This window comes from Mesoplodon densirostris, chromosome 2 (assembly GCF_025265405.1).
Source record: "Mesoplodon densirostris isolate mMesDen1 chromosome 2, mMesDen1 primary haplotype, whole genome shotgun sequence".
Lineage (NCBI taxonomy): Eukaryota > Metazoa > Chordata > Mammalia > Artiodactyla > Ziphiidae > Mesoplodon > Mesoplodon densirostris.
In genome coordinates this window covers 644,612-863,213 of record NC_082662.1, presented here as the reverse complement: position 1 = coordinate 863,213, position 218,602 = coordinate 644,612, and the positions used below count along the sequence as shown (strand labels likewise).

Here is a 218,602-nt window from a genome sequence, read left to right as displayed (position 1 = left end):
GTGATGGTGAGAAAAGACTTTCCCACCCCTTCCCTCAAAAATCCCCAGACCGGGGCTTCCCTGGTGGCTCAGTCGAGAGTCCGCCTGCCGATGAAGGGGACACGGGTTCGTGTCCCGGTCCAGGAGGATCCCACATGCCGCGGAGCGGCTGGGCCTGTGAGCCATGGCCGCTGAGCCTGTGCGTCCGGAGCCTGTGCTCCACAACGGGAGAGGCCACAACAGTGAGAAGCCCGCGTACAGAAAAAAAAAAAAAAAAAGAAACCCAGACCATTTCAAGGAAACGTTGCATGTATACACCTGGACCACAGCTGGAGAAGAAGAAGGCTGGTGGGGGCTGCCGCACGACGGCAGTGGGGCAGTGTGTGTGGGGAGGGCAAGGGCCTGTGGAGAAGGAGGGCGTGAGGGTCAGTTTTGCATCCCGTTGGCCAGGCTACAAGCCCAGGTGTTTGCCCAAACACTAGGCTAGGTGTTGCTGTGAAGGTATGTTTTTTCATATATGTATTGATTACAGTGGTGAAATTAGCATAAAATATTACTCAGAAAAGGGAACTAACATACTGAACATCTGTTATGAACCACAGTCTTTTTGTTTGGTCTTTTTTGTATTGTTTATGGTTCAAAGCACAAAACATAAAATTAACCATCTTAACCATTTTTAAGTGTGCAGTTCAGTAGCGTAAACTATACGGGCCTTGTTAAGCAGTAGATCTCCAGAACTTTCCGTCTTCCCAAACCGAAACTCTGTCCCCACTAAACACTCACTCCCCAGCCTCCTGCTTTTCTGTCTACAGATCTGACTCCCCTATGGACCTCGTATGAGTGGCATCAGACGGTATTTGTCCTTTCGTGTGTGGCTTATTTCACTCAGCATCATGTCCTCTAGGTGCATCCATGTTTTAGCAGGTGTCAGAATTTCTTTCTTAAGGATGAATACTATTTCATTGGATGAATAGACCACGTTTTGTTTATCCGTCAATCTATGGACATTTCGGTTGCTTCCACCCCTTGGCTACTGTGAATAATGCTGCAGTGAACGTGGGGGTCATGAAGGGTTTTGTCCATGTGATTAACATGGAAATCTGTACATTTGAGTAAAGCAGATGACCCTGATGATGTGGGTGGGTCTCATCCGAAGAGTGGAAGGCCTTACGAGAAAAGCCTGAGGTCGCCAGGAAGACGGAGTCCTGCCGTACACCACCTCTGGCCCTGGGCCGCAGCCTCAGCTCCTCCCTGGGTCTCTAGCTGCTGGACACGCCACAACCATATGAGCCAGTGCCTTAAAATAAGTCGGTCTCCCTCCCTCCCGCTCTCTCCCATTGGTCTGTTTCTCTGCAGAGCCCTAATCAGGTCAGAGGGTGACCGAGGGCGGGGACCCAGGAAGGCCAGAGCAGTGTGCTCCCAGCACCTGGGCATCTGTGCACAGGCCCCCAGGGCCGCCCTACCCCACGGCAGGGCACTCGGTGTGTTCTCCAGGCGGATCTGGACGGAACCATGGGCTCCCCTAAGAGAACGGCTGAAACTTGCAGACTGAAACCCCAAGCCAGGGGGAGGGGAATGTCCGTGTGCGCAGCAGGGAGGCCCGAGCCCCTCCCTCAGCGCCCCCTCCCCTCGCACAGCGCAGACCAGTCATCCCCTCCCGGAGAAGAGAAGAGACCCACAGACACTGCCACTGGGGGTCCCCAGTAAGAAGACATTGCAAGCCCCACACCTCTTGGGGGGCCTCAGGTGCAGACCTAGCTCACTGACCACTGTGGCCCCATGTGGGACACTCGGAAGGGTGCTCATTCCAGAGCCTGTTGGCTGGCCCGAGGCTTCCTGCAGGACAGCTGGACTTTACCCCTAGCCCATGGCCTGTACCCCACACCCCACCTCGGGGGCTGCTTCCAGACAACCCAGGGTGCAACCAGGTGGGCTTTGGAGATGGGTCCCTCGCTGCCCAGATGCCACAAGGAGCCAGGCATGGGGATTGTCCCTGCGGTGGGTCACACTGGCAGGGGATGAGAGGCCCAGTGGCCGCTTCCCACACATGTGCTCCACACAAAGTCACCAAGGTGGAGGGTGGGTCAGGAGTGGGGACTTGAAAGCTGGGGTGAGCGTGAGTGTGGGTGTGGGCGTGGGCGTGGGTGTGGGTGTGACTGTGGATGTGGGTGTGAGAGTGGGTGTGAGTGTGGGTGTGGGCCTGATCGTGGGTGTGGGTGTGAATGCGGGTGTGAATGTGAGTGTAGGTGTGGGTGTCAGCATGGGTGTGGGTGTGGACATTGGTGTGAGTGTGAACATGGGTGTGAGCGTGAACTTGGGTGAGCATGGGTGTGAGCTTGCATGTGGGTGTGAACATGGGTGTGACCGTGGGAGTGTGTGTGAGTGTGAGTGTGAACGCCAGGTGTTATTGTGCTGAGCGCTGGGTCTCTGGTTGCCTACAGGTCTCTGCTCCCCCAGGCAGTGGAGGGCAGAGAACCGCAGTCCCAAGCCCAGGACTTGAGTGTCAGAGTGGCTGACCTTCAGTGACACCTGTTGCCCATCAAAGTCGAGCCCTGGTGGGACAGCAGGGGCCTTGACATGTGCGCGGGATATCCGGGTGGGTGACACCACCTCCTCTGGAATTCTGGCCTTCAGGTCCTGCTCGGCTCTCTCTGTGAAGGGCTGGGCCCAGAACTGCCATCCTAGGGGAGCACAGTGCACAGGCCACACCCCACCTGGAGTCCACATTTGTCCCCCTCAGGGCCCCCTCCCGCCATGGCCACTAGGCTGACAACACAGGTAAGCTGCAGCTGACCCAGCTGAGGATAAGCTGGGCCTGACATGGGTGGACAGAAGCACCTGCTGGCAGTGCTGGCGGGAATCAGGCGAGCACAGCCGGGCCGGGCGCTCCCTCGAGGGGTTGGAGCATAGCGGGGCGGGCGGGGGGTGGGTAGGCACGGAGCTTCTCAGACGCCTCCCTTCTTTCCGCAGCCTCTGCCTGAGGTCCACTCGGCCAGCTGGGGCAGCCACGTGGGGGCTGGCACCTGGGCTCTGCCGCAGCCCACCAGCCTCCTCGCTTGCGGGTGACAGCGCTGCACCGTGACAGTCTTCCCAGGTCCCGGTGGAGTGAGCCGCCTGCCCAAAGGCCCCTGCCCGGCTCTGGGACTGCCCCCTTCTGTCCCACCTTACTTCCTGTGCCCACGGAAAGGCCGTGTGCCCCCATCTTGAGCCGTTGTCACAGGGCCTGCTTGGGGGCAGCTCAGCCTGGACAAGGGGTGTCAAAGAAACCCAAATCCTGGACCACCAACCGTGGAAGAGGGGAGGGATGCAAGTGGAAGATCTGGTAGTGTTCAGGAAATGGCCAGGGCTAGTGACTGAGATTAAAATGTAATGTGGGGACTTCCCTGGTGGCGCAGTATTTAAGAGTCCACCTGCCAATGCAGGGGACACGGGTTCGAGCCCTGGTCTGGGGAAGATCCCACATGCCGCGGAGCAACTAAGCCCATGTGCCACAACTACTGAGCCCGCGTGCTGCAACTACTGAAGCCTGAGTGCCTAGAGCCCGAGCTCCTCAACAAGAGAAGCCACCGCAATGAGAAGCCTGCGCACCACAAGGAAGAGTCGCCCCCGCTCGCCGCACCTAGAGAAAGCCCATGCGCAGCAACGAAGACCAAACACAGCCACAAATAAATAACTAAATAAATTTATTTTTTTTAAAAACTAATGTGAAACTGTTAAGATAACCACTAAAAGACTAGAAATAGGTTGTATAACTTCCACATCAATGGAAGGAAAAAAGACTAAAGAAAACGTAATGAACATAATAGAATATAGGAAGGGAGAAGGAAGCATAAGAAAGGCAGCATAGAGGGGCATTCCCTGGAGGTCCAGTGGTTAAGACTCTGTGCTCTCACTGCCAAGGGCATGGGTTCAATCCCTGGTCAGGGAACTAAGGTCCAGCAAGCTGCACGGTGCAGCCAAAAATTAAAAATAAAAAATAAAATAAAGTCAGCATAACTAGGAAGCAGAAAGTAACATAATAAAGGTAAACCGGGACTTCCCTGGTGGTGCAGTGACTAAGACTCCACGCTCCCAATGCAGGGGGCCCTGGTTGGATCCCTGGTCAGGGAACTAGATCCCACATGCATGCTGCAACTAAGGAGCCCACATGCCGCCACTAAGGAGCAGGCGAGCTGCAACTAAGGAGCTGAGATCCAGTGCAACCAAATAAATAAGTAAATTTTTTGTTAACTAAAAAAAAAAATAAAGGTAAACCCAGGTAAGGGGAGGAGGAATTGGAGGAAGGCAGTCAAAGGGTAGAAACTTCCAGTTATAAGAAAAATAAGTACTATGGATGTAATGCACAACATGATAAATGTAATTAACACTGTATGTTACATATGAAAGTCGTTAAAGAGGGTCAATCCTGAGTTCCCATCACAAGGAAAAAAATTTTTTCTATTTCTTTAATTTTGTACCTATATGAGATGATGGATGTTCACCAAACTTATTGTGGTTCATGTTCATGATGTATGTACGTCAAGTCATTATACTGTACACCTTAAGCTTATACAGTGCTGTATGTGAGTTATACCTCAATAAAATTAGAAGAATAAAGAAGGTAAACACAGCCACCTGACAGAGTTTCCAGGGGCCAAAGCTGGAACAGTGTGAGAAAGAAAATAAATCAAGTCGTATTGGTTCATAACCAAAATATAAGGTAAATATCATTGTGCATTAAAGCACACCATCAACAGAGAGAAAAGGCATCCCACAGGATGGGAGAAGATATTTGCAAATCTTATATCTGATAAGGGATTAATACCCAGAAAATGTAAAGAACTCCTACAAATCAACACCAAAAATAAACAACCTAGGCCTTCCCTGGTGGCGCAGTGGTTGAGAATCTGCCTACCAATGCAGGGGACACGGGTGGAGCCCTGGTCTGGGAAGATCCCACATGCCGCAGAGCAACTAGGCCCGTGAGCCACAACTACTGAGGCCGCGCGTCTGGAGCCTGTGCTCCGCAACAAGAGAAGCCGCTATAGTGAGAGGCCCGCTCACTGCGATGAAGAGTGGCCCCCGTTTGCCCCAACTAGAGAAAGCCCTCGCACAGAAATGCAGACCCAACACAGCCAAAAATTAATTAATTAATTAATTAATTTAAAAAATAAATAAATAAACAACCTAATTCAAAAACTAGGCAAAGAACTTGATAGACCTTTCTCCAAAGAAGACACACACATGGCCAACAAGCACGTGACAAGATGCTCAGCATCACTGATCATGGAATGCAAATCAACAGCACAGCGAGACACCACCTCACACCCATCAGGACGGCCACCATCAAAAAACAGAAAACAGGAAGTGCTGGCGAGTGCTCACTTCGGCAGCACAGATACTAAAATTGGAACAATACAGAGAAAACTAACATGGCCCCTGCGCAAGGATGACACACAAATTTGTGAAGCATTCCATATTTTAAAAAATGAAGTGTTGGTGAGGATGTGGAGAAATTGGAACCCTTGTGCACTGTTGGTGGGAATGTAGACGGGTGGAAGACAATACAGCGGTTCCTAGAAAAAGTAGGCATAGAGTTACCATGGGGCCCAGCAATTGCAGTTCTGGGCCTATTCCCCAAAGAATCGAAAACAGGTCCTCAAACACGTATTCGCATACCCGTGTTCATAGCAGTGTTATTCACAGGAGTTAAAAAGTAGAAAACAACCCCAAATGTCGGTCAATGGATAGTTGGATAAACAAAACGTGGTGTATGTGTGTGTGTGTGTGTGTGTGTGTCTGTGTGCGTGTATATATATATATATATATATATGTCATATATATATGTCATCATATACATATATATGATGGTTAATATATGTGTCCACTTGGCTAGGCTAAGGGCACCCAGATAGCTGGGTGTGACTGGGATAGTATGTCTGGAGGAGACTGGTGTTGAATCTGAACACAAGTAACAAAGATTGACCTCCCCAATGCAGGTGGGCATCATCCAATCTGTTGAGGGCCCAGGTAGGACAAAAAGGCAGAGGACAAGCTAATTGTCTCTTTGCCTGATCTGGGACACTCATCCTTTCCTACCCTCGGACATCAGCGCTCCTGGTTCTCGGCCTTCAGCCTCAGGCTGAATTACAGTCCTGGCTTTTTGGGCCTGCAGCTTGCAGATGGCAGACCTTCGCCTCCTTCAGAATCACATGTCAATTTCTATAATAAACATCCCCATCTTGGGCTTCCCTGGTGGCACAGTGGTTGAGAGTCCGCCTGCCGATGCAGGGGACATGGGTTCGTGCCCCGGTCCAGGAAGATCCCACATGCCGCGGAGCGGCTGGGCCCATGAGCCATGGCCGCTGAGCCTGCGCGTCCGGAGCCTGTGCTCCGCAACGGGAGAGGCCACAGCAGTGAGAGGCCTGCGTACCGCAAAAAAAAAAAAAAACTCCCCATCTTATACCTCAATTAATAAATAAATAAATAATTAAAATCTCATCTCTGTATATTTTACATATATATTTTTTTAATTTATTTATTTTTGGGTCTTCGTTGCTGTGCGTGGGCTTTCTCTAGTTGCAGCGAGCAGGGGCTACTCTTCATTGCTGTGTGCAGGCTTCTCATTGCGGTGGCTTCTCTTGTTGCAGAGCACAGGCTCTAGGCGTGTGGGCTTCAGTAGTTGTGGCTTCCAGGCTCTAGAGCGCAGGCTCAGTAGTTGTGGCTCACGGGTTCTAGAGCGCAGGCTCAGTAGTTGTGGCGCACGGGCTTAGTTGCTCTGTGGTACGTGGGACCTTCCTGGACCAGGGATTGAACCCATGTCCCCTGCATTGGCAGGCGGATTCTTAACCACTGTGCCACCAGGGAAGCCCTACATATATTTTTTATATTATATATATAATTGATTTCTCTGGAGAACCCTAATACAATATACAATAGAATTATTATTATTCAGCCTTAAAAAGGAAGGAAATTCTAACACCTAATACAACATGGATGAGCCTTGAGGACATCGTGCTCAGTGAAATAAGCCAGTTATAAAAAGACAAATACTGGGCCTCCCTGGTGGCGCAAGTGGTTGAGAGTCCGCCTGCCGATGCAGGGGATACGGGTTCGTGCCCCGGTCTGGGAGGATCCCATGTGCCGCGGAGCGGCTGGGCCCGTGAGCCATGGCCGCTGAGCCTGCGCGTCCGGAGCCTGTGCTCCGCAACGGGGGAGGCCACAACAGTGAGAGGCCCGCATACCGCAAAAAAAAAAAAAGACAAATACTGAATGATTCCATTTATATACCATCCCTAAAGTAGTCAAATTAATAGAGACAGAAAGTAGAATGGCTGTTGCCAGGGGCTGGGGTAGGGGGTGGGGAGTTAGTGTTTCATGGGGACAGAGTTTCAGTTTTACAAGGTGAGAAAGTTCTGGAGGCAGATAGTAGTGATGGTTGCACAACGATGTAAATGTGCTTAATGTCACTGAGCTGTGCACTTAAAACAATTAAAATGGTAAATTTTATGTTATGTGTATAACCACAATAAAAATAAATATGTATCCATGAGTCCATACTGATACAAGTGACAGAATAAATAAATAAATGGAAGAGTCAAATATTCCATACAGAAGAATTCCAAATAATTTATGTAGATGTTCTACCCTCAAGGAAGGGAGCACAACCCCCCACTTCTTAATCGTGGTTGGCCAATACTGACTTCCTTCCAATGAGCAGAGAATGGAAAGGCTCACCGCCCAGTGATCAGGGCCAGGGCCACAGTGGTGAGCCATGTTGAGGGCATTCACCCTTGACACTTGCAACGAGAAGGGCACTGCACCCCTCTGAAACCCACAACCCCACCAGACAAATCCCAACAGAGGAACAGGCTACAGGATGTCCTGACCAGCACTCAAAACCATCAAGGTTACCGAAGACAAGGAAAGTCTGAGAAACTGCCACAGCCAGGAGGCGCCCAGGAAGAACAACTAAATTTACTGTGGGATCCTGGAACAGAAAGAGGATGTTAGGTAAAAACTAAGTAGATCTGAATAGAGTGTGGACTGTAGTTAATAATGTGTCAATATTGGGTTATTAATTGTAGCAAGTGTACTGTACTAATGTAGTTCCTCATAATAGAGGAAATCGACCGTGAAGTGAAGTGCATGGAAACTCTCCGGAAGTCTCAGCAATTTCTCTGAAAATCTACAGCGATTCTAAAAATAAAGTTTATTTTAAAAATGGTGGCGCAGTGGTTGAGAGTCCGCCTGCTGATGCAGTGGACACGGGTTCGTACCCCGGTCCGGGAAGATGCCACATGCCGCGGAGCGGCTAAGCCCGTGAGCCATGGCCGCTGAGCCTGCGTGTCCGGAGCCTGTGCTCTGCAACGGGAGGGGTCAAAAAAAAAAAAAAAAAAAGAAATCCAGGGACTTCCCTGGCGGTCCATTGGTTAACACTCTGCGCCTCCAATGCAGGGGGGCTGGGTTCCCTGGTCAGGGAACTGGATCCCACATGCTGCAACTAAGACCCAGTGCAGCCTAAATAAATAAATAAATAAATAAATATTTTTTTAAAAAGAAGAAGAAATCCAAATACCAGTAATCGAAATAATGCCATTTAAAACAATCGCCACTTTAAAAGCGATTGAATTGCCTAAATGGATAAAAACAAAGTCCAGATGCTCCCTGTCCACAGACACAGCCTACAGAAAGGCTGGCCCTCCCGGCCCCCAGAGCCCCTCCGCCGGGCGCGTCCCGGGAGCCCCGCCCCACTGCGCCCAGCGCCCCACGCGCGCTCTGGGTCTGGGGTAGCAGCCTCAGAACATCCTTTTCTAGCAACCCTGCATTGCTCTAAAAATAGATCATTTATTGATCCACAAAGAAATCTCAACACTAAAGATCAGCCTCAAACTGACCACCTTCTCCAACTACCGAGATTTCGATTAATTTCGAAATCAAGAGCAGAGGAAACAACTAAGAGCTGAAAAGGGTTGTTTCCGCGAAGAGCGGGCGGGGTGTACTGCGAGTTACCAGCCCTGAAAACTATGGACTGTTTTAGCAAAATCACAAGCCTGTCTGGGAACAGGTCGCCGTGGCCCTCCGGGGTGTTCGTGGGGAGTGCCAGCCCGCCAGCCCACCCGGGTGGGCGGAGTCCGGAGCTGAGCCTCTCAAGCCCCGGCCCAGTTCCCGACGCTCGGCCCCGCCCCTGGCCAGCCACTAGGCCCCGCCCCTGCCTTTCTCCAGGCCCCGCCCCCTACAATTGCCACCGCCCCTTTACCGTCACCCAGCTCTGCCCTCGGCCCCGCCCCATCCCCGGCCCGGAAGCACCGCTTCGGGCGGCCACTCCGCGCGTGTGCACCAGGCGGCGCTCGCGGGCCGCGCGGAGCTCAGACGGGGATCGCTGCTGGGCGGGCACCAGCGTTTGAGGGCGGCCCTCCTGGGCTTGGAGCTGGGCTTGGAGCTGGGCAGGGTCGTCTTCCCAAGCCTCCTGCCCGGCCACTCTCCATCCCTCCTTTCAAAACCCTGCCCTTGAAGCCTCACTCTTGGGTTCCCTCAATTGTTAGCACAAAAATAGGCATAAGTATTCATTTCATTCACCTGTAAGGCGGCGAAGGGCCAGCTTGCCGCGGGGGAGGGGGGGAGGGGAGCGGGCGGGAGGGTGCCGACTGGGAAAAGTGGAGCCACCGCTCGCCTTGGGCCGCCGACCCCTGACCGAGGGTTCAGACCCCCGGAGAAGCACCCCCGTCCCCAGGCAGCCTTTTGCACCAGGCAGACCCCCACCCCGCCTTTACACAAGGGCAGGTGTGGGCCCTGAACCTCGTCGTCCTGAGACCCTGGCCAGCCGTGCTCAGGAGCTCGGGCCCACTGCTCTGCTGCCGTGTGATCCAGCGTGAGCCCTGCTCTGCCAGGCCCCAGGCTGACCCTGGCATCCCTGAACCCCCTGCTCCCTTGCAGGGCTCAGGGGCTCCTCCTTCCTTGTCCTCTTCAGTCTTGTTTGAATGTGACACCAGCAAGGTCATTTTGTCCAAAAGCTAAAAGAAGTTTTGAAAATGAAGCAAGAGCCTCAGGCCTCTCTGGTTCCAGTGGGCCCAGCGGCCAGAGGGCGGCAGGAGCCTGGAGGTCTGTCCTGCACCAAGGAGACAGACTGGAGAAGGTGAGCCCGCCCCTGGCTGGCCTCTCCGCAGAGCCTGGCCTTGGGGGCAGCACCCATGGGCCTCGCACAGGGCCGTTTGGGGGTGGGGCAGGGGCAGGGCACGTATGGTCCTGGCCTCAGCAGTGCCCACAGTGGTGCCCAGTGAGGTTGACCCACGGCACCTCATACTCGCAGACTCTGTGGGGGCTTCCTTCCCATGATCTGTCTCAAAGGTCTGGACACCTCAGTGCCCAGGGGCTGCTGGAGCGATAATAGGACAGGACAGACAGGCCCTTAGAAGTCTGATTCTCAGGCTGAGCCACTCCCCAGGAACCCCAGAGCAGGTCTGGGCATGAGCACGGGGCATCTGCCCAGGGGAATGTATCGGGGCCCAGCGGGACCTAGATGGACGTCACAGAGAGAGCTCCAGGGCCCCAGCTCCAGGCAGCACCCCTCCACGTGCCCAGCCAGGCCTGCTGGTTTCCAAAACACCCAGCGCCTGCCGGCCTGGCCGCCCCAGGAGGGACAGCTGGGGGCCAACATATGCTCCGTGCTTGGCCTGCACCCCTGCTGCCTGGGGTCCCAGCGCACCACTTCCTCTTCCCCCTCCTTGAGCCCCCAGCCTGCGGGCCTCCAAGACCACCCCCTGGGACTCCACTGGCTCCAGGCCCGCTGGCCTCATACCTGCCTCTCATCGCCCCTTCCAGGCACCACTTGCATCACCTCCCAGGTGGCTGGTGGGCTGGGCCTCAGGGACAGGATTCTTCACAAACAGCCCTCAGGCAGGGCCCCTCCCCAGGGGAGGAGAGCTGCATCCTCAGGATCCAGGTCCCATGGCTGAGGACTGCAGGACTGAGACGCTGGGGGCCTGGAGGTGAGGTGCTGCAGGGGCCGTGGGGGCCTGGGTGGCCCTGCAGAGGGTGCATGCCATCCCCCCACCCTGTGCCTGCCCCTGGGCACGGGCAGTGGTGCCCAGCCTGAGTGTAAGCACAGGACCCAGTGACCCCCCCCTTGCCGTCCCTGCTGGCCCAGCCCACACCCAGTTGCCCCCACAGACACCCGGGGGCCCACCACCACTTCAGAAGTCAGCCTGGGGGCTCTGGGTGCTGGGGATGCCCCTGGGTCTTAGCAAGCTGTTCCCTGGCAGTTCCGTCGGCCTGACAGGCTGGACTCATGCCTGGGGCAAGGGGCAGCTGGCCCGGGCGAAGCCAGACTCTGTGGGAAGTAGGATGGGAGAGGGAGGAAGGGGAGACCGGGTGAGGGGTGGGCCCCCCTCCAGGCTCAACAGTGTCCCCAGGTGCCCAGTGGGAGTAAGGGGGCCTCCAGGGAACCAGAGCCCTGCCCGTTCTCCTGACTGCTGGCTGTGCTGCCTTTCCTCCCGCCAGCTCCAGGATCTGCCCTGGCTGAGGAGGGCTCTCTGCTGCCCCGGCAAAACCAGTAAATAAGAACGTGCTGTCAAGAAGTGGAAGAGAGGGCGGGGGTGGGGGGCAGCGCCAGGAAGGGCCCCCATCCTTCTGAGGCGCCCCCAGGCCCAGCAGTCGAGGCCTCCCCCTTCACTGTAGCCCTCTCCTGCCTCCTGGCTGTGTTCACATGTACCATCCCCCAGGCCACCTCTGGGACCCTGTAGGTGCCTGGGTCCCCGCCTGGGACCCCACCCCATGCTGGTCCCTGCCACCCTGGCCACACAAACCTGTTGTCTGCAAAGTTCCCGCCTCTATCTGGGGTTCTCCTGCCGCTCTCTCTTCACCCCCTTCCCCAGTGGGGGGACATTGGCAGCCCTGGACATCCTCAGCTACCCCTGCTCCCCCATAGCCCCTCACTGGCCCATGGCTCTCCACGCCCATTGCAGGCCTGCTTCTCAGCCAACATCTACAAGCATCTTGGGTTAGAAAGGTCCAGGACACAGCACATTCTCCCCCTACCCCACCGGAACTGCCCTCCCCAGCTGCTCCTCCCGCCCTCCCAGCTTGCTCACAGTTCAGCTGTGTGGACAGACACCCTGATGTCACCCTTGACTCCTCTGTGCCTTCTGCCCTGAACCACCACAAGCCCCATCACTCCAGATACCTGGCCCTGTCCAGCCTACCAGCACTGCACTGCCCTCCACAGGCTCACCCGCCCTCAGGCAACCAGAGGGGGTCTCACCCCTGCTCAGACCCCCCAGTGGTCCCCATCACCTCCCAACAGGACCTGCCCTCCTCACTGCCACAGGACCTAAGCAGGCTGACCACTGCCCAGGGCAGGACTGAGCCACCACCATGGTCTCCTCTCAGAACTTACATTTTTAAGAAGTAGCTGATAAATGCCAATGGCCATTTTTTTTTTTGCCATTGAGGAAAATTCATTCCTCAAATTCATATGGAATTGCAAATGACTCTGAATAGCCAAAACGATCTTAAAAAATAAGACCAGAGTCAGAGGACTCAAACTTCCCAATTTAAAACTTATTACAAAGTTACAGTTATCAAAACAGTGTGGTACTGGTCTAAAAACAGACATGCACCAATGGAATAGAATAGAGAGCTCAGAAATAAACCCTCACACTTATGGTCAGATGATTTTCAACAAGGGTGTCAAGACCATTCGGTGGGGAAAGGACAGCTTTTCAACAAGTGGTGCTGGGAAAACTGGATATTCACATGAAAAAGAATGAATTTGAACCCCCTACCTCACACCATATACAAATATCAACTCAAAATGGATAAGACCTAAATTTAAAGGTTAAACCTATAAAACTCTTAGAAGAAATCATAGGAGTAAATCTTCAATAACTTAGATTTGGCAATAGCTTTTTATTTTTTATTTTTTGTTTTGGTTTTTGGTTTTGGGGGGTGGGTTTTTTTTTGCATTAAAAAAATGTATTTATTTATTTTTGGCTGTACTGGGTCCTCACCACTGCGCATGGGCCCTCTCCAGCCCCGTTGAGCGGGAACCACTCCTTGCAGCGGCGCACAGGCTTCTCAGGGCAGTGGCCACTCCTGCCATGGAGCACAGGCTCCAGGTGCATGGGCTCAGCAGCCGTGGCACGCGGGCTCCAGAACGCAGGCCCAGCAGCCGTGGCGCACAGGTCCAGCTGCTCCGCAGCATGTGGGATCCTCCCGGACCAGGGCCCAAACCCACATCCCTGCACCAGCAGGCGGACTCCCAACCACTGCACCACCAGGGAAACCCTAGCTTTTTAGATATAATGTCAAAAACACAAGCAACAAAGAAGCAAAAAAGGAAAAAGAAATAAATTGGACTTCACCAAAATTAAAAACTTCTGTGCATCAAAGGACACTAACAGCAGAGTGAAAAAACACCTGACAGAATGGGAGAAAATATTTGCAAAATTACATATCTGATAAGTGTCTCATGTCCAGATTATATAGAGAACTCTTACAACCCAAAAACCACCACCACAACAACAAAAAACAAGTTCAAAAAAGGGCAAAGGACTTAAATAGACATTTCTCCAAAGAAGACATACACACGGCCAGTTAGCACAAGAAGAGATGCTAGGGAGAGGATATGGGGATATATATATACGTATAGCTGATTCACTTTGTTATACAGCAGCAACTAACACAACAGTGTAAAGCAATTATACTCCAATAAAGATGGTAAAAATAATAATAATAAAAGTTAAAAAAAGAGATGCTCAATATCCCTAGTCACCAGGGAAATGCAAATCAAACCACAATGAGATACCACTTCACACCCACTAGAATGGCTAGAATCAAAAAGGCAGATAGTAATAAGTCTTGGTGTGGGTATGGAGCTATTGGAGCCCTTGAGCACTGCCGGTGGGAATGTAAAATAGCTCAGCTGCTGTGGAAAGCAGTTTGGTGGTTCTTCAGGTTAAATACAGAGTTACTGTATGACCCTGCAATCCCACTCCCAGGTAAATACCCAGAAGAATTGAAAACAGGTGTTCAAACAAAAACGTGTACATGAATGTTCACAGCAGCACTATTCACAATAGCCAAAAGGAGAAACAGCCCGAATGTCCATCAGTGGATGAGTGGATAAACAAAGGGTGGTGTATACACACAATGGACTATTCCGCCATAAAAAGGAACGAAGCGCTGACACCTGCTACAACATGGATGAGCCTTGAGAACGCGATGCTCAGTGAGAGAAACCGGACACAGAAGGACACGTGCTGTATGATTCTGCTTGGACGAAGTACATACAACAGGTAAATCCATGGAGATAAAAAGCAGATTCGTGGTTGCCGGGGGCTGAGGGGAGGGAATGGGGAGTGACTGCTTAATGGGGGTGGGGTTTCCTTTTGAGGTGAGGAAAATGCTCTGGAGCTGGATGCGGGTGGCGGCTGCACAGTGAGGTGAGCGTACTAAATGCCACTGAACTGTGGACTTCAAAAGGGTTTAGTGGTAAACTTCACATTAGGTGTGTTCTACCAAGATTCAAAACCAAAAGTAGTTCATGAGGCAGAACCCTATCTGGGGGGACCTTTGAGTCCTTGGGAGTTCTTGAGGCATCTCCCTTCTGACAGGGGAATGTGGGCTGCCCTGCGCAGAAGGACTTCCTGGTGGAGGCCCCACGGGCCAAGCTGAGCGGGGGCCCGGGTGGGAACCCTGGCCCTCTGGTCGTGGGACTGAGTCCCTGCCCCCTCGCAGGGAGGGGCAGCATGGTGGGGTCTTTTTTTGGAAAGGACAGTCCTCCAGGGCGGGACTTGAGAAGAGACCACAGAGCAGTCGGGACAGGGCGCAGGCCCAGAGGAAAAGGCCCTTCCTGGCAGGCACCCGGGACAAGGCTCTGTCACCGTGTCAACCCCTGGGCCGCCTGCCTGGCAGATGTGATGTGGCACTTTGCGACATGATATGGCAGGTAACGTGGCATGGCAGATGTGTGGCATGATGTGGCATGGTACCCAGTCCGTGGTCACAGGGTGACCGCCCAGGGTGGCTCTGGGACCCTGTGGCCTTGAGGATGTGCATCCCTTCCCCTCTGCTCAGTGGCTGCCCGCCTGCTGGAAGTGGCCCTGCATAGCATCTTCGTACAACATGACCTCAGGCCAGCGTCCTGGGGTGAGAGGGCTGTGCCCAAGCACGGGGCCCAGGCTCTGGGGCCGTCTCTGGGCTGCCCCTCACGTGGCTGGACAGGGCGGTGAGCTCAGGAAGGCTTCGAGGGCGGCAGGCACCCCCGGGGCTGGACCGGCCACCCTCCTGCCTGCTGGGAACACAGGTGCAGCTGGTTACCTGGCAGGTGCTGGTGGGGCTGGGTCCCAGGGTACCTTCTGTGGGGAGAGTAATCCCCAGAACAGCTGGGCGCTCTCCCCAGGCAGGGCGCAGGCAGAGGCGAGGGGACCTGGAGACCAGGGCGGCCCTGGCAGCAGCCCCCCTCCTCCCCCGGAAAGGCCCCTCTGGCCACCACCCCATCAGCCCCTGCTCCTGTCTGCGGCGAGAACTAGGGGCCGGGCAGTGTGCAGGCTGCCCCCGCTCTGGGGACCATCAAGGTTGGGCTCCGGCCAGGATGGGGGCAGAAGCCTCGGTCACCCTGCATGGGCCTGCGGCCACCAAGCCGGTGTGCCACCCGGGTGTGCTGCTAAGCAGCTAGGAGCTTGTCCCATCTTCCGGGCCCCAGAGATGCTTCCCTGAGCCCGCCCAGGCCTCTAGATGGTACCTGAGGACAGGAGGCTTGGCCAGGCTGGGGAGGAGGAGGGGGGGCCCCAGAAGGGGTCTGGGGGCTCAGAGCCCCTAGGCCTCTCTGGGGCAGTGGCTACCTCTGGACCGGGCCTCCTCACCACCCCTAGGTCCCTCGTCATGCAGCGGGCTCCCAGTTGCAGACCCCTCCCACTCTGGGCACTGAGGCCTCCCTGGCCCCTCATCTCTCTGGTGCCTGCCTGAGCTGCCCTCTCCTCTGTGTGCGGGTGTCAGGGCCCGGGTGTGCCCCGCTCCGACCCTCGGGCTCTCCCGGGGTTTTGGCGTCTCTGCATCACGCCCCCTCTCCTTCGGGTCTCAGCACTCCCAGCCCCAGCCCAGGATGCGCCTAGGGCGTTTCTGGCAGCTGAGCTCCAGGGCTGGGCTGGTGACTGCCCGGCCTTCTGCAGGCTGCTGGGGGAAGCGCCAGCATAGAACAATCGCAGCGTCTCTGCCAAGGGCGCCGCCCAGGCCCGGAGAGGAAATGGGGCTGGGGGCTGGGCCAGGCGGGAGCGCTGGCCGCCCCGTGGGGCACCCTCCACGCCTGCCTGGGAGTCCCTGGAGGCTGCAGTGGGGGCGGGGGCGGGGTGGAGCGGGGAGGCAAGGGTTGCCCAGCCTCATCCCTCCAGGCCCTGCCCCAGCATCCGGTTTCAGGATGGAGCAGGCCAGAGGCTGGGGCTGCCTGGCCTCAGCCGGGAGGAGCCGGAACCTGGGCCTTGTGGGCCTTGAACCCGACAGCCAGCAGTGGCTCGGTGTATGAGTGTCTCAGTTGTTGCCCCAATCCTGCTGCTTTTCCTCTCTGTTTTCCCCCTGCCCAGCAGCCCTCCTCCTCCTGGTGACAGCTTCACCTTTGCTCCCGGCGCACTGTGTGTTGTCCCAACAGAGCCAGTGGTCCTTCCATCCCTTGCCTCCAGGGCCACGTGAAATCTGAGTGAGGCCTTCCAGAGCCTTACTTGGGTCCACACACTGCATCCCAGAGTATCTGGAGTGCTGTAGCTGCTTAGCTGGGGTGGTGGGAAGGCAGCCCCAGCAGGCACTTCCCCACCAGGCAGGAGGCACCACTGGGGAGCCAGAGCCCACTGGGAGCCTCGCTGGATCCAGCTGAGCCTGAAGCCCAGTGTCTGAGCCAGTCAAGTGCCTCTTTTCAGATAAGCTATTTAAGCTTCTGCCTCTTGCTACCCTGAGGCCGGTGATCCAACCCGGGAGTGTCTGTTACATGTTGTGTGTACATCTGTGGTGCACGCGTTTCTGGGGGGATGTGTGGGGATTACCCCTCCTCACTCATGGTTGCTTCCTTAGAGAGGTCTGTGTTTTCAACCAAAGATGTCTCACTCCACGAATGACACTGAAAAACCCCTCGTTAGGTTTGCTGTGGCCCCAGAGCCATCCATGGAGCCAGGCTTTCCTGCCCCAGGTTCTGCAGCGAGACCGACCTGATGCAGCTGCCCTGAGGAACGTCCCCCAGGAAGGCAGCGAGGGCGTTTGCTGGAGCTGATGCTCTGAGCTGCCATCAGCCCCCCAGGACAGCCCCCTCTGGGAGTGGCAAGGGGGCCACCTGGATCTTCCCGCCGGTGTCGGCCCCTGAGGTGTGTCTGCCCCTGAGGGGCAGCTGCTCAGCCGAGAGAGCAGACCTCCCACCCCCGTGCGGGCACCCTCCTCCACCCCAGGTGGCACTTCCTGATTCCCCACTGACCCCCACGTTTTGGTGCCCCTCACGAGGGATATCTGGTTTACGAGCAAAGGTGGGTGACAAGGAGGGTCACAGGCTTGGAGGTCAGGTCTCGAGAGGCATGGTGGGGACTCGAGGCCAAGGGACGAGTCATGGGAGAGGGAGAGGGAGGGGCTGCTTCCACTGCCCAGGAGAAGGGGCCCAGAGGTCCCTCAAGGGCTGCTGGCGGTGAGGGGCCAACAGCCAGCACCTCCCCAGGGCCGGGGAGGTGCACTCTGCCCGCCATACCAGCTTCCTGGGCTGCGATGCCCGCAACCTGGTCGGCCACTCCCACCTTGGGCCTGGACCCTCCCCTAGGCCCTCTGGCACCCACGCCGCAGCTCACTCCCTCTCTGCCTGCCATGGGGGGGTCTGCTTGACTGTCCCCTTCACACTGCCCACCCTGCTCTCCCCACGCCCCCCAGCAGACCTGCCCCCCGTCAGGGCGGAGGCGGGCTCAGGGACCTGGGCCACCCTGGCACCCAGTGGGCGCACCCCTCAGTAAGTTCAGCGGAGAGAAGCAGGAGCCGCCTCCCGGTCTGACCCCATTCGGTCAGCAGCCCCGTCTCTGCCCGCCGGCCCGCAGGAACTAATCAGGCCTCTTCTGGATTACCTACATTCCGCCCCTCCCCCTCGTCCTCTGTCCTCTGGGGCGCGGAGGCGGGTCAGGCCCGCAGCTCACTTATGCGAGGAGAAGCAGAAAGCGCTCTGCGGGCCAAGGCAGACCCCGCGGGAGCCGCCCCCTGCAGCCCTGGACCCTCAAAGCCAGGCTCGGAGCGGGGTCCCCAGGAGCGGCCCGGTCTCATGCGCGGATTGTTTGAATAATTGAGATTTTAAAAGACCTACTTTCCTGTCAGACCGTTTCCTGCTAGAGAGCAGATGGGGCCGGGGCATCTGAATTATGCATTCGTGCTCCCCAGGTTTTTAGCGAAACTGGGCTCTGAGCCAGGCACTGGGGCCCAGCTGGCCTGGCCCTCGCCGGATGCACTGAATGGGTGTGGCCGCGGACTCAGGACCACAGGCTGGTCTCTAAGCCACTTACCCAGAGAGGGAGGGAGTGTTGCTGGGAAGTCAGGGGAAGCCTGGGTTCCTGGCCAGGCATGAGCTGTCCATGAAGGGGCCCTGGTTTAAGCCCCACCGAGGAGGGCCTGAGTGGTGGGCAGGTGGGGGCCAAAAACCGCAGGAGGCCTGGGCAGAAGGGATGGAGGATGGGACAGGGAGGGCAGGGTCCCTGGAGCGTCCTTCAGACCCCTAAGGTCTCAAAGGCCCTGGCTAGAAGCTAGAAGCTCCTGTAGGCTCCTGAGAGCTGACCAAGGCCCAGGGTATGTGTGTTCAAGGCCGAAGGGCCATGCTGCCTGGGGACCCTGAGGCCTCTGTGCATCAGATAGGGACGATGGGGATGAGGCCCTAGGCCGTGCAGGGAATCTGGGAATGAGGGCCCAGCGTCCACTGTTCCCTCCCCCCTGCCTTCCCCTCAACTTTGCCCCTCACACCCTGTCCATGAACACATAAACAGTATTCAGACCCTAGCCACAGGGCAAGTTCCAGGGAAGGACCTGCCGTACCCTGCAGACCTACAGATTAGGCAGGGGCAACAGGGCTGCACCCCAAAACCTCAGACAGCTAGGGCAGGCGCTGGCTTGGTGTCCTCATGTGTGGCCTTGCCCTGTGGCCCTGATGTAATGGAGGATGGGCCCAACCAGGCCGATGGTGGCCTGTGGTACAGGGAAGCCCTGGGCCAGGCCTGCCAGCCCTCCTGCTGCTCTTAGGTGGGCATGCAGGGACCCAGGATGACAGGATGGGGGTTCTGAGGGTCCCCCAGTTCTCCTGCCATCCGCACAGCAGCACAGAGTGGGCTGCATAGAGACCACTCACCCCACTGTTTGCTTCCTTCACCTTTCCTGCTTCCCCCCACCCCCGTCCCCCCACCCCTTTCTCCTCCCCCTTTTCCTTTCCTCCTTTTCCTCCTCCCCCTCCTCATCTCTACTTTTCCAAGTCCTGGACTTAGGTGGGCATAGAGTTAGGATGGCATCAGACCTACTGGATTCTGAGGGATGCCTCTCTCTGACCCTAAGTCTGGGGCCTTGGGACCCACCTGCCAAGGCTGTGCCATGGCTTGCGGGATCTCAGTTCCCGGACCAGGGATCGAACCTGGGCCCTTGGCAGTGAAGGCGCCCAGTCCCAACCACTGGACCACCAGGGAATTTTTTTTCCCACCTCCTCTTGAGCACTGGGCAGTGCTGCTGTCTTGTCCCCCCGCCCTTGTCCTGGACACAGTGACCACTGTGCTCTGACTCTCCCCGCTCCCCCGCCCTGCAACCCCCCCCCACTCTGAGTTGTGTCCCCCTCACTTGGAACACAGAGCGTTGCCTTCTCATAAACATTCCTCGAGGACCCACTGTGCACCTCACGCCCTTGTTGGCGGGTGGAGCAGTGGGCAAGGGCGTCCAGTCCGGCCTTCAGCAGCAGGGCAGAGCAAGGGGCGAGCAGCCTGGTGTGAACCACGTAAGGCCACAGGAGCCAGAGCAGCACTGGGGGGCCAAGGCGGGCTGGGGGAGACCCTCCCGGGCAGACGGAGCCACAAGGGACAAAGGCCAGAGGGTGGGACGCAGTGACTGAGCGTTTAAGGAGCACAGAGGAGCCAGGTGCCGGGCAGTGAGGAGGACAGGCCAGAGGGACCAGGCGGTGGACGCTCCCGATGCTTTTAAGCAGAGGAGATACAGCTGGCACTCTGTCCCCACTCGGCTGAACAGGGTGGACGTCTCTGCTGCGGTCAGCGCCCAGGCGAGGTGGTGGTGAGCATGGGAGATTGGTTACAGACGGGGTGGTGGTGGTGGTGTGTATACACAAACACGTATGCTTGTACTGTATATGTTCCTTAGCTCTGTCCACTGACCGGGACTAGAAGCAATGACACTCCAGTAGCAGCAAGCACAGCTTGAGCCTGGATCCTGTCTTCTAAATACCATGCCCCACCGAAAGGAAACAGGGCTCCTTGGAGAAATGGTTGAGTTCAGGGCGGGGCAGGGATTTCTTGTGCCAGGGATTGAGGAAGGGCACAAGAAATGGTGGGGACATGTTTGTGCAGGAAGGACCCGCGGGAGGGGGAGGGACCGGGAGCACAGCCCTAGCGTGGGTGGGAAGGCATGGGCTCCATGACCACCCTAGACAGACAGCACACAGGCATACAGACAAATTGGCTGCAGCTGCGAATCAGGCTGGGGGGGTGACAGGGCCCCTTGAGGTTTAAGGGGACAGCTGCATTGCTGGGTGTGTCCTCCTGCTTCCTTCAGCCAAGCTGTACAGGCCTGGAGGAGGGGTCCTGGATTTGGTCTGGAAAGGGCAGCATAGGGAGGGCTGGGGGCAGGAGGCTGAGCTGGCTGGAAAGGGGTGATGAGGGTTGGAGACCGCAGGCTCTTGCAGTGAAGAAGTCCACGGGGTGGGGAGTCATCGGAACTGGGGAAGCACAAGTCAGATGGAGAGGTGGGAGTTGGTGGGCCTAGGGCTCCATCCATGGACATCCAGGAGGTTTCTGAGGACACTGGAAGCTACAGGCTGCTCACAGCTGACCCATCTCTCCACCTCCTTCCCCTCCCCCACTAGGGGGTCTTCTATTCTCCGCTGCTCGGCTGACTCAGCTGCATTTGCAAGGGTGGTCCATCTGTCCCTCCTGACACTCTTTCCCGTGGTCACACCTCCCTGCTCAGGTGACCATTCCTGACTGGAGGGCCTTGACCATCGAGGCCACACTGCCCATACCTGCCTAGCTCACACGAGCCCCACGGGTACCTCCGAGGACGGGCCCTGACCCCGGACTGCAGGGCGTCTGTTCCGCGGGCAGGCGGAAGCCGTGAGTCCCTGAGGCCGACCTGGTCCACCGTGGATGTGGATCAGCCTGCGCTGGCATATGCATATGTGTGTGCGGGGTGCAGAATGCAGATGTGGGGCGCAGAGTGCGTTACGGGGCGCGTGTGCTGGGCGCACGTTTGGGGTGCAGAGAGCCTTTGCCGGGCACCGGGTCCGGTGGCAGGCTCCCACCCTGCGGCCTCTACCCACGTCCACCTGGCTGGGAACCAAGCGGGTCGGCAGCAGGCAGACCCACGCCAGCGCAGGGCCCCGCGGGCCAGCCCCTGAGGCGCGGAGCCCGGCGCGGACGAGATGCAGGGAAGCCTTGTAGGCTCCCGGAGCGGGTCCCCGAGGGCGCGGTGCTGCCCCTTTAAGCGGCTCGCGTACGCGCGCGGGGCTGGCGCAGGGCCGAAGCGCGCGCGCGCGCTCCGGGGACTCGGTTGAGCGGTGCGTGCGCGCGCGGCGTGCGCGGTGACGCGACCGTGGGGTTTCCCGAGGCTGCGGGCAGGGGCCGCCGCGCCCATCCCGATGGCTGGAGGCGTCTGAGGGGCGGACGGAGGCGGCGGCGGCGGCGGCGGGAGCGGGCGCGGGCGCGGGAGTGGAGCAGCCGCCGCGGGACCGACAGACCGAGCCTCGCCGGCGCACCTGCCCGCAGCGCCCGCGGAGCGGCCCGAGCGCGACCATCTCCCGGAGCGGCGGCCGAGGCGGCTGAGGCGGCGGGGAGCGGGCGCGGCAGGCGGGACGCGGTGTCGAGGTGAGCGCGGCGGCCGCGGTGCCGGCCGCAGCCCAGACCCCCAGCCCCGACCCTCACCCCCGCCCCTCCCCCGCCCCCCCCTCCCCATCGCCCCCCAGTCGCCCGCCCGCCCCGCCCCCACCCTCCCCGCCCCCACCCGGCCTCCGGGTCGCGTCTTCCTGCCCCGCCCGGGTGGGGTCCGCGGGGCGGGGGCGGCGGGGACCCCGCGGCCTTCGGCCGGGACCGATACCGAAGTCCCGGGCTCGGGCCTGGATTGGGTCTCCGGGGTCTGGAGTCCAGGTCCGGGGCTCTGGTCTGGGGTACCGGGTGCAGGCCTGCGGTCCGGGTCCTGGGGTCTGTGGTGGGGGCGGGGCCGGAGGCTCCGGGGTTTGGGGTCCGGGTCCGGCGCCCCGCGTCTGGGAGGTGGCCCGGAGGAGGGGCGCCGGGCGGGCCAGGGAACAAAGGCGGCCGCGGCCCTGCCCCGCGGCGGGCGGTGGGCGCCGTCCTTGGCCGCGGGAGGACGAGCTGCGGGAAAAGCGGCCTTTCGGCTGCTCGCGGGGAGGCTGGCGTCGCCGCGGCGGAGAAATGAGGAAGCGGCGCCGAGGGCGCGCGGGGCGGACAAAGCGCCCGGCGAGCGCGAGCCCCGGCCCCGCGGTCGCCGCCGGGCCCGAGCGGGGCCGTCCGAAGCCTCGGTGCGGGTGCGCAGCCTGCAGGCGGTGGCCGGGCTCCCGCGCCCCGTGCCGAATGAATGGCCCCCGGCGGGCCCGGCAAGATGGCGCGTCCGCCGCGCGGCCTTTGTCAGCCGCCGCCCGCGCCGCGGGGCTCCGGGGGCGCCGCCCGGGGGCGGGGGCGCGGCAGGGGGCGGCGGGCGAGGGTCGGTGTCGCCCTCGGCCCCGGCCGGGTGGAGGGTGCTGGAAATTTCACCCAGGGATCGCTGAGCCATCGGACTTTGGAAAATCCTCCTGTATTTTTCCTTGCGAGTTGATGCTTGACTCAAGTGGTGTTTAAACATCTCTGAAGTCCTTTAAATTACCTCGTTGGCATACCCAAGTAGGTTTACCTACTTAATTCCTCTTTATGGAACCTTTTTAGTTAGGATTGTGAGTCTCACTGACTGAAGGAGAACAGCGATGTAGGGGTGTTTATTTTGGGAAAGGAAGTTGGTGGACATTTACAGTTAAAGAGTACGTTACTGAGTTTGTGCATAAATGATGTAAAAGTCGTAATCTGTAGTTCTGGTTTGGGGAGTATTAGAGCCCTTTTTTTTTAATATTTTCATTTTGTTACCTGTTTGGTAACACAGTGATCTCCAATAACGTTTAATGATTAAGCAGTTGCTTATGAAATTATTAAGAAAATATTTAGATATTTTTCATAGTTAGCAAATAAGTGGAAGTATTAGCTTTGTGAGAAGTTCCCTTCCCTTCAGCCCCAGATACTGGATAAGGTCTAAAATCCATTGTTATCGATAAGATTTCTACCTGAGTTCTTTGTTTTCTAATTTGAAGCTCTAGTCTTTTTGGGGTGGAGGGGGTTCGTATTTCAAAGAAAGATTTCAGTTTGCGTTCTATTAAGATAGATAGGGCCTGTTCTGGATTCTTCCGGAAGGTATATATTGCAAAAAGAAAACGAACAGGCAGTTCCTTTTTTGCTTCCTTACTAATATGGGTGTGTGGCTGGGGATAGGGCTGGTGCCACCAACATCTTAGAACCTCCAGACGGCAGAACTGGGTGGTAGCTTTTGGCTCGATTTAACTTTCTGACAGTTAGAGCTGTCAGAAATGGAGTGCAACTGGAAGGGTCAGAGGCCGACCTGGCAGGATCCCGTCGGGGAAGATTTCCGGCTGCTGTAAGGCTGGACTGCAGGGCCTCTCTCCTCCCGAGACTCCCTCTGTTATACGCCTCTGATTTCACAGGCATTGTAAGTGCTGCAGTGTTGTGTTTTCTTAGAAGGTGAGAGTTGAGGAAAGCGAAGTTAAGTTTTTTTATTGTACCTGCGGCTCGCTCCCAATTCTCCCTGCTTGGGCAGCTGGGAGAAATGGTCTCATCTTCTGTGGAAATGGTCAAGAGTGTGCTTATAGAGAATATTGTTCAACTATGCAGTTTTGATTCAGAGTTGACACTTTCTTAAATGAACATGCCCATCAGACAAGAATATTCATTTAGTATGATATCTGAGTTTACGACAGCTGTATTTATGTCATCAGGCATGTACTAAGCAGAATGTTCTTTAATGATACCTTAATAAAGATTTCTCTTTGTTTGATGTCTTGAGTTCCTTCTGTTTCAGGGGGAGTTGAAGTAAATTTCCTCAGATTTCATTTTAATCTCAGAAGAGATTTGAAAGGCTGCCAAAAGGCTGTCAAATCTTTTCCATGCTTAGTGGCTTTGATTTCAGAGCTTGGAACACCTAGGTCTTATATTGACCACATGAGAAGTGCACAGATTTTATGAGGAGTTAATTTATTTCTCAAAGTTTTGTTTCTGTTAACCTTTTATTTTGCTAAAATTTTCTGTGTCTGTTATCCTTTAGTTTGGTTGGAAAAGTTGTATTTCTACAATTAGCTTTGAGAAGGGTCTTCAGGACAGCTGTAGACTTACCTACCATCAGTTGCCTTTTTAGCCAGTACTTTAATAAATAACATTTTATTGCAGACTTGCAGTACTGGCATCAATTATAGTTTCTTCATTGGATTGCTGTTTTCTCTACCCAAAAGGTTTGGCTCATGTTGGCTTCTAAATGGGATTAAGTTCTTACTGTCTAGAGACTTTGGCTTTGGCATTAGTGGATTGGTAATAGATATTCTCAATTTTGTTATCTGGGCTTGACCATATGGCGTGCCATATTATTTTAAAACCCTTATTTAGGATGAGTCTAATAAGGCATTGAGCAAAAAGTTTTAGGATTTTTTTAACCCTGGTATAAATTCTGATCTCTCAGGTTTGCATTTCTAGATAAGAGTGGTTGGAGAATTTATGAAGCAGGTAGTTCAGTTGAGTGTTTGGTTTAGTGAACATAGAATGAGGGGATAAAAACAAATTTAAACTGAGATCAGAGAAATAATTTATAAAACTGAATGTGTAACATTACTGGAAGGAAGAAACAGTCCAAATTTTTATGGAGAGTGTGGCTGTGTATTGAGTAATGCAACATTACACTGACTCTTCTGGAAAATGAAGAGTCCCATTTCTTTTTAGAGCTGTGAGTTTTGTTCCACAACTCTCATTTAAGAAAAACAGGTGATCTGTAGACACTTGATTTGATCCGTGGATTAGAGGAATGCTAAAAGCTTTTGAAACCTTTTAGCCCTCTTGTTCTTGTTGCAGTGCCTACCATTAGGTGCCACAGTAATTGATGGAAATTCCTACTGACTTCCAATGATAGAAAAGCTTCCCATTTTATAGTACAGTATTGCTTTCTTTGAGAAACTTGAGTATTCCCTTATTTGACTTACTAAGTTAAAATTCTGGGGAAAAAGCCATTTTTAAAAAGTTAATGATTAAAAGACCAAGTCAAGACTATCAAAAGTAATAATTCTGAAGAGATTATTCAGTTGCATCCATGTTGCCATTGATAAAAGGTTATGATTGAATAATTAGTTGCCCCAGGCGCTTTTTTTTGGTGGTGGTGGTGGGGGGGCTTGCGGGATCTTAGTTCCCTGATCAGGGACTGAATTTGGGCCCACGGCAGTGAAAGCAGAGTCCTAACCACTGGACTGCCAGGGCATTCCTGGTCCAGGCTTAATTACTTTATCAAGGAGGGAAAGGCTATTTACTCTTTAACCTGTCAGGACTAGAATACTAAGGGGATTGAATATATTCTTGTTTACTTGTGGGTAATTGTGTGTTTATACGTGTCTGCGTGTCTTCTGACTCAGTACTGTGGCAATTGTAAAATACATTCCCCACGCGGATTACAAGTTCTCTTGACTACCTTCAAGTGTTGTAGTTGGTAAAGCTTTAAAAAATTAGGGACACTTTCTAATTAGACAAGAGAGTGTTAAAGCTTCTACAACAGGTTTCCAAAAAAAAAAAAATTGTCCTAGGAACTTTAAGATAATTCCTGAACTGCTGGGAGGGAAAGAAATTCACTCTTTTCTTAAAGGACTGAGACTGCCTGAGTTAGAACCCAGTTGTGTAACTGAACTTGCTGGTGTGGATGTGGGTTTGACTTCTCTGTGTCTGTTTCCGCATGTGTAAAACAGGCACACTAGAACCTCCTTCCTAGGGTGGTTGTGAGAATTGAGTGAGTTAGCATACGTGTGAAGCACTTGGAACAGTTCCTGGCCGCAGTGCTCTGTTAGAGGATCACCGTTTCTATTGCTTATGGCCTTGCTTTGTAACAGTTTTCTTTTTTTTTTTTTTTTGGCACACGCGGCATGAAGGATCTTAGTTCCCTGATCAGGGATTGAAAACGCTCTCCGAGGCGTCTTAACCACTGGACCGCCAGGGAAGTCCCTGTGACAGTCTTTTAAACTATGATAATGGTAGATTATAGAGAATTTAGGAAGATTCTTAACCACTGTGCACCACCAGGGAAGCCCCCATCACTTTAATTTACTACCTTACTTTCTCCCAAGTCATCTCTGACATTCTTTCTTTTCTCAAAAAGCCTTTTTTTTTTTCTTAAATAAAATATAGTTGAGGGCTTCCCTGGTGCACAGTGGTAAGAATCTTCCTGCTAATGCAGGGAACATGGGTTTGAGCCCTGGTCTGGGAAGATCCCACATGCTGCGGAGCAACTAAACCCGTGTGCCACAACTACTGAGCCTGCGCTCTAGAGCCCGCGAGCCACAACTGTTGAGCCCATGAGCCACAACTACTGAAGCCCGTGCGCCTAGAGCCTATGCTCTGCAACAAGAGAAGCCACCCCAATGAAAAGCCTGCGCACTGCAACGAAGAGTAGCCCCCGCTCGCCCCAACTAGAGAAAGCCCACATGCAGCAATGAAGACCCAACGCAGCTAAAAACAAATAAAAAAAATAAAATAAATTTACAAAAAAATATAGTTGATGTACAGTATTATGTTAGTCTCAGGTGTACTACGTAGGGCTTTGACATTTGCATACATTATGAAATGATCACCATGATAAGTCTAGTAATTCTCTGTCCCCATTCAAAGTTATTATAATATTATTGACCGTATTTCTTTCTTTCTTTTTTTTTTTTTTTCTCCTGACCTCGCCACGAGGCTTGCGGGATCTTAGTTCCCTGACCACGGATCGAAACTGGTCCCCCTGCAGTGGAAGCATGGAGTCTTAACCGCTGGACTGTCAGGGAATTCCCCCTATTGACCATATTTCTTATGCTGTGTGTTATATCTCTGCGACTTATTTATTTATTTATCTTATTTTTAAAATAAATTTATTTTATTTATTTATTTTTGGCTAGGTGGGGTCTTTGCTGTGCGGGCTTTCTCTCTAGTTGCGGCGAGCAGGGGCTGCTCTTCGTTGCGGTGCGCGGGCTTCTCATTGCGGTGGCTTCTCTTGTGACGGAGCACGGGCTCTAGGCGCGCAGGCCTCAGTAGTTGTGGCATGCGGCTTCAGTAGTTGTGGCGCACGGGTTTAGTTGCTCTAGGGCATGTGGGATCTTCCCGGACCAGGGATCAAACAGGCGACCCCTGCATTGGCAGGCGGATTCTTAACCACTGCGCCACCAGGGAAGTCCCCCTTATTTATTATATAACGAGGTTTGTACCTCTTAATTCCCTTCACCTGTTATGTCCTCCTGCCCCTTTCTGGCTACCACCAGTTCTCTGAGTCTCATGAATAGCTATGAGTCTGTTTTCATTTTGTTCAAAAGGCTTTACCTTTATAGGACAGTTTTGATCCTATAATTCATTTTGAAACTGGTGAAATGATTGTTTATTTTTTAAAGCTCTCACTCCCACCTCCCTTTATGATGCTGAATTATTTTGGATTTCACAAAACATTCTTTGGCATCCCTTAATTTGCCAGCTAGTGACAATGAAATATTTTTCATACATTCTCAAAAGTATTATAACCGGAAATTTGTTTAACAAATGCTCATTCAGCATCTTCTCTGCTAGGTGCTGAGTCTATAAATTATAGAATGGGTGTGGCCCAGGACCTTATGTTATAGTTTAACAGGGAGGCTGACAAGCAGTTTATGTACAAAGGTGAAAAACAAGGGTGGTGGATCATAGGGGCAGCTAACCTAGAGTTTAGTGATGGCTTCCTAGGGAAAATGGTTTTTTTTTTGGGGGGGGGTGTCTTACATTCCTTTATTATATATATGCAGGTCTGTTTTATGTACAATACTTGGTTCTGTCAAGTAATCTTACCAATGTATTCTACTGGTAATCTTCCCCAAAATGGATTCAGGAAAATTAGATAATTGTGCACTTCATTACTACCCAAACGAGGGACTTCATTATTGCTTTTAGTTTTGGGGCCACACGAAGAGTTCGAAATAGACTTGGACTGGGTTAAGGCAATAAACGTGAGCTGAAAGAAAACACAGGGTTCAGAACAATTAATTAGACTGTGTATTTTGCTTGCATTAGAGTCACAATGTGAATAGCACACGTTATGCACATCTCATAGCTCTTTTGTTTCAGTGCAAGGGCTTCTGAACACCTCCGTGTGCGTGACTGCTGGTGGCGGGGGAGGGAGGGAAGCAGCCTGTATGACCTGGGAGACTTCCCCGAGGGCTCATTTCTTCTCAGCCTCTCCTTTCTTGGGTTCTTGTTTCAGTTTGTAATCAGCCAGGGTGACCTTGATGGCATCTTTGGCTATCATGGAGCAGTAGTTTAACAGGGGGAAGGCAGAGCTCCTTGGTGATATCAGTGTTTTTTGTTTGTTTAAATGATTTAAAAATTTTTTAAATATTATTTACTTATTTGGCTGCGCTTGGTCTTAGTTGCGGCATGCGGGATCTAGTTCCCTGACCAGGGATCAGACCCAGGCTCCCTGCACTGGGAGTGTGGACCCCTAGCTGCTGGACCCCCAGGGAAGCCCCCGTGTTTTTCCTTTTTTAATATAAATTTACTTATTTTTAATTTATTTAATTTTGGCTGTGTTGGTTCTTCATTGCTGCACGTGGGCTTTCTCTAGTTGCGGTGAGCGGGGGCTATTCTTTGTTGCGGTGCGCGGGCTTCTCGTTGGCGGTGGCTTCTCTCGTTGTGGAGCATGGGCTCTAGGCGCATGAGCTTCAGTAGTTGTGGCACGCGGGCTCAGTAGTTGTGGCTCACGGGCTCTAGAGCGCAGGCTCAGTAGTTGCAGTGTACGGGGTTAGTTGCTCCGTGGCATGTGGGATCTTCCTGGAAAAGGGCTCGAACCTGTGTCCACTGCATTGGCAGGCAGATTGTCAAACCGCTGCACCACCAGGGAAGCCCCGCCCCCTGTGTTTTTGATGGTCGTGGCTTCCTCCACTGTCTTCCCCTTTACCCACTTGCTGGCTGACGAGCTCGAGGCAATGGCAGAACCACAGCCAAGTGTTTTAAACCTGCCGTTGACCATCTTCCTCTTTTCATCCACTTGGATCTGTAATTTCATTACATCGCTGCACGCTGGAGCCCCACCAGTCTGGTTCCAACATTTTTAGGTGTTTTGTCAAGGAACCCCACTTTTTGGGGGTTTTCATAATGATCAACAACCTTCTTGTGGTGGAGCCGAGCCAGAGCTGGCAGGCGGGTGGCAGGCGCGGGGCTGGAGCAGCAGGGCTGCCTCTGTCTTGCAGGCTTGCTGGAAAATGTTTAAGTTGAGACCTAAAGGGTTCTCCAGTTGGAGGCTGCCTGGCTTGTGGAGGGGAAGGAAAGAGTGTTCCAGGCTGAGGAGATGGTTGTGTGTGTTTTTCATGCAACCAGTTGGCTTCCTTCACCGTCTCCAGCACGTATAGCAGTGTAGTGCAAGATAGGTGCTCAGTAATTACTTATCGAATGAAAGAGAGCATGGGTTGTCTAGGGACAGAAGTTCCAAAGGGCTGGAGAGTGGTGAGAAATGGACACTGAGAGGTCAGAGCCTTGGTAAAGAATTTGCACTTTTACGTCGAGGGCTCTAGGAAGCCCTCAAAGGGTAAGGAGATGTACCTGATCAGGAACATCACTTGGTCTTGAACTTGGAGCGTGCTCAGAGGAAGGAGGAAGACGGGTCAGATTCCAGATGGGATGCTGTAGAGAGGAAGGGGGTCTGGGCCAGGGTAGAAAAGCTGGTAACTGGTGACTGAGATGCTTAGGTGACTGCGTGGAAGGTCAGAAGGGAGTGAGCAAGTACAGGTTTCTCTCCTGGAAGTCCGGGTGGCTGTTTTGCATTTACTGAAATGAGCAGTGGTTTGATGGGAAGACAGTGAGTGAGTCTCTGCACCTTGGGTTTGGGGACCCCAGGAGGCGTTCCCACATTCTGCACTGGAGCACACCAGCCTTTACACTTTCTACTCCTTGCAGAGCTCTTCTCCTGGAGGTCTGTTTGGACCGTCCGCTCCTTGCATTCAGATCTTTGTTCTGATGTCCCCTTCTTAGAGGGTGGTCTCCGCTCTCATGAATCTCTGTCTCCCTAGCCTCTATGTTGATCTGCCCACTAGTTGTAAGCTCCATGAAGACAAGCACTTTGCTTCACTACCGTATTACCAGTCTCTGAAACACTCTGAGGTGTTTGTCCAATTGTAGACTTTTGTACACGAGAATGTGGAGCTCTGGAGGAGTGGTCTGGATGAGTTATTAGTATTTAGATGGTGGTTGAAGTCTTGGGTTTCACCATCACTTAGAGCGAGGGGTCTCGAGTACAGTCTGTAGACTCGGGCTCATTAGGTCCAGGCTGCTGTCATGATCATATTAAGATGTCATTTGACTTTCACTGTGTTGACATTCCCACTGATGGTACGAAGCAGTGCCGGGTGACACTGCTGGTTCTGTAGCAGAAATCCAAGCCGTGGTACCAAGCCAGTTAGAGCGGTGATTGTAGTCATAGTATTCTTCGCTGCTATGAATTTGTGGTTTAAAAAAGAAAAATCCAGTTTAGTCTAATGCCCTTGATGAAGCCATCAAAATTAATTTTGTTAAACTTCAACCTGAGTATCCATCTTTTTACTGGCCTATGTGACAAAATGGGAAGTTGGCATAAAGCACTGACGCACCTTAGCAGGTGAGAGCGGTCTTCTGGACAAGCAACCCTGCGATCGCTTGAGTTGAAAGAACAGCTGACAAAAAATGATGGCTGTTTAGACAGGGGAATTTGGCAGATATTTTCATAAAAACGAACGAAGTGAACCAGATACTTCAAGGAAAATAACTGACAGTATTGTTGGCAGTGATAAAATTTGAGCTTTCAAATGGAAATTTGAATTTTGGAAAACTTGATTCTGCTACCATGAGCTTGACAGCTTCCCAGTACTTAAAGACTTTTTTTTTTTTGCAAGATAGGAGGTGATGCTAACGAAATGTTTCTTTTTTTACTGTTCTATAATAAAACGTGTCAACATTTGGAAGATCTGCTTAACTCAGTGAGCTGATATTGTCCAAATGGCCTGTGCTTGAGGCTACTAACTCACAGATGGGTAAACGATCCCTTCAAAGCACAAGAATGGAGTGAAGCCCCTGGTGCTTGATGTAACAGTATGAAAAGTTAATTGACATAGTTTCAGATTCCACATCAGAACTACCCTTTTTTTATATATAAATTTATTTATTTTTGGCTGCATTGGGTCGTCTTTGCTGTGCACGGGCTTTTCTCTAGTTGCGGCGAGCGGGGGCTGCTCGTTGCAGTGCGCAGGCTTCTCATTGAGGTGGCTTCTCTTGCTGCGGAGCATGGGCTCTAGGCATGCAGGTTTCAGTAGTTGTGGCTCACGGGCTTAGTGGCTCTGTGGCATGTGGGATCTTCCTGGACCAGGGCCTGAACCCGTATCCCCTGCATTGGCAGGCAGATAACCTCTGCGCCACCAGGGAAGCCCAGAACTACCCTTTAAGAAACGTACCACTTGTCAAGTTTTGATGTAGTATCAAAAAAGACTGTCTATATTTATTTGAAAAGGCTGTTACAGTACTCCTCTCTTTTCTTTTTTATAAATTTATTTATTTTTTTTGCTGCGTTGTGTCTTCGTTTCTGCGCACGGACTTTCTCTAGTTGCTGAGCGGGGGCTACGCTTCGTTGTGGTGCGCGGGCTTCTCATTGCAGTGGCTTCTCTTTGTTTCGGAGCACGGGCTGTAGGTACCCGGGCTCAGTAGTTGTGGCTCATGGGCTTAATTTCTCTGCGGCATGTCGGATCTTCCCGAACCAGGGCTTGAACCCGTGTCCCCTGCGCTGGTAGGTGGATTCTTAACCACTGTGCCACCAGGGAAGCCCTACTCCTCCCTTTTCCAACTACATATCTGTGAGGCTGAATTTTCCTCATCTCCTTCAACCAAAACAAGATATTGTACCAGATTGAGTGCAGAAGCAGATGTGAGAATCTAGCTCTCTCTACTTGAGGTAGGCATTAAAGAGGTGTGCTAAAATGTATAATATTGCTGCTCTTCTCACTAAGTTATTTTTCTAGTTATTTCCTTTTTTTAAATTAAAAAAATTTATTTATTTATTTATTTATTTATTTGGCTGTGCTGGGTTTTAGTTGTGGTACGCGGGATCTTTGTTGCGGCATGCAGGCTCTTAGTTGTGGCGCTCTTAGTTGTGGAATGCGGGATCTAGTTCTCTGACCAGGGATCGAACCCAGGCCCCCTGCATTGGGAGCGCAGAGTCTTAGGCACTGGACCACCAGGGAAGTCCCTCTAGTTATTTTTTGTAAAAATATTATTTATGGTAATATGTAATAGGCTTATTAAACATTTTTTTAAAGTCTCTGCTTTAGTTGCTAGTGTAGTAAATATCCATTGATATAACCCACATAAACAAAAGCCCCTGGGATCCTCAGTAATTAAGAGTGTAAGGGAAGCCTGAGACCAAGCCTCTGAGCAGCACTGATTTGGAGAGCAGTGCGGTGGTTAAACTGGCCGGGGCACGTCAAGGGCCTTAGCCCCAGGTGCCTTCAGGGACCAGAGAGGTCCTCCGCTGGAGACAGGTAACCTGTCCTGATGTGTCGTTACAGGTGTAGAACTGTGCCTTTTCCTGGGGAGAACCACCACCCAGAGATTCTCTAAAGGTTGAAGACCCTTTGGTGTAGCTTGGGTGTTGAGGGATGGCAGAGGAAAAGCAGCTTGTAGGAGTGGTCAGAAGTTGGAAGAACATCAGAGCAGAGTCAGTGCTTAAGAGAGTCTCTGAGAGGGAAGGGAATGGTCAAAGGCAGATTTGGTTGGGATTCAGTGGTCAGGACTCCCCAGGGCCGATGAGTGGCAGTGGGTTGTGGGGAGGCTCTGAAGGAAAAGAGTGGAGAGGCGTGTGGGATTGAGGGAGGGCTCTGTTCCCGCCTTCTTTGTTTTTTTCTTTTTTGTGGCCGTCCTGCATGGCATGTGGTTTCTTAGTTCCCCCAACCAGGTTCGAACCTGTGCCCCCTGCAGTGGAAGCGCAGAATCTTAACCGCTGGACCTCTAGGGAAGTCCCTGTTCTGCCTATCTATCTATCTATCTATCTATCTATCTATCTATCTATCTATCTATCTATCTATCTATTCATTCATTCATTCATTCATTTATTCATTCATTTATTTATTTATTTTCCTTTTTGCGGTATGCGGGCCTCTCACTGTTGTGGCCTCTCCCGTTGCGGAGCACAGGCTCCGGACGCGCAGGCCCAGCGGCCATGGCTCACGGGCCCAGCCGCTCCGCGGCACATGGGATCCTCCCAGATCGGGGCACGAACCCGTATCCCCTGCATCGGCAGGCGGACTCTCAACCACTGCACCACCAGGGAGGCCCTATTTATTTATTTTTAAAATAAAATTTATTTATTTATTTTTGGCTGCGTTGGGTCTTCGTTGGTGCGCGCAGGCTTTTCTCTAGTTGCGGCGAGCGTGAGCTGCTCTTCGTTACAGTGCTGTGGGCTTCTCATTGCGATGGCTTCTCTTGTTGCGGAGCACGGGCTCTAGGTGCGTGGGCTTCAGTAGTTGTGGCACATAGGCTCAGTAGTTGTGGTTCACGGGCTCTAGAGCGCAGGCTCAGTAGTTGTGGCGCACGCGCTTAGTTGCTCCGCGGCATATGGGATCTTCCTGGACCAGGGCTCGAACCCACGTCCCCTGTATTGGCAGGCGGATTCTTAACTACTGCGTCACCAGGGAAGTCCCCTGCCTTGATTTTAGTTGGAGTAGCTTGAGCATTGTCAGGTGCTGAGAGGAAGGAGCACCTGTAAACAAGGGGAGGGAGAGTGCCAGTGAAATGCACATTCAAGGCTGAGCAGTACCAGCCGGCAGCTGGTGATGGGACAGTGATGAGAGACGCCCACCCCCCTCTGGTGAGAGGAACGTCATCTGTCCGATGGCGGGTGGAAAAGGTTGTGCTGAAAGAGAAATCAGGACAGGGCCATAGAGATGGCTGATTTCATTTTAAAAGGGCGGTGGAAACACCTGAACTCGAGAGCAAGGGGAGGTGAGGGGATGAGGCCGGCAGATACCTGGGCAGAGGGAGAAGCCCCGAGACAGGACCGGGCGAGGAACTGAAATAAGAGGGCTTGGGAATTGGAGGACGGCACAGAAGGACCGTGGCCCTTCCGTCTTCCACCTGCAGCTCTCTTGGCAGTAGATGAACTTGCATTTTGCAGATGACCCCAGTGCTGCCAGCTCGGCCTTAGTAGGTGCCTCCTGTGCTAGCTAGGCACCATGCTAAGAACTTGACGGTGTTACTGTTTGATCGTCTCATCAGCTCTGAGCCAGGTCCTGTGAATAGCCCCATTTCATAGGTGGCTAAACCTATGGGGAGATTAGGTAATTGGCCAGAGTCACAGCCAGGAATCTGTGGAACCCATGTTTGAACGTCAGTGGTTTGCCTCTAGAGCCCGTGCTCTTAATTATTACCCCATGGACCATCTAGTTTGAGCTCCTCTCCCCGACTCTTTCATCTCAGAGGACTTCTGTGTCTGCATCCGCCTCCTTCATATATTATTAAAGGGAAGATTCTTCCACTTGAGAACATACTCACCAACAGTTTTATCTTTAGTTTCTTCTTCAGGGGCTCCTTCTAGTCTGTCTTCAAACGTGACTAATAAGTCTTATATAACTTAATCTCCCAGTTAATCTTGGTATCCTTTTGAGCCACTATTCTTATTTTTCTCTGTTTAAAATTAAACTCCCTGGACAGGAGATCTGTCTTCACTGCCTCAGTTCCTCCATCTGTCCTGTCCTCATTCTTTTTTTTTTTTTTTTTTTTTTAATATTTATTTATTTATTTTTGGCTGCATCAGTCTTAGTTGTGGCGTGTGGGCTCTTCGTTTTGGTGCGGGCTTAGTTGTCCCGCAGCGTGTGGGATCTCAGTTCCCCGACCAGGGTTCGAACCTGCGTCCCCTGCATTGAAAGGTGGATTCTTAACTGCTGGACCACAGGGAAGTCCCCCTGTCCTTATTCTTTGAGGGCCTTGTTCCTGTTCCTCCTAAGTTATCACTGTTACTGTTTTCATAAAGATGTCCTGAATTTCAGTAAGTCCATTTTACTGTCCCCAGTTTTTATCTTTAACTTTTGTACTTTAATAATAAAAGTGTTTAATTGTTTATTGTACAAAATTAGGATTATAAAAATGAAGGGGAGAGGACTTCTCTGGTGGTCCAGTGGTTAAGAATCCGCCTTCCAGTGCAGGGGACATGGGTTCGATCCCTGGTTGGTGAGTGAAGATCCCACATGCTGCAGGGCAGCTAAGCCTACGAGCTACAACTACTGAGCCTGCGTGCCCTAGAGCCTGCGTGCTGCAACTAACGAGCCCACGTTCTGCAACTGCTGAAGCCCATGCGCTCTAGGGCCCGCGTGCTGCAACTGCTGAGCCCGTGAGCCACACTTGCTGAGCCCGTGTGCCACAACTACTGAAGCCCGCGTGCCTAGAACCCGTGGTCCACAACAAAAGAAGCCACCACTTGCCGCAACTAGAGAAAGCCCGCGTGCAGCAACGAAGACCCAATGCAGCCAAAAAAAACAAAAACAAAAAAATAAAAATGAGGGGTAAAGTCTATAATTTACATATCTGGAAATAACCTATAATATTATGTTGTTGTATTTTCATTTAGTTTTGTTGCTCATGCACATGTATTCAGAGATTCCTCCACCCCCCCAGATTAGAGATCACACTGTATGTGTAGATTTTTAAATTCTACTTTTTCTACTTTGTTACACATTATGTTTACATCTTTGAAAACATGACCGGTAACTACATAACAGTTGATGGTGTTCCTTCCTCCATGGCTTCTCCGTGCCCATGTGCTGGACATCCTGGCTCTGCAGTCTGAGCTTTGAGGCTGTGAGCACGTTGTGTAACTCCTCTCTCAGTTTTCCCGTCTCCTGGGCTGGTGGTGAGGATGAAACGAGATGGTGCAAATGGAACACTTACCCCCGTGCTTAGCGTGGCGCAAGCAGTGACGTATTTGCTTCCGTTACCAGCTCTGCCTGTGACCTTTGCCTCCTTTGCCTTCCTCCTTTCGTCACACGCTTCCCCAAGCCGATCCCTGCTCTTCATTTCTGTCTTTGTGGTTGCTCTCTCACCTAAGGTCTTCAGCGGTTCATCTGTGTGGCTCTGACCTGTTACTCTTAGTTTCCTGGGGCTGCAGTAGCAAATGACCACAAAAGGGCGAAAGCAGCAGACTTTATTCTCTCATGATTCTGGAGGCTGGAAGTCTGAAGTCAAGGTTTGGACAGGGCAGCTCCCTCTGATGCTTCTTTCTGGCTTCGGGCAGTTGCTGGCAGTCCGGTTTCTGCCTGTTTTATGTGGCCTTCCCTCTGTGTCTGTCTCTGCTCTTATAAGAACACCAGTCATTGGATGAGGGCCTCATCCATTGTGACCTCATTTTGAGTTAAAACTAATTATACCTGCAAAGACCTTTTTTCCAAATAAAGTCACATGTACAGGTTCCAGGTGACAAGAATATTCGAGGGACACTTTTCAACCCACTACAGTTACCTAGAGCTTCCTCCTGGGCCCTGTTTTCGTTGTGTTCCTAGCTCCCTGTCTCCCATGTCCTTACCTTCTTTTCATGGCCGAGCTTGTAAAAAGAAGTCTCAGTTGCAGGTTGAAGAAAACAATAGAGAGAACTTAGGTAGAAAAGGAAAATGTCTGATCAGGATTCTGGATATCTCACAGAACCAAAGCTCAGGAATAGAGCTGGGCTTTTTGGGTCAGCGTGGGGTCAGAGGATGGAGAAACCCTTCAGGAGTCTCTGCCCATCTCATTTCCATTCTCCTTGTCTGTAAGTGCCTCGATGTTTCTGCTTGCAAAGTAAAAAAGCTCCCTGAAATGGTCATTTTCCTCTGTTCTCATCATATTTTGCCTCTTGGCATTGAACTCACTTGACCACCACCTCTTTGAAACACACTCTTCTCTTAGTTCCTGGTTCTCCTTCTGCCGCTTTGTCCTTCTTGGTTTCCTTCCAAGGTTCCTCTTTTGCCTGCCCTGCCTGCCTTCAGTTGTCTGGTGTTTCTCCATCTTGAGTCCAGGCTTCTCTCTGTTCTTGGGCTCTCCTTAGGTGATCGTGGCTGTTCCCATCTGTTCTTGTCTGTTTTAAATGCTGTTTACTGATAGTTTTGAAGACTCTCAAATTTATATCTCTACTGCAGCCTTTCTGATCTCCAGACTCGTCTGTCTTCGTGTCCACCTGACATTTCCTTCCTTTTGCTGTTTTCACTGATGGGTCCTTGATCCTTTAGGTCTCAGCTTGAGTGTCACCTCAAAGAGGCTTTTTCTGGCCACCACTGTTGCTCTTGATCACGTTGATTGACCACAGTTACTGCTTCATGGTGTTCCCCTCAAATTGTGTTTGCAGAGTTGTGAGGCTCTGTCTCTCACTCTCCCAACTAGCACAGGCTGGAAGTAGAGGGCGTGCCAGTTGGGCTCCTCATGTGGGCAGGGTTAGTTCTTGAACCTGACTGAGTCACACCCCCTGAAAGTGTCCGTCGGTCCATCTGTAAGCCTGAGACTCAGGTGGTTTAGAGGAATGTCCCAAGCGGACGTGATGCACAGTTAGGTTTGGGGAGGTTTGGGGACAGTGGCCTGTGAAACCACTTAACGAGGGCTTAACGTCTAGGTGGTTTTCCGGAGAATGGATAGGAGGGTTATTGGAAAGGCTTGAGATTGCTTAACCACTGTTGGGGTGTGGGTTTGGGGATGGCTGCCGTAGACCCAGAGAGATGAGAAGGGAAGAGGGCAGGGAGCTTTTCCTGGGAATCGATGCCCTCAGAGCAGGGAGAATCTCAGTGCCTAACACTGATTGGCAAGGCATTTAAAATGTGCTTTTTGAATCAGTAACAGACCATCATGTCCTCTTTACATTTTCTTAAAATATGGGAACTGACCGCACACATTTCCCATAATTTAAAACTTGACATATTCAGGAAAATGCTAAGCTGCTGAGTAGTGTGCTACACTTTAGCTATGAAAGAAGAGCTTTAAAACAGCAGCTCTTCTAGTTTAAACGTTTGTTCACAGATTTAGATAATGCTAGCTTAAAAAAAGAAAACCTTCTGAAATTGTTGGGCTCTGTCTTCCTGGGTCTGTGGAGCCCACTCAGCAGCTAGGGTTTGAGTGTCTCGGGGGCCAGGACAGGCCCAGTGCTGGAAGGACCCTCTAGACAATTTTTGTTTTTTGCAGCTGTCTTTTTTCTTTTGTGGAAACAGAAGAATGACATCCTTGAGGGTAATTTTTGCAGGAATAGGTTATAATAGCAATAGAGGCTATTGCTAATGTCCATTCCACTAACTGACCTTTGGGTACCAGTGAGGAGGGAAAGGACATATGGATCAACCCAGATTAGATGTGAAGGAGGAGACAGCACGAAGAACGCCCCCCAAAGCAGTGGCTCCTTCCTTCCGTCGTGGAAGTGCCAAGCCCCTGGGAGGCGCAGGCAGCATTCTCCCCTTGCTTTTGGTCTCCATTGTTGCTTGTCTGCAGACATCTGTAGTTAGTCGTCACAATGTGTGGTGTGCTACAGGGATGCTGCTTAACAGCCAAGGGTGAGCCAGCCCAAGACATCACCGGTCCAAGGCTGAGAGCTCTGACTTAAACTAACATGCATCCTACAGTTAAACAAACGTGCGCATGGCCTTGCATCAGTTACCTGTTGGTGCATAACACACTGCCCCCCAAACGTAACGAGTTCCAGCAGTAACTGTGTGTTCACCGTTGGCAGTTGGGCTCTGTTGGGGGGGAGGCTCTGCCCACTCATGCGTCTGCAGTCCGTTGGCACTTCTGGGAAGGCCTTGCCTGCGTGGACTTCTCGCCAGGCTGCACCTCTGTTCTCCATGTGACCTCTCCAGCAGGCCAGCTCAGGCCTCTCAGGGTAGCCGAGTGGTAAGAGGGCGGGAGCAGAAGTTGCTAGGCTTCTTGAGGCCGTACATAGAAGTCACACAGTGTCACCTTTGTTACATTCTGTTGGTCAGAGCAAGTTATGAGGCCTAGTCCAGACTGGAAGTGTAGAGAAATAGTGAACCTGGTTCTTACAGGAGGAGCTGCAAAGAATCTGTGGCCATTTCTTAAATCTCTCAAGACCTCTCTGTAACATGACATTTAGAATTGCCTGCTTTAGGATGTCCAGTTAATACGAAGATTTCTGTGGGATGGATTCCAGAAGTGAACTGCTTAAAGGCATCAATTTATTTAACAGACATTTGCCATGTACTTACTTTTAGCAAGACACTGTGATTGGTGATGTGCAAGTACTGGGAAATAGCTTCTAGTCTTTTCTTCTTTTGGGGAAGACTGTGAACTAGCGAATAAGCAAGTTTCAGACCTGTGGTGAGTGCTGCAAGATCCAGAGTGGAGAGAGGGCCCTTGGCTTTAGGTTACTTGGGGAAGGCCGTTCTGAGCAGCTGGCACCTGAAGGAGGAGAAGCCAGGTAGGAGCAGAGCCTGGTCACTTCACGTGCAGAGAAGAGCAACTGCAAAGGCCCTGAGGGTGGGGAGAGGCCAGCGCGGCTGAAGCTTTGTGCCCCGGGAGCAAGGCGGTGGAAGTCAGTGTCGGAGAGGAAGCTGGCCTTGGCCTCCTGGCCCAGTTTGCCAGGACAGTGTCAGCTTCACCCGGTGAGCCGGGATTCTGTGAAGGGAGTGCCCTCTTTGACTATTAGACGTGCCCTGGTGGACAGTGCATTTTATGGTCACTCTGATGTGGAAGAAAGTTTGGGTCTTTCCCTTGGTGCCATGGACGCCACTGCACAGTTCTAAGCAGGAAGTGACCAGATGTGAATTTTAAAAGGCTCAGTTGCCGAAGGAAGAATGGATTGTTGGGGTGAAAATAGAAACAAAGATCGTTTAAAGGATACTGTTGATGAGAGACGATGTGGTTTGGCTAAGGATGGGGGCTGAGGAAATGGGAGTAAGTGGACAGACTCGTGTCTGCTCTGGAGGTCGAGCCAGCCACGGACGATTCTTTTTTTTATTTTGGCTGTGCCTGGCAGCATGTGGGCTCTTATTTCCCCGGCCAGGGATCGAACCTGTGCCCCGTGCTATGGCAGCACAGAGCCCTTAGCCACTGGACCACCAGGGCATTCCCCTAGGACAGTTCTTCGGTGGTTGCTTTGCAAACTTAGGGGCCGATGCTGGTCGGGCACTGCGATGAGGCCAGATGGGTGGCTCAGGCTTGTTGACCGTCCAGTGGGGACGAGAGGGCTGTCCTTGGAACATCTGCAGTTCAACACGGACATGGAAGGCCACGTGCGAGTGCTGGCTCGTACGCACGTTGGCCGGAGTTCAGTCTGGAAGAGTCACAGGCAAGAGTGTCAGTTCTTGGGAGTGAGGCTCTCAGCTGCGCCTGGGAGGTAGGAAGAGGAGGCAGCGGGATGCCCAGCCAGGGAAGGAAGGAGGGTGGGGATCCCCGCGTAGAGGGCTGTTGAGGGGTCAGGTGAAAGGGGTCCCTCGGATTTAGGGACGGTAGGTGCTGGGTGGTGGGCAGGGAGAGACAGATTGCGGGGAGTTAAAACATGGGAGTTGAGGAAGGGGAGACCACCTGTGTAGATGTGGCTTCAGGAAGCTTTGCTGGGGGAGGAGGGGGGCAAGGAAAGGGCTCTGTAGTGGGTGGGTGATGTGGGGAACCGTGGAGTGGTCTGTTTTTAACTAGGGGGCTCCTAAACCCGGGTGTTTATTTGGGTGCATCCAGAACTCGACTGTGTGAATGAATCCCCTGGGATCTTATTAGATGCAGATCCTGATTCAGTCTGCGGCCAAGTGAGTGAGCTTTCCTAACAAGCTCCCAGGTGCCTCTGGCCTTGCTGGTCCCTGGACCACACACGGAGAAGCAAGCACCATTGATGTTGTTAGATACTAGCTGGTAGAGGGAATTGATGCAGTAACAGAAGGCTAAACGCCTTAAGAAAAGCTGGGGGGAGGGGCGGTTCTTATCTGTCTCGTCACTGGTGCCAGCTGTTTGTATTGGCCTTTGATTTCAGCTGGTCTCATGGCTTCAAAGTTTGTCCTAATGGGTATGCTACTCCCTCCAGCCGAGCAAGTTAGCTGTGTCATGGGATGTGTGATAGACCTATTTTCATTTTAACTCTTTTTTTTTAAACATCTTTATTGGTGTATAATTGCTTTACAATCGTGTGTTAGTTTCTGCTTTATAACAAAGTGAATCAGCTATACATACACATATATCCCCATATCTCCTCCTTCTCGTTAACTCTTGTGAGGTTAAACAGCAGTTTTAATTAGCATAGAATTTAATTTGTTTTATGTCAGAAAAATGGGTTGAACTAATTAGCTTTCAGCAAACAATACCTTACTGTCATTTCAGCAACTCTCCTATACATAACAGGCTGCATAAAGTGCCTGCTAAATGTGCTCAGAATTTTAAGGTTTGGAAGAGACAAAATGAGATCAAGAAAGATGGCTTTGATTGGGAGGGGGAGGGATTAAATTTCAAACGAAACAAAAGATTGTTTTTTCATCGAAGACATGTAACGAGGGCTTCCCTGGTGGCGCAGTGGTTGAGAGTCCGCCTGCTGATGCAGGGGACACGGGTTCATGCCCCGGACAGGGAGGATCCCACATGCCGCGGAGCGGCTAGGCCCGTGAGCCATGGCCGCTGAGCCTGCGCGTCCGGAGCCTGTGCTCCGCAACGGGAGAGGCCACAACAGTGAGAGGCCTGCATACCGCAAAAAAAAAAAAAAAGACATGTAACGAAGCCGCATTACAAGTGGGTGCAGGCTAACGTAGGTGTTCCCTGATAAATGGAATATAAGTAGCTCTGAAGCTTTTTACATACTGGCCTGTTATAAACTTTGGGGTGTTCTTGGGGAGAGAGTTTGAGGGTAACTGGGTCATCTGGCAGGAGAGGCAGAGAGGAGGAGCCACGCACTTGGTGAATAATGGTGATTGGACAGGCAGGTTTCTCTCACTGCCACCCCCTTGTCTTTCCTGCGTATTATTCCTGTGACTGAGCTGGCTGAGATTCCGGGGCAAGGAAGCAGGAACCTCCGAAGGCTCCAGCTCTAGGTGCACCTGTGCTGCTGCTCCTGCCCTCCTGTGCCCTCATCCTACCTCAGAGACACCAGGGGAGAAAGACCAGGGCCACAATCCATGCCTGCAGTTAAGCTCTTTGTCCTGAATGCTTGGCTGAAATAAACTTTACGGTTGCTTTAGATTGAGAGTGTTTTTAGTGTTATTGCGGAGGTCAGTAATTTGAGCCATGCTAAGATAATGGTCAGAAAAGTCAAAGAGCAGAGGTTCATGACAAGAACCATGGGTCTTACAGAAGCTTTTTTTTGTAAATAACTTACTCCTTTATGGAAACTAACTTTAGAAATAATTTTTTTGAATTCTTAGGCAACTTGACCAAGGTCATTTTTTTTTATGATTGTTAGGCCTAAAACTCTTCTCTTTTTTTTTTTTTTTTCTTTTTGTGGTATGCGGGCCTCTTACTGTTGTGGCCTCTCCTGTTGCGGAGCACAGGCTCCGGATGCGCAGGCCCAGCGGCCATGGCTCACGGGCCCAGCCGCTCCGCGGTATATGGGATCCTCCCAGACCGGGGCACGAACCCGTATCCCCTGCATCGGCAGGCGGACTCTTAACCACTGCGCCACCAGGGAGGCCCAAACTCTTCTCTTTTTTCATAAAGAGAAAAACATGTTTAAGTCAGCTATAAGACCTAACTTAGGTGCATTATTGAAGAGACAAAAAAGAATTTGAATAGACCTGAACACAGAATTTGAATGCAGTTCTTCTGTATGCACATGCTGGGATATTTTTTAATTGTCACCTAATTTGGACAAATAAATATTTGAGAAGAGTCAGTTCTATAAAAGAAAGATGAGGGGAAAGTGTTCTATTAGATATAAACAGGAAAGTTCTATAAAGCATAGGTAGGTAGAACAAAGTAGTCTAGATGATCTATAAATTTATGGGAATTTACTTCTTGATTAGTGTAGCATTTTATTTTTTTATTATTTTTTTTAAAAATTTATTTATTTTGTTTATTTTTGGCTGTGTTGGGTCTTTGTTGGCTGTGCACAGGCTTTCTCTAGTTGCGGCGAGCAGGGGCTACTCTTTGTTGAGGTGCACGGACTTCTCATTGCGGTGGCTTCTCTTGTAGAGCACGGGCTTTAGGTGCGTGGGCTTAAGTAGTTGCAGCATGCGGGCTCAGTAGCTCTGACGCGTGGGCTTAGTTGCTCTGCGGCATGTGGGAGCTTCCCGGACCAGGGCCCGAACCTGTGTCGCCTGCATTGGTAGACGGATTCTCAACCACTGCACCACCACCAGGGAAGGCCCCTAGTGTAGCATTTTAAATCAATTGGGAATGGATGGTTTGTAATGTAACAGATGTTGGATCAACTGGCAGTCTTTTGGAAAAAATTAAGTGGACAACTCTACATTCCACAACACATAGAGATTCTGGCTGGATTAAAGACTTAAATGTAAAAATTAAAACATGGAAATATTAGAAAAATATTGTGAGAAATATTTTTTAACCTTTGAGGTGGGGTGTTTGGGGAAAGAGTTTGTTAGCATGACACTAAGGTCATAAGCCATAAAAAGATTATCTGCTTGAATACTCAGAACATACCTATAGCAAAAGATATCTGATAGAGGAATTTTGTTTTTTTGACCTCGCCAACATGGCATTTAGGATCTTAGCTCCCTGACCAGGGATCAAACCTGCACCCCCTGCAGTGGAATCAGGGCATCTTAACCCCTGGACCATCAGGGAAGTCCTGATGATAGGGAACTTTGAACTGTAGTTCAAAGACAAGCAAGTTGGAGAAAATATTAGATATGCATATATATATATGTATATATAAAAGATAAGAGGTTAATATCTTTAGTATAAAAGGACATTTCCAAACTAAATTGTTCAGCAAGTTTATTTTTAGAAATTTATTTACGGGGGAAAAAAGTAAGAGAATCCTTGTTACAACATTCGTTATAAAAACAAAATAGTAAAAACAGGGCTTCCCTGGTGGCGCAGTGGTTGAGAGTCCGCCTGCCGATGCAGGGGACGCGCGGGTTCGTGCCCCGGTCCGGGAAGATCCCACGTGCCGCAGAGCGGCTGGGCCCGTGAGCCATGGCCGCTGAGCCTGCGCGTCCGGAGCCCGTGCTCCGCAACGGGAGAGGCCACAACAGTGAGAGAGGCCCGCGTACCGCAAAAAAAAAAAAAAAAAAAAAAAAGAAACCTTCACCTAGAATTTTTGGTAAGAAAGCAAAAAATTGTCGGTAGTTACTAGAATATAAGTTCCATGAGGGCAGAGATCTTTTTTTTTAATACACGTGGGTAGTTTTTATTTAAATATAAATGGCATTATACTTTATGTACTTTTTTTTTTTTTGGCTGTACGCGGGCCTCTCACTGTTGTGGCTTCTCCCGTTGCGGAGCACGGGCTCCGGACGCGCAGGCTCAGCGGCCATGGCTCACGGGCCCAGCCGCTCCGCGGCACGTGGGATCTTCCCGGACCGGGGCACGAACCCGCGTCCCCTGCATCGGCAGGCGGACTCTCAACCACTGCGCCACCAGGGAAGCCCTACTTTATGTACTTTTATGTATCTTAACGTATTTTGAATATATTTCCAGAGGGCAAAAAGATCTTTATCTTTTTTAGTCCCTAATATCTCCTCAAACAGTGCCTGGAATGTAGTACATCTCAAAAAATATTTGTGGAATGAACCAGTGGATGAATCTAAATGCCCATCAGTGGGAATTTATTAAATTAAGGTACATGCAGAATACTGCGAAGCTGTTAAAAAAATTTAAGGTAGCCCTATTTCATTGTCCTGAGGAGATGACCACAGTGCAGCAAATAAAGTCTGGAAGAAATATACACTCCTGGGCATCCCTGTGAAACAGATGTTATTTCTTGGGGGGTAGATGGGGACAAGGAACATGCTGTACAGTAAGATAATGTTTTATCTGTATTTTTTGTGGAAAAATACCAAGATCATTATAATTAGGAAAAAGATATTTTCATTTTGGAAGAAATGTTAAAGCAAATTATTTATATTTGAAAGTTTTAGAAGCTCTCTCAAAGTTAGCATGACTGAAATGAGAATATTATAGAAATTTCATAGTTTTAGTTTGTTTGCCTTTATTTTTTTCATTGAGGTATAATTGACCAAGTTTGCCTTTGAGGTAAAAGAGGGTTATTGGTGCTGTAGTCTGCTCTTGTGTAGCTTTTTGGGGGGCGGGGTGGCACTCCGCGCAGCTTGCAGGGTCTTAGTTCCCCACCAGTGATTGAATCCCGAGCCACGGCACTGAGAGTGTGAAGTCCTAACCACTGGACCGCCAGGGAAGTCCCTCGTAGCATCTTATATTCCTGTTTTCTTCTGCATCCTTTCACTGGTTTTTGTGTAAGAATGGATGCTGTGGATCCTGTTACTATTGACATAACAACTACAGTCTACTGGTTTTTAATAACAGCACTTTTCAGTAATGTTCGATAGTCACACTCTCCAGGAAATCTGCATGGGCCACAGAGACCAAGTGAAGTGTAGTTGGTCAGGTTCCCTATAGCTGTATCGACTTTAAGTCACGTGAAAGAAGAAAGAGACACGACGGGCACCTGTAATGAGCCTCCAGGACTCAGTGGGGACTGTCAGCTGAAATGGAGCCTCCTGGCTAATAGTGTAAATTGTAAGAGGTAGAATTCTACTTTAGGTGTACATTTGTGGGGGGGAAATCTTTTGTATAATGGGTTTCTCACAGTTAATTGGCAAGATTACATAGTTTGATTTAAAGACTCAAAAGCTCATTTCCTGGAGTGCAGGAGTCCCAGGTGTCTCGGAAGTGTACGTGCACTCTTGAGACCAGCAGAAACTGCCGCAGAGCAGTTAGGAGCGTACTTGGTAGGCAGGGGAGGCCGGCTTGTAATACTATTGGGGGTCAGGTGTTGGTCTGAGACTGAGATGCACAGGCTGTTTTCCCAGATAGTAGTTGCCAGGCACCGTCCTGTGAGCCAGAGGCTGGCAAACTGTGGCCTGTTGTCTCTGTGTGTGTGTCCCACGAGCTAAGAATGGTTTTCACCTGTTTAAATGGTTGAAAAATCAAACGGAGACTGTTTGTGGCATGAAAAGGTGATACGAAATTCAAGTTGTGTCCGTAGACATTTTTATTGGAGGGCCCACGTCTGTTCTTCTGCATGTCATCTGTGGCTGATGTTGTGATGGCAGAATCCACACTGGAATCGAGAGCGTGTGCTGTCTGGGCCTCTGCAGAAAACCATTGCCACCCCTGCTCCGAGCTCTTGGCCAGCGTGGCATCCTCCGCCCCCTCACCAGCAGAGCAGCAGGCCTGAGGGTTCAGCAGTTTACCGGAGGTCACAGAGCTGGACCCAAACACACCTTTCTGATCCCAGGTCCTTTGGTTTTAACTGCTGTGCAACACGGCCTCCACAGCAAAAATGTTTTGTGTTTGGTTTCCTTTACAATTTTCTGTTGACAATGATGTGCTAACATACACTAAGCTAATGGGACATTCTATACACACGAAGAATAGATAGGTTTTCTACGTTTTTCCAAATTAAATTTCCTTTGGAATCTTCACTGTGATGCTTGAAATTTGAATGTCCATGTCCTAGAAGTACTTTGCAAGGAGAATTCCTCTGTGGAAGTTGTGCTGATGAGGGTCTAAAAATAGGTTATTTGAGGGCAAGGAGTAGGTTCTTTGGGTTTATTTTTAAATTCTCTTTTAGTTAACAGGATAGTAATGTGTGAAAGATATCGGGACTTAAGCACTATGGATCTAGTCATAAAAAAGGCATTTAGGGGCTTCCCTGGTGGCGCAGTGGTTGAGAGTCCTCCTGCTGATGCAGGGGACACGGGTTCGTGCCCCGGTCCAGGAAGATCCCACATGCCGCGGAGCGGCTAGGCCCGTGAACCATGGCCGCTGAGCCTGCGCGTCCGGAGCCCGTGCTCCGCAACGGGAGGAGCCACAACAGTGAGAGACCCGCGTACCGCCAAAAAAAAAAAAAAAAAAATGCATTTAGGTCTCATCAGTAGGCATTTCAGTAAAGATTTTAGTTAAATCTGAAAAGTGTCCATAGTGTGTTTGCTCCAGTGGCCAGCAGCCCCCCCGCCTGGAGGCCTGGCTTTGAGGGTGCTGCGGGGACGAGGGGTCCCAGCAGTCACCCGGCAGAGGACGCGCTCCTCACTGCCAGCCGGGCTGTGTGAGCACCAGGCTGCTTTCCCAGTGCACACGCTAGTGTATTGAAAAACAAATGTGACTGTCTCGTGAAGTAGAATGCAAAGTTTACATCAGTTTTCCCACATTACCACTAAATACTTCAGTGCGTGTATTTTGAGAACACAAGACATATTTTTATATAACCACAGTTCAGCTATGAAAATCAGTAAATTTAACACTGATACTGATTTATTTTCTATTCCACATTTCGTCGATTGTCCCTATACTGATTTCACAGCTGTTCCTCCCGGTCCCGATCCAGTCAGTCAGGAAACACACGTTGTGTTGTATTTAGAAGTCGTGTCTGTTCTTCTTTAAGCTGGAATAGCCTGTCTTTGTTGTTCTTGCCCTTAACATTTTAAAGAGTGCAGGCCGGTTGTCTTGGAAAATGACCCTCACTTTGGGTCTGTCTGGGCTTCCTCATGGTTAGATTCAGGTTCTTTGGGGCAGAATACCACAGAAATGTTGTGTCCTGGGCCTTCTCTGGTGAGTGTTTCCGATGCTCTCCGTGCCACTTGGAGGGTCTGCCCCAGACGCCGTCTCCTGGTCCCTCGGCTCCCGGCTTCAGCCTCCCTCTCCCCGCAGGGATGGAAGGTCTACACGAGCACCTGTTCTCAAGGCTTCATTGCACATCCTACTTGCCCTGGGAAAGTGCCTTTCAGTAATCAGTTACTGAGTTCCTCTCGGGTTTTGTTGGGGGAACACAAAGATTAGGAAGTCAGATCTTGATGAATTCCTATTCTTGATGAATTTATAGTTACTGTCCAATTTTACAGCCCGTACCTAAAGCAGGGGAGCAGAGAGGTAGGTGAGGCTCTTTGGGTGGAGGTGGTGGGTTTGTGAGGCGCCCACTCCCTGCTTCTCTGCCTCCCCCTCCACTCCCTCGGAGGCCCAGACTTGAACCTTCATGCAAAGATTCCCAAATTCATGGCACCATTAGTATCCCTAGGATTTTCACAGTGCCCCAGGCTAAAATAAATACCTAAAAGTTCCCTTTATTGAGTTTTTAGGCCCAATCAATTTAAGTATGTATGTCCTAAGAACTTAGTACCCATTTGAAAAAGTAATACCCCAAAATTGAGGGAAACTTTTATTTTAAAAAAATTAATTTTATTTATTTTTTTGGCTGCGTTGGGTCTTCGTTGCTGTGCTCAGGCTTTCTCTAGTGGTGGTGAGCCGAGCGGGGCTACTCTTCGTTGCTGTGCACAGGCTCTAGAGCGCGGCCTTCAGTAGTTGTGCACGGCCTTAGCTGCTCCACAGCATGTGGGATCTTCCGGGACCAGGGCTTGAACCCGTGTCCCCTGCAATGACAGACGGATTCTTAACCACTGCACCACCAGGCAAGTCCCTATTTTATTCTTAACTAAACCACTGTCGTTAACTAATGGGCAGTATAGCTTCTCAAACTTCGGAATCTGACTGGACACGGCTGTCTTCCTTTGATTCTTGTGCAGTGCTTCTGGCTGTTTTATCGAAGCAACCACCGAAAACCCAGCTTTGTGAGGATGTGACGTCATCGGAAAGGATGCAGCGCCATCTGCTGTTGGAACTGTGAACCGTCTGGAGCTAGCCACTTCCACGGTGTCTGTCACCTGTGAAGTTTCTCTGTGCTTGTCACAACTTAAAATTATCTTAAAACCTGGGAGTTTGCTGCATCTTTCCGCGCAGTTTTGGAGCTGGGGTTTTAATGGCTGCCTGAACTAGGCCCTGCAGCCTGGGGTTGGGGGTTTCCAGGAGAAGGGGCTTGCCCACCGGAGATACCAGAGTGAGGGCGGAAGGTGGGATCTTTCCCTATGCAGGAATCAAAGTTAAGTCACTCTGGGGCTCTCTGTCCCCAGAGGGGAAGTTGGAGGACCCACAGGAAAACCAGTGCTGTCGACTAAAGGGGCCTTGCCGGCATTGATAATGTGCCTTTTTTTGAAAAATGAAATTTATCATCATCTAAGGAACTTATAAATGGACTTTTAGAAGGTAGCCTGTAATTTTTCTTGACAGGTGTGAGAAATGAACTGAAAACATAAATGATTTATCAAAATAACAAGTGACTGTCTTTGTTAGATGTCCTCTGATTTTGGCCATAGCCCTTTCTCCTATTTTTTGACACAATAAGTTGATAAGACAGTGGGCAAAGTCATGAGTACTTATAAAAAATATTAAAGAGGTTTTGCTGATTTTTTTTTTTTTTTTTTAGGGCCACATGTCTGTTGACCGTAAGTCTTTGGGAACTGGATTATCACTTGCTCTATATATTTCGGTTCCTGTGTGATGCTTTAGGACTTCTCTTTGCCAAGTAGTTACATAGTGCCAGAGTGAAGAGATAAGTGCTTACATAACTTAAAGGGAGTTTGTTACTATATTAAAGACACCAGTCAGTTTTTGGCCTATCCGTGTTCTCTTCTAGCGACCCCATCGGTAGTCCCTGTGGCAGGGCCAGCCATCCCCTCCTGTGCCGCAGAGACACAGCTGACACTGGGCAGTGGAATTGCAGTCAGTTTTGGACCGTGCCCGAGTTAAGAGAGAGGGTGAAGGACAGAAAGTGCACCCAGCAAAACGGAAGGGTCACCAAGAGCTGGCCAGACAGGGCTCTGGTTCCTGTTTTTCCTTGCTTGTTTCCAGTCCCACACCCCCCGGAGCCTGCTGTGCTTCCTGGCCTTGGGACTTGTCAGGTCTCTCTCCAATTCCCGGTGGGAATTTTCTCTTCTTGGCAGACAGAAGAGCCTTGACGAGACCAGTTTAACTTTTTTGGGGGGGTTGAGGGTAGGGGGAGATGGAGTCGTTTAATTTTTCATATCTAGAATTAACCATTTCCCAAAAGATACAGTTCTTAATAATAAGTCAAATTTCTTTCTTCCTTTAAGGTTTTTCATTGACAAATGGGACAGGTAATTGGGCAATGTATTTATTTATCCAGTGAAAATATGTCAATGATTAAAACTCAGAATATGCTGTCCATGTAACCTGGTTTTCTTGAATGTCTTCATGGTGTCATTGTTTTCCCGGGTACTTCTCTCAGAAGGTTCAACAGTACGTGACCTTTTTCCTCTTCTTTCTGAATTAACGTTATTTTGGGCTTTAAAAGAAAAATCAACTGTTGTCAGAATTTACATTCTTTTTTTTTTTTGCGGTACGCAGGCCTCTCACTGTCGTGGCCTCACCCGTTTTGGAGTGCAGGCTCAGCGGCCGTGGCTCACGGGCCCAGCTGCTCCGTGGCATGTGGGATCTTCCCGGACCGGGGCACGAACCCGTGTCCCCTGCATCGGCAGGCAGACTCTCAACCACTGCGCCACCAGGGAAGCCCCAGAATTTACATTCTTGATCGTCCCATGCATCACCAAGTTTTTAATTACTACATTAGGTATAATTGGGAGGAGGAAATACCCTTCGTGAAAGAAAAAACTGAATAAATATTTGGAGGCCCCTTTATGCCAGACTCTAGGCACCAAGAATAGGGTGAAGAGTCTGGTGGCTGTGGCCCTGTCCCGGGCTCTGCACGTGCGGATGCTCCTCCTCTCAGGTCTCTGCGATTCCATGTCCTCACTTAACTCCCTTCGGGTCAGGAGCTCACACCGTCCAGTTCTGTGGGAAGATCTGCTACCCACTCTTCCATCACGGCCAAGGAAATGCCAGCTTTCGTTCAAGGGGTGCTTTCCTTACCCTGGACTTAAACACAGTGACCTAGTGTTTATTATTCCTACCGTGCGGTGTTATTTATGTCATTTACTTTTTAAAGAAATTATTAACTAATTAATTTTTGGCTGCGTTGGGTCTTCACTGCTGTGCACGGGCTTTCTCTAGTTGCGGCGAGTGAGGGCTACTCTTCTTTGCGGTGTGCAGGCTTCTCATTGCGGTGGCTTCTCTTGTTGTGGGGCTCGGGCTTCCGTATTTGTGGCTCGTGGGGCTCTAGAGCGCAGGCTCAGTAGTTGTGGCGCATGGGCTTAGTTGCTCCGCGGCATGTGGGATCTTCCCAGACCAGGGCTTGAACCCGTGTCCCCTGCATTGGCAGGCAGATTCTTAACCACTGCGCCACCAGGGAAGTCCTGTCATTTACTTTTTTTTTTTTAATTTTTGAATTTTATTTTATTTATTTTTTTATACAGCAGGTTCTTATTAGTCATCAATTTTATACACATCAGTGTATACATGTCAATCCCAATCACCAGCACACCACCATCCCCACCCCCGCTGCGGCTCTCCCCCCTTGGTGTCTATACGTTTGTTCTCTACATCTGTGTCTCAACTTCTGCCCTGCAAACTGGTTCATCTGTACCATTTTTCTAGGTTCCACATACATGCGTTAATATACGATATTTGTTTTTCTCTTTCTGACTTACTTCACTCTGTATGACAGTCTCTAGATCCATCCATGTCTCAAGAAATGACTCAATTTCGTTCCTTTTTATGGCTAAGTAATATTCCATTGTATATACATACCATGACTTCTTTATCCATTCGTCTGTTGATAGGAATTTAGGTTGCTTCCATGACCTGGCTATTGTAAATAGTGCTGCAGTGAACATTGCAGTGCCTGTGTCTTTTTGAATTATGGTTTTCTCTGGGTATATGCCCAGTAGTGGGATTGCTGGATCATACGGTAATTCTATTTTTAGTTTTTTAAGGAACTTCCTTACTGTTCTCCATAGTGGCTGTATCAATTTACATGCCCATCAACAGTGCAAGAGGGTTCCCTTTTCTCCACACCCTCTCCAGCATTTGTTGTTTGTAGATTTTCTGATGATGCCTATTCTAACTGGTGTGAGGTGATACCTCATTGTAGTTTTGATTTTCATTTCTCTAATAATTAGTGATGTTGAGCACCTTTTCATGTGCTTCTTGGCCATCTGTATGTCTTCTTTGGAGAAATGTCTATTTATGTATTCTGCCCATTTTTGGATTGGGTTGTTTGTTTCTTTAATATTGAGCTACATGAGCTGTTTATATATTTTGGAGATTAATCTTTTGTCCGTTGATTTGTATGCAAATATTTTCTCCCATTCTGAGGGTTGTGTTTTCATCTTGTTTATGGTTTCCTTTGCTGTGCAAAAGCTTTTAAGTCTCATTAGGTCCCATTTGTTTATTTTTGTTTTTATTCCCATTACTCTAGGAGGCGGATCAAAAAAGATCCTGCTGTGATTTATGTCAAAGAGTGTTCTTCCTATGTTTTCCTCTAAGGGTTTTATAGTGCTCAGTCTTACATTTAGGTCTCGAATCCATTTTGAGTTTATTTTTGTGTATGGTGTTAGGGAGTGTTCTAATTCCATTCTTTTACATGTAGCTGTCCAGTTTTCCCAGCACCACTTATTGAAGGGGACTGTCTTTTCTCCATTGTATATCCTTGCCTCCTTTGTCATAGATTAGTTGACCATAGGTGTGTGGGTTTATCTCTGGGCTTTCTATCTTGTTCCATTGATCTATGTTTCTGTTTTTGTGCCAGGGCTATATTGTCTTGATTACTGTAGCTTTGTAGTAAAGTCTGAAGTCAGGGAGTCTGATTCCTCCAGCTCCGTTTTTTTCCCTCAAGACTGCTTTGGCTATTCGGGGTCTTTTGTGTCTCCATACAAATTTTAAGATTATTTGTTCTAGCTCTGTAAAAAATGCCATTGGTAGTTTGATAGGGATTGCATTGAATCTGTAGATTGCTTTGGGTAGTATAGTCATTTTCACACTATTGATTCTTCCAATCCAAGAACATGGTATATCTCTCCATCTGTTGGTATCATCTTTAATTTCTTTCATCAGTGTCTTACAGTTTTCTGCATACAGGTCTCTTGTCTCCCTAGGTAGGTTTATTCCTAGGTATTTTATTCTTTTTGTTGCAGTGGTAAATGGGAGTGTTTCCTTAATTTCTCTTTCAGATTTTTCATCATTAGTGTACAGGAATGCAAGAGATTTCTATGCATTAATTTTGTATCCTGCAACTTTACCAAATTCATTGCTTAGCTCTAGTAGTTTTCTGGTGGCATTTTTAGGATTCTCTATGTATAGTATCATGTCATTTGCAAACAGTGACAGTTTTACTTCTTCTTTTCCAATTTGTATTCCTTTTACTTCTTTTTCTTCTCTGATTGCCGTGGCTAGGACTTCCTTCCAAAACTACGTTGAATAATAGTGGCGAGAGTGGACATCCTTGTCTTGTTCCTGATCTTAGAGGAAATGCTTTCAGTTTTTCACCATTGAGAATGATGTTTGCTGTGGGTTTGTCGTATATGGCCTTTATTATGTTGAGGTAGGTTCCCTCTATGCCCACTTTTTGGAGAGTTTTTATCATAAATAGGTGTTGAATTTTGTCAAAAGCTTTTTCTGCATCTATTGAGATGATCATATGGTTTTTCTTTTTCAATTTGTTAATATGCTGTATCACATTGATTGATTTGTGTATATTGAAGAATCCTTGCATCCCTGGGATAAATCCCACTTGATCATGGTGTATGATCCTTTTAATGTGTTGTTGGATTCTGTTTGCTAATATTTTGTTGAGGATTTTTGCATCTATATTCATCAGTGATATTGGTCTGTAATTTTCTTTTTTTGTAGTATCTTTGTCTGGTTTTGGTATCAAGGTGAAAGGGGCCTCATAGAATGAGTTTGGGAGTGTTCCTTCCTCTGCAATTTTTTGGAAGAGTTTGAGAAGGAGGGGTGTTAGCTCTTCTCTAAATGTTTGATAGCATTCACCTGTGAAGCCATCTGGTCCTGGACTTCTGTTTGTTGGAAGATTTTTAATCACAGTTTCAATTTCATTACTTGTGATTGGTCTGTTCATATTTTCTGTTTCTTCCTGGTTCAGTCTTGGAAGGTTATACCTTTGTAAGAATTTGTCCATTTTTTCCAGGTTGTCCATTTTATTGGCATAGAGTTGCTTGTAGTAGTCTCTTAGGATGCTTTGTATTTCTGCGGTGTCTGTTGTAACTTCTCCTTTTTCGTTTCTAATTCTATTGATTTGAGTCTTCTCCCTCTTTTTCTTGATGAGTCTGGCTAATGGTTTATCAATTTTGTTTATCTTCTCAAAGAACCAGCTTTTAGTTTTATTGATCTTTGCTATTGTTTTCTTTGTTTCTGTTTCATTTATTTCTGCTGTGATCTTTATGATTTCTTTCCTTCTGCTAACTTTGGGTTTTGTTTGTTCTTTCTCTAGTTCCTTTAGGTGTAACCTTAGATTGTTTATTTGAGTTTTTTCTTATTTCTTGAGGTAGGCTTGTATAGCTATAAACTTCCCTCTTAGAACTGCTTTTGCTGCATCCCATAGGTTTTGGGTCGTCATGTTTTCATTGTCATTTGTCTCTAGGTATTTTTTGATTTCCTCTTTGATTTCTTCAGTGATCTCTTGGTTATTTAGTAATGTATTGTTTAGCCTCCATGTGTTTGTGTTTTTTACATTTTTTTCCCTGTAATTCATTTCTAATCCCATAGCGTTGTGGTCAGAAAAGATGCTTGATATGATTTCAATTTTCTTAAATTTACTGAGACTTGATTTGTGACCCAAGATGTGATCTATCCTGCAGAAGAATGTTCCGTGCACACTTGAGAAGAACGTGTAATCTGTTTTTGGATGGAATGTCCTTTAAATATCAAATAAATTTTTCTGGTCTATTGTATCATATAAAGCTTGTGTTTCCTTATTTATTTTCTGTTTGGATGACCTGTCCATTGGTGTAAGTGAGGTGTTAAAGTCCCCCACTATTATTGTGTTACTGTTGATTTCCTATTTCATAGCTGTTAGCAGTTGCCTTATGTATTGAGGTGCTCCTATGTTGGGTGCATATATATATATATATATATATATATATATATATATATACATATATATATATATATTTTTTTTTTTGCGGTACACAGGCCTCTCCCATTGCGGAGCACAGGCTCCGGACGCGCAGGCTCAGTGGCCATTGCTCACGGGCCCAGCCGCTCCATGGCATGTGGGATCCTCCCTGACCGGGGCACGAACCCGTGTCCCCTGCATCAGCAGGCGGACTCTCAACCACTGCGCCACCAGGGAAGCCCCTGGGTGCATATATATTTATAATTGTTATATCTTCTTGGATTGATCTCTTGATCATTATGTAGTGTTCTTCCTTGTCTCTTGTAACATTCTTTATTTTGAAGTCTATTTTATCTGATATGAGTACTGCTACTCCAGCTTTCTTTTGATTTCCATTTTCATGGAATATCTTTACCATCCCCTCACTTTTCAGTCTGTATGTGTCCCTAGTTCTGACGTGGTTCTCTTTTAGACAGCATATATCTGGGTCTTGTTTTTGTATCCATTCAGCAAGCCTGTGTCTTTTGGTTGGAGCATTTAATCCATTCACATTTAAGGTAATTATCGATATGTATGTTCCTATTACCATTTTCTTCATTTTGGGGGGTTTGTTTTTGTAGGTCCTTTTCTTCTCTTGTGTTTCCCACTTAGAGAAGTTCCTTTAGCATTTGTTGTAGAGCTGGTTTGGTGGTGCTGAATTCTCTTAGCTTTTGCTTGTCTATAAAGCTTTTGATTTCTCCACGAATCTGAATGAGATCCTTGCTGGGTAGAGTAATCTTGGTTGTAGGTTCTTCCCTTTCATCACTTTAAGTATATCATGCCACTCCCTTCTGGTTTGTAGAGTTTCTGCTGAGAAATCAGCTGTTAACTTATGGGGGTTCCCTTGTATGTTATTTGTCATTTTTCCCTTGCTGCTTTCAATAATTTTTATTTGTTTTTAATTTTTGCCAATTTGATTAGTATGTGTCTTGGTGTGTTTCTCCTTGGGTTTGTCCTGTATGGGACTCTCTGTGCTTCCTGGACTTGGGTGGCTATTTCCTTTCCCATGTTGGAAGTTTTCGACTATAATCTCTTCAAATATTTTCTCTGGTCCTTTCTCTCCCTCTTCTCCTTCTGGGACCCCTATAATGCGAATGTTGTTGCATTTAATGTTGTCCCAGAGGTCTCTTAGGCTGTCTTCATTTCTTTTCATTTTTTTTTCTTTATTCTGTTCTGCAGCAGTGAATTCCACCATTCTGTCTTCCAGGTCACTTATCCGTTCTTCTGCCTCAGTTATTCTGCTATTGATTCCTCTAGTGTAGTTTTCGTTTCAGTTATTGTATTGTTCATCTCTGTTTGTTTGTTCTTTAATTCTTCTCGGTCTTTGTTAAAGATTTCTTGCATCTTCTCGACCTTTGCCTCCATTCTTTTTCCGAGGCCCTGGATCATGTTCACTCTCATTATTCTGAATTCTTTTTCTGGAAGGTTGCCTATCTCCACTTCATTTAGTTGCCTTTCTGGGGTTTTATCTTGTTCCTTCATCTGGTACATAGCCCTCTGCCTTTTTGTCTTGTCTATCTTTCTGTGAATGTGGTTTTCGTTCCACAGGCTGCAGGACTGTAGTTCTTCTTTCTGCTGTCTGCCCTCTGGTGGATGAGGCTACCTAAGAGGCTTGTGTAAGTTTCCTGATGGGAGGGACTGGTGGTGGCTAGAGCTGACTGTTGCTTTGGTGGGCAGAGCTCAGTAAAACTTTAATCCACTTGACTGTTTATGGGTGGGGCTGGTTTCCCTCCCTGTTGGTTGTTTGGCCTGAGGCGAACCAACACTGGCGCCTACCAGGCTCTTTGGTGGGGCTAATAACAGACTCTGGGAGGGCTCACGCCAAGGAGTACTTCCCAGAACTTCTGCTGCCAGTGTCCTTGTCCCCACAGTGAGCCACAGCCATCCCCCGCCTCTGCAGGAGACCCTCCAACACTAGCAGGTAGGTCTGGTTCAGTCTCCTCTGGGGTCACTGCTCCTTCCCCTGGGTCCCCATGCGCACACTACTTTGTGTGTGCCTTCCAAGAGTGGAGTCTCTGTTTCCCCCAGTCCTGTCGAAGTCCTGCAGTCAGTTCCCACTAGGCTTCAAAGTCTGATTCTCTAGGACTTCCTCCTCCTGTTGCCGGACCCCCAGGTTGGGAAGGCTGACGTGGGGCTCAGAACCTTCACTCCAGTGGGTGGACTTCTGTGGTATAAGTGTTCTTCAGTGTGTGAGTCACCCACCCAGCGGTTATGGGATTTGATTTTTACCGTGATTGTGCCCCTCCTACCGTCTCACTGTGGCTTTTCCTTTGTCTTTGGATGTGGGGTATCTTTTTTGGTGAGTTCCAGTGTCTTCCTGTCGATGACTGTCCAGCAGCTAGTGGTGATTCTGGTGTTCTCGCAAAAGGGAGTGAGAGCACGTCCTTCTGCTCTGCCATCTTGGTTCCTCTCTCCCATTTACTTTTTAATCATGGCTAATTAATGAATAACTTGGATGGAACTTTGGTTATTATAATAACCAAAGCTTGGTTATAAGCTTATAAGCTTGGTTTTCTTGTATTCAGTAAGCTTCTTGGTGAACTCCTATGACTAATGATTGTTTGATCATGGAATTTTATCTTGAGCATTCACTTGCTTAAAGCTTAACTAGGAAGGAAAGTCTGGGACCAAAATGATACATATAGATCCTCCTTCAAACAGATTTTTGTTTATTTATTTTTCTTTTTGGCTGCATTGGGTCTTCGTTGCTGCGTGTGGGCTTTTTCTAGTTGTGTTGAGTGGGGGCCATTCCTTGCTGTGGTGCGGTGGCTTCTCTTGTTGTGCAGCACGGGCTCTAGGTGCACGGGCTTCAGTAGTTGTGGCATGTGGGCTCAGTAGTTGTGGCTCACGGGCTCTAGAGCACAGGCTCAGTAGTTGTGGCGCACGGGCTTAGTTGCTTCGTGGGATCTTCCCAGACCAGGGATCGAACCCGTGTCCCCTGCATTGGCAGGTGGATTCCTAGCCACTGCACCACCAGGGAAGTCCTCCAAACAGATTTTTGATGCCCGTTTCTTTGTTGTGTTTCTGCTTCTTTACTGTGGTTCCCCTTCTCACCCCTTTTTTGATGACTGGGCTTTTTTGTACCAAAAAGGTTTCCTTTAAGAGAGGGATAGCAATTGGAGTAAAAATCCAGGAATGGAGAAAACAAAGTTAATTTGGCAACTCCTGTCACATCCAGAGAGAGATAAGACGTGGCTGCGTTTATCAGTGTTTAGTTTAAGCAGGTGAGGAACTTGAGTGGCAAGGACAAGTCAGTGTGTGGAGCCCCTGCGTCAGTGCCTGGCACAAAACAGGCATGATGGGTGCATGAGTGAAGGCTCACAGACGTGAGCCCAGGTATCAAGACCATTTATTGTTAAATGTTTTATAAACAATTTAAAACGTTCATCCTATTTTAGTGCTGTTGTATAGCATGGCTATATGTTTTCAAACTGGAAGTACTGGCATACTTGGGGATACTGCCGGTTCGGTTCTGCTACCACAGTTAAGCGAGTATTGCAATAAAACAAATCACATGACGTTTTTGGTGGTTTCCCAGTGCGTATAAAAGTTGTGTTTACGCTATATTGTAGTCTGCTAAGTGTGCAATAGCATTATGTCTAAAAAAACATACAGACCTTAAATTGAAGGTACTTTATTGCTAAAGAGTGCTAATCATTGTTGGATCCTTCAGTGAGTTATAACAGTAACATTAGGTAGTAACACCGTAACAAATATAATAATAATTAAGAAGTTTGAAATATTTCAGGAATTACCAGAATGGGACGTAGAGACACAAAGTGAGTAAATGCTGTTGGAAAAACGGCGCTGATGGACTTGCTCAACACGGGGCTGTCACAACTCTTCAGTTTGTAAAAAACGCAGTATCTCTGAAGTGCAGTAAAACAAAGTATGCCTGTAAATATTCTTGCTTGGCTTTAGTCTGGCCAAAACTGGTGTATGGCACAGGAACAGGTTCACGAAATGCTTTTCTAACAGAGACCACATAATAAACACAGACCTCAGCTGAGCTTCACAGTAAAGAGCACTGCCGGATTCCGAATGGTCTGAAGGCACAGGGTGTCTGTGGTTCTTGCTTCGTTCCCGTTCCCATCATAAATCACAGACGCTTTAGAGTATGAGTGACAGAGACACTTCAATTCAGAGTGCCTTCTGTTTTGCAGTTTTTACAGGAAATACAATGCTCATGTCTTCAGCTGGTAAGTTTTGGAAGCATGTCCTTTTTCTTGACTGGGGGGAAATATATTAACTTTTTAAAAGTTGTCTCTAACTCTTCAAGGCAAGAATACATCAATGTTTCTCGGATTTCTCTGTAAGGGACTGGTGGTCAGGATCTTGGTCCACATCGGGCGGAGAGCCCCAAGTTCACCCGCAGCATTTGTGTACGTGTATTAGGCCATCCTCAGACTCGATGAATCAGAATCCTGGGGGAGGGTGCCTGGAAGTATGCTGGGTAAGGTACAAGGGCTTTAGACTAGGCCAGGCTCAAAAAGTTGGATTTTCTTGTGTAGGAGGAGCACGTGAAGACTGGAGCCAGATGTCAAGAGCTGCCCTTCAGAAAGATAAATCGGGCAGTGAGTGGTGTATAGGGTGGCTGGAGAGGGAAAGAGGTGACTGGGGAAGCAAGTTAATAGCAGGCTAGGCAAAGGCCCGGACAGTGGGCGTGGAGTCCAGGGGGTGAGACGGGGGGATGGGTAGGATTGAGTGGCAGCTTGGGGGGAGGGGGTTTTCTGTGCCGGAGTCAGTGGGTTTGGAAAGGAAAGCCTGTTACTGTGATAGGGGATTGAGCCCTTAGAGCACTGCACTGCCAGGATTCTAGGGATCGGGCTGCAGTCAGGAAAGGGTGTAGCAAGGAGATGGGGGACAGCAAAAGAATGGTGTCCCCTCACCCGGCGTTCGAGGAGGAGGAGGTGATTGGCACGTCAGGTGTTGCTCATACAGTCAGGTAAGGGGACTAAGGGTCTGTTGCTGCCATCCCCCAGGTGGGAGGCAAAGGGTGTGTAACTGGAGGCTAAGGGTTCGGGCTTGGAAGATAAGACAGGTGGGAATTTGGGGGTCCTCTCGCAGAGACTGTTGGTGAAGCCCTATACTGAGGAGGTCACGGACTTATTTGCAAGCACTTAGGGAATGGATGCTTGGTGCTGGCATAGGTATGATATACAGGTAGCTTTAGTAGAGTTATTTGGTTGCAAGAAACCAACCAACTGAAGCTCCAGATTAAGAAAAAACAAGAAGGTGTAGAGACGTGGATGGACCTAGAGACTGTCATGCAGAGTGAAGTAAGTCCGAAAGAGAAAAACAAATACCGTATATTAACGCATATATGTGGAATCTAGAAAAATGGTGCAGACGAACCGGTTTGCACGGCAGAAATAGAGACACAGATGTAGAGAACAAACATATGGATACCGAGGGGGGAAAGCGGGGTGGTGGTGGTGGTGGGATGAATTGGGAGATTGGGATTGACATGTATACACCAATATGTATAAAATCGATAACTAATAAGAACCTGCTGTATAAAAAAATAAAATTCAAACATTAAAAAAAAAGAAAAAACAAGAATTAATGATAAGACTGGAATGCAGAGGCCCTGGGAAGGGACGGGAACAGTGGGGAGCGTGCCCCTCTTGGGCATCTGTGCTGCTCTTCTTTCTGCTGCTCCGTCTACGCTGTGGAGGGTGGCCTGCCACAGCTCTCCAGTTCATGTCCCACTTCCAGACCCAGAGAGCCCCCTGCACTCTCAGTCTCAGTTTCCACATTATTGGGGGATACAGTTTGTTTGGTCTGACTTGAACTGGGTACCTGTCCTTGGTGTGGTCAGCTCTGACTGGGGTGAGTGGGAGCCAGGGGACCATCCCAAGACCAGGGTTTGGAGGAGGACCAATGGGGGCAGCTCTTCGAAAAGGTGGTCTGTGAGGTGACAGACCCCTCCACTCCAAAGCAAAGTGTCCAAAGCAGCAATGAAGGCAAGGCACAATGCCTGCTTACAGCCTAGTAGGATGGGAACATGGCAGTGGGTCAGAGAACAGGAGGGAGGCTGGGTAGTTGGGGAGAGGGCCAGTCAGGAAGGTTTAATAAAGCTCTGTCTCTAAGGTTGAGTGCTGTTTCCTGGCAGAGGGGAAGAGAGGCCAAAGGACATTCTGAGCAAAGGGACAACTTTCGTTTCTGTATCTGATTTTCTTTCTTTTTAAACAATGTACACCGACTTATTATTTTAAAATGACAGTAAGTTTAGTGCCCACTAAGCCCCTGGGCTTGAGCCCCTTCACTGGGTGTAATGCTAACTGTGCCTCTTGCTCTTTGTTCAACTTTGAGTTAGTTACGACCTTTCTCTGCCTGAGCTATCTTTTCTGTAATTTTACAGAATTGAAATGACAAGGAATGATGATAACAGTATGTACTCGCTGGGTTATTGAGGAGTTAATCATATGATGTGTATAAAGCACTTAGCAGCATAGCATTCGGCATGTGGTGAGTACCTGATACAGCTTAGGGTTGGTTAGCAATAATTTGACCTATGTCTTTTTTCCAGCTACATGTTTAAAATCTAGTTTGGGGTCTTAGGCTCTATCAGTTTAGCTGTCCGTAACGTGGTGGGTACACTCCTCAGGCTTGCTCATTAAGTTGCTGTGGGCCTTAGAGGAGCAGCAGGCACAGTGCTCAGAGCAGCGCCTGTTAACACACGTGAGTGCCATGGGGGTCAGACCTTCTGGGATGGTCACTGTATCGGAATATCATTACTGTATCAAAGAGTGCATTAACCACCGAATCTAAGGTCCAGAAAAGAAAGAGAAGGAAATCATGTCTCCTCTGGATCTCCTGAGTTCCAGATGTGATGTCTTCCTCGTTTCTTCCCCTTTTGGGGGAAAATATCCTTTAGTAGCTTCCTAGACTTTGTATGTCTTTATTCTGACCTTAGGATTGATAATTTTGAGCATACAGTTCTTGCTTGGAATTAGTTCAGGACATTCCTCTGTTTTCTCCCAGTTTCCAGTGTTGCTGTTGGGAATTCAGAGCTGTTGATTCTTGATCCTTTGTATGCCACCCATTTTTTCCATCTGGAAGGATCTTACTTTTAAGATCCTTTTTAGGATCTTACTTTTGCTTCTGGAGTTCTGAAACATGTAGCTTGATTTTAGTGTCTCTTCAGTCATTGTGCTGGGCGCTTGGCACATCGTTTCAGTCTGGACATATAGGCAGCCCTGGGAGGAGACTGGCAGTGTCAGTGGTTGTGCCTCCTGTTTCTGTATTGGATTTACAGTGCTCTGAGCGTATTGCTGCTTCTATCCATTTTCCCATATTGATGTATCCCTGGCTGTATTTCCATACTTCTTTCCCCCAAAACATGCCGAATGTTTAGCAGTTACTACTGTGCTTGATAGTAAAGTTAGTTTTTTATTGCAAAATTTGAGCTATTCTCCTAGGCAAACCAAAGTTGGGGAAAAAGTTGGAGCTTTTTTTAAAAAATTTAATTTTATATTTTTATACAGCAGGTTCTTATTAGTTATCCATTTTATACATATTAGTGTATACATGTCAATCCCAATCTCCCAGTTCATCCCACCACCACCACCCCCGCCACTTTCCCCCGTGGTGTCCATACGTTTGTTCTCTACATCTGTGTCTCAACTTCTGCCCTGCAAACCGGTTCATCTGTACCATTTTTCTAGGTGCCACATATATGCGTTCATATACGATATTTGTTTTACTCTTTCTGACTTACTTCACTCTGTATGACAGTCTCTAGATCCATCCACGTCTCTGCAAATGACCCAATTTCGTTCCTTTTTATGTTTGAGTAATATTCCATTGTATATATGTACCATATCTTCTTTATCCATTCCTCTGTTCATGGACATTTAGGTTTCTTCCATGACCTGGCTATTGTAAATAGTGCTGCAGTGAATATTGGGGTGCATGTGTCTTTTTTTCTTTTTAATAAATTTATTTATTTTATTTATTCATTTTTGGCTGTGTTGGGTCTTTGTTGCTGCGCGCGGGCTTTCTCTAGTTGCTGCGAGCAGGGGCTTCTCTTCATTGCAGTGTGCTGGCTTCTCATCGCAGTGGCTTCTCTCGTTGTGGAGCACGAGCTCTAGGGACGTGGGCTTCAGTAGTTGTGGCGCACGGGCTTAGTTGCTCCGCGGCATCTGGGGTCTTCCTGGACCAGGGATCGAACCCGTGTCCCCTGCATTGGCAGGTGGATTCTCAACCACTGTGCCACCAGGGAAGCCCTGCATGTGTCTTTTTGAATTATGGTTTTCTCTGGGTATATGCCCAGTGTTGGGATTGCTGGGTCATGTAGTAATTTTGTCTTTACTTTTTTAAGGAACCTCCATACTGTTCTCCATAGTGGCTGTATCAATTTACATTCCCAGTTGGAACTCTTTGCAAGTCATATCGCATAGTTAACCACCCTTCTGCAAAAAACAAGTCGTTTCCCTCATAACTTTTCCCCCAAAGATTTACTGTCTCATATGGAAACCACAGTGAAGTGTGTGTTTTTTTTTAAGCTTTTAATGAACACGAGAATACAGGATAATTTAAAAAACAATTGAGGGCTTCCCTGGTGGCGCAGTGGTTGAGGGTCCACCTGCCGCTGTGGGGGACACGGGTCCATGACCCGGTCCGGGAGGATCCCACATACTGCGGAGCGGCTGGGCCCGTGAGCCATGGCCGCTGAGCCTGCGCGTCTGGAGCCTGTGCTCCGCAAAGGGAGAGGCTACAACAGTGAGAGGGCCGCGTACCGCAAAAAAAAAAAAAAAAAAGACTCCACCTGCCAATGTAGGGGACACGGGTTAGAGCCCTGGTCTGGGAAAGACCCCACATACCGCGGAGCAACTAAGCCCGTGCACCACAACTACTGAGCCTGCGCTCTAGAGCCTGCGAGGCACAGCTACTGAAGCCCATGCGCCTAGAGCCTGTGCCCCGCAACAAGAGAAGCCACTGCAATGGGAAGCCCATGCACTGCAACGAAGAGTAGCCCCTGCTCGCCGCAACTAGAGAAAGCCCACATGCAGCAATGAAGACCCAACACAGCCAAAAATAAACTAAGTAATAAAAAAAAAAAAAAAACTGAGCATGGTTAGAAACTTATTATTCAGCAGCTAGGGTTAGCCGAAAGTGCTTTAGGCAGGAACATCACAGGTGTCCCTGAGCCTCCCCTGCCCCTGGTGCACCTCCTGCAGAGCTGGTGCCCAACCTATGGTGGTGGGAACTGCAACCCCAGTGTGTTCTTTCACTTTCACAGTGCATGAGAAGGAGGTGGTGCAGACATGAGGTTCTTGATGTGTCACTGTATGAAATCACTGTGTGGTATGATGCCGGGAATGTGGCTGGCAGTGTTCTACAGGCAAGTCCAACCTGTGTACAGAACATCCAACGTAGCACCTGAAGATACTCATTTAAGGAACCTCTGGACACACGAGTGGAAGCCAGGCAGAGCCCCAGCCTGCTAGGAAATGGGGTTAATGGAGCCTTTGTGGCTGTGGGGCAAAGACTGTGTGTACCGTGTGAGGCAGAACGTTAACTTTGGGGGAGTCCTTATATATTCTATCGCAGCATGTTGGGGAGGGGTTGGGGTTTTTTTCAGTTTAGCAAACACCCACCTTTCTGCCAAAATAAAGTTGAAGGCTCATCCTCAAACTGAGGCAGCCTGCACATTTGTTTTCATCTTCATGTGAATCTGAATTTTGAGCAGAAGTTGGATGACTTGCTTTTCTCCCTCACTTCCGGCTTGCAGCGGGTTTCAGAGGGGTATATTTTTTCTTTGGCCAATAATTTTTGAGAACAGTATTCTAGTGTCGTGAAGGTGAAGGCAGTTTACTGTTGAAGAAATTTGAAGGCTGTGGCGTGCTGAGGATTACAAAACCTGTGTGCAACTCAGCTGAAGATGAGTGACTTGACTTTCCCTACTGATGGCCCCACAGAAGAAGGGGTGTCCCGTCCGTAGGCATAGATACTGCTTACTTTGGTTTCTGTTGCTTTTCTCTGGTGCACAGTGAAAAATTATATGTGTTACACAGAAAGTGATCTGTTGTTAAGAGATAAAGGAATCAATGGAAGCCAGACTTGAGGAGGACCCAGCAGTTGGAGCTGTCAGGGACTAGACAGTAGCTGTGATTGCAGTGGAGTTAGAGAACAGTAACAGAACGCTGTCTGCGAAGTCCCCAGGTAGTTGAAAATTAAAGATGACATCATAAGGGAAACCTGAAAATTTTAATTTGAATGAAAGTGAAAACAAAACATATCAACATTTGTGGGGCATAGTGAAAGCAGTGCTTATAGGGAAATCTGTAGAATTAAATGCTTACTGCAGAAAACAGAAAAGGTCTCACCAATCTAAGCTTCTACCTTAAGAAACTAAAAGAAGAGCACATTGATTTCAAAACAAGCACAAGGAAGAAAATAATGACAGTAAGAGCAGAATTTTGTGAAACTGAAAGCAGAAATACAGTAGGAGAAATCAGTGAAACTGAAAATTGGTCCTTTGGAAAAATCATTGATACACCTCTAGCCAGCCTGAGAAAAATAACACTTAAAACACTGTTAAAATGAATAAAAATTAATTAAATATGAAAAATTAAAAGTTAAATGTTAATTCATCTTTTTTTAAAAGTACACTCTTAAAAATTAAAATGCATTGATTGAGTCATTAAATCTTGAGGTTGTACCAAGTTTTCCAGCTACTAAAGCTTTTTCTTACTGTATTGGTCAGTGGAAAAGTCAAAATAATAGTTATAAAATAAGTTATTTTCTCTGACTTTATCTTCAAGTCATCCCATCTTTCATTTGATCACTGCAAGGGCATATTTTTAAATCTATATTTGCCTTTTGTTGGCCATAGTATTTCCCTTCCCCAGCTTTTAATTTTGAATAACTTTTGAAGCTACAGAAAGTTGAAAGAATAGGTCAGTGAACATTCTGTACCTTTCACCAAGTTTCGGTAATTTGTAACATTCTCTCTCTCTCTGCTTTTTTGGTGAACCATTTGATTGTTGTGTCATGATACTTTATTCTTTACAACTCCAGCCGGTCCCAAGAACAAAGATGTTCTTTTACATATCCACAGTAGTTTCGTGATACCCCAAATCTTAACATTGATTCACTAATGCGTAATCCAAGTCCACATTTAAATTTCTTCAGTTTTCTTCAGAATGTCTTCATGCCCTTTTTTCAAATTCAGGGTTTAATCAAGTTCATGAGTTGCACATTTTGTTATCTTGTCTCCTGAGGGTCACTACATCTTGAGCAGTCTTCCCACCTTTTTTTTTTTTTTTTTAAGATGTTGGGGGTAGGAGTTTATTAATTAATTTATTTATTTTTGCCGTGTTGGGTCTTTGTTTCTGTGCGAGGCCTTTCTCTAGTTGTGGCAAGTGGGGGCCACTCTTCATCGCGGTGCACGGGCCTCTCATTATCGCGGCCTCTCTTGTTGCGGAGCACAGGCTCCAGACGCGCAGGCTCAGTAGTTGCGGCTCACGGACCCAATTGCTCCGCGGCATGTGGAATCCTCCCAGACCAGGGCTCGAACCCGTGTCCCCTGCATTAGCAGGCAGATTCTCAACCACTGCGCCACCAGGGAAGCCCTCTTCCCCCCTTTTTTCTGTCGTTAACGTTGGCAGTTTTGAAGAGTTCAGGTCAATTAATTGTAATATCTCACATTGTGGATTTTTATAAATTATTTCCTCATGATTGGATACAGGCAAAATACTTTTGACAAAAATGCCCCATAGGTGACCTGTACTTCTCATTTTATCATATCATGAGATCCCTAATCTTGGTTTGTTCCATTATTGGTAATACTACATTTAATCACTTGATTAAGGTGATGACACCAGATTTCTTTTCTTTTCTTTTCTTTCTGTCTATCTATCTATCTATTTATTTATTTTTGGCTGTGTTGGGTTTTCGTTGCTGCGCGCGGGCTTTCTCTAGTTGTGGCGAGCAGGGGCTACTCTTCGTTGCGGTGCGCGGGCTTCTCATTGCAGTGGCTTCTCTTGTTGCAGAGCATGGGCTCTAGGCGGGCGGGCTTCAGTAGTTGTGGCTCGCAGGCTCAGTAGTTGTGGTGCACGGGCTTAGTTGCTCTGCGGCATGTGGGACCTTTCCCGGACCAGGGATTGAACACGTGTCCCCTGCGTTGACAGGTGGATTCTTAACTACTGCGCCACCAGGGAAGTTCCCAGATTTCTTAATTGTAATAACTTATCCTTTTTACCGTGAAGAAATAATCTGTGAGTGATAGTTTTAGTCCTTGTGACTTCCTTATAACTTCACCCACTTTCACCCACTGATTTCAGCACCCCCAGGTGGGTGGTCTTTGCCTGCATCTGCGGCTACTCCAGAGCCCTAAACCTGTCATTCCTTCTATATTTGTTTGTAGAAAAGCTTTTAAAGAAAAGCTTCACCTTTCTTGTTTCCTTCTGTTTTATTTATTATTCTAGTGTTATTGTGTACTTGTGTGTTCATTTTTTTTCAGTAATATATATTCTGTTATAATTATTCCTTTTTTTTTTTTTTTTTTCTTTTTGCGATATGCTGCCCTCTCACTGTTGTGGCCTCTCCCGTTGCGGAGCGCAGGCTCAGCGGCCATGGCTCACGGGCCCAGCCGCTCCGCGGCATGTGGGATCTTCCCGGACCGGGGCACGAACCCGTGTCCCCTGCATCGGCATGCAGACTCTCAACCACGGTGCCACCAGGGAAGCCCTAATTATTATTCCTTTTTACCCTCAGATTTATTCCTCAATTTGGCTAGGGGACCTCCTTCACATTATCATTTCATATTCTGCCTCTTCAGGACAGGTTTGTACTAGAGAATTATTCAGAACTGAGAAGTTTACTTTGTCTCTTACAAGCCCCCAGTCCTTTATGCAAAACTCTTAGGACTGGATGTGTTCTAGAATTCAGCCTTTTTCAGGGTTTAGAAAGATGAAGTTGTGTGTATATCACACATGCACAGTACCCCCAGCAAGACTTATAATCAGACACCTTAAAGCTTGTGCTAAAATGTATGACTGTTCACACTGAACAGGATAAAGGCTAATTAATGCCCTTATGTCTGTTCTGGCCGGGTTTAGGATCTCAGAATTATAAATAAGTAGCAGGGCACATGTGTGGGGTTATGTGGATATAGAAGGAATCATTCCCAACAGGTGTACCTTTGCTTGATTTGAAATTTTAATGTCCCCAGTAAAGGAATTCTCTAGGTATATCGCAAGAGGACTCAGTTTTTAGATTTTGAAAAATGTTGGAATAGCAGTGCTCATACAAATGCTAGTATTTGATACTTAAAATTTCATGATACTAGCTTACGTGTGTACAAAGAAGTTCATCACAGAGAGATTTAATGTTGTTAAGCAAGTGTACTGAATCAAAACATAGGCTCAGTTGATCTTATCAGGAGCCTTAAAGTGCCTAATCTTTGACATATAATAATTCCATCTTTTAAAATCTTCTCTAAGGATATTAGCCTAATAAAATCCTTGGGACATGGCTTCCCTGGTGGCACAGTGGTTAAGAATTCCCCTGCCAACTCAGGGGACATGTGTTCAATCCCCGGTCCAGGAAAGATCCCACATGCCGTGGAGCAACTAAGCCCGTGCACCACAACAGCAGAGCCCACGTGCCATAACTACTGAAGACCGTGCGCCTAGCCAGGGTCGGGTCAGCTGCACACCTGCTTCAGCACTCTGCTCTCTGAACCTCGGGGTCCTGGCCTGTGTGTGCATTTCCAGGACTGTGCCCGTACCACACAGTTCTGTGTGAAACTAGCCCTTTCCTTTTAACCGAAGGACGTTGGTGTACAATATTACGTTAGTTTCAGGTGCAGTACGTAGTGGTGTGACGCTTGGGTACGTTATGAGATGATCCCCACGATAAGTCTAGTAACCCTCTGTCCCCATACAAAAGCTATCACAATGTTACTGACCATATTCCTTATGCTGTACATTACATGCCATGTCTTATTTTATAACTGGACGTCTGTAGAAAGTAGCCCTTCTCGATTTGTATTAGTTTAGTTTGTATTGGTACAGTCCCTCTCTCTTTTTTTCTCTCTGTACCTCATAGGATAATTTTTCATGCTTTCTCCACTAGACTGTAAGACCCATGTAGGTGGCTCACATACCTGGTTGTTGACATGTGTTTTCAACATTAGCATACTGTCTCACATTATAGGCATGGAAATAGTTGTTGAGTGATGGATGTTCAAGGGATTTGACCCATACATCACTTAAAATTAAGCCAAGGTATTGGGTAGACTTCAAAGACTAGTGTTTGAGGTGCAGCCAGAGGCAGCCTGAAGGCAGTACTGGGCAGGGAAGGTGCGGTGTGTGGCTGTCTGGTCCCTCTGTGAGGGAGTGGTCTGGAAGCTTTGTGCTGCACGGGTTTGCATAGGCAGACCGTGTACAGAGGATAAGAGGGAGGGATGCAGGGCTCATGTCCTCCTTCCAGGAGGCTGCCCCCGGCCAAAGGAAGGTGGTCTGACAGCAGTGTCGGGGTGGGCGAGGCGTTGTTTACTTGGAGCATTAAAAGTGTGTGGTTTGCTCATGAAGATCATGATAGAGTTGTTGTTACTCTGTTAAATCTATGATTTGAATTTTATTTCACATATTTAAAATTTGACTAAAAATTGGTCTATAAACGGTTGTACCTTTTTCTTGAATTTTATGTTTGTATCTTCCTCCAACTTCTCTTTCTAACTGGGTCTCTTTCTAAGAACATTAAATAGAGAAAAATTCAGCATGTACTCATGCCACCCCTTACTTCCACTCTGTAGCAGCACGTCTCGTGGCTGGGCTTCAGAGTAACCGTGGAGCGTCCTCCCTGCCAGCCTGCTGCCTGAGAACCATCTTTTCTCCTGACTGTCTGGCCATGCGCTGCCCCCCCGCCCCACCGTGGGCCCTGGAAACCCATCAGCCAGGCTCATCAGTCTAGTGTGCTCAGCCCTTAGGGGTCTAAAGGTGGGACTCACTTGCCACTGTACCATTTGCCTTTAGTAGGTGTGGTAGCTTTGTAAAATGTAGCCTTTGGTTTTTTAAATCCCTGGTTTTCTGATTTTCTGTAAAAGTGGTACCCCTAGTTTAGGATCACATGAATGTGTGCTGCTGTCTAAGACAATGGTCTTGTTCTCTATGCTGGGCTCTGTGGGCTGGGCAGTCAGAAAAAGACCCCCACTTGGGTCTTATTTTTAGCCAGAAATGAGTCCAGGCAGCTGTCCATGTGAATCAGGGGGAGGTGGTTTGGTGGTGCTCTCAGCATCCTCTGTGAGCTGGAGGGTCAGTGCTCTCTGGGAGTTAGCTCCCTGTCTTCTCTGCCAAAGAATAGAGAGCTTGAACTTTGTTTCATGCCTTGAGCCACAAGGCAATGTAGGCCTTTGAATTAGAGCAAACGATGATACATTTTTCTGTTTTACTCTCTTCTGTCTGTCTCCTGCTGTGGAAAATACGTGAAAGGACTTACATTTGGAGATTGTGGAGGTTGTGACAGTTACCTTAAAGGAGTGGCTCTCACCTGGGACTAGTGTTGCTCTCCCCATGCGACATCTAGTGGTGTCTGGAAATTTGGGGCTGTCACAGCTGGGGAAGGGGACACTGAGGCCGGCCAGCTGCTGAATATCCTACAGAAGACAGGACGGCCCCCACCACAGAGACCAAGCCACTCTAAAATGTCAGTTGTGGGGCTTCCCTGGTGGCGCAGTGGTTAAGAATCTGCCTGCCGATGCAGGGGACACGGGTTCGAGCCCTGGTCTGGGAAGCTCCCACATGCTGCAGAGCAACTAAGCCCGTGCGCCACAACTACTGAGCCTGAGCTCTAGAGCGCGCGAGCCACAACTACTGAAGCCCGCGTGCCACAGCTACTGCAGCCCGTGCACCTAGAGCCTGTGCTCCACAACAAGAGAAGCCACCGCAGTGAGAAGCCCGCGCACCGCAACAAAGAGTAGCCCCCGCTCGCCGCAACTAGAGAAAGCCCGTGCGCAGCAACGAAGACCCAATGCAGCCGAAAATAATAAATAAGTAAAATAAATAAAATAATAAATGTAAAAAAACCCGTTAGTTGTGCCAAGGTTGAGATCCCCCAGCTTTCGCTTTGATGGCTTCATGAAGCCTTGGGTGTGCACTCCTGGGAGCTCAGCTCAGAGGGTTCATGGGGGCGAGAGCCGTAGTTTGCCCCTGTCTCCAACTTCTTCCACACCCACTGGTTTGGTTTGGTTTTTTCAAGTACCTTTAACAGCACTTATTCCTCCCCCTATCCCAAGGTAAAATTCATATAACAAAACCATTTTAAAGTGAACAATTCAGTGGCATTTTAATAATTCACGGTGTTGTGCAGCCACTACCTCTACCTAATTCCAGAACATTTTTGTCACCCCAGAAGGATCCCTGTATGCATCGAGCAGTTGTCCATTGCACACAGAGCCCCTGGCAGCTACTGCATTCTGTCTCTGTGGATTTGCGTGTTCTGGATATTTCACATAAACAGAATCATACAATATGTGACCTTCTGTGTCTGGCTTCTTCACGTAGTGTAGTGTAATGTTTTCAGGGACCATCCATGTTGTACGTGTATCAGTACTTCATTCCTTTTTATGGATGAATAAGATTCCATTGTGTGGGTGTACCACGTTTTGTTTATCCATTCATCTGTTGATGGACGTTTGGGCTGTTGCCACCTTTCGGCTGTTGTGAATAGTGCTTCTGGGAACATATGTGTACATGTATTGAATACCTGTTTTCAGTTCTTTTGGATGTATACCTACAAGTAGAATTGCTGGGTTGTATGGTGATTCTGTGTTTAACTTTTTGAGGAACCACCAAACTGTTTTCTTCCATGCCCACTTTTACTGCCAGAAAAGTACGTGCTTGCTTATAACATAAGCAGCATTCGAGCATAATTCGAAAACAAAACTATTTTGTTAGAAATAAATGCCTTAGAATTCATAGTTCAACTGGGGGACGTCAGCTTGTTGATGCCTCTCCTGTCCCCCAGGTTAGAGGCATGCACTGAGTTTGTAAACATAGTAGAGAATTGATCAATAGGCAAGAGGTAACCTGTGAAATGTCCAAAAGTGGCCTTTTCGCAGAGTATTTTGGAGAGATTACCAGAACATCTTTAAGTGTATTGAAACTTGGTTTCTGGGAAAGAACAAGCAGGTATTTCAGAAGAAATCTAGAAGTAAATATTTTTTCGCACTGCCTGCAGTGTGATGAGAGGCAAGTCCAGAGGCTTGTTGCTGTGTCTGCTGCTCTGGCCTCCTGGACACCCAGGGCCACATCTTTGGGCGGCACCGCAGCAGCTGGACTGGGCCAGAGGGATGGGCTGGAGATGTGCCCAGGTTGACTTGCCTGCACTTAGGGAACAGTCAGCCCGTGGCTTCTTTGACATTCACGTGAGATCCTCTGTGGTCCAGACGGGAAAGTCTGGGGAAGATTACTCTTAGAAGCTTCTTGAATTGCAGTGTTTTTTCTGTTGCTGTTACTATAATTGTTGTAGTAACAGGATTCTAAACACCCCTTCCCCCTGATGCTTTTCAGTTTAATTCAAGATATTTTCCCTGAGGCATTTCTAAGGATTTTTCTTTTTCTTTTTTTTTTTAAGAAATTGAGATCAGATTTCTTCTTTTCCACAATGAAAAACTTACCACTAAGTTAATGCGAAGTACTAATAAGTAAAGTGATTTGGGGGCAAGAAATGGTGATGGGGAAGGGGCGGAATTATGTGCTTCTTAAAATGTATGGAATATTGTGCCTCACAACCTGAATCAATGCAAATACAGCCTTTTCTCTGTTGCAGACAGTTTTACATGTTTTGGAGACCAGACCAGAAGCACTTCTGAATTAAGGTAACTTTGACGTAATTGATTCTTACCAGTTTTTAAAGTACAATATTTAAATTTGTTCAGGGTTTCTTTTTTTTTTTTTTAACAAGTACCCTAGGGAACAAGGAAGTTTAAGAACCATTGCTGTAAAAGACCACTTGGTACTGCAGTAGGTAAATAACTCAGTTCACCTAGATTCTGTCTTAGGACAGACCATCTGTGACAGTACTAATAAAATGAGCACGAAATTGATTTCATCATCTATATTGGAGACATAATTTGTACTGCAGGACATTTTGTATACTTTTTTTTTTTTTTTTTGCGGTATGCGGGCCTCTCACTGTTGTGGCCTCTCCCGCTGTGGAGCACAGGCTCCGGACACGCAGGCTCAGCGGCCATGACTCACGGGCCCAGCCGTTCCGTGGCACGTGGGATCCTCCCGGACCGGGGCACGAACCCATGTCCCCTGCATCGGCAGGCGGACTCTCAACCACTGCGCCACCAGGGAAGCCCCAGGGTTTCTTTTTTTTAAGAACCTGGTTTTTGTTACAGTTTTGCCCATCTCTCATTTTTAAGCCCAAAGTTGTTTTCAAACAAATTGATCCAGAGAAGGGTTTTCTCTTCAAAGTCTTCATCCAGTGTTCAGCATGAAGGGTTAAGGTCCCAGAGATGATGGTCCACATTCTGGACAAGACCAGTATTTCTCCAACTTCTTTCAGTAGAAAACAGAAGAGCCCCTTTTGCAAATCAAATCTTGGTTGGAATACCAGCAGATCATACAGATAAAGGTGAGGCCACACAATTCAGAAAAAAATTCCAATATGTTTGTATGAAATGGGGGCAATAAATGTGTCACAGTGTTGGTGGTGAATCTGGGCAAGGGTATCCAGTTCTTTGTATTATTCTTGCAACTCTTTGTAAGTTGAAATTATTTGTTTGTTTATTTTATTTTTTATATTTATTTATTTATTAAAAATTTATTTATTTTTTGGCTGCGTTGGGTCTTCGTTGCTGGGCCCGGGCTTTCTCTAGTTGCAGCGAGCAGGGACTACTCTTTGTTGCGGTGCGTGGGCTGCTTATTGCGGTGGCTTCTCTTGTTGCAGAGCACGGCCTCTAGGCACGTGGGCTCAATAGTTGTAGCTCGTGGGCTAGAGAGCACAGGCTCAGTAGTTGTAGCACATGGGCTTAGTTGCTCGTGGCATGTGGGACCTTCCCGGACCAGGGCTTGAATCCATGTCCCCTGCATTGACAGGCGGCTTCCTAACCACTGCACCACCAGGGAAGTCCCTGAAATAATTTTAAATTGAAAAACAAAACTAAAACGAGTGAATTAGGTGCTTGAACAGTTGGGTATCCATATGTAAAAGGTGAACTTGACTCCATAGACAAAAATTAACTCAAAATGAATCAGACACAACCTAACACTAGAAAACATCTAAACGAAAACAGAAAATCGTTGAGACTTTGGGTTAGGCAAGGATTTCTTGATGATATCAAAGACACAGTTCATTAAAGAGAACATTTATAAATTGGACTTCATCAAATTTAAAAATATCTCATCCTTCAAAGACACTGTTAAGAGAATGAAAAGACAAGCCACAGACTGGCAGAAAATCCTAGCAGATCACATGTCTTCTAGGTAACTTATGTCTAGAATAAGTAAAGAACTCTTAAATTCAATATTAAGAAAACAACAACCTGAAAAAAAAGCAAGTGATTTGAACAGAGACTTCACCGGAGAATATAGAGAGATGGCAGATGAGCACGTGAAGAATCATTAGCCGTCAGGGAAATGCAAATTAAAACCACAACGAGGGGACTTCCCTGGCCGTCCAGTGGTTAAGACCTCGCCTTTCAATGCAGGGAGTGTGGGTTCGATCCCTGGTTGGGGAGCTAAGATCCCACATGCCTTGTGGCCAAAAACCCAAAACAGAAGCAATATTGTAACAAAATTCAGTAACGACTTTAAAAATAGTCCATGTCAAGGGGCTTCTCTGGTGGCTCAGTGGTTGGGAGTCTGCCTGCCAGTGCAGGGGACACGGGTTTGAGCCCTGGTCCGGAGGATCCCACATGCCGCGGAGCAGCTAAGCCCGTGTGCCACAACTACTGAAGCCCGCACGCCTAGAGCCCGTGCTCCCAACGGGAGAGGCCACCACAGTGAGAAGCCTGCACACCACAGCGGAGAGTGGCCCCCGCTCGCCGCAACCAGAGAGGGGCCCGCGTGCAGCAACAAAGACCCAATGCAGCCAAAAATAAAATAAATAAATTTATTTAAAAAAACCCCACAACGAGACACCACTAACCACCTATTACAGTGGCTAAAATGGAGAAGACTGACCATACCGTGTGCTGCTGAGGGTGTGCAGGCGCTGGACTCATGCACTGGTGGTGGGCCTGAAAAATGGTGCACCTGTGTTGAAAACAGTTCAGCAGTTTCTTAATAGGTTAAACGTATGCTTGCTGGGTATGATCCAGCCTTTCCACTCCTAGGTGTTTACCCAAGAGAAACGAGGGCAGACGTCCATGTAAGGACATGCAACAGCATGGATGCATCTCAAAGTAACCATGCTGAGGGAGCAAAGCCACACCACAGAAAAGTACATACTGTATGATTCCACGTATATAAAACTCTAGAAGATGCAAACTTACGTGTAGTGACAGAAAGCAGATTCGTGATTGCCTGGGCGTCAGGGGTGGGGTTACAGAGGGACACAAGGAGACTTTTGGGGGTGTAGATGTGTCCATTACCTTAACTGAGGTGGCGGTTTCATAGGTGTATAATATGTCAGAGTGTATCAAATTGTAATTGTTTATTGTGTTATTTACCTTCAGTAAAGATATTTTTTAAGCTAAATGAGCAGTTAGCATAGGAGCAGGCCCTGCCACTACCTGCTGAACCCCTGTATCACCCTGGTGGCTGCTGCCGCCCATATTTTACGTTTGTGCAGAGGGCCTATTCCACTGACTGGGTCGGAAGAGTGACAGGTGAGGGAGAAGTTTTCTGTTACTTAAATCATTTCAAGTGGAAAACCCTATTACTGCTTTTGTAACAAGTACGATTTAGTGACCATTTGCTGTGGTTCAGTCAGGTTTTAAGGACCTTATGTGGATTCTCATTGAGTCCTCCTAGCATGTGAGGTGGGTAGTGTAACTGTTTCCACTTTCAGACCAGAATTCAGAGGCAGAGAGAGGTCATCAACTCGGTGGAGGCCACCTGGTACTGAGTGGGGTCTGGAAGTCAGAAGCGCGGCCCACAGCCAGTGCAGCCGCATTGCCTCTGCCAGCAGGAAGTGAGTGTGAAAGCAAAGATTACGTCTGCGTACTGGAGTGCAAGTGGCACGGCTGAGAGCAGAGTCGCCCCCAAACTTGAGGGTTACAGCCTCTCAGAGGTGCCTCTGTCGTGTGCAGTTGATGTCCAGTCCCTGCCACTTTTCCCAGTTAGACCTTCCTTCTAGGTGTGTGCCATTCACTTCTCGGATAGCATCCATTATGTATGAAGTTTGGCTCTGAAATCCTTCAAGGGGGACTTCCTGTGTGGCCTCAACGGGTTTGAAGGGGTACGTACTAGGCTCTTTGTTCAACCTGGGAAGCAAGGTCAGCTGTAGAGGGAGAACAGGACGGAAGAACAGATGGGTTTTTGTAGTGCATCAGACAGAAGGATTCAGGAGAAAGGGTCACTGGCCGTTTCCTGTGACTCCAGAGGGAAAGACGACCTGGGTGAGGGTAACTCACACCTGCTGTCCAGCACTGGCTCAGCCCTGTCTTCCCATCCCTCTCCCTGAGCTGCCACTTGCGAAGGACCTCACGCCTCCCACTGTGATTTCTGCTGTCACTCCTAATTGCCAGCATCCGGTAGGTGAGCGAGCTGATCTGTAAGGTGACGTAGGGGAGGTGATACTGGGGTCAGGGAAGACCACCTCATCTCGCTCAGTGTCTGAGCTGGGAAACAGGTTAGTTCTATGTGGGGAGAGCCTAGTTCCTGTTCTTTTAGGAGGATACTGAAGTGGTTCGGACAGCCTCTAGTTGGGTGCCTGCTGTGTGAGTGAAGAGATGAGAAGGGCCCAGTGCTGTGCTGGCCACTACAATAGCTGGTGGCCACTAGCCACATGTGACTGGTGAGCACTGGAAATGAGGCTCGCCCAAATTGAACTATAAATATACCCTGCACTTGAAAAATTTAGTGTGGACTTCCCTGGCGGTCCAGTGGTTAGGACTCCCAACTCAGGGAGCACAGGTTCGATCCCTGGTCAGGGAAGATTCTGCATGCCGCATGGCTCCACCAAAAAAACAAAACAAGGAAAACTTAGTGTGACAAATGAGTGCAAAATAGCCTACTTACAATTGTTCTATATCGATTACATGTTGAAATAAAGTTTTTGGTTGGATTAAATAAATATATTGTTAAAATTAATGTAACCATGTTTCTTTTTACCTTTTTAATATGGCTGATGGAAAATTAAGGATTCCACATGTGGCTCCCGTTGTACTTGTATCGGACAGCGCCTGCTTAGAGCGATGAGCTGATTGAAGGAGATGGGTAGGAGCTGAGATGAGTTAGGCACTGGGTCCTATGAGCCTGGGGCCTGGAGGTGACACCTGGCAACTCATAAACCTGAATCGTAGCTCACCTGAACTAATGGCATTCAATTTTCGAACTAATGGTCAAAGCAGTTTTAATTTTTTTTAATTGAAATACAGTTGATTTACAATGTTATGTTAGTTTCTGGTGTACAGCAAGTGATTCAGTTATATATACATATTCGTTTTCATATTCTTTTCCATTATGGTTTATTACAGAATATAGTTCCCTGTGCTATACAGTAGGTCTTTGTTGTTCACCTGTTTTATATATAGTAGTTTGCATCTGCTAATCCCAGACTCCTAATATATCCCTCCTCACCCCCTTTCCCCTTTGGTAACCATAAGTTTCTTTTCTATGTCTGTGAGCCTGTTTCTGCTTCATACATAAACTCATTCGTGTCATAGTTTAGATTCCACATATAAGTGATATCATATGATACTTGTTTTTCTCTGTCTGACTTCACTTAGTATGATAACCTCTGGGTCCATCCATGTTACTGCAAATGGCATTATTTCGTTCTTTTTCATGGCTGAGCAGTATTCCATTGTATATATGTACCACATCTTCTTTATCCATTCCTAAGTGTTCCTAAGCAACACTTAGGTTGCTTTCGTGTCTTGGCTGTTGTGAAGAGTGCTGCTGTGAACGTTGAGGTGCGTGTATCTTTTCGAATTAAGAGTTTTCTCCGGATACATGCCCAGGGGTGGGATTGCTGGATCGTACGGCAACTCTAGTTTTAGTTTTGTAAGGAACCTCCTCCATACTGTTTTCCATAGTGACTGCACCAATTTACATTTAAAAAGTTTTTTTGGTGGGGAGAGCAGTTTTAAGATGCTGCCTCTAGAAGTGGGGAACCTAAGATCTCTTGCCCCTGATGGGATACGTCCATTAGGAAGAAAGCAGTGCTCCCCCGCCGGGGGCAGAAGGCCATGGCCAGGTGTTGACGTCCATTGCGTCGTTGTCAGAGAGCTTGTCCTCCTGGAATGGCGTGTGGGAGCAGGTGATTATGGGGGTGAAATTTCTTTCTGTCGTCCCTTGACCATTTCTAGCCGGTTAGGGATTGCTTAGGGGCCCTGCATGGTTAACTCTGGAGGTGGCCTGAATCGGAACCATGGCCAGTGCCGTTTGTGACCGTGAACCTCGGGTAGGTCGTGACTCCTTTTCCTGCTGTTTACTGTGTGGACAATCGGTTGAACCTCCTCCTAGGGGGTGGTGAGGACACATGTGACATTACACGGCAAGTGGTCCTAAGTCAGCTGTGACCTCAGAGTAGATTGTGAATCACCTTTTACATGATTTTGGAGCAGTCAGGAATCCAAGTGGTGAGACCCTATAGACTTTTCTGAGCCGGCTTGTGAGGTTGGCCTTGTCTGTCGTCCGTTTAGACTCTGGTCTCGGGGGATGGAGCCACAGCGTCTTCTGTCCACAGCAGATGCTTGGTAGACAGGGGTGAGGAAGACAAATAAGGGGTTTGTAGAGCGAAACCAAGAGCACTGCTGATAAAGGGAGAATGGCCCCAGTTCCCGGACTCGGCCTGGGTGCCGCGCCTGGTCGGAACGCAGACAGGCCGCCCCGTTTCCCGCAGCAGAACCGCTCAGCAGAGATGTTGGGTGTCGAAGAATCACAGAGCTGTTTTGCAAAAGTCAAGACATATTCAGAAGAAATTAATATACTTTGATGAGTATGAGTCATGCTTTTACTTTCTGTAACTTCTGTGGGGAGATGCTAGCTGTAGGCTGTCTGAATTGACGGTTTTGAGAGGAGCAGTTTAGGGCAGCTCTGCTCACCTAGAACAAGACCTCGGCTCCCTGGGCTGTCGCTTAGGACATCTCTCCCACTGTCAGCAAGGGTGTAGTTATGCGTCCCGTCCGTAGGGGTTTCTCTCTCGTGGCCCACTTTTCACATCACGGACAAACCTTGGCTGCTGCCTTCAGGTGGGAAGACAGAATCCTACAGCCTCGAAGGAAGCAGGGGAGCCTGAGCTGCGCCTGGCTCGTGGTGGAGGAGACGCAGAGACTCGGCAGGGGCTGCGTGTTGGGGTGAGGCTGGGAGATGCTGGGAATTGGGGGGGGGGGCGAAAGCACATTCCTGCCGCCCCTAGGCAGGTGCCAGCCAGCAGAGGTGGGCCCTGGGCAGCACGCAGCTGGGCAGCAGGTGGTCTCTGCCTTCCCTGAGCCCCTGCCCGCCCCCCGCAGCACTGCCCGCTCGGGCTCCCTTGGGTCCCACTGTCCGTGCTGCCAGGGCCCCTGGGTCTTCTAGGCCTGCTCCGGTACTTTGTTAGCTAGAAATGTGAGGTGGACTGAGATTGACGTTCCCTTCTAGTTCAAGAATTTTTCTTAACAGGCACAAAATAGTATTTGTATGATAGCTTAAATAAAATAAGTCTGGGTTTTAAATTATTCAGCACAATAACAGTATGTTTGCAACTTTGCTTTCAGTAACATACTTCTTATCAGATGCTTTAATGTGTTCTGAAATGTAAATTCTTTTTTTATATATATTTATCTAATTATTATTTATTTTTGGCTGCGTTGGGGCTTTGTTGTTGCGCGCGGGCTTCCTCTAGTTGCGGCGAGCAGGGGCTACTCTTCGTTGCAGTGCATGGGCTTCTCTTGTTGCGGAGCATAAGCTCTAGGTGCGCGGGCCTCAGTAGTTGTGGCACACAGGCTCTAGAGTGCAGGCTCAGTAGTTGTGGCACACGGGCTCAGTTGCTCCGCGGCATGTGGTATCTTCCTGGACCAGGGCTTGGAACCCATGTCCTCTGCATTGGCAGTTGGATTCTTAACCACTGCACCACCAGGGAAGTCCTGAAGTGCAAATTCTTTATAGTAATTTTCAAATGTGACATTGAATAGCAACCATAAATAGTTTGCATATGATGGTAAAGCTAAGTAGTGCCTTCTGAACGATGGGTTTAGATGAACAGAAGGTGGAATTTGCGGCTATTGATATTGCTACCTGCTTGATGAGGCACATCTCTGTGGAGGGAGGATGGAGCTGGCTTACAAAAACTATGTTTTTTACTTTTTGTGCTCTCTGCAATCTGTCCATGGGGCTGGAGTACTTTCCTGTTGTTCTCAGGTACATGGTTGATTTTTTGTGTTTTTTTTGCTGTACGCGGGCCTCTCACTGTTGTGGCCTCTCCCATTGCGGAGCACAGGCTCCGGACGCACAGGCTCAGGAGCCATGGCTCACGGACCCAGCTGCTCTGCGGCATGTGGGATCCTCCCGGACCGGGGCACGAACCTGTGTCCCCTGCATCGGCAGGCGGACTCTCAACCACTGTGCCACTAGGGAAGCCCCAACATGGTTGATTTTTAAAATTTTATTTTTGGGGCTGCGCCTTGCATCTTGGAGGATTTTAGTTCCCCGACCAGGGATCATACCCGAGCCCAGCAGTGAAAGTGCCAAGTCCTAACCACTGGACCACTGGGGAAGTCCCATACATATTTGATTTTTTGTTAGGCAGTAAATCCCTTTGGATGCATTTAACCCTATTATGGCGCCACTCACTCAAGGACTGGCTTTGGGTCTTGGGAAATGAGGAAAGCATGTGCTAGAGTGGTGGTGTTGGAACCATTCACAGGGCATCAGACCAGACATCAGCATGGTACCATCTTGGGGGCTTTTCCACTGCCGTGAGGTCTGGGTTTAGCATGGATTTCCTAGGATGACACGTGGGTTCCCAGAAATTCAGTTTGCGTGTATGTGGCGTTTGACTGTCAGTGACTTTATGAAGTTATGTGTAGGTTCTGTTGTGATTTGAAAAGTACAAGAACCTTTATTTTCAAAAGGTAGTAAACGGAAGTGAGACTCTTCTTCCCTCTTATAGAACCTCAGCTGGGGCCCTCGTGGTGATCAGACCTTTGTAAGGCTAATAAGTAAATTCACTTTATGTATAGATTATATCTTGTATCTTTTTTATTTCTATTTACAGAACTAATGTACGATCGTTGTATACATTTAGTTCTGGTAAGAATGATTACATTTTCTACATTGTCCTAGTGCTTTGGGGATATGCTTCAATTGGAATTAAACAGTAATTTAGAAGAAGAGTATACTGCATTGTCCATAAATGTAAAATGTGAAAAGTAAAAGTGTCTTATGTGTGTATTATCAGTAAACACTTAACTGAGGGGCTGTGTTTTCTTTTAAAATTTGCATCAGAAAATTGAGAAACAGGAAAATCTTGTGAGGTATCTTAGATGTTGGGGACAGACTATTTAAATCATTGCATTCTAGTAAAATGTAACACACACATGTCAGTTTTAAAATAACGTGTAAAAATTTGCTGGATACTTTAATCCAGAGCCAGATGGGAATTTTGTGTGTAATTAGGTTTCCTCTCTTAGTCTCCATTACCAGCTGGTCACCCATATCAAAAACTAGTTATGGTTTACTTTGTACTGAATGTTCTGATATCTGCTACTTCTTAGAAGCTGATATAATGTTTCATCAAAACTTAATTTTTTGTCACTTGTGAGACATACCAGCCTCCATGGTCAACCATTCAGTTGTTCAGACAAATTTGAGAATTTTGGGGATTGACTCTTTCTCACAGACAGCCAGCTAACGTGGCAACGTGATCCATGTCAAAATACAACACGATCTGCTTGTGAGATCCCTGTGCTCCTATATTTTTGAAACTAAGAGATATATAACAGATTTCATACATACTTGTAATGTAGTCAAACAATACCAAGAAGTAATGACTTCTAAAAAAACTTATTAAGAGAATGTTCAAACATAGATTACAGGCAGAATATTAGGAAATCATCCAGCTGTAACAGAATTCTGCTAGTTTTGTTTAGTCCCCTTTCTTCCTGTCAGAGTGTTTTAAACGAAGTCCCCAAATCATATCATTTCACTCATAAGTAAGAAGCGTTTCTCACGGTTAAGGACTTAGGTTTCATTATGGCACCGAATGAAAGAGCAGCAGCCCCTTGTCAGCAGATACCCGGACGATATTCAGGTTTTCCTGGTGTTCTCTGTACATTTGGATTTTAAATCAAGATTCAAGGTCTCTAACATTTAAACAGAAACTATTCTAATGGAAAATTGAAATACATAATAAGTTAACCAACAGTATAAGGAACTCCATCACCAAACTAAAGCAATTACCACCTCACGACCAAACTTGTTCTTCTGTGCTCTCCCCCGTTTCCCTGCTCGGTTGCTTTACAGCAAATTTCAGACACGTCATTTTATTCTTAAATCTGTCAGGGTATAGCTTCCCACGCCAGGGAAGCCTGCGGGTGTCGTGTGGTGGAGTTGCCCCGCGCTCTGTGGGGGGCGCACTTCGTAGTCTGATCACTGATCACACAGAAGGCCTTACCGAGCCCTTCACAGTTAGTTGTCTTGTTAGTTTTCTTCTCGGCCCTGCGGTGTTGGTGCTGTCGTTCCTGTGGTGCAGTCAGCAGACCCGAGTGGAAAGTGAGCGGGTGAAAGTCACATTCCTTGTGCGTCGCAAACCAGAACCTGAAAGTATATTGTGATGCAGTCACTCCATTTTGTCCTTAATATCAGCTCGTATCATTGTTAGTGACTGGGTAATAACTGGGGCGCTGGCGGCCCTTGAGGTGTCCTTCCTGGACTTTACAGGGGTCTTGATTAGAGAGGCGTGGTGCTGCATTCACCGTGAAGTACATTATATCACAAATGTGAAATATTTAAATAAAAAATTATGTTAACACTTTAACTTACAGAGATACTGGGTATAACCTAAAGTAGGGGCAGACCACTTCACATACTTGCTTTTAAGATACTTAAATTTCTGTGGAAAGTATTTCCAAAACAAGCTCTAAATAAAAGCTGGTGGCAGATGTGGGTCATGAAGAACAGAAGTGAGACTCTCAGCAGGTCCTGTCTTAGTGGATTAGACTGGTCAGTGCGCTGAGTCAGCATGGCCAGTGCTTAGCCGTGACTTTGGCCCGGGAGGAGAGAAGGAGCCCAGGCCACGTAAACCTGATGGTGGGCTTCTCAGAGGCTCTGGGGGACTAAGGATAGTGAAGAGAACAGCAAAAGCAGTTACGTGTAAGTAAGACCTTTAAAATGTACATTCATTTCTTGTGATCAAAGAAATATAAACTGCATGTCCAGTATTTGGAAAATGAAGAGAAAAATATGACCAATAATTCTAACAAAAATGCTGTCTTATTACATGTGTTTTTAAATTAGGTATGTTTTTGGCCTTCTTAAATAGCTAAAATTATTACACACAAATTTATTTTTCATTTAGCAAATAATGAGCATTTTTCTAGGTTTTTATACTGTCTCCCTTATTGTTCCTAGTGATATGTAATAGTTCACCCAGTAAACGGTTAACATTTACTAGCTTTTTTTTTTAACTGAAAAGTATGGTGGAAGAATTGTGAATGCTTCTTGGTTCAACGGCCCAGATAACCAGTTAACTTTTTTGAAAAAAACTTTTTTTTTTTTGAAAAAAAAAATTATGAAGACATAATTTGTCTTTTTTCCTTATATATATATGATAATGTGAAAAATCAGAGCTGCCCCTATTCCTGTGTATTTCCCCCCAAAATAGCCATTAACATTTTCTTGTGTATATAGAAAAAAGATTGCTTACATTAGCATAGATGTTTATTCTTTTTATATGCACAGGAGAAATATCATCATTTATATATTTTTCTGTACCTTGTCTCTTTCATTTGCTGTTATCTTCACAGAAGAGCATTTGGGACGAACTTTTAGTTTGTGGGAATTAGGAATTTTTTGCTTCCCGTCAGTCCCGCTCTGTATCTGAGTGTTCAGGCTCCTTGCTTATCCGTGGGTTGCCGACTTCTCTTTGGGGGAGTGTTGACTGCTTGGCCTTGTGTGATGGTGGTGTTGCCCGGTCCCTTCACACTCATCCTGTGAGGCCAGTTCAGTGTCCGTTAGCTCAAGGCGCGGGAGGCTGTCCATCGTGGATGTGTGTGTGCCCCACAGAGGAGGTCCTGGACTGTGCCACGTCAGAGCGAACCCCAGTGCCCAGAGGGTGACGGGGAGAGGTGAGCGTGCTGGAGTGTCCCTCCATCGGTGAGAGGCCATCCGCAGATAACTTCTTTTCCAGATTGGATTTTTAAAAATACACCTTCAACATGTAGAATAAAGAATGTAGTTGAAAAAAATTTTTAAATGTCTACCAGCAGGTTTCTCTTTCTGACCAGACTGTAGAGATCAAAAAGGGCCTTTCAGGACACTTATTTTTATTCGTAGTAGAGATATGAATACCCTTTTCTTTAAAAATTCACGGATACGAATTTTGAGTGTCCTAATTGAGACTTGAATATGGACACTGATCGTAGAGAGAGCCGTAATCAAAAGGCAGTATTGGGCTTCCCGGGTGGCGCAGTGGTTGAGCGTCCGCCTGCCGATGCAGGGGACGCGGGTTCGTGCCCTGGTACGGGGGATCCCACATGCCACGGAGTGGCTGGGCCCGTGGGCCATGGTCTCTGGGCCTGCGCGTCCGGAGCCTGTGCTCTGCAGCGGGAGAGGCCGCAGCGGTGAGAGGCCCGCGTACCGCAAAAAAAAAAAAAAAAAAAAGGCAGTATTAATAATTCATGTTATTTAATGATGAAAGAGAAGTAGATCTGGTTTTGTTCTCTTTGCTTGTGACTAAAGATTAAAGTCAGCAAGTATTGGTATTATTGCTTCTGAAATTTTGAGAGATAACTGAATTGGAGCTTCTCATTTTAAAGATAGTTAAGTTTTCAATAAATTAATTTCTCTAATTTAAAGCAATACAGCTGGGTGATTATCATGTATTGATATATATTTTATAATATGTAAAAATAAGAGCATCTAATTAAATGAAATATTTAATTTTAATATCTCAGGAGCTATTCCATCTAATACTGGGATTTGGGTCTTTACCTAAAGACCACCTAGCATCTCTGAAAGTTCTTTCTGTTTATCTCGATCCTAGGAGTTTGTTGGTTTTGTCCGTACTTTAAAAGCTAGCTTAGCTTTTTAGTGTTTAAATTAGGATCAGAATACATGGTTTGTTGACTAAAACTAACCATTTAATTCAGTGTACCTTATGACAGCATTAGCTGTTAGTTTTCTTCACGTTGATTTTGGAAGGATTGAATGAAGTAGCTTCTCCACAGACTAAGAACAATTCTTTAACGTGGGGGTGGGGAGTGTTAACTGGGATAAAACTGCCCCCAGCTCTGCCGGATTGTCCTTATAGTATAATTTGATCACGTGTGAAATGCACGTGCGCTGCAGCAGGCCGCCAGGGTTGGCGGGGAGGATGCAGGGCCGTCCATAAGCTCAGGAAACGCGTCGGCACAGCTTTCTGTTTTAAAATTATTTCGTGTTCTCTTGGCACTGTTATTATTTCATACATTAATATTCATCAGCTGCAGTCCTCAGAGTTTGATACATGAACACGAGAGAGAGAATTGGCCCGGTTATCACATAGGGTAACTCCAGCCATGCTCCCTTTGTCCAGGGAGGCGCCGGCGAGTCTGCGTGGGCGAAGCTTGCCCGGGCTTACAACACCCACTTGAAGTAACGCCTCTAGGAACAGTGGCGGCACTGTGCTTGCCTTCCCCCACCGCTGGAGTGGCAGACCCTGCCTTTGTCCTCTGAGATGCCTCAGCTCCGCGTCATGGCCCCACCCCATTAGGCCTTTCCTGGTAGTTGTGCAGACTTTCATTTAGGGTCAGCCCAAGGGACTTGATGCCTCTAGAAGTCCAGCACTTCCCCTTCTGCTTCCTGCCCGGCCCTCCCCGGCAGCTAATGGCATTTTGTGGCTGTGAATAGTCGTGGGCTGGTGGGTGCAGGTCAGGGCAGGAGCCAGGAACTTAACACATACTTTTTAAAGATGCTTTTTATTGGGAAAGGTATTTTTGTTTTCTCAATAAGTGTTCTGTAATATAGACCATGTAACAATTATTTTGAATGCTTTTGCACAGAAAAAGAAAGTTTATCTAGACTGGGAACTAACAACTATGTTTCTTGGGTCATCCAGATTATTTCCCCCAGATGTGTTTCCATTTTAAGAAAATAAATAATTACTGTTAATTAAATATCTGGTGTACATTATAATAACCCTGTGACTTTCACACAAAATCTGTGGTGGAAGAATTCTCCCCTCTTGTGTTTGGATAGGAAATTGAGGCCCTTGCATAAGCTGTGTTTGCATGTGGGAGCTAATTGTATTCTTAAGTGATTAAAAGATGTTGGTAATTGTATCTTCAGCTTTGTGATAGGTTGGTCATAGTTAGGATTGACCTAACAGCTATGTTCTTGGTCAGAAATGCAACCCCCTAGGCCTCCCTGGTGGCGCAAGTGGTTGGGAGTCCGCCTGCCGATGCAGGGGATGCGGGTTCGTGCCCCGGTCTGGGAGGATCCCATATGCCGCGGAGCGGCTGGGCCCGTGAGCCATGGCCGCTGAGCCTGCGCGTCCGGAGCCTGTGCTCCGCGGCGGGGGAGGCCACGGTGGTGAGAGGCCCGCATACCGCAAAAAAAGAAAAAAAAAAAAAAAAAAGAAAAAGAAATGCAACCCCCAGTTACGACATTCCCTTGGGGAAATAAGTCTCTTGTGTAATAGGATAATTGTGTTTTGACCCTGATTTCAGGAATACTGCCTAATGAGCCCGGGGGTGGGGCAGGATCAAGAGAAGGCAGCAGGGCTGCTTGTACTGAGCCTACTTTGGCCTGTACCCATAAGGACTGCGGTGTTGTCTCTGAGTATCCTGGGATCCCAGAGCCCATTTTGGTGGGAGAGTAAGTTGTCCTGAATCAGAGACCTGTTGGACACCAAACTGAGTCTTTTTAGAATCGCTGTGTGGGACTTCCCTGGTGGCGCAGTGGTTAAGAATCCACCTGCCAATGCAGGGGACACGGGTTCGAGCCCTGGTCCGGGAAGATCCCACATGCTGCAGAGCACCTGCGCCCGTGCACCACAACTACTGAGCCTGCGCTCTAGAGCCCGTGTGCCGCAACTCCTGAAGCCCACGTGCCTAGAGCCCGTGCTCCGTAACAAGAGAAGCCACTGCAATGAGAAGCTCGCGCACCGCAACGAAGAGTAGCCCACGCTCGCTGCAACTAGAGAAAGCCCGCGTGTAGCAACGAAGACCCAATGCAGCCAAAAAAAAAAAAATTAGAATCACTGTGTGAACATTCTGATGTCTTCTGGGCAGTCATGGGTTCAAGATCATTGACACGGCTTTGAGGTGCTGGGTTGCCAGGTTGCCGCTGTACTCTATTTCCTGAACTAACTACCCCAGGGTTTTCATGTGAGAGCTTTTCTGAACGTCAGTCTTAGGTTCTTGAGTTTATAGTGAGACCCAAATCCTTCGTGAAACCTGCTTCTAAACAGATTTTTCTTTCTTCAGCCCACCACCACCTTTTGAATAGTCTATTAGACGTTGTCATTGAACAAAGCTTGTGTATAATAGTAATTATACTTCGTTAACACAGCCCTTGTAGGCATTTTATACCTTCTTATGAATGCTAAAGAAAGGTGCTCTGATTTGTAATGAAACCATAGCTCTCAAAATTTCAATCTCCTTCTCTCACCTGCTTCACTAAATTACTCAGTCATTGTTTATTAATTTTTTGTGCTTTTCTCTTTCAGATCTAAGATTCTTTGAGGTGGCTTTGAAGAGCACTAAGATTAGAAGATGAGTGAACTTGACCAGTTACGGCAGGAGGCCGAACAGCTTAAAAACCAGATTAGAGTACGTAGCTATGTGTGCTCAGTTTTGTTAATCATTTGGATTTCAGATGCAGAGTTACCATTTTAAGGAAAGATGGGTTACAGAATACAGACTATTCATTGTTTTGGATTGAAATTGAATCTTAAGTGGCCCAGAATGTAGAAATTACAGATCCAGGGCTTCCCTGGTGGCGCAGTGGTTGAGAGTCCACCTGCCGATGCAGGGGACATGGGTTCGTGCCCCGGTCCGGGAAGATCCCACGTGCCGCAGAGCGGCTAGGCCAGTGAGCCATGGCCACTGAGCCTGCGCATACAGAGCCTGTGCTCCACAGCGGGAGAGGCCACAACAGTGACAGGCCCGCGTACCGCAAAAAAAAAAAAAAAAAAAGAGAAGAAATTACAGATCCAGGTATTTGGCCTAGTACATTATTTTCAGGATTTTGTTTTCTTTCTCTCTTTCTTTTTTTAAACATCATTATTGGAGTATAATTGCCTTACAATGTTTTGTTAGTTTCTGCTAGGATTTTGTTTTCTAGCATATTTTCACTTCACTATACAGCAAATGTTTCCATAGAATTTATAGACATCTTTTTGTATCTTTTTTCTTGACTTTGGGAATTAGCTTTGTGACATTCTTTTGGTCACTGTATGGAGTGTGGTATTCACACCCCCCACTGTGACTGCTAAGTTGAGGGCAGGAAACTTGTTTAAAAATAAGAGTATTAACAACAATAATAAAAAGTATTTTAAGTGCGCGTGATTTGTTCTTAATTTTGAAAAAAGGTGTTTCCTAGGGATGGTTATGGCTGTTAGAGCACTAACATCTATCTTCAAATAGATGCTCTGTTCAAATAGAGCATCTCTTTGAAGATAAAAACAGCCAGGTATCATTCAGCTGTCCTGTAGAAAGTAGGATAGTTGCAGAGTTCTCAAGCCTTACCATCCAATCTGTCACTGATGTTTATAATGGTGCACTGCAGAACCCATGAACTTTTAAAAGGGGATGCATACTAGGTCCAGCTATAAGGATGGAGCCTAATTATTTCCTTTTAAAAGACCAATTATATGTTCAGAAAGCCTAGTGGTAATTGGAAAGAAAGATCAGCATCATTTTAGCCAACGTTTTCTTGAAGTTGAGAAAAGATAATGGAATTATCTGAGATCTACCATCAAAGAGGAAACAAAATATCCTTTTACTGTAAGAATTTCAAATCTTAACATTTAAGAGATACGATATAGCTCAATAAAAATAAGGAAGAGTTAATATTTTTAATGGTTTGCTCTGATCAGATTTGTTTAATACGTCCAGCCACACTCCAGAATATAGAAATCAGAATTTTGTTTTTCTAGCAACAATAAGTTGTTGTTTATAAGTTGTTCATAAATAGTGGGTTCAGATCTATTCGAAGCAAATAAGAGAGTTCATATGGCATAGGTAAAAAAAAAAAATCCAAATTTGGTGGAAAAAAAATAAAGGCTGAAAGTCAGTGTTGCATCTCTTCCTCCCATTTTTTAGACCCGTTTTCTGTAAAGCACACACAGCCCTCCTCTTAGGGGACAGAGCTGTCGTGTGAGCCACATGTGGAATTCAAAACTGTAAAAAGAAACTGGTAGAATTAATTTTTAACAACTGTATCTAAACCAATATATCTAAAAGATCACCATTTTGATATATAATTAATAAATACATTTACTTTTTACACTCTTTTTTGGTACTGAGTCTTGCCAATTCAGGGTCTCTTACATGAAATGGCCTCAGCGTGCACCCGCGGCATCTCCTGTGGTGCCTGCTCCACGCGGACCATCCCCAGGAGAGTGGACGAGCTGCACAGCCATCTCCATACCCATCTGCACAGGCTTTGCCTCTGAGGCTGTGCTGGTTTCTTTGCACAGTATAGGGTCGACAAAGCTGTTTGAGTCCATTACATCAAATGGGAACGGAGGACTTTCTTTAACAAAGGAAAAAAAACACCCTATTCCCCGATTACCCAAGGAACACATGCTTGTTAAAGAACGTAGGGCACAGGGCCTCCCTGGTGGCGCAGTGTTTGAGAGTCCGCCTGCCGATGTAGGGGACACGGGTTCGTGCCCCGGTCCGGGAGGATCCCACATGCCGCGGAGCGGCTGGGCCCGTGGGCCATGGCCGCTGAGCCTGCGCGTCCGGAGCCTGTGCTCCGCAACGGGAGCGGCCACGGCAGTGAGTGGCCCACGTACCCACTACAAAAAAGAACGTAGGGCACAGCAAATCAAACAAGAGATGGTAGATGATTCTGAGAGGGGTCTCTTGCTTTATTAGATTGGTCTTTAAGCTGAAAGACCCCAGAGAGACCGTGTCATCTTACTTTTGGTCATGTTTGTGAGGAAACACGGGCTCTCAGTGGGATGCAGATTGAAATATGGCATGTCTTAAACACATGGGCTACCAATGGATGAAGGGGAACTCCACGACATGTACAGGTGCAAATTTTTTTCAAACTGACTGTGCCGACCCTGCAAGTGAACAAGATGGGCCAAGTGACGCATACGGGCGCTTGTCTCCAGCGACAGCAGAGCCGGGGTGGTCAGTGCGACCCTAGTGGGATGGGCCTGGCCGCGTGCTGCCCTGTGCTGGACCGACATCCAGCCAGGATAAGACCTGACTGGCTGTGGGTCTGTATGTGCTCCTCTGGGTGAGGGACAGGAAGGCGACCTGCTGTCTTCAGTGACTCTTCTCAGCACAGACAGTACAGGAGCCTTGGCTAAAGAACAAGCCATTGTGAACGTATCACCAGGCCGTTAAATTGGAATTTAATCTAAAAAATGTTGACGATTTCTGTCTTTATTAAGCAGTTACAGAGATGGTTTCCATTAGAAGACTTCTTCCTGCAGGGTTGGAAGTTGAAGATTGAATTGCTCTGAGGATGCTGTACTCATTTACATTGAGCACTTGTTGGCTAAAATGAAGACTGAATTAGAGTTCCCTGTGTTTAGTGTTTAAAATGGTTTTTCTGTCTGTTCTCTGTGGTGTCACTGCAGTCTGCTCTGGACATTACGAAATCCATTTTAATCTCTGGACACTAACCAGAATGAAGCCACTTAAGTCCCATGGTTTACTTTTTCCATTAAAAAAATTCTTGTTAGGGACCTCCCTGGCAGTCCAGTGGTTAGGACTTGGGGCTTTCACTGCAGTGGCCCAGGTTCAGTCCCTGGTCGGGGAACTAAGATCCTGCAAGCCATGTGGTGCAGCCAAAAAACAAATTTAAAATTCTTGTTATTCTTTTTTAAAATTGAAAGCTGTGTATAATATCAGTAAGAATGGTACTCAGGGCTTCCCTGGTGGCACAGTGGTTAAGAATCCACCTGCCAATGCAGGGGACACAGGTTCAACCCCTGGTCTGGGAAGATGCCACACTCCGTGGAGCAACTAAGCCCATGCACTACAACTACTGAGCCCACGTGCCACAACTACTGAGCCCTGTGCCACAACTATTGAGCACATGTGCCACAACTACTGAGCCCGTGTGCCACAACTACTGAAGCCCATGCGCCTAGAGCCTGTGCTCCACAACGAGAAGCCACCGCAATGAGAAGCCCGCGCACTGCAACAGAGTAGCCCCTGCTCGCCGCAACTAGAGAAAGGCTGCGTGCAGCAACGAAGACCCAACACAGCCAATAAATAGATAAATAAATAAATAACAAATTTTTAAAATGGTACTCAGAAATAAATATTGAACTCTGTGAGTAACTGATAGAGTCCCTGATGGAAAACCTGCTGCTCTGTGTCTCCCCTCCTCTTGGTCTTGACCCCAAGTTTAGGTGCTGGCACAGAAATACCTGATTATATAATTTTTGTGTTTTAACTAAATAAGCAGATTTAACTAAGCAGAACGGCTTCTGATAGGATAATTTGAGTTGAATTTGGAATCTAGCTATTTGGTCCCTCTATAATCACCATCTCGTTGAATATACTCCCTGTGCTGGGCTGGTGAGTATTAGCACCAGCTTCATGAAGCAGAAATAATTAGCAGTGGGCTTCCCTGGTGGCGCAGTGGTTGAGAGTCCACCTGCCGATGCAGGGGAGATGGGTTCGTGCCCCGGTCTGGGAAGATCCCACATGCCGCGGAGCGGCTGGGCCCGTGAGCCATGGCCACAGGGCCTGTGCGTCCGGAGCCTGTGCTCCGCAACGGGAGAGGCCACAACAGTGAGAGGCCCACATACCGCAAAAAAAAAAAAAAAAAGAAAAAAAGAAATAATTAGCAGTGAGGCCATTTGCCCTGGAGGGGTCCCCGGGCCCTCCCACACGAGTGCTCACATGCGTGTCAGTGAGAGCAGGTGGTCAGATGACACAGTGGCAACGTTTCTCTTAGAAATTGTCATAATTTCCTTTGAAATTATTCCTACACAAAAAAAGGTTTTAGGCCCCATCCCTACGTTCAAATTTTGACCCTCTTAAAGCTGTTGTCTCATTTTCCCTCAGAATGTATGGCTTTCTGTTTGTAAAAATATATACGCTGGGGCTTCTCTGGTGGTGCAGTGGATGAGAATCTGCCTGCCAATGCAGGGGACACAGGTTCGATCCCTGGTTCTGGAAGATCCCACATGTCGCGGAGCAACTAAGCCCGTGCACCACAACTACTGAAGCCACACGCCACAACTACTGAAGCCCACGTGCCACAACTACTGAAGCCTGCATGCCTAGAGCCCACGCTCTGTGACAAGAGAAGCCACCACAGTGAGAAGAAGCCTGCGCACTGCAACGAAGAGTAGCCCGTATGCAGCCATGAAGACCCAACACAGCCAGAAAATATGTCTATATGTATATGTATATATATACACACACACGCTAATTTTGAGATTTCAAGATTTTTTTTCTAGTAACTTGGATCACTTAGGAACAATGAGAACATTTTAATCAGCTTGAGTAACATCGCTTTGTAGTTCTCATGTGCTTCACAAGGTCATTTTATAGATAAGAAAACAGGTAACGGGCTGCCAACAGCCAGAGAGTCTTAACCTGAATTTGGTTGTTTTGACCCCACATCCTTTGCTCTTTTGTGTAGAGGTTAGCTTCAGGGATTGTTTGGCTTGGAAACAAGAGTCTTAGTTAACACACTCTAGAAGAAAAGTTCTCTGGGCTGGCCAGTCAGTGCTTTTTAGACCTTGTTTCTGTGGGCCCCACGGCTCCTGGGCTGGTAGAAGGAGCGAGACGCACGTGCAGGTCTGTGGGAAGGTGCCGGAGTCTCGCAGGCAGGAGAGGAGGCTCTGGGGGCGCGGGGGCGCTGCCCATTAGACGGGGTAGTCTGCAGGCCAGGCATGCACTTGGGTGTTGCTGGTTCTCTGTTGAGTGTGCTCGGGACCGTGGGTGCGGGGCTGGGCGGGGGGCGAAGGAAGGGGTCTGAGCTCTCCCACCCTGGTGGAGGCTCTCCGGGACTGCAGTGCCAGCACCTTGGAGTGACTATCTGAAACAGCACTAACTCCCTCTTTATCATTGTCTTTCCCTAGGATGCTAGAAAAGCGTGTGCAGATGCAACTCTCTCCCAGGTAAGAGCAGTTTGTGCCGAGCCGCTGGCCTGGCCTGGAGGTTGGTGCTTGTGGCGCCTCCACTGGGGATCTCTAGAGGGAGAGCTCTGATCCTCTCCTGTGCACAGTGAGGGTGTGGGGCACTGCTCCAAGGGTTCCGCGCAGGCCCTTACCACGCTAGGCGAGGCCGTGGTGTGTCGCAGATGACAAATAATGTCTCTTGAGCCTTCTTGCGGAGGTTGGAGTGGTAAATGTTATTGCAGTCTTGATACAGCTATTTCAGAGTTCCTCTCCCTAGCAAAATCTGCCTCAGAACTTCGATTTCTAAAGTCCGGTTTGGCAGATTCTCAAAAAGTTAACACATTAGTCATGACCCAGCAGTTCCACTCCTAGATGCACGCCCAGAGGAGCTGAGAGCTGACGCTCAAACAAGCCCGTGTATGCACATGCTCACGTCGTCTCGGTTCCTAGCAGCCAGAGCAGAAAGCAGATATCCGCAGATGGAGGAGCGCAAGGACAAAGTGTGGCCTGTCCATGCGGTGGGACGTTACTCAGCCATAGAAGGGATGAATCTCGAGACATGGCGCTCAGTGAAAGAAGGTCACATGTGTGATTCCATGCATATGAAATGTGCAGACAGGTCACCCTGTAGAGACAGAAGATAGGTTCATGGTTGCCCGGGGTTGGGGAGGAGGCTGTAGTGAGCAGCCACTTAATGAATGTGGGGTTTCCTCTGGGGGCGCTGAGAGTGTCTTAGGAGGCAGCTGCGTGGCTGTGCTAGATAGGACATACTCTCAGATGGTGCATTTCACCTCACTGAAAAACAATATTTTTGTCCAAAGAATTGAACAGAAATTTGAAAGAAAAATTACATTCCTACTTCTGTTGAGTATGATTTTTTTACATCGTCTTAGCGCTTTAGGAGATGTTATTTAATTGGGGTTAAACAATAAGTTAAAGAAAAATTAGACTGCATAGAATAACCTGCATTTGAATCTCAAATGCACTTTGGACTGTACGTGTTTTTAAAACCCATTATCGTGATACACTTGTATTCCATTTGTCAACCCAGAATCATTAACGTCAGGTTTTTGTATGTTGGAGTGAACAGCAGGTTTGCATGTATAGTTTTGTGCCCTAAGCTACAGAGTACAGAGGAGATTCCATCGTTGTCGAGCTCAGCGCACAGCCTGGTCGCTGGACAGTCTGTAAGGCTGGGGCCCAGTGTTCGATTGTGATGTAGGCTGACGAGGCTGTAATTCGGAGGAAACTCGTGAGGGCCTGATGGAGGCAGGAGGCGCTGGGCCAGGTGGCCAGCTAGGGAGACAGCAGAGCCCGGGGGGGAGGAGGCTCTGGGCCAGCCCCAGGCCTGCTACGCACGGGGGGAGGGGACGGGGGTCCTGGAGAACAGGTAGAGTAGCAGACTTCCGAGAACTGGGAGAGGGAAGGTAGGTGCCCTGGGAAATGGGAGAAATCACGGAGCGAGGCCTGGCGGACTGGAAGGAGCGGGGCAGGCACAGCCGTGGCCAGGGCGCCGGGGCCAGTGAGCGGGCTGGGCGTGGGGCAGAGGAAACCTCGCGGGGAGAGCACGCGTCCTGCGATGTTAATTTGCAGTAACTTTTATTTTTAAGATCACAAACAACGTCGACCCAGTGGGAAGAATCCAGATGCGTACCAGGAGAACGCTGAGGGGGCACTTGGCCAAAATCTACGCCATGCACTGGGGCACGGATTCCAGGTGTGTGGGGCTTGGGCACACGTAGCGCTTGACACGTGCACGGAGGAGAAAATAACCTGAACTCATTGGCTGTGACTTGTAAAGAAAAAATTAGGCATTTGCGTCAGATGTGCGAGCAGCCAGGCGCCCGAGCTCCATCTGTGTCCCTGCCTGCCTCCCCGCCTGCCTTGGCCGGCCGGCCGCACCCGGTCAGCTCCTCACCGCCCTCCCGTTGCCTTTGTCCTCCCAGCTCCGCAGCTCGGCGCCCATGCCACCTTGGGGAGGTGACCTGTCCTCTGTGCCGTGGCTCCTCCTCTTTGCAGCCTGTTCCTCGTGGCCTCTCGGCCACACCCTCTCCTGGTTTCGGTGCCCCGGCTCAGGGATCAGAAGCCGCTTGCTGCGGTGTCTGTGTCCGGAGGGTTAGAACAGCGACTCATGTCCCAAGGGTCCTGCATGAGTCTGAGCTGGTCGTAGCTGCTGTCGCCGCCTCTCCCCCGCCTGTCTGCCCCACCTCCCTTTTCTCTAGCCTCTCATTCTTTCTACCTTGAATTCTGCCCCGTGTTCAGACCTCTTTCTAGGTTCTTCATCTCCATTGCCCTCCCGGTCCCTCCTACCCTTGCCCTTAACCTGCAGCAGCATTGAAATGAAATCCATTCAGCTCTTTTCTGTTCCTGTTTTTGAGGCTGCTGGGAAGTCTTTCTCCACTTTTCCACCCAAGTAATTACATAAAATGCTGTGTGACTTTGTGACTGTAACATGTTCTTTCAAATAGCTAACATGATATTTTAGATGCCTTTCTTAGAGTAGCATTTTTTCATGTTTAATTATCAGAGAAGAATTGTCTGCTTGGTGGTTTTTTTCTTTGTTCATGAAATTGCCTGCTTTAGAGTGTCAACAGCTACAGAACAAAAGAGTCTATTTTTAGTTTTTTCTGTAGACTATCCCATATAATTCCAAATGCAAATGAGAGCTAACTTAGATCATTTTAATGATGGCAGTAATCAGAAAGAATAAAAATGGAAAAAGAAAGAAAAATGCCCTTACTAGTCAATCCACCTTAGAATTTATTGTCAAAAGTAGATGGTAACCAAACAATATCTTACCTTTGGGTCTTTCCTCCCATCTGTGGGAACATCAGTGTCCTGATTAGACAGGACGTTGGATGGATAGTGATGTGTCACTTGTGCCCTGAGAGGTGACCAAGAGCTGTGTTCAAGGAACTAAGGCAGGTGTGTGGCCAGAGCTGTGGTGATGTGGAGAGGGGCTCAGGGGAGGCCGGGGGCTGGCAGCTCCAGATCTCACAGGCGTCCCGATCACCGCTGCCAGGCTTTGCATGCCCTCTGGTTCCAACACAAATTCTGCCTCAAGAGCCCTGTGGTCGAAGGAACGAATGCAAAGGCAGGAATAAGCAGCACTGCGTTCCGGGTCGTGGTCACCCCTGAGAGAAGGGTGACGTGGGAGACCCAGGAGATGCTGCTGGGTGTTGCATGGGTCTTGTTCTCTTTCTCGGACAGCGTCGTGGGTACATGGGCATTTGTTTTAAAGCTGCTCTTCAAACGACAGTTATTTTTATAATGCCCTTATATGAGAGCTGTGTTTTACAATCATAAACAAGGAAAACAAAAAATGATACCAAAGAGGACCTTTGCTATCCAGACCCCTTCAGAGACTTTTTTTTTTTTTTTTTGTACATAGCCGTGTTTTCTGGAGGTAAAATAGGTAAAATTTTGCCTCTTTAAAGTCCAAAGAAAGTTTATTTTTATTTTGGATGTACATTTTGTTTAAGGCATCTTCATAAACAAAGGTTATTGTACAACCTTTTTTCATGATTCAAGACTGTATTTTGGGAATGCCACTTATTTGATCATGTTTGTATAATTCATGGATACTCTCAAACTATTGCACTGATTAGCAGTTTTCTTTTAAAACTATAGAAGATGCCCCCAGTGAGGTTTGTGTATGTGCATGTGTCAGTACATACTATGTATGCATTTATAATATGCTTATCAACACGTTGTAATTTTTTTATACTTAAAAGTCTACTTTTTATAAAATTTGAGAGTTTCAGTCACATGAATTAATTTAATTAATTAAACTTCCCCCCCTTTTTAATTAATTAATTTATTTATTTTTGGCTGGGTTTTCGTTGCTACGCGCGGGCTTTCTCTAGTTGCAGCGAGCGGGGGCTGCTCTTCGTTGTGGTGCGCGGGCTTCTCGTTGCGTTGGCTTCTCTTGTTGCAGAGCACGGGCTCTAGAACGCAGGCTCAGTAGTTGTGGCGCACGCGCTTAGTTGCTCCACGGCATGTGGGATCTTCCTGGACCAGGGCTTGAACCTGTGTCCCCTGCATTGGCAGGTGGATTCTTAACCACTGTGCCACCAGGGAAGCCCTATCTCCCCTTTTTGAAGTCTGCTGAAGTGTTATAACTGAGAGTGAAATGCTGCTAACCCAGCGAGGCTTGAGAGTCCTCCCTCCTGAGAGTAAATGAAGGGCCTGAGGCCTTTGGATCTGGACCTCTATCTACTTAACCCCTGTTTTCAGTGTCCTGGAGCCCTGGGCATCCTCCTGGCTCTTGCCTCTGTTCTGGCTGGGTGGCATCTCGGGGGAACTGAGAGCTCTAGGAGACAGAAGGAACCAGGTCCCAAGCTGTTTGTCCTACTGGGGATTAAGAGGTGTGTCTTTTCTCACCTTCTGGAGGATCAGGGGCTGCTTAATGTCTCTCTAACCCTGGGGCACGTCAGCACATAGTAAGCTTTCCGACCAGGAGGCCTTTCTAGAGGTGACCCTCCTGGAGGACGAGAGGACGAGCTTCTTTACGTCAGCTCTGATGTTCATCCAAAGCCTGTGCTTAGAGGAGCCTGGCGGAAATCGAGCCGCAGAGCGACCCTGGTTCTGATTACACGGGGTCTTTCAAGTGCCTGATATGTTTATAACTGCCCCTCGATGCAGGGATTTACTTTAAGAAATTGCATCCAAAGAATAATAGGATTGGAGCCTGCACGTAGTTCAGTTCCGGGATAAGTTTTTCATGCAGTGCTGAACACGTATTTATTCCCTGCCAGACTCATTGCTGGCTCCCTGAGAAGGGTGTGCATCAGAGCGTAGAGTTGGATGAAAAGGACCAGTTGTCAGAGGGATTCGAGTGATTTTACCTCCAGGTTTTGACCAGTTCAGGAAGCCAAGTATATTGCAGCTGAAATGGTTGAGACCTGTGTTTTGATAAAATCTCTAAAACTGAAAATCCTTCTCCTTATTTACCATGCTGACACGTATCTCTGCATGGGATTATGGAGAGAGCCTTCTTGCCATTCCTCGAAAACAGCACAGTCTGTAGAACAGAGTTCCTTAGGATATCTTAGGAGTAGCAGTGGTTCCCTGAATTTACTCTCACTTGAAATTCCTTTGCGCATTAGTCATGTTTTCCTTTTGCAGTTTCTGTCTTCTTTCTGCAAATACAGAGAGAGCACCTTTTCAAGACACAGATCCCAAACGGCACAGTTGACCAAAGCAAAAAAATAGTTATGAAAAATATTCACGATAGTTAAGTAGTCTCTTCTGTGAGACCAGGCACAGCTGTGCTTTAGGTTTTGTCCTCTCTCTGCGAAGCAGGTGGAGCGGGAGCGCCTCCTTAACGTTTGTGAGGGCCTTGCAGTCCCATTTTGGCTCAGTCTGGGAAATTTTCATGTGGTATTTTTGGTGAGAAATGTCTCATAAATTTTGAATATCTAAAAATTTATTAGTCCTTTATATTTAGGCTTTCTACGTGTCAGAATGGAACAGAAAATTATATACTAAATATTTCCTACCACCTTTGACTCATGAAAGAAAGATATGTAGGTCTCACATCTGATTTATGGTGAACAGAAAACAAACAGAAGCAGTTCTAGGCAACCAGCTTGTCTCATCTGACCAGCCGAGGGACTGTGGCCAGGTCTTCACCTGAAGACAAGCATGATTGAACCTGAGCTGTTATTGCTGGGAATATTTTCTTTTCATGCTTTCAAAGTTGGTCTAAGAATTAGAACCTTTTTTGGGGGGGGTGCTTATAAATAAGTACACTTTGTTAGCAAATATAGTATTGAAGTGCGTTAGTCATCACTAAAGTTTAGTCTTCATTTGTTGTCTTTGGGTGACTTCCCTTGTTGGTGTGGTACTGATGGTTTGCTTTTTTCTTTTTCCTTCAGGCTTCTAGTTAGTGCCTCACAGGATGGTAAGCTTATCATCTGGGATAGCTACACCACGAACAAGGTAGGTACTGCAAACCCTTCCCTGAAAAGCAGCCCGGGAAAGGCGGGTGTTTAAACTCTGGGTTCACTTACGTAAAATGTATAACAGGAGAGGGTTGGGGAGCACAGTGAGTTCGCTTTTGTGTAAAGTCGTATGGGTCAGGTAGAAGCCCAATCACATGGCTGGCACGTGTCACTGGTGCTGCTGGGCCAGCATGGTGTTGCTGTGATGTGTCGTCTCTTTACAGAGCAGGTTGGGGGAGCCCCCTTCAAGTTTCTAGGGAACTGGAGTCCAATTTTAGCTCAGTCTGGGAAATCTCATGCTTTATTTAAAAATACAGAAATACAGCTTTCCGTTTAGTTAACTAGTTTTTACAAGAAATAATCTGAAAGAGTTTATACTATGAAGTATAAATTAAATTATTTTAAAAATTCAATCCAGGGTTGTATCATATTGAATGAAAAAAGTACTATCCTTGGTCTAAATGTGTGTAACAGACAAAATTCAGTTTTATTTTACTGAAGGATACCACATGTGTATAACAGAATCCAGTACTTATAACAAATCTATCTCAAACACAGGGAGGTGTGTGGTAGGATTAATTACAGTAATTTCTAGTTTGATTACTTCACTAAAATTGCTTTATTTTCTAAGTGAATTTTATAGCCATTTTGACAAGCCAGTGAAATGTTTTCCTTTTAATATATAATTGTGATTCAGAGGCTATGTTGCTGTTACTTAAGTGTCTACCTAACTGTAAGTTATGGCTTTATTAAAACTCTACATTTGGGAATTCCCTGGTAGTCCAGTGGTTAGGACTCTGTGTTTTCACTGCTGAGGACCTGGGTTCACTCCCTGGTTGGAAAACTAAGATCCCACAAGCTACACGGTGTGGCCTAAATAAATAAATAAAACTACATTAGATTGGTGTGAAGCACTGGATTTCTAATTAAATTATTACTTTATTTGACAGCCCACACATATAAAATATTTTCAAAATAATTTTGGCCACTGTTTTGCTGTGCAGTGAAAGTTGAAGACTAGAAGCAGGATCGTAAGTGTCAGTAGTCAATGTTTCTGACCTTGAGCGTGCTTGCATCACGTGTGTTCTGTCCTTTAGGTTCATGCCATCCCTCTGCGTTCCTCGTGGGTCATGACATGTGCATATGCCCCTTCTGGCAACTATGTGGCCTGCGGTGGCCTGGATAACATTTGCTCCATTTACAATCTGAAAACTCGTGAAGGGAATGTACGTGTGAGTCGTGAACTGGCTGGACATACAGGTACATGTTCTCATCAGTAACCTCAAAGTTTATACGCTGTGTGCCTCGCATGAGTTACATGCTATGGACACTCACCTCTTCTCAATAATTACTTAATAAGATTGGCTACAGCAATGGCCAGATATACTCTGAAAATGAAATCAAACACAGGCCTTGACATTCCTTTACCAGTAAGAAGCCTTTGGCTATAAGTCGCTGTAGTGGCCCGTTGTCAAGGATCTTGGGAACGCAGGTAGCTCCGTAGCAGAGGACGCAGTGCGAGGTGTTACTCCTTCTGAACCTCCTTCCATCCTGAGCGCCTTTCCAGAAGGGTTTCCTAATGCAGACATGCATGAGCGTGCACGTGTCTCCCTGTGCGCACACACGTACTTATCCACACACCGAGACGCCCTCACTGATCTCTTAGCGTCCTTCGTAGTGACTGCGTTCTTGGTGCACAGGAAGCGGAACAAGAGTCCTTCAGGCTGAGCGCTTTTGAACGCAGCCAGCTCGAAGCGTTGGGTGGTGTGTTATTTTGGCTTCTGTTTGCTTTGGGGTTGCTTCCTTCTTAACTTCCTATCTTCTTAAAGTAGAGACTTAGATCTTCCTACTTTTTCAAATATAAATTATCCTCTAAGCTACAAATTACCCTCTAAGCATGGCTTTAGCTGTATTATCATTCAGTGGGAAATATTTTTAATACCCTTTTGATAACTTGTTATTGGTTTCTAATCAAAAGCCATTATGTTCAGAGAAGATGTTCTGTACCAGTTCTGTTTTTCACATTTACGGAGATTTGCTTCCAGTGGAGCGGGTGGTCTGAGGATGACACGCCACACGCGCTTGGGAGTCCAGGCTGTGGGGCAGGTTCTCAGCGTGTTCATCAAAGCAGGACTTTGACACTGTTCACATATTCTCTGTCTTTAGTTTATTTCTGTCAGTTGCTGAGGCAGGGATGGATTCATGTATTTCTCCCTTCATTCTGGGAATTTTTGCTTCATGTATCTTGAGCTCTGTTAGTAGAAGGTATGTTCATGACTGTCGTATGTTCCTGAAGAAGTGACCCTCTTTCTCAGAACCTTCTTTGTTGGAAAGTCGGCTTTATCTGATGTTAACATAGCTGCTCCAGCCTTCTTAGTCCGACTGTTTGCATGGTGTATTTTTTCCCATCCACTTAACTGTATTTATAAACAGAGTCCCTTAGAGACAGCACACAGTTGGTTCTTTCTTTTTATCCACTCTAAGTGTTTCTGCCTTTCAAATAGTATGGGGTTCATTTCTGTTGCATGCAGTGTGGGTGCAGTGGGATTTGGCTCTCTCACTTTATGGTGTGCTCTCCTTTGCTGCCTTCTTTTGGGTTACTTGATTTTTTAGAGTTCTATTTTAGTTTTATCTGTTGGCTTTTCTGGTTACCTCCAAAAAAGGGTTATGTAGGGATTGCAGTGTACATTCATAATTTTTCATGGTGCACTCAGAGTTATATTGTATCCATTTATATGAAATACAAGAATCTTGTGGCCATAAATGCCCGTTTTCTGCCCTTCCTCATTCTTTATGAAGTTTTCGTAGGTGTTGCATCTCCATGTGTTATAAATTTTTTTCCTTTAAATGTTCTTAGCCACTTGAAGAAGCCACTTTGAATCGCCTTTTACATTTACTCAAACCTTCACCATCGGCAGCGCTAGTCATTCCTCCTGAAGACGTGAGGTTTTTTTCGGGTTCCCTTCGGCCTGATGAACTTGCTTTACCGTTTCTTACCGTTAGTGCAGGTCTCCTAGCAGTGAATTCTGTCTGTTTTCATTTATCTGAAAATGTCGATTATCCTTCATTCTTGAAGAAGTTTTTGCTGGATACATTTAATTCTGGGTTGGTATTATTTTCTTTTAGCACTTTAAATATTTTTCTTCGTTTTTTAACAGTTTGTGATGTGCCTTGGAGTGACTTTCTTTGTTTATCGTGCTTTAGCACCTTGAATTTGTAAAGTTTTGTCTTTCACTAGATTTGGGAAATACTAGAAATCCATTTTCTGTTCTTTGTTCTCTGTCTTTTTGTCCTCCAGTGGGTGCATGTTCACATCGTCTCTTAGGTTCCTACGGTTCTGCTCCTGTTTATTCCGTCTCCCACTTCTCCAGAGCTGTCCTCCAGTACACGTGACTTCTGTCACCTCCAGTGTGGGGTTAAGACTACCCAGCAAGCCATATGTGCCAGATGTTCTATTTTTCAGTTCTAGAATTCGTTTGCTTTTTTAAAAAAATAGTTCTTATTTTTCTGCCGACGTTTCCTTTCTATTTATTATGAGCATATTTAGGATCCTTGGGCATAGTTCCAAGAGCTGGCTTTAAAATTCTTACCTGCCAGTTCTAGCAACTAATCCCTTGAGGTTTGGTCTTGGTGGCTCTTTTCTCTTGAATATGGGTGAGATTTTCCTGCTTCTTGGTACATCTAGTGATTTTGACTTGTGTCCTGGGCTTTGTGCAGACTCTGTTCCCCTGAAGCCCTGCCATTTGGTTCCGTTGGGAGCAGCCACACAGCCGTGTGGGAGCAGCTGTCTTGCCTGTGTGGTTCAGACAGATGTTGGGGCAGTAGGCGTGTGATTTTTAGGGCCTTCTGTGGCTTTCTCCTTTCTAGGTTTCCTTCTTTCACTTTCCAGTTGTGGTTGACCAGAACCCTATTTACTGGCTGTTCAAGAAGGTTGGGCCATAGATCTGTATCTGAGGTGTGGCTGCAAAGAGGAGGCCTGCCCTCGGGCACAGGGCAGACAAGCTTGTTGAGAAACAAGCTCACCCAGTGCCTTTCTCTTCTTCCAAGTGCAGGCTCCCCTTCGGTTTGTCTGCTTCTGCTTCCAGTGCTTTCAGGTTTTTGTCTTTATATTTGTCCAGAGCTTGTGGTGGTTTCTGTGGGAAGGTTGCTCCTGGGGGTGGGAACCCCCCTTCTCGGAACCCAGCCTAAGCTGCCTGCCCCATCCTTGTAAACTGGGGGTTCTGTCCAGTGAGCACCCTTCCTAAACCACTTTGCTTATAGCGTTGATGAACTCACAGCACATTGAAAAACACATTCTTATTGTTTATCGATCCCTTATTATCAGATTCAGTGTATGGACTTCCATTTTTAATTAAATCTTTTTAATTTTTTAACACTTTATTTGCTGAAACAAAGAAACAAAACTAGTATTAGAATGTTTTAGAAATTTTGTCTCCTTCATGTATCATGAAATTATACTTCTTTGGGAGTTGAGTGGTAGGGTTTTTCTAAACGTTTGGCCTCTTAAGAGTGTTTGTGACTTTCTTCAGACATGATACATAATTCAGCTTCAAATCAATAAAGGTTAAAACTTGATAAATTCAAATAGCCTCACTTTAGTCGGGGGATAAAGGTGTGAACGGTTAGTGGGTTCAACAGATTGGAGGATGTGCGGTCTGTATCTTATCTCGGTCCTTCTAAGCCTCCATCTGATGACGTTACTGCTCATCACTCAGGCCCCTCTCTCTGGCCTGAGCCTTAAGCTGAGAGCTCTTTGTTGAGCTGTGGTTGGGACGTTTTGTTGTAGAGTCTTAGACACTCAGTTGCACGGAGAACCCATCCTGGTGCTCTTGTCAGCAGTCTCCCTGAGCCCCAGACGGTGTCTGATGGAGTGAGGGCGGGAGTCGAGCCCCTGCGCGCGGTTTCAGGAGAGAGGCTCTTGGTGGTCAGTTTTGTGTTCCTGTTGTTTCCAGAAGATACAAGGGCCCATATGGAGCAAATAGAAGCTTCCTTCTCTAGAGTTGGCCACCCAGGCTTTGGAAACGCTAGCAATACTTGAGAGAACAAACATCAGATGACGTTCTGTCTTCTGGTGTTTTGCCTTTTAAGTTTCTATCTTAAGGAGTAAAGGATGCCCTCTGGAAATGGTTAATGGAATGAATTCACAACGATTGAGACGGAACATTTATCATTGTTGCGGTTACGGTGAATATATTACGTATAGAATAAAACTTGCCGCATGCTCTCTTGGTGAAAATACTAATACAAAGGCGTTAGATTGTATATTTGAGAAATTAGTAATTCCCTAAAAGCTCATTTTCCTTTCCTAACCCTCCCATTGCAGTGCAGACACATTTACCCTTTCTGAGATCACCATGGTCAAGAATTTAGCCAGAGGTTTCCTGGGGGTGACATGACTGCCTTGTACTCTTGCCAGAGGCCCTTGCGGTGGCTAAAATTTCATTTTCCAGGGATGACTTGTCCATGCTGCCCGGGGCTTGAATGCACGTGAAAGCACAGTGGACGGGCCCCCTGACCTGTTAGTTGCTTCTTTCCTGACAGGCGCCAGCAGGCCCCGCTCTGGGAGGAAAGACGTGTCCCACAGTTCTGCTCCGGGCCACCCTGTGCTGCTCTCCAGCACCCTGTTCTGTGGCAGTTAGTTAACCTGACAGCAGTTTTGGGCTTTCTGTGGTCGCAGTCAGGGAAACTCAGGTCCCACTGCTCACTTCCTGACCTCACGGACTGCGCCGCCGGCTCGGCTACCCTCTGGGCGTCCCCCAGCCGGCTCAGCCTCCCAGCAGCAAGAGCGCCCCCTCTCCCAGGCTGGCCACGGGTCCTGGCTGTGCCTGCATTCAGCCTGAGAGGATGCGTGAACCTCCAGGTGGACGGATGCACCCGGCCTGCTGCTGGGTGCTTGTCCTTTGGCATCAGCAGTTTCTGGGTTTGTCTCTTTGGGGTGGCGTTTCCTCACTCGCAGGCCTTCTTGTTGTTACTTCGTTGTCTCTCTTTCGTCTTCACGGAGCTGCTCAGAGAACGCACCCTCTGCTCGCGGTCTCCGCTCCCCTGTGCACCTCCGAGTGGGTCGGCTTTCCCTCCCCGCCCAGCCAGCTGCCCCTGCCTCCCCCAGGTGCCGGCTGGGCTAAGATTGCCAGCGTGATTCACCGTAGAAAGTTGGGAAAGTAACATTTCTTCTTCTGTGTTTTCAACTTCTAATCCCATCCAGAACTGCAGTGTTGTCCTGCAGAGTTGGAGAGGGTTCCGTTGTAAGGTGCGCTGATCTGTCCCTGTCGTCGGTCATTGCAGCAGTTCCCAGCTTGTCACTAGTGCGCGTGTTGTGGCTGTAAATACTGTTCTTGCAGAGAAGTGACTTCTCGGGCCGTAGCCGTGTTCTTGGGGTGAGTTCCCTTGGCCGAGCTGTCTGGTCCGGGGCAGCGCTCGCAGTGGCTCACGTGTCTGTGCACGTTGGTCTTCGGTTTTGCCGTCTGGGTCAGCTACCCTCTGGATGAGGAGGCGAGCTTGCCCGCCTCTCTGGACCGGGACCGCCCCCTTCCCTCGCACGGGTCCTTGACCTGAGCGCCTGCCCTGCCGCACTGCAAGCCTCCTCCCCTCTGGGCTGCTGCCAGCTCGTCCCCGCGCCAGGCTGTCCCCGGCGCGCCTGTGTCCCACTGCCACTTGTCTCCGTGAGGCCTGGCACCTCCACACTTGGTGCCCACTTTTGTCAGGGTCTGTTCTCCCTGCCCCTCTGGAGGCCTTCGTAAGGCAGCAGCGCCACGGGGCCAGCCACCCTTCTGCTGAGGACACACACACACTCACACAGCCCCTTCAGGGAATTTGCTCGCTCTCATACAGGCAAAGACAGTAACTGCCACCGTTCACTGAGAACTTAAATGTTCAGACAGCTCTTTTCCTCCCAGTAATTCTCCGGAATGATCCCAGTTCCTCTGGGAGGCCTGGGGCTCGTGAGCCAGCTCACGGGAACATGCACTGCAGGTTAGCAGCTGCGCTGAGAATCGGGCCTACTCTGAAGCCACGGCCCGCCCCCCAGCCAGAACGGCCCCGCAGGCTTCCCCGGAGCCCGGGTGCCCCTTGATGGTCCCCGTGCACACAGGGCGTCACCGGCCTCCTGGGACGCTGGGCTTGTGGGGTCGGCTGCCGAGCCCGCCGGCTGGGCAGTCTGGTGTTCATGGTTGGTGAGTTCCCGTCTCAGGGCTGTTGAGCCTTGATGCTCAGTACTTGTTTGTTAACCTAATTTAAAAGCTGGTTCTGGGACTTCCCTGGTGGTCCAGTGGTTAAGACTCCGTGCTCCCAGTGCAGGGGGCCTGGGTTTGACCCCTGGTCAGGGAACTGGATCCTGCGTGCCGCAACTAAGACTCGGCACAGCCAAATAAATAAATGTGAAAAGAAAAGCTGGTTCCCACCTTTTCTTTCTGGGAGGAAAACAGATTTTTGTAAAAAATATAATATCCACCTGGTTCTTGTCTTTTTCCCTCGATGTACAAAGTACAGAGACCAACACGGTGAGTTAGGAGCGAGCAGCTCCGACTTTGTCGAATGAACAGTAGTATTTGGGGGGTTGGCCCTTGGACAGCACAGGTTTGAACTGCAGTGGTGCACTGACACCGGAGGCTTTTCTCCAAATACAGCACACAGGAGCCCAAGTGGGCAGCGTCCCCAAGGAGACCGAGGAACCGCTGTCAACGAGGGCCGACTCCAAGTCTCGTGCCGATGTTCAGCCTCGAGGAGGCTGGCACCTCCGGCCCCCATGTTGTCCGGGGTCAACTGTGTATATTTTGAAAGCTCAAACTACAGGAAGTTAGAAAACGAACACCAAAGCCACCCCAGTGTTCTCCACACGCAGTCTCTTAGGTCCCTGAGACGCCCTCGCCCCAGGACCAGGCGGGGCTCCGCGCGTGTGTGTGTGTGTGTGTGTGTGTGTGCGCGCGCGCGCGCGCGCCTCTCTGCGTGTGCGCGCGCTGCCCCACCCCCCTCTTCATCTGCATGTGTCTTGGAGTCTTAACAGCATTTGTGATCCCCAGGGACCGTGTGTGGTTTTGTAGATTTGGTCATTTCCCACAGCCTGCCTGGCTCCTGAGGGTCAGCCAGCTGACGTGTGCTGACCATCTGAGGCCCTGAAGAGGCCAGAGCAGGTTGCTAGTGCTCTAGAGCCGAGGCTTTAGCCGGCAGCCTCTGGTCCTTGGGGTGGGAAGCTCGTGGACTCCCTGGGGCTGGACCACCGCCTGCACGAGGTGGGACAGAGGTCATCATTGAGGTCGTGTTTCTTTGTGCTGTTGACCTAGGAGTGCCCCTGTCTGGCCCTGTGTGAGACCAGCTGGTGCTGGGGTCTCCACGACGCTCCTCCCTGTCTGCTGGGATCCCAAGTCAGACAGGCTAGTGCTGTGATGGCGGGTGTGAGGGTCCCAGGGCTGGTTCCCAGAAGGCTGGCTTGAGCGAGGGTGAGAGTGTGGCAGGAAGTAAGTGCTGTTCTCGGAGCGGAACTTGGGCTGAGACTCAGCGGGAAGAGAGCCCCTCGGGGCGGCTGAGGGCGCCCGTGTGGTCCCTGGTGTCCTGTGGATGTGACGTGGCCTCCAGGGAGCACTTGACCACAGGTTCTTGTCTAGGCACGTCGTTGCTATTTTGAAATGGTTCTCTCTCTCTGTTTTTTCTATGGGAGACAGTACAGTAATATGTTAGATAAGTGCTTTGTTTTCCCAATATCCTTATACTTTCCACATCCGCAGCCTTCAGTGGGCCCCCCTTTGTATCTCGTCTTTGATCTTACTGATTCACACAGCGTCACACGTGGCTCTGGTGTGGCCTGGGAAGACCTGGCAGGCATGCTTCTCCCTGGCAACAGCCCGGCCCGCTGGGGGCAGGGGCTGCTCTGCCACCATCCCCTGGGCCTTCCGGGGGCAGGTGTGCTTACCTTGCACGCGCAGTTCTCGGGGTCACTTACACTAGGACAAAAGCAGCGCTTGTCCCGTAGAAAACAAATCCACCCCCCACACCCATCCTCATCTCTGGCTCTGGCTGGCCCCTGCAGACCCTCCATCCCTGCTCCTCCCGACGTGTCCAAAAGGGCAGCAGGGGCGGACGGGTGCGCTTGCCTCCCGAGCCTCTCGGGGCGCCGTGCTCACTCGGAGTCCAGTCCTCTGGGCCTGGGGCTGCACCAGCCTGTCCGGGCTCTGACTCTTGCCCGGCAGTGCGTGTTGTCTGTGCTGCTTTCTTCCTCTTTGCAGCACACACGGCAGGGGCCGGGGGTGGTGGACGAGGTATTTGTCTCCCCTTGCTGTGGACCTTTCCACCATAGTTGTTCTGCCAACGTGTTTTTCCATTTATAAGATCATAGAGTCAGGGGCTCGAAGGTTGGGGCCATCATGTGTGTCTGTTTTCCAGGTTACCTGTCCTGCTGCCGTTTTCTGGACGACAATCAGATTGTTACCAGCTCTGGAGACACCACCTGGTGAGTACTTGAGCGCCAGACCTGTCTTAATGCTGCTTGCCTTGGCCCGTAGCTCAAGACGCAGGGGAGTTCTCAGGCCATTTTAACTGGAAATGGCCAGGAGGCTTCAGACACAGGTGGCATTGAGTGACGGGTGGCTTCATGGTGCTCTGTGCAGATTTTAAAGCTCAGAGTTCCGTCTTGAACAGCAAAGAACTGATTTTGAAACTACAGTTTTGCATGAAATGCCTGCTTTTCTTTTCTCCCCCTGCATATTTTACCTTTCCAGGCTACCTTTAGTAGTGCTTGGGGGAGTGGGTGTGCTTTAGCCCCTCGCTTAGGTGAGCACTGCCCATTGTGGACTCTTAAGCACAGCTTTAAAAAGTTTGTCACTTGTCACAATTTCACGTGAATTATTTCAAACGAATTAATTTTTAGAGTTTCACCTTACTTTAGGATAGACCACGTAAACCTCTTTAATGTTTTCACTCGAAGCACCAAAGCATATCCTTTTAAATCTTTAGATAGTTGAGTCATTTTAGGCTTAAACTCTCCTTGTGGGTTATTCTGGTCCTTTGAGGCATGTGGTGGTCAGGAGCCAGCGGGCCACGCAGGGGGCAAGGGGGTGCCCCGGCTGGGTCCTGTTTCATAAGGTGTCCTTTTTATGTATGTCCATAGGTTCACCAAAGATTTATAATCCATCTGGACTGTCAGTTGGGGAAGAATTTCTGTATTAGAAGATATCTGTGAAAGCTTTTTCATTCATGAGGGATGTTTTTCAGACCCTGGGAATGTCTTGCTTCCTTCTGTCATCCCTCAGGCCCTAGCAAGGGGCCCTGCACGCTTGGATTTGGGTGGTTGGGCTGAGCCAGGTTTTCTGCGAGGCTTACGGGAAATGAGCAGCTTCCGGTGGTGTTGCTTCTGTGGGTGAAGCACAGAACAGCACACGCTGTCCTCGCGGCACTGCTGTGTCTCACCTTTGACTGCCCTCCATGTAGCCACCCGAGCTGACGGCTGTGGGCCCGAGCGTAGCTCTTCCGCCGCTGAGTGAGCCCAGTTAAGGGCCGTCATCTCCTCATCCCAGCCCGTGGGGCCCTGGAGGGCATGGAGCGGGCAGCAGCAGAGAGCGCATTCTCTGTCCAGCCTGGGATGGCAGCCGGGAGCTTCCTGCTGCCCCTGAGCCCGCGCGGGGACCGCATGCATCCCTCCTTGAAAGGGACTCGGGCTCCCTCTTGGAAATCACAGTTAGCATAAAGCCCGTGGGCGTGTGCTCATCTGTATTGTGTTTGTCTATTGTGTTTACTCATTTGCTTTGTAACAAACCCTTCTAAACAAAGCCGGATTGCAGGTTTTAGATTTGTCTTAGGTGCAGACGTTGACTGCAGTCCTGGGGGGTTAGAAGGGCCGATTGTCACAGGACGGGTCTCCTGAGCAAGTGGGGTGACCGCTGTCATTGCTCTGCCCCAGTGCCCTGTGGGACATCGAGACCGGCCAGCAGACGACCACGTTCACTGGACACACCGGCGATGTCATGAGCCTTTCGCTCGCTCCGGACACCAGACTGTTTGTCTCTGGTGCTTGTGACGCTTCAGCCAAACTCTGGGACGTGCGAGAAGGGATGTGCCGGCAGACCTTCACCGGCCACGAGTCCGACATCAACGCCATCTGTGTGAGTTGGGGTCCGAGGTGCGGGTCGGGGCCCTTCGCCGGCCATTAGCAAGTGAGAGTCCTTCTCTGGAGCCACGGGCTGCATCGTCAGATTTGAAAACGTTTTCAGGATTAGATGGTCTCTCTTCTCTATGCAGATACAGTCAAATTGAAAAAAACTCCCTGTGGGAGACTCAGCTGTGACTTGAGCTGTCCTTGCTGAGGCCTGGCGTATCTCCCGGTCTGGGGGTGACCAGTGACTGTATCACACAGCTTCCCCCATCAGGGGACAGGCAGCGCTGCAGCTGAGCCCGTTGGCCCAGCTCTGCGGGGGCGCGCAGGGCGCGGCGGTTGAGGGAGCCTGCCCTTGTCCCCGGCACCCTGACGGTGGGCCCAGTCTCGCGAGGAGCCATCCTCCTCGGGTTCAGCCTGGCTGCCAGCGGCCTGCAGGGAGCCCAGCCTGTCAGTGGTGGCCATGCTGCTGCTCCCTTGGGAGGGCGAATGGGGAGGGGAAGCCAGCTCTTTGGGGAGGGCGAGCACGTCGCGCCACCCCTGTGCGGGGCCCACAGTCGCTCTGCTGTCGGGCAGTTTATGTTTGCAGTATTTCTTTCTGTGCATTTGCAAATCATCTTGGTTTGCTTTCTCTCTCCAGTTCTTTCCCAACGGCAATGCGTTTGCCACTGGCTCGGACGATGCTACCTGCAGGCTGTTCGACCTCCGTGCGGATCAGGAGCTCATGACTTATTCCCATGACAACATCATCTGTGGGATCACCTCCGTCTCCTTCTCCAAGAGCGGGCGCCTCCTCCTCGCAGGGTACGACGACTTCAACTGCAACGTCTGGGATGCCCTCAAGGCCGACAGGGCAGGTAGGCAGCTGCTGCGCCTCGCCGGCTCACCAGCACAGACGGACCGCACGCGAGCTGAGATGTGTAGGCCTGGCAGGGGGACGAGAGGCAGGCCAGTGGCGGCGGGCTATCGGCCCTGTGCGGCACGCGGTGGGCAGCAATGGGCCAGCCGTTTGGTCTTCACAGCCCCCCTCCCGTCGGGCATGTTGGAAGCACAGACTGGAGCTCACACGTGAAAGGCAGGCAAGAGCTGTGTCGTTCACAAGTGTATTAAAACGCAGGTTGTGCAAAAGATGAGAACTTGCAGTGTTGAAGACAGGGGTTCAGGCACATGAATCGATGCTCATGGAGTCTTCAGTGCCAGAGAGGGTGGGGAAGGGAGCGTGGCTCTGAGCCCGTGGCCTCCCACTCTGGGTGGATCTGCTTCCCGCTCTGCATTGAGCCCCTCTTGCCTCTCCTGCTCCACCACGTGCCCCCAGCGCCCGCGGCCTCTGCCCCGACAGTGCCTGCTGACACTCAGAGGAGTGCAGGAGGCGCGTGGGGGTGCTCTGAGATGTGGCTCAGATTCCTCTGGAAAAATGTGGAACTCTCTGGCTGATGACTGCTGAGTGTCGACAGGAGGCCCTGTCTTGGGGGGCGGGGTTCACTCTGTGATACCCCAAAGGCCCCTCCCTCAGCGTCCGTCACCAGCCTTCTGTGTTCTGTGCTCTGCACCGGGCCCCGGGCATCAGGAACAAATGAAGAGCAGCCTGCAGCCTGCACTCTTGTGCTGTATATTTGCTGTGCTTCTGTTGCTTCTTTTAAATAAATAAATAAATAAATAAATAAATTTATTTATTTATTCATTTATTTATTTATTATTTTCAGCTGCATTGGGTCTTTGTTGCTGCGCACGGGCTTTCTCTAGTTGCGGCGAGCGGGGCCTGCACTTCGTTGCAGTGCGCGGGCTTCTCACTGCGGTGGCTTCTCTTGTTGTGGAGCACGGGCTCTAGGCGCCCGGGCTTCAGTAGTTGTGGCGCATGGGCTCTAGAGTCCAGGCTCAGTAGTTGTGGCACACGGACTTAGTTGCTCCACGGCATGTGGGATCTTCTCGGACCAGGGCTCGAACCCGTGTCCCCTGCACTGGCAGGAGGATTCTTAACCACTGCGCCACCAGGGAAGTCCCCTGTTCCATTTTTTATTTAAGCTTCTTTCCGTCGGGAGCGCTCAGGAGTCGGTGCCGGAGGCCCTAGGTTGTTGAGTGTGTGTGTTAGTGCCTTTCAGTTGTGTATGTTCCTTGTTGTCCTGCTGTTACCCATGTGTCTTGATAACAGACACGTTGCCAGGTTCTCCAGTGTGTTTTCCTTCTCTGTGAATCCCTCCCGCGGCCGTGGGCACGTCCACCATGGGAGAGGAGCGTGCCGACCCTTCCTCGCCTTGGACAAGAGTGGGCGTGAGCTTCGGTTTAGTTTCCACTTGACCAGGCTTCCTCTCCTTCCTGGTGTCCTTTCCTCACCACTGAGGCCTGGCAGGGACTGAACCTTGGGGGCTTCTGGGTCTGCTTCAGGGAGTGGCTGGATCCGGGGGTGACCGTGCTGCCATCTGCTCCCAGGGGTCTTGGCCGGGCACGACAACCGCGTCAGCTGCCTGGGGGTGACTGACGACGGGATGGCCGTGGCAACAGGGTCCTGGGACAGCTTCCTCAAGATCTGGAACTAACACCAACAGGTAAGGAGCTGCCCCGTGCCCTCCCTGCTTGGAGCTCTACGCATGAAATTGTGGGTCGGGGTTTCTAAGATTAATTTGGATGTAGTTGATCTGGACTTGTGGGCAGGTGAGCATTGGTGTCAGCTTGGAGCACTTCCATCATACTGACTGTGCACCTGCACCAGGGTGTTCCGTTTCTCTTCATGTTTCTCTAAACTCTGTTTAAAGCAGCAGGTGGACGCCGCTGTGACTGGAAGACCATTCCAACCTTGGAGCGTTACAGTGATAGCATTTCCAATCCACCCCTACTAACGCGGACGCCCTGCACCCCTCAGAACTTCAAAAGGGCAAGACCTTTTCCCTTCACTTATTGCTGAAACCAAGAGCACAATTCCCATTACGAGAAGAATCTCTGTGCTGTAAACTAAAACAAATCGTGCATTCCTTCCGGGACCATTGTCTTTGTTTTTCTTTTTTTTTTTTTTTTTTTCTTTTTGTCTTGAATAAGTTTAAAAGGAAATACTATAATAAAAATGTTAACCAGAAGGTAAACTTGAGTGTAATTGTAAGACAGACACACTTTTTTACTAGTTTCTTTGAATTCTAGATCAGTGATCCTGTTTTGTGATGTTCCTGGAATACAAGTTGAGGACTTCATCTTGTAGTTGATTCTAAGTTTCAGATTGTGTTTGTCACAGGATTTTGCAGACCTTCATCTTTCCTTCTTAAACTGGATTCCTTTCTGTTCAGTAGTTAAACAGAGCAGGAGGGTCCAGTGCAGCCTGTCTGGAATTGTTAATGATGTAAATTTAGCCCCTAGTTTTTTTACTTTTCGTCTCGTGTCACATGATCGTGGTGTGCACACACGGCATAGGATGATGCTGAGAAGTCAAGGATCAGAGCGCGCGCCGTGGACGAACAGTGAACCCCAGTGAGGCACCTTTGCTCCCAACCCACCCTCTCTGCCTTCTCAGTTCAGTTTTTAATCTCACCCTGGGTCTCCTTGTGAAGTTGGAGGGAAGTTTATACGCAGCAACAGCGCGACACTACCCTGTGCCCCACCCTGATCGTCAGGAGCCTCTGTTCTCAAGCGAGGTGCCCGTCCTGTGCTTGGATAGTCAGTCAGTTATTTGTGTATGAAACAATGTACAAATCAATGTTTTGAAAATAATGATCTCAAACTTTCTAAGTTAAATTTTAAAAAATTTGATCGTTTGCCATATCGGGTGGGTTTACTCTTTTAGAATCGCATGCTGTAGAAATGCTCAAAAGTGCATATAGGACTCCGTCCTTAGATGTTCTCTTTCTTTTCAGAAATAACCTCTTTAACGCTGTAACCATTGCTCCTCTGTGCACACGCGTCGCATCGGAAGCCGCGCAGTCAGCGGCGCTACACACTCACCTAGCGGGATATTCACTGGTTTCTTTCTTCCTCTAAAAACGAGTCCTGTTCCAAACGATTGCTGTTGGCATTGGGGGGTGGGGCGGGGTGGTACAGGGAATGGAGACCCCGGCCTCCCTTTGTGGGTTCCTCACAGCCCGGCTCTCCCGTGGAACCAGCCTTTTGCACCGAGGCAGACCATTTTTCTAACACGCAGACGTCCCTGGTTTTGTGCGCGTCCGGTGCGGAGCAGTGGCGCTGGGACGGCGCAGGCCTCCCCCCCGCACCGAGCACCCCCGTAGAGGCAGCAGTGGCTTCTCCATCCTGTGTTCGCACCATCCTGTGTGCCCTGTGCCCCGTGCCCCGTGCCCTGGACCCGCAGAGAGTGGGACAGGCAGCCCCACCCCGCCCCACCCCCCTCGGCACCCCTGTAGAGCGCTCTGCACTGTCCCTCACCTTTTGTATTTAATTTTAAAGTCAGTGTACTGCAAGGAAGCTGGATGCGAGATAGACCCTGTATTCACTGCACTGTTATTTAAGCTGTAATAAAGCGGTTTGACATGAGGGATGTGGGCGTGGCTGCTCATCTGTGGGGCCGTTCCGGTGTCGGGGGGGCAGCTGCCCTCCCCTGGCTGCTCCTCCCTTCTGCTTTGTCCACGTGCTTTGTCCCCCTCACAGAGAGTCCATGAAAGGAAGGAGCGGCCGGTCCTCAGATGGGCCTGCAGAGCAGCAGCATCCCACCAGCCCTGGCCCCCCGTCACCACCCAGGCTGTGGTCCTCTCGTCCCCCGGCAGCGGGAGTCTCCCGAGTCGCTTCCTACCTTCCTCTCCTCTTCTGAGCCTCGGCCCCTACTGGTGGCCCTCCCTGAGATACTAAGGATGTTACTCCAGACACATACTTCCCTTCAGATGATAGAACAGTTTTCATCTGTGTCCGAATGAAAAGACCTGCATCTTGCAAGAAAAAAATGAGCATCTGCCCCACACCCATGAGAAGCAAACACTTCACTGCATGTCAGTGAGGAAGCCTCACTCCACCGCTTCCCTGGACCCCAGCCCTGCCTTCTGTGCCTTCGTGCTAAAGGACACAATTTTCTTTTAGTCCAAAATATTCTGTGTAAGGTTACGAAAGGTAACTTGGTAATTCCCACGGGTCAGATTCATAAGTAAGTGAAGACTGCTCTCAGTGGGAAGTATTCCCTCCTGAAGCTCCCTTTTCCAGTTGTCAGGAAGACACGGGCAGTCGGTCTTCCTGGCCTGGCCCGTGGGGAGGGGTGGGTGGGACTGGCGTGATTGCAGGGGTCTCTCCTACAAGGACCGTGGGCACGGTTTCCCGGTGGTTGACAGCCTGAACAGTGGGTTCGCCCGGTTCCAACCTCCTCCCCCGCGTCTCTCTGGAATAAATATGCTCGTTGCATGTTTTAACACTGCCAGCTGTCTCAAAATGCCAGAGAGCATCCAAGGTGCTCCCTGGGCTGGCAGCCTGAGTCCTTGGGAGGGAGGGTCTCCTGGGGTCAGGAAGCAAGCCTTTATCCTGGCACAGGGACACATCTGCTGTCGGCCACCCTCAGAGGGGCACGGGGTGGGCACAGGAGCCTCAGCAAGGGCTGGCTAGACTGGGTGCCCTCTGAGCCGGGGCCAGGGGAGCTGAGACTCAGCCCCTCTGCTGGCCTCGAGGCCGCCGTCCCACCTCAGCAAAGCGGTCACTGAAAATAGGTGTCCGGGGGCACCAAGAGGACAGCCAGGCGGTGGTGTGAAGTGAAGCGCGTTCCGCACTGCGCTGCCCGGCGTGAGCCTCGGATTTCACGCTTGAGGCCCGGGACACCTCAGCCTCCTGGGCCTGGATGCACCTGGGAAGTGATGATCTCCTTGCCCCACCCTCCTCCAGGGTGCCTGCGCCTCCACCATCCTTCCTCCGGCTTCCGCCCCTAGTGTCTGAGGTAGCAGCTGGCTCTGGTGAGCACACCTGTTGCAGGTGCGATGTCCACGCTCTGGCCAGACCCTCGGCAGCTGGACGTGAACTGGGGCCTTGCAGGGAGCTCTAGGGTTACCTGCACCCCGATGTCAGGTCTCATCGCCTCTTCCAGCACCCAGCGTTCACGTCCACTCGAGGTGTCCACCCCAGCCGGCACCAGCACCCATGATGCTGACCCTTCACGCGGAGCGCACAGCGGGGTCCTCGGCGCCCCCCTGCCCACCCCAGCGGTTCCTCTTCCTCCTGATGTGTGAGAGCAGGAAAAGGCCACCCCACCCACACCACTCCGCTTGTCTCCCCCCCCCCCACCATTCCCCACTCCTGGAGTTCGGCCAAATTCTGCCCCTTCACGTCCTCCCTGTGTGATCTGGAGCCAATTACTTGCCCTCTCTGTGCCCCTGATTCCCCGTGTGAAAACTGCAACAAGAGCACCTGCTCCTAGACACCGTGTGAGAGTTTGGCGAGTCCCACGTCTGTGAGGTGCTAGAGCAGGGAGGGGCTGCTCACGACTTCGCGCTCAGAAATCACCACCACACCCCCCCCACACGCCCAGGCTCGCGCCGCCCGCCCCGTTCCCTCGGTGCCTCCCGGCCACACCTGTCACCCAGGCCCCTGGACACTTCCTTTTTTGGGTGCTGGGAAGCCTCCCTCTACCCCGTTCCCCTCCAGCAGGCACAGCTGAGGCCTACTTCCCCAAGAGCTGGGAGCAGAGCCCCAAAGAGCAGCACCCTTTCCACACCCTGCACCCCAAATCCAAGGGCGCCCCCCTGCCTGAATGAGTCCAGCTTTGGAGAGGCAGCCCTAGCCACTGCACCCTCTATGGTCCCCCATCTTTCAACCCTCAGAAGAGTAGGAGCCCAGGTTTTGGGGGGTCTAAAGCTTAAACAGTAGGGGAGCCATGTTTAAGAAAAAGAACATACCAAAGAAAGAACATACCAAAGAAACATACCAAATTAAGAGTCCTGCACCTCTGGCCCTTCCTGAACACAGACCCTCTGAAGCACACCCGGCATCGTCTGCCCAGCCCACTGCCCACGTTGGCCTGACTGGCACCCCTCCCCCACCCCCACGCCCGCCTGCGTCCCTGCTGCTGACCCCTCCCTGTCCCCACCGCTGCCCGGCTCATTCCAGCTCAGCCTCGGCCCTCAGCCCAAGCAACATCTCTAGGAATCTTCCGGAGGCCCTAAAGTGCCCCTCCCAGCACTGGCCTTCTGGGTTGCGGGGTGTGAGTGGGAGGCTCCGGAATCCCCAGGGTGGGCCCAGGGCCTGCTGGGAGATTGCACAACAGGCTCCGATGAAGGAAGCCACAGCCCCCGTTTTCTCATTTCTGAAATGGGGAAGTGCTCCTGCCCAAGGTCTCTGCCTGAGGTCCAGAATGGACAGACTGCCATGATTACAGACACACACCTGCACAAGTTCCTTTTAGAAAGGGCACAGGAAGGGTGCCTGCTGTGTGACCTTGGCTAGTTACCAGGCCGGAGCTGCCTTCTCTGCAGACTGTCCGTGCCCTAGAAGGTTCTTGGGAGGCCTGGCCAAGCATTAGTAGTATTATGTTAATGATCATATCCAAAAACACAGCTCAAAAGGCTTTTCTCTTCTGTGGGTGTGGCTGGGGGGTCACTTTGGGGAAGCGGTTGGGTTTACAAAATAACCAGATGGGGAAGTTACGGAGCTTGAGAAATCCCCCCAAATTCCCGCCATCCTTGCCCCCCTTTCCACTCACCCTTGATAACCCCGTGGCCCAGTGGTCCCAGGACAGCAGTGACAGATGTCCTTTGCTGTGCCCAGCTGTGTTCCAGGTCTCTCAACACAGGGCAAGGAGTCCCGGCCAGAGAAGACTGTCAGCGGCAGGTATGGGGGTGGAGAAACCTAGAGACCAGGCTGCTGCAGAGGGCTCCCGTCCACACATGGCCTGAGCCAGGCGCTCTGTGTCCGGGAGGCCCTGGTGTAGAGAAGGAACAGTAGCTGGCAGCCTACAGGGCTCATCCACAGTGGCCCTGCGTCAGCTTATTCACAGACGCATCCCAGGAGCTAGGCACACCGTTGCGACACCTGACTCAATGCCGTGGTGGTGGGTAACGCGTCAATTCAGCACGCCTTGGGGGAACCCACCGTGCCTGGACATGGGGGCGCGGGGGCGCAGCTCCCCCTTGGCCCCCTTCCTCCCTCCTCTCCGGGCCCTCCAGTGAGGGGATGGGGGGAGGGAGGGAGAACAGTGTTGGCAAGTCACCCTCGAGGGGTCCCACTTGAGACGCCCGGCCCAGGGCCCCTCAGGTCCAGGTGGTGTGCAAGGACCCGCCGGGCTGCTTGGGGTGGGCGAGGCCCACGAGGGCAGGGGCCGGGCCGGGGCCGGGCCGGGGCCAGGCCGCTCCCTCCAGCTGTGCCGGCAGCCGAGGGGCGCAATTCTGTCGCAGCTGCTCACACCGAGTTTTGGTTCCGAAAACACTTTCCCTGGTAGTTACGGAGCCCGCGGCGGGCGCTGTCACCACTGGCGGAGGCCGCAGCCAGCCAACCTGACCCGCAGGGTAGAGGAGCGATGGCGGATGGGGGCGGGGCGGGGCCCGGGTCCAGCGAACGTGCTTAGAACACAGCGTGGTGAGTGGGGACCAGGGGTCCTCCTGGGGCCGGCGCTCCTCCCCCCCCGGCGGCCCCCGGCCCGGCGCCCTCCCTTGCCCCCGCGCCCCACCCCCCAGGCCTCCACTCCGCCCCCAGTCCCGCCCCTAGTCCCGGCCTGGCGTCCGTGCGGGCCGCCCCACACGCGCGGGGCGGGGCGGTGGCGGAGCGCTTGCGTAGAGCTCCGGAGGCGCATGCGTGCGGCAGGCGGGGGCGCGCGTGCGCGCTGGCGGCGTGGAGGCATTGATGCTAGGCGGGCCGGCGCCGCGGGCCGGGTGGCCGTGGGGTAGGGGGTGGCCATGGGGCAGGGGGCGGCCGCGGCGCCGGGGACCGGCTAGCGACTGCGAGCGGCGGCGGGGCGGCGGGACCCGCGTGCTCGGCCCGGCGAGCGAACGGTGAGTGCGCGGCCCCTCGGCCCGGCCCGCCGCCCGCGGTCGTGGGGTCGTGGGGTCGTGGGGGCGCGGCGGGGGTCGCGGGGACGGGGGCTGCCTTGCCTACCGCGGGGTGTGCAGCGGGGAGGCGCTGGCCGGCCGCTCCCTGCCCCGGGCGCTCGCGCAGGTGTCCGGGCGGCCGGACCTCGACCCCCGCGTCCGCGCTGTGGGGCGGCTTGGCGGGTCCGGCCCTCACGCGGAGCGGTCAGTTAGGGGTCCGCGTCGCGTTATTTATCCTCGGAAGGCGCGTTTGCGCTCCGAGCCCAGCGCCCACCCGACCACCCCGGAACCCCTGGTCACTGCCTCCCCGTCCGGCGCGCTCTGGTCCTCGTGGGAGCCGCCTCGCCACCGGGTGCCGGGCCTGAGTCGGGTGGTCCTCACTTCCAGCTGGACGACGCGCTCTGCTCCGGCCGTGACCTTTGCTCTGCCGCGGGGACCCGCGGACCCGGACAGGCAGGTGCGGTAGCGCGGACGCCGGCCTCGGGCTTCAGGTGCTCCCGGGCCTGCCGTGCAGGTGGGCGTGGGGTGGGCTCGGCGGCGGCACCCCAGGAGATCGCTGGGCGCTGGAGAGGAGGCCCCGGTAACCCGCAGGACGAAGGGGCGGGCGGTTCTTTACCGGGGGTGCTGCCCTTGTTACCAGGTTCGGCTGCTTGCCGCTCGAAAGCCGATTCTCGAGAGATAGATGTTGGTAGGTAAGGAAAGGTTGCTTTATTTCGGAGGGCAGCAAAGGGGGAGGGGGGGGCGGGGAGGGCGGATGCCTGTCCAAGGGCCTCCTCCCCGCCCAAAAAGGGGGCAAGAGCTTTTATAGACAGAGGGAGGGGGCTACATGCAGAAACAATGCAGTCAGCTCTGACGGTCCTCTTGAAGCTAGCTGGTCATCGGTGGTCTGACCAGCGTCATCTCGATGTTTTAGGTAGAGTTACTCTTCAGTTCCAGGGTCGGTTTGTTGCCATTTCCTTGAGGCCAGTGCCTGGTCCTCATGTAGTTCACTTCTTCCACCTGGTGGGGTTTCAGTGTCTACAAGACGGGTCCCAGGGGAGGGCTCCGAATATTCCCTATGGCCCTTAAGGAGGAACAGAGGTCCTTGAATTTGCCTAATGACTGCACTGTTATTATTTGGTCTCCTTGGACTGTTTTCCTCTGTTTCTGTATTTTCTCTCTTCTCTGATGAAACCTATTCTTTGGCTCAAGGTTTTCCACAGACAAAAGGCGGGCTGAGGACACGGAGGGGCGGGGCGGGGCGGGGGGTTGGGAAAGGACCATCGCGTGCTGCTCCGTTTCAGTCCCCCTTTCCTTTGGTACTCCTCAGTCCTGGGGAGGGCCGGGTACGGAACAGGAAGGGGGATAAGGTTTTGGGTAGAGAGGTTAGTTATCAACTTGGCAGGGGAGCTCGGGTTTAGTTCCATTTCTGTTTCAGTTTTCCCCAAGTATTTGAGGGAATTGGGCAATGACCTCTCAGCTACTTCTTGCTGAAGTGGGGCATAGTTCTGCCTAATTTGGGGAATGGACACAGAATTGGAAATAACTTCAAGCTCTGTGCTTACCATCAATATTTTGTATTATGAGAACATTACCTCTCTCCTTGATGACTTTGCCATAGTACCTGGACAAGCATTTGAAAATTGGTAGACATTTTACAATGAAGATAATAATCAAAATGCATCTTCGGGGCTTCCCTGGTGGCGCAGTGGTTGGGAGTCTGCCTGCCGATGCAGGGGACACGGGTTCGTGCCCCGGTCCAGGAAGATCCCACATGCTGCGGAGCGGCTGGGCCCGTGAGCCATGGCCGCTGGGCCTGCGCGTCTGGAGCCTGTGCTCCGCAACGGGAGAGGCCACAACAGTGAGAGGCCCGCGTACAGCAAAAAAAAAAAAAAAAAAAAGCATCTTCGTATTAGTCTCTGAATGTATTGTTTCTTAATGGTTAAAGCAGATGTACAGTGTATGTTTAATAGGCCATAAACAGGCTGTTTTGGTTAGCCTAAAGTTCAGATGAAATCCTGTGTAAGCCAGAATGACTTCCCCATACCTCAGTATGTGAAAATTTCCTCCATCATTTTCCCCTTTTAATTGTAACTCTTTCCATAGAAAGCATTGATAGTCAATATATTTTTCCAACGTAGCCAGAGTGGCTCAGATGCCTGCTCTGGGTCCATTCATGTCCCTCAGTGCTAGGCCTCTTTTTGTTTATATATTTGCCTAGTTGTCCACGTTGGGGGAAAACGAATCAGATATCATGAACAGGCTCAGAGGTATGTTAATCGGGAAACGCTTTATAGGCCATACATCTTATCATTTATATCCAGTTCTCACACAAACATTGTACGTGTGCTTTAAACAGTAAACTTAGAGCCAGCATACACAGCATGAGTAGTTATGCTCTGTGACAACTTCACTGGACAATTTTTTCCATCCTGAACATCGGAGTCAAAAGTATGGTTAGAAACAAAACATAGCTTTCCATCAGAATTTTTTAATTTCTTACTCAGTTCAACAGTAAGGTCTGAAAGTTATCAAATGTTTTCCATATAATTTAACATACCAAATAATCCTAATGAGTTTAGAAAAAATATTTTTCTCTTAACAGAGAGAGAAAACAAAATTTAGTCTTGTGTCAGTTTACTGTTAATAACAAAATTCATTTACTTAATTAAATTTAGTCTAATCTTAATCCTAACAACATACAAAATGCTTTTCTCAAAGTTACTTTTTTTTTTTTTTTTTCTTTTTTTGCGGTACGCGGGCCTCTCACTGTTGTGGCCTCTCCCGTTGCGGAGCACAGGCTCCGGACACGCAGGCTCAGCGGCCATGGCTCACGGGCCCAGCCGCTCCGTGGCATGTGGGATCTTCCCGGCCCGGGGCACGAACCCGTGTCCCCTGCATAGGCAGGCGGACTCTCAACCACTGCACCACCAGGGAAGCCCTCAAAGTTACTTTTTCACAAACATTTTACCACTTTTTGGATCCATACAAATTTGTCCTTTTTTTCCCATCCAACCAACTGTAAGACAAAATTATTGTCATCATTTTTCCTCAACGAAAATATCTCCGTTCTTTATACTTTTCTTCTCCGACAACACATATCCTACTTGCTTTACACACTGAAATGCTTCCCTTATCATTTTTACACATTACAATTTTTAACCCTTGAAAACCTTAACAAAACCAAGAAGCAAGTAATTGAACTATTTGTTATATCAGTATTTTCTGATGGGCAAACTTAAGAACATATTCCATAACCTCTAAAAACATACACTTTTTCATAGCACAATTTCTCTTTAATGTGTTACAAGATGTGTGTTTAAGTGGTTGAGAATCTGCCTGACAATGCAGGGGACACGGGTTCGAGTCCTGGTCTGGGAAGATCCCACATGCCGCGGAGCAACTAGGTCCGTAAGCCACAAATACTGAACCTGCGCATCTGGAGCCTGTGCTTCGCAACAAGAGAGGCCGCAACAGTGAGAGGCCCGCGCACCGCGATGAAGAGTGGCCCCCACTTGCCGCAACTAGAGAAAGCCCTCGCACAGAAACGAAGACCCAACACAGCCAAAAATAAATAAATAAATAATTTTTTTTAAAAAGAAAAGAAAAGAAACCCAGACATCTTTAGTTTTACTCTTAGTCTTGGCAAGAAGACAGGAAGTAGGTAAATTGAGATTTGTTTGATTTGTAAGTGCTTACTTTTTCTTTTTAAGCCAATTAAATAGAGCTCTTTGCAAATTAACCAAAGACAAAGACACATATTGAGACATGCATACATCCAGACAGAGATCTCAGTTGTTTCATCTTTTTACATTTCATGAATTAGGCATTGCAATTAAACTTATCAGTTTATGAATAACTGTCCGAATAGTCAAATTTACACACTCAATTTTAAAAGGCTTTTATCCCCCCTCCTTTTTGTGTCTTGAAGTTTTACTAATTAACCCAAGGCTGAAGTCTCAGGCAAAGTGGGCTGTGTTCGTATTTCAAGAACAGGATAAAAGTTAACTTCAAGTTTTTTCCTAGGCGTATTTTTGTTCTCTCAGGGTCAGAATTCTGAAAACAGTATTTTATCAAGCTAGCTTTCTCTAACTGCATATGCAAAAGAATCAGTTTGGGAATTTCAAAAGAGTTTCATCTTAACCAATTTTCTCCAGAGTCTAAAGAATACTGTTGCCATACGTTGGTTAGAAAAAAATCATCTTTCTTTTTCTTTGTCATAATTTCATAGCTAAAAAAATTGTTTTTAATGAATTGAACCTGAATTTCCCATTTGACGTAAGACATCAAAGATACCAATCACATAGATAGGATACATGCTCACATACCAAAAGACAGATCTGTCGCACATCCTCTTCAAAGGACGACCAGTATGGAATCCCAAAACAAACACTTCCCCAATACAAACGGTCCTTGACGGTAGGCAGACGTCAGAATCAATTGGCAAAATGCCCAGATAGCACTTTGTGCTCACAAACAGTTCTGAACGTCAGACACACATCAGAACCAATTGGCAAAAATGCCCAAATAGCACTTAGCGCTCACAAATGGGAAGGTTGCCTGGGTGCACACTGGTGGACTTACCCGGCCTTGGAGCTGGTCAGCTCGTCCCAAATGCACGTTTCATTTCCACCAACCAAAAGCGAAAGTTGGCAGCCAGTGCCAAGCAGGGGAGAAACAGGGAGGATTCCCGAAACAAATGGATTCAGCAGCTGCTGGGAACGTCCCCTAAAATCCCCCTCGGGGCTGGCTAGCCACAAGCAGCTGGCTGGTCGCGGCTTTTCCCGGCGTGTCTGCTGTAGCCGGTGGCTCTTCTCTGGGAGGCCCAGGGAAGCCAGACGGTACGAGAGCACAGCCCCACCGTCGGGCACCAAAACCTCTTACCGAACCCAGGTCCGGCTGCTCGCCGCTCGAAAGCCAATTTTCGAGAGACAGATGTTGGTAGAAAAGGAAAGGTTACTTTATTTTGGAGGCCGGCAACTGGGGGGGTTGGGGGGGAATGCCTGTACGAAGGCTGACCCCCCCCCCGACAGTCAGGGGGCAAGAGCTTTTATAGACAGAGGGAGGGGGCTACATGCAGAAACAATGCAGTCAGCTCTGACGGTCCTCTTGAAGCTGGTCATCGGTGGTCTGACCAGCGTCATCTCGATGTTTTAGGTAGAGTTACTCTTCAGTTCCAGGGTCGGTTTGTTGCCATTTCCTTGAGGCCAGTGCCTGGTCCTCATGTAGTTCACTTCTTCCACCTGGTGGGGTTTCAGTGTCTACAAGACGGGTCCCAGGGGAGGGCTCCGAATATTCCCTATGGCCCTTAAGGAGGAACAGAGGTCCTTGAATTTGCCTAATGACTGCACTGTTATTATTTGGTCTCCTTGGACTGTTTTCCTCTGTTTCTGTATTTTCTCTCTTCTCTGATGAAACTTGTTCTTTGGCTCAAGGTTTTCCACAGACAAAAGGCGGGCTGAGGGCACGGTGCGGGGAGGACCATAGGGCGCTGCTCCGCTTCGCCCTCAGGTCGGGCTTCCCTTCGGGCGTGGCCCCGGCACCGGGCGGTCTGGGGTTGGTGCCGCCTGCTCGCCTCCTGACCCCTGACGGCACAGCGCCGAGTTCGTTGCGTGGGAACGGGCAGATGCGTGTGCAGACAGTTGGTGAAGAGGTGCTGGGGGGCTGCGTGCAGCAGAGCCAGGTGCCCAGAGCGGCACAGGCCTGTGCTCCTCGTCGGCCCCGCGAAGGGGGCCGCCGCCCTGGGGCCCCCTCGGGTCCCTGATTCTCCTCCTCGCGCGGCCGGGCTCTGCCAGTGTGTGCGCCCAGTTCTGTCACGCCCTCGCCGGCACGGGCATCACTTACTGGCGGGAGGAGGGCAGTGTAATGTTGGTGCCTCTCCGTGGTGATAAGCGGTAAGCTTTGCTTTGTCATTACTTCAACAGGCGCGTGTTGAGGGCTCGCAGCGGACCTCATGTTATTGTGTTTATATTCGTGTGCGCGACTTTTACTGGCTGGCATCCCCACCTCTTTGGGAACTACTTTATGTCCGCATACTTCGTTGTTGTGCTCCAACACATTTTTCCTATTAAAACTTCCCAATGCAGAAGTTTTTTAAAAATTAGATTTGTGCTGTCAGGAACTTCAGTGAGCTTGGATGGAGTTAAAATTTCATCCTTTTAAAACGTTAAAATAGCAAATAAACTTGGATTAAGTGTGAGTCATGATTCGCCATTGTCACAAAATACACTGGAGATAAGTTTCAAAAGCTGGTTTTCATATTTAATATGACTACTTTATTATTTTTTTAATTTATTTTATTTTTTTTGGCTGTGTTGGGTCTTCGTTGCTGTATGCAGGCTTTCTCTAGTTGCGGCGAGTGGGGGCTATCCTTCGTTGCGGTGCACGGGCTTCTTATTTCGGTGGCTTCTCTTTTTGCGGAGCACGGGCTTCAGTAGTTGTGGCTCGTACGCTCTAGAGCGCAGGCTCAGTAGGTGTGGTGCACGGGCTTAGTTGCTCCGCAGCATGTGGGATCTTCCTGGACCAGGGCTCGAACTCGTGTCCCTGCATTGGCAGGTGGATTCTTAACCACTGCACCTCCAGGGAAGTCCCTATCCTTCCTTTTAAAACATGTCTTAGCTATTCTAGCACCTTTGCCTTTCCATATATGTTTTAGAATAAGCTTGTCCATATCTACAAAAAAAATCTTGATGAGATTTTTATAGAAATTGCATTAACCCTATAGATGAGTTTTGGGAGAACTGGCATATTTACTGTGTTGAGTCTTCTAACCCACGATCAAGGGTGTCTCTCAGTTTATTTCATGTTCTTTGGTTTCTTTCATCAGGTTTTTTAAAATATGTTCAGCATACAAATCCTCTACATGTTTTGTTAGATTGCATCTAAGTACTTTTTAGGTGACTGTGGATGATACTGTCTTTAATTTCAGTCTCCACCTTTTTTGCCTCGTTGCCTAGGCTCGGACTTGCAGTACCGTGCTGGTTAAGAGTAGTTGGTTCCCAGTCTTAGTTTTTCACCATCAAGTTAACGTTAGCGGTAGGTTTTTTCTAGATGCTCTTTATCGAGTTGAGGAAGTTACCCTTTATTCATAATTGCTGAGAATCTTTACCATAAACGGGTGTTGAATTTTCTCCAGTGATTTTTTTGTGCATCAGTTGATGTGATCAGCCTGATGAAATGATGGATTACATTCATTGAGCAGGCCTTGCATTCCTGGAATAAGCCCCACTTGGTGATCGATTTATTCTTTCTAAACATTGTATGTTGTGTCCCCATTAAGGGTGCGTCAGATAATACGAAGTATTACCCCAAGACTCAGAGTAATCTAATTCTTAAACTACAAGTAGAAGCTGAGATGGCATCACCTGAGTATTCAGCTGTAGAATAAATTAAATTTCAGTAATTGTCCCAGGCGTGGTTGAGGGCTTGTTGGGGAGTGGTTTTGGCCCTGGGTAATGTGCAGCTCAGAAGACCCCTGCACTGCGTTGTAGGTGGAGGTTGTGGGAATGGGGGAAGTCACTAACTTTTATCATTTGCAACATTGTTATTTACAAATAGAAATTCACCTCAACCATTTAAATGAGAATTACTTTGAATGATTTCTTCCTTTGAGTATGTTGCCCATAATATCAAACAAAATATGTAAAAATCCAGTGATTATAAAATGAATTTTAAGCTTTTTGAAGATTTCAGCGTCATAGGATTTAATTACTTTCTTATCCGTATCTTCTCAGGGTTATAGTGATCTTACTAGGTAGTTATTTCTGTACCTTCTTGGGATGATAGAGTTTTCCACACCCTCCTAGGATTACAGCATCACCTGCCCAGCACAGGCTGCAGGCCCAGTTGGTTTTAGGGCAGGCCTTCCTTGCAAGCAGGTTTCAGCCTCTTGCAGCTGGTGCTGTGCCAGGAGAGTGGTCTTCAAGTTTTGTTTGGCCAGAGGTTTGGCATTATTGCCTATAATGATTGTCTGTTGATCTTACGTGTTACTGGAAAGTGGGGTATGCCCTGATAGAAGCTTATTTTAATTTAGGAGGGGCTAAGTCAAAGGCATGGCTTCCAGAAGACGAGGAGTGGAGTCTACAGGGTCCTCTCCCCTCCCGGGACCCTGGGCCAGCTCGTGCCCTGGGCCTCTCTTTTGGGTCCCGTTGTCTGTGTCCACTGTGGCCAGGCATGGGGGGCTTAGGAGCGCTGGCCCAGAGGCCAGCTGTGTCTCTCCTAGCTGTGTCACCTTGGACTTCGGTCCCCTGGATGCTCCCCGCGCGGCTCCTCGCGAGGGTAAGTTAGGCGGTTTGAGTCGAGCGCTGTGACGGGGCCTGGCTGGGTTGGTGCTGGTTCTGCCGCGCCCTGGTCGTCCTGGTCTGGGGTAAGTGTCCACGTTCCTGCAGCTGTGACCCTGGCCTCCCTGGCCTGCTCTTCCTTCTTGCACAGATAGAGGGATGCACAGCCTTGTCTTCTTATTTATTTATTTATTTAGGCTGCGTTGGGTCTTTGTTGCTGCGCGGGCTTTCTCTAGTTGCAGCGAGCGGGAGCTACTCTTCGTCGCGGTGCGCGGCCTTCTCATTGCGGTGGCTTCTCTTGCTGCAGAGCACGGGCTCTAGGCGCGCGGGCTTCAGTAGCTGTGGCTCATGGGCTCTAGAGCGCAGGCTCGGTAGTTGTGGCGCACAGGCTTAGTTGCTCCGCGGCATGTGGGATCTTCCCGGACCAGGGCTCGAACCCATGTCCCCTGCATTGGCAGGTGGATTCTTAACCACTGCGCCAGCAGGGAAGTCCAAAGTTGGAATCTTTTGCCTTTTTTTTTTTTTTTTTTTTTGCGGTACGCGGGCCTCTCACCACCACAGCCTCTACCATTGCGTAGCACAGGCTCCGGACGTGCAGGCCCAGCGGCCATGGCTCGCAGGCCTAGCCACTCCACGGCACGTGGGATCTTCCTGGACTGGGGCACGAACCTGTGTCTCCTGCTTCGGCAGGCCGACTCTCAACCACTGCGCCACCAGGGAAGCCCTTGCCTATTTTTTAATTGGGTTGTTTTCTTACTGAGTTTTAAGAATTTTTTATACATTTTGGAAGCAAGTCCTTTGTCACATGTACGTTTAACAAATATTTTTTGTCAATCCGCAGCTTGTATTTCCATTCTCTTAACAGTGTCTGATGAAGGGTAAAAGATTTTAATTATAATGAAGTTCAATTTGTCAAGTTTTAAACTTTGTGCTCTTTGTGTCCTGTTTAAGAAATCTTGGCCATATCCAAGGCCACTAAGATTTTCTCCAGTGCTTTCTTCTTAAAGTTTTATAGTTTTTATTCTTACATTTAGGTCTATAATCCATTTTGAGTTACTCTTTGCGTACCGTGTGAGAAGAATTTAACTTCATACTTTTAGACATGGCCATGGAGTTTTTCTAGAACGGTTTGGAGAAAAGATTGTCCTCTTCCTATTGAATCCCCTGGGCACCTCTGTTGAAAATGATTGTGTGTGAAGGTATCTTTCTGTTTCCTTCATCTCTGTGTCTGTCTTTATGTCAATACCACATTGTCTGGTTACTGTAGCTTCAACAGATCATGAGATCAGGTAGTATTAGTCCTCCAGCTTGGTTCTTTTTCAGTTTTTTTTAGCTATTCTAGGTCCTTTCGATTTCCATGTGAGTTTTAGAATCAGCTTGCTGCTTCCTATGGAAAAGGTTGGATTTTGTTTGCCGAGTTTGGGAAGACTGTCAGTCACGTTGGGGAGAATTGAGATCTTGACAGTATCGTGTCCTCCAATCCGTGAACATGGTCTGTCTCTCCATTTACTTGTTTCCTTTAAGTTCTGTCAGCAACATTTTGTGGTTTTCAGTGTACAGGTTTTACACTTTTAAAATAGAGGTATAGTTGACATATAATGTATTAGTTATTGGTTGTATGGAACATAATGGTTCGACGTTTGTATATATTGTGAAATGATCACAACGGTAAGTCTAGTTGAATCATCACCGTATATAGTTACCAACTGTTTTTCTTATGGGAGCTTTTAAGATCTACTCTCTCAGCACCTTTCAAATATACACTACAATATTGTTAACTGACGTCATATGGTGTACGTTACGTACCGTGACTTATTTATTTTATAACTGGAAAACGGGTTTACACTTGTTTTGCCAGCTATATCCCTATGTATCTTATATTTTAGTGCTATTGTAAATGGTGTTTTTAAACTTCAATTTCTTTTCCTTTTTGGGGGGCGGGCAGCACCTCACAGCTTGTGGGATCTTAGTTCCCCGACCAGGGATTGAACCCGTGCCCCCAGCAGTGGAAGAGCGGAGTCCTAACCACTGGACCGCCAGGGAATTCCCTGCCTCAGGAGCTTTTTAAAACTACTGATGCCTTTGGTCAAAGTCAGGTGTGGGAATTAGTATTTTCCAAAGCTCCTGAGGTGCTTGTACAGTGCAGGTGGAGGTGGGGGATGCCTTTGGCCTTACCGTAGAGGCCCCAGGCTTTTCTGGAGTCCTTAAACTTTCCTTCTGCCCTCCATGCCGTCACCCCACGTTGTCTCTTCTGGTGCTGGCATCTGCATCGTGGTCTCTGTCGTGGTCCCTGCCGCGATGGCCCTGTTTCCCTTGCTGTTCAAGAGGTGACGTGAGCCGTTGGCAGGCTACCCTGCTGGGTCTTCCTGAGCAAGGAGTCCCGCTCTCCCTCTGCTTCCCGAGGACAGGCAGGTCCTGAGGCCCCAGCGGTGCGTGGCACTGCCGAAGCTCTTCCGCTAGTCAGCAGTTCTCCTAGAAAATGACCTTTGGTTCAGGTTTTTCAGTGCGTGTCGTTCTTTTCATCCCTCGTCTAAACTGGCTCATTTGTTGTTGCTTTTCTCCAGGCTATGCTCTTCTTTTTCCACTTTTCAACCTACTGATTTCTGCCTGTATTTTTGTCACCTCTTCTGCCTTTCTTAGGCTTGTTTTATTCCTTTTTTAGCTTCATTGACTTAGGCCTTAGCTCATGACTCCTAATTCTCAAGGACTTCAGCACAGCTCAGTGGGGGGCATGGACTTTGGGTTCATGCTTTACCTTTTCGATCCACCGTCACGGTGGTTTTGATACCTCTTTTGAGCCCTCAGTTGTTTAGGAGAAAATTCAAACATTCCCCAGTGGTTGGAGGACTGTTGTTTTGTTTCTGCTTCCATCTTTTCCTGCTTTACTGTGTTGTGGTTAGAAGATGAGGGTGTCTATCTTTACTAGTATTTGGAAGTTGAACTTTTCTTTGAGGACCAAGTACGTCGGTTTTGGCCAGTGTTTCATTGGCACTGGATTAAAGCGCAGGCTGTTTGCAGGACATGGAGTTCAGTGGGTGCCTGCTGGTGGTCTTATGAAGTATATTTATCCAGACTTTCTGGGCCGAGAGGCATTTAAGACTGCATGATGGTGATAGCTGTCTCATGAAAGTGCACCCCCTGGCACGTGGCCACACCCCAGCTTGGTAGACCCCTAGCTCTTCTGGATTCACTAAAAATCACAGGTAGATTCCCGAGTTCTTAAATATCTTTGGGATGGAAATAGACTATTTGCCAAGTCCTTTGGTAAGTTGGACATCAGTCATTTTTCCCCTGATAGGGCGGGTGTAGGTGTGTGTATACGTTGTTTTGTACACAGATATTTACTGTATTTTATTAAATCAAGGCATCCGGGATTTTCGGGCCGAAGTCCTCCTCGTCCATCAACTACAGAAATGGAACAAGAAACAGTCAGCGGGAGTGCAGAGCTGCGTGCAGAGGCGGCCTCCTACCGCTGCTCCGCGTGCCATGGGGACGAGGACTGGGGCCTGGGCCACCCCATCCGGGGCCGCGCCAAGTCCCGCAGCCTGTCGGCCGCGCCCGCCCTGGCCAGCACCCGCGAGTTCAGGTACCAGGCCTCCTCCGGGCCTGCGTGGGCGCTCAGACACGCGAGAGGTGGGCGCGCTTGCTCCCACAGCTCCCAGAGGGCACCCCCCCCCACCGTGCCCACACACTGCGCAAGGCTGAGGTGCGTGGGTGGGGCCTGTGTGCCATCGGCGTCACCGGGGCCGCCCGCTGCGGCGCCGGCTCTGGCACAGGCATCAAGGTGCCGGGCAGGCTGCGGCGGTGCCGGCTTCAGAGCCATGAGCGCCACCCGGAGTTTTGGGAGGAGCTGCCCGAGCCGACACTGCCGCGGGTGCAGGGGGCCCGGCGGGCGGCCAGCTCCCAGCGGAAGCGTCCGTGCAGAGTCGTGTCGTCCTCGCGTGTTGGTGTCCCTGGCACTGCAGGGGGTGCGTCTCTGGGCGGGCGGCCTTGGCTGCTGGCTCTGTGGGGTGTCGCGCCCGAAAGGGCATTGAACCTGGTGTGGTGGCAGCAGGTCACAGGTGGCCTCCGCGTGTGGGTGTCTCCAGGAGGGGGGTTGGGGACGTGTAGCCACAGCCGCTGTCAGAGTTTGCATGGAACACTGACTTAGAGAAGCCTGGTCTAAACTGCATTTCCCAAAATCTTTTAGTCCCCAGAGGCCCCAGGCCGTGGCTCGCGGCTGCTCCCTGCACGTTCTCAGGAGCCGGGGAGGGAGCCCTTGACCAGACTCTGGCTCTGCTGGGCTAGGCTGCCCTTCAGGACACAATAGAAAATCCGTTTTGTCTGCACTGGGATCTGGAGAGTTCTCTGAGCCATGAGACGGGCCGTCAGGGACGAAAGCAAGTTTGCCATCTGTGTTTGGCTATCTTTGTGCCAGTAGTTTTGGTGCAGAAAGGGACCATGAGGGGACTTCCCTGGTGGTCCAGTGATTAAGACTCTGCACTTGCACTGCAGGGGGTGCGGGTGCGATCCCCTGGTCAGGGAACTAAGATCCTGCAAGCCGCGTGGTGTGGCCAGAAAAGAACAAAAAAGAAAGGGACCATGAGGCCACTGGAGCTGGCACTCTGTGTGACGGTGGACACATCACGTGTCACCGTGGGGCATCCACATGGCTCCCAAGGGCTGGTGCTGGACCCTGAGGAGAGGACAGGGAGGGCCACCTAGTGGTATTGTCCCCAGGACGTGTGCTGGCCACAGTGCCCTGTGAGTCACTTTTCAGTTATTGGAAATGTTGGGTCACTCAAGTACTACCTGTTTTTATTGACAGCACAACTCAGAATGAGTATTTTTGTTAGAATCTTAATCTGGATGACTTGGGGATAGTTTCTGAAGTCTTGATTCCCAAGTATAGGCCCAAAAGCTTGTCTTCAAAGAGACTTGCCCAGTCAAGAATTCAGATTCCCAGGCCCTGCCTCTGGGTTGAATCCCCTTGTTCTGGGGTGGGGCCTGGGCACCTGCACTGGTTTGGGGTCCTTATTCTAAGGAGTATTTCTAAGTGTGCCCCTTCTAACGGCTACACGGACAGCTTGTAGCCCTCCAGCCAGAGCTCTGGGGATCGGGGCAGGGTCTTCCAGGACTGTCACATGGGTGCTGGGCAGATGATGGAGTTTACATCATTTGGATTAAAAATATTTTGGGAAGTTTAACACAGTCTGTGCCTTGTCTACACGTGTGTGTCTTTCAGCCGACTGACGGCCCCTGCCCTGTGCCTCTCCCCACAGGAGGACCCGCTCACTACACGGGCCATGCCCAGTGACCACTTTTGGACCAAAGGCCTGCGTGCTGCAGAACCCCCAGACCATCATGTGAGTCTTCTGGGAGGCTCCACAGGGCTGTTGTCCAGGGGCCACTGGAGTGTGGGAGGTTCTGGCTCGGGGGGCAGTGAGTGTGTCGGGCGGCTTCTGAGGCCCCAGGAGGCCATGCGGCGCTGTCTCCGACTCGCTCGGGGCGAGAGAGTGGGTGCGGCCTGCTTCTTGGGTGCAGTGGGTCGGAGGGGCCTCGACTCGTATTTAGAGTTAATTTGTTTTTTACAGGAAAAACTCTAGGAGAGAAAAATAATGTATTTCATGCTAATGCATTTGGTGGGTCAAATATGTTTCTCTTAATTATTATTGAAATGCAGAGATGTCAGTTGGCATTTTTTAAAAGCTGAGTTTACTTGTTTGAGAGATACCCTGTCTTGCGGGCACAATTTTTCTTTTTTCCTTTTCTTTTTTTTATGTAAGCTCTGTATTTTAGCGACAGCCTGAGGGCAGTGCAGCTTGGGGGCCCATGGCCGTGCGGGGCTGGCTGAGAAGCTATTTAGAAGCGAAGCAGTTCGGGCTTTTTCACTGGACACTTGAACCCAGCTCCCGTCTCTACCCGTCCAGCACCTCCTCCAGGTGCTGGATGGTTCCAAAGAGGAGAAAGCTTTGCTCCTTTGCTCTGTGTCGTGTGTGTCTTAGGGGAGAAAACACTCAAATGGCTCCGTGGCCACAAGAGCTTTGTGTTGAAACAGCAGAATTCCAGGTTGGCACTGCCACTGTGCCTGGTGGTGGGCTCACCACCGAGTGGGCCGTCTGTGCCCCCTCCTTCTGGGGAGCCATGGCGGGTTCACCTTCTGGGGGGGGGTCAGACCAAGGGCCCAGGAGGGCTTCTGCGACTCACCGCCCGGGGGGCCTTGCTCCCTGCAGCCGTCTGCCCGTTCTCAGCGCTGGCCCAGTGGGCGGACGGTGCCGGGCCCCCGGGAGCTGCTGTGCTGTGCGGACCCTGGTGACCCAAGGGCGGCCTGGGCACTGGGGTAACTGGTATCAGTGCCTCTACCGTCCAGCTGCTGCCCTGGCTCTCTAGTCGCTGCTGCCGGACACGGGCAGGTCCTGCCCACCTGCTGCGCCCACCCCGCAGTGCCCCACGTTGGCACTCCGCACAGCATCCACACTGGTAACCAGCCCCCCAGGCGCCCCACGCCCTGCTGTGTGTACTGCCCCAGACTGCCCTGCCTTGACCTTTCACCGCTGCCCGGGGGCCCCTCCCTGCCCTTCCTAGTCTTGGCAGTGCCGCTCCCTCCTCGTCACTCAGGGTTCAGCGTAAGTGCCGCCCTGGGTGGCCTCTGGCCATCCAGCCTTGATTGGCTGTCACCTGCTCCCGGCCCAGCCCACGTCACAGGCGTGTGTGTGTTTTGGCCTCGTGAACCTCGGGTGGGGTCACGGGATGGCATCTGAGCTGCTCCCCGAGGTCAGGTGGGATCGTGGGGAGGGGTGCTCTGAGCAGAGCGGCAGGTGCTCCAGAAGCGTCTCCGAGGCACTGCGCCCGGCACAGTCCTGCCCTGGGAGGACAGGACTCCACTTCCCCATCTTGTCCCTGGCCCTCCCAACACCGTGGCTGGTGGGGCAGGGATTATGTGCTCACCTAACTTTCCCCTGATGCTGAAAAGCAACACACTGTAGAGGAGTTGACTGCAAGAGACTTACTTGCTACTGTATTCTCTCAGACCTCACCATGAATGTGTATTTTCTGTTATGTTGAAACCTGTGGAATTGCCAACATCTGACGCCTTTGGCTTTTGAGACAGGGCTCAGATGGGCCCCCCGCTGAGCCGCCAGACACCCCTGCCTCCCGTCCGGCCTCCAGAGCCTCTGTGCCAGGGAGGGGCCAGCACCGCTCTTATGCAGTGATCCAACAGGAAGTGACCGGTTGGTACCTGAGACGAGCTGATGTCACTGCGGTGGCTCTGGCTGGGCGCGGCTGAGTCTCGGGTCTTGAAGGGCCATGAGTCTGGCCCACCTGGTCAGTGGAGGGGGGGCTTCATCATTCACCTCGGCGGCCAGGCAGACTTCCGCTGACCCGCCTGCCCTCCCTCCAGGCCCGGGGCCAGGTGGAGTGACAGGAGGCCCGCGAGTGCCCGCCCCTCTGCCTGCAGGCCCCTCCCACGGGCCAAGCCGGTTCTGCGGCCCAGCGCTGTCGTCTGCGGCTGGATGGGGCCCATCCTGACCGCCCAGGGCAGCATCCTGACCGCCCAGGGCAGCAGAGCTTGGCGGCCAGCCTCTGAAGAGCAGGCGTCTGAGGTCTGGCCTCTTTGCTGTTAAAGGCGATTGGACAAGAGGATGGTGTGAACAGTAAGAAGATCAAGTACAGTTTGTTTGGTTTGATTTTTCATTTTAGGAAGTTCTCTTGACTTGTTGTTTTATACAACATTTAACAAGTTACGGTATGTCTTGCTTTCAGTTCTGAGGGTACAGAAAGCAGGGCTGTGGTGCAGTTGCACATTCGGGGCGTCTGGGGGGGCTGGTTCGTGTGGCCCTCCCTGTCAGTCACGCGTGACCGAGATGCTGGGCACCGAGCCCCACCCTTCGCCGAGCCGCGTGTGTGACCTGGGCTGGTGGAGACCCTGGCAGAGGAGGTCATGAGTGACCCCTGCCCTTGCAGAAACGCCTGGAAAGGGTGAGTGATGGTCAGTCAGTCACAGCCTGGGGCCAGGGACCCACTGCTCTTTTCATGGTTCACGTCATGGTTTGGAGAGTTGCTGTCGGGGTCGTCAGGTTTTCAGGGAGGCCGTGGCCACGAGGCGTGACCTGGAGCTGGTATCTTGATTGGGGAACTTGCGTCAGAAGGGAAGTCACTGCCTGCAGCCTTCAGGGCTGTTTCCCAACAGGTGGAGGGGTGTGCTGCCAGGCCGGGCGGGGGCCTACCGGGCGCCCACAGCGGTGGGAGTCCTGGCGGGGCTCGGCCTCGGGACCCCCGCCCCTCAGGGAGGACCTGCTGCCCGCAGACCGTGCCAGCCCCCCAGCGCTAGGGACCAAGGCCGAGCGCCACAGGACTTGCAGAGCTGTCGTTGGCAGGCAGGCCTAGCTGACTTTTTCGGGGTTTTGCTTTTATTATTTGAGCAGGTTTAGGTTTGCAGCAGAAGTGAGGAGAAGGTACAGAGATTTCTCACGCGCCCCCACCCGCCCTCCTCCAGCCAGCCCCTCATCGACATCCTCGCAGAGGGTGCATTTGTTACACACGATGAAACTGCACTGACACATCGTGTCACCCACAGTCCCTAGTTGACACCGGGGTCCCTCCGTGCGGTGCGTCCTGTGCTTTGGACAGACGTGTGACAACACGTGCCCGCCGCTGGAATCTCCAGGGCGGTCTCACTGCCCCAGCTCCTGCCAGTGACTTTAAAACCGGGTGGCTTTTAACTGTGAAAGTTACGGTCACCTGAGTTGCTCACACAGCGGTGTGGACGTGGGGCTGTGCCCCCCTTACGAGTCAACGGGAGGCCTGGGTTTCCCGGGACAGAGTCCCCCTCGGCAGGTCCGGGTGCGTGTGGGGTTTCCTCCGCAGCAGGTCCCGAGTGAGCCTTGCTCCAAAGGAGCCGCGGGCAGGGGTGTAGTCGGGCAGCCAGAGGGAGGACAGCGCTCTGAGTGCACCGAGCGCCCGCGCCGGTGCAGGAGACACACTGCGGGGACGGCCCAGGGCCCGTGCGAACGCTCGTCTCCCCTCAAAGGCATATCCAGGACCCTGCCAGCCAGCGGCTGACGTGGAACAAGTCCCCAAAGAGCGTCCTCGTCATCAAGAAGATCCGGGATGCCAGCCTGCTCCAGCCCTTCAAGGAGCTCTGCGTGTACCTGATGGAGGTGAGCAGGGGCGGCCGCAGGGTTGGGCTCAGAGCCGGCTCCCGCCCGGGGTTCCAAGGCTCTGATCCTGGGGCTGCTCAAGTCAGGAGGCTCTGTAACCCAGCGTCACCGAGCCTTCAGCAGCTCAGCAGCGTGTGACGAGAAAAAAAGGTCGCGCTTTGTCACCGCCCACCCCCCGCCCAGCGTCGTGAGGGGCCCAGCAAGGCAGGGAGGAGGCTTCCTGAAGACCGGCCACCCTGGCCCGGCTGTTACCGGCAGGGCTGACTCACCCACGTCCCTTCCAGGAGAACAACATGATCGTGTACGTGGAGAAGAAAGTTCTGGAGGACCCGGCCATCGTGAGCGATGACCGCTTCGGGCCAGTGAAGAGGAAGTTCTGCACGTTCAGAGAAGGCGCGTTGTCCGGTGGGGCCTCGCCCAGGTGGCCACGCCTGGCAGCATCCGGGGTGTTTGACGGCTCTTCTGTGTCTGCCGTGTTTTCTAGATTACGATGACATCTCCAACCAGATTGATCTCATCATTTGCCTGGGAGGAGACGGGACCCTGCTGTACGCCTCGTCGCTCTTCCAGGTGAGGCCCCCAGACGCCGCCTGAGGATGGCGAGGGGAGGCGGCGATAGAGCAAGTTTGCAAACGATACCAAGTGCTGCATCTGCTGTCCGGTGCTAGACACTGTGACAGGCCAGGAGTTTCCATGCACCTTGAGGCGCCGGTGCACCAGAGAGGGGGGCCTGGGGGCGGGGCGGGGCGGGGCATGGCCTGGGGGCGGGGCATCCCCGGAAGGGCGGGGCATCTCCCGGGGGAGCCAGCATCTGGGGCCCGAGTTGGTGGACGAGCGTCCGGGGCAGGGGAGGGAAGCGGCTACAGGCCGAGTGTCCAGGGGCTCGGGGGAGCCCCGTGGAGGCCCCAGACCGCCAGGGTCTGCCTGGGAGCCCACCCTCACGCTCCTCAAGGCAGGGCCCCTGGAGTGACCCGGCCGAGGTGTGTTAGAAGGTCAGGTGTGGCCTCGAGAGAGCGGCCTGGAAGTGGGCAGGGCGGCCAGCAGGGCAGGAGGGTAGGGCCCGGCGGGGCCTGGGGCCTCACATCCGACGGTGTGAACCCGCTGAGGCCGGCAGAGGATGAGGGCAAGGGTCCTGGGGCTGTTCTGCCTCCTCAGAGCTGCCCATTCTTCCTCACCTCCCACCGTGGGAGCCCCTCCTCACCCGCCCGCTCCTCCCTCCTCAGCGGAAGCGGCGCTCGGGGGCCGCAGTGCCGCCCCGTTAGGCCCCCTGCCCCCGGCTGCCCGCAGTCCTCTCCAGCGGCTCTGTCGAGGTCCCCCCGCCGCTCCCTCCTGTCCGCCATGGCCGGCGGGCTGGTCCGTCCGGCCACCTGCCTTCTCGTCAGCTGCCCACACCGCTCTTCCCCTGGCCCCCCTGACCCCCCGCGGGGCGAGCGCTGTCACCCCGAGTAGCCCTGCCCCGCTGCAGCACGGCAGCCCCGCCGACCACACCAGGCACCGACCCTGCACTCCCGTGCCCGCCCCTCCCAGGGGTAGTCGGGGTGCGGGTCCCTCCGGCTGGGGATGGCTCGGGTGGCTTTCGAGTGGGCTGGCCAGCTGAGTGACCTGCCTCATTGGCTCACAGGGCAGCGTGCCTCCGGTCATGGCGTTCCACCTGGGCTCCCTGGGCTTCCTGACCCCCTTCAACTTCGAGAACTTTCAGTCCCAAGTTACTCAGGTGATACAGGGTGAGTCAGAATGTTCCAGAACCCACGAGCAGTTCTGAACGTGGGATCATCTTATGTGATTTGGGGGCTTTTTTAACAGTGCAAAGAGCAACACTTGAGTGTTTCGGGATTCAGAGAATTCTAAATTTTGAACGAGTCAGACGTTTTTTCTTAACAGTGGGAAGTTTGAGCTGATCACGGGTTTAGGCTACCATACGTGTCGAGTAGCAGTGAATTGATTTTCACAGAAGCACAGGGTGTTGCCCTCCATTTGGGAGAAGAAAGGGGGGTCCCTGGTCGATGGGAGGGTCTCTCTTCCTGCAGTACCACCTCCCCCATCCCTGCTGACTTCCCTGGGTGTGACCCCTGCTGGCCCCCAGGGAACGCAGCTGTTGTTCTCCGGAGCCGGCTGAAGGTCAGGGTCGTGAAGGAGCTCCGAGGGAAGAAGGTGGCCGTCCCCAATGGGATCAGCGAGAATGGGGTGCTGGCCGCAGCCCTGGATGCAGAGGTCGGGAAGCAGGTCATGCAGTACCAGGTCTGTGGGCCTGTCCCCCACAGGGCTCAGGGCCTCGCCCTCGGGCAGGGGGTACAGGGTGGCGGCTTTGGTCTGGACACCCCCCAGCCCTGTCCTCGGGACCTTCCAGGGAGCCCAGGAGCAGCTCGGTGCTGCCCGGCCCCCTCAGCTTGCGGTGGCCTCACCCACAGGTCTTAAACGAGGTGGTGATAGACAGAGGCCCATCCTCATACCTGTCCAACGTGGACGTCTACCTGGATGGGCACCTCATCACCACGGTGCAGGGCGACGGTAGGTGGGCATCAGGCCCGCCTGGGGGCTGCACGTGGGGTGGGGGCGGGCGCTTGACCGTGACCCTCAGTCTGCCCCGCAGGCGTGATCGTCTCCACCCCAACGGGCAGCACGGCGTACGCAGCCGCCGCCGGCGCCTCCATGATCCACCCCAACGTGCCGGCCATCATGATCACGCCCATCTGCCCCCACTCGCTGTCCTTCCGGCCCATCGTGGTTCCTGCGGGGGTCGAGCTGAAGGTCGGAGCCCACCCCCCCGCCCTTGTCGGGTGGAGCCGGTGTGGGGCCTGCGGTGCTGACCTCCCGCCTTGCTGGGTGCTAGAGGGGCTTTGTCCACCCTGGTCTCCGTCGTGTGGCCCGCGCCCCCAGGGGTCCGTTCGGCGGGGGTGGTGCTGAGAGCCGGGCCAGCCCTTCAGGTGGGCTCTCAGCCTGAGTGGGTGGGGACAGTCCTTGCTGGAGGGGATGGGGGCCCGCAGGTGAGGAACGGCCACTGCCCGGCATGTCCCCCACGGCGCGTCCTGGCGTCTGACTGGCCCTGCCGCCCTTCCACGTCCACTCTCCTTCCCCTGCCCCTTGCCCCCCACTGCAGGCCACCCCCAGACCAGCGAGTCCCTGATGTGAGCCCTGGTGGGTGGGGCTGCGTCTGCTGGACGCAGAGAGCTGGGGGCGGGGGGGGGGGGCGGTGCTAGAGCCAGGCCCCTGGGGCTGGGGTCAGCACGACGCAAGTTAATGTTTTCACAGCCTGGAACTGACCTTGGCACGTGGTGGGCATTGGGGGCGCCTGTGAGGTTCCTTCCGGCCGGTGCTGTCCCCCCGGGGTGGGGTCCACGGCACTCGGCTGCGCTCAGGTAGCCCACACCTGTCCTGCTTGACCCGTCAGATCATGCTGTCACCGGAAGCAAGGAACACTGTGTGGGTGTCCTTCGATGGACGAAAGAGACAGGAGGTCCGCCACGGAGACAGGTGTGTGGGCCATGGGGCTGCAGCGGGTGGGGCAGGTGGGCTGAGGGCCCATCTCTGGTTCTCGAGAGAGGGCGTCACGGCCCTGTGCCTGGGGTGACGGCGCCCTGCCCGCCCTTCCCACCGCTTATCCTTCTGCCACCCTGCCTCTTGGGGTCCCTTTGGACCTGGGTGCGTCGAGGGGGTCCCTGGTTCTGTCCTGGGGGGCACAAGAGCACCACTGAGCCCCCAGTTCCTGGCTGTTCTCAGGACCAGACCGGAAAGTGGCAAGGTGCCCAGGCCCCCAGGGCACTGTAGGACCTGGGGCCAGGCTTTGCAGCAGGTGGCGTGAGCAGAGCTGAGATGGTCCCCGGCCGGACCAGGGAGGGGTCTTGCTCTGGGGGGGCGGGCCGGGCGCTCGGCGGTTCTAGGAGGGGCCACGTTGCATCTCTCCTGCTTCAGCATCAGCATCACTACCTCTCGCTACCCGCTCCCCTCCATCTGTGTCCACGACCCCGTGAGCGACTGGTTTGAGAGCCTGGCACAGTGTCTGCACTGGAACGTGCGGAAGAAGCAAGCCCACTTCCCAGAGGACGAGGAGGACGCGGACGAGGAGGATGGGGTGGGGCGGGCAGGGAGCTAGGTCTACGGTCCTGCCGTCTGCACTCGGGACGGGTGGACCTGAACGCGCGTCGTGAGCGTCACGGGCCCAGCGCCAGTGGCAGGTGCCGCGCCACTTGTCTGGCCAGAGGAAGGGCCTGCAATCTGCCTTTTGTCGACCAGATCAGCTGTTTTTAACGTTTTAAATCTGACTTTTCTGCATTTCTAAACAAGTGAGCAGACCAGGAGCTCTGAGGTCAGCCCAGGCGCACCCACCCTGCGCGTGGTCAGAGCCCGGCCCCAGGCAGGGACGGCCGAGCCTGGTGGGCTCCTTGTAATTCCTTGTCAGGAAACTTCCATAAATCAGTCTACTGAAATTCAGAGGGGATCAGAATGAATGGGTCTATCCTACGGTCTTGAAAATAAATGTCTCACGGCCAAAAATCTTCCTTCAGCTCCCACGACTTCCCCTGAAGCCACTTGGGGGGACGCTTCTGCCAAGAGCAGGTTGGCTGCCAGGACAGATGGGTCCCCAGGCCCTGGTCTCCTCCCCCGCTTCAGGGTGACCGGCACTGGTGGGGCGAGGGTTCAGACCGCACACATTCCCCGGGAAGCAGGGACGCACCTCCCCACCCTGGAAGGTGTTCTCAATCCTGTGTCTACTTTTTAGAGATTCTTTTAAACTTTCTGAAAGTGCTTACGTACAGATTTTGTTGTGTACATTTTGAGAATTCGGCGGGAAGGGAGTTTGTGCTGTGAAGTGGGACCATTCTGTGCAGCCCGCGTGACCCTCAGGAGCGCTGGGCGACCCTTGCTCAGAGCGCCTGGCTTTCGGCGGGCCGGGGAGGTGTTGAAGCTGCTCTTGCTTCTCCCCGGGGGCCTGGCTTCGAGGGCGCGCCCGTAGTTCCAGCCCCCGCGCCTCCATCGCTGGCTGCCTGGGCTGGGGCCGCCTGGAGTCTGGTGGGAGCAGTGGCTCGTGGGGGGCGTGTAGCCCTGGCCCCGCTTACTGTCGCCTAACAGGCTTCCTATTTTTGAGTAACTGATTTCTCCCTGAGTTGCATTTTCTCCTGTTACATTGGCCAGAACAGAAGGGACGGGGGCCCGTCATTTCTTGGACTCCCTTCTGGAAGGACAGGGGCCGGGGGGCGCTGTGCTTTGCCCGCTTGGAGGGTCACGGGCTGATGGAAGGGCACCCGGGGTCTCCAGGGCGGGCCCTGGGGCCTGAGCACCGTGGCCGTCATCCACGTGTGTGTACCATGCTGTCCCCTCGCGTGCCCATGTGGGCAGCTCAGCTGGCGCTGGGCACGGAGGTTGGTTCCCACCCTCTGCCCGCGAGCTCGGGCACAGCGGGCGGCCCTCCCGGCCTCCCATGGGCTGAGGGGGCGACACTCCCAGCTTCAGGTCCAGAAGAGAGTGGCAGTCAGAACGCAGGTTACTCGTTCAGACAACAGAGCCAGTGTAGACCAAGTCCTGAAGCGTGACAGGGAATGACCTAGGAGACTTTGGGTTTTTGAAATCAATTCTTAATGTTTCATATTGTTAATATCTTGAAAATTTGTTAAATGTTGAAAGCCTTATTACTATTTTCAGATCCTTTCAATAAACAGGCTTGTTTAAAAAGTTGGGTCGAGTGACAACTTTATTTGGTTCTTTGTAACCAACACCAAGGTGCTGAGGCGGGTGGGCGGGGCTTGGGGAGCCCAGGTGCGCTGAGCCTGCCCTTGGCCCACCCATAGGTAGGGGGTCGCGCTCCAGCAGCCCCCACCCACACCCCGGTCACGTCCTGTCCCAAGTGCTCTGGGGTCGGGCTTCGGGGCCGGTCCTGCAGGGACGAGCCCAAGGCCTGGGCCGAGGGTGCCCTGCAGAGGCCGGTGGGGCGCGTGGCCCGGCGTGGAGCTCCCGCCTCCCTCCTCCCCTGCCGCTCGCTCCGGCTCTGGGTCTCCTTCCCTCCCTCCCTCCCAGCCCTGGTTAGAGGTGGGGCCAGGCTCTGCCAGGAGCCCGAGCAGGTGCCACGGACACAGCCTTGTGGGTCGGAGCCCGAGCGCACCTGCGAGCACTGCTGCGAGGCCACCACGGGCAGACACGGTGGACGCCCGGGCAGCGGAGCGGCCCCCGCCCTGCCCGTCGGGATCCAGGCACACGTGTGGGCGTGGCCTCTTCCTGCCCAGGCGTCTTGGTGGCTGGGAGGCATCTGCTGTCCCTCCGCTGTGGGGCTGGGTGGGCGGCGTGTCCGCTGGGAGGTGCCTGTGACCGCGGTCAGTTGCACGGGTGGTGGGGCAGGGCGGGGGCGCTGCCGAGGCCTGAGGCTCTCCGAACTCGAGGCGGCCGTGCACGGACCCCAAGCTAGGCCCTGTTGCTCCAGGAACAGAGTGGCTGTCTACTTGAGGGCAGGGGTCAGCCCGGCCAGCTGGGGTCTCTGGGCCAGAGGGGCAGGCTCACCATGGACAGAGACACTGCCCGCAGGATCACACTCCTTGGTAAAGGCTGTTGACCCCTGAACCTTGACCTTCTGGGCTTTGTGGAGCACATTGAAGGGGATGCGGAGCCCAGGTCCCAGAGGCCACAGGACAGGGGACCCAAGACGTCTCCTGAACTGGCCGGTGGGGCATTTCTGTGGGCCAGGCCTGAGGTCCCTCGAAGCTTCTGGTCTTAAGGGCGGTGGCCTTGGAAACCTCTTCTGGCCTTTCCTGACCTGTGTCTGAGCAGCGCCGGGGCCAGACCTCACCCAAGGCCTCAGCGCTGGACGCCCACCCAGCTGGCCTCCCCTCTCTCTCGGGCCAGGCTCTGCATCCAGCAGTTCCTGCCCCGTGGTGGCCGGGGCCTGTCCTGCCGAGATTCCCGCACCTGGGAGCCACTGGGTACCAGGACCTGGGAAGTCTGCCTGGGGGGCCAGCTTGGGGTGAGAGCAGGTGTGGAGATGGAGGCCAAGTGGCGGGGTGGGTGGAGGCCTGTTGGAGAAGCCCAGAGGATGGGGGGTGCGGGGGAGGGGACGACGGTGAACTCGAGTCACCACAGGGGGCGGGGTTGGCCACTGCCAGCACATTTCACCCCAGAAAAGTCCAGGCCAGAGCTTGGGCCACCTCAGAATCTGGAAACGCTGAGGATTTGGTGGAAGAGGTGAGGTCAGTGTGGGCAAGACCGAGGAGGGGCTGGAGCCCGTGGAGGACAGCGGGGACGGGGCTGGTCTGCGCCCCGCACCCTGCGGGGAGGGCCTCCTGCCCCCAGAAGCTCAGGACAGGCAGCCACGGGGACAGAGGCACGGCCTGACCTCAGCCAGCTTCCTGGGAGCTCGGTGAGGCCCATGGGTGCCCCGGACTCTCCCAGACGCTGGCCTGAAGCAGCAAGGGGGCGGCTCCCCAGCCCTGTGGTTTTGCTTGCATGACCTTTGGCCCCAGCCCCTGGGGGCTGCTCTGCCAGTGCCCCCGGCCCGTGGAGTCCAGAGGCTGAGCCCCAAGGTCAGGCTAAAGTGGGGGTGGGAGGCAGGGGTCACGCCACAGGGTGTGTGGAGGATTACCCAAAGGGCAGCCAGGGAGGGTGCACATCTCTGGTTTGGGGGCAGGCCTGGGCTCGGGCCCAGGGGTCGTGAACCTGAGCGACCTCGGCTGCAGACTCCGTTTCCCCATCTGCTGCTCAGTGGACAAGTCCCAGAGGCCTTAGCAGCTGCTGCTGCCCCACCCCGAGTGGGTCTCACTGAGGGACCTTCAGGCACAGCCCTCACACTGGACGGGGTCCTGGCCCCCCAGGGGCAGCCGGCTGAGGTGATGGTCAGGATGACAGGTGAGTAGCCATCACCCACGGGACCAGGGGCAGCGTCCGGAAAGGCTGCTTGGCCGTCCCAGGCTGTGGGCATCCTGGCTGGCCCCAGAGCCTGGGAAGGACACTCAGGAAGGAACCAGAGGCCTCGACTCCACAGCCCAGTGACCTGGGGATGGCCAGGGGCCCTGCTGGGCGGGCCAGGGCTGAGCTTGGAGGGGCCAGGCCCAGGCAGACCCCACCGGCCTTGCCTGCTGGTGAGGCTCCCCTCCTCCAGGCACTGCCCCCTGGATGGGTCTGAAGGCCACACGCTCGGGACCGTAATTACATCTGCGAGATCCCTTCCCAGCGGACCGAATAATGGGTCCCCCCTGCCCCCGAGAAGCCTGGAGCAGACTCAGCTCCCGACGCCTTGGGTGCCCAGTGGCCCACATGGGCTGCCGGCCTGAAGCCCCCGTCCCCCTCCTGCCCTGGCAGCTCCAACGGCCCCCCCCAGCGCTGACCACTCTGCCCGCCTTCCTCCCAGAGCAAGCTAATTACGGGGGGTAAGCAAGGGCGCCCAAGAGCACCCCGAGGTGGTGAGGCCTAACAAATGGTGATTGCTTAAAAGAAAGAGAACCCCTGGGGCTTAACGTGGAGCCCTCAGAACGTGGGCTCGGAGGCGCCCCTGGCCCAGCGAGGGGCTGCCGTCAGGAGGCCAGGCGCCCAGGAAGCAGCATCGTGCGGGTCAGTGCTTCCTGGCGATTTTGGCGGTGGGGCTGGAGGGACGAGGGGGCACACCCCACCCTTCCTCCCGGGACCCCGTGCTCTGGGCCTTGTGGGCTCCCAGGCCCAGGTCCACACCTCCTGCTGTCCTCACCATCCCCTGGGAACTTGGGCTCCTCCGGGCCCGCAGGTCACCACCCCACCTGACTGCAGCCATCACATCAGACCATGGCCCAGATGCAAACTGAGCCTGTGAGAAGGGGGCTGGGGCCAGGGGGCTGGACTGGGAGAGGCCGGCAGATGCCACGAGGAGAGGCAGGCTGGCCGGCGCGGGGCTCCTTCACGAGAGCCGCTTGCTAACAGGTTTGTGTCTAATGTGCAAATCAGCAAAGAGGCTGAAATGGTCACATTTGAAGCTGACAAGGGTGTGAAGAATCCTGGCCGGTCTAAAGTCTTTCAACCCCAAATTCTGCTTCTTGGAATCCAGTCAAAGGAAGAAGTGGAAACTCCAGCAAATGCAGTTAAAACCACTCAGACCCCTTCCCTGATACTGGAAGTCAGACATGGCCCAGCGGTGAAACGACTCACTACCTGCAGCAGCGTCTCCTGCGGTGTTTAGAGAAGACTTAATGTGAAAAGTAATAAAGGGGAAACTCAACTAAAATGCAGTTGGGAGGCCAGAAGGGTAAGCTCTCAGGCAGGTGCCCCTGGGCCTCAACACAGATCCCAGCAGGCGGAGAGTCCCTTGCACCTGTGGCCAGAAGCAGATACTTCACGGCCACCAGCAGGAGGAAGGACGATGTCCCCCGCCTGGTAGCCTCTCAGCCAATGAAAAGCCACCACGTGCCTCCCAGTTCCTCCAGTAGACTGTTTATAACCACTGGCCCTTCTCCTCTGTGTCAGCAGACTTGCTTGTGCTTCACCATAGCTGCCTGTCCTGAACTTCACTTCTTTGCTGCTGCCAAACCAACCCATTTTGCTGGTAAAATAACTGGCTGTTTTATTGTTTTTGGTAAACAACTATTAGCAGGACAAAGAAAAAAGGGCAGGATACAAACTCTGGGAGTGTGACCATGGAGCAAAGGCTTCCTTGGGCAGTGGCTGGAGGCCTGGGTCGAACTGTCCTCCATGCTGGGGTGCCTGCTCCAGGAGGGGATGGCGCCTAGGGTCCCCTGACATCATTTCAGAATTGTTAAAACGCACTGTCTCAGATAAAATGTAAGAAAGATTCTGCTATAAAGGGTTTTTTTTCCATTTATTTATTTTATGTATTTATTTTTGGCTGCGTTGGGTCTTCATTGCTGCACGCGGGCTTTCTCTAGTTGCGGCGAGCAGCGGCTATTCTTCATTGGGGTGTGTGAGCTCATTGCGGTGGCTTCTCTTGTCGCGAAGCATGGGCTCTAGGCACGCGGGCTTCAGTAGTTGTGGCTCGCGGGCTTCCGTAGTTGTGGCTCGCGGGCTCTAGAGCGCAGGCTCAGTAGTTGTGGCGCACGGGCTTAGTTGCTCTGCGGCATGTGGGATCTTCCCGGACCAGGGCTCGAACCCATGTCCCCTGCATTGGCAGGTGGATTCTTAACCACTGCGCCACCAGGGAAGCCCTGCTATAAAGTTTTTGATACGTTTTATACATTTCATTTTGAAATTCTTGACTACAAGTAACTAACTCACTGATCACCACAAGTAACTCACTGAAGCTTGAACTGCAGCTCGCGGCCCCAGCCCCGCCTGTGCGTGCCCAGCCACAACTACTGAAGCCCGTGTGCCACAACTACTGAAGCCCACGCACAAGAGCAGCCACCGCAATGAGAAGCCTGCGCACCACAACGAAGAGTAGCTCCTGCTCACCTCAACTAGAGAAAGCCCGCGTGCAGCAACGAAGACCCAACACAGCCAAAAATAAAAATAATCATAATCATAAAAATTAAAAAAAAATTAAAAAAATAAAAAATAAAATTATTAAAATAATGTGAAGAAAAATATGTGAAAGTTTGACCAAAAAGTAGGCTTTAAGAAGAGCCCATTAGCTGTACCCTTGCTCCTGAAAATATCACCTCACACCGGTCAGAATGGGCATCATCAGAAAATCTACAAACAACAAATGCTGGAGAGGGTGTGGAGAAAAGGGAACCCTCTTGCACTGTTGGTGGGAATGTAAATTAATACAGCCACTATGGAGAACAGTATGGAGGTTCCTTAAAAAAACTAAAAATAAAATTACCATATGACCCAGCAATCCCACTCCCGGGCATATACCCAGAGAAAACCATAATTCAAAAAGACACATGCACCCCAATGTTCACTGCAGCACTATTTACAATAGCCAGGTCATGGAAGCAACCTAAATGCCCATCGACAGATGAATGGATAAAGAAGATGTGGTACATATATACAATGGAATATTACTCAGCCATAAAAAGGAACAAAATTGGGGCATTTGCTGGGACGTGGATGGATCTAGAGACTGTCATACAGAGTGAAATAAGTCAGAAAGAGAAAAACAGATATCGTATATATATATATTTTTTTCTTTTTGCGGTATGCGGGCCTCTCACTGTCGTGGCCTCTCCCGTTGCGGAGCACAGGCTCCGGACGCGCAGGCCCAGTGGCCATGGCTCACGGGCCCAGCCGCTCCGCGGCATATGGGATCCTCCCAGATCGGGGCACGAACCCGTATCCCCTGCATCGGCAGGCGGACTCTCAACCACTGCGCCACCAGGGAGGCCCGATATCGTATATTAATGCATATATGTGGAACCTAGAAAAATGGTACAGATGAACCGGTTTGCAGGGCAGAAATTGAGACAAAGGTGTGGAGAGCAAACGTATGGACACCAAGGGGGGAAAGCGGCGGTGGGGTTGGGGTAGGGGGTGATGAATTGGGCGATTGGGATTGACATGTATACACTGATGTGTATAAAATTGATGACTAATAAGAACCTGCTGTATAAAAAAATAAAATTTTAAAATAAAAAAATTAAAAACAGAAAAAATAAATAAAATAAGCTACAAGGACATATTGCACAACACAGGGAATATAGGCTATATTTTATAGGAACTATAAATGGAGCATAACCTTTAAAAATTGCGAATATTGCACGCCTGTAACATATTATATTGCACACCAACTATACTTCAATTTTAAAAAGAAATTAACACTAACATTCTGAGATTTCCTCACTCCCGATAATTAAATCATCACAAAAAGACAGACAGGTAATATGTGAATCTGACGTTGAAAGAGAAGCAGGAGGAAATACATATACAAGAAAAAAAAAAAAAGAGCCCATTAGCTGTACCCTTGCCCCTGAAAATTATGTTAAAAAGTACGCGGGGAGGAGAACTGGTCTGGGCAGGTGCTCCGCGGCAGGTGCGACCATCCCAGTGCAGCCCGCCTTTCACCTGGGCCGAGGTCACGCCCCCAGGCGGAGCTCCCCACAGCTTGGCCAATCAGCGCCCTCTCCAGGGGCGCAGCCTCGGGGTCCAGGTGCCCCTAGAGCTGCTCCGATGCTAGGATGCTGGGAAGACAGACACTCCCTCTATCTTTCCTCTTCTAAAGGAGGCGTGTTGAGGCTGGAATTTCTGTCCCTTGAAAACAAAACTTGGAGGGCGGCCCCTTAGGGGCTTACAGGTCCACGAACTGGTCGCCCCTCCTGGGCCGCGGTGGTACGGCCCGGAATGTACCAAGGGGAGGACGGCGGCGGCCGCCTTCTGGGCTGAAGCGGTACGCCAGAGCATATCGCGAGGGGGCGCCATCGCCTCCCCGACCTGGGCGGAGGTGGTACAGCCCGGAAGGTGCCAAGGCCGCGGGGGTCGCCTTCGCCCCACCCCCGCCTGGGCTTAAGTGGTACGGCCTGGAGAGTGCCAAGGGGATGACTACGGGGATCGCCCAGCAGCACCACCCCCGACTGGGCTGAGGTGGTACGGCCCCAAGGGTACCAAGGGGATGACCATGGGGGTCGCCGTCACCCAGGATCACCACCCCCGCCTGGGCTGAAATGGTACGGCCAAGAGGATGCCAAGGGGACGACAGCGGGGGGGAATCGACCAGCAGCGCGGCCCCTCCACCGGCTCAGCAGCGGCGGCCGAGAAGCCCAGACGTTCAGGACACAGCGGAACGAGTCCCGCGGGACAGCGGGGAGCCGTGGCTGGCTTCCGACGCGTCACTTCCATCTCATGGCTTCCGGGGCCGGTAGTGGCACTTCCGCCCCGCTTCGCCCCGCCCCCGTCCCCGCCCCACCACCCGCGGGGACCTGGGTCGGGGGGGGTCTGTTTGGGGCCCGCCCACCGGGCCCGCCCCGCAGGCTTTCGCGCGGGGAGCCGCCGTCGCCGGAACGTGGTCGGGTCGCTGTGGGGAGGCGGGGGCGGCGGGGCCCCGGGTGACCGCGTCCTCCGCCCCGGCGCGCTGAAACCCCGCCCGGATGCGGCTGCGGGTCCCGGTGCACGTCCCCGAGGCTGCGGGGCCCGCGCGGCGTCTAGCCCGGGGACTTCTCGGTGGGTGAAGCGCTGAATTAAGCTGGCGGGGTGGGTCGCCTGCGGGGGTCGCCCTTTGCGTCAGGGCCGAAGTTCCCCCCACTAGCTACCTCCCTTCCCCGGCCCTCGGACCCTCTGCGGGCGCGGCCGCTGAGCCACCCCAGGGCCTTGGCACGCGCGCGCCCGGCGTCCGACGCCGCCGGGGGTCACCGTCCCTCTCGCCTTCACGACCGGTCCGCTCCTTCAGCGTCCACCGCATGGAGTTCCCGCCCCACCTCGCAGGTGTCCGCTCGGACCCCAGGCCTCCACGGCCGGCGCCGCGTTCCCGTCCTGGGTCCGCACGGCGCCTGAGGCGGGGCGGCTGGGCACAGGTGCGGCGGGGCTTGGGGGTCTCCGGAGCGGGTGGGGGGAGCCGCGCTCGGGTCGTTGGGGTGGGCTGTCAGAGGCGGGGTGAGGGGCACAGGGTCGGGGGTCCTTGCGTTTTAGCCCCCCCCCCCCCGCCGATGCCCCCCCGAGGTGGGGCATGGCCTCGGAACGGCAGGTGCAACCGCTTCCTAAAGAACCGGGTAAAGATGCTCCGTCTGATCCGGAACCAAAGGGCGCGATCGCCCGCATATTCATTGCAGTTGGTGTCTTTCTACGCAGGATTTTAGAAAACTGGAAATTATATAATGACTAACATCCTGCCGGGCGCTGGTCCTAGCGGACTGTTACTTTGTAAATTGGGGTGGGAAACTCCCAGTCAGGCCCAGAGCTAAGACTTCATTGTAGTCCTCAGGTGACTTTCCTGTAGCGGGTTTTACGGGGCCTGTGGGGTCCAGGCAGTGCCCCCGCCCCACCGCCCCAAGCTCATCTTCTGAAGCCTTGAGGACCTTGCTCACCTACTGCTGCGGGATAAAAAAGAGAGAGAGAAAAAAACTATTTAGAGGCAGACTCTTTGTTCAGTAGCTTAAAGTTCTTTTTTAGTAGAGTGCAGTGTACTTTACCAAAAATCTTTAAACTTGCAAGTAACATTGTAAAGCAGAATAAAACAATATTAAACAGCATGAAAAGGAACATTAAGGGAGGGAATAGGAAAGTTTTTACATTAAAGAAGTCCATTTTCTTTTTAAAGTTTTTTTAAATTGAAGTACAGTTGATTTACAGTGTTGTGTTAGTTTCTGGTGTACAGCAGTGATTCAGTTATACACACACATTCTTTTTCAGATTCTTTTCCATTCCATTACAGGCTATTACAAGATATTGATTGTAGTTCCCTGTGCTATATACAGGTCCTTGTTGTTAGAAATCCATTTTCAGTGCACATAAATTAGAAAATGAAGAGGAGCCAAAACGCAAACAAAATGTGAAGGACCTGAGATTCTGCTCCCAGAGCTGACCGCAGTTGGTAACTTCGCCTGTGTTCTTCTGAACCATTTGTACTTTTTAAACGGGAACATACTGTGCAGAGGTCTTGTAACTCTGCTTTCACTTAATCTATGACAAATCTATTTTTGTCAAAACTTGCAGGGCTACAGTGTCCCATTATGTGACAGGGTTTGTTACAAATTTCTTACCTGACACTTGGCTAGTGTCAGCTTCTGAGTCTTAAAAACAAAGCTTTTGAAAATCCTTGTCTGTACAGTCTTGGGCCTTTGTTAGATTATTTCTTTAGGATAAATCCCTAGAGGTGGAATTTCTGAATTAGTGTATAAAATTTGTAGACTTTCAGCACATTTTTTCTAAACTGCCCTGCTGACAATTTGAACCAACCTAGATTTCCTCACCAGGCATTTGAAAACATCTTGAGTTGTTTGTTGGAGAACAGGGACTCTTGACCTCAGGCTGACAGGCCCTAGAATTTAAGGGTCTGCAGAACTGGGTGGGAAAGTTGACATCTTTATTTTCGCTAACCTCCACGCAAACTTCCCTTCGGTGGCGAATGTGCTGTGGTGGCCCTGCCCCCCCCCCACCGTTTCAGAACCAGGCACACCTCCCCGCGGGTCGTGAGCCCTTGCTGCAGGGCTGGCGAAGGCTGGGCCGTTCAGGCCGTGGGAGAGGGGGCTCAGCGCCTGCACGTGACAAGGTGTCACAGGTGTGCTTCTCACTATGTGTCGCTGACCTGGTTTCCTTTCAGTCCCACGTGTGCACCCTCTTCTGAGGACAGCTCTGGGCAGGAGTAAAGTTAAGAGTCAACCCTGGCCTCGTGAGCCACCTACTCCGTGCTGGGTGGAAAAGGCCACGTTTCAGTTCTTGTTATTTGTGCTATAATCTGAGAGGGCAATAATTCAGACCTTTGTCACGAGGGGCCTGGTCGGGGAGCAGTGCCCCACGATCCTTGCGTTCAGCCCGGTCCGCCCTGTTTCCAGGCCGACCTGGAAGGCGGGGTCAGTTTTTCGTTGTCGGATTGAGGCCACTGACCTTCGGTCTTTCGCAGGATGGGAATTGCTTCTCGTGGAGGCACCTGGAGTCACGGGGGCTGAGAAAGAAGAACGGGCGGTGGAAACACGAGCCGGAGCTGGGGAGGGCAGCTGGGGTCTCGGCGGGGCTGGGTGAGCCGGACCTGCTGGGCTCTGAGCCGCTGACCCCCGGCCGCTCCCGGCCTGCACGTGCAATGCCCAGCACCGCCGCGCGGGGCTTCGCCGCAGCCGGGAGCGGGCCTTCTGCCCAGGATCGGCGCTGCGGCCGGTGACCAGTGGTAAGTGCTGCGGTCACGTGCCCGCCCAACATCCGGGCAGAGAGGGCCTGGCCGGCTGTTGGCCGTGGCTATTGCCGGGCGTTTGTTGTCCTCACTCCTGGGCCAAGTCCACAGCACACGTTCATTCTCCGGCGGGTGGCCGGTCGCGCTTCCCAGCCGTCGTGACGGGCAGTCCTGCTCTGGACGCTCTCGCAGGACTTCTCTGGGGGAACCTCGGGAGTGGAAGTGCTGACGTGTAGGGTGCGCAGGTGCGTAGCTCTCAAGAGGCCGCCACGCCGTTTCCGCAAGTGCTCGTACCAGCCACCCCGTAGCTGTGTCTGGGGGCCTCTGGATCCACACCTTCCAGCAGCTCTGGGTGTCGTCGGACCTGATGGTTTTTGGCAGTGGGGGTGGGTGGTGTGTCCAGCCCCCTGACCGCTGGTGAGGTCGACCCCCGTGATCGGACGTGACCTTGCCTCCCGCCCTGCATTCTCACCCGCCGTAGCCCCTCCCCTCGAGGCCGGCCTTCTAATGAGCTCAGAACAGCAGAGAAGGAGACTCCGGCCTCCTCGGGTGCTTTCTCTCAGCCGCCAGCTCGTTCCAATGCAGGCCAGGTGCCGGCTGTGGGCTGCCCCGCGGAGGGGGTCTTCCCCCAACAGCTGGCAGGGAGCTGCGCGTGTGGGCTTGGAAGCAGGCGCCCCGGCCTTCGGGTGAGGCCTCGGCCCCCTCCTGCCATCGTGATGGCCAACTGTCCAGCACAGCTGCTGCCAGAGTCCCGACCACAGAAGCTTGCGGGCTCGTAGGTGTGTCGTTGCTCTGCGCTGCTGGGTGTGCGATGCCGCGTCACACGGCGCTGGAGTGCTGATGCGCGTCCTCTCTCGTGCTTATCGGCCGTTTGGAAACGCTCTCCTGCGCTGGTGTTTTTGCCCACGTTTCCTATTAAGTTGTAGGAATTCGTTCCCTCTCCTTTATCACCTCGTAACTGTCTCCTCCAGGTTGTCGCTTTGTCATTTAGTGTGTTAATGTTACAGTACGTTATAGTGTGTTTTGATGGCACAAAAGCTCTTAGTTTAGCCAACATAGTCTGTTTTATTTATATTCTCTTTAATGGGGATTGGTTTAAGATACTCTTTTCCAGGAATTCACTGGTGGTCCAGTGGTCAGGACCTGGCACTTTCACTGCTGGGGCCTGGGTTCAATCCCTGGTTGGGGAACTAAGATCCCGCAAGCTGTGTGGTGCGGGCAGAAAAAAAAAAAAAGACACTCTTTTCCTGTACCAGGATCGGGAAAATATTCTCTTATATTCTCCTCTAAACGTAGGATTTACACAGCTGCATTTCACAGCCAGGCTGCCCAGGTTCAAGCCCTGAACTGTGGCCGTCTCTGCACTTCATGTGTCTCACACGGGTGACAGCGTCCCTCTGCAAGGGTTGTGAAGATTCATCGAGTTAATATGTGTGAAATGCTCGGTCAGACCCTACCTGGTTCCTAGGAAGTGCTCTGTGGATGTTGCTGATTGTTCTTTTTTGTCTAGAATTGTGAGATCAGGGTCCAGTTTCTTTTCTCTGGTGTGGATCACGTCCATCCTAGTATCAGTGACAGTGGCCTCCCTTCTCCAACGAGCCACAACCCCGCTCTGTCTTGGATCAGAATTCTGCTTGTGTGGAGTCTCTGGGCCTCCGTTCCAATTCGTTTACTTGTTTCTGCGCCGATACAGCACGTGACCTGGACTCCTCCTATGTGGGTAGGCGCCTCCCCCTTCTCCTCCTTCAAGGAAGTTTCCTGTCTTCTCCCCTTCGTACCTCCATTGAGTGCCCTTTGTTATTAACACGTACCTTGTAGGGATACACTCTGAGACCAAATATTCTGTTATTTCTAAACTGTCACCCAGCCTGAGTCGATTGTTAGTGTGATCATGGGCATGGTCGCCAAACGGAGATATTCTAATTGTGTCAGTCATCTGACTTTGTAACTGAAGGAAGAGCTTTCTCCTTTCCCCATTTAGTGATCATGGTGGATGTGTGGCTTCTAACCCTTTGCTATTATTTACTTTCTCTCTCAAACTGCATCCCTCATGCTGGCCCCTGTGTCCTTCTGATAAGTCCCTGTCACCCTAGGAGCCCTCCCTCTCTTTCTGGCCCAGCTCCTGTCCCAGCCCTGGAATCAGCTGTTCCTCCAAGGAGGCTGGTTCTGCCCAGCAGAGAATGAGGCTTAGGAGCCGGCTGTGCTGCTGGGAGCGTCCCTGCCTCCAGGCCTCCCGGGGAGGGAGCAGCGGCGTGCACAGGCGTCCTGCCGCCCGTCTGCCCCTGCGGCCATCCCTCCTTCCCCGCAGCGCACACCCTTCTCTGCCCCACCTCAAGCTCTCACCCAGACTCCGTGAAGCCGCCCCGGGCCCAGCGCCTGCCTGGGGTGTCGTCTGGAGCCTGCGCGTGTTCTCAGTGCCGCTGGCACAGTTACTGGCTGGCTTCCTGTCCTTCGCTCTTCAGTGGGATGTTGTTCACCGAGCTGTGGTTTGGTTCGGGTCGTTCTGTCTGTATTGCACGTTAGGGATTTTTGGTTTTGGAGATGTTATTGATTTGATCATTTTTGGTTCCAGAGGGTGTGAATGTTGAAAAGGTGCGCGGCGTTGGCAGGCTCTGTGCGCTGTGGATGCTGTAACGACCTGCAGCCCCCGGCCTGGTGCTCAGCCTCTGCCGTCCATCCTCCTCTCCTCGGCTTTTGACACCTGCATTTTCTCACCATCAGATCTGCACTTGTGGCAGGGAAACTGCAGCGGTGCCGGGTTCAGCGCCTCAGGTCAGGGAGACATGGTGTCTCTGTCTCGTTCCTGGTGGTTCCCACTTTGGTGGCTCTATGGAGGGGCATCTGCTTGTTTCTCCGGGGGGTAAAGTTGTGATTGACCCTGGTCACCAGTTAACACCTCGCAGGGAAATGGTCGGAGGACACCGTAGTTTCATTCAGCAGTGGGACGTTTCCTCTCTAGACTTGCCATGTTTTCATCCCGCTGATTTATTCCTGACAGTTTCTTCGTCTGTTTGTCTGCACGACTGCATCCTGTCTGTCCCTCTGTCCATCTGTCCATCTGTCCCTCCTGGAGCAGCCAGGAGGCTGCTCCTCCCCCACTGGCAGCCTGCTGGCCAGGTGGTCTCTGATCTTTGATCCTCACCTGTCCTCAGGCTGAGTCGTGGAAGCTTTTCTCCAGGGCGCCTTGCCTCTCCTTCTGGTGGCTGGGCCGTGGATGGGGCCGCTTTGGCCCTTGTGGGCTGTGTCCCGAAGCAGGACCCCAGGTCACCTTGGTGGCTGCATCCTTGATGCCCGCCACCTCGAGCTCCCTGTGTACTTCTGAGGGTCTTCGGAGCCTCCACGTCAAGTCCTGTCCTGAGCCGGATCTTCTTGGGAGCCCGGGGCCCCTGGTGAGATTTCCACTTCTGCCACCCTGGTCTTGATCCCCAGGGACCCTGTTCTGGTGACTTGTAAAGCAGCACATCCTGCTTGCCGGTGGGCACTCGGCTCCCCCTGCCCCGTCTCCTGCCTTGGCTCAGCTCCCAGGGCACTGAAGGGTGACCAGAAGCTCAGGGCTGCTCAGCTGCTTTCTCTGTCAAGGCCTCTCCTTGGGACCCTGATTTCTGTCCTCAAGGTCTATCCCGTGCCTGTTGAATTCCCCAGAGAAGGGTCTTCTGGCGTCCGGCCTGGAGGGCCACTGCCCTGGTCTCTGCTTTCCCTGCCACCTCGGCCTCCATCACAGCCCAGGGGCCTCCTTCACTGCCTGGTCTCGGCTGCTTCTCTGTAGTGGCCCCTCCTTATTCCAGCCCCCCAGCCCCACCCCCAGAGCCGCTGGAGGAGCCCTCCAGGCCTCAGACCCCCATCGCCTGACAAAGCAAAAGCAAGCAAACAACTTGGAACCTGGTGTGACTTAGGGAGTCTTGTCGAGAAGGAACAAGACAGGACCGTCCATTCCGAAGTTGATTTCATTTGTTTGTTTGTTTGTTTGTTTGGGGCTGGGCCACGTGGCTTGTGGGATCTTAGTTCCCCCACCAGGGATTGAACCCCGGGCCACTGCGGTGAAAGCGCCGAGTCCCAACCAGTGGACCGCCAGGGAATTCCCGTGATTTCATTTTTTAAGACATTCAAAGCCCTTGTTCTGACTCCAGAGGCATTTGGACTCCTTCCGGACACTACACACACGGAGGTTGCCGACCTCTCCTGCTGCTCGTGAAAGCTGGGGGTCTGCCTGTCCCTTGGCTGTCACATCCTCGGTCACCAGGCTGGGTGGGCTGCTTGTGGGGTGTCGATGGTCAGGAAGAGGTCACCCGCTGGAGGGAGGCTGAACATCCGTGTTGGGCTCCCTGGGCCCTGCTCTGGACGCAGCGGACAGCAGTGCTGGTCTGTGACGGAGCACCTGCTGCCTTCCAGTCCGGAACCTGCGACAGGACACAGAAAGCTCCTGGTGCCACGTGAGACGAGGTCACCAAGGGCAGACGGTCCGGGAAGCTCTGGTCTGAACAGGCATCTGTCTCCCCAGGTGCTGCCTGGCTCTTTTTCATGTATAAATCCTCAGCTTTCGGAACAGCCTAGAAAACAGCGTGATGCCCGCCATGCTTGCCCGCTTGCGTGCCCCGTCCTCGCGGCCCAACCCCAGCTTGAGTTCCCAGTTCTTTGCTCTTAACAGCACTTTTTGTGCTTTTATTTCTAATGACATGTCGTGTCTGGACACACCTAAGTGCTGCTGGTGGCGCTGTGTCGTGTGTCTCCTTCCGCGACTCGGCCTCAGCACTTCCGACAGCTGTAAGGTTTGCCTGTCGCCCATCGCCCGTGTGCGGCTTCCCTCTGCCCGCTGGGGGCGTCCATCCCCACCCGCTGCCGTCTTCGTCCCTGTCGACAGGCGCGTAGGTTCTGTTTGGCTTTTGTTCTGCTGCTGGCAAAAAAGTGCCGCGTTGACCCCATCTGACGGACGCTCTGTCCCCATGCCACCCCGGCCACGGGCTCTGCTGACTCTTTCTTACGTTCCCTGTGACTTGCGGTGACTCCTGAAAGGTCCCATCCCCACCGTTTCGGTCTGAATCTGTTTGCATCTGCGCTGCCACCTGCTTTCGGCCTGGGACAGTTGGGAGGCGCTGGAGCCTCGTGTGCTGGTTGGGCGGGGGTGTGTGTGTGATGGATTCTGCTTCTTCAGAGGCCGCAACACCCTCCACCCTCGGGGCAGATGGGGCAGAACCTCCAGAGCGGGTGAGAGGACAGCCCAGCACGATGACCTCGGGGGTCGTGGGTGCCCGGTGGGCGCAGACCCAGCAGAAACATAAGGAACGACCCGCACAGGACGGATGTGGCGGACGGCCCGGGGCCCGGTGTGGTCAGCAGTGGGGGTGAGTCCCTGGTGGCTCGTTCATCCAGTGAAATGCCACACCGTCACCAGGTGAGCGGCGGCTGTGGAACCGCGCGGACCCGCCTTTGTTTCAAAGCAGCTTCTTGTTGAGGAAGGAGAGCGGGCGCCCCAGGGCCTCGGGGCTCAGCGGCGGAGCTCTGGCATCGGGCCGGAGCTCCTTGAGCTGCAGAGAAGGAGGCGGAGGCCTGGCTGGCAGTGCTGCCCGGGAAGCTGTGAGTTTCCCAGACGGAAACCTAGTGGAGATCGTGGGGGGGGAAGCGCCTGCACCTTGCCTCCAGCCTCGTTTTGTGACGAGAGACAGGAAAGGCGATGGGACCCTCCCCGGGGGCTTCTGGAGCATCACCTGACAATCAGGTTTGGTTTTGGAGTCTCAGCGGTGGCGTCAGGACTTGTGTGACAAACACCGGGTCAGGGTCCCTGAAGAGAGGGGCCTGGCGCTGTCGGTGGGCCTGACGGGGGCTCCCTTGAGAGGCAGAGCCCCCGCGGCCGGTGGGAGCTGTGTCCTGGGGGGGCCCGGCTGCAGGGCTGGGCATCCAGACGGGGTCAGCCAAGGGCCGGGGGGTGGGGCGCCGTCTCTGCTCTCCGGGACCCCGAGCCACACATGGGCTTTGTTCCTGTGTTTTCCGTCCGCCTGCAGCTGGGCCCCTGTTCCCAGCTGGGGGGCAGCACGGGCTCCCCACACCCCTGCTGGGCCGCGGCCGGTCCAGCCCACGGAGGTGCAGCTCCCAGCAGGGTGTGGCCTGGAGAGGACTGCGGGACCAGGCTGGGAGAGGAAGGAGGACGGGGCGTTAGTGGAGATCTGGCCCCGTCAGCGCCTGGAGGGCTCGAAGAGCTCGTGTGTATCGCGGGGGCAGTGGGGGCCCGCGGGAGGGCCACGTGCATCCGTCGTGGTCTGGGGTGCGTTTGGGGAGCTGCCCTGGTGTCCCGAGGGTCGGGGTGCATGTCAGGCCTGGGTGCCCACCGGGACCTGGTGCTGCTGAGCTTGTGGGGTGACCCAGAGCACTGGGTGGACACGGGGAGCTGGGGGGGCAGCTCAGCCAGGAGCCTGGCTTCAGGTGGGGTCAGGGAGTCACAAATCCGTCTGGGTCACGCATGCCTGGAAGTTAGGTTAAAGCATGAGGGGCGCCCCCCGAATGTCAGCATCGGAGGGATGAGGACATAGGCAGTCGGCTTGGCTGCCTAGAGGTGGGGGCAGGGGGCTGGGGACTCCAGTTTGGTGTCACTGGGAAAGAGTGGCCAGGACTCCTGAGCTGGGCAGGTGGTCGTCACTGGGTCGCTGCTTAAAGCCAGAACTGGGACTTCCCCGGTGGTCCAGTGGTTAGGACTCAGCGCTTTCACCACCAAGGGCATGGGTTCAATCCCTGGTCGGGGAACTAAGATCCCACAAGCTGCGAGGCGTGGCCAAAAAAATAAATTTAGAAAAAAGAAGGGCCAGAGCTTGAAGCACTCACCCACCAGCAAATGGGAGTCGGACTTTGCCTGTGGTCTTAGGGAGCAAGGGGTCTCTCTTGAGAAGTCGTGGCCACAGGCCTGAGCGCCAAGCACGTGTGGGTCTGTTGAGGGAGGAGCACCCTCTCCTGGGCACCTGCAGAGGCCCTGCCCACGCCCGCTCCAAGGCCCGCCCTCAAGCCCAGGAGGAGGTCCCCCGGGCCAGGATCTGTGCACGCGAACAGCCCCCTCGAGCCAGCGGGCAGCTGACCTGCTGAGAGGCTGAGGGTCATACTGTCAGGGCTTGGGTGATGAACTGTTGGACCGTGAAAGAGACGATGCAAAGAAGGAATCGAAAGTTGAGAGAAACAGGCCAGTTTGAAACGGTAACAAATAGAACGCGAAGAACACAGGGGTTGGAACTCAAAACCCGATGGAGGGACAGAAACTCAGCGTCTCTTGACGGGGCGGGTCAACCCTCCCACAAAGGGTGAGGGCGTGGGAGAGCCAGCCTGGTGGGAAGAGCTCGGGCGAGGGGGCCCCTTCCTCGGTGGCTCTGGTTGGTCCCAGGGTGGGTGGCAAGGTGCAGGGCACTTGTGGCAGCTTCGGGGGTGGGGCGGGGACCCCGGGCCACAGCCGAAGTGCGGGAGGGCAGCCTGGAGGATGAGCTCGAGGCTGGGCAGGCCGCTTGGGGGGTGCGGGGTGCCCCAGGGGTGGGGCGGGGACCCCGGGCCACAGCCGAAGTGCGGGAGGGCAGCCTGGAGGATGAGCTCGAGGCTGGGCAGGCCGCTTGGGGGGTGCGGGGTGCCCCAGGGGTGGGGCGGGGACCCCGGGCCACAGCCGAAGTGCGGGAGGGCAGCCTGGAGGATGAGCTCGAGGCTGGGCAGGCCGCTTGGGGGGTGCGGGGTGCCCCAGGGGTGGGGCGGGGCTGGAAGAGGCGGGGGGCGGCAGGTACTGTAGAAGGAGCTCGGGCGGATGGCTGGAGGGTCAGGTGTGTGGGGAGGCGACGGAGGCCGGTAAAGGCTTTGGTCTCAGAAACTTACTGGAGGAGAAGTCCGAGCCGTCGGGGCGCCTGCTCCTTTGGGGCTGGAAACAAGGCCAGGACCCCGAGTTTGCGTCCTGAAGTTACTCTAAGTGGGTGATTAAACTCGGCAGGACCTTAGCCGCTCACGCAACGCCGTCCTTTCCTTCCCACTCCAGCCCACGCCCTGCCCAGTGCCACCCGCATGGCTGCTGCCTCCGTCCCTGCGTCCCTGCCCTGCGCTGCCCGCCGCCCCTGAGATGTCGGCATCTGCTAAGCCTGCGGCCCTGGCAGAGCTGGCGCCGGGCCCCGGTGAGAAGCCAGGGGGACGGCCGCTCCTGGCCTGGGGCCCCGTGTTTGGCCACCGGAGTGAGAAGATCGCGTTTGGCCAGAGCGAAGGTGGCCCCGACGAGCAGGTGCTCACGGTCACCGTCACCGAGACGACCGTCATCGAGGCGGACCTGGGCGTGTGGGGTGCCCGCGCCCTCATCTACCTCACACTCTGGTTCTTCTTCAGCTTCTGCACCCTGTTTCTCAACAAGTACATCCTGTCCCTGCTGGAAGGGGAACCCAGCATGCTAGGTACCCCGCCGGGCGCTGGCTGGGGGATGGAGCCCCCCGCGGGGTGGAGCCGCTCTGCTCAGCTGGCACCCCGTCTCCTCCTCCAGGGGCCGTGCAGATGCTGTCAACCACGCTTATCGGCTGTGTTAAAATATTTGTCCCCTGCTGTTTGTATCAGCACAAAACCCGGCTTTCTTACCCTCCCAACTTCATCATGACGATGTTGTTCGTGGGTCTCATGAGGTAAGCAGCTAACGTTTCTGATTGAGGGTCTGAGTATTTTACACGTAAAACATCTCCCCCCGGCTGACTGTTACCATCAGGTGGTCCTGGGAGGGAGGGGGCCGGGCGGGGGCGGGGCAGACGTGCGCACCCTCTGGGCTCCTACCGGGTCTGCCCCGTGGCTGCAGATGCACCAACTCATCCCTGTGACGCTGTTGACTGTCTTAGGTTTGCAACAGTGGTTTTGGGTCTGGTCAGCCTGAAAAACGTGGCTGTGTCCTTTGCTGAGACGGTGAAGAGCTCGGCCCCCATCTTCACTGTGATCCTGTCCCGGACCGTCCTGGGGGAGCACACCGGTGAGCAGCCCCCAACGCCCGGGCGTGCCAGCTCCTCCGGGGGCCGCTCCCACCCACGTCACCCTGGAGCTCAGCTCCCTCCACTTCCCTCCTGGTCGTTTCTTAGCCTCAGAGGCCCGGGATGGTAGGAGCTGGGTGAAGGAGTGACAGGCAGGTAACCTCGGTGCCACTGCCCATTCCAGGAATCTGCCAGGCGTCCCGGCCCCTCCTCCGCACCCCCTCCTGCCCTCCACTGTGGCTCCCCGAAGCTCAGCAGAGGGGACTTGTTACAAATCTCCAACCTGGGCTGCGGGCACGCGCTGCCAGCTGCACACACGTCCCTGACTTTCCCGCCAACCGTTTAGAGAGGGTGGTTCCGTGAAGACAAGCAGAGTGCAGACTCGTGGACATGACACGTCGTGTTTGACCCCGGGGGTGGGGGGCGCTCACAGAGGGAGATGCGTGTTTGCTTCAACTGGGAAAATGACAAAAAGGTAAAACAAGGAGGCACCTCCCTCAGGGAGAGAGGAGGATGAGGACGGACAGGGCTCAGCCGGGCTTCTCACAGACGTGTCCTTGGAGCCGCACAAACTCTTAGGCGATGGTAAAACAGAATCAAATCAAAGTGTAAAAGCAATTGCTAAAATCGTACTCAGCAGGAAACAGCCTGACTGCACATCAAGCTTAACCATGCAGAAAGGATTTATCTCAAGGGCCTTAAAAACATCACACTTTGGGTTCCAGCTGTGGTGGATACGTGTGTAGAAAACCAGCTGTCTTGCTGAGAACAATTAGGAAATCTTGATAAAATTTAGCAAAAAAAAAAAGTCTATTGGGGAGGCATTGGAGAAGGTGCCAGGACTTGAGGGACCCCAAGGTTTGGGGTCCCCAGAGGAGGGGCACCCCCGGAAGAGCCCCGAGTCCACGAAGGTGCCTGCCCCCTGGACGGCCTCCCAGCCATGGCCCCTGCGTGAGGTCTGCCGTCCAGCAGAGGCCTCCTTCCATGGTGACGCTCCCGGCCTCAGGCCAATGGGCCTGTGGGTTTGCTGTGTGGACGGCGCTGTCCTCGGCGGGGGCGGGGCTGCGGGCATCTGAGGGCGGCACCTCTGCTTCCTTTTGCTGAACACGAGAGGCTTGTGCCCTCGTCTGCTTTGAATGTCAAGATGAATGAGATGCTGCCTCTGAAATCAAAGCAGAGGTACCACACGAGGCTGGATGCCCTGTGTGCAAAGTGACGTGATTTTCTGTTGCACCGAATGGTCTTAGCCTTACCTTCATGTCAAGGCTGTTGGTTAGATTTCAGAACGAAGGCAGGAGCGCTGGACACCCTGAGGGTCTGGGGCCTCCCTCCTCTCCCAGCCTTCCCTGGAGACCACCCTTCGCCCTACTCGTTTTGCAGATGAGGGTTCAGGGTCGGGGTGGGCTGCAGGGAGCAGGGCTTGGAGCTGGTGGCTCTGGCTGTCGTGCCCCTGGCACCTGGCTCTGGAGCGGGTGACGGGAGGCATGTGCCATCTTTCCCCTCCAGCGAGAAGAATCGAACACAGTGAGCGTGCAGGGCACTCCTGGGGCGGGGTGGGGGCAGCCCGGCCCGCTGGGGGCGCTGCAGCCCGGCCCCTGTGTGCTGTCGCTCCGCAGGGCTGCTGGTCAACCTCTCGCTCATCCCTGTCATGGGCGGCCTGGCGCTGTGCACGGCCACCGAGATGAGCTTCAACTTCCTGGGGTTTTCGGCCGCCTTGTCCACCAACATCATGGACTGGTGAGTCCGAGGGGCACGTCCCGTGCCGCGTGGGGTTCCGTGTCCCGCAGGAGGGGGGTGGATGGCACGCCCCAGTGGCGGTCGAGCCGCCTTGCTGACACCTCTGCGCAGCCTCCTCTCTCAGCGTCACCACTTCTGAGAAAAGAGAGGAAAGAGCAGCAACACGGTGTCCGAGGGTCTCTTGTCGCCATTACTTCCAAAGAAAACCAGGCCCGTCTGGAGGGTGTGAATAATACAGCTGAACAATGAAAAATCACCTTTCATTTCATTTCTCACGCTTTGCTGTGTTTCCTTCAGCCTTTCCCAGAAACACAGTCCAGCTCACGTCATAGTTTTCACCTCGCCTGTTAACTCCGAGCGCAGGATGGTCTCCAGAAGCCTCCTCGCTCACCTGCAGACGCTCCAGACCTCATGACTTAGATCTGCAGGAAACATCTTCACACGGGTCTCCCTCTAGGTTTCTGACTGGCCTGCAGCGTAAACCCCTAGGAGGAGGACAGGGCCTGTAAACCTCTGCAGCAGGCTCGTTGCTCTGGTTTAAGTCCCCTTGGCCAGAGCTTCTGTGCACCCAGTGTCCAGGGAGCAGTGTCGTTCTTCAGAGTGCTGAGCCCTCTGTTTCCAGGGAAGCTGGACGCTGTCTGGTCTTCCCATTGGCCACGGCGGGCCTTCCCAGCCAGCAGTCTTGTCTCTGTTTTTTTTTCCCAGGGCCTTCCTGTGCTCACACTGTCTGTCCCGTGGCCGCTGCCGAGCAGAGCTGGGTAACCTCAGGCACGTCCTCAGTCTCCGAGACCTCGGGTTACCCATCTGTGAAAGGGGCAGCTCAGCCCGGCTCACAGCAGACGCCAGGGCCACCCCCAAGGAGCTACCGTGTGTCCCTGCTTCTGGAGGACATGGCACTTTGACCGTGTGAGGTGCCATCTGACCTCTCGTAACCTCTTCTTTTCTTTATTCTAGTTTGCAGAATGTTTTCTCCAAAAAGCTCCTCAGCGGGGACAAATATAGGTTCTCGTAAGTGTCACTGCTCCATGGAGACCAGACCACCCTGTGCCCTGACCCCTCCCATTTCATGGTGCCTTTAAAAGAACCTTGTTGAAACTTGGGAGAAAACCCCACCTGTTTCCAACTGCCCCTTGGCCGGCTCGTTTGAGGCTGCCTGTCACCGTCCCGTGGCCGTTGGGTTGCCTGTTAGGCCCAGCCGTCCGTATCATCTGGGAGGAGATAAATAAACTGGGGCACCCTGGTTCCACGGAGGGCGAGGGCGGGGGCGAGGCGGGGAGAGGATCAAGCGCCTGTCCCCGCAGGGCCGCGGAGCTGCAGTTCTACACCAGTGCAGCAGCCATGGCCATGCTCGTCCCAGCCTGGATCTTCTTCATGGTGAGTCCAGCGCTGGCGCCTTCCCAGGTCGGGGCGAGCCCTGGGCGCCGGGTGCTGAATACCCAGAGGCCGCCACGCACCCAGGGGGGTGGGGGGGACTGAGCGAAGCAAACCCGTGTGGGTCCTGTGTGGGTCCGGTGCCCACCGGGGCCAAGCTGCAGCCAGCAGTTCCCGGAAACTTTGCTGTGAGGGTTTTTAGGTGCACTTTTTGTTGTTTTCTGGCCACACCTCAGGGCTTGTGAGATCTTAATTCCCCGACCACGGATAGAACCCGAGCCACGGCAGTGAAAGTGCCGAGTTTTAACCACTGGACCGCCAGGGAATTCCTGCACTTGTTTTTTTTTTTAATTTATTTGTTTATTTATTTTTGGCTGTGTTGGGTCTTCATTGCTGCGCACGGGCTTTCTCTAGTTGTGGCGAGCAGGGGCTACTCTTCGTTGTGGTGCACGGGCTTCTCATTACGGTGGCTTCTCTTGTTGCGGAGCATGGCCTCTAGGCGTGCAGGCTCAGTAGTTGCAGCATGTGGGCTCAGTAGTTGTGGTGCACGGGCTCAGTAGTTGTAGCTCGCGGGCTCTAGAGCACAGGCTCAGTAGTTGTGGCGCACGGGCTTAGTTGCTCCGCGGCATGTGGGATCTTCCCGGACCAGGGCTCGAACCCGTGTCCCCTGCATTGGCAGGTGGATTCTTAACCACTGCACCACCAGGGAAGTTCCCCCGCACTTGTTTTTTATTACTACTGTTATTTAAAAACATCGTGACCACGGTTGAACAAGTCCCAGGGCAGAAGCTTATGAAACAGAGAGCGGTGTGTCCCCCAGCCCCTCCCAGGCCCGCCCCTGGTGGAGCTGCTTCCCAGATGTGCCTGCTGGGCACAAACGTGCTCCTGTGCTTGCGCGTGTCCTGGGATCCCGTCAGTCCTACAGAAGCACCGGTGCGCATCTACGCAGGCCTCTCTTTTTAACACAAGTGGAACTGAGCTGTCCTGTCCTACGGCCGGGCTCCAGCGTGCGGCTGGCCCCTGGGCTGGGGTCAGTGTGTCAGCACAGCGGGCATCCCTCTGGCTCTGGCGCAGGACTTGCCGGTGATCGGGAGGAACGCGAGGAGCTTCCGCTACAGCCAGGACGTGCTGCTTTTGCTGCTGGCGGACGGCGTCCTCTTCCACCTGCAGAGCGTCACGGCCTACGCCCTCATGGGGAGGATCTCCCCCGTGACCTTCAGGTAAGGACCACACCTCCCAAGAAGTGAAGTGCCTCCAGGTCACGTGCAGAGGGGAACACTTGCCATCTGGACGTTTTATAAGAGGTGTTCGTGGTTGTGGAATCACAAAATGTAGCGATCGCTGTGGTCACAGGTCGTAATTACTAGGCCTTTCTGTATTGGTGCCGTTTGAAACGTGAACAGGAAAGTCTGTGAAACAGATCTTTAGGGGAATCCCCACTGGGATTCTGTGCAGAAGCAGAAATCCTCGGAGTGGTGTGAGTGTACTTCTGCCCGAAACAGCACTGTTCATGGAATCTCCCGGGATGATGGATTGTCCCGCTTCTGGGCCGCCCAGGGTGGGAGCCGCAGGCCACGTGTGCTCCTGAGCGCCTGGGGCGTGCCAAGTGCCACGAGGAACCAACATCTGACATTTCTCTAACTTTAATCGGTTCACACTTGAGCAGCCACACGTGGCCGTCGGCTCCCTGCCGGTAACTTAGCACTGAGCTCAGGTCTCACAGGCTTCTTCTCTGTAACTGGGCGGACTTAGTGAAAGCGAAAGCGTGATTTGACACCAGAGCGTTTTCAGTAACAAATAGAAAGGAATCGGCTGAGGTTGCCAGCAGGCCTGGAAATCCATGCAGTGATGTCAGTGGGTCTGCCCATCACGTTGTCGTAGAAGCCAGCGGGCCTTTGTCCTTTAACTTCACAACTGTCCCAGGAGAGCGGAATTGCACCCAGAAGTGTCAGCAGCAGGTGCGTCGCTGCCCTTGGGCCTCCCGGGGTGCACGCGCCCCCTGTCCGAGTCCCGGAGGGGAGCTGCCTGCAGGGCCCTCGAGGCCAGCTTGATTGCTAAGGGCTCCTGAAGCTCTCGCTGTCACAGTCTGTCACACGGTCCTGTTTCCATTTAGGGCCAGGAATTATATCCACATACCCCTGAAACTTTGCTTTTCAGTGATTGTTAGTGATGGTTCAAAAAAAGGCAGAAAACAGAAGACCAGTTCTTTTTATTTTATTAAAAAAATTTTTTGGCTGCTGTACGGGATATGGGATCTAGTTCCCCGACCAGGGATCAAACCTGGGCCCCCTGCACCGGACGTGCGGAGTCTTAACCACTGGGCGACGAGGATGGTCCCCAAACCAGTTCTTTTTTTTTTTTTTTTTTTTGCGGTACGCGGGCCTCTCACTGTTGTGGCCTCTCCCGTTGCGGAGCACAGGCTCCGGACGTGCAGGCTCAGCGGCCATGGCTCACGGGCCCAGCCGCTCTGCGGCATGTGGGATCTTCCCGGACCGGGGCACGAACCCGCGTCCCCTGCATCGGCAGGCGGACTCTCAAGCACTGCGCCACCAGGGAAGCCCCAAAACCAGTTATTTTTTAAAGAAAATAGCTTTAGGTAGAAAAGTACAAAAATTAAGTTTAAACTGTCCGCAGTGACAGCCCAGGAGACAAGCCCTGTCGTGTTCACTTTATCTTCATGAGGTCCCAGCAGTGGCTGAGCAGGGCTGTGTCACTTCCGAGATACTGTCCCTAATGATCGGTTCTCTCAGGCGCTCTCAGGGGAACCTTCCTCGTTCTGTGGAGAGCAGTGGAGAGCACGCTGCAGCAGTGAGGGATCAAATGTCATGACGTCTATAATGTACTTAAAAATATTTCTGTCAAAAAAAGGACGAAGCAACATAAGGCAAAATGCTGAGTGTGAAGATGGGACTCGGCTTTTTGTTGGAAGTGTCGGTACTCCTCGGTGACCTTTTTCCTAGTAGGAAGGACCCCAGCACGAAAGAGTGGGGTTAGCGGAGACGCCTCCGGCCCCCACCGACGTCCCTGCTGTCCTCTCCCGCAGTGTCGCCAGCACCGTCAAGCACGCCCTGTCCATCTGGCTCAGCGTCATCGTTTTCGGCAACAGGGTCACCAGCCTGTCAGCCGTGGGCACCGTGCTGGTGACAGCCGGAGTCCTGCTCTACAACAAGGCCAAGCAGCAGCAGCGGGAGGCCATGCAGAGCCTGGCTGCGGCCACCAGCCAGTCCCCAGACAGCAGCCCTGAGCCGCTGCTCCCTCCGGACCCCCGGCCACACCACTGAGCCCCGGAGCCTCAGGGGCGCCGCGCACCACGCCCCTCCTCGCCAGTGGGGGACCCCCTTCGCCTCTCCCGCTCCCTGGACGGCAGGCGTGGGGCCTCCGGCTCCACGGGTCACGGTCTGGGTGTGGGAGGTGCGAGTGGGCAGCCTTTCCCGCTCTTTCCTGGGACGCTCGGTCAGAGCTGGGGGAGCTCGAATCGGGGTCCCAGGTGTCAGCCCCTGGGGCGCAGACCACAGCTGCCACTGAGCCGTTGCCGAGCCACGTGACAACCTCCTCCTGGCGGCCTCTGCGCACCCCCTGCAGCCAGGCCAGGCCCCGATTCCTCTGTGGGTGACGACCACTGGGGATAGCTGCAAAGTCGGGGCTGCAGCCAGGTGCCAGCGGCCGCCCTCCCCACTTGCAGCCGGCGGAGAGAACCCGCTTCCCCACGCCAGCCGTCGGCGGCCACCCGAGGTACGTCCGGCTCCTCGGCCGTCAGGGAGTCTGTCCGCTGGGCTCGGACGGGCTGCCCCACTGCCCGGACACGGAGGCCACGGCATCGGGGCACAGAGCGGAGAGGGGACAGCTGGGGTGCAGAGACCGGCGTCCCTGCTCCTGAGGATGGAGTGTCCGGCCCCACCCTCCCGCCCGAGGTGGAGCTGCCCGCATCAGCACCACTTAGGGGAGGTCACTGGCGGAGCGAACGCGGCCCCACCCCTTTCCGTGCCTGCTGCGCCGAGCTCTTCACCTGAAGGTCCAGCCCTCACCTGCGGCCGGGGCGTCCCCAGAGGCCCAGACGTGGTTTCCAGCCCGAGGCTGCGGGCGGCCCCCCTCAGTGTTTGGCTCAGGGAGGGGGCTGCTGTCCCTTCTGCTCCCCTGGGCGAGAGGCAGGCTGTTCGGAGCGCCCCCGGGGAGCACCCGTCCCCACTCAGCTGGTCGGGAGCCTTGCCTTGTCTCGTCAACGAGGCTTTTAGAATTTTCCCTCGTGAATGATGAGCAGGACGAGTGTGGAATATTTACAGTTTTTGTTATGTTGCGTTTAAAAGGACAGTGTAGGTTTTTAAAAGGAAATACAGGCATAGGTGGCTTCTGGAACGCATCGTGTATGCCAGGTAGACCACAGACCCGCAGCCCGGCCCCGCCCACCTCCTCCAGAGCAGACAAACGGATGGCCAGGTGTTTGAGGCCTGTGGTGGGCTGAGGCTCCACCCCTCGCTTCACCCCTTGCCTCGCAGCCTGTTGGGATTTCTGATCGGGACGCAGCCCCCTCCCTCCCACCAGGCTCGAGCTCTGGGGCTTGTCAGGTGCAGCCCTACTCGGGGCCGCAGGCTGGCCACCTGGCCATCTCCAGCCAGTCTGCGGACAGAGCCACCCGAAGGCACGAATCGTTCCCTGAGTCTCAGGCAACAGTCCCAGCTGTTCGGGGCCTGGGTTCCCTGATTGCTTCTCTGGTTTTCCAGTTGGCTTCTCAGCTGGAAAATATAAAATAGCCCCTCCTGGAGAGCAAATCTCTTGGAAACAGAGCAATAACTACATTTCACTAAGTTCTGCTAACTTTAAAAAGCTTGTAATGATGATGGATTAAAATGAGGCCTTTTAAACTACAAACAGCCTTTTTACGAAGCTGACCTCCTGCTCCAGAGGACGGCGAGTCCCACGCACCTTCACTGTGCAGGGGTTGCTCGTGTGACTTCCCCAGGTTTTATCCCTTTCCTCTTTTTCTGCTTCCCCCCAAAACAAAACTAAAGAGGGTTCTTTGGCTGTAGCTGGGGTGGCCAGCTGGTGCGCTGGTCTGTGAGGACCAGAGGGAAAGCACCGATTCCCTGGACCTGCTGCCTCTGTCCTCAGACCGTGGCCGCTGTGCCCACGGCTGATGGTGAGACGGGAACAGAAGGGGCGCATCTGAGTGTGATCAGGTGCCAGCCGCCTGCGTCCGAGGGTTGGTAGGGACCTGGGTCCCTGCCTCCTGTGGACGTGCCCCTCCCTCCACTCTCATCCTGTTTTGATTTTCTAGATATTAGGACCAAGAAAGATTTTTCTAAATTATTAGTACATGAGGCAGTTTCTAGCAAAGCTGCTTTTGAGACTTCTCCTCATCCCGGGTGGGAGACCACAAAACGCGTGCTACAGCTTCATTCCGTCTGCATCTCCACCCCTAAGTCGTCCACATGTTGGGCGTTTCCGGGACAGCCCTGCGCCGAGAGTCAAAACCCGCAGCCTGGCAATGGCATTTGTTTAATAACCGTACAGACGTGTTTTTTAATTAAGTTTGTTTAGTCGTTTTTTAGTATGTTCTTTTCACTGAACCATCGCAGGCGTGCTCGTACCAGTGTTGACACTGGGTGTTGTGTGTTACATTGGGTCCACTCCTCCTATGTCTTTGGTCGTTGTCCGTGCCCTTGTAAACAAACACTTGAACCAGGCTTCTGAATCTGGTCATCTGCTTACTTACGTTGATAGTTAGAGGTGTAGAGATCTCTGGCTTTCAAGGAAATTTCCACTACTGAGTGGCATAAAAAAGGCTTTTTTAAAAAAGAATTCTGATAGTCATAATTTCCTGCATATCAGCGTTAAAATCATCTGCCTTGGAAAGCTGAGAATTCTCCTGCACAATCCAAAATGTGTCTTCAATTTGTGAGTCAAACAGTAAAAAATTGCTGCACGAGGAATATCATCCACGTGGAGCCGTGCTCGTCGCCGCCCTTGAAATACTTTCCGCAGACTGGTGGGCTTTCCCTCCTGTGCGGCGCTGACTGTCCCATGGATGGTCATTTATAGACGGGCCAGAGGGGATCAAAGAAATGCAACATGTCTTTTTACATCTGTCCAGGGGGTGTGCTTCCTGATGCATGAAAGTATTTTCACTGTTCCCCTGGGTTGGAAAAATTAAACAAGGATGTTATTACAGGTAGAAACCCTCCTGTCTTTTTGCCTTTGACCAACATTGTGCTAAGGGCTCTGTTCTTTTCCAAAACACGTACATGCCCTGGTTGGGACCTCTTTGTTTTCTTAGTTTATAAATAAGAACGTCCCAGCTCCCCTGAAGAGCCTGCCTACTTCTCTATCCTGGCTGAGGGGCTGAGAGGAGAGTCACGAGGTTGTCCTGACCATCGCTTGGCTTACTCACCCTGCAGCTCAGGGTGTAACACCTCCCGGTTTGCTGTCTCTGTAGTATCTCCTCCTCTTCTCCTGAGGGCTGAGAGTCTGAGTTTGATGGCCGCGGGGTCCATGCCTAGATGTCCAAACTGAGGTGGAAACTGTTCTAATTGGAAAAGTGTTTGGTTTTTTTTTTTTTTTCCAGTTTTCATCAGAGGAAAACTGGCATTCAGCTGATGTGCTATTTCTAGACTGCAGATGTGAGTAGCGTCTGCACCCGCCCAGGGCGGTGTTGTGGGCACCACGTTGCAGAGGGCCACAGTGAGAGTGACTTTCCCACACTGAAAAACTTGAAACTTACATCAATAATTGTCTGTATCAGAACCAAATTATATGTGCTTTATACCAAACAAAACTGCGGAGAACTAAAAGTACATTGTGCAAAATGTCTATAGTGTTTTGTATTTCACTTATTTCAGTATTTATGTGATTAGATGAATTCTTTCTAGAAAATGGTGGTTAAATAATTGAGTCACTGTTAATTCTGCTATGGTAATACATCGATGCTGTACAGTGAATCCTGTGGATGCCCCCTGGTTATTTTTGTCTAAATTAAGCCACCATGGTAGCAACTATCTAGGACTCTTGTTCTGCAAAAGTAAAATAAATGTTCAGCGTGTACTTTGTTTTCTTCCTTGTGTAACTCTCCAGTGTTCGCGCTACTGAAATGAACAAGGGTGGGTTCTTATTGCCTTCACCCCTTTTCAGCGTGAAGGGAGTGAAAAAATTGGTTTTTTCCTGTCACCAAAAACACAGGAAGCAAAACAAACTCTTGGATACAAAAAAGTAAACATTTCTTTCCGGGAAGAGAAAGAATTCCAATTCCACCGCCCTTTCTGTGCCCCAATTTCCTGTCACATTTTTCTCCATTTTCCATTTCAGGTCCAGTGAATGTGGGTATTCGTTTACCGTTCTCTTTCCCGAGGTTCTCGAGGCTGAACTGCCAGTTTTCTGTGACCACCAAGGTCCGCAGAGTAACTGGAGCCAGGGAAGAGAACTTCACTCTAAGAGCCTCCACAGGTTAGAAGCCGCACCTCACGATGAGGGAGTGCACGGACTTTGAGGGCCCCCCTCCCCCGCCTTAGCACAGCTTAAAACCCTGTGGCAACCGCTCTCCCCGCCCCGGTCTGGCGGGAGGTCTTCCGTAGGCAAGATTCGGAGTCCACCGCGCCACCGCCGGGGTCGGGGTCACGGGGACGGGGAGAAAGAGCGCAACACCGGGCACCCGACCAGGCCAAGCCCGGACTTCCGCCGAACCCGAGCTGCCAGCAGGGACTCGCCCCGCCCCGGCACACCGGGCGTCGCCAGTAGTCGGCGCCGAGGCCCGTAATGACGCGCTAGCGCGCGCCCGGCACTCTGCGAAGGTCTGGTGGCGGCGGCGGGGGGGGTTGGGGGCGGGGGGCCCGCCGGGTGGGGGGGGGCCCGCCGTTTGGGGCCCGCCCTCGGTCGTCATCAGCCCGAGCCGACGCAGGAAGTGACGACGCTCCTGGCGCGCGCCGGGCGGTTTCTCCTCAGGCTCCGGGACCGGCGGCGGCGGCGGCGGCGGCGTAGGGGTGAGTGGCGGCGGGCCGGGCGGGGCGGAGCGGGGCGGGGGAGGGGCGCGGCCGGCTCACCTAAACTCTCGGATCCCGGCGGGCCTCGGGCGCGTGGGCCGGGGGGGGCGACACTCCCCGCTACCTCGGCCCGGCGCAGAACTCGGGGTGGAGGAGGCGGCGGGCCCTGGAGCTCCCCGAGCCAACTTCTGCCGGGCCGAACGCCGGGCTAGCGCGACTGAACCCCAAGAACCGGGAACCCGCGGCCTGGTCTGCGAGCGCGCCCTCGGAGCAACCACCCAGGCCTCCCCGTATCCCGTGCTGGGGCTGCAGCCGTCCGATGGGCCAGTGGCCCACGCAGCCCAAGTCGTCTGTCTTTCTTTTTTTTTTTTTTAATATATTTTATTTATTTATTCATTTATTTCTGGCTGTATAGGGCCTTCGTTGCTGCGCGCGGGCTTTCTCTAGTTGCGGCGTGCGGGGGCTACTCTTCTTTGCGGTGCGCGGTCTTCTCACTGCGGTGGCTTCTCGTTGCGGAGCAGGGTCTCTAGGCGCGCGGGCTTCAGTAGTTGTAGCTCGCGGCCTCAGTAGTTGTGGCGCACGAGCTTAGTTGCTCCGCGGCATGTGGGATCTTCCCGGACCAGGGCTCGAACCCGTGTCCCGTGCATTGGCAGGCGGATTCTTAACCACTGCGCCATCAGGGAAGCCCCGAGGTCGTCTTTTAATAAATCCTCCTGACGGCAAAAACAGTGCTTGGTGAGTGCCGGGTACTGAGCTACGAGCTCTACCTGGGTGATCTCACTGAATCCCCAGTGGTGCTGTCATATAGGCGGTTGTCTTACCGTTTACGGAATGGTAAGCTGAGATGAAGTAACTAGCCCTGGACAGCACAGGAATGACAGCAAAGAGATTGGAATCCAAGTGGTCATTTTCCAGAGCCCATCACTTTTTTTTAAAATCCTTCTTTCTAGTATTTTAGTTTTTCTAAAATCGAAGTATAGTTGATTTACAATGTTGTGTTAGTTTCTGCTGTACAGCAAAGTGATTCAGTCATACATGTATATACGTTCTTTTTTATTTTCTTTTCTGTTACGGATTTATCACAGGAAATTGTATATATAGTGCCCTGTGCTCTACAGTAGGACCTTGTTGTTTATCCGTCCTGTGTATAATAGTTTGCTTCTGCTGACCCCAAACTCCCAGTCCTTCCCTCCCCCCCCACCACAATCACAAGTCTGTTTTCTATGTCTGTGACTGTTTCTGTTTTCTAGATAAGTTCATTTGTGTCTTTTTTTGGGGGGGGGGCACGCGTGGCTTCTGAGATCTTAGTTCCCTGACAAGGGATTGAACCCAGGCCCCAGCAGTGAAAGCGCCGAGTACTAACCACTGGACTGCCAGGGAATTCCCATTTGTGTCATATTTTAGTTGCCACATATAAGTGATATCACACGGTATTTGTCTTTCTCTTTCTGACTTAGTTTACTTAGTATGACAATCTTTCGGTCCATCCAAGTTGCTGCAAATGGCATTATTTCTTTCTATTTTTAAAATTTTAATAATACATTTTATTTAACCCAATATTTCTAAAGTATTACTATTTCCCATGTAATAATCAGTGTAAAATTATTAATGAGGTATTTTACATTTTTTACACAAAGTCTTTGAAATCCAGTGTGTATTTTATACTTACAGCACAGCTTAATTCAGACTGGCCACAGTTGAAGTGCTCAATAGCTACATGTGGCTAGTGGCTACCATTCTGGACAGCAGTTAATTTAAGGTGTGAATTCTGTACACAGTTATCATCTCAGACAAGTAGAGGTCATTTCCAGCTGTACCCATGGACAAATTGATAGTGAATTCATGTTTGGAATATTAATTGTATAGCATTTGGACATGGAAAATTTATTCTTGAATTATGAATAAGTGGTTTAAGCAAACCCGATTATTGCATATTATTACATGCAGCTACGGAAATAGGCACTTCCACATATTACCACATTTAATCCTTTCAAAAAACACCTGGTAAAGGATCGTTATCGAGATTGAAACAGACCTGTGCCCAATATCCACTTCACCCTTCTTAGTTTGCCTTTCTGAAAGGCAGAGAGTGGAACGCTGAATCCTGTGTTTCCCAGACTCCCGTGAGACTGGGGTTCTCAGTGTGATTCAGATTCAGCCAGTCAGATACACATACGTGAGATTTGAAGGCTGGACGTGCAGAGACTGCATTTGGGGGGGGGCGCATCTTTGCCATTTCTACAGGCCCAGGAACCGATTTTTTGGCAGCAGAATTAAAGAGACGTGCCATTGTCCGGTCTCTACCTGTGGCTCTTAAGAAGCAGGGTCCTGGACGTCCATGTTGCTGGGGCAGATCCGAGCAAACACAGCGTGGCTCTGGACTCAGTGGCAGTAGTGGCAGTGGCTTCCTAGTTAAGTGGACTTTTGAAAGTTGTGGTTTCCCCAAGACAGCCGTGAGTTCTGTGCCTCCTAGAGCATTCTGCATCCTAATGGGGTGCTCTGGTGCTCTTGGAGCAGTTGTCTTCCACTTCCAGTCCCTTCCTTCCAAACGCTGGGGTGCTGGAGCTGGGGCTGCTCACTGCGTCTCCGCTTTGCCATCTGGAGCCCGCATAGGTTCTACCAATAGGAGGTAATAGAGGCTTGTCTTGGGCGTCCACAAGATGAGTAGATCTCCACACCTGCCCACGAGGATCTGGAAAGTTTATATAGAGGCCTTAACGGGGTGCATTCGCATATGTACTCCAAATAGTCTCAGTAACACATCGCTCTCTCCAGGCAGCATCCTTGAAAATGTATTTCATTCTTTTTTATGGCTGAGTAATAGTCCATTGTATATACGTACCACATCTTTATCCATTCATCTGTCGATGGATATTTAGGTTGCTTCCATATCTTGGCTATTGTAAATAGTGCTGCTGTGAACATGGGGGAGGGGGTGTGTGTATCCTTTTTAATTATAGTTTTGCCTGGATACATGCCCAGGAGTGGGATTGCTGGATCATATGATTGTTCTATTTTTAGTTTTCTGAGGAACCTCCATACTGTTCTGCGTAGTGGCTGAGCCAACTTACATTCTTACTAACAGTGTAGGAAGTTTCCCTTTTTTCCACACCCTCTCTAGCATTTGTTATTGATGGCCATTCTGACAGGTGCGAGGTGGTACCTTGTTGTAGTTTTGATTTGCATTTCTCTAATAATTATCGATGTTGAGCATCTTTACATGTGCCTACTGGCCATTTGTTTTCTTCTTTGGAGAAATGTCTATTTAGATCTTCTGTCCTTTTTTATTTTATTTATTTATTTATTTTTGTGGTACGCGGGCCTCTCACTGTTGTGGCCTCTCCCGTTGCGGAGCACAGGCTCCGGACGCGCAGGCTCAGCGGCCATGGCTCACGGGCCCAGCCGCTCTGTGGCATGTGGGATCTTCCCGGACCGGGGCACGAACCCGTGTCCCCTGCATCGGCAGGCGGACTCTCAACCACTGCGCCACCAGGGAAGCCCTTCTGTCCTTTTTTCAATTGGGTTGTTTGGTTTTTTGTTGTTGAGTTGTATGAGCTGTTTGTATATTTTGCAAATTAAGCCCTGTCAGTCACATCGTTTGCAAACGTTTTCAGCCAGTCCTTAGGTTGTCTTTTCATTTTTTTTTTTTTTTTTTTTTTTGCTGTACGCGGGCCTCTCACCGTTGTGGCCTCTCCCGTTGCGGAGCACAGGCTCCGGACGCGCAGGCTCAGCGGCCATGGCTCACGGGCCCAGCCGCTCCACGGCATATGGGATCCTCCCAGACCGGGGCACGAACCCGTATCCCCTGCATCGGCAGGCGGACTCTCAACCACTGCGCCACCAGGGAGGCCCTGTCTTTTCATTTTGTTTATGGTTTTCTTTGCTTTGTAAAAGCTTGTAAGTTTGATTAGGTTCTATTTGTTTATTTTTGCTTTATTTCTGTTGCCTTGGGAGACTGACCTAAGAAAACACTGGTGCCATTTATGTCAGAGAATGTTTTACCTGTGATCTCTTCTAGGAGTTTTAGAGTGTCATGTCTTCTGTTTAAATCTTTAAGCCATTTTGAGTTTATTTTTGTGTATGGTGTGAGGGTGTGTTCTAACTTCATTGATTTACATGCAGCTACCCAGCTTTCCCAGCACCGCTTGCTGAAGAGACTGTGTTTTTCCTATTGTATATTCTTGCCTCTTTTTTTTTTTTTTTTTTTTTTTTTTTTTCTGTACGCGGGCCTCTCACTGCTGTGGCCTCTCCCGTTGCGGAGCACAGGCTCCGGACACACAGGCTCCGCGGCCATGGCTCGCGGGCCCAGCCGCTCCGCGGCATGTGGGATCTTCCGGGATCGGGGCACGAACCCGTGTCCCCTGCATCGGCAGGCGGACTCTCAACCACTGCGCCACCAGGGAAGCCCTTGCCTCTTTTGTTGAAGATTAATTGACCATAGGTGTGTGGGTTTATTTCTGGCAGAGCCCATCCCTCTTAACAAAGATTTGTACTGAAGCTCTCAAAAGTGGCAAGGCAAAAGTGTTCAGAAACAGCATAGCATCAAACCACAGTTTGCTGTGTCCTGACACAGTTTGAATTCTTTGTCTTTTTTGCAGTGTTTTAACTCAAATGGGTGATGAAAAGGACTCTTGGAAAGTGAAAACTTTAGATGAAATTCTTCAGGAAAAGAAACGACGGAAGGAACAAGAGGAGAAAGCAGAGATAAAACGCTTAAAAAATGTAAGCCATGTTTTTTAAGTAAGTGTTTTCTTTAAAGGAGATTTAATTTCTTTGCCCTCATTTTTCCATTAGAACAACGCTTCTTCGGTGAAGTTCTTTTGTACTTCCAAATGTCGCAGGTGAGCCCAAAATCTATTCTAAAAATTAACAAAAACATCCAATTACTCAGTTTACATTGACAGCAGATCGATAACATACTAAAGCTGCATATAGATGACCACAGCTACGTGGAAAATAAAGTATTTTGAACCTAAAATCACTAGAGTGCGGTTGGGCTTATGTTTCTCATTTCATCATTATATTCATGACACCATTTCCAAGTATTTTTAGTATAGTAGGAAGCTGCCTTGAAATTAGTATTGTTTTACACCTTTCTTGGTTTGCCTAATAACATAGGAAAACTTTAGTAATTTGACAAGGGGCATTGAAAGAAATGCCTCTTCTGATAAGTTTAGCAGCAGACCTTTCTTACGTATTTATGAGTACTTTTTGAGATACTGTAAAGTATTAGGTGTATAAAATAGGCTTTAAGGCTCAGTTCTGGCTAATATAAACAGCTAACATACTTGTCACAGAGTCTGATGTCCCCTGTCATATACGCTGGTGTTAAATTTCTCAGGTTCTGGGTTACAGAGAGTTACACAAAATTCTGATGTCACGGGATTTGAATGAAAGTTTTTTATATTTTATAACATTGGTCCACTCAAAGTTTGAGTGTATGAAAGTTTGTTTTCGGATATTGGCAAGGTTTGAGTATTATTAAAAATAGGCTTATCTGTAAGGAAAATTACTTTCTCCTTGCTTCTTAGTCTGATGACCGGGATTCCAAGCGGGATTCCCTTGAGGAGGGGGAGCTGAGGGACCACCGCATGGAGATAACGATAAGGAACTCGCCGTATAGAAGAGAGGACTCCATGGAAGACAGGTGAGAGGGCGGTGGCCCTGGAGGAGCCCGCCGGCTGCAGGTGCACTCACCTGAGGAGACAGGCTGAGCCCCGTGACAAGGCCGTGGTCCTGGCTGGCCCTTCTCAGTGTTATTTTGAAAGTTTGAGGTCATGACCTGAGGTTTACCTCTAGATTGAAATGACTCTTGTGTGGTGTCAGTTACCAGCTCTCCCCTCTTCTTAGGAAAAGCCTGAGCGTGTGTTCCTTTCTTTGTGATCATTCTGCAGTGAAGTGAACACCATTCACATGGTACATTTAAAGAATTCTGCTGTATGTTTGTGATAATTTGTATAATTACTGTCTAAAATTATCTACAAATAAACCAAAGTAGCTGCTGAAAGATACTTGGAGCAAGACCTTGAAGCAGAAATGGTCCTATCGAGGTCTGTATGTTCTGACGTTTCTTCCCGTGCTGTGCTTTCTCCTCACTTGTTTTCTTCTCATGTCCATCATCAAGCAGTTAAAAACAGCATAACCAGAAATTAAGGCAAAAAGGCATAGGGTGTGAATTCTCCCAAGATTTTGGTTATATAATCAGTTGAAAATATTGTTAAGTGACCTTTTGAGATCATTGTTTGATTAAAATTGTGGGACCTTTTTTTATTTTTTATTTTTTGCGGTACGCGGGCCTCTCACTGCTGTGGCCTCTCCTGCCGCGGAGCACAGGCTCTGGATGCGCAGGCTCAGTAGTCATGGCTCACGGACCCAGCCGCTCTGCGGCACGTGGGATCCCCCCAGACCGGGCACGAACCCGTGTCCCCTGCATCGGCAGGCGGACTCCCAACCACTGCGCCACCAGGGAAGCCCAAAATTGTGGGACCTTTTTTAACAACTTTATTATGGTGTAAATGACAAACTGCACAGATTTCGGGTGTGCGGTTTGATACGTTGTTATATACCTGTAAACTATCCCCACGACCAAGATCATGAATACCCTCAAGGTTCCTCCAAGAGGCCTTTTTGTTCCATGTTTCACATTTATTCCCCACTTAACACTTTTCATCTGAATCTGTATTTAATACACAGTTTGGGCTTAGGTTTCATAATGAACATCATCTTCTGGCTGATGGTTGAGGTTCACCTGTGTGTTCTGAGCCCTTCGTCTCTCTGGGTTGAAGACACCCCACGATAGCCCGGTGCTCCTCACATTACTTTCTCAGGCGTGATGTAATGCTGTGGTGTCTTATTGCAGAGGAGAGGAAGATGATTCTTTGGCTATCAAACCACCCCAGCAAATGTCTCGGAAAGAAAAAGCTCATCACAGGAAAGACGAAAAGAGAAAAGAGAAACGTAGGCATCGTAGCCATTCTGCGGAAGGGGGTACAGAGCATTCGTTTTCTTTTGTGTTGTGTGCAGATGCGTCTTGTTCCTATGTCATGATCTGCTGCCTTCTCCAGAGCACAGCTGAAAGCGAAGAGAATGAAACTTTAGCTAAAAACATAAATTTACTGTAGATCATTCTGAATAGATACTTTGTTTTCCTTCTGTGTTTTCTTCTGTGTGTTTCCCCCTCATTGCATTGTTCTGGAGTAGTTTGTCTACCTACAAAATTGTCTTAATTCAACAAGGGAAAACACAGTCTTCAATGCTAAATTGCTTTAACTAAGAAACAGATGCTTGATAAAACTGAAATAATGGATTTTATCTCATACCAGTATTAAAGAGCTTCTTAGGGGTGTTGGGAAAACTGGGCCTGGGGCCTGATACAAATCTCATTGTTAAACTCAGTTGGCCAACGTGGTGTATAACGTGATGTAGAAACTAAAAGGAGATAAGCTTTGTCCTGTATCCTTTACAAGCGGTGATTTCTTTTTAAATCATGAAACTAATACAGTCTAATCACAGTTCATTTAATACAGAAAATTAGAAAGAAAGATGGGGATCACGGTTCTATTCAGTGATAATCACATTATTTTTGTTTTTTTCTTAACTGGAGGCTTACTGCATAGAGTTTTATATTTTCATCCTCTTTTTTTTTTTTTAACAGAAAGTCATGATTGTTTCTCCAAGTCAATGATTAGATATTTTTTCTTTTCTTCACCGGGTATTTTCAAGTTGAGTTTCTAGAGGTTAAGTTTCTTCGTGTGACACGTCCTGGTTCCCCCTAGGGAAGCACGCCAGAGTGAAGGAGAAGGAGAGGGAGCACGAGCGCCGCAAGCGTCACCGAGAGGAGCAGGACAAGGCCCGCCGGGAGTGGGAGCGGCAGAAGAGGAGGGAGCTGGCGCGGGAGCACTCCCGGCGGGAGAGGTGAGGCCGCGGCGCAAGCCAGCGAGCGGGTCCTGGCTGCCGCCAGTGCCCCCGTGGCAGCCTGTGCGATGGGCCTGCAGGGAGGGGTGCTGCTGGACAGAGCTGGGGGTCCAAGAGGAATCGAGAGGCGAGGGGCGAAGGCTTGGGCTGGACATACAGCAGTGGGGGAAGGAGAGAGAGGAAGAGGGGTGGCGGGTGGCTGGAGGAGGGGAGCGGCTGTCCACACCCGGGCCCGGCGCCCCCAGCGAGGAGGGCAAGGGCTGCTGTCCAGGCCCAGGTGGAGCCATTCTGGGGGCGCGTGAGTCCTGAGGCAGAGTCAGTGCGGGGAGGCCTGGGGTGTGGGCGACCCCCCATCTGCTCACTCGGCAGGTGTGTGCTGGGCACCTGCTCTGCACCGGCGCTGTTCCAGGGGGCCTTGTCCAGAAAGACCAACAAGATACGTTGCTTAGGGTTGTCTGGGGTCGCAGCAGAAATAGACTCTTGGTTCTTCCAAACAAGAAACAAAAGGAGAAGTGACAAAGGCAATCCCAGAGGCCTTGAAATGGCCTGGGAGCTGGGACACCGGACTCCTGGGCCTTTGTCTCCAGGTGCCTCTGTGTGGGCTTAGAGTTCCAGGAGAGAGCGTCTGTTCACTCCAGATCTGTTCCGCGTGGCCCAGGTGTGAATCCTAGGGCCACCTCTGGGTCCTGCGGTCATCTCCAGAGAGAGCTTGAGAGCTGGGCTGCTCTACAGAAGGGAAGTAGCGGGCTGGAAGGTGGTGACGTTCCCAGCAGCCAGGGCCGAACAGAGGGCAGGTACAGCAGGTGTGAGGAGAGCCTTCGTTCTCAGGACTCAGGGAGTGTGAGAGATGCGGCTGAGAGGTTGGGGTCTAAGGCCACTGTGAGGCCAGCAGAGCCTTCAGTGCCCTGGCTGATGGCACATGACACACCCACGTTTGCTAAGCCCTGTGCTCTGTCCACTGTGGTCCAGTCACACAGCTGTGCAGACACAGTGGTGACCCCAAGGAAGCCAAGCTTGAAAATAAAGAGGCGCACGTGGAAAAATGCAACAGTGGCCACATTGTTCAAGGGAGACAAGTGTTCACAGGGTTATTAGCCCAGCGGCTTACTAAATAGCAACAACTGGGAGGAAAAATTCAAGTACAAAGTTGCTGCAAGATGTTACCTAGAATGTCCAGTTTTCAACAAGAAGTTCTGAGACATACAAAGACATAAGGTTTGACCCCGTATTAAGGAAGAAAGACATAGTAGACAGCGTTTCCAGATTTGGCAAAGACTTGGAAGCAAGGAACTTGAAGATGGAGCAACAGACTTCATGCCTTCTGAAGACAGAGAGGAAAGGATCTTCAATCTCAAGATCTGTGGGACAGCATCCAGTGCATCCAGTGCATCCAGTGCACCAGCACGCGTGTGGCGTGTGGGAGGGAAGGGGGGGCACACAGGTGGCTTTTAAATAATGACTTGAGTACTTCCCACATTTGATGAAAACCATTTTATCTACACATCCGAGAAACTCGGTGAGCCCCAGGTAGGATAAGTACAAAGTCACAGTCACACCGGGGAAGCTAGTGAGAAATTCATGAGGGGCGGCAGCGAGCAGGGTGCTTCTCATCAGAAACCGGGGGCCACAGGCAGGAACTCGGCCAGCCTCGGAAGTGAGGGGCACATAAAGGCCTTCCCAGGTGAACAGAGGCTGGGGGACAGGTGCAGACATCACTGCAGCCACAGCAGCGGGACATGCATTGCCCTAAGAGCTCCTGGGATGAGTTTTCAACAGAGGCCGTGTGCCAGGCTGTGGAACAAATCTCAAATTTAAAAGAATTGAGGCCATACAAAGTATGCCCTCTTATCACAGAAGAATTCAATTAGAAGTCAGCAACAGGGCTTCCCTGGTGGCACGGGTTAAGAATCCGCCTGCCGATGCAGGGGACACGGGTTCGAGCCCTGGTCCAGGAAAATCCCACATGCCGCGGAGCAACTAAGCCTGTGCACCACAGCTACTGAGCCTGCGCTCTAGAGCCCGTGAGCCACAACTGCGGAAGTCTACGCGCTTAGAGCCCGTGCTTCACAACACGAGAAGCCACCACAATGAGAAGCCCGCGCACCGCAACAAAGAGCAGCCCCCACTTGCCGCAACTAGAGAAAGCCCGCGTGCAGCAACAAAGACCCAACACAGCCAAAAACAAATTTCTATATAAAAAAAGCAACAGAACGAAACCTGGGGAAATCCTCAAATGTTGGGAATCTAACAACCCGTTTGTGAAAAACCCATGGCCCGAAGAAAAAATGGTAAGGAAAAACAAAATATTTTGAACTTTTTTTTTTTGGTCGCGACGCAAAGCTTGTAGGATCTTAGTTCCCTGACTAGGGATCAAACCCAGGCCCCAGCAGTGGAAGCGCCAAGTCCTAACCACTGGACCACCAGGGAATTCCCTGAAAATATTTTGAACAAGATGAGAGCAAAGACAACGTGTCAAAACCTAGGGATGCAGCTCCAGCTGTGCTTGGAGTGAAGTGTTTCAGGTTTAAGCAACTAAACCAGAAAGCAGAAAAGGAAGTTGTCGAATCAGTAACCTAACCTTCTACCCAAAGAAACCAGAAAAAAAGCAAACTCATCCCAAAGCAAGCCGAAGAGACGTCGGGAAATGCAGAGCAGGCAGAAGCAGGCTTGGGAGGCGGGGGACGGGGGACAGGGGTGGCCACGGGCGGTACGATCAGTGGATGCTGGGACGGCTTGTGATGGTTGCCCGATTCCAGGGATGTGTTCAGAGAAACTGAGCTCGCTGGTTGAATTCAATATGTAAGTTATACCTCCACTTTTTGTTTGTTTTGCCGTACTGCGCGGCATGAAACCGAAACCGCACCCCCTGCACTGGAAGTGCGGCGGCTTAACCACTGGGCCGCCAGGGAAGTCTCCTTCCGCTTTTATTTGGGGATAGTTTGGATTCACTGGCATTTATAAAATAGTGTGTGGAGCCCAGTAGCCTTGGTCCGGCCCCTCCAGTGGTGACGTCTGTGTGGGCAGCACTGGCGGCCCTGGTGGCGCTCTCACCGTGTTTTGCTTGTGCTCATTTCTGTGTGTATAATGCTGCCTTTTTTGCTTAACGTGTTCGCTTTTCAAGTTGTATTTGGACTTAACCCTGTAGGGACCTGAGAGTTAACAGACTGATGAGTTTTCACTCTTCGGCGTCCGGTGCTGCCTACCCCACGTGTTTCGGTCACTGGTCACTGATATTTCCTGACCCCCACACGACAGCTCGCCCCAGGAGCCGCAGGGCGCCCGGCCCAGGGCTGTGGCTCCCCCGCCCTTCCTCAGATGGGCTCTCCCACCCCCTGGGGGCCCAGAAGACTTGGCTCCTGGTAGCGGTGGATTTACATTGTGTGCACAGAGGGAATCCTCTTGGCGAGTCTCGGTAGAGCTGGCGAGCAGAATGTTCTGGAGCCGGTGGGGTTTCTGCCCCAGGCAGTCGTTGCCTCCTTGTACCGACGCTTGGTTCCCAGGACGCGCATGCGTGTATGTTCTGCTTTTAAAAGGCTCTCTGCGGGTTGAACAGCCCAGAGAAGTAGTTTCTAAACGCGAGCAAAAAAGCACTGGGGGCAAAAAGGAGAACTGCCTGTTTCGGGGGGGAAATGTGGCGTGTGCTGGTTCCAGGGACCGCCTCGAGCAGTTAGAAAGGAAGCGAGAACGGGAGCGCAAGATGCGGGAGCAGCAGAAGGAGCAGAGGGAGCAGAAGGAGCGGGAGCGGCGGGCCGAGGAGCGGCGCAAGGAGCGGGAGGCCCGGCGGGAAGGTGGGGGCGGGGTGAGGGGCGGGGCCCGTCGGGGAGGCGGGGCGAGGGGCGGGGCCCGGCCACCCTGCGGCTCCTGGGTTGCGGGCTGTCTGGGGTCCACACACTGGGGGTCAGGCCCAGGCTGGAGAGGTGGGTTCTGGCCCCCTGCCTTTTGACCAATAGGGAGCAGTCTAGAAAGCCCACCTGGGTCCTCTGGTCGCTTCCTGTGCTCCATTCTGGTGCTGTGGGGGGCTGGGGCGGGTGGCGTGTGTGCCATGGGAAAGGGGGCTGCCGGCACCACCTCCTTTCTGTTCTCGTGCGCAGTGTCTGCACATCACCGGACAGCGAGAGAGGACTATGGCGACAAGGTGAAAGCCAGCCACTGGAGTCGGAGCCCACTCCGGCCGCCTCGAGAGAGGTTTGAGCTGGGGGACAGCCGGAAGCCAGGTGAGGCTGCACAGCGCTAGCTGGGCCAGCGCGTGGCGGTCTTGGCGAGGGGCGTCTGGGCACAGAAAGCGGCTGCTGCTTCACATCACGATGCGCTAAACGCTTCCGTGGTGTGTGAGAGGGACTCCGTACGAAACAAGTTTATCAGCTCAAACGTTTGTTACTGGTCCCTTGAAGAGTTGTCTTCCTCCCAGGTACCTGGGTGAGCTGTTCCTCATACAAACCGAAGTTAGTCTTCGTATGAGAAGCGCCATCGAATCTTGTTAGTTTCAGATGTTTTCCCACATTTCACCTTCGATGGTTTGTTCCATAAGTAAAAGAAGAGAAAGTGGAAGAGAGAGACCTGCTGTCCGACCTGCAGGACGTCAGCGGCAGCGAGAGGAGGACCAGCTCGGCGGAGTCCTCGTCAGGTAGCCGCTCGCCCGGCCCCGCCCAGGCCCGTGGCCCCCCTGGGCCGAAGCTCACTGCTGGCTGTTTCTTTCCTGAAGCGGAGTCAGGGTCAGGTTCCGAGGAGGAGGAGGAAGAGGAGGAAGAGGAGGAGGAGGAAGAAGAGGGGAGCAGCAGCGAAGAGTCGGAGGGGGAGGAGGAGGAGGAGGAGGAGGAGGAGACCGGGAGCAACTCCGAGGACGCGTCTGGACAGTCAGCCGGTGAGCGCGCCCGCACGCGGTTTAAGTCCGTAAGAGCGTAGGAGCTGCAGGTGGGTGACTTGAAATCTCAGTAAAAATGTATCCAGATTGAAAACGCCTGGCTCTCTGGGACTTACATGAGGCTCCCGAGTCGACGACATAGGGCGCCCCTTGCCTCCTTGTCAGCTAAAGTGGACCGCGCTTCTGCTTCGGGGGGCTCTGAGCTGACACCTGTTTCCTTTACAGAGGAAGTGAGTGAAGAAGAAATGAGTGAAGAGGAGGAGCGAGAGAATGAAAACCACGTCCTGGTTGGTGAGCGGCCCCCCAAGTGGTGCTTCACCGCCTCCTCGTCTGCCCTTGACCTGGGTGCTGACCCACGTTTGAGTCGTGAGCAGGGCAGCGACCTAAGAAATAACCTTTCTCAGAGGCACGTCGTGTCCCGGGAGCTACAGGGAGCGCCTGGCTGGTGCGTCCCAGGACCCAGGTGGCTCGCGGGGAGCTGCTTCCCCTGGCACCCCGCACTTGGCCGCTTGGGCCCGTGGGGGCCGGCGTCCCTTAGAAGGGACAGTGCTGAATGAGCGCCATCCTGAGGGCGCTGGGCTTGGACACCAGGGGAGGCTGGGAAACGCCAGCTCGACTCTGACCACAGGGCCGTTGCTGACCAGGTTCTGCATGGCCTCCACAGGCAGCCAGGCCAAGCCCTCTGGCCAGTGGCCACAAGTTCTGGGGGGCCTTGGAGCTCGCAACCGGTCAGTGGCTCACAGTGGTCCCAGCCCGGCCAGTGGCCCCAAGACACAGTGCCCTCTGTCCAGAGCGATGGGACGCGCAGCCCGTGCCTGGCCCCCCCGGGGCTCTCAATATGGCTTCTTCCTGCACTTGCTGTCCGCCCCCAGAACGGGTGGGGTAGCCACACTTGCTCGTTCTTGGTTTGTAATTGGGTTGAACTTTTGAAGTTCCAGAGTCACGATTTGACCGCGATTCTGGAGAGAGCGAAGACGGGGAAGAGGAGGTGGGCGAGGGCACCCCCCAGAGCAGCGCCCTCACCGAGGGGGACTTCGTGCCCGACTCCCCAGCCCTGTCACCCATCGAGCTCAAACAGGAGCTGCCCAAGTACCTGCCAGCCCTGCAGGTCAGGTGCCCTCCCTGCCCCAGGCCTGGCTCTGCTTTGCTGCTCGTGGACGGGGCCGGTTGCTGAGAGCAGAAGCCGGGTTCCCGCTGTGGGTGTCTGTCACTGGGCGGGCCCGGCCACCGGCCTCTCACCTGTCCCCGATCATGGTCCGGCCTCTTGTCCAGCAGTCTTGGGGGGAGGACAGTTCCTGCGTCCGCAGCCAGGACGCCCGCCAGGGGCCCCATGTGGAGGGGGTGGGCAGCCTGGCAGGCGGTCAGCTCTGCGGTCACTTCTGCCTCGGCCTGGGCTGGGTGGGCACCTGCCCCTCTCGCCCGGTCGCTGTGCAGGGGTCGGAGGGCAGTGCTATGAGTCAGCCCACGTTTTCTGTTGGGAAAAGTCGGTAACAACGATGCTGGAGGGAGGGGGTTTGGAGAGGGCAGGTCATCAGAGGGTGAGCGGCCTCAGGTGCTCTGGGCGCCCCAAGGCCAGTGGCCCAGCCCCAAGTGCCGCCCCAGCTCCGGGGGGTTTCCTGCGCCAGCTGGGGGTGCAGTGCACAGGGCCACTCCTGTCCCACCCTCATCTTAGGATGACGTGACTGGAGGTGGTGGGGTGGGGGGTTGCCCAGGGCCGGCTTTTGGATAAAGGGGCACGTGCTCACTGAAGCGAGGAGAGCATGCCCAGGCCGCTGCCCACGCGCCCTGCGGGCCTTCCTGCCACGTCCGGCGGGGCTTCCCTCTCGGCGGCGCTTCCCTCGGGGGTGGCCCCGCTGCCGCGCCCTCATGCTGGCGCTTCCTCCCAGGGCTGTCGGAGTGTGGAGGAGTTCCAGTGCCTGAACAGGATCGAAGAAGGCACGTACGGGGTGGTGTACAGAGCAAAGGACAAGAAAACAGGTGGGGCGAGTCCCAGGGTGGTCCCCCAAAGGGGAGGGGTGGTGTGGCGCATGGACCGGGTGGCCCAGAGTGCCAGCCAGCATCACAGGGCGCCGGCACCTTCAGCCTCAGGGTCACTGGGTATAGTTTCCTACTGTCCTCGTTGTCACCCCTCCCCTGGTGCTGGGCCTCAGCCTTGCCTCATCTGACTGGTGCACACCTGAGCAGCTGGCCCCCTGGCGCCTCCAGAGGCCAGAAGTCGGCCTGACCACAAGGCTCAGTGCTGCTTGCTTGCAGCCTCAGGCAGGTGTGCACCCTTGGCGGGGCCTCAGAGAAGCAGTCGAGGCCCTGAGCACGGGGGGAGGCCGGTTGGCCATGTCCCGTGATCGTCGGGGAACAGCGATGAAACAGGAAGAGTGTGTGGCTGGAAGAACGTTTGCTCAACCTTGGTCTTCACGTTGCTTTCTTTTCAGATGAAATCGTGGCTCTGAAGCGGCTAAAGATGGAGAAGGAGAAGGAGGGCTTCCCGATCACGTCGCTGAGGGAGATCAACACCATCCTCAAGGCGCAGCACCCCAACATCGTCACCGTCAGGGTGAGGCCGCCGGCCCACGCGCCTCTGCCCCGCGGGGCCCCCAAATGCTACACCGCGGTGGCCGTCGCGCTTAGGAGGTCCCTGCTGTCACCCAATGTCTGGGCCCCGGGATTTCAGGTCTCCTGAGAGAGCCGGCGGGGGCAGGACCAGCCTGGGACCCCCGGGCCATGGGGCCTGCTGTCGTTTCCTAGGAAATCGTCGTGGGCAGCAACATGGACAAGATTTACATCGTGATGAACTACGTGGAGCACGACCTCAAGAGCCTCATGGAGACCATGAAGCAGCCCTTCCTGCCGGGTAGGGCCCCACGCCCGGGTCGCCCGGGGCGGGAGTGCTGACCTGGAACTCTGACCCTGTCGCGCTGGGTGTGTGTGAGTGCCCGGGGGCCGGGAAGCTTGGTGGCCGCTGAGGCGGCCGATGACCCGGGGGACCGGCCACGTGCTGACCTGTCGCCATCCAGGGGAGGTGAAGACCCTGATGATCCAGCTGCTGCGTGGAGTGAAGCACCTGCACGACAACTGGATCCTGCACCGAGACCTCAAGACGTCCAACCTGCTGCTCAGCCACGCCGGCATCCTCAAGGTGAGCCCTGCGGGCGACTCGGGGAGGGCCCGGCTCCCGGGCACTCAGTCGTCCACAGCCCGCCCTCTGTCCTCACAGGTGGGGGACTTCGGGCTGGCGCGGGAGTATGGCTCCCCTCTGAAGGCCTACACCCCGGTGGTCGTGACCTTGTGGTACCGTGCCCCCGAGCTGCTGCTCGGCGCCAAGGTGAGTGTGGGTGTGCAGGAGCCTGCCCTGGGCGCGCCGACCCGCCAGCCCCCTGAGTGCTTCCTGACCCCCAGGAGTACTCCACGGCCGTGGACATGTGGTCGGTGGGCTGCATCTTTGGGGAGCTGCTGACTCAGAAGCCGCTGTTCCCTGGGAAGTCGGAAATTGATCAAATCAACAAAGTGTTCAAGGTGGGTGCCCCTGGGGACGTGTGCAGGCACCTGGGCCAGGTGACCCTTCCCTGCAGGGCCCGGCTATTTGAGACGCCACCCTGTTTTAGGACCTGGGCACCCCCAGTGAGAAAATCTGGCCCGGCTACAACGACCTTCCCGCAGTCAAGAAGATGACCTTCACCGAGTACCCGTATAACAACCTCCGCAAGCGCTTCGGGGCTCTGCTCTCAGACCAGGGCTTCGACCTCATGAACAAGTGCGTCCCTCCCTGCACCCCGCCCTCAGCCCGGCTCCTCCCCGCTCAGCCCCGCCCCTGCCAAGTGCCTTTTTCTCCCAGGTTTCTGACCTACTTCCCTGGACGGAGGGTCAGCGCAGAGGATGGCCTCAAGCACGAGTATTTCCGCGAGACCCCCCTCCCCATCGACCCCTCCATGTTCCCCACATGGCCCGCCAAGAGCGAACAGCAGAGGGTGAAGCGGGGCACCAGCCCCCGGCCCCCAGAGGGTGGCCTGGGCTACAGCCAGCTGGTGAGGGGCGGGCCGGCAGGGGGAGCGGGGTCCCCGAGGCGGGGTTGGCCCGGCCGGGGCCCCACGAAGCCGCTGTGTCCACAGGGTGACGACGACCTGAAGGAGACAGGCTTCCACCTCACAACCACGAACCAGGGGGCCTCAGCCGCAGGCCCAGGCTTCAGCCTCAAGTTCTGAGGCTCAGAGCTGACCCCGGACCCACCTTGGGGAGCGCCGACCACTGAGGCCCAGCTGGGACAGCGGCAGACACTGGAGGTGGCGTCTGGGTCCAGACCCCCGTCCTGCCCTGACCAGGTGCCGCCACTGCCACGGGGCTGCCGTGGACGCGACCTCAAGTCTAGGACTGGCTGCTGGCCTCGTGGGGTTTTCCACGTTTTCATATTTTATCTTGGCTTGTAAATTTGTAGAATTAAATCATGTTTTCCTTGCCGTGGGAGGAAAGGCTGTGTTTTTTCAGATGTATCGGATGTGCCCTGCGAGGAGAGGGCAGGCATCCATACACCCACACACACACAACTCAGCCACGGTGACCACCGGCGGCCACGCCGTCGGGTGCTGGCCGTGACCGGGAACGGAGCTGCGGGGGGTCTGGTCCTTTGTAACCTTTGGGCTGCTGCTCCAGCACCTTCCTGCCTCTCACCCAGGGCCCCAGAGCCAGGCGTGCGAGATCGCAGCCACAGCGGGCTTTCGTACAAGGTTGTTACGTGTTTTAAGATGTAAAATGTTCTTGGAGGAAAGGTCTGGCATTTCCTTCTTTAAGTGGCTGGTCCTGTGCTGGGTCCTGGGCCTCCCGGGGGGGAGCCCCAGCCCCTACACTCAAGGAGGGAGGGGTGAAAGGCAATCTCTGTGGGCTCAGCTCTTTGCAGCCCGCAAGTCCTCCAGCTACTGGGCTGGCTGGACAGGGTGTCGCTTGGGCAGAAGGGGACTTGTCACTGCCCGGGGCCCCCAGCTGCACTGAGCTAGTTCCTCCTGCGGGCGCCCCCAGCCTCCCCCCCCATGCCGCCCCCGCTCACCCCACTCCCTTCAGGGAGGCCTTGCAGCCACAGGGCCCACCCCCTTCCTAGCCCTGAGCCCACGCGAGACCCCCGGCCCCACTGGCTCAGCGCGCTGGCCCTGGTGATGCTGCTGGCACCTGGGCCTCGGGTTACCCACTGTTCCAGGCCCGGCCTGGAGAAGCCCCTCTCGGCCTGTCTCTGTGGACGGCATCCTCCCTGCAAGGAACTGGCTGCAGGCTCTGCACCCCATGGGCCAAGACTGGCCGCCCACCCTCCCAAGAAAGGGCCAGGAGACTTGAGAGAGAAAGTGCTTTATCAGCATCCTCAGCCCTGCGGGCGGCGCTCAGCTCCGCAGGCGGACGCGCCACGAGTAGGTGCTGAGCACGTGCTGCCGCCGGCGCACCACGCACGTGTAGGTGCCCTCGTTGATGGCGTTGGCGATGATGCTCAGGTGCGCGTCGCCCAGCGCCAGGTAGCCGGGGTAGGAGAACTCCAGGGGCTCCTGGTCCTTGTACCAGCTGCGGGGAGGGTGGAGGGCTGGGCAGGGTCCCCGAGCCCCCCGCCCACCCTCGGGTGCCCAGGCAGGGTCACTCACTACACTTTGCCTTTCTTGTGGAGGATCTTCTGGCCGCAGCGGAAGGTCACATTCCTGCCCTCGGGCACCAGCCGGGTTTTGGTCCTGGGGGGCGGCGCGGTGGCAGCCACCGTGGGGAAGGGGAACTCTGCTCGTACGGGGTGGGGGGGCAGAGGCCACATCAGTACCCGGCGCCCTGGCCAGACAGACGCAGGCCGGTGCCTGACACCCAAGCTCACCGTAGCAGAAGTCGCAGCTGCTAGGACACAGCCTCTTCATGAGCCTCTGGCGGGCGTCGCAGAAACCCCTCCGCGCCCAGGACGCGCACACGAACAGCCGGTCCAGGCAGCCTGCAGGGGGGCAGCCTGGCCTCAGGGCCCGCCCGCCCCGGCCCCTGGCCCCGCCCGCTACGACCCCGCACTCACCGTAGAGCCGGTGCAGCCCCCACAGCTCGTCCTGCGACAGCGCCTTCCAGCCACGCAGCGTGGCGTTGAGGTGCATGAGCGCCCGGCCGTGCTGGGAGTGCATCAGGCCCAGCGCGTGGCCGATCTCGTGGGCCGCCACGTGCACCAGGTCGGTGAGCCACACGCCTGCGGGCCCGCCGGTCAGCGCCCGGGACCCGGCCCAGCCCTCCGCCGCCCCCTACCCCCACCCCCGCCCGCCCGCCGGCCTTGCCCCCGAGGCCCGAACAGCTGCCGCAGTGCCGGGAGCCTCCCTCGGGCAGCCGTGGGAAGATAAGAGTGTTCCAGGCTGGCAAGGCGGTGAGCTGGCCCCCAGGAATGCAGCTCCAGCTCGGGCTCCGGCGGTGTGGGGGGGAGGGGGCTTCAGGGCTCCCGGAACCCAGGCTTACGGCCTCCTCCCAGCCTGCCCCTGCCCGCCTCCCTGATCCCAAATCCCAGCCATGACCCCCACAAAGCCCTCCCGCTGTACCCGCCGTGGTGCGAGGGCCCCACGGGAGGCCAGGCCGGCGTCACCTTTCTTCCAGCTGTAGCGTGTGGGGCCCAGGACCCAGTACTCGCTGTCGTCAAAGTGGATGCCGCCGTGCGGGGGGAAGAAGGCGTGGGCCAGCTCGCCCGTGGGGCCGTCGAAGCAGTGGTGCATCGGGGAGACCAGGCAGTCCGTGTGGTTGACCGGGTAGAAGCCTGCAGGAGCACGGAGCTGAAAGGGGGCCTTGGGGCGGGGCGGGGACTGGGGGCACGGCGCCCACCTATGCGGAGGTCGCTGGGCTGCTCAGGGGCCACCTCGCGGAAGCTGAAGGGGGACACGTCACTCCACATGCGGAAGGCGGCGGCCAGGCCCCGCCGGGTCTCTCTGGGGCTGAGCAGGTTCCTCGGGAAAGAGAGGATCCTGGGGTGGGAGTCATGGTCAGGGGTGGCAGCCAGGCAGCACCGGCCCCCCCCTTCCAGGGCCAGGGTCGCACCTGTATGTGAGGTTGAAGTGGTCCCAGCGCAGCCGGGTCGGGGTCAGCGTGTAGCGGCGTCTGCGGGGCGCCGGGGGGTGCGGCGGGCCAAGGCTTGGGGTGGCGAGCATACCCGCGGTCGGAGGCACAGCGTCTCCCTTCGAGGGAAGCAAGTGCCCCGTGGGGAGGCAGCAGGGACTGTCCCCAAGCCGCGAGGAAAAGGGCCTCGAAGGACGGGAGGGCGCGCGCTCCAGGGAGCGCTGGCGCTCTCTCCAGGGAGGGACTCTCTTTTTGTCTTTCGGCATTTTCTGGTTTTCCACCCCGAGCCAGGGCTACTTAACAGCCAGAAAGAAAAACGTTACTAAAAACAGGCCAGGTCGGAGTGGGCGGAGCTGCCGGCAGATGCTGCCCCCCGCCCCGCCATCAACGGACACGGACTCGCCGACTCAGGCCCGGACGCGCAGCCGGGGCCAACCCGCCCGCTCCCGCGCCCGCTCTCACCTGCGCTGTGCTCGCCACGGGCCGGTTCCCCAGGGCCCCCGGCCGGGCCAGCAGCACGAGCGTGGGGAGGAGGCACAGCGCGCCCAGCACGGCTCCGAGCAGGCGGGCCCGGTCGTGGGCCCCCGACGCCGCTGAGGGGACGCAGGCCCCGTGGCCCATGGCGCCTGCGGACTCGCTGTCGGGGCTCAGGCGGCGGGGCAGCGCGGCGGCGGCGGCTCGGGTTACAGCCCTGAGGGGGAGGGCGCGCGGCTGCCCCGAAGGGAACCAGCTGGCCGCCTGCTGTCGGGAGCACCCCCGACACCTCCAGCCTGGGGTGCGGGGACCCGGGCCTGTGGGTCGGTGGCGGTGGCCTGGGCAGGGCCAACTGGGCGGGGTCACTTGTCGGGGGTGGGGGTGGGTGTTGCGAGGAGGGCCCCGGACGCCAGGGAAGGGACGGACACCGGGGGCTTGGGCTTAGGCAGGAGTGGTCAGCCGAGTCCCCAAACTCGCTGGGAGTTGACTGACTTGGCAGCTTTTCTCCCAAACGGAGTTCCCCTGGACACCGGATGAGACCCGGCAGTGGGACCTCCATCCTGGCCAGCTCGGGACACGTCCCCTGCAGGCGCTGGTTGACAGGGACCCCGCGAGAGGGGAGGGATGCGACGGGAGGGGACGTGGCAAGTGAGTATCGGGCTGAGGAAGAGGGAGTAGGAGGCGCCTGCGGAGCAAGGCTTGGGGTGCCAGGAGGGAGGGGGACCTGCAGGGGCCAGCGGAAGGACCCATGGAGGGTGACAGGGACAGCGCACAAGGGGCGGGGGGTGGGGCGCCGCAGGAATCCCCACCAGGCGCTGCCTGCCGAGCGCGCGCAGGGCCGAAGTCTTAAGGATCCTGGGTTGGGGCTGGGGGACCGGGTGTCCCGGGGGCAGAAGGCTCGACGGGACGGCTTTCAGGTCATGCCTGACAGAGGAGCTGAGCCAGGCGGGATGTAGGCGAGGGCGCCTCTGGGCTTGGGGAACCGGCATCCTGGGCGGGACGGGCCTCCCGCCAGGGCGGAGCGGCCGGGGGGAGGGGAGATGGGGTGGGGGCTGGGCCGAATCAGAGGAGGCGCGGGGGGGGGAGGGGAGGGGGGCTGGCCCTCCCCGTTCTCCACCCAGGCCTTGAGCCCAGAGTGACAGTGGCGCGCCGGGCCAGCGGGGTCAGCGCCAAGTGGCTGGCTGGCAGCCCTGAGGCTCCGGGGGTAGCATTTCGGTGGTTCTTGGAAAGCGCCCGGCCGCGGGGCCCAGACCAGGGCCGTGCCCGCCGCCCCGATGGCTAAACGTCTACGCCGACAAACCGACCTTCTCTGTCCTATGCGCTGCCCTACTCCCCAGGTCCGTGTTCCACCTCCCCCAGTGGTCCTGAAACCCTGCCGGGGCTTCTGGCTTGAATCAGAGGCCTCGCCCAACTCCCCGCTTAGCCAGGACTGCACAGCCCGCCACGAGACCGGGTTCTCCTCTGGCCAAAGTCTGTCGTCTCCACAGCCCGCCCCAGGCGCAGGGAGGAGGCGCTGCTGGGGCTTCGGTCCAACCAGGGCTCTTGGGCGACACCGCGAGCCCGGGCCCCGTCCTTTCTGGCCCAGAGACCGGGATCCTGGCAGGACTCTGGACCCGTGAGTCCTGGGAAGAAGAGCAGGACACGCAGGTCGGGAGGGGCCAGGCGGGGCCTCTGGCCGAAGCGCAGAGCCCAGCGCTGGGCCAACGGCGGAAGGGGGCCAGGTCGGGATGGTCCGGGGTGGGGGACCCACGGCCCCGCCCCAGGCAAGCAACCAGGCGCAAAGTCCGTTAATCTTTTTATAAAATACAGAGTAGGGGCTTGCGAAGGCGGTCGCGGAGCGTGGCCCCGGAACGAGGCAGGGGGCGCGGGCTACACGAAGATCTGGATGCGGTCGCGGATGGGCTGGCGGCAGATGGGGCAGGCGCTGAGCGCAGCGCCGCAGGGCGCGCAGGCGCCGTGACCGCACTGGAACACGAGGCGGATGTGGCTGTCGATGCAGATGGGGCAGGTGATGCGCTCCTCCATCTGCCGGTAGCGGCTCTGCAGCTCCTCCACCAGCTGCCGCGGTGGGCCGGGGGCGGGGGCAGCGCTGACCACCTCCGTGCCGTCTGCGGGAAGGGGTCCCAGTCAGAGGCAGGGGCTGTGGAGGCCCGGGGCTTGGGGGAGAACCGCGGGTGGGAGCGGGAGCCACGACAGGGGACGGAGCCGTGAACCGCGGGGCGAGGCGCAGCGGCCCACACCTGGGGTGGGGTGGGGTGGGGTGGGGGTGGGGGTGGGAGGCCAGGGGGGGCCGAGCCCCACCTGGGCGCAGCTTCTTGCCGATGACCGCCTGGCACCTGATGCACTTCTTCATCCTGCGGGCGCACTCTGCGGGGGGAGCGCACGGCTGAGCGAGGCCCCCCAGCCTGGTCGCCGCACCCCCGGCCCGCCCCGCCCCTGCCCCCTGCCCCCTGCACTCACCCTCACACACCGTGCGGTGCTGGCAAGGCGAGAACAGCACCAACAGCGCCAGCTCCGAACACACCAGGCACTCGGCGGCCTCGGGCCCGGACGGCGCAGCGACGTGCAGGTTGGTAACAGTGTTGGGGGCACTGAGCGCCAGCCTTGGGCCCTGGGCCGCGCCCCCGCCGCCGCCAGCCTGCCGCTCCCTGCGTGGGCAGAGGGGGCTTGAAAGGGCCCAGGGCTGCGGGAGGGCCCGCCCCCGGCCCCCGGCCCCCGGCCCCGCCCGCTCACCGGAAGCGCTGGGCACAGCCCTGCAGGGCTTTGAGCAGGCGGCCCTCAGCTGCCAGGTCCAGCGGGCTCCGGCCGCGGTGGTTGGCGTAGCTCAGGTCGGCGCCCTCCAGCGCCAAGAAGCAGGCGACCGCCGCGCCCACCGTCAGCTCCGTGCTGCCCGGAAGACCCGAGGCCTGTAGCTGGGTGGCAGGACAGACGACGTGAGGGCGGGAGCCTGGGAACGCTGGCCTGGAGGGAGCCTGGCTGGCACCGGGCTTCAGAAGCCTGGGCCCCGCCCGAGACCACCGGAGCTGCCGGAGGCAGGCGGGTAAAGGCCCCTGCCGGCAGAGGGGCCGGGTCCTGACACACGAACCCCCGCCCACACGGCACCCCGCCCCCTTTCCCAGGCTGGTCTGAAGCACAGAATCTCAGGAACACTGGCCACACAGCGGTGACTGGGGTCGCAGAAGACACCTCCTGCAAACCACTGCGGCCCGGGCTGTCCCACCCTGAGAGGGCCTGGTCAGGGCTCTCCCCGAAGGTGGAGGTGGGCAGAGGACACAGGGGTCTGCAGCCAGGTGCCACGGCCCACCTCTCAAGCACCCAGAGTCACGCTTCCTCACCCTTGACAGCAGCTGCAAGGCCCCTGGGTCCCCCCCGGCCCCATCAGTCGCCAGGGGCAGCAGCTGGTGACGCTGCAGCGCCACATGCAGAGCTGTGTCCCCCTCCTCATCCTCGGCGTTGACGCTGCAGCCAGCGTCCACCAGCAGCGGCACCAGCCCCACGTGGGCCTGCTGCACAGCCAGGTGCAGCGGGGACTGGAGCTTACGGTTGCGAACATTCACGTCACAATGGCCCTGGCGGGGGGGGCACAGGCTCAGCCCGAGGACCCCGGTGGGCCCCGACACCCCGGCCCCCAGGCCGCCCAGGACCCCGCGTCCACACCTCTCGGATGAGAACCTGGGCCACCTCCCTGTGGTCGTTCAGGGCGGCCAGGTGCAGCGCCGTGAACCCATCCTCCTTCTTGGCGTCCACCAGCTGCCGGGCCCGCGCCAGAATCCTTCTGACGGCTCTGTGGGAGCAGGGAGACGCATCTGGGGTCAGGGGCCACCCCAGAGTGGCCCAGCAGCACAGCAGGAGCTGGCTTCTGGCTATGCGTCCACCCCCAACTCACAGCGTGTGGCCTTTGAGGGAAGCATGGTGCAGCAGGGTGAAGCCTTGGCTGTTGGTGGCAGTGACATCGATGCCCGGCACCTCGGTGAGGACCTCCACGATGCCGCTGGCGCCAGTGCCCGCCGAGATGGCACAGTGCAGGGGCGTGTCAGCATGGGCATCCTGCCGGTGGTGGGCCAGTGGTCACTGGGCAAGAAGGTCTTGGCCGCTGCCTCCTTGACCCCAGGGATAGGGCCAGGGGACCCAGCACTCACGGGCAGGTTGACGTCACAGCCGCGCTCACAGAGGACCCTCACCACCTCCAGGAAGCCCCTCTGCACGGCCACGTGCAGCGCCGAGCTCCGGGCGCCGTTAAGAGTGTTGGCCCCGCAACCCGAGCTCAGGAGCAGCCGGGCGGCCTCGGGCTGGTTCCTGGCGGGAGAGGAAGCAGGAGGGGCGCTGTGCCCACTGGCTGGACCTGCGGGCCCGGCCCCCCGCGCCCCGGCCAGGCCTCACCCCAGTGCCGCGTAGTGCAGCGCCGTGCTGCCCTCGTCGTCTGGCAGGTCCACGCCCGCCCGCGCCTGCAGCAGCCGCCGCACCAGCTCCACCTGGCCTAGGTGGGCAGCCACCTGCAGGGCGGTCCTGCCATGGTTCTTGGTGTCCACCTGCCGGGAGGGCGGAGGGTTAGCCCCTGGCCCCGGCCCCTCCCGCTGGGGCTGGTGGGGCCGGGGCAGGGGTGGGGGTGGCGGGGACTGGTCTCAGGAGCTTGCCTGCTCCGGGTGTCGCCGCAGCAGGTCCAGAGCCCGGGCCACGTTGCCGAGGGCCACCTCCACCACCAGCCTCCCCGGGTGCTCCAGGTCACTCTTCTGGGCTCGAAGCTTGTCCAGGGCGACACTCAGGGAGCCTGGGGAGGGCAGGGCTGAGGTTCGGCGGTGGCCAGGGGCGGCCCCGCCCCCCACCAGCCGCCCGCGGTGGCTGCCCTCACTTTTGTTCTCCCGGGCGCGCTCGGCCACGTCCAGGTTGGCGTCCTCCTCAGGCCGGTAGGCCACCAGGCAGGACGGGCTGAAGGTCCACAGCTTACCGCTGACCAGCACACCCAGGTTCCCATCTGCGAAAACCTTCAGGACTCTCCCTACGTGGCCCAGAGCCTGGTGGGGAGAGGGCGGGGTCTCAGGTGGGCCTCCCAGGGGCCAGGGAGCTGGGGGTGGGGAGGTAGGGGTGAGGGACTCACGGGGGCCATGTCATCTGTCCACTCGCCATGCCCGGCCTGCAGCCGCTTCACCGTGTCGAGGTCGTCAATGACCCGCACAACTTCACCCACCGAGCAGGAGTTGTGCTGAGTGACAGAGAAGCATGTGAGGGGCCCCCGGCAGGTGTGGCTGCCTGGGGTCGTAGAGCAGGAAGGTGCCCCCATCCAGCTCCACAGGACAGGCTGGCCTGGACAGGACCCCAGCCCCTGCCCGAAAGCACAACCAGAGGGTCTGGCCCGATAGGGGCGACGGGTGACCAGGGCAGCCCTTGGTGGCCGAGCCTCAGAGCCATGCGGGTGACAGCCAGAGAGGCGACAGACATCAGCATCCAGACGGGGCAGAAGCCAGCTGGGGGGCGGGTGTGCAGGCCAGGGTGGGCCTGTCCCTGCACACTGACGGGGGAGCGGGGGCAGTACAGCCAAGACCAGACTAGCCTGGCTCGGGGGAGGGGGGCCCACAGGATGGCCGGGGGCCAGGCCGGACAGCACGGAGGGGGTCAGGGCTGCTCCCCTCTCACCCCCAAACCTTTCCTAGCAACTCCCTCCTCGCCCTTGCCCTCGTGGGTACGGAGCTCACTCTACAAACCACCTGTCCTACGACCCCACCGTCCCCCATCCTCGAAGGCAGACGTGCCCCGAGTCCCAGAGCTGAGGCTGGCGCTGCCGCCACCCAGGGGCCATCACTGCTGCCTCCCACCCCCTCCACCCCTCATCCAAGGGATACTGTTCCCAGGCAGCTCTCACCACACCCACCCCGCCCGCAGCCCCGGCCAAGGTCCACCCTACCCTCCTAAGAAAGTATGCCCAACCCGCCACCTCCTGCCTGTGGCGGCAGAGGCCCCTCTGGCCCTCGGAACAGATGTTCGCGCCTGGCCTGCCGCCCCGGCTTCCAAAAGCTCCCCGCAGCCCCCACCCCCGTGCCTCACACCAGGGTCCCCTCTCCCTGGACCTCGTCCCCTCTGGACCCCACCATGCCCTCCCCTCTTCCTCAGGGCCTGAGGGAGGCACTCCCAGGGCCAAGCCAGCACGTTAAAGGGGGTACAGAAGTGAGCAGAGAGGCTCAGCCCGGCCCCCCATGCACCTTGGTGAGAGCCCCAGGGTGGAAGGTCCAGCGGGTCTTGTGGCTGAACTGCACACGCACGTCCCCACGGTCCGTGATGCGGTGTACGGTGCCCATCTGTCCGATACACTGCGGCGGGTCACGGAGGCTGTGGCCAGGTGGAGCACGAGGGCGGGGGTCCAGAGGAGGTGGGGAGGGGGGGCACGGGGACTCGGCAGTTGGGGCGGCTCACCTTGGCCATCCGGGGGTTCCATCCGCCATGGCCTTCCTGCATGTCCCTCAGGATGTCCGCATCCAGCAGACACTTGACCTTGTCCCCGTGCTGGAAGGGCTGGCCATCAGCACTGACCCTGCGCTGCAGCTCTGCGGGCTTGCCTGGGGGCAGGTGGCAGGCCCAGCTCAGGTGGGTGCCTTCGCCCCCACCCCTCCCCTCCCCTCCCCTCAGTGACCTCACAGGCCACCCCTGGCCCAGGGCTGCCGCTGAGGCTCAGCCAGGACAGAGAAAAACTGGGTGGGTGTCAGTGGGGCCCGCCCGTACCGAGCCTCGGGAGATGGTCCCTGTAGTAGAAGCCGCCGGCTGCCTCGCCCACACACTTGAGGTCCACCTTGCCCTTGTGGCCCACGCGGTACACGTTGGTGGTGCCGTCGGCCCACGTCACGCTGGCCACGCTCCGGCCCGTCTCCACATCCCAGCCACGGATGTCCACCACTCGGCCTGGCTTCCCTTCCCCTCCTGGGAGACAGTGGCCCCACCAGTAGACTAAGCCTGTGCCACGGGGATGAGCCATAGCCGGTGGCAGCCCCGCCCCCACCTTCCCACCCAGGCCCCCCACTCACCATCCTGCGAACCCCACTCCCAGTCGGGGCCCCGGACCACCTTCGCTCCCTGGAAGATGCCCCTTAACGGGATCCTTGGGAGGCCCTGGCGGGGACTCAGCGTGACCCTACGAGAGAGAGAGTGGGTCCCAGGCCGTGGGGGACAACCATGCAATGGGGCAGGCCCCCGGCCCTAGAATCTGAAGGGTGGGGCGCCGCCAGCTCCCAGGCCCGGCTCTCCCTCCCCCTGGAGCAGCTGGCCCCACAGGTCAGGGCCCTCCACACTCTGGGCCTCGAGTGGGGCTGCGGCCCAGGTCCCTCCAGGAGACCTTTCTCTTTTTTTTTCGATTTGGCCACGCCATGCAGCTTGTGGGGTCTTAGTTCCCAGACCAGGGATTGAACCTGCACCCTCGGCAGTGACAGTGCAGAGTCCTGACCACTGGACCGCCAGGGAAGTCCCTGGGGGCCCTTTCACGATGTCAGGCGAGAAGGGCGGCCCAGGCCCACCCTCACCACACACCCTCTACGTGCGGTCACACCAGATCTGCCGCCTCCCGTTAGAGCTGGCCCCGACCTCAGCGCACGGCCTGGCCCAGGGGAGCTCAGCACGTGGGAAGCAGAGTGAGCAAGGCAGGCTCGGCCAGAGGCGCCCGGACAGCTGACCCTGGCTCCCACACTGGCCAGGGGCGGCTGGGACGTGGAGCACACCCCTCCCCTCCGTGTGTGGGGGGTGTCAAGGAGGCGAGGGCAACAGTGCAGGGATCAGGGGTGCACCTCTGGCACCCCACCCAGCCCAGTGGACTCCTCCCCAGCCTGGTCCCCCCGACCCCGACCACAGCAAAGGAGCCTGCCAGCCAGGCCAACAGCACCTCCACAGGTGCGGATGCCGGCAGCACGCCCCAGGCAGGCCATCCTCAGTGCCCCGGCCACGCCGGCACTGGGGGACCACTGGGGAGCCTGGCTCTAGGAGGGGACCGGGACACCGGAGAAGGCCCCATTCACAGCACCCACCTCCGCAGACCTGCTCGGTGAACACGGTTGCCTTCCGCAGGAATAAGGGACTGGTGTCAATGCCCAGGCCCCCCGGCGTGACCACGACCCTGGCCACTCCTCCAGGAAATGGCTCAGGAAGGACTCGACCTGTACCCTGGGGAGTGGCCAGCAGGAGGCAGCTCCCGTCCTCCCAGACCAAGGCTGCTCGGATGTCAGAGGTGCGCTTGCGAGGCCCTGGACGTAAGCGGGAAGGACGCAGGGCCGCCGGGGCCCCCTCGGGTCCGCGCCCACACCCGGGGGCGGCAGGGGAACTCACGGGCGCGAGTGGGCCGTCTCGTAGCGCTCGAAGGCGTGGGCCAGGTCGTGCTTGTTGTGCATGTAGCACTGCGTGCAGAGATCGTAGTCGAAGCAGACGCGGCACTTCCAGCGCATGCCCCGCAGCCCGTGCTTCTTGCAGCAGTCGCAGATAATGTTGGGGTGGCGGACGCCTGCGGGCGGGCAGCGTCAAGGGGCGCCGCGCGGCCCCGCCCCTCTGCCCGGCCCCGCCCCCTCCAGCCCCGCCCCCGGGGGCCGCGCACCGATCTGGGCGTTGTCGTAGAGCAGCAGGTCATGCGCGCCCTGGTAGCCCGCGCGGTAGTTGGTGCGCGTGCCGTGGTCCCACTGCACGACCACCGTGCGGTCGGGGGTCGAAGGGCTGCCGTGGCGGCCGAGCTCCACCACCGTGCCCACGCCGCCCTCGCCGCCGTCCTGCTGGCCCCATTTCCAGTCCACGCCACGCACCACGCGCATGCCCACCTGCACGCCCGCCTGGGGGTCTGGCTCCATGGTGGGAGACCTGTGGGCAGAGGGCACCCTCAGGCCACATCGAGAAGGCCACACGGGCTTGCACCCGTTCTGAGAGGGCTGCCAGGGAGAGATGGATGGGAACGGGGGTGGGGTGGGACATGGGGAATGCCCTGGGGCTGGAGGGGGGGCCCACGTGGCCACCCGCCAGCAGCACGGGAGACCAGCTGCAAAAGCAGAGGTGGGCCCGTCCTGGAGGGAGGGTGGGACACCTCTTTGGAAAGGGCCTGCCAGCCGCTGTGGGGCGCTGGAGCAGAAGTGTGGGGGCCATCCTGGTGACAGGACTGCAGGTCCCCAGGGAACCAGGGGACAAGACTCGGCTGGGAGGAGGGTCTGCCCACACTAGCAGATCCGGTTCTGGGTGGCTGGCATACAGGGGGCCACCAGGATTGCACACATCAACATGAAAGTTAAGACAATAAAACTTTCCGAAGAAAGCAGACTTTCTCTGTGTAGCCAACTGAGAAGCTGGACGGCACTTAAGCCTGGAGAGGCAGCGACACACGCCACAAAGGCCCTGTACCTGGGGTGTGGAAGGGGGGCCTGCGGATCTCATGCACAAAGCCGACAACCCAAGAGGCAACAGGAAAATGCTGGGACAGGTGCCCCCAGCAGCTAACACACACAGGGTCTGATGCCACCCACAGCCCAGTGGGCAGTGCTGCGTGGTCCTTCTCCAGAGAAGCGTCGCCCAGCCACCCCAGGCAGGCCCTGACGGAGGTGGCGTGGTTCACAGCAGCGCCCACTCCAAGTGCTCAAGGGTGAACTGGGTCGTGACACGTGATTTACCCCCAAGGGAGCACAAACCACTGCACTACACACAGCAAAGCTCACAAACGCATGTCCAAGGAAAGAAGCCACGTGCCTGATTCCACCAATAGAAAGTTCACAAACCGGACAGACAAATCCAGGGCACTAGAGTCAGGGAGACAGCGGCGGAGGCGGTCACGGGGGCCTTGGGCCTGGGGGGGGACATGCTACTTCCTGATCTGGGGGCCAATTATATGCATGTTCACTTTGCTAACTTGGATCACTTATGACCTGGCCTCCCTGTATATGTGATTCCTCAATAAATTTGTTTTACGACATGGATTTGGACAACGCCTAAGATGTTAAATCAACAGGACTTAATGCGGGAGAGGGCTCAGGGCTCCAGGACTGGAGGGGGCAGTCGCCGCTCCATCTCTGGAGACTGAGCCTCTGCAGTGGAGCGGGCTTTCTCAGGTAGCATCGGGACACCGAGGCTGGGGAGACGCTAGCCTGGGGCACCCAGCAGTCTCACTGCAGAGCTCCTGGAATGCCAGAGGGAGACCCTGAGGCGGGCTGGGGTGCAGCTGGCGCCTGTTAGCGCCCAGTGGCCCAGTGAAGCCACAGGCCACCAGGCCAGCCCAGAGCTTAGCCAGCAACAAGGAAAACCACGCATCACCCCTCCACCTGGACCCCGCCCCCCCAGCCCAAAACTCAGAACCCCAGGCCTGAGCCCACAGATCATCTGATGGCCACCCTCTGCCCAGCCCCACCTTGAGGTCTGCGCCAGCACAGGGCATGCAGGGGAGGGGCACTGCCCACAGGGCGAGGCTCCTGGTCCATGCCCAGCCTAGAGTCCAAGTGAAGGACCCTCAGATTCTCAGCAGCATGAACTGCTCAGCCAGTTCGGCTTCTGCAAGTCCCCCTGCCTCCCGGGCAGGCGCCTGTGACCGCTCCTGCCTCACCCCTCCCAAGACCACCAGGGCTTCCAGACGCAGGTGGACGATCTAAAAGGACGTGCCTTCCAGACCCAGTGGCCAATCTCCTCAGGGAAACCACTCGCTGCTCATTCACCTGGCCGGCTGCCCCCCAGCCAGGGCCATGCCGCCTCCGCCTCCTGCCGCCCTCCAGCCGCCCTCCCCTCTGTGGTCTCTGGCCCCTGCTAAGATGGGGCACCAGGGCTTCTCCTTCCTTCCCGCCACAGCAAGGCCACACGAGAATGCCTGTGGCTCTTCACTGCCAGTGAGCCCCAGACGAGGGCTGAGCGCCTGCGGGCCGCCACCTCGCAGGGCGGGCCGTTCACGTGTGGCCTCGGTCTCCTGCTCGGTGTCTCTCCGTCAGCAGCTGCCACACGTGTCTGACTCGGGCAGAGCAGCACAGCCTGAGCCAGTGGCCCAGTGGCTTAGTGGTGGCGCTGCCCCTTAGGGCACAGGCCCTGTCATGCCAGGCTGCCAACCTCAGCCAGATCGCACACGACCTCCTCCCCGCCGGGAGCCTCCAGAATTGGTCGTGGCCCGTGGGCAGTGCTGAGCTGCCTCTCACCCTTCCCAGGCGCTCCTGTTGAGCCAGTCAGACTGGACCTCATTCCAGGCAACCACAGACCCAAACAAGTGTGGGGAGACAGGCCCAACGAGAGACCCCTGCTAGCAAGGGGCACACCATCTGCAGGGCCAGAAACTGGCCCTACGCTGAGATAAAGGGGCAGGAAAGGACGCCAGTCCCACGAGCCGGCCCTGTAGTCCTTCTGCAGACACAGTGGCACGCCCTCTGCCTGTAAGCCCAGCCCCTCAGCCTGCCTGGCCAGCTGTCACACCCACCCTCCTGGCGGCCTACAGACCCACTGGCCATGGGCTGCAGAACCATCTCCACCGAGACAGGGGACGGGGAGTGGACACCCTGAGCAGGATAGCAGGTGTGCCCAGTGCCTGGCTCTGCCCTCAGGGGAATGAGCAGAGAACGAACAGCGGGTGGAGGATGCCCAGCAGGGCCTGTGGGAAAACAGGGCCAAGTCCCAGCCAGCAGTGGCTCCACCAGGGCACCAGGGAAGTCCAGCCTGTCATGAGAAGCGCCTCTGACCAGCACCTGCTGCCTTCACTCCCCTATTTTGAGCACAGCCAGACAGCTCTCCAGTGCTGGCCAGCAACCTCCCTGCTCCCCAAGGATGTCCCTCCCGGGAGCCCACTGGCCCACAGGGGACAGCCAAATGGACACGCTGAGTCTCGGGGTTCCTCCCACGCAGACCAGTGGCCCTTGAGGAGGACAGTGAGAAGAGAGGAGCGTCCCGCCCCGCGGCACCCACAGCCTGGGGAGCCTCTCTTCACTTCCCCTCCACACTCCATCCCTGGGGGGCCCGGGGCTGGCCCTCGGCCACAGCACCCGCGCCCAGCCTGGCGTCACCTGACCTGGGGCCTGAGCAGGGCCCCCAGAGACGCCTCCCTGCTCGCCCTCCTGGCTCCCGGACCTCAGCGCTTGGGCACAGCATACTAGGACCCTTGTGAAGCAGGCCAGGTGGCTTCCCAAGCCTCTCTGCCACTTCTCTCCCCCCACGTGCCTGGTCTTTGTCGCTGTTGTCACCAGGACCAAGCAGATGGCCGCTCATGCTCCATGTGACCTCAGGTCCCCAGCCTGCCCAGTGTCAGAGGTCACTACCTCACCTCGGAAGGTGCCACCCGGGTGTGAGGAGAGGGGGTGGCCAGCGGGGAATGGACCGGGGTCAGGAGCAGGGGGGCAGCGAAGAAACCCTGAGGGGCTAGGGAGGAAGGGGATCCCCGTTTCTGTGCGAGGTTCACCCGAAGAGTTCTTCCTTTTTCTTCCTTTGCCAGAAATGCCGTACTCTAACATCTTCCTCAGAGCTCACAGGCCACCCCTGGCTGGCACCGGAACCCCCCCGAGGCCGTCACTATGAGGGTTTACGACGACCCTGAAGCGCTCCAGGTGCGAGCAGTCGGCACTTACCTTACAGCACACACCAGCCTCTCGTCAGCATCCCGGATGCTTAGCTGCTCCTTCCCGGGTCACAGGTTTGCTCAGACACCAAGACTTCCTGTTGGAAACTAGAAGCGATTGCCGACGCAGAACACAGCAAACCAAACAGGTAGTCAGCCAGCAAGTCTGGGGAAACATGGTTTTTAAAAGGCAGTTTTACACTTTTAGCATTTACCATCTCAACCAAACAGGTGGACACCTGGATCTGTTCTGTTGGTTTACTAGTTTCTCTTTTCACAAGAAACTTCCAGCTCTTGGAATGCAGAACTATTTCTAAAGCACACGTTGGGACAGTATAGAAATAAGGTGTTTGCCCTATTTGGACAATTTCATTGGAAAAACTTCAACAAGCTGCAAAGATGAAATCCCATTTAGCTAGGAAGTTGGCAAACTGCCTTTATTGAGAAGAATAAAGTTGCATGCTGACGGCTCACGACCAGAGGCTGCCACTCCTTCCCTGGCACCTCCGGCTGGGCTGATGATGCTGTTTAAATCCACACCATGTGTGGCACAGTCAACTGGCAAGACTTGGTGAATCAGTCTCCGGTCATGCGGCAGCTCTGGCTAAGGCAGAGGTGGCCATCCTGGGTGCCCAGGGAGTCTGGCCCCTCAGAGACCAGGTGAAGCCCTGAGACCCGACTTGGCCCAGTACAAACACACCAGCTGGGGGAAGGCCCGAAGGAAGTAGAGGGAGGTCATCACCCAAATCTCGGCCACCCAGATGGAAGCCCTCAGGCACCCCGCAGACTGCGGTGTCACGACCCAGCCACTGCACAGGGCCCATCTTGGGCGGGAGCACAACCTTCAGATACTTGTTGCACCTGCAGCAACAGGCCAGAGTGAGGAGGCAAGACGAGGGCACCTGCCAGGAAGGACCAGCTTTGCCAGGGCTGCCACTCTCACGCTGCCTCATCCCCAGCCCCGCTGGGCCCCCCAGGACCCTGTCTGGCACCTTTGCTTATTGCCTCTATTGGTTCAGAGCTCAGAGGGAGAGGCAGGATTATTTACCACCCCACCACGCCAGAGACACACTCAAAAACAAGCAAAGCCCCTCTGACATAGCATCAGACAGAATCCGAGCCCCTCAAGAGCTCACCTGTCTAGCTGTTCCGACAACCCCCGCCCGCCCAGAGACTGGTGGGCTGCAGCCCTGATGTCTGGAGACTTGCGGACTGGCCTCGAGCCTTGCTGAGCTTCAGCGCAAGCCCTGTGCCATCCGACCCTGCGGCGGCGGGGAGATGCCAAGACGCACAATCTACACGCCCGCTGTCCACAGGCTCATTCCCGGGCCCACGACCACGACCCCAGAGCTGCCCCAGGGGCCTGGCTCCTGCCCTGCAGGGCTCCCTGGGGTCTGGGGCCGCCGGGGATGGGGTCGGAGGGCTGGCGAACGGCAAGGCCCCGGGCTGAGCCTTGGACTCAAGCAGCTGGCCTGCGGGGGGGCGGGGCTGGACAGGCTGGGCCGGGCGCCCGCCCCGAAACTGCCTCCCCCCTCACTCCCTGGGGTCCGCCCCGCCCCTGTCATTCGTCACCTTCCTCGGGAAGCCGCCCCGGGCCCCCGCCGCTGCCAGTCCCCGGCCCTGGTGCCCTTGTCTACCCCTCCACTTGCCCCGAAGTTTGCGTCCCGCCTGCTTCGCGCGGGGGCTCCGGGGGCCTGAGGAGAGCCCAGTCTGTCAGCCGGCCGACTGCGGCCTCAGTGTGTGCGGCGGCCGGCCCGCGAGCTAGGCTGCTCAGAGTCAGCCAACCAGCCAGGCTGCCCCGCCTCGCCGCGCAGCACCAGAGCCCACCGGCCAAGGCCGCCCGAAGCCCCCGGCGCTCGGGGCTCTGGGGCCGCCGCGAGGCCTGCCGGGACTTGTAGTCCGCAGCCCGCTAAGACCGTGGCCGGGGGGCGGGTCCGAACCACAACTCCCAGGAGGGCCGGCAGCGCCGTGACGTAACGGGGGTGAGGGCGTGAGCTACGGCTGCAGTCCCGTCCTGATTGGGAGCGGGGGGCCTCCAGCTCTGCTTTCCCGGGAAGGGTTCGGGTCGGCTGTGCGTCGCCTGACTGGGGATGGGCTCGCGTCTGACAGCGTGTGCGCACGTCGTCAGAGGGATGCAGACTGCAGGCTGTGGCGACTCTAGGGCCTCTCACCACCCGGGGCCGCGGCCCGGAGGGCGCGAGAACACTGCCACCCCGAGCCGCCCGGGCTACCGAAGACTGCGCACGCGCGGACCCGGGATGCGCGAACCAGGCGGCCTTGCCTCCGCAGCGGGGGGGGCGGGGCGTGAGGCGGAAGTGCGTCACCCTTCCCTACTCTACGTGGCACCGCTGGGTTCGGAGACGCGTTTGGTTGCCGTGGAGACCCGCTAGGCTGGGCCTCCAGGACGTAGAAATGAGAAGTTGTTACAGCCAACTCCTTTTTTTTTTTTTTTTTTTTTTTTCGCAGTATGCGGGCCTCTCAGTGTTGTGGCCTCTCCCATTGCGGAGCACAGGCTCCGGACGCGCAGGCTCAGCGGCCATGGCTCACGGGCCCAGCCGCTCCGCGGCATGTGGGATCTTCCCGGACCGGGGCACGAACCCGTGTCCCCTGCATCGGCAGGCGGACTCCCAACCACTGAGCCACCAGGGAAGCCCCAGCCAACTCCTTTTGACTTGAGTTATTTTAAAATCAAAGTCGCATAATTCAAAAAGACACATGCACCCCAATGTTCATTGCAGCACTATTTACAATAGCCAGGTCATGGAAGCAACCTAAATGCCCATGGACAGACGAATGGATAAAGAAGATGTGGCACATATATATTCCATATATACAATGGAATATTACTCAGCCATAAAAAGGAGCGAGGTTGGGTCATTTGTAGGGACGTGGATGGATCTAGAGACTGTCATACAGAGTGACGTAAGTCAGAAAGAGAAAAACAAATACTGTATTTTAACGCATATATGTGGCACCTAGAAAATGGTACGGATGAACCGGTTTGCAGGGCAGAAACAGAGACACAGATGTAGAGAACAAACGTATGGACACCTAGGGGGAAAAGTGGCGGGGGTGGTGGTGGGATGAACTGGGAGATGGGGATTGACATGGATACACTAATATGTATAAAATGGATAACTAATAAGAACCTGCTGTATAAAAAATTAAATTAAATTTAAAAAAAAGTTTTTAAAATAAAATCAAAGTCACGCCAGTGCATGGTTTTTTATTCACGCAGAACTGAAGACGTAGTGAACAACAGCGGTCCCGTGCCAGTCTCCCCAGAGGCAAATACTTCCAACCCTTGTAGCTTTTCCTCTGGCAGAAACCTCCACGTTTCTCAACCAAAGACTGCTAGTTTTTGAGGTATTAAATATAGACATTTCTATGGACTTCCCGAAGTAAGGGAGGAAGCAGGCTCTCCAAGCAACTCCCCGCCCGCCCCACCCCCACATTTTCACGACTGTTCACGGTGACGGTGTAAAACCACGCCTCCATCTTGTACCACCTTTTTTTCCCTTCATACTCACCTAGTATTTCTCTTGTGCCTAGATTTTTACGTGGCTAGTCTTCTTTGCCACTTGCCTATCAATAACATTTTCCAAAGGCTCAAACATCTTAGAGCTGTTTAATTCCTGGAGGCCCCTCTCCCAGAGCCCCCTGGCCCATGTTCCCTCCAGACGGATGGCTTTCTCAACCCACCGCACAGCTCTGCTGTCTTGACCTTTCCTCTGCTGTCATCCCTGTGACTTGTTGCCTTTTTCCTGTGTTGGTTCCCTGTTTTCTGGAACCCCTTTGTGGTTTACTCTCTTATTTTGCTGAAGTCAGTCCACTAGTAGCTTCCTGGGAAGGGTGTGTGTCTGAAATGTGTTTATTCTACTCTCGTCTCTGATGGTAGGATATATATAGAATTCTAGATTGGAAACACTTTTCCTTCAAAACTTTTCAATTCATAGTTTTTAGCTCCCAGCTTCCAGGCCTGCTGTTAAAAAGTCCAAAGCCATTCTGATTCCTGTCCATTTGTGTGTGATCTGTTTATTCTCTCTGAAAGCTTTTAGGATCTTCTCTTTATCCTTGGTGTTCTCAACTGACACAACAATACACCTTAATGTGGGCCTTGCTCATTGGACTGTGCACACAGTCGTTCTCTACATCCTACAGGCTCATGTCCTTAGTTTTGGAACTTTGTAAAGAACAAGACTCTTCCATATTCTGTGTTATCTCTTGATGAAATTCCTATTACTCACATTCTGATTGGACCTCTAATTTTCTTTTCTCACCTAGTGTTTACCTCTTTTTCTGGTAGATATTCTTTTTTTTTTTTTTGCGGTACCCGGGCCTCTCTGCTGTGGCCTCTTCCGTTGTGGAGCACAGGCTCCGGACGCGCAGCCTCAGCGGCCATGGCTCACGGGCCCAGCCGCTCCACGACATGTGGGATCTTCCCGGACCGGGGCACGAACCCGTGTCCCCTGCATCGGCAGGCGGACTCCCAACTACGGCGCCACCAGGGAAGCCCTCTGGTAGATATTCTTAAATTTACCTTCCATCCCTTCTTTTCGTTAGTTAAGCTCTTTGATATTGTTATTTATAATAAGAAACAGACCTTTGGTCTTTGTCCCTAGCTTCTGACACAGAGCTCCTAAAACCCTTGAATTTGCTAAGTCAGAAGAGTCATAAAGGAGACACAAGAGGGAGGAGATATGGGGATATATGTACACATATAGCTGATTCACTTTGTTATACAGCAAAAATGAACTCACCATTGTAAAGCATTATATTCAATAAAGATGTTAAAAAAAAAGAGAGAGAGAGAGACATGGGACACAGTCATAAGTAGATCACTTTCACTGAATTTCCTTGTCCAAGATTCACTTAGGAAGGCAAAGTGTGTTATTTTGAGGGGCATTTGAAGAAAATGGTAACTTTAACATTACCATGGAAAACTCTGTGTGTAAATACTACAAATAATAATTCTATTAAAGTAAAAAAAGAAGTCACAAAGGTGCATTTTGGTATTCATATCAAGACTCAATCACACTTGAGTTTATGTTAACAAGGTGGTCTTTGGAAAGCTCCTAGGAGTGGGGACTGGTTGCCAGGGGAACCAACCAAGTGATTAGAGGGTTGGGACTCAACCTCACCCTCTGACCTCTGGGGAGGGGGGAGGGGCTGGATATTGAGCTCAATCACCACTGGCCCATAATTTAACCAGTCATGCCCATAAATACCCAAAAGGATGGGGTTGGGAGCGCTTCTGGGTTGGTGAACATGCAGGAAGAGTGTTGTGCCCCGAGAGAGCATGGAAGCTCCATGCCCTTTGCCACACACCTCGCCCTACACACCTCGCCCTACACACCTCTTCCATCTGGTCATCCCTGAGTTATATCCTTTTATAATAAAGTGGTGAACTACTAAGTAAACTGTTTTCCTGTGTTCTGCGTGCTGCTCTAGCAAATCCATCAAACCTGAGGAGGGGGCTGTAGGAAGCTCCGATATATAGTCTGTGGGTTGGGAACACAGGTGACAACCTGGATTGTCGGTTACCAAAGAGATGAATGAATTCATCCATACAGAGCAAAATCCTTGATCTGATAGAAACAAGAGAAGCAGGCGGTGATGAGGTTAAAGAAAAGAACCTTAAAGGAAACATCAGCTTTAGAACCAAAGAAAAGAAGAGAGCATAAAGAAAAAGAAACAGGGCTTCCCTGGTGGCGCAGTGGTTGAGAATCCGCCTGCCAGTGCAGGGGACACGGCTCGAACCCTGGTCCGGGAAGCTCCCACATGCCGCGGAGCAATTAAAACCCGTGCGCCACAACTACTGAGCCCACGTGCCACAACTACTGAAGCCCGCGCACCTAGAGCCCATGCTCCGCAACAAGAGAAAAGACACCACAATGAGAAGCCTGCTCACCACAACGAAGAGTAGCCCCCGCTTGCTGCAGCTAGGGAAAGCCCATGTGCAGCAACGAAGACCCAACGCAGCCAAAAATAAATAAATAAAGGAATAAATTTAAAGAAAAGAAAGAGAAAGAAACAGCCAAGGAGTAGGTGAGGCAGTCCTGGGGCGGTGGTTCCCGCAGGACCAGCTGGGCAACCCCAGCTCTGCGCGCGGTTCTAATGCCGGCAGCCGCCACACTGTGTCATCTCCTAAGAGGAAAATGAGGCAGAATAGAAGATCCTCAACCACTAAAGCTGGACACAGTAGGAGGAGAAGCTACTCTCACAGAATGAAAATCGAGAGTGATGCCGAAAGCTCGGCCTCTGTGCATCGGTGCCCAATGGAATCTCGGAGACAGAGTTTTGGGTGAAGTAGAAAAAGAATAGCCTTATTGCTTTGCCAGGCACAGGGGGACGCTTGCCTTGAAAAACTATGTGTCCCCACCCAGGAGGATGTGATGAGGAGTTTTATGACAATCCTTCCCAAGGGAGGGGTTGCTGACAAGAGTAGGGTGTGCGCAGGGCTTGTACTCCCGTCATCTCATCTCCGCTGGTCGGTCTCCAATCTTGATGAGCCTCTCTGGTCCCTTGAATCTTGCCTCAGGTGGCTTCCTGGCTGCTCCCCCCTTGATTAGCAACTGTTCAGCTCTGCTCTTTGGAACCCACGGAAGGTCATGGACTGGAGTCTTGCCTACAAGAAACAGGGGACAAAAAAAGGCTTCTGTGCCCTGGAGCCTACAGGGACACCCCCCCTCCCAGTTGCAAGAGCAAATTGCCTACTTTTTTACATTTTCAAAAATTGAAGTGTAGTTGATTTCCAATGTTTTGTTAATTTCGGCTGTACAGCAAAGTGATTCAGTTTTATATCTATATATGCATTCTTTTTTCAATATTCTTTTCCATTACGGTTTATCCCAGGATAGTGAATATAGTTCCCTGTGCTCTACAGTAGGACCTTGTGGTTTATCCACCCTGTATATAATAGGTTTCATCTGCTAATCCCAACCTCCCACTCCACCCCCTCAACCCCCTCCCCTTTGGCAACTACAGGTCTGTTCTCTGTGTCTGTGGGTCTGTTTCTGTTTCATAGATAAGTTCATTTGTGCCATATTTTAGAATCCACATATAAGTGATATCATATGGTATTTGTTTTTCCTCTTACTTTGCTTAGTATGATAATCTCTAGGTCTATCCATGTTGCTGCAAATGGCATTATTTCATTCTTTTTTCTGGTTGAGTAATATTCCGTTGTACATATGTACCATGTCTTCTTTATCCGTTCATTTGTTGATGGACATTAGGCTGTTTTCATGTCTCGGCTATGGTGAATAGTGCTGCTATGAACATAGGGGTGCATGTATGTTTTTGGATTAGAGTTTTCTTTGGATAGATGTCCAGGAGTGGAATTGTTGGTAGCTCTATTTTTAGTTTTCTGAGGAACCTCCATACTGTTTTCCACAGTGGTCACAACAACTTACATTCCCAGCAACAGCGTCAGAGTGTCCCTTTCCTCCACACCCTCTCCAACATTTATTATTTGTACAGTGAGAGTAAGCTGTCTAGAGCAAGGGTCAGATGTTTGAGGAGGTCTAAGGGAAGCGGCCTTGAAAGAGAAAAAGCAGGAAATCCCAGGTTTCCCTGAGGCACACGGAGCGGGAGAGATGATGGAGGGACAAATGGACCAATGGTCCAGTGCAGAAGGAGTCCGGATGGGAGCGAATTGACGAGCTGTGTGGAAACCTTGATGGGATCGGTCCCGTGCACGATGATCAACCCTCCCATGGAAAATTCTGAGAAATGATGTGGTGAGAATGCCATGATGTTTACAAAATCCCATGAGCTTTAAGGGCTTGTCTCATTATAGAGGCACATTGTGACTATGTAGGTAAAACCATATTTTTAAAAAATATGTAAATAGGTGTACTTTTTCCAAATGCTGCTCCAAGTTACTTAATAGGATTTCTTTGTATTACTTTCTATTTTTTTTTCAAAAAAAAATAGTGCATGACAAGACGGTAAACATGCCATTCTCTTTCAGCTGTAATGCTCTTAAAATTATTCTTGAATATACTGTGATGTCAGTAAAGCTTTTTAGTTCATTTGGTTTTAAAAATTGAGTTAAATTGTAGGACACGGGTCAGTGTCCACACAGACGTGGAGAATTGCTGGGCTATTTACCTTTCTGAGTTCGTGTTGTTTTTTTTCTGATTCTCCTCATAGATAGTACTCTTTCCTAAGTGCAGCTCTTTTTCTCATTTTAGTTCAATTACAGATTTCTAAAGGCCTGTCTTCTGCTTTCTGCACTGACCCCTTTCATCCAGGTCCCTCTCCTCTGTCTGCGTTGGTCTCCCCACTCCCTGCTGTCTCTGGAGCCTTCGTCAGGGGGCCGCTGTACCGGCTGGGATCCAGCTCAACTGAGAGTGTCAGGACACCTCCAAATAAAAGTGGCTTGAAAAGGCAGAGGATGGGGGACTTCCCTGGTGGCACAGTGGATAAGACTCCATACTCGCAATGCAGGGGGCCTGGGTTCAGTTCCTGAAGAGGGAACTAGATCCCACATGCATGCTGCAACTAAGAGTTCTCATGCCGCAACTAAGGAGCCCGCCTGCCGAAACTAAGACCTGGTGCAACCAAATAAATATTTTTTTAAAAAGGGCAGAGGACAGTTCCCCTTTTAGTAGAGGTGGTCTATGGCTGGGTGCGGGGTCCCCAGGACTCAGGGACCCCGCCTGACTCTCCTTGGCGGCTCTGGCTTCCTCGACAGGGGTTCCTGCCCAGGCTCAGGTCCCACCTGTGAGCCAGGGAGGGAGAGGGAGGAGGGCCGCCCCGCCGGCTGGCGTCCCCTTGGCCAGAACTTGTTGGTCCAGCTGCTGGGGAGGACCCAGGTCGGCCCGAGGTAGAGTTACTCAGAGATCAGGGAGAACTAGCATCTCTGCCCTCAGAAGCTGGTGGAAGCGCTGTGTACCTGGGCTGGGCTCATCACCCTGGACCCCTCCAGAGGCCTCCCAGGGGAGCTGGAGAATCCTCCACCTTCCAGAGCTGACCATCTTTTCTGTTTCTTCTGGGACTGTTCCATTTCTCCCTTTGAGTGAAGACTGGGCCTCTTCCTTCCAGAAACAGAAGGGGAGGGGGGGTGGCGAACCCTGCCTACCAGGGAGGGGCAGGCACCCTGGAGTGTGAGGCACCAGTCGTGACCTGCTCAGGCCATGGTCCCTAGATGAGGGCACTGCTCTCTGTCCCAAGCCTTGTGGGGCTCCCTGGCTAACCCTCCCCTCTTCTCTCCTGATCCTCTCTCAGGGGCCCCTGCGTGTCCACCCTCGGGTCAGAGAGAAACACACCTGACGAGATCTCTGCTCCCCCAGCGGCGGTGCCTTTGAGGCTTTGCTCCCGACCAGCCTTTAGCTATCCAGCCAGAGACACAGCCCTGCCCACGTTTACTACTGTGCACAATACAGAAAACAGCATGTGTGAGAAACACCACATGTAATAAACAATTACACAACATAGTATAACACCTGCTGTTACTTTTTAAAAAATATTTATTTAGGCTGCACCAGGTCTTTTTTTTTTTTTTTTTTTTTTTGCGGTACGCGGGCCTCTCACTGTTGTGGCCTCTCACTGTTGTGGCCTCTCCCGTTGTGGAGCACAGGCTCCGGATGCGCAGGCTCAGCGGCCATGGCTCATGGGCCCAGCCACTCTGTGGCATGTGGGATCTTCCCGGACTGGGGCACGAACCCGTGTCCCCTGCATAGGCAGGCGGACTCTCAACCACTGCACCACCAGGGAAGCCCCTGCACCAGGTCTTAGTTGCAGCATGCATGATCTTTTAGTTGTGGCATGCGGAATTCTTAGTTGTGGCATGAGAACTCTTAGTTGCGGCATGCATGCGAAATCTAGTTCCCCCATCAGGGATCGAACCTGGGCCCCCTGCATTGGGAGTCTTACCCACTGGACTACCAGGGAAGTCCCCTAACAACTGTTGTTACTTTACCATAAAAAATGAGAAACAGGGGCTTTCCTGGTGGCGCAGTGGAGAGTCCGCCTGCCGATGCAGGGGATACGGGTTCGTGCCCCGGTCCGGGAAGATCCCACATGCCGCGGAGCAGCTGGGCCTGTGAGCCATGGCCGCTGAGCCTGCGCGTCCGGAGCCTGTGCTCTGCAACGGGAGAGGCCACAACAGTGAGAGGCCCACGTACCGCAAAAAAAAAAAAAAGGAAACAGGACTTTTTGAAACTATATGTTCTTCTGTGTTATTTACTTTTCTGTTACATAAATGCTATTTTTAAACAAAATAACAATGACTAACATGGCATTAGTGATAAGAGTAGGACTAATTAAACAAACTATACATGTGCTAAACATGTAACAATAGTTTTATGATGTTTCTTTTTGTTTTGTGATACAGTGATTTATCTTGCCTCTTAACTCTTTATATCAAAAAAATAATATTTTGTACTCTTAATATACATAAATGTAAGACTTTTACAAAAGAGGAGATAAATAAAATAGGGACAGAGAGAAACGTGTCATTGTAATTTTTATTAAACAGATGTTTATAGATTTAATAAAAATCACAATGACGTGTTTCTCTCTGTCCCATGATAGAGTGTTTTTGCTTTCTCTGCAACCCTTCCAATAATTTTCCAACTTTTCTGAACAGCCAGTGGCCTTTCAGTTGTCCTTTCCTTGTTCTTTGTAGTAAAACTTAAAACATGAATACAGACAGGTAAGCTATACTTTCACCACTTCCATTCTACATTGTACTGGAAATTCTAGCCAAAGCAGTTAGAAAAGAAAGAAAGAAAGAAAGGGCATCTAAATTGGAAAGGCAGAAGTAAAACTACCCGTATAGACAGGTGACTTGATCTTATATAGAGAAAATCCTAAATAATTCTCCCATAATGACCACAGCTAATAAGCATATTTAACAAATTGCAGGATACAAGATCAACACAGAAAAATTGGTTATAGGGGCTTCCCTGGTGGTGCAGTGGTTAAGAATCCGCCTGCCAATGCAGGGGACATGGATTCGAGCCCTGATCCGGGAAGATCGCACATGCCGCGGAACAACTAAGCCTGTGCGCCACAACTACTGAGCCTGCGCTCTAGAGCCCACGAGCCACAACTACTGAAGCCCGCGTGCCTAGAGCCCGTGCTCCGCAACAAAAGAAGCCACCACAATGAGAAGCCCACGCACCACAACGAAGAATAGCCCCCACTCGCCGCAACCATAGAAAGCCCGCACGCAGCAATGAAGACCCAACGCAGACAGAAATTAAATAAATAAATACTATTTTAAAAACTGGTTATATTTCTACACACTAGCAATGAGCAATCTGAAAAGGAAATTAAGAACACAATTCCATTTACAATAGCATCCAAAAAAAAAAATACTTAGGAACAAATTTTACCAAAGAGATGAAAGACCAAAAACTACACATTACTGCTGAAAGAAATTAAAGAAGACCTAAATAAATGGAAAGACATCCACCCATCAACCTTGGATTGAAAGACTTAATATTGGTAAGGAGGCAGTACTACCCAAAGCTGTCTACGGATTCATCCCTATGAAGAGCCCCACATCCTTTTTTGCAGAAATGGAAAAGTTGATCCTAAAATTCACATGTTATCTCAAGGGGCTCTGAATAGCCAAAACACTATTGAAAAAGAAAAAATTTGGAAGACAAACTTCCTGATCTCAAAACTTACAAAGTTACCATGATCAAAACATTGTGGGACTTCTCTGGTGGCGCAGTGATTAAGAATCCAGCTGCCAATGCAGGGGACACGGGTTCAAGCCCTGGTCCAGGAAGATCTCACATGCCGCGGAGCAACTAAGCCCGTGCACCACAACTACTGAGCCTGAGAGCCACAACTATTGAGCCCGTGTGCCTAGAGCCCATGCTCCGCAACATGTAACAAGAAGCCCATGCACAGCAATGAAGAGCAGTCCCCGCTCACTGAAACTAGAGAAAGCCCGCATGCAGCAACGAAGACCCAACACAGCCAAACATAAAAAATAAATTAAAAATAAAAAGAGAGAGAGAAAAACAAACAAACAAAAAGTGTGGTTACAGCATAGAACAGACATAGAGATCAATGGGGTAGGACCAAGAGTCTGGAAAAAATCCATATATCTATGGCAAATTGGTTTTCAACAAGGGTTCCAGGACCATTCAATAGGGAAAAAGCTTCCTCTTCAGCAAACTGGGTAGCCACATGCAAAAGAATGAAGTTGGACCTCCACCTCACACCACCTACAAAATTAAAATAGATCAATGGCCTAAATGTAAGACCTAACACTATAAAATTCTTTAGAAGAAAACACAGGGTAAGTCTTCACGATCTTGAATTTTTTTCTATCATTTTTTAAAACTTTCTGGTTTTTTTCAGAATAACTATTTTATTTATATTAAAAATACTAAATGCAGGGACTTTCCTGGTTGCGCAGTGGTTAAGAATCCCCCTGCCAATGCAGGGGACACGGGTTCTAGCCCTGGTCCGGGAAGATCCCACATGCCGCAGAGCAACTAAGCCTGTGCACCACAACTACTGAGCCTGTGCTCTAGAGCCTGCGAGCCACAACTAGTGAAGCCCACGTGCCGCAACTACTGAAGCCCATGCACCTAGAGACAATGCTCTGCAACAAGAGAAGCCACCGCAATGAGAAGCCCGCGCACCGCAACAAAGAGTAGCCCCCACTCGCTGCAACTAGAGAAAGCCCACGCACAGCAATGAAGACCCAAAGCAGCCAAAAAAAAAAAAAATTAAAATTAATTTTTAAAAAAAAACTTAAAAGGACTACTAAATGCAGAC

At 52.8% G+C, this 218,602-nt stretch overlaps 6 protein-coding genes, 1 non-coding gene and 1 pseudogene across 26 annotated transcripts; 5 read left to right on the top strand and 3 right to left on the bottom strand.

Annotated features, from left to right (window-relative positions):
* The first annotated feature begins 5,335 nt into the window (after window positions 1-5,335).
* LOC132484698 (U6 spliceosomal RNA) lies at window positions 5,336-5,442 on the top strand. Its single transcript, XR_009531260.1, has one exon. It is a non-coding gene; the product is annotated as a U6 spliceosomal RNA (small nuclear RNA).
* Window positions 5,443-21,822: 16,380 nt separating this feature from the next.
* GNB1 (G protein subunit beta 1) lies at window positions 21,823-114,137 on the top strand. Of its 4 annotated transcripts, none has more exons than XM_060088827.1 (12): window positions 21,823-22,025; window positions 73,246-73,294; window positions 88,441-88,543; window positions 94,003-94,041; window positions 95,652-95,758; window positions 99,921-99,984; window positions 101,084-101,246; window positions 109,359-109,425; window positions 110,872-111,073; window positions 111,704-111,920; window positions 113,491-113,606; window positions 113,814-114,137. In XM_060088827.1, exons 3-11 carry the CDS (start codon window positions 88,487-88,489, stop codon window positions 113,595-113,597), a joined length of 1,023 nt encoding a protein of 340 aa, XP_059944810.1. In that variant the 5' UTR covers window positions 21,823-22,025; window positions 73,246-73,294; window positions 88,441-88,486; the 3' UTR covers window positions 113,598-113,606; window positions 113,814-114,137. The 4 variants fall into 4 exon arrangements, with proteins under 4 accessions (XP_059944810.1, XP_059944811.1, XP_059944809.1 ...); XM_060088826.1 differs by having other exon boundaries at window positions 21,824-22,025; window positions 113,817-114,137; XM_060088828.1 differs by lacking the exon at window positions 73,246-73,294 and having other exon boundaries at window positions 113,817-114,137.
* LOC132484673 (iron-sulfur cluster assembly enzyme ISCU-like) lies at window positions 28,678-34,354 on the bottom strand (annotated as a pseudogene).
* A 5,704-nt stretch (window positions 114,138-119,841) lies between the features above and the next one.
* NADK (NAD kinase) lies at window positions 119,842-143,049 on the top strand. Of its 5 annotated transcripts, XM_060088822.1 has the most exons (13): window positions 119,879-119,948; window positions 120,372-120,441; window positions 131,607-131,828; window positions 133,504-133,587; window positions 137,253-137,382; window positions 137,667-137,775; window positions 137,867-137,952; window positions 139,004-139,106; window positions 139,466-139,620; window positions 139,791-139,890; window positions 139,961-140,130; window positions 140,771-140,853; window positions 141,292-143,049. In XM_060088822.1, the coding sequence occupies exons 3-13, from the start codon at window positions 131,656-131,658 to the stop codon at window positions 141,470-141,472; spliced, it is 1,374 nt and encodes a 457-aa protein (XP_059944805.1). In that variant the 5' UTR covers window positions 119,879-119,948; window positions 120,372-120,441; window positions 131,607-131,655; the 3' UTR covers window positions 141,473-143,049. The 5 variants fall into 5 exon arrangements, with proteins under 5 accessions (XP_059944807.1, XP_059944804.1, XP_059944805.1 ...); XM_060088824.1 differs by lacking the exon at window positions 120,372-120,441 and having other exon boundaries at window positions 119,842-119,948; window positions 139,973-140,130; XM_060088821.1 differs by lacking the exon at window positions 120,372-120,441 and having other exon boundaries at window positions 119,842-119,948.
* Window positions 143,050-149,708: 6,659 nt separating this feature from the next.
* SLC35E2B (solute carrier family 35 member E2B) lies at window positions 149,709-172,117 on the top strand. Of its 7 annotated transcripts, none has more exons than XM_060088819.1 (10): window positions 149,709-149,731; window positions 161,025-161,261; window positions 161,363-161,427; window positions 161,514-161,649; window positions 161,857-161,984; window positions 163,599-163,719; window positions 164,674-164,727; window positions 165,021-165,093; window positions 166,165-166,310; window positions 168,134-172,117. In XM_060088819.1, exons 3-10 carry the CDS (start codon window positions 161,421-161,423, stop codon window positions 168,369-168,371), a joined length of 903 nt encoding a protein of 300 aa, XP_059944802.1. In that variant the 5' UTR covers window positions 149,709-149,731; window positions 161,025-161,261; window positions 161,363-161,420; the 3' UTR covers window positions 168,372-172,117. The 7 variants fall into 7 exon arrangements, with proteins under 7 accessions (XP_059944802.1, XP_059944798.1, XP_059944801.1 ...); XM_060088818.1 differs by lacking the exon at window positions 149,709-149,731 and adding an exon at window positions 150,118-150,378; XM_060088820.1 differs by lacking the exon at window positions 149,709-149,731 and adding an exon at window positions 160,292-160,314.
* Window positions 172,118-172,949: 832 nt separating this feature from the next.
* CDK11B (cyclin dependent kinase 11B) lies at window positions 172,950-190,280 on the top strand. 3 transcript variants are annotated; one of them, XM_060088812.1, is made up of 20 exons: window positions 172,950-173,057; window positions 177,656-177,779; window positions 178,589-178,704; window positions 179,917-180,014; window positions 180,833-180,971; window positions 184,623-184,759; window positions 185,063-185,185; window positions 185,500-185,595; window positions 185,674-185,832; window positions 186,058-186,123; window positions 186,765-186,940; window positions 187,719-187,809; window positions 188,262-188,383; window positions 188,575-188,680; window positions 188,844-188,965; window positions 189,044-189,151; window positions 189,226-189,342; window positions 189,432-189,580; window positions 189,662-189,851; window positions 189,936-190,280. In XM_060088812.1, exons 2-20 carry the CDS (start codon window positions 177,669-177,671, stop codon window positions 190,026-190,028), a joined length of 2,319 nt encoding a protein of 772 aa, XP_059944795.1. In that variant the 5' UTR covers window positions 172,950-173,057; window positions 177,656-177,668; the 3' UTR covers window positions 190,029-190,280. The 3 variants fall into 3 exon arrangements, with proteins under 3 accessions (XP_059944795.1, XP_059944794.1, XP_059944796.1); XM_060088811.1 differs by having other exon boundaries at window positions 179,917-180,044; XM_060088813.1 differs by lacking the exon at window positions 172,950-173,057 and adding an exon at window positions 177,852-177,898 and having other exon boundaries at window positions 177,690-177,779; window positions 179,917-180,044.
* Window positions 190,281-191,161: 881 nt separating this feature from the next.
* Window positions 191,162-193,513, bottom strand: MMP23B (matrix metallopeptidase 23B). The gene is made up of 8 exons (XM_060079279.1): window positions 193,321-193,513; window positions 192,841-192,977; window positions 192,628-192,767; window positions 192,395-192,562; window positions 191,846-192,010; window positions 191,660-191,770; window positions 191,442-191,568; window positions 191,162-191,364 (listed from the first exon to the last, which is right to left on the bottom strand). Exons 1-8 carry the CDS (start codon window positions 193,477-193,479, stop codon window positions 191,190-191,192), a joined length of 1,182 nt encoding a protein of 393 aa, XP_059935262.1. The 5' UTR covers window positions 193,480-193,513; the 3' UTR covers window positions 191,162-191,189.
* Window positions 193,514-195,123: 1,610 nt separating this feature from the next.
* MIB2 (MIB E3 ubiquitin protein ligase 2) lies at window positions 195,124-207,511 on the bottom strand. Of its 5 annotated transcripts, none has more exons than XM_060088806.1 (20): window positions 207,422-207,511; window positions 205,860-206,015; window positions 201,893-202,149; window positions 201,631-201,802; window positions 200,343-200,449; window positions 200,044-200,238; window positions 199,738-199,880; window positions 199,527-199,634; window positions 198,428-198,532; window positions 198,182-198,344; window positions 197,967-198,100; window positions 197,713-197,861; window positions 197,472-197,628; window positions 197,219-197,379; window positions 196,990-197,116; window positions 196,668-196,901; window positions 196,066-196,244; window positions 195,793-195,980; window positions 195,634-195,699; window positions 195,124-195,440 (listed from the first exon to the last, which is right to left on the bottom strand). In XM_060088806.1, the coding sequence occupies exons 3-20, from the start codon at window positions 202,137-202,139 to the stop codon at window positions 195,202-195,204; spliced, it is 2,874 nt and encodes a 957-aa protein (XP_059944789.1). In that variant the 5' UTR covers window positions 202,140-202,149; window positions 205,860-206,015; window positions 207,422-207,511; the 3' UTR covers window positions 195,124-195,201. The 5 variants fall into 5 exon arrangements, with proteins under 5 accessions (XP_059944789.1, XP_059944791.1, XP_059944790.1 ...); XM_060088808.1 differs by having other exon boundaries at window positions 199,527-199,622; XM_060088807.1 differs by lacking the exon at window positions 207,422-207,511 and adding an exon at window positions 206,986-207,372.
* Between the last annotated feature and the right edge of the window lie 11,091 nt (window positions 207,512-218,602).

What these genes read in the sequence shown, in the direction of transcription:
- GNB1 (XM_060088828.1), top strand. Translation starts at nt 88,487, where the DNA reads ATGAGTGAACTTGACCAGTTACGGCAGGAGGCCGAACAGCTTAAAAAC. An exon ending in CAGATGCAACTCTCTCCCAG is followed by an intron (nt 94,042 to 95,651) that starts GTAAGAGCAGTT and finishes TTTATTTTTAAG; the next exon opens with ATCACAAACAACGTCGACCC. An exon ending in TGAACTGGCTGGACATACAG is followed by an intron (nt 101,247 to 109,358) that starts GTACATGTTCTC and finishes TCTGTTTTCCAG; the next exon opens with GTTACCTGTCCTGCTGCCGT.
- MMP23B (XM_060079279.1), bottom strand. Translation starts at nt 193,479, where the DNA reads ATGGGCCACGGGGCCTGCGTCCCCTCAGCGGCGTCGGGGGCCCACGAC. An exon ending in CCGTGGCGAGCACAGCGCAG is followed by an intron (nt 192,978 to 193,320) that starts GTGAGAGCGGGC and finishes CTTCCCTCGAAG; the next exon opens with GGAGACGCTGTGCCTCCGAC. An exon ending in GCCCAGCGACCTCCGCATAG is followed by an intron (nt 192,563 to 192,627) that starts GTGGGCGCCGTG and finishes GTGCTCCTGCAG; the next exon opens with GCTTCTACCCGGTCAACCAC.
- CDK11B (XM_060088811.1), top strand. Translation starts at nt 177,669, where the DNA reads ATGGGTGATGAAAAGGACTCTTGGAAAGTGAAAACTTTAGATGAAATT. An exon ending in CTCGGCGGAGTCCTCGTCAG is followed by an intron (nt 185,596 to 185,673) that starts GTAGCCGCTCGC and finishes TCTTTCCTGAAG; the next exon opens with CGGAGTCAGGGTCAGGTTCC. An exon ending in GGCTTCGACCTCATGAACAA is followed by an intron (nt 189,581 to 189,661) that starts GTGCGTCCCTCC and finishes TTTTTCTCCCAG; the next exon opens with GTTTCTGACCTACTTCCCTG.
- NADK (XM_060088821.1), top strand. Translation starts at nt 131,656, where the DNA reads ATGGAACAAGAAACAGTCAGCGGGAGTGCAGAGCTGCGTGCAGAGGCG. An exon ending in GCCAGCACCCGCGAGTTCAG is followed by an intron (nt 131,829 to 133,503) that starts GTACCAGGCCTC and finishes CTCTCCCCACAG; the next exon opens with GAGGACCCGCTCACTACACG. An exon ending in ACGCCTCGTCGCTCTTCCAG is followed by an intron (nt 137,953 to 139,003) that starts GTGAGGCCCCCA and finishes ATTGGCTCACAG; the next exon opens with GGCAGCGTGCCTCCGGTCAT.
- MIB2 (XM_060088806.1), bottom strand. Translation starts at nt 202,139, where the DNA reads ATGGAGCCAGACCCCCAGGCGGGCGTGCAGGTGGGCATGCGCGTGGTG. An exon ending in TGCGGCGACACCCGGAGCAG is followed by an intron (nt 197,862 to 197,966) that starts GCAAGCTCCTGA and finishes CCCTCCCGGCAG; the next exon opens with GTGGACACCAAGAACCATGG. An exon ending in CGGCAAGAAGCTGCGCCCAG is followed by an intron (nt 195,441 to 195,633) that starts GTGGGGCTCGGC and finishes CCCTTCCCGCAG; the next exon opens with ACGGCACGGAGGTGGTCAGC.
- SLC35E2B (XM_060088814.1), top strand. Translation starts at nt 160,136, where the DNA reads ATGAACTGTTGGACCGTGAAAGAGACGATGCAAAGAAGGAATCGAAAG. An exon ending in AGGGGAACCCAGCATGCTAG is followed by an intron (nt 161,428 to 161,513) that starts GTACCCCGCCGG and finishes CTCCTCCTCCAG; the next exon opens with GGGCCGTGCAGATGCTGTCA. An exon ending in CAGCCTGGATCTTCTTCATG is followed by an intron (nt 165,094 to 166,164) that starts GTGAGTCCAGCG and finishes GCTCTGGCGCAG; the next exon opens with GACTTGCCGGTGATCGGGAG.